This window comes from Pan paniscus, chromosome 2, assembly GCF_029289425.2.
Source record: "Pan paniscus chromosome 2, NHGRI_mPanPan1-v2.0_pri, whole genome shotgun sequence".
Lineage (NCBI taxonomy): Eukaryota > Metazoa > Chordata > Mammalia > Primates > Hominidae > Pan > Pan paniscus.
Window position 1 is genome coordinate 169,480,713 of NC_085926.1, and position 288,358 is coordinate 169,769,070.

Genomic DNA, 288,358 nt, shown 5'->3' on the forward strand with positions numbered 1-288,358 from the left:
TGTCAGGTATATAGCATTTATAGGCATTTCAAAATAGTCACTTTGAAATGTTGAGCAGATTCATGATAGATTTTCAAGGCTTTGAATTATTTACATTTTAAAAGGTTTATCAGATATTGCAGTGTTAAAGATAAATTATTTGAACTTCTAGTAGGTAGTAATGGTGTCAGAGAATGACAGGTAATTAAGTCATACAGTACATCTTGTGTCCACATTTCATGCAATTTTTGCAGAATGCTGTACTATGTAAACTGCTACTGCAAAAAAAAAAAAAAAAGCAATTATTGCACTGAATTTTCCACAAAATCCCTCCAAGTAAATCTTATCACCTCTTTGCAGATGAGCATCTTGCCTTTGGGAAGATGCAATAGAAAAGGAACTTGCCATAGAAAGCAGTAGTAAGACTTCTTATACAAGACTAAGATTTTCATTAGCTCTCTCCTTCACCTTGTTTATTAATTCTACAAGCATTTATTGCCATCTCCTATGTGCCAAGCACTGGTTCAGGCTCTGGGGATACACTATGAACAAAATACAGTGAAGTCCCTGCCCCATGGAGCTTACATTCTAGTAGGGGGAGACAGACAAACACATAAATACAAAATATCAGAGGGTTCAAAACAGCTTAGAAGTATCTTGCCTGAATTCTGTTTACTGCATATCCTCATTCTTGGGCAATGATAAAGCGAAGAGAGAGGCCAACAATGGGCTGCAGCAATGTTGCTAGTCCCAGCTCTACCATCTATACATTGAGTGGATTTAAGTGAGTTCTCATCTGATCTGAGCCTCAGTTTCCTCATCTATAAAATGGGGAGAAATTGGATTAAATTACTTATAAGGGAAAGGGTCCTTTCAGGCTTTTTTCATGAGAGTAGGGTGCTGAAAATCAAGAGCCAGTTTGTTGACTCCTCTAAGGTTTAAAAAATATTTAAATATAAAATCTAAGAAATCCTTAGAGATCCCATACACTCAATACTTCAAATGCCAATCTGAACTTCTTTCATCAATAGCAAATTCTTATTTACAATGGCTATAGAATGAAGTCATTTTACCATCTTTAGCCATATGAAAAATAAGTTATTTACTTATAAAAACACTCATTTTTATTATTGGTTACAAAATCTCACCTTATTTGTGAAATGTTCCCTAGCTATGAGATCCTGCCCTTGATGTGACACTATTTCTCTCTTCTGCTAACCCCTATTCCTGACTTTGTGCTCCTGTTTAATTTTTCCAACTGAAGTATTAGCTTTATGAAAACAGGGATCGGCTGCTTGCTTCTTTGAAGAACAACCCAAATGAGAGTATGTCCAGGTAATCCATAGACACGTATAATCATTACACCTGCACTTTGTTTTACAGGTACAGGCCTTTTGGTAACCCACATTAGCTCTTTAGACTGTCAGAGTTGTTCAGCTTAGTAAAATTTAGTTTATCAAAGGGTACTCTAACATCCGAAAAGGAAAAACACGTTTCCAGACTAATTCACAGACTAGGGCATTGTAACTTCACTGGAAGCCCTGGTGAGAGGCGTTAATACATATTTAATAATGTAAGTGAAGTAGCACATATTTTATAATCAATTAATTTTTCTCAAAGAAGATAACGTAGCAGAAGACCTGAATGTCAAACAAGGTTAGACTCATACTTACTAACTTGGTAGGAGTTATGATGCCTCTGATTCTCTTGAAAGACAAACTGTATTCACTGGTTTGATTTTGAAATGTAGAGATCAAATTTCAATCAACCCAGCAGCTAAGGATGACAGGAAATTTTACAGGACTAGAAGGAATCATCTTCTCTTATCTGGATCTGATCCCCCTCGACACCTTGGGGGTTTCCGAAGGCTGTGTGCTCTCAGTTTTAGCTGGTTGTTATGTAATCAAATATCCCATGCATGTTTTTACATTTGATCAGGTGGGCCTAATCACAAGGACTCATGTTGTCAGTGCCTTTGGGAGCAAAATGAAATAAATCTCTGTCTCAATATTGGAATTTATTCCTTCCTGTTGCTTCGTGGTGTCAAGATATAGTGTCAATGTTACCAGAAGTGCCTAACACAGTCTACTGTGTAGGCTAAAGTCTGCCGTGTTCGTACAGTGACTGAAAAGGAATAATGACTATATCCTCTTACTACTTCAGGACCAGATGAGCAGGGGCATCCCATGTAACCATGAAGAATCTTGAAGCAGCATTACAACATCTAATAATAAACAATTTCTCAAACAGTGCCTGTATGAACTGCAAGATGAGGGCAGGTCCAGCTAGACATTGGCTGCATAAATGAAGATCAGAGAAGAATAAGGAGATTCAGACAACTTTTGGCAACCTAGATAACAGTTACCGGTAAATTCTTGTTACAAAGGAAATGGATTTTGGTATACGGAATTTGAATATGTGTTTTACTCAACAGAGTACATGCTACCAACAAGAATGCAGCCCCCTTTTTACAAGTTAGGCAGAAGGAATTATAAAGTCTTGCTGATGTTTAGAGTCCTTACATCAGTGTGACTGCAGCCCTCCCCAGTCATTCCAAAAGGTCCTTGGGTTGGATACGAGAATGCGTCAGGCCTGGCTTTGGCTATGACATCTCCAGGAAGTCACTGTGTGCAGTGTGGTCTCCAGGGTGGAAGTCTTTGAGCTGCCAATGAATATCTCTTAAGTCCAAACCTCCATGGGCACTATGGCCTCTTTGGTTCCAACAGAAGGCAGTAGGCTTTCTTCAGACAAGAAATAAAAGGGGAATTGCACCAAAAATCCACGGATCTTCTTCAGTTCCTCCTCAGCTCGAATGGGATCTTCCTTAGCTAATACGGGCTTGTTTATAAAGTCTCTCAGCTGAATTAAATTGTGTACTTCATCATTGGGAAGGCACCGGAAAACCTGATTAGAGCATAAATAGAAAAATGAGTGAAAAGTTTAAAAGCGAGCACATGGCCTTTATGGAAAATAATTATTCCAACAGACAAGACCTCTGTTGTATGAAACATATTATTAGTCTTATGTTACAGCACAGACCTGATTTAAGAGTTGGTTATCTTATAACCAACAATAGATAGATCTGCTACAAATAGATAGATCTGCTTCCATTTAAAAAATCATGGCTAGTGGCAAGAAATTACACTAATGTTACCCCACATTAAGGTTAATTTTTTTTGGATAATAATCATCCCTGAATTTCACTGGAGCTTCTGGTCTAAGAGGAATATTGCATATAATATTTTCCCTAACTTTTCTTGAAAGAGGCTCATATCTGTACCTTTACATAGCATTATCAATTGTTAATATGTAACACTTACTTTGCTGGTTGAAAATGAGTTTTGGATATCATAACACTTCACCCCTGAATACTTCTCTGCATGTATGTCTTAAGAATAAGGACATGTGCCTATATAATCACAGCACTATTCTCACACCTAAGAAAATTAATTATATAATGTCATTTAAGTTATGCTTCATACTCAGATTTATCCTGTTATCCCCAAAATGTCTTTTATAGATGTTTTCCCCCAAATCCAGGACCCAAATAAGGCTGTGCACTGCATTTGTAAAATTACATTTTAATGACTCTATGCACATGACCTATTTGATCATGGCCTTCAGTCCTCAGGATGAAATAAGGTTATACAGGGGTCAGGCGCATTGGGTCATGCTGTAATCCTAGCACTTTGAGAGGCCAAGGCAGGCGGATCACTTGAGGTCAGGAGTTCAAGACCAGCCTGTATCATAATACAAAAATTAGCTGGGTGTGCTGGTGGGCACCTGTAGGCCCAGCTACTCGGGAGGCTGAGGCAGGAGAATCACTTGAACCCAGGAGGTAGAAATTGCAGTGAGCTGAGATCATGCCACTGCACTCCAGCCTGGGCAACAGGGTGAGACTCCATGTCAACTAAAAAAAATAAAAGGAAAGAAAGAAAAGAAACAAGGTTATACGGACAGTAGACATGTTTCATTAAGAATAATAAGTTTCTCTGCTGGAAGGGGCTCTAAGAGAAAAATTGCGTATTTTCCCTAATTTTTTTTTTAAAGAGGTTCACGTCTGTACCTGGAAGTCATGAAGAAGAACACAGACTTATCCAACTTCTCACAGATGGTCAATTAGTCTGGGCTAGAACACAGCTTGAATAGTTTTCCCTGATGGGCAACTAGCTACTTTTCGAAGTAAGCTGTTCCACTGTTAGGCAACTCTTAACTCTTTTACATTCTTTATTATAACCAAAGGATAGACTTCACAGGCAATGCATTTGGTATGCATCAAATGGAGCTGGTTTTAAAACACCTTTCTAAAACTAGAGCTGTCCAACAAATGACATGTTGTTATTAATATTAACAAGATTCATCATAAGGATGAATACTGTTTACTATACACTATGTGCTAAAACCATTCACTAGACTATTCTTTGTCCTCATAACTACCCTTGTGAATATTCCTCCCAATTTATAGGAGAGGAAAAAGAGACTCAGAAAGTTAAGTCACTAAACACAAGGTTATAACACCAGCAATGGGGTGAGCTAGGCTGGACTCAGCTGTGGCTTGTTTTTTTATGCCATCTGCCCCTCTTCTCTTTGTCACTAGACATGTACAAAGGCTGGGTAACCAGGTGCTAAGGATGCTGCTGATGGGATTCCTGCATCACAGGAGAGATTGGAATGCTGCTAAAGCCTCTTCTAAACCAAAATCCACAATGCTTTTTGCCTTTGTTTTTCAGGGTCCACAGAGAGGTATTTTATTACAACCTGGACATGTATTAGCTTTTTTATGTTTATTAAGAATACCCTGTACCAATAATATGCAGAAATAACAATATGCTTTTTGTGATGAGATTCAGTGAAAAGAAACGGAGGAGGGGAATACGTGAACTTCACCTTGTCATAAATTGTAGCATTTCGAGCTGCTGTCGAAACCCACACCTCCTTGAAGAATTTGTCACTCACTGGATCCTGAATGTCCTCACTTGGGTCATCAAGATAGCCAAGGACAACCCTGAAATACAAGTGACCTCCACATTGAGTAACTGAGATAAAGCAGTTTGTTGCAGGATATATGTCTATTATATCTATCTCTATATATGCAAATATATATATATGCAAATTATTTGAGAGACCATGACCTAGCTACTCTCATATCCTCAGAGTGCCTGACATAAAAGAAACTATTGTCTGAATTGACCATACATAAACAGCGTACTAGACATAACAAAAAATTCTCAAGCAAACGAGACAAGTTTTAGAAGTGATATTTGAAAATTATAATAACTCTTGTACTTAGAGAAGGCTTTAGGATTAAAAAGCACTTCCACCTTAATCCTGTGTGGTAGGCGGGACAGATGATTCTCATTCTGTAGATAGGAAACTAAAGTCTCGAGGCACACTAGTAATGGAGTTAGAACTCAAACTGAGGGCAAAGCCCTTTTCCCACATACTTGATAGGCTGAAATAATACCAAGAAGACCTGTGCTATCTGGAAAGAGCAATAGGAAAATTGGCCTTGTAAGGCTTTGGCTTTTATATTAAGTGAAATGGAGAGTGTAGACGTCAGTGCAGAGGAGTGACAGAATCTGACTTACATATTAAAATACAGCTGCTGTATTGAGAACACACTCTGGGGGGCAAGGGTTGAAACAGGGAGCCCATTTAGGAGCTACTCCCATAATCCAGGTGAGGTATGATGGTGGCTTGGGCCTGGGTGGCAGTGGAGATGAAGATAGAGCCAACAGGTTTTACTGATAGAGTGAATGTAGGGTGTGTCAAAAAGTGAGGCATCAAAGATGACTGCAAGGTTTTTGTCTTGAGCAACTATAATAATGTACAGCTGTAGTCGCCTTTAGCTGAGATAGGGAATTCTGTGGGAAGAGCTGGTTTGTGGGAGATCAGGAATTCGATTTTGAGCCTGTTGAGACATCTATTAAAGATGCAAGTGGCAGTGCTGAGTAGGCAGTAGATAAATGGAACTGGGGATTGGGAGAGAAGGCTTGTTTAGAGATATAAATCTGAGAATTGTCCTCATGCACATGCTCATAGGCTCTATGTTTTTTTCTGAGTTCACCAAATAAGTGAGTATAGACAGAGAAGAGGACCGGGTGTACATCAACAGTAAGGGAGGCCGGGCGCGGTGGCTCACGCCTGTAATCCCAGCACTTTGGGAGGCCGAGGCGGGCGGATCACGAGGTCAGGAGATTGAGACCATCCTGGCTAACACGACGAAACCCCGTCTCTACTAAAAAAAAATACAAAAAATTAGCCGGACCTGGTGGCGGGCGCCTGTAGTCCCAGCTACTCGGGAGGCTGAGGCAGGAGAATGGCGTGAACCCGGGAGGCGGAGCTTGCAGTGAGCCGAGATCGCGCCACTGCACTCCAGCCTGGGCGACAGAGCGAGACTCCGTCTCAAAAAAAAAAAAAAAAAAAAAAAAAAAAAAACAGTAAGGGAGAGGAGGAGGAACCAGCGAGGCTGGAGAAAAGCCAGAGGATGTGGAATCCTGAAACCACACAAAGAAGTATGTCAAGGAGAACTGTCCAATTCAGATAAGAATTGACCACCGGCTTTAACAACTGGACATCATTATATTGTTACCCTCCTTGTATTTAAATAAATGTAGATTTGCATCATCATTTTAATGGCTGCAGAGTTTCCTATCACGTGAAATTTATTGAACCAATTAGTTCATTATGGACTTTTGGGTAATTTCCAATTTTTCATTATTATAAACAGTGTTACAATGAACATAGTTTATTCATCATATGTGATTTTGTACATTTCTGTGATTATTTCATTAGAAGAAATTTTAGAATTAGAATTCCTGGGTCAGAGAATATGCAAATTACTGCAAGAAAGGCTGTACCAAAACATACACTATTAAGCATGCATATTTTCCCAGTTTTCTCCAACATTATCAACTCCTGAAAAAGTTCAATTCTGTAGATATTAAAGGACACTCATTTTAGTTTTAGTCTGCACTTTTTCCACTGTATAAAAATTTTTTAAAAATGGATCTGGCACCATAGGCTTTCTAGGATTCTTGACTTTTATAACCTCAAAGTTCTGTTTCCACTTCAAATAATGTGCCTCCTTCAGACTACACGAGAATAACTTTTTTAAAAAAAAGATTTAAGAGATGTTTGCACATAGACATTGGCTGCTAATTGAGACTGAATGCACAATTTTACTGCATCAAATGTGAATGACAGTACAAATGATGACAGTAAGTCAATTACTATAATACCTTTGATTTGGGCCAGATTTAAGAAGCTGAAAATTGAGCAGAAAGAGTTTTTCTGTAACTTTGCTTTTAAATTAGAGCAAGAGATAAGCCAATGTGTCCACCAAACTATCAGGTAAAGGCTTGTTTGTAGAAAAAGTATTTAAATAAGTCTAAAATAGGCAATATATTATTTTCCCTGGCAGTATTTTAATTATAAGAAATTTATATTAAATGCAGAGTAAAAATAATATGAAGTACTCTGGATGTTCTTTTGAGGACTAAAGTTTGAGAGAAAACTAGTTTAATTTTATGTTGATGTATTTAATGAAAATTATTTAATATTTGCTTATTCATCAAAAAAAGTGGGACAGTAGGAAAACCACAAAAAATTATTTCTGTTCTTTCCGTTCCTCATATCTATCACTTTAAATGATTCTGAGTCCTAATTGTGTGGACAATGGTTTCTCTTGAGTGATGGTTATATCTGCAAAGTTTGGATAATTTTCTAGGACTTGAACTGTTCAGCTTATAGCTGTGAAATTTAGTGCATGTTTGATTCTGTCTCTATTTAGAATTGATTTCACATTGAAATAAGTCTCTGTATTTCTATTTTAAAATAGGCCAGATGGAAAATGGAGTGAAACTGCATTTTTAAGTGAAAAAAATGGTTGTAGTCTAGGCCACAATATTTATCTTTGAGAATGTTTCCTAATAAAAAGAGGCTAAAATTGACACAATGTTTTTGTGGTGCTTTTAAATATATTATCTGTGTTTGCCATTGGGGCAAAGTGAAAATAATTATTTAAGAACAACTGCCTCTTTAACACAATTTGAAAAATGCGAAGAAAAAGAAACAAAGTTAGCATAAGTATAAGATCAGCATTAAAAAAATGAATTATTTACTGTAGAATAATCTTCCTCCACACCAATAATAAAAACCCAAAGCTTTATTGAAGAACAATAAAATATTCATATAAATTGAAGCCCATACCTTGTTCTTCAACAAAATGACTCAATATTATAAAGGTGTCAATTCTTTTTCTTCATCTATAAATCTGCTATAATTCCAATTTTATAAAACTAATAAGAACTTGAGAGAACGTGAGTAAACAATTCTAAAGTCCATGTGGAAGAATTAATGTTTATGAATAACCAAGATTATTTTGAAAAAGAATACTAATTTGAAGAAGTGGTATGGCAAAAAGTAGTCTTAAAATGCACAGCCACAATAATTACATGGTATCACACTGGCATGCAAGTAAACAGACTTTCAATATGGCATAACAGAGAGACTAGCGAGAAGCCAGAACAGATAGTGATTCAGTGTATCTTAAAGGTGGACTGCAGATAAGAGAGGCGAAGAGTCCTACTGCGTATCGTAAGGTTCCAGATGATCTGGTTAGTTGAGAAAAAGAGTCAGGACCCCGACCTCACTTCTTACACTAAAATACACTGCAGATGTTAATTGTAAAAAGTAAAACCAAACAAGCACCAGGAGAAGACACAAGTAAATGTTTAATCTTAGGCTGAGGAAGCTATTCTAAGCATACAGAAAAAGGCAGGTGGGGAAAAAAAAAAAGAAAAAAACAGATTGATTTGATTAATAAGAATTGAAAAATTTCCCCCAAATTCTCCAAAGATGACTAAAAGCCAACAGGCAAACAAAATGTGCAACACATATGACAAAGGAATAAGCATCCTACACATATTTAAAATACTTATAAATCATTAAAAGAAAGTTAAACAACAACCCCATTAAAAAGTGGGCAAAAGACAATGGAAAAGACATTTTTGAAAAGAAGACACACAAGCAGCCAACAAACATTAAAAAATGCTGAACATCATTAATTATCAGATAAATGCAAATTAAAACCACACAAGATACCATTTCACACCAATCAGAATGACTATTATTAAAAAGTCAAAAAACAACAGATGTTGGTGAGGATGTGGAGAAAAGGGAATGCATATACACTGTTGGTGATAATAGAAATTAGTATAACCTCTATAGGAGACAGTATGGACATTTCTCAAAGAGCTAAATATAGAACTATCATTCAATACAACAATCCCACAACTGGGTATCTACCTAAGTTGTCCTAAAAATGACACCTGCACTTGTATGTTTATCACAACACTATTCACAATAGCACAGTGTTGGAATCAACCTAAATGTCCTGAGCAGACAATTACATAAAGAAAACACACACACACACACACACACACACACACCAGAGAAAACTACTCAGCCATAAATAAGAACGAAATCATGTATTTTGTAGCAACATGCATGGAGTTGGAAGCCATTATCCTAAATGAAATAACAGAAAGTTAAATACTGCGTGTTCTCACTTATAAGTGGGAGCAAAACAGTACATACACATGGATGTACAGAGTGGAATAACTGACGTTGGAGACTCCAAAAGGTGGGTGGGTAGGAGGTGGAGTGAAGGATGAGAAATCACCTAATGGGTACAATGTACACTATTTGGGTGACAGTTACACTAAAAGCCCAGACTTCACCCCTACACAATGTATCCAGGTAACAAAACTGTACCTGTACTCCTTAATTGTATAAAAATAATAAAAAAAGAAAGTTAAACCTTCCAGCGTAATGGGCAAAGGATACAAATAAACTAGGCAATTTATGAAAAAAATTATACGTGGCTAATAAACACATTTTTAATTCTAAAAAATGTGAATTAAAATGGTGAAATTCCATGTGAAATCTAACAAATTGGTGAAGATTAAATAAACTCAGTCAAGATAGAAGGAATAAGCCCTCTAAAATATTGCTAGTGATATAATAAGAGATAAAAGGAGACAATAAAGAAGGTGAACAAGAAGGTATCTACAAACATACCCATTTTTTTATATCAGCAAAAATATCTGCCAAACAATGAGGGATTAAAGGAATTATGGCATACACTTACAATAAAATATAATGTAGCCATTAACATATTATAGAAGAATACTCGATGACATGGAAAATGTGTGTAACATTGTTTAAATAATAAAAAACATGTAGGCCTGCAAAATTCTAATTTTGTTTTAAAAAGGGAATACAATATATTAATATCTATGTATAGAAAAAAGTGGAATGACATATACCAAATGTTAAAACTGTTATCACAAGGTGATGGTATTACAGATGAATTTAATTTTCTTACTGGTTTTCTGTATTTGCCAAATTTGTACATAAAAATGTGCTGTAATCAAAAACCTCTACCTTCTATAATTATTACACATTTAAAAAGTTATAAAGAAACTCATGACTTTAAAGAGAATTCTTAAGTTCTTATGGAACTGAAAAGATATAACATACATTCCAGCTTACAAAAGGAAGTATTTGTCTTTTATGTATGCCGCAGTAGGCAATCAATGGGTTAATTAGCAGGGTACCAATTTTTAAATTCTCCTCTGCTAAACAAAACAAATTACCATTAGAAGCTAATTGAATTATCAATGGTTTGAAAATCTTCTTACTGGCAAAACAAGTAGTAACAAAGGCAATAAATACAGCAATAAAAGTTGTTAGAAGGTATTGATAGATTTTGAGGGATGGATTTTTTGAGCTACTTAGACAGAGACAGCAGAAAGTCTCTACAACTGAGGCTTAAGTTGGTCTTGGAAGCCGAAGTCTGGATTGGTAGGAATGAGGGAAGTGGCCTCTGCCTTTGCCGGGAGTTAAGTGCTCACTAAGCGCCCATCTGCAAGTGAGCCAGTTTCCAAAAGGGACCATTTAACACAAAGAAAACAACAGGCTGCAGCGCAGTGCCCTTCCCGCAAGGGCATAACACACTGATCTTAACTATATCGGGGCCACCTGCTGCATCCCACTATACAGGCCGCACCAAAATTGCATTATGGCAAATATAGTTCTAGAATCATAAAACTGTGGACTTCCTACAAAGGCCTAGAGTTGGGAGAGTAGTCAGGGTGTTCCACAGCCGGTGGGGAAATGAGTGTCTGCAGGGAGCAAGGGAAACAGTGAAAGGAGACGAGATTATATTACTTGTTCCTTGTGAGATAAGAAGCCATTGGACAGTAGTGAGCAGAGAAGCAACATGATCTAGAAGGTTCTAGAGGGACCACTGTGTTGAGAAGACACAACAGGGGACGTGGACAGTTACAGCGCAGCCCTTGAAAGTTCTAAATAACACTTTATTGAATGGACTTATTTAGGATCGCACAGCTGAAACGAGCCCAGCTTCCTAGCCCAGTATTCTCTCTGCTTCACCACAGATTAGTTTAAAATTTGCATCTTCTTGCCAAAGATCAGGGATCTTCGACACCTGGAGTCATTTTAGACCTGAAAACAGAAGTTTCCACATTTAAATTTTACACCAGCAGTCACTGGCATACCCCTTCAATAATTTTTATTATATCCTTGTATTACTGGAATTAATTTGATTTTAAAAACTTAAATGGAAGCTGGAGGGTTTGACCTGGTCTAGTCCTAAATCAGTTAAGGACTAGTATTTAATTGGCTCACGTCTGTAATCCCAGTGCTTTGAGAGGCCAAGGCAGGAGGATCACTTAAAGCCAGGAGTTTGAGACCAGCCTGGGCAGCACAGCGAGACACGGTATCTACAAAAAATTTTTAAAAATTAGCTGGGTGTGGTGACACGGGCCTGTAGTCCCAGCTACTCGGAATGCTGAGCCAGGAGGATTGCTTGAGCCTAGGAATTCAAGGATGCAATGAGCTGTAACTGCACCACTGCAGTTTTTTCTACTGCACGTGACAGTAATAAAAAGCTATTAAAATAAAAAATATTCATGTACCACCTAAAGTCATTTCGCATACTACTGGTGGTACATATCCTATATTCTGGGACACACTGTTTTAGATGAAGAAGAACCTAGGATGACCCATGTGCTCAGGGCTAGCAGGGCTGGGTCCCAGCAACTGCTGCAGTGGAAATGCATCAGAGAGACACACTTTGGCGGACTGACCTAAAGCACTGTAGCCGAAGTCCTCGGGCAAACCGGCCAGCTTGGTACTCTTTTCCATCCATTACTGAAGGAACAGTCTCTGTATCTTGCACAATGACAGCCATTTCACTGTCACGCTTTCCCAGCATGCTGCGGTCATTTATGTTGGCAGAGCCTGTAAGGAGAAACAGTGAGGCTGAACAACCTTCCTGTTGTGGCAGACACTGTTGGTTGCCCTCCCAACTCAATTCATCCTTGCAAACAAAACCGTAATTTTGTCCAGGTTTTCAAGGGAAGATGTGTTTTTAGGGAGGTGGGGCCCTCCCTAACCCAGGGGTGAATCTTAATCAGTCTAAGCCAGCCATGGTAATTTCATTATTTTTATTAGTGACTGGCTTAGAAATGGGCTCTTGACATGGTGCTAGCCAATGTGACATGAAGGAAAGCTTCTGAGAAAGAGTTTCCCCTTTGTATAAACACACAAAAAATGGATTCTGTCTCTTCCATCCTTTGGATATCTTGGCTTGAAGGGTTGGAAGAAGACATGATTCCAGGAGCTGCTGCAGCCATTTCACAACCACTAGAGAACAAACAAAAAAGCTTAAAAAAAAATGCTAAGTAGAAAAAAGAGCCAGGCATGGTGGCTCATGTCTGTAATCCCAGTGCTTTGAGAGGCCAAGGCAGGAGGATCGCTTAAAGCCAGGAGTTTGAGACCAGCCTGGACAATATAGCAAGACCTGGTCTCTACAAAAAGTTTTTAAAAGTTAGCTGAGTGTGGTGACGCATGCCTGTAGTCCCAGCTGCTCGGAATGCTGAGGCAGGAGGATTGCTTGAGCCTAGGATTTCAAATTTGCAGTGGGCTGTAACTGCACCACTGCACTTCAGCCTGGGCCAAAGAGCAAGACTTCATCTCTAAACAAAACATAAAAATAACAATTAAAAAAGAAGAAAGATTCTGGGTCTTTAAGTCATTGAATTAGCCAACCTTTGAATATTCTTACCTTCTGTCATGTGAAATAATATATTTTCCTTATTTTCTACATTGTTCCTTATTGTTTCACACACACTTCTAGTTGAGTTTTCTACCTTGTGGCACAAAAGATTCTAGCTGTTACAATCATCAAGCACTTGAAAAAAGGCATGCCTACCAGTTCAGTAGGAAAGATGGCTTTGCTTTTGGAGTTAAGAATCAGGCTCTCTGTAGGCTTTAACTCAAAGTCACATAACTGTGAATGTCAAAACTCAAGAGTACCTTCATAATTAATAGAGTATAATCTCAAATACAGATTGTCGTTTGTGGCTTTGGGCTTTCTGCTTTCTTGCCTCCCTCACTTGTGTAGCATGCCAATAGCTTCTGTATCAACTTTCCTCCATTCTATTTTTTAAAATTATTAATTCTCTTTATTAGCTCAATACCTTGTTCATTCAAGGAGTCCATTTTTTTTTTTAAATCCAAGTGAGCTGAGAATGTTGACTTTCACATGTGAAGGGCAAATATTTTGCTATTAGTTCAACCTGTGCTTTCTGCAGTCCTCTGCTGTGTATTCAGGAACCTCATCATGTTTTTTTGCATTAATCTCTGCAGATTCATGCATTTGAATCCTTGAGGTGTCCTGCGAACTACAGAAAGGGCCTGACTGACTCTTCTTGTTCCTCTTGCTCTAGCTGCAACAACTCCACTGCTTCTTCAGACGTGGAGCAGAAGGGTCAGGTTGAACAGGCACCCTGGCGGCCCTCTGACTGGGGCAGCCAGAGCTGTAAGGTGACAGCAGCCCTACCAGAGCTCAAATGGTGAGATGAATGAGAAAAGCTGCCCTTTCCTGAAGAGACTTTACTGCCTGTTGCCAGAATATTGTCATGTAGTTAATATATAAATCTATGATGACTATGGATGTGAGTGTTTCCCCATGGTGGCCCTGGGTAACAGAGAAAGGATCGAGCACCCTACAGAAATGTGAGAATGCTACTGGAGTGCTGCTGAAAAGTGGGAACCTTTGAAACACTTTGTTTTGTTAGCACCAAATCATCCTTTATACATAGACTTACATCGTGGTTATGCTATAAAATTTGCAGCTATATCTTTGAGCTTGACAGTTGCCCCAACATTAATTTGGGCAATTCACTTAATCTTTCTCAGCTTTAATATAATCTTTCATAAATTGAGATAATAATATAGACCTTGTAGGGATATTGTGGGAATTAAGTAAGACCATGTGAAAGCACTTAATGATTTACAAGCTGCTCTACAAATGTTAATTATTACTGGCATTATTATCAGATCCTTGTTAACTCTATAATATCTGCACCGGAGAACGCTGCCATAGGAACCGACCATTTGATGGAATGTAGCATTTGTTTAAAGAAGCCTCCTCTCTGGCTTAATCGCCCCATGTGTGAACTGTAGGAGCTCAAAGATTGAAGTTCCCATATTGCTACTTTAGGACTTTTACTGTGCCCCTGGAGCCAGCAGAGGCCGCTGTCAGGCGGGGGCTGCTGGATTGAATTGACATCACTGCTTTGTTTAGGGTCAGGAGAACCTGGGATGTGAGCCAGCCTGGAGAGCCCCCTCCGCACACACATTCTCCCACGCGCCCCCATTCCTCTCCCACCACAGTGGGCCCCGACACTCCCAAGGTGAGGAATACATTTCCAGCGTTCTGAGCTGGAATTATTAGACAGAGGGTGTCGTTCTTGTATTTTAAGGGCCAACATGGAATTACCCAGATAACTGACTCTCCACCACATTAAATAAGTGTGTTGGCTGCTATTTAATAGGCATGTGAGGAAAGAAATGAGAAAATTTTAGATGAATGCGTAAATTAGATATAATAAGATATGATGGATGTAAATGCTCCCTCCATTCGTTCCTGTATTCTGAAAATCAAATTCAGAAGAACAGTTGTAGTATTACCCTATTTTTATACAACATATGAGGAAGAAGACAGAACAAGAGATCTAGAAAGATACACACTGAACTGTTAACAATAGTAGGTGCTTTTCAGTGAAGAGAGAGAAGAAAATAAGGGGAGTTTTGGTCTTTTACTCTATAAGCATCCTTCTTGTTTATATGACCTGTTCTGAGTCTGCTATTAGAAAACATTCTAAAAATTGTGAATATGGCAAAATACAAAAGGCTATATGAAAATATGTGTGTAAAACTTAAGCAATAATAAAATAGTCATCACTGAATTTATTACCCTGGCCAAAAACAATATTACCACATCCCAGAAGGCTTTGTGCACCTTCCCATGCATACCCTTCCCTCCCCAAGAGGAAGACTTGATGTTTAACTTTGTGTTCATCATGCTCTGAATGTTTTCCTAAACAACAAAAAAAGAGTTTACTTCTGACTTGTTTTTAATTTATATAAGTGGAATCATATATCAGATAGTCCTTTGAGATTTGCTTCTTTCATTCAGTCTTATGTCTTTGAGATTTAGCTGTACATAATTGTAATGCATTTCTTTTCCTTGAATGAACACACTAGGGATTTCTTTATTTATTCTGCTATTGATGGATGTTTGGGTTGCTTCCAGAGTTTTGCTGTGATGCACAATTCTGCTCTACATAGCTGAGTATTTGTTTCTTGGTATAGACATGTGTGAGTTTCTTAGGCTCTGTATGTAGGCGTGGGTTGCTAAGCTGCAGGGTGTATGACTTTACTAGGTAACACCAGAATGTTTTCCAACTTACACTCCCAACAGCAGTGGAGGGGAGTCTGTATTGCTCCACAGCCATGCCAATACTTAGATTGCCCAACTTTTAAATGTTTGCCAGTCTGGTATTTTTAAAAACTCTTATTTGTCTCATGTTAATGAGAAGCAACATTTTTTCACATGCTTATGAGGCTTGGGTATGTTCTTTTTGATGAAGTTCCTATACAATTTCTTTGCCCATTTTTCTTTGGACATTTGTTTTTTCTTACTGATTTATAGGAGTTCTTTATGTGTTCTGTATATTAAATGGGTTGCAAATATTTCAGTTTGTGGTTTATCTTTTTATTCTCTTTACAGTACCTTTTAATGAAGAAATTTCTGAATTTTAATGCAGTTGGATTTATCTTTCCTTTCCTTTGTGGTTTGTGCTTATTTTGTGTGTCTCACTTAGAAATTGTGAATCCTTGTGTGGTATGCAGAATAGCAGCTCTCCAAAATGTCCGTGTTCAAATCTCCGAAAACTGTGAATATATGTTCAATGGCAAAGGGGAGCTAAGGCTGTATATGGAATTAAGGTTGCTAATCAGCTAACTTTAAAAATAGAGTGAGTAGCCTGGATTATGCAGGTGGACCCAATACAATCATAAGATCTGTAAAAGTGAAAGGGAGTCAGACTGAGTTATGATTACAGAAGAATGGGTTGAGACTTTTGGGGATTTTCAGAGATAGAATGTTGCTGACTTTAAAGGTGGAAGAAGGGGCTGTGAGCCAAGGAATGCAGGCAGCCTCTAGAAACAAGGAAATGGACTCTCCCTAACGGCCTCTAAAAGAATGCAACAGCCCTGCTCACACTCTGATTTTAGTCCTGTGGGACTCACGCTGAATTTCTAACCTACTGAAGTGTCAGATAATAAATTTGTGTTGTTTTAAGCTACGAAGTTTGTGGTCATTTGTTACAGCAGTAATGGGAAACGAACGCACCAACTCTACCCCGTTTTAGTTTGTTTTGAAGGAAAACTGGTTCTTCTATTGAGCACACTGGGCTACTCTGTCTTTTCTGCCTACTTGTATTTCCTTTGCCTCCAGGTCAGAAGTTCTCAGCTCCGACCACACATGAGCATTACCTAGGAAAGCTAACAAGGAAGCTTTTTAAAAAATACTGATGCCAAAAACAAAACCAAAAAAAACCCAAATGCCTGGCCCCAAACCAGACCAACTAGATCATAATTTCTAAAAATAAGAACCAGGCATTGGTATACCACTCCATCCCTGTATCCATTGTTAATTCATATTTTTGTTTTGATCCATTTAAAAGTAAATTGCAGACATGAGGAAATATCCCCCTCTTTACTGGGGCAGCCCTTCAACTCCAGCCTCTCATCTGCCACAGTGAAGCCTGCTCTTTAAATCCTGAGACTCATGAGCTCGACTTAGTTTCTCCTCCTACCCACACTTGTTGATTGCCCCTGAACCTTCTTGTTCCGGTTTGGCAACATCCATCCTAGTGTTTCTGCTCTCATATGGAAGGAGTAGCTGCCTCTCCTCCAGCCAGTGATCTCTGGGAGGGCAGTGGCGCTGTTTTACTCACGTTTCGCATCTCTCTATTGTGCTTTGCAGTGGGTTAGTGAACATTAAAAACAACCGTTTCACTTAGTCATCAGGATAAGCTTAAAATCTACTTGAAGGGGAGCTTGGCTTTGTTTTGGGAACCAAATATATGTGTGTCTGGTTAAAGGCTAAAATTAAGATGGGTAAGAAAACTGGATTTGGTCACAGATTTCATGACCAGCAGGGTTACCCAGGGCCACAGGCAATTAAAGCTATGCACAAAAGAGATCTTCAGTGTGAGAAAACAAATATTTCCTCATGAGGAGTAAAATGAAGATAAATGGTCATTTTTCTTATGTCAGCTATTCAATCATTCTGGCATAAGTTTGCCATGGAAGAAAAATTAATCATACATTACTTAAACCTCCTTTAAATGTTTAAATACTTGCTTAACACTTGTAAAATATTCTCAACCTAACTTCTCAAACTCCTCTCTGAGAATTTTAAACACTGTTTTCTGTGTTAGGAACTTACATAGGGTGAATGTGTTAGAACAGTAACAATAAGCCTGCTTATTCTTGAGTTTCCACCGAGATATAAAGAACAAAAGAAACTCTGGATTTTTTCCTTGAGAGAAATCGATTCTCTAAGGCACTTGGGGAAGGAAAAAAGGAATCCAGCCTCCAAGGACTAGCAAGTAAGACCTCTTTAGACTCCCAGAGCCACATCCTCAGTTTCAAGAGAATGTGTAAGAATTGTGTGCAAAATTGATCAAGTATTGCTAAACAAAATAAATTGGAGTCTTTGAGTGTTTAGAGACTTTTCCAGAAAATAAGTCAATTAAAAACCTCAACAAATTTATTTAACTGTTAGCTCTGTTACCGAAAACTAATTTGTATTTATACTTCATGTAAAGTAAACGAGGCTGAAAGTCAAAATGACCTTTCAAAAAAATATTTACATCTGTCAGTTTTTACTTCAAGGCTTCTGAAATCTTGGTGAAGAAACATGTGGCTTTGTTTATTTTTCCATTTCAGCAAACATCAATAGTTTTTATTTCTTACTGTCATTGTCAAATTTAATTCCAAAGTATTCTGAGATTTGCTTTTGAAGAGCAAGTCAGAGTAGCTCAGGAGAAATAAATGAAATCTTGTGTATTAGGGCAAATGGGGGAATAAATAAACTCCTAAAGAGCTTTTATCCCTATAGGCCAGGAGATAAAAGAACAATATTTTTTAAATGTGCTATACAAATATTAAAAGTGTGTATGTGCGTGTGTGTGTGTGTGTGTGTATCTCACCATACTGTGGTTTACACAGTTTCTGGCTATAGACAAGGAGATAAAAGAACAATATTATTTTAATGTGCTATACAAATATTAAAAGTGTGTGTGCGTGTGTGTGTGTGGTGTGTGTGTGTATCTCACCACACTGTGGTTTACAGTTTCTGGCTTCAGAACTATGTTTCTTTTCTATTCAAATCATGTTCCAGATAAGAAGACAGTCTTATTCCTCTCAGATATGAGATATGTTTTCTTTTCTCAGTGGAGAATAGAAAGCATATTTATTGTCCAAAATTTTCAAAACACTCCATGACATTTAGTTTCTCAAATAATAGGAAAGTATCTTATTATAGCTGATAAACTATATTTCATTTGAAACAGATGAGCAGAATTCCCATTAGTAGGACACATCATCTCTCTAAATAACATGCCCCAGACTGGTTACCTCATTTACCTGGTTGATTATTTATACTCTATCATCCTGGACTTCCAATATTCATTTTATATAATATTAATATTAGAAGTCAAAATAATTCAATGATGGAAGAATGAAGCTTTCTATGTATATAAAAGAATGAAGCTGAACATCTACCTCTCTTGTCAAGCTAATCTAATTTGGGTAGAATGTACAAGTTATTTAGGAGAGTAACTCTCCTGAATTTGTCAGTGGGAAGAGGCCTTTGGAAAAATCTCCTGTGTATCCTTGACAAGAAAAGACTGCAGACCTTAGTGCAGGGCTACATCCTATCATTAGTACACAATTCCCACTTCACCCACACACATCAACAAAGTTGGACTGCTCTACATCCTAATTAATGACATGAAAAACATGCATGTTAGGAAAAATAGTGGTACGCATAGAGGCAGCAATATTTTACCATCCTTCTGATTTTGACTTTTGTACAACTTCAGATCTGTGGTAATGGTTAGGTGGATGTGGTATAAACACATACAAATTACCACAAGGTACTCACTTATGACACACTTTCCCTCCCCATTTATCCCCCACCAATCCCTGAAATCTGGGCACTTGGATTGTAAATAAAAATAAGGGGATAGCTGGGTGTGGTGGCTCGGGCCTGTAATCCCAGCACACGGGAGACTGAGGTAGAAGAATCATTTGAGACCAGCCTGGGAAACACAGCGAGACCCCCATCTCAAAAATAGTTTTAAAAATTAAAAAAATAAGGGATTAATAAAGAATTAGTGAAATCTGGCACATTATTGGACTGCTGGGTTAAACAGCTGCCTCTGGATTCTGCAATTTTCACGAAGTCCATTTAATTGCTCTGTACCTCTGATTCTTCACAGATAAAAATAGTTTAGTTCACAAAGAGATGATAAATGCTTGAAGTGATAGGTACTGCAATTACCCTGATGTGATTGTTATACATTGTATGACTGTATCAAAACATCGTATGTACCCCATGAATATATACACCTATTCTGTACCTATAACAATTTCAACAACTGGGTTAGAAAGGATGTAAGAGAAAAGGATGGCTTCAGAAATGTTTTAGTTATGGTGTTACTGTCTGTTTCAAATGCAAAGGATGCTTAGGAGGAATAGCAGCAAACATTTTTGCATGGGGTAAGTCAACTGGCAAGGAATACAATTATAGACCATATACTGTACTTACCAATAATAACAGTGTTATCATCAGCAATTAACAACTTGCTGTGGACATAGATAAGCTCAGTGACTAGGTTTCCTTCGAGCTCTGCGTGTGTTCTAAGACCACAGAATGATATGTAATTTATCCACTGATTACCAACTGCAAATTTAAAAAGAAATTATTAAAATTAATATGACCAAGCTCAATAAATGTACATTAAATCTTATTGTTTCTCAAAACATACTACTTAGACTGTTCAGAATAGATTGTATATTATATGTACATGTTTTCTATTTCAGAATTCATCCAGGATTTATTTTTGATATCTGAATTTCATATTGTCAGTCTGAATGGCTTTCTCTCTCTCTCTCTCTCTCTATATATATATAAATATTTTTTTAATTGAAGTGTTTTCTGTCTTCCCTTTGCTAAGGCAATCCAAAAAGCTATTCATATATGAACATTTTATTTTAATGATTTGATGAGTTAACTACTGAAGAGTGATGGTTAAAGCTGAGCTGGAATAGATTAACCAAGACTTCAGTGTGGCATTTGCTTCTATCCTGCTTGACACTTGCTGCAGTTTGAATCAGATGCAAGGTGTGTGCCAAACCACCTGATGCTACATCATTTGTAGCATATTCAGCGTGAAGCATCAGTTAAATTCTGCAGACTTTGGGTAAATAAAAATGTTGGCAATGAAAAACCACTCCTCCCTTTAGATCATTAAAATTAGGAAATAGAAGAATCCTTACTACATTAGACTTAGAATTTTCTTCAGAGCAAGCAGCACCAGGTTTGTACTTCAAAATATTGCCATCCATCTCATCACATGGGGGCCATTCACATGATAAGAAGAAATACATTCCATACTAAGCCAACTCATAATCATGACCCCTGTTGTGAGTGTTAGTCACAGGATTTTTATGGTCTTTCTCCCACACAGCAGTTGTCTTGGATAAGCAAGTCTGATACCAAGAATAAATGGAGTGGAACCAAACTATCACAAATTCTCATAGAAAGAGAGCATACATTTATTTTTGTCTTTAAGAGAATTTGAAGCATACTAATAGAAGGGTGGCAGTTCATCTCCCATTTATTGAAGTTTCCATTTATTACTGATGGTTTCTATTTTGCTACTGATGTTATTCAGTGTTTCTATTAAGTTTGGGTATCTTGGAAATAAATTCATTCATAGGTTATGTATAGAGATGCCTCCATTTAGAGATAGCTCTCCCCTCATATATATATGAGTGATGTTGTATAGCTGTGTTTGATGAGAGTTGAAATGTTGGTATACTAGTGCACCATGTGTAAGAGATGCATTTCTAAAAAGTTTCATGTAAATGAGGTTTTTGCAATTTATTCCCCCATTTGTTAATGTTATATTGGAAAGACACTTCATCTGAAGAATCACCTCCTTTTTTAAGTCTTTTCTGATCCATTTCCTTTTTTAAGCCCCTCAGACCTATAAAATTCCTGGAAAACATTTCTAAATAATGCCTAGTATCTTACAAACATTTATATAATCCTCAATTTATTCTACTGTTGTACAGGAACTGGGTCTTATATATTTTTGTTTCTCATCCTTTCACAGTGCTAAAAAAAAAGCTAAATAAATGTGTGAGTGGATAAATGAATATTCAGGTATCAGCTGAAACTAAAAAATATTTTACCTTTTAATTTCTCTGTATCATCTACTCTCCTACAGCTGGATCATGATCTAGAATTTATAAGTTTCAGATACAAAGCAGCTTTTCAAAGGAATCATGGAGCAGGACCTTTGCTAAAGTAAGTATTTTTTTACAGTAATTTCCATTAAAATTCACATTGAACAATATAGTAGACCAGTGGTTCTCAGCATGCACAAAGACCACCTCTATGGAATTTGTTAAAAGCAGATTCCTGTGACTCTTCACAGAATTCTGATTCAGCGGAAATCAATTCAGTAAGTCCCCGAGGGGATATTGTTTTTGAATGACACTGCCATAGAGCTTTGATAATTATTTAAGATTAGTATACACTAAGAAAATAATACACCATGACCAAGTGAGATGCATTCCAGGATGCAAGTCTGCTCATATGAGGAAATCCATTATTAGACATTATATTGATCAATCTAGGGAGAAAAATAATATAATTATTTTAACAGATGCTGGAAAGCTTTTGACACAATTCAGTATCCACTCCTGATAAAAGCAATGAAGAAAGTAGGAAATGATCAATACTTTCTTAACATGCTGAAAATATATATATGTATTATATATTTATATGCATATGTGGGTATAATATTTTCAATATTATTTAATATTGCCTTGGAAGTATCAGCCAATATAGTTGTGTAAGAGAAATCATATAAAAAGTAAAGTCATCTTCACTTGCAGATACTATGAAAACATACCTGAAGAATCAGTAATAAAATTATATCAAATAATAAAAATATTAAATATAATAACAGGATATAAATCAACATATAGAAATCAATAGCCTTTATATACACAAAACAATAACCACTTAGAGAATATAATCACAGACAAAGCCCCATTTAGAATGACAACAAAGAAAATAAAAGAGATAAACTTAATGGTTCACGTGCAAAACTTTTATAAAGAAAAAGTTAAAAAACTATCAAGACACAAGAGCAGACTTGAACAAATGGAAAGATTGCTCTTGTTCTGGGATAGAACAATTCACCATTAGAAAGATGTCAACTCTTCCCAGGTTAATTTATAAATTTAATGTGATCTCATTACATTACATGAGATCGTATTAATGTAATGTAATATAAGGTAATGTAATGGTAAAAATACCAACAAGTTCTCACGGAGTTAGATAACCTGTAGTTTGTATGGAAAAATAAACATGCAAGAATAAACTGAGAAAAATGGAAGAGAAAAGCTATGAGTCATTAGCCCTATCAGATTTTTTTTTTTTTTTTTTTTTTTGAGACGGAGTCTCGCTCTGTCACCCAGGCTGGCGTGCAGTGGTGTGATCTCGGCTCATTGCAAGCTCCGTCTCCTGGGTTCACACCATTCTCCTGCCTCAGCCTCCCGAGTAGCTGGGACTACAGGCGCCCACCACCACGCCTTGCTAATTTTTTTGTTTTTGCATTTTTAGTAGAGACAGGGTTTCACCATGTTAGCCAGGATGGTCTCAACCTCCTGATCTCGTGATCCGCCCGCCTCGGCCTCCCAAAGGGCTGGGATTACAGGCATGAGCCACCGTGCCCGGCCAGCCCTATCAGATATTAACACATACTATAAAGTCTGTATAATTAAAACAGTGCAGATCTAGCAGATAAATAGACAGATAAGCCAGTGAATGGGATAGAAAGTCCAAAAAGAGATTCAAATACATAAGGAAAATTTGTATATGATAAAGGAAACAGCTCAAATGATAAGGACAAGGCCTTTTCAATAAAAAGGTGCTAGTACAGTTCCATAGCCACCTGAAAAAGATAAAACTCCAAATTTTTTTTAACAAGAATAAACTCCAAATGGATCAGAGATAAAAATGTAAGCAAATGAAACTAGACAAGTGTTAGAAGAAAGCAAGGGTGAATTCCTCCATACTTCAAATGTAAGAAAGATTTTGTAAGTATCCAGAGGCAAAAAAAAAAAAAAAAAGATTTGTAAACTGGTTAGATTAAAAAAATAACAACACGTTTGCATGACACAAAACACGACAAGCAAAAAACAAAAGGCAGAAGACAAACTGGGAGAAAGTATTTGCAGTACATGTCACAGATAAAGAGGTGATAATCCTAACATATAAAGAACTCTAAGTAATTGAAGGGAAAAGAAAATCAAAATCTTAATAGAAAAATGGGCAAAACACATGAATAGACAATTCACACACACAAAAGATACATTTGAAAAGATATCCATCTTGACTCATAATTATAGAAATGCAAATAAAAATGACATTGAGAAACCGTTTGTTATCTATAAGATTGGCAAAAAATAAAAAGTACGACAACATATTCTGTTAGTGAGAATGGGTTGAAGACAGACTCTCTCATATATTGGTGATGAAAATGCAAATTCGTACAAATTTTTTGAAGGGTCATTTAGCAATATCTAACAAAGCTACCTATGTGTTTACCTCCTGACTCAGCAATCCCACTCTAGAAATTTATGCTAAATATATACCTTCAACAAATAAGAATATATGTATATATATTAATATATACACAGTTACCCATTGTATACAGTTCCGTTAGAAGCATATAATGGTTGTCGAAGACAATCTAATTGCCCATTCATAATACAGTGATTGAATAAACGCAAATCCACATATGGAAGACTACGCAGTGTTACGAGAAATGAAGATCTCTGTGAATTAATAGGGAGTGATTTCCAGGATATTCTGTTAAATGGAAAAGGCAAGGTGAACAAGAGAACATGCAGTATATTTTTTTGTGAAAGAGATCAGGAGAAATAAGAAAATATACAACTATCTGAGCATTTTTCCAAGAAGAAACACAACAAGATTAACCTAGAAACTGATGAAATTGGTTACCAGTAGGGGATGGGTAAGTACAGGGTGAAAAAGATGGTTAGGGTAGAAACTGAAAGTATAGAGGAATGGCATTTATTTAATATGCTTTTTGTATAGTTCTGGCTATTGGAAGCATAGTTTATGCATTCAAAAAAATAATCAAGAGAGATTAAAAAAAAAAAACCCTGAGAGTTCCCCTTCCTAGTCAAAGAAAGGGGTGACAGATGGCACCTGGAAAATCGGGTCACTCCCACCCTAATACTGCGCTTTTCCGACGGGCTTAAAAAACGGCGCACCAGGAGATTATATCCCACACATGGCTCGGAGGCTCCCACGCCCACGGAGTCTCACTGATTGCTAGCACAGCAGTCTGAGATCAAACTGCAAGGTGGCAGCCAGGCTGGGGGAGGGGCACCCGCCATTGCCCAGGCTTGCTTAGGTAAACAAAGCAGCCAGGAAGCTCGAACTGGGTGGAGCCCACCACAGCTCAAGGAGGCCTGCCTGCCTCTGTAGGCCCCACTTCTGGGGGCAGGGCACAGACAAACAAAAATACAGCAGTAACCTCTGCAGACTTAAATGTCCCTGTCTGATAGCTTTGAAGACAGCAGTGGTTCTCCCAGCACACAGCTGGAGATCTGAGAACAGGCAGACTGCCTCCTCAAGTGGGTCCCTGACCCCTGACCCCTGAGCAGCCTAACTGGGAGGCAACCCCAGTAGGTGCAGACTGACACCTCACACGGCCGGGTACTCCTCTGAGACAAAACTTCCAGAGAAACGATCAGACAGCAGCATTCGCGGTTCACAAAACTCCACTGTTCTGCAGCCACCGCTGCTGGTACCCAGGCAAACAGGGTCTGGAGTGGACCTCTAGCAAACTCCAACAGACCTGCCGCTGAGAGTCCTGTCTGTTAGAAGGAAAACTAACAAACAGAAAGGACATCCACACCAAAAATCCATCTGTACATCACCATCATCAAAGACCAAAAGTAGATAAAACCACAAAGATGGGGAAAAAACAGCAGAAAAACTGGAAACTCTAAAAAGCAGAGCACCTCTCCTCCTCCAAAGGAACGCAGCTCCTCACCAGCAACGGAACAAAGCTGGACGGAGAATGACTTTGACGAGTTGAGAGAAGAAGGCTTCAGATGATCAAACTACTCCGAGCTACAGGAGGAAATTCAAACCAAAGGCAAAGAAGTTGAAAACTTTGAAAAAAATTCAGACGAATGTATAACTGGAATAACCAATACAGAGAAGTGCTTAAAGGAGGTGACGGAGCTGAAAGCCAAGGCTCGAGAACTACGTGAAGAATGCAGAAGCCTCAGGAGCCGATGCGATCAACCGGAAGAAAGGGTATCAGTGATGGAAGACGAAATGAATGAAATGAAGCGAGAAGGGAAGTTTAGAGAAAAAAGAATAAAAAGAAACAAACAAAGCCTCCAAGAAATATGGGACTATGTGAAAAGACCAAATCTACGTCTGATTAGTGTAACTGAAAGTGACGGGGAGAATGGAACCAAGTTGGAAAACACTCTGCAGGATATTATCCGGGAGAACTTCCCCAATCTAGCAAGGCAGGCCAACATTCAGATTCAGGAAATACAGAGAACGCCACAAAGATACTCCTCGAGAAGAGCAACTCCAAGGCACATAATTGTCAGACTCAGCAAAGTTGAAATGAAGGAAAAAATGTTAAGGGCAGCCAGAGAGAAAGGTTGGGTTACCCACAAAGGGAAGCCCATCAGACTAACAGCAGATCTCTCAGCAGAAACTCTACAAGCCAGAAGAGAGTGGGGGCCAATATTCAACATTCTTAAAGAAAAGAATTTTCAACCCAGAATTTCATATCCAGCCAAACTAAGCTTCATAAGTGAAGGAGAAATAAAATACTTTACAGACAAGCAAATGCTGAGAGATTTTGTCACCACCAGGCCTGCCCTAAAAGAGCTCCTGAAGGAAGCACTAAACATGGATAGGAACAACTGGTACGAGCCACTGCAAAATCATGCCAATGCCAAATTGTAAAGACCACTGAGGCTAGGAAGTAACTACATCAACTAACGAGCAAAATAACCAGCTAACATCATAATGACAGGATCAAATTCACACATAAGAATATTAACTTTAAATGTAAATGGACTAAATGCTCCAATTAAAAGACACAGACTGGCAAATTGAATAAAGAGTCAAGACCCATCAGTGTGCTGTATTCAGGAAACCCATCTCACGTGCAGAGATACACATAGGCTCAAAATAAAAGGATGGAGGAAGATCTACCAAGCAAATGGAAAACAAAAAAAGGCAGGGGTTGCAATCCTAGTCTCTGATAAAACAGACTGTAAACCAACAAAGATCAAAAGAGACAAAGAAGGCCATTACATAATGGTAAAGGGATCAATTCAACAAGAAGAGCTAACTATCCTAAATATATATGCACCCAATACAGCAGCACCCAGATTCATAAAGCAAGTCCTGAGTGACCTACAAAGAGACTTAGACTCCCACACAATAATAATGGGAGACTTTAACACCCCCTGTCAACATTAGACAGATCAACGAGACAGAAAGTCAACAAGGATACCCAGGAATTGAACTCAGCTCTGCACCAAGCGGACCTAATAGACATCTACAGAACTCTCCACCCCAAATCAACAGAATATACATTTTTTTCAGCATCACACCACACCTATTCCAAAATTGACGACATACTTGGAAGTAAAGCTCTCCTCAGCAAATGTAAAAGATCAGAAATTATAACAAACTATCTCTCAGACCACAGTGCAATCAAACTAGAACTCAGGATTAAGAAACTCACTCAAAACTGCTCAACTACATGGAAACTGAACAACCTGCTCCTGAATGACTACTGGGTACATAACGAAATGAAGGCAGAAATAAACATGTTCTTTGAAACCAACGAGAACAAAGACACAACATACCAGAATCTCTGGGACACATTCAAAGCAGTGTGTAGAGGGAAATTTATAGCACTAAATGCCCACAAGAGAAAGCAGGAAAGATCCAAAATTGATACCCTAACATCACAATTAAAAAGCAAGAGCAAACACATTCAAAAGCTAGCAGAAGGCAAGAAATAACTAAAATCAGAGCAGAACTGAAGGAAATAGAGACACAAAAAACCCTTCAAAAAATTAATAAATCCAGGAGCTGGTTTTTTGAAAGGATCAACAAAATTGATAGACCGCTAGCAAGACTAATAAGAAAAGAGAGAAGAATCAAATAGACGCAATAAAAAATGATAAAGGGGATATCATCACTGATCCCACAGAAATACAAACTACCATCAGAGAATACTACAAACACCTCTATGCAAATAAACTAGAAAATCTAGAAGAAACGGATAAATTCCTCAACATATACACCCTTTGAAGACTAAACCAGGAAGAAGTTGAATCTCTGAATAGACCAATAACAGGCTCTGAAATTGTGGCAATAATCAATAGCTTACCAACCAAAAAGAGTCCAGGACCAGATGGATTCACAGCCGAATTCTACCAGAGGTACAAGGAGGAACTAGTACCATTCCTTCTGAAACTATTCCAATCAATAGAAAAAGAGGGAATCCTCCCTAACTCATTTTATGAGGCCAGCATCATCCTGATACCAAAGCCGGGCAGAGACACAACCAAAAAAGAGAATTTTAGAACAATATCCTTGATGAACATTGATGCAAAAATCCTCAATAAAATACTGGCAAACCGAATCCAGCAGCACATCAAAAAGCTTATCCATCATGATCAAGTGGGCTTCATCCCTGGGATGCAAGGCTGGTTCAATATATGCAAATCAATAAATGTAATCCAGCATATAAACAGAACCAAAGACAAAAACCACATGATTATCTCAATAGATGCAGAAAAGGCCTTTGACAAAATTCAACAACTCTTCATGCTAAAAACTCTCAATAAATTAGGTATTAATGGGACATATCTCAAAATAATAAGAGCTATCTATGACAAACCCACAGCCAATATCATACTGAATGGGCAAAAACTGGAAGCATTCCCTTTGAAAACTGGCACAAGACAGGGACGCCCTCTCTCACCACTCCTATTCAACATAGTGTTGGAAGTTCTGGCCAGGGCAATTAGGCAGGAGAAGGAAATAAAGGGTATTCAATTAGGAAAAGAGGAAGTCAAATTGTCCCTGTTTGCAGATGACATGATTGTATATCTAGAAAACCCCATTGTCTCAGCCCAAAATCTCCTTAAGCTGATAAGCAACTTCAGCAGAGTCTCAGGATACAAAATCAATGTACAAAAATCACAAGCATTCTTATACACCAATAACAGACAAACAGAGACCCAAATCATGAGTGAACTCCCATTCACAATTGCTTCAAAGAGAATAAAATACCTAGGAATCCAACTTACAAGGGATGTGAAGGACCTCTTCAAGGAGAACTGCAAACCACTGCTCAATGAAATAAAAGGATACAAAGAAATGTAAGAATATTCCATGCTCATGGGTAGGAAGAATCAATATCATGAAAATGGCCATACTGCACAAGGTAATTTATAGATTCAATGCCATCCCCATCAAGCTACCAATGACTTTCTTCACAGAATTGGAAAAAACTACTTTAAAGTTCATATGGAACCAAAAAAGAGCCCGCATCACCAAGTCAATCCTAAGCCAAAAGAACAAAGCTGGAGGCATCATGCTACCTGACTTCAAACTATACTACAAGGCTACAGTAACCAAAACAGCATGGTACTGGTACCAAAACACAGATATAGATCAATGGAACAGAACAGAGCCCTCAGAAATAACGCCGCATATCTACAACCATCTGATCTTTGACAAACCTGAGAAAAACAAGCAATGGGGAAAGGATTCCCTATTTAATAAATGGTGCTGGGAAAACTGGCTAGCCATATGTAGAAAGCTGAAACTGGATCCCTTCCTTACACCTTATACAAAAATTAATTCAAGATGGATTAAAGACTTGAATGTTAGACCTAAAACCATAAAAACCCTAGAAGAAAACCTAGGCATTACCACTCAGGACATAGGCATGGGCAAGGACTTCATGTCTAAAACACCAAAAGCAATGGCAACAAAAGCCAAAATTGACAAATGGGATCTAATTAAACTCAAGAGCTTCTGCACAGCAAAAGAAACTACCATCAGAGTGAACAGGCAACCTACAAAATGGGAGAAAATTTTCGCAACCTACTCATCTGACAAAGGGCTAATATCCAGAATCTACAATGAACTCAAACAAATTTACAAGAAAAAAACAAACAATCCCATCAAAAAGTGGGCAAAGGATATGAACAGACACTTCTCAAAAGAAGACATTTATGCAGCCAAAAAACACATGAAAAAATGCTCACCATCACTGGCTATCAGAGAAATGCAAATCAAAACCACAATGAGATACCATCTCACACCAGTTAGAATGGCGATCATTAAAAAGTCAGGAAACAACAAGTGCTGGAGAGGATGTGGAGAAATAGGAACACTTTTACACTGTTGGTGGGACTGTAAACTAGTTCAACCATTGTGGAAGTCAGTGTGGCGATTCCTCAGGGATCTAGAACTAGAAATACCATTTGACCCAGCCATCCCATTACTGGGTATATACCCAAAGGACTATAAATCATGCTGCTATAAAGACACATGCACACGTATGTTTATTGCAGCACTATTCACAATAGCAAAGACTTGGAGCCAACCCAAATGTCCAACAATGATAGACTGGATTAAGAAAATGTGGCACATATACTCCATGGAATACTATGCAGCCATAAAAAATGATGAGTTCATGTCCTTTGTAGGGACATGGATGAAATTGGAAATCATCATTCTCTGTAAACTATCACAAGAACAAAAAACCAAACACCGCATATTCTCACTCATAGGTGGGAACTGAACAATGAGAACACACGGACACAGGAAGGGGAATATCACACTCTGGGGACTGTTGAGGGGTGGGGGGAGGGGGGAGGGATAGCCGTGGGAGATATACCTAATGCTAAATGACGAGTTAATGGGTGCAGCACACCAGCATGGCGCATGCATACATATGTAACTAACCTGCACATTGTGCACATGTACCCTAAAACTTAAAGTATAATAATAATGAAATAAAATAAAATAAAGGCTGAATAATTTTTTAAAAACTCTGAAATGTAATAGAAACCAAAGTAAATGAACCAAACCTAATGAAGTTAATAACATAATCCAAGCAAATCAAGTTAACAACGTAATCAAACTACTTTTGATTACAGACATTTGAGTGGATACCCTTAGGCTAAAGGCAAAAAACACTATAAGCAAGTGTTAAACTCTAGTAAGTAGATTCATTTTTCATGGTGGTATGGGCCAGCAATCCCAAACCTATTTTCTGTGTATTAAAAGGTTGAGGATATACATAAATATGCTGCGGATAATGGGAGCTGTGTTTCTCACTGTGAAAGAAAGGAGCTATAAACATAAAAAGAGGGATAGCTAGAAGGAATCCTATGCTGTGGGATTGGAATTGGAGATATCCATATGACAAGAAAGAGAGAGAATAGGTTTGTGTGTGTGTACAAAGGCCCAAAGTAGTGATATTCTAGTAGCAATGATCACATCTAGCACCCAGATTTTGCTTTATAAATACCATTTTTCGCTAAAATAACCTAGGTTCCTTGAAGAAATGGCTGATTGCAGGGCTAGTGTTGGGAATATATGAGTCTGGGACACCTTGTTGTGCCAGTAAAAGAAGACGATTAGTGGGAACATGTCCAAAAAACATCAAGCCACCTTTAAAAGGCCCTCATTGGCCAAACCTGGGCAAGCTGAACTCCAAGATCTTAACTCACTAAATAAAAGAAGCAGCTGTAAGTCCATACTAATATAAATACATAAATGGGGAAAAAGGGAAAACTTTCCTTACAGTAGAATTCCAACTAATTAATTTAAAAGAAACTAATAAATATAGAAAAAAATGATGGAATCACAAAGTCAGCATTTGGTAACTATCATGATAATTGATTCAGAGAATAATTAACGCATGCTAAAACCAGGAGGTCAATGGTTGATAAGAAGCAGGATACTTATATACACCTAAAGTGTTTTCCTACAAAATACTACTAATTATGAAGGGAAAAATAGTGGAGAATTCTGGCAGACACCACCTTCACTAAGTGATCAAAGTTAATATAACCAGTAAGGTTGTTCCTGCTATGTTACCGTAAGAACACAACCTCACTTCTGTGATACTGCTCCAAAAAAGCATAACCTAAATCTAATCATGAGAAAACAACGGATATACCCAAATTGAGGGACAGTCTACAGAGCAACTGGCCTGTACTCTTCAAAAACATCAAGATCATGAAAGCTCTGCCACCCCCCAAAATCAAAATGATTGAAAGATAATTTCAGATTAAAGGAAAATAAAGACACATGACAACTCAATGTCACAAATTATTGTGAGCTGAATTCTAGCCTAGGAAAAAGCCTTTTTTCCTCTTTTGCTATGAAGAACATTCCTAAGACAACTGGCAAAATTTCAATAAGGTCTATAAACTGGATAATAGTATTATATCAGTGTTCATTTATTTTGATATTTGAACTATACTTGCTCAACAGAATGTCCTTGTTTTCTCAGAAACACACATACATATTTAGGGGGAAATTGGTATCATGGCTGCAACTTATTCCAAAATGACTCAGGGTAAAAAAAAAATCCCAACATCTATATATGAATGTATCTTTCTATTGAGAGAGAATGATAAAGCAAAGAAAGTAAAATTATTATAACATCTGGGAAATTAGGATGAAGGATATATGGCAGTCCTGGAAGCTGTTCTATAAATTTGAGATTATTTCAAAATTAATTTTTTTAAGATTAATGATACTGACTAGCTGTTAGCAGCTGGAAGGTTTAGGACATGTCATATTCGTAATTTTCTAAAGCACATCTATGTGCCATGCCAAAGCAGGCCTAGAGAGTATCAGCAAAACATCAATTAGTAAGAGAGCCTGTCAGCCCACAGTCCATACCTACTTCCCACTCAACCGTAACTATGCAATAACTCTTATGAAGTAATTAAATCTTCATTTGTTTGTGAAAAATGGCCTTGGGAAGAGAGCTAACAGTTGGTTCCAGTAACATGATCTAAAAGAAAGATAATGGTTCCTAGCCAGAAAGTGGACATTTTGGACAAATGCGAGTGTGGCCTGTCAAATGCTATGGGGACACCCATTTATGATGTGAATAAATTCACCATGAACTCTATATGGAAAGAAGAAAAAACAAATAGAGAAAATATTTCAGCCAGTACTTTATTCTGTGAAAAAAACTGCCTTGACATGTAATAGGTACAAAGGTTGGTGATGTTAATTTATGTTATGAGGATATACTAGAGAAACATATGCTTTTTGAAGAAAATATGAGCAAGCCAGGAGCATACATAAGCATTAATGTGAAGAAATAGATAAACAAGTATAAGAAAGAGTCCCAAATTATATAATGCCATGGAGGTATCTGAGAACCTGGAGATTTATTCAGATCCCAGGACATACCTGTTGTGAACATTGGTGTGTGCATCACACACCGGGGCCTGTTGGGGGAATGGGAGGCTAGGGGAGGGACAGCATTAGGAAAAATCCCTAATGTAAGTGATGGGTTGATGGGTGCAGCAAACCACCATGGCATGTGTATACCTATGTAACAAAACTGCACGTTCTGCACATGTACCCCAGAACTTAAAGTATAATTAAAAAAAGAAGAGAAATTCAATACAATAGACTCAATATTTATAAGGAAATTTCATGAAAGGACATCAAGAATTGTTACAGGCTTTTGTTCCTTGTATCACTTGGTATATGTACATATCTAATCCTGATTGAAAACTTCTGGCCCTTATCTTAAATTATACTAAATTGGCTGCTAAAATACCAAAATTGACAAAAATTATAAAAACAACAAAGAAATGCTTTAAATTAAACATTAAATCTCTGAAGACTGGTATATCAGATAATGATATACTAATAGCTGGTTTTCTTTTCAGGAATTTTAACATATTCATAGCAGCAGTTTTGTTATTCTAAATAATTAAAACAGTAGAGAACTATATTTCTCTATCCAATTAGAGATTAGCTAGTTCATGTATTTAAAACCACTACATATACAAAAACAAAGCCAACAATACAACCTTGTACTTTAGAAACAGGCATTATGTAATTAATCTTTGCTCTCTGTCTAGCATATGAACATTTTCCCCACTGAGATGCCTTATTTTGACTGTTCCCAAGGTACTTGGAAATCTTTTCATAAACAGGCTTAGCATTGAAATTACTTCTTGTGTTAAAATCCAATTTGCACCCTTGAATAGGCAAAGGCAAGAAAAGGGTCCAGAGCCAAAGGAAATACTTTATAATAAGCTCAGGACATTTTTACTGTTGAGAAACTCAATAATAAGCTGTTTTGATTCCTATATCCTCACCTGCGCATTTTTACAAGCCACTGCCAGCGCTGAATGATTTTCCCGATTTTATTTTATCGATATATCTTTTATAAATTTACTAATTCACTATCATCTTCATTTTAGGCCATTAGAAAATAGAGACAGAGATAATACTCTGGCAAATCTCTGTCCTAGATACAATGAGATGCAACTTTTGGAAGTATTCATTATTGGTGATGTACATATCTTTTGTCTAAAGTTGCTTACGAAAGTTTTGTAGGTTGAGCAGACCATCAGTGAAAAATTACTGAACACACAACACCAATATATGTACATATGTCTATTTTGAAATTATATACATGTACTAAAAACTTGTCACTATTTTTAACTTGTCAATATTTTAAATTTGTATTTAAAGTTTCCAAATCATTTAAAAATTCTTACAATTTATAAATTTTATACTACAAAATTCTCGTCTTTAAAGTGTACAAATCAGTATGTTTTATAAGTAGTACATTCACAAGGCTGTACAACCATCACCACCACCTAATTTTAAGACATTTTTATCACTCCCCCAAAAAACCCCACACTCATTAACAGTTACACCCCATTCCACTCTCCTCTACACCCTATTATTCTACCAACCGGCTCTATGGATTTGCCTATTGAAGACATTTTATAAAAATGAAACCAGACAATATGTGGCCTTTTGTGCCTGGCTTCTTTCACTTAGTGTAAGGTCTTCGGGGTTCATCTGTGATGTAGTATATGTCAGTTCATGCCTTTTTACATCTAAATAATACTCCACTGTATGGATACACCCCATTTTGTTTATACATTCATCAGTTAATGGACATTGGGTTGTTTCTACTTTTTGGCTATTCTGAATAATGCTGCTATAAACATTCATGTACAAATTTTTGTGTGGACATTTGTTTTTAATATTTGGGTAAATGTTAAGAACTGCTGGGTTATAGGGTAACTATGTTTAACTTTTGCAGAAATGCCAAACTGGCTTTCCAAAGAAGCAGTACCATTTTTCATTCCCAACAGTAATGTGTTAGGGTTCCACTATTTACACATCCTTGCCAATACTTTATTATTATTATTATTATGGCCATCCTAGTGAATGTGAAGCTGTGAGGTTGTATTGTGGGTTTGAGTTGAATTTCTAGTGACTGGTGATATTGAGTTTTCTTTTATGTACTTATCAGCCATTTGAATATCTTCTTTAGAAAAATACCTGTTTAGCTGCTTTGCCCATTTTTTATTTTTTGAGTTATTTTTATTTTTATTACTGAACTGGAGGAATTCTTTACATATTCTGTACACTAGTCCCTTATACATATGATTTGCAAATGGTTTTCTCTCATTCTGTGGGGTGTTTTCACTTCCTTGATAATGTTCATTGGAGCACAAAGGCTTTCAAGCTTTCATGTTTGATGAAATCTAAATTATCTATTTTTATATGTTTGCTTGTGCTTTTGGTGTAAAATCCAAGAAGCCATTGTCACAATGATTTATGCCTATTATTTTCTTCCGGGAAATGTATAGTTTTAGTTTTTACATTTAGGCCTTTGATCCATATTGAGTGAATTTTTGTATATGGTATGAGGTAGGGGTTCAACTTCTTTTTTTTTTTTTTTTTTTTTTTTGCACGTGGATATCTAGTTTTTCTAGCACCATTTGTTGAAAAGACTATTCTTTCTCCATTGAATTGTTTTGGCACCACCTTGCTGAAATTTAATTGACCATAATCATAAGAATTATTTTTAGATTCTCGACTCTATTCAGTTGACCTGTAAGTCTAACTTTATGTCAGTAGCACACTATTATTGTGGGTTTACTGCAAGTTTTGAAATCACGTATGTGACACCTCCAATTTGTTCTTATTCAAGATTGTTTTGGCAATGCTAAATGCCTTGAAATTTCACATGAACTTTCAGATTAGCTTGTCAATTTTTTCAAAAAGGTAGTTGGGGTTTTGGTAGGGATTGTGTTGAATGTATAGGTAAATTTGGAGAGTACTGCCATCTTAACAATGCTAAGTCTTTCAATCCATTAACACAGAGTATTTATTTATTTATATCTTCCTTAATCTCTTTCAATGTTTTATTTTCAGTGTAGGTATCTTCCACTACCCTTATTAAATTTATTCCTAAATATTTAATTCTTTTGATGCTATTTTAAATCGAATTGTTTTCTTAATTTCATTTTCAGTTTACTCATTGCTAGAGTATAAAAGTGAATTGATTTTTGTATACTCATCTTGTATCTTGAAACATTGCTAGACTAATTTATTATCTGTAATAGTATGTGTGAATTTCTTAGAATTTCCTGCATACAAGATCATGTCATCTATAAAAAGAGGTAGTTTTACTCTTCCTGTTTCTTTCCCTTTAAAAAAAATGTATATTTTTCTTGCTCAACTGTTGTGGCTAAAACCTCCAGTACAATGTTGACAAGAGTAAACTTTCTGATCTCATCACTGATCATAGAGGGGAAAGCTTTCAGTCTTTCACCATTAAGTATGATGTGAGCTTATATGTGACATCTACACATACCATTTACATGGCTGAGGAAGTTCCCATGTATTCCAAGTTTGTTGAGGTTTTTTTGTTTTGTTTTAATTATGAAAGTGTTTGGGATTTTGCCAAATAATTTTTCTGTGTTAATGAGATGATTATGTGTGGTTTTTTTCCTTTGTTCTATTAACATGGTGCATTACACTGACTGATTTTCAGATGTTAAAACCAACCATGCATTCCTGCGAAAAATCCCATTTGGTCATGATGTATAATCCTTTTTATATTGTTGGATTCAGTTTAGTAGTATTTCACTGAGGAATTCTGTGGTACATTCACAAGGAATATTGATCTGATTGATCTGTGGCTTTCTTTTCTTTTCTTTTGAGACGGAGTCTCACTCTGTCACCAGGCTGGAGTGCAGTGGTGCAATCTTGGCTCACTGCAACCTCAGCCTCCCGGGTTCCAGCGATTCTCGTGCCTCAGCCTCCCGAGTAGCTGGGACTACAGGTGCATGCCACCACACCCAGCTAATTTTTGTATTTTTAGTAGAGACGGGGTTTCACCATGTTGGCCAGGATGGTCTCGATCTCTTGACCTCGTGATCCACCTGCCTCAGCCTCCCAAAGTGCTGGAATTACAGGTGTGAGCCACCATGCCTGGTCCTTTTCTTTTCTTATAATAACCATGGTATTGGTATCAGGATAATACTGGACTCATAGAATGTGTTGGGAAGTATAGTAATACACTGCTTAATGAGAATGTGAGAGAAATGTGTCATTGGGTGATTTTGTCATTGTTTGAACATCATAAAGTTTAATTACACAAACCTACTACACAAATCATATAGTCTACTACATACCCAGGCTATATGGTATAGGTTATTGCTCCTAGGCTACAAACCTGTACAGCATGATACTATACTGAATACTGTAGGCAAGTGTAACTTAATGGCAAGTATTTGTGAATCTAAGCATAGAAAAAGCATGGTAAAAACATGGTATAAGAGATCAAAAATGATACACTTAACCGGCCAGGCACGGTGGCTCATGCCTGTAATCCCAGCATTTTGGGAGGCCGAGGCGGGTGGATCACGAGGTCAGGAGATAGAGACCATCCTGACTAACACAGTTAAACCCCATCTCCACTAAAAAAATACAAAAAAAAAAAATTAGCCGGGTGTGGTGATGGGCGCCTGCAGTCCCAGCTACTCGGGAGGCTGAGGCAGGAGAATGGCATGAACCTGGGAGGCGGAGCTTGCAGTGAGCCAAGATTGCACCACTGCACTCCAGCCTGGGCGACAGAGCGAGACTCCGTCTCAAACAAACAAAAAAAAAGATACACTTACATAGAGCACTTACCATGAATGAAGTTGCTCTGGGTGTGAGTGGTGAATAAATGTGAAGGTCTAAATTATTACTGTACACTACTGTGGACTTTATAAACACTGCCCACTTAGGCTACATTAAATTTTTAAATTTATTTTAAAATAAAGTAATTGTACCATGCCATGGGTATGACTGTGACATCATTTGGTGATAGGAATTTTTCAGCTCCATTATAATCCTACGGGACCACCATCATGCTGCAATCTGTTGTTGACTGAAATGTCATTATGCAACACACAACTGTATTCCTTTCTCCTATCTATTTTTGGGGAAAAGTATGTGAAGAGTTGGTGTTAATTCTATTGCGGATGGTAGAACTAATTAGCAAAGCCACTGGGCCAGGGCTTTTCTTTGTGGGAAGATTATTGATTGCTAAATTAATCTCTTTACTTGTTATTGCTCTATTTAGAATTTCAGTTCTTACTAGAAGCAGTTTTGGGAGTTTGTGTCTTTAATACAATACCATTAATCGTATGTATCAATCTAACTGGGCCAAGAGGGGCCCAGTTTAATATTGTTTCTGAGTGTGTCTGTGAGGGGTTTTCTGGATGAGATTAGCATTTGAATTCGTGGATTCATTAAAGTAGATTGCCCTCCCCAATGTTGCTGGGCATCATCTAATCCATTGAGGGCCAGAGGAGATCAAGAGACAGATGGAAGAGGAATTCATGCCTTTTGATTCTTGCTTTTCTGCTTCTGTTGGAATCTCGGTCTGCTCTTACCCTTTTACTGCCATTAACACCATTGGCTCCTCTGATTCTGAGGCCTTCAGACTTGGATGGGAATTACATAGCCAGCTTTCCCGGGTATCCAGCTTGCAGATTGTGGAAATTCTCAGCCTCCATAATTACTTGAGTCAATTCCTCACAATAAATCTTTTCACATATATATATATGAAAGATAGATATATAAATATATAATATATAATATAAAATTTTATATATTTATATATAGCACATAAAAATATATATCTATACATATATTTATAATATATAATATATAAGTAATATATAAATATATCATATATTATCTATATATAAATATTTTCATATAAATAAAAGATAATATGAATATATATTATATAGATGGATATATAAATATATATGTAAATTATATATTTATATATAATTTTTAATTTATATTTTATATATTATATAAAATATCTATATAAATTAGATATAATATATTTATTTTTAATAGATAAATATTTTATTTAATACATAATAATATATATTCATATAACATGATATACAATATATATTCATATAATATATATAATAATATATATTATATATTATATATTATATATTCATATTATATATTATATATAATACATATTCATATAATATATATTATATAAATATATAAATATATATTCATACATATATCCTTCATATATATGAAAAGATTTATTATGAGGAATTGGCTCAGGTAATTATGGAGGCTGAGAAGTTATATTTATATAATTTCTCTCTCTCTCTCTCTCTCTCTCTATATATATATATATATATCTCCTATTGGTTCTGTTTCTTGAGGGAACCCTGACTAATACAATGTCTTTAAAGGAATTTGTCCATCTATCTGGGCTAATTTTTGGCATACAACTGTTCATAGTATTCTACACTCCATTTTATTTCTGTAAAGTCAGTAGTAATGTCCCCTCTTAGTTTCTGATTTTGGTACTTTGAATCTTCTCTATTTGTTACTTACTCAGTCCACCTAAAAGGTTTGGCAATTTTGTTGATCTTTTCAAAAAGCTAACTTTTGGTTTCACTAATTTTCTCTATTTTTTTCTATTATCTCATTTATTTCCCCTCCAATCTCTGTTATTTATTTTATTCTGCTTGCTTTAGGTTTAGTTTTCTCTTCTTTTTCTACTTTGCTAAAATGTAAGGTTAGGTTATTGATTTGAGATTTCTTATTTTCTATTAAATAATATAAATGTTTATAGTTATGAATTTCCCTGTAAGCATTGCTATAGCTGCCTCTCATAAGTTTGGATATGTTGTTTTCATTTTCATTCATCTCAAAATATTTTCTACTCTCCTTTGAAGTATCTTCTTTGATTCTTTGGTTATTTAGAAGTATGTTGTATAATTTCCACCTATCTGTGAATTCCCAACATTTCCTTTTGTTATTTATAATTTCATTCCATTGTGGTCAGAGAACATACTTTATACAATTCCTTAAATGCCTGTGCCAAATGAGTTTCTTATACTTTACTGAGGGGCTCTGTGTATGTGTGTGAGGGCCACAGGCCTTACATGCTCAGGCATGCAGTTTATAACTCTGCCTTAGGCTTCACTTTCTGCTTCCACAGAGCCTCAAGGTCAGCCAGAGGTGAGAGCTTAGGGCCTTCTCAATCCTTTCCTGAGCCTGTGCATTGCCCTGGGCGTGCACACAGCCCTACACATACCCATGACCTTTCAGATTCCCAGGGATATGTTGGAAGTTTCTAGTGCCCACTAGGAGATCTCCTTCCTCAGCTTATCCTCTTAAGATTTTTAGTCAGCTTCTTGCTCACTCAACTGTTACTGCCTCTTCAGTCAGCTGTGATGCTAAATAAATGTTGCTGATTGTTTTTGATAAATACCAGGTTTTTTAAAAAGTCTACTTGCACTGAGCAAGGTCTGAGTCAGGTGAAATAAATATAAGTACTTAGAATGGGAGTTTAAAGGGAAGTGCCAGACAGGTCAAATAATGACAATGTGAGAACTGTGGGACATGGGAGCCTTAACCCTGATCTGCTCCCTCCAATGGCTGCTAGGCTGCTGGTTTTCACCCTGATTTGAGCAGCTGTTGGCTTTTAAGACTATCATGGAGCTGAGAAGAGGGAGATGGGTATATGGCAAGTTAAAATGCCACAAAGCTTGCTATTCTTACCAAGATTCAGCTGTTTTTCTTGATTAAACACTCCTTGGATTGTTACAAGCCTTTAGTTAATTTCTCCATCCAAAGAAGTTGATTGTGACAACTTTTGTCAGTATTTTTGTTGCTTTTATGTAGGACTATATTTTTGGAGATCCTTCCTCTGCCATTCCTGCTGATGTCCTAATTTCTTACTTTTAAGCTAAAAATATACAGACTTGGAAAGTCTATTATTTTCTACCCACATTCCAGTACATCATCCAGTGCACCCCATTTGGGAGGCTACCAGTATAAAATAAAATCTTCCTTCAAAAAACTCAATTGAGGTTTATATTCTATCTGAAGGTCATATCATGACCTTCGCATGATTAGGATGAGTCCTTCTGCCTTTTCCAGACCTCCTGCAGCAGCTCCATTCTCTTGGTCCATTGGATTGAAACTCAGAATTAGCTGACGCTTCCCTTCCTCTCCTGCTTCCACATCCCCTCAAGTCTTCCCTCATAATCTTATCCACACATGACCCTCCTTTTCCATTACCAGTGCACCTTTGTCTCTTGCTTGCCACCATCTCTACCCTGTTTACCAACAGTAAATGAACCTTCATATAAACGTCAGTTTGATGAATGTGCTCCAGGGGCTCAGAGGGTTTCCACCAACCTCTTCTTGCCTTCTGGATAAAACCTAGCCTTCTTAGTGTGGCTGTCCACGTTTTCACAATCTGGACCCAACTTGAACTGGAAGTCATACAACTTGGGTTCTGATTCCAGCTTAGTTTGTATCGATACACAAAGATATAGAGCAAAGATATAGAGCACAGAGATATAGAGCAATATTGAGTGCCCACTATATGCTGAACCCATAGTTCAGGGAGCTATAGATAGGTAAACCCCTAGTTACAATATATTGTAGCCAAGAACTAGGTAGAAGAATCAATTAAGAACACATCTGAGGCTGCACATGGTGGCTCACACTTGTAATCCCAGAACTTTGGGAGGCTGTGGCGGGTGGATCACCTGAGGTCAGGAGTTCCAGACAGGCCTGGCCAACATGGTGAAACCTCGTCTCTACTAAAAATACAAAAAAATTAGTTGGGCATGGTGGCGCACACCTGTAATCCCAGCTACTCGGGAGGCTGAGGCAAAAGAACTGCTTGAACCCAGGAGGCAGAGGTTGCAGTGAGCTGGGACCGTGCCATTGCACTCCAGCCTGGGCAACAAGAATGAAACCCAGTCTCAAAAAAAAAAAAAAAAAAAAAGACGTCTGTGAAAGTGTCTTTGAAAAGTATAAAAAATTGTATCCAGTAGATAAAGAAGAACAAACAACTATAATACCTCATAAAGATGATTGTTATTATTAAAACAACTATGTACAAATAAAAATAAATAGAAATTACAAAGATGCTCAGTTTTTATTACCTATTTAGTCTTGATGTCTTCATTTGAATAATGGTTTGGGCAACTTAATGAGAATAAATACTTTATTACAGGTGAACATTTTGTGGGGTACCTTTTATAAATAGAGTTCTATAATCACACTGTGAAAACATTAATGATTACTGATACCTCACCTTCATAATAAAAAACAATGATATGAGAAAAAAAGCAGTTACTTACGCTCTGCTTTTAACTGTCCAAGGATGGAATTTTCTCCTCTGCACATGGTTCTGAAAATATGTAAAGGAGAAAATAATTACAGAGGTTTCAAAACAACCAATCCCATGCAGTATCTGTAGGTTTAATCCTAACACAAGTAAAAACAGAACAAGTGCTTCTATGAGAAGATGCTACATATATTTCTAAATGCTAAAAACAGTTACATGAATATCACTTTTGTAATGCTACTAATGGGACATGATAGTTGTTTTGAGGTAGGTAAATGGAAAAGTTATAAAATTCATGTTAGATTTCAGAAAGAGAGGCTATTAAAAAAAGATGGGTCATGAATGAACTTTCCCTCTCACAAAACTGGGTAACAGCAAAGATAAATTTAGAATGCATCAGTAGATAAGAATACTTAAAGAATCACATTGCTCTCAGAGGTGAAAAGGGCAAGCACTTAGCAGAATAATTTACAAATTAAACTATTAGAATGGACTGTCTCTAAATTCAGCAAAACCACTAAAAGTGAAAAATATAGTCTCAAATAAAGGACTCTGCTAATGATTTTGTTTCTTAAGACTCTGATAATCACTGATGAATTATAAAATCTGACAAAACCAAAAATTCTATGCTTCATCTGCTTGCTCTATGAGAGTAATAAAGAGTATACTTATGCCTGAGAAATGCTGATATTATTAAAGATGATGCCAGCAAATAGAGATGTTTTTGCATAATAAAAGGTTATAGTTTTTGTTTCTGAACAAAAGCCAAATGTGTTATTTCGTTCAGCTGGTTCGAAGGCAAGAAAATAGTCATAGAAAACAATTACAATTGACAATATTACAAAAATAATATTAGAATGGTGAATGAAATTGATAAAATTCAATTAAACATTATGTCAGAGCCTTAAATACTTGAAAAGCTTTGTTTATCATTTTATAATTCAGATAATATTAGAAATGTGCAAATCTTCAGTCCAAGTATATAGGCCAAAGCACAGTTAAAGCTCTCTTGTACTGTAACTAGGCAGAAGCACCCTGGAGGAAACAAACAAAAATCTTTCCTTGAAATTCTGGCAGATAAACAGATACAAGCTTGAAATGCCAGTAAGAAAAAAGAGGATTAAAAAAAAATTTCCACTACAATGGTGCACTCGAACTGTGCACAGATCCTCCAGCAGGAGCATCTGGCGAGGGGGCCCAAGCAGGAGGGCATCTAAGTCTCCACCCCCGATTTGACCAAGGCCCTGACCCCTAATCTGCTTTACTTACCAAAGGTTCTATGTAAAGTATCATTCGTCCTCTCCCACCTTTCAGAAGGGTTTGATTAGAAAGGTGAGAAACTACAGGTGGTTCAGAAAAATAAGAGATTTTGGTTAAGTGACCCTGAGAGAAGGTCAGAGGTGCATTTCCATCCCCGTCTATGCAGGCTCTCTAGCCTGTGCTCCCCCAACCCACCAGCTAGCACTTTCCAGCCCTTTTCACAATGTCCACTGGCCAAATCTGAAGCCTCAAGAGGAACCCAAGTGTGCCCTTTTAAATAAATATAAAAACTCAGCTTTTAAAAATATCAAGCACAAAACTTTCCCTAAAATTTTAACAAAGATGTGGTAGAGAAAACAAAATTCCGGGAATTTATTTACTAACAGAGGCTATCATTATCAACCTTGTTGAAGGACTTGCTACCTAAAGAACCATAATCAAACACAAGCAAATCTTACCATTTCAGGCATTTAATTTTTTCTCTATTTACTGCAAAGTACATGTAAAGCTCAATAGCTATTTACCCACTTAAAGATAAGTTTTAATCAACATTATACATATATAGAAATAGACAGTAACTATACAAGAAGGACTACTATTTTAGTTCTTTTATGTTTGCCATGTGTCTTAGGCCAATCATTTATCATTGTAGGCTCCATTTGAATTTTATCAACTAGCAAATGGGCCAAGATTTGAAAGTAAAATAAAGTGTTCATTTGTTCCCCACTCCACTGAATGGATGTGGAGAAACACTGCCATTCCCTTCATCAGCTTACATGCATGACCGAAAGCTCAAAATAGACCATTTAGAGTTTTGGCACCTGTAGTTGAAGTGCATGATTGCCTGTAGAGCATTTCCTCCACCGGTTGAAATGTCTCCTTCGAACCCTGGCAGAAGTGGTATCACGACATATACCCGGTATTTCTGGTTTTCCCTGCAAAAGTCAGATGCAGAGAAATTCACCCAAAAAATAAAAGGTAGTATCAATTTTAGATGACAGCCAAGCAGTTCACATGGTTTTTGAGATTGAGTGAATGGCTTCCTACAACACGTTCTGTCACATTTCAGGACTTGGGAGGGTGTGCCGTTGGACTGGAGGACAGAAGCTGTCATCCAGGCTATCGCTTCATAGCCTGAATAACAAGCTAAACTTGGCAGTAAAGTAGAAATTGTACCCATTGTCTCTCTACAGCATAATCGCTTGCAGGACAAAATGCAGTGTAAGAAATCCTTGCTTGGATCCCATGGAAAGAGGCGGGTAGGGGAGGCTATAACAAAGTTTTGGAAAAAGAACTTAATAGTTAACACAGTACCTAGCTAGAGCCGTGGAAATAGTAGACATTCAGTTAATAATTGTTGAGTAAATCAGTTCTCATAGCCTAGATCGCAGGGGCAAAAAGACACACTGGATCCATTACATTTTCCAAAACAGAAGTCATCATTATCTACTTAGAAACTCTGAGTTTTCAGCTGTAAAATGTTACCCTAGGCCCTTTAAGAATTCTGAGTGGCCGGCCGGGCGTGGTGGCTCATGTCTGTAATCCCAGCACTTTGGGAGTCCGTGGCAGGTGGACCACGAGGTCAAGAAATTGAGACCATCCTGGCTAACACGGTGAAACCCCGTCTCTACTAAATATACAAAAAATTAGCCGGGCGTGGTGGCAGGTGCCTGTGGTCCCAGCTACTCGGGAGGCTGAGGCAGGAGAATGGCGTGAACCTGGGAGGCGGAGCTTGCAGTCAGCAGAGATCGCGCTACTGCACTCCAGCCTGGGTGACAGAGCGAGACTCCATCTCAAAAAAAAAAAAAAAAAAAAAAAAAAAAAGAATTCTGAGTGGCCAATATGTATATTTAAGTCCCCTGCACATACAACACAATATTTCATGTCCCATTCTCTCAAGTGATTAATGACAACCTTTGAAAGAAAATGAATTCTACTCAATGATATAACAATAGAAGAAGAAAGTGTAGCTTTCTCTCTTTGACGGGCATTCAGAAAATCAGAAATTTGAAGTATGCTCCAAATAGGTACCATTTATTCAGAATCAAAAGCTATTAACGTTCTTGTCTCTATTTATAGGATATACAGGGAGAAGAAAAAGCCTCGAAAGGAATGTGACATACACTGTGATCAATGAATCTCGCTGGGATATCCGGGAGGACTATATTCACACAAAGGTGTTGTCATTGGTTAATTTTCAAGTCCGATCCTACTTAAACTTCTCATTTCTAAAGTGCATTTTCTTCTAAACAACTAAATTTTTCTTTCATGTGAATATTATCAGTACTCTTTGGGGGATCAGATTTTATTACTGATGTCTCTAAAGTCGATGTCAGGGCAAGTGGAAAGAGAAGTTCAGGGCAGAAATGACTACCAACAATGAAATTTGGAGGCCTGTGAGTTTGGCTGCCATGCTAAGAAACAAGGATCTTAAGTAGGTTGTTGTAATGGCATGGATTATTCACTAGATGGCAAACATAGTTTGAGTTGGAAAGAAGACATTAAAAAATGTAAACTGTTCAAGTTTGCTGCTTGGTAAGAATAAAAGGCTCACATCCCTAAATGGTGAGCAGCATAGTGAAAAAGAACAGAAAAAAAAAAAAAAGAAAACCTAAGCTATTAAGCTATTTCCCCACAGCCAACATTTAAAAGTCAAAAAATTAAACTGGACAGTTAAAAATGGATGTCATTTGGCCTCAACTGCCTTTTCAGAATTCAGGATTATACTGCCTTACAGTATAATCCTCCCATCACCACAGCCCAGTGACAGGAGACTACCACCCTTTGTTCAGAGGTACACCTTCCTACTAATAAAGCTTGGCTCATCAGCCTTCTGGGCCTCCAGTGAATCCCACTTCTTCTAGGTCACCTTATCGGCTATTTCCTCTGCCAAGCCACTTGGCCCTTCCAGTCAGAGTTGTTTTATTCTTGCCTCGGCACTCATAGCACATGGCCAGGATGTCTGTTCAGCACTCTTTCTGCTTTACACGATAGTGATACACACATCTGCTCTCTAGGCTATGTGATAAGCTCCTTTGAAACACAGGATGCCTGCCCACATATCTTTCTGGTTTGGGTAGTACCCAATCAAAGACCCTTGCACATGCTATGCACTCGGTATTATTCGCTTTAGGAGGATGGGATCGGGTTGGAAAAATGTTTCTGGGGAAGTTTCTGGTAGAGAAGAGGTTAAGCTGAACAGGAATTTTTCCCTTTAAATTAAATTACATTTTGTTTGTAAAGTGTATATAATATATTACATACACTTTTTTCTTTAAATAAAATATTTTATGTCTTTAAATTAAATTACATTTTATTGTGGTAAAATACATGTAATATAAAATTTGCCATTTTACCCTTTTTTTTTTTTTTTTTTGAGACAGAGTTTCACTCTTGTTGCCCAGGCTGGAGTGCAATGGTGCGATCTCGGCTCACCACAACCTCTGCCTCCCAGGTTCAAGCAATTCTCCTGCCTCAGCCTCTTGAGTCGCTGGGATTACAGGTGTGCACCACCACGCCTGGGTAATTTTGTATTTTTAGTTGAGACGGGGTTTCTCCATGTTGGTCAGGCTGGTCTCGAACTCCTGACCTCAGGTGATCTGCCTCGGCCTCCCAAAGTGCTGGGCTTACAGGAGTGAGCCACCACGCCCAGCCCCCATTTTTAAGTGTACAGTTCAGTGGCATCAATTACATACACAATGTTGTACAACTATCATAATGATCTATTCCCAAACCTTTTCAACATCCCAGACAGAAACTCGGTGACTATCCAGTCATAACTACCCTGTTTTTCCCTGCCTGCACGCCCTGGAAACCTCTAATCTGCTTTGTCTCTATGAATCTGCTGGTTCTGGATTTTGCATATAATTAGAATCATACAATACTTGTCCTTTATGTCTGACTTGTTTCGCTTAGCATAACATCTTCAAGGTTCACCCATGTTGTAGCATGCGTCAGAATTCCCTCCTTTTTAAGACTGAATAATATTCCATGGTATGTACATATCACATTCATCTGTTAATGGACACTTATGTTGTTTCCACCTTTTGGCTATTGTGAATAATACTGCTATAATACTAGCATACAGTATCTGCGAGTCCCTGTTTTCAGTTCTTTGGGGTTTATATTCAGGAATGGAACTGCTGGGTCATGTGGTCATTCTATGTTTAGCCTTTTGAGGAACTACCAAACAGGTTACTTTCAAATGAGTAACATATGCTCATAGTACAAAATGTAAGAGGTAGATGATTATACAGTGAAAAAAATTCTCTCTCACTCCTTCATCCTGAGGGCAACTCCTGTTAACAGTTTCCTCCATGTTCTTTTAGAAATAGTGTAAGAATTTATAAGAATATACTTATTTTTTCCTTCTACACAAATATTAGAATACTATAAATACTTTTCTGAACATGAAAAAATACTTTTCTGAACATGATTTTTATCATTTAACAGGGTATCTTGGAAATCCTTCCACATAAGAACAAAGTTACTTTTTTTTTTTTGAGACCCAGTCTCGCTCTGTCGCCTAGGCTGGAGTGCCGTGGTGCAATCTCGGCTCACTGCAAGCTCCACCTCCCAGGTTCATGCCATTCTCCTGCCTCAGCTTCCCGAGTAGCTGGCGCTACAATCGTCTGCCACCACGCCCAGCTAATTTTTTGTATTTTTAGCAGAGACGGGGTTTCACCGTGTTAGCCAGGATGGTCTCGATCTCCTGACCTCGTGATCCACCCGCCTCGGCCTCCCAAAGTGCTGGTATTACAGGCGTGAGCCACCGCACCTGGCCAGAACATAGTTACTTTTTAAGAACAGGGAGGTAATATTCTACCATGCATCTGTACTTTAATATTTAAACCAGTTCTTTACTGATAGGCATTTAAATTGCTTCTAATTTTTTTTCTATTTCAAAGTAACTATTTTGATATTTACGCTGACTAACAAAAGTAATTTTTCACATTTGTTGGAAAAACCTTACAAGTGGTATTGCTGGTCTTTGACACAAATGTTTGTGATGATGTTTGTAAGAGACAGTTCTATTTTATCTTTTTTTTTAAGCAAAAATGATTTTACAAGGGAGATCTCATATGTATGATATTGAGAAATGTCCTATAAAAATATTATAAAACATTCTTGCAAATTTTAGTTTGTAGGAATCAGAATATTCACATTTTCTTGTTTTTAGGACTCTCTTAGCTCCATAACAAGCCCTTTGCTATTTTACAATATGGTAGCTCATAAATTTCCTGAATGATGAAAATTTTAAACTGTGTTCAGCAAACTAGTGGAAACTATTTAGATTTTCACTGCTGTAGAAAAAAGGGCTCTGGAATTTCAAACGCAAAATTGTGGTTGAATGTAAGCCAAAGCACAGAAGATTCCATGGGACACTGTGTCCAATCTGCCTCCTTGATCCAATCCACAGAGGCCAAGAGTTCCAGCTGCTGAGGAATCCAACGTCCTTCGGAAATACTGAATCCTCACAACATGGGGGTTGTGGAAATGATAGCAATCAGCTTAGGGTAAGAATCTGAGCCCCTAGTGTATAAAATATTTATGATCTTAAAAGCAATCTTGCTTTTGGGGCTAGTGGGCACTAAGCCCCGGATAACTACCCATCATGCCAGCAATCACTTCATCCACATTAGTTCAAAGCAATTTCTACCAAACAGCATTCTCAGGCTTCTTGTTAAAAGTTTTTCTTCAAAATTCACTAACTCTTATGGCAGTGCTATGTATAATAGCTAAAAATTGGAAATAAATGTCCAATAATAAAGGAATGGTTAACTAAATTATGTTGAGCCAGTCAATGGAATGATCACCTTGTAGCCACTAAAAATGACCGCTATGAAGGCTCAGTAGCACAATACTTCTGGTACTGTGTTAAAATGGCCCCAATGCAATGTTATAAGAGAATAAAAATGTGGCAGGCCAATGCTATAAAACATTAAATCATTTTTCCCTTTAAATGTGTTAACTTCCCCCACTCTGTGACCGGAGAAACGAAGCAGGCATTGCTCCCGGGGTGGCACTCTCACAAGGGAAGCAGGACACAAAAACATCAACTTCTTTTAGATTTGGGGAACTGGAGAGAGATTCTCTAAGCTGAGGCAGGAGTGTAGAGAAATAAGAGCAAGACTCAGGGCAAGGAATCAGTCCTTTGGCCTCAAGCTGAGTTCGGGGGAAAACAGGATAGACCCCACTCTCTTTTCAATGTGAGGATATGAGAGCCAGGAGGATCTGTGCCTTGCTTTCAGGTGAACTCCAGAGAAATGTGGAGCGTGTCGTTCAGCAGCTATGCGATGTGGCAGGAGCAGAGGAGAAGTGGTAGAGAGGCAGGCCTGAAAGGTGAAGGCTGACGTCCCCAAGCTACGTTAAGCAGATGCCAGAACAGGCCGGAGGGAGATCAACACCAGTGTCTGGAAGCCCCTTTCCAAAGATCCAGGGCCCCATAGCATTAAGATCAAGGACGGGATGTGGAGGGAGAGGAGGCAGGAGTAGAACCCTGATGCTGAATATAGAAGGGAAATAATGAGAAATCACTGAATTTGGCCACATTTATCAGGAAGTGCCAAAACTAAAACTAAAACCCCTCCTATTGTGTGGAAATGCGCTTGAGCTAGAAATTCAGATGAACTCTAGGAAAAGAAAATAAATTACAATTCAACAGAAAATAGTAGTGTGTGTGTATTAGCCAGGCGTGGTGGCGGGCGCCTGTAGTCCCAGCTACTGGGGAGGCTGAGGCAGGAGAATGGCGTGAACCCGGGAGGCGGAGCTTGGCAGTGAGCCAAAATCGCGGCACTGCACTCCAGCAACCCCGGCGACAGAGCGAGAATCCGTCTCAAAAAAAAAAAAAATTGATTAAAAAATTTTTGTGATTGCTATAAAGCTGTTTGTACCTTTAAAAGCAGAATACGAATGTACCATGTAGATGGGTCACAGCAGTGATGTACCTCTACTTTCCTTTTCTTGTTTTTCTCTGCTGCATAAGCCCCTCCTCCTTCACCCACAGTCCCTCCTCAGCATGAAGGACAGTTAGGAGAAGCTTGATCTGCTCACAACTGGGTCTCAGGGTCTGGCAAGAAGGCCCCGAGGAAGCTTGATATGCTTCGCTAGTGACAAGACACTTTATTTTTTTGAGAATTTGAGATTTATAGTTTGTATTTCATTACTGTAAACTTCAAGAGCTGCTATAAATCGTCTCATTGTTGTAGATTTTGCAGCAGTGAATACTGTCAGAAATAAGAAGAATTGTGGTTAGGGCTTAGGGTGTGTGTGTGTGTGTGTAAAGAGAATTTTATACTATGGTGGTATTAATTATGTTGGAATTGGATCTGTAGCTTCTTGGTCGTTTGGGACATAACCCCTTTTATTTTGTGCTTGGCAAATCCTTTAAAAGGAGAAGATCCTTCTGGGCTTCAGTTTCCTCATCTGCACATGAAAGAACTGGCTAAAATCATGACTAGTCCACTAGAAATGCTGGCCCTATTTAGCACTGACTTTACCTATCCTCTATGTGACTTCATAGATTATGAACTATTATATATTGTGCACAAACACACATCATTTTTCTCATTGGTTATCTTTTGAAAATGGCAAGCTTTCAAACATAAGAATGCTGAGGGATTCCCCAGCATGTTTGACTTAGACTTCACCCTGGGCTTGATAGTCTTTGGCAAGCCTAGCCCTGAGTGGCCCCCAAATGAGGTTATATAGAACCTTATACTAAACTGTTCCCACTATGGCCCAGACCGTTTTCATTGTCATTTTTAAGTCTCCTTCTTCCTTCCTCTCTTTTCCAGGGCACATGCTCAGGCTCAAAATGATTGCTGGCCCCTGCCCTGTGCTAATCTTTACATTTCTCTATCTGCTGAGGTTACCATTTTATACAATTTTTAGAATAGAATAAAAGCATTTACATGATCTAAATCAAAAGGTCTCCTGCCACAATCTGTTGTCATCTGTGTCCCAAGGTAACCTCTTCTCCAGAAATCGTACAGAGCTTGGGAGTTATCCCACAAGAAAAAATGTGAAACCAATGATTGGCATACTTAAATAAAATGTGTTTTGGCCAGGCGCGGTGGCTCATGCATGTAATCCCAGCACTTTGGCAGGCCAAGGCGGGCGGACCACGAGGTCAGCAGATCGAGACCATCCTGGATAACACAGTGAAACCCCGTCTCTACTAAAAATACAAAAAAATAGCCAGGCGTGGTGGCAGGCACCTGTAGTCCCAGCTACTCGGGAGGCTGAGGCAGGAGAATGGCGTGAACCCAGGAGGTGGAGTTTGCAGTGAGCCAAGATCGCGCCACTGCACTCCAGCCTCGGCAACAGAGTGAGACTCCTCAAAAAAAAAAAAAAAAAAGGTACTGCAGTTGAATTTTCTTTAAGACAAGGCTTCTGAAACAAGCCCAACATGTCTTTTCAGTTTGGTACAAAATTATAGGATATGGTAATTATGGACATAGATTTTTCTTTAAACCCAAGAACTTTTAATCTATCAAACATCGCTTTTAAAAAATAAAACATTCATCTGATTTTTTTTTTCTTTTTGTGACAGGGTCTTGCTCTGTTACCCAGGCTGGAGTGCAGTGGTGCAATCATGGCGCACTGCAGCCTTCACCTCCCAGGCTAAGAGATCCTCCCACCTCAGCTTCCCGGATGGCTGGGACCACAGGCATGTACCAGCACACTCAGCTATTTTTTTTTTTTTTTTTTTTTTTTTTTTTTTTTTTTTGTAGAGACTAGGTCTCACTATGTTGCACATACTGGTCTTGAACTCCTGAACTCAAGTGATCTTCCTGCCTCGGCCTCCCAAAGTGCTAGAATCAAAGGCATAAGCCACAGTGCCCAGCTCATTCAATTTTTTATATTTCAAAATAAAGTATTTTTCATAGATTTCTGGGAGGCTTACCATTCGAAAATTTCTACATCCCTTAAAATGGGGGAAGCTTTGTAGCTTACTGGTAAAAAGCACAAGTTGAGGTCCTACAGACATGGTTTGAGTCCTACTCCTATCCAACCATAGCTGTATGACTTGGCTAAGTTATCTAAATTCACTAGGCCTCAGCTGCCTCATCTGTAGAATGGGAGTAATTACACAACCAATCCCATAAAGTTGATACAAAGACTGAATGAGGTAACACAGGTATAGCACTGATTATGTGGAAAGACTCAAACTATTTGGTAACATTTTTATTCAATTATATCAATTGCTGATTTCAATTAGAAGGCTTGCATATCTTCAAATAACAACAAAGTAAATAGCATCTAAAATTAAAACAATACTAAACTAAACACATATTATGCTTCAGAATACATTTTGTTTTACTTTATATTTTGGGGAGAGTGTTATCAGATCAATAACAGGGAAATCAAAAATTGATTCCCAGGAAGAGTCAGCTATAGGTTTCTGGCAGCAAACCTCTAGATAGAGCGTTGTAATTGTGTGCCTAAACATGTCACATGATGAACAACAGCCAGTCGTGAGAAACCAAAACAAATTTTTCTTATCCAGAAGTAGCCGTCCAATAATTTAAAATACGGAACATTTAAGCATCTTTTAAATTAAAACATTTCTTTTTCTAGCATAAATACTAATTTTGAAACAGCTGATTTGAATACGATGCCTCTTTATCCTTGCTTGAATTTACAGTGAACGACGTATTTCCAGATGATGAATATCATGGAAATGCTATAATAAGTTCTTACATGAACTGGTGCTTTACAGCTTACAAACTACTTTCACATATATTCATATAAGCTACGTAGAACAGATAATATTATTCGTGGTTGGTGAAGAAACAGCGTGTCAGAAGGACAAACTGACGTACTCAGAGGGTCACATACCTGTGGATTACAGAGCTGGAGAGAATCCAGGTCTCCAGACATCTGGTCCCCCAATAATTTCAGATTTCCCAGTGTGGTATTTCCCATACCACCCACTTACAGGCAAGCAGTAGCTCTTCTACAGTTATAAGAAGCATGAGGGGCTCTTTGGGAGGCCGAGGTGGGCGGATCACTTGAGGTTAGGAGTTCAAAGCTAGCCTGGCCGACATGGTGAAACCCCGTCTCCACCAAAAATACAAAAAAATTAGCTGAGTGTGGTGGTGGGTGCCTGTAATCCCAGATACTCGGGAGGCTGAGGCAGGAGAATTGCTTGAACCCGGGAGATGGAAGTTGCAGTAAGCCAAGATCACACCACTGCACTTCAGCTTGGGTGACAGAGCAAGACTGTCTCAAAAAAAAAAAAAAAAAAAGAAGCATGGTAAGTTTGAACAATGTTCAAAATTGTTGTTTTAATGTAGTTTAATAGCATATTTTTAATGCAGTTTAATATTAAAACATAGAAGCATTAAGTCAACTGACTATTTTCATTGTGTGTGTCAACTGTTTGTTGCTAACACTATAAAATGCACTTTCTCACTTCCTGACTTTCTACCAAAGCAGAAAAATTATGCATGTCAAGTTTCCATGTGCAAAGATCTGAGAATCTCCTCAGAAACCATTCATTCATGGCACACAGTGTTTAAAAATGTGTCTACCTGGATCAGTTGGTCCTATCTTTTGGCTTAGTCGAACATGGCATAAAACAGTAAATTTTAGACTGTGGATTATGATTTCTTTTCTCTCTGATCGCCAATCACATTTGAGTTGTCAAAGAAAGGTTTCAAGTGGGTTGGGCAGCTGGCTTCAACTCTGAGACACTTTTACTTATTAGAGTGAAGATTTGTTTTTTGTTTTTTTTTTATTCTGATTCCCCTGGCTGTTCTTAGGTCAGCATGGGGTAAACATGAGTCTGAGGCTCTAGGTCATGTCAGAACATGAAGGCTTTGCAAAACTTATTTCTATAAAGAATTATGGCTGTTGAGAAGGAACCAGAGGAAGTGAGAGGAACTGAGAAATTGCTTAGGGGAATTGTTGTGAGGCTGGATTCCAACGCTGGCAGAAAAATAAAGACTTAGACCAGTCCAGGGAGTTGGCAATTTGAAGACTCAGATTTCTCCAGGGTAGGAGGGACCTGGCAGAGGGCCTGTATTCTTTGGTGAGGCCTGGCTGACTGCGGACTGTCATTTCCCTCCATCTGCTTTGGGCTGCATTCTATTCTTTTTCAAACAGCCAAAATTATACTTGTTGCTAAGAATGTGACTTTGGCAGGGAAGTTCTGAGTCTCAGAAAAGTAGAGAACAGAGAAGTCTATGGAGAGAGAGGGGTAAGTTTGGGATGGCACATCATGGCACCTAATTAGTGAAAAGGGGTCACCCCAGGGTGGCAACCTGCAAAATATGTTGTTTCTTTCATTTTTTATTTATTTATTTTTTTAGAGATGAGGCCTCATTCTATCTCCTAAGCTGGAGTGTAGTGGTGAGATTATAGTTCACTGCAGCCTCATACTCTCAGGCTTAAGGAATCCTCTTGCCTCAGCCTCCAAGTAGCTAGAACTACAGGCACACCAAAACATCTGGATAATTTTTTATTTTTTTGTAAAGACAGGTGGTCTCAAATTTCTAGCCTTTAGAAATCCTCCCGCCTCCGCCTCCCAAAGTGCTGGGATTACAGGTGTGAGCCACCACACCTGCCCAAGATAAGCTTTTTAATTCTGCCTTTACCTTGCCTAACACAAGCTCACAGAACACAAGCTCACAGATTTGAAATTAAGTGAAAATATATTTTACAGTTGCAATTAACATAGGGAGATTAACAAGAATGCAGAGACGCCGGGGGTGAGGGGAACATAAAATATGTTTTGAGAATGTGTGTGTGTATCCACTGAAAGTCTAAATGTGTGACATATGTACCATTTTGAAAATGTGTCTGTCAAAAAAATGAGACTATTGAGAGATCAGAGCTAAATGACACAGGTTTATTTGAAATTTGATGAACTAATTTCCCATTTTTCACAAAGCAAACTTGAAATTGCCAGTCTTTAATGTGCTCTGTCAAACTCCAAGTGTAAGATACAATCTGCAACAGGTGCTACTTTACCATAATTTTTAAAGTCACAGATCCCTTTTCCTTTCAGGAGCAGCTCATAAGATCACTAGGAAATGTTCCATCAGAAAATATCTTGAAGTTTCTTGTAGCCCTAAAATATTATAATTTTATTTATTTATTTATTTATTTTGAGACAGAGTCTTGGTCTGTCACCCAGGCTGGAGTGCAATGGCATGATCTCGGCTCACTGCAATCTCCACCTCCTGAGTTCAAGCAATTCTCCTACCGCAGCCACCTGAACAGCTGGGACTACAGTCATGCACCACCAAGCCCAGCTAATTTTTGTACTATTAGTAGAGACAGAGTTTCACCACACTGGTCAGACTGGTCTCAAACTCCTGACCTCAGGTGATCCACCCGCCTCAGCCTCCCAAAGTGCTGGGATTACAGGCGTGAGCCACCACGCCCAGCCTAATTTTATTATTTTAGAAGTCCAGATTTTTAAAGACAAATTACTACAGTAAAGAAAAATATTCTTTCAGGCTTCCAAACACTTAAAAACACATCTTTGGAACAGTATAAAATACCGGGGCCGGGCCCCGATCCAGGAAATTATGATCCAGTAAGCCTGGAGGTGAGTCAAGCTCTCTGTAATCTTGCAAAAGTCAGTGGTGATTTTGATGTGTAGTCACAGGTGAGATCCACTGTACACACTGCAGGATATGATGGATGCTGTAGTGTGCTGCCTAGATCCCTTCACCATGGGATCAAGACATCCATCCCATCAGCTACTGAGCATGTAGGCCACGGAATACTCACAGTGAAGTCCTCCAGGTATGAAAAGTATGGAGTCCTCCATAGGTGAAAGGGACCTGCCTCACTCAAGGTCATCCCCACTCCCTAGGGTCAGCCTGCATCCAATGGCTGGTCAATAGGGGAAGGGAACTACAGGCCCAACACATTTGCCTCAGCTTGGGGAAGCCCTGAATGGGTTTTTAATCCTAACCATCAATGCACTAGAGTCATGTGGTGTGAGGGGAAGCATTGGGTTGAAAGTTCAAAGATTTAGGCTCAAAGCTGTTTTTTGCCTATTGTGGTTAGTGGCCTAGACAAGTCACATAACCTCTTGAATCTCAGTTTTTAATCCTAAAAATGGGAACAGCAACAACAGCAATAATAACAACAATAACAACAACAAATACATGACCTACTCTCAAGCGTAGTTGTGAAGATTCAGTGAGATAATGTAGTTATAAACTGTGAATCACATAAAATGCTGATAGTTACTGTTATAATATGTCCTTAAGTATAAAAGTCCCCAAATATTATGTGAAAAAAGATATCAAAGTACCACATGACACTGGAAGTAAAAAATGTTTTAATTCCCAAATGCATATGCACTTATTCTTCACTGCATGCATTCAATGACTTAAAGTAATGAAATATAATGATTTTGCTTATGTGTTTGCTCTGCTACTTTTAAATGGAGCTGAAATCAGCCATAAGAAGAAATTGTCCCTGGTGCCAAGACAATTCAATGTGGAAAGAATAGTCTTTTAAACAAATGGTGCTAGGGCAACTCTATATCCATCAACAAAAGAATAAAAAGTTGGGCCCCTAACTCACCCCATATATAAAAAGTAACAAAATGAGTCAAATATCTAAATGTAGGAGCTAACACTATAAAATTCCCAGGAGAAAACAGGCATAAATCTTCATGATCCTAGATCAGGCAGTGATTTCTTAGATATCACTATCTATATTCCTTAGATACCAAAAGGACAAGCGATACAAGGAAAAAAATAGATAAGTTAGCTTTTATCAAAATAAAAAAAAATTCTGTTTCAAATGACACCAGCAAGAAAGTAAAAAGACAAGCCATCGAATGGGAGAAACTAGGAATCATATATCTGATATGAGACTTGTATCTAGAATGTATAAAGAATTCTTACAACTCAAAAATAAGAAGTCAAATACCCCAGTGAACAAATGGGCAAGGGATTTCAGTAGACATTTCTCCATAGATAATACACAAATGGCCAATAAGCACACACAAAGATGCTCAGTATCATTAGTCATTAGAGAAATTCAAATGAAAATCACAATGAAATACCATTTCTTAAATGGTATTTCACACCTACTAGAATGACTATAATCAAAGAGAGAGATAACAATAAGTATTGGCAAATACAGAGAAACTGGACCTCTCATATACTATGGGAATATAAAATGGCAGAGCCGCTTTGGAAGACAGTCTGGCAGTTCCTCAAAATGTTAAACATAGAGTTAGCTATAACCTGACAATTCTACCCCTAGAGAAATGAAAATATATATCTGCACAAAAACTAGTAAAGGATGTTTATAGCAGCATTATTTATAATAGGCAAAAAGTAGAAACAACCCAAATGTCCATCAACTAATGAATGGATAAATACAATGTGGTATATCCACATCATGGAATATTATCTGGCAATAAAAAGAAATGAAATACTGATACATGCTATAATAATAGATAAGCTTCAAGAACATTATGCTAAGACAAATCAGTCATAAAAGACCACATATTGTGTGACTCCATTTATACAAAATGCCCAGATTCGGCAAATCTATAGAAAAAGAAAAATCAGTGGTAGCCAGGGGCTAAAAATAGAAGGAATGGGTAATGACTGCTAATGGGGTTTCTTTCTGGGTGGATGAAAATGTTCTAAAATTGATTAGGTGGTGGTTGTGCAACTCTGTGAATACACTAAAAATCACTGAATTGTATAGTTTAAGTGGCTGGATTATACAGTATGTAAATTCTATCTCAGCAAACCAATTATTAAAAAAAAATCCCATGAGCTGAATAAATATGACATATGGTAACAAGAATTTAAATATAACCCATAGCAAAATATTATGTCTGTTTTGCTTTTTTAAGCGAACACAGCTCATAGTCTGCTATTAAATAAAACAAATCACAAACCTCATGTGTGGGAAACAGACTGGCCAGGAAGAAATTTTTGTGCCCTGGAAGAATTCAAATTCCCTAGAAAGGGCAGTCAAAAATTTTTAGCAACTGACTGAGACTAAAGGCATCAATAACCTATTGCTGGCTGAACCAAATTTAAGCTGCTAGGAAATGACAGTACTTTAAAAATGGGCTTTGCAAAGTCATTTTAGTAATAAATACAAGAACATCTGCAGCAAGAACTCTCAGCCAAAGGCTGTTACCTGTGAGCTTTCAGGATCCTCTGGGCAATGGCATCACCTATCTTGTTGAACACAACTTTGTCATCAGCACAGCTTATGAAAAACTGGTTCTATGAGAAATAAACAAGACAATCATGTTAGTCTTTATTTTCTTAGCAATATACATAAGAACAATACTGTAATATATTTTTAAAAATGTTTCACACAGCAGATGTGTTCTGATCACTGAAATCACATCAAGAAAGTCAACGACACAGAATAAAAGCCGCCTCATCTCACTCAGGGTCTCATCTGATTCCAGGTCATATCACCTGTAACACTTAATCAAGTGGAAAGTTACACTATATTATTTCACCATGAGAATTCCTTATAGGTGATTTTCTAAATTACATTCTCAGAATACTTAGGAACACTGCAAATTTAATCAATAGGGAAACTAGTTTTTTTCAGATTCACATGTTGTATAAATGCTTATGATTAAAAATTCTATATTGGCAAACATTCTATCTCATGCTAAGCTTGCTTTTTTAACAGGGTAGATGGTAAAGCCTGGTCTAGTTTTCTCCACACTTTCTCCATTATTTCCTGGTATCTGCTTTCACCTTGTCTTGTTTGTCTGGGTCTCTTATTATCTCTGAACTTCTATTTTAAGTAGCCTCAACTCTCTTTTGTATGTTGCATATATATAAGCCAGTTAACAAAATAAAAAATGTTTTTTTCCTCTAATTACTTCTGCTATTTATATATCTACAAAATAGTCTTTAAAACTGTTACTAGAAAACAAGTTACGACATTATCATAACAGTGCAAAATATTTTGTTGCTGCATAAAGGAATGTGAAAAATTTGGTGCAAATATTACTGTTATGTGTTCAAATAGAATAGATTGTTATAACACATCTGTAATTTATAAGGACAATTATCACAAAGTAATATTTGCTAATCATCTCAAGGTAAAGAGATATATATGTAACAACTCGTAATTATCATCCCTTTGTGGCATTATCATTTTTATGACTATATAAGCTTTTATACTTAAGTGCATAAATCTGTAAAATGCCTCCAGAAGACAAACTTACAGGAAGACACGGTGCAGAAAGTCTTTTGAGAATGTGATTCCCCTTAGGGCATCAGACAATCAAAATCTCATTGGCAACCAAACCATGTTTCTTTTTCTGAATTCATATTATAAAGAAGCTTAGCATTCCTCAGCAGCTGTAAACACAGACTGGCTACATCTCATGTCCTTTACTTCTCCTTTTTTGGAAGAGTCGGGTGAATGCTGACTGCTTATCTTGACTAGAGGAGTGTCCACCAGGTCTATGTCCCAACTATGTATACCTACATGGCATTACTGACATCATTTAATACTATCATCACATTAAAAAGAAAAGCTGATTATTTATTTATTTTTTTTATTTTTTTTATTTTTTTGAGATGGAGTCTCACTTTTGTCACCAAGGCTTGAGTGCAATGGCACGATCTCGGCTCACTGCAACCTTCACCTCCCGGGTTCAAGTGATTCTCCTGCCTCAGCCTCCCAAGTAGTTGGGATTACAGGTTCCCGCCACCACGCCCAGCTAATTTTTTTGTATTTTTAGTAGAGACAGGGTTTCACCATGTTGGACAGACTGGTCTCGAGCTGCTGACCTCAGGTGATCCACCCGCCTTGGCCCCCTCAAAGTGCTGGGATTACAGGCGTGAGCCACCGTGCCCGGCCAGAAAAGCTGATGTTAATGCTACTAAAAAGAGATGAAGCAAAATGATTCTGGGCAATAGATGAGCCAGCCTTCACATCTTTCCATCTCTATGGTATAATTGTTGAAATTAATAATACTAATAGCATTACTAAGCTCCAGACTTTATGCAGAGTTCACTCATTTTCCACTAATGTCCTATATCTATTCCGTGATGCCATTCAGGATACCACACTGCATTTAGCCAGCTAATATATTATATTTAACTTAGGTTTCTCTAGCCAGGCTCATGAAACAAATAAAGCTCCAATTCTTCCCTGCTTGTCTCTAATGAATTGTTGCTGTGCAGAGCGGGAGAGGGCCAGGACCCAAGGGGAAGAAAAACAGGGCTAGAATGGTTTTCCTCAGTTAACCCATTCCCCTATCTACCTTTAAAAAATTCAATGGGAAAGAAAAGACTCGAATAAAGAAGGAAATTATGCTATGATTTATTTTTTCCATTATTGTGACTTTTTATTTTCTCAGGGTTTTTCAAGTTCTCTGTACTATTTTTATATTCACTTTGAAGAGTAATTTAAGTTCCCAAACTAAACTCAGTGTCCCCAGATTTTCTCATATGCTCTAAAAATTCTGGGATGAAAAAAAGCTTCATAATCAATAGTAGTTCACACAAGATTGAAGAATTTGGTACCTGCTCTTAATGTTCTCACATCTTCCTTTTCCACGTTCTTTTCCCTGCACTCTACCTACTCCGCCATGCCCAAACCAGTGGCATCCAGTGGTCTCTATTTTAGCAACTCACCCCTGTGTGTGCTCTCCTGAAACAGAACTTGCTTCACACTTAAACCCTCCAACCCAAGCGAAAACAAAACTTACCTGTCCATGTTGGGGTATTTCTGTCTAATACTGTTACAATGAGTTGATGATGCATTTTAACAGCAAAGATTTGTGAGACTCCCAATAGAATCTTGAGTTAATGACAATGCAGAGCCAGTTCCAGGTATGCCTGGGAGGTCAAAATTCAGGTGATATGAACCAGAGCTTCTCCAGCACTTTTCACGCCTCAAAATATACTTATTAATATGAGGGGTCCTAAGTTTGGGGACCCTGAAATCTCTGCATGATATTTAAGGGAAGGCAGTTTCTCACACGAATTTACATGAGCAAGACTTACTTCGATATAGATATAGTGCCTGCTGTTCTCTATCACATGGACATAAGCGGCGTGGATGGACTCTTCATGGTACTTTATACCAGCAGACCAATCAGCAGCAGAGCGGAGCAACTACAAGTCAGCAATCAGAAATGAACAAGTATTAGCAATGGAGAGGACATCAGATATATTAATACAATGAAGTCACTCCTTTTTCTTCCAGACGACTGAATGATTACAGTGGCTTGAGTGTCATGTGTGAACCAAAGGAGAGTAGTGGGGTGGGGAATGCTGCTAAGGAAGAGGGGAGAAAGGGGGCAACTGGTCCTTGGATGTAGTCCATAAGGAAGGTCCTCAGCTGGAAATCACATCCTGAATATACCCTCTTTCATCCAGGATTATTTTCATTCAAAACTGGAAACCACAAATTGTGGTTTCTACAAAGACTATTTCAGAAGTACCTCTTCTGATGGCTGTGAGTATGGTAACCATTTGTATTCCTTTCCTATGACAGTCCCTCAATTATACCAGAATCCCTGTTGTTCTGGTGCATTTATTCAGAGCACCCATCTTTACTCTTAAAAGGGTACTGGTTTGGACCATATGGTATGGCCATCCTAGCTCTGACTTAACAATGTGATTATTCCTTTTCCCCTAAATAGATATTGTTCAGATTAATACATTCTAAAAGGTAGTTCATTTGGCATGTGATCTTCATTCTACCTTTAATAGCTGTCTGTTCCATGGCACGCCACTTTAGTCTAAACTTTCTAATGGCATAATAAAGGAAATTAATCACAGGAAAGAGAACTGGGGCTCAGAGAAGCAAAGAAACTTGCATGGTGTCACAGAGGTACTAGCATCAGCATCACAGCTTGAACTTGCTTTTTGTCATTCCATATCCGAAGTTTTTCTACTATGCCACACTGTTTTGCCATTTCATCACATGTGTGTGGCATGCCAGTCAATTTGGGGTTGATCCCATCACCTCAGATTAAACCCATCAAAGTGGAGCTCCTGATTTTTTTCTCTAAACCATTTCCCATTTCAAATACCCCACTGGCCAGGGGCATACCATCATTCTATTAGTCTTTGGCATGCCTCTTCTCCTTAGCGTCTATATTCAATCTCACATTTACTTCAGTTTATTCTTTGGAGGATTTCTCAGATTTGCCTCTTTCTCATCGCTCACACTGCCTCGCTCTACGCAGACACTCACCTGTCCAGGCTGTATTACTCGAGCTTCTTCTCGCTCAGACACCTGAATATAGGTTATATACACTGATGCAGAGCAGGACTGTCTAGGTTCAAAGTCTGGCTCAACTATTTACTGGCTGTTGATCGTGTTTCTTAACCTCTTTGTGCCTCAGATTTTTGTTCTATAAAATGGAGTTCTACTTTATAGGGTCATAGAGAGGATTAAGTGAATTACCGTGAAATGTGTAGCAGGAGGCCTGGTATCTATTAAGTGGTTATAAGTGTTATATTAATGAGCATTAGAAGATGTGCTTGAGCTGTGGCAGGTCATGTCAGGGATGCTGCAGAGCAGACTGTGGCTGTGCACAGAAGAAAGGATGAGAGAACATGGAAAGAAGGTGTTCTCAACACTCAGCAACCATTGGTCATCACTTTTTTCCAACATTCTAACTAGCAATGCAGTATGATGTTGGCATATAGTAGGTGCTTAAACAATAGCATGACACACAGAAGAATTAGTATAAAAATAATACTTGCTATTTCTGGTTTGAAATGAATATTAAAACTGTCCCTTATAAGGTCAACTGATATTGAAAATAAAAAGAATGGTCCCATACTCATTAGGAATATTCAAAGTGATCCAATACATAATCAGTTCTATGTCTGCTGTATATAAAAGGCCTGGAAAAATTCTTGTTCAAATCAATAACTTTAAAATTGCAACTATACGGCCATTAAATCCAAAACTCACACTTACTAAAAATCGCTGACTGTGCCATCCTCAGTAGTGTTATTTCTTTATCCAATATGAGGTATTTATTACAAAATATCGCCAATCAAAGCATTAAAAAAATTATCAGATGAATATGTGCAACAAAATTTCAAAATTTAATTGTCAACATGAATATATTAAATATCATAGAAGAGAACTCATAAGGAAAATTTAGATAAATATTATCCATACTGGAAAAATATCATGATTTTACATCATCTCCAAGGAGCTGCATTATTATTCATCAGGTAGAAAAAACAAAGGTTGAAGAAATAGAAGTTTTAATTCTTAGTCCACTCAAATTAATGTTTAATTTTGTTACTAAGGAACATAGCACTGAAAATGCAGGCTACTTTGAGAAGATTCTCATGCTATCCTGATGTAATTCTATACAACTCTGGAGGCAACGTATACAATTGCAGATTACACTGGAAAGAAGGGAACCTCCAGGATTTTTTTTTTTTTTTTTTGAGACGGAGTCTTGTTCTGTTGCCCAGGCTGGAGTGCAGTGGTGTGATCTCAGCTCACTGAAACCTCTGTCTCCTGGGATCAAGTGATTCTCCTGCCTCAGCGTCCCAAGTAGCTGGGATTACAGGTGTGTGCCACCATGCCCAGCTAATTTTTTTATTTTTAGTAGAGACGGGGTTTTGCCATGTTGGCCAGGCTGGTCTTGAACTCCTGACCTCAAGTGATCCACCCGTCTCAGCCTCCCAAAGTGCTGGGATTACAGGCGTGAGCCACCACGCCCGGCCGGAATCTCCATGATGTTTAAATGACTTGTCCAAGGTGTAAGAGAATTTACATATAATTTAAATATCATGGAGGTTCAGTTTCCTCCACTGTACAACTGACACCTCTCCCCATCCCCTAAAGCTGCTGTGAAGAAAAAAATGGCATAACAAACACAAAGTGATAATAATGGTATGTGGCACTTAGTACTAGATATTCTATATACAGTATGTCCACCTCTGTAAAAAGTTATAGGCAAAGTTTATAACCCACCCTTGCTGGTAACATCTGAGTTTTTCCCTCAAATCCAAAAACCTTATACTTTCTTTCCTTTCTCACTCTCAAAATTTGCTCTGACTCAATGAACTCATTCACATAAGATTCAATAAACTCATTCACATAAGATACACATGAGGAGAATTACATCAATGTCAGCTTGCATATGAAGTCTAATAGATTCAGAGTGGCTTCCTGGACAGCTGGGTTAAGAGGCGATTCTTGAAAGCAGGTGCACTGGGGAAGAATTCTGAGATTGATCCTCAATGGCTTTCATGGAAGGGGACGCCTGAAGGTCACATATTTGCCATTTTTTCTGTGAAGGATAATGGTAAATGTTTCTCTATCTGTAGGCATTTAAGTATTTAAAATATTAAAGCTTCAAGCCAAAAGAAGACCATTTTATGGCCAGGGGCGGTGGCTCACACCTGTAATCCCAGCACTTTCGGAGGCCGAGGTGGGCAGATTAACTGAGGTCAGGAGTTCAAGACCAGCCTGGCCAACATGGCGAAACCCCGTCTCTATTAAAAATATAAAAATTAGCCGGGCTTGGTGGTGCATGCCTGTAATCCCAGCTACGCGGGAGGCTGAGGATGGCGAATCGCTTGAACCCAGGAGGCGGAGGTTGCAGTGAGCCGAAATCATAGCATTGCACTCCAGCCTGGGCACCAATAGTGAAACTGCGTCTCAAAAGAAAAAAAAAAAAGACCATTTTATATATCAGCCTGTGGGAGAGCATAATAAGAAAAAGTGGAGGGGGCTCCCTGATACCTGCAAAACCATCAAGTATGAGGGGTTTCCTACCTCCTGAGGGGCTTCAGCATCATCTATCCCATTGCCTGAGTCCAAGCCCCGTATCCTTTACTTACAATAAAAACTCATTAATTAAAAAATGTCATCATTTGTGGCTAAACTTGAAACATATCTTTCAAGCAACACATGAAGAAAATCACTTGGGATTGTTATTCATTTACTACTATTCTAATTAGTTAAAATCTCCCTATCACCACAAGAAAAATGGAAAATACGAATTTCCTTCTTGCTCTGCCTAGACCATTGAACTACAGGCAGGGAACCCTGAGGTTATATAAAAATCAACTTAACTGCTTTAAATGCTTGATGGCCTAGGAAGTTTTATCAACAGTCAAATAAGTCAAACCCATTGTATTCGTCTGTTCTCATGCTGCTAATAAAGACCTACCAGAGACTGGATAATTTATAAAGGAAAGAGTTTTAATGGACTCACAGTTCCACATGGCTGGGGAGGCCTCACAATCATGGCAGAACACAAAGGAAGAGAAAAGGGACATCTTACATGGCAGCAGGGAAGAGGGCATGTGCGGGGGAACTGCCCTTTATAAAACCATCAGATCTCATGAGACTTATTCACTATCACAAGAACAGCACAGGAAAGACCTACTCTCGTGATTCAGTTACCTCCCACTGGGTCCCTCCCATGACACGTGGGGGATTATTACAACTCAAGGTGAGATTTGTGTGGAAACACAGAGCCAAACCATTATCACCCATTTTGATTGATTTCCTTTTGTTTTATTTTTTCACCTTTTTCCATTGCCACTGAGATTTCCTTTTGTTTTAATATTTACTCTCTTCATTTGCTTCACTGACTTCACCAACTTGTCTTGCATTTCTGTTTTAAACCAATGTAACTGAGATAACCCTCAAACTGTTCCCTCACATGCAAAAATATAGCTTATCTTACCGTCCCAAATGTGCTGGGAATCAAATCTAATCTATACTTTTCAAACCGCGAGTTTGAATACATAATTTTAAAATATATAAAAAATGGCATATTTCTGATTTTATGGTTTAACCTCAAAGCTGTAACTTGGACTAGTCATTTTCCTCGTGCTACGTCTTATTTTTTAACCTAAAATATAGCCTTCTCTTTAACCACAATCCCTAATCACCTTCCATCCTATGGGCCCAAGTCAAATGTATGGATTAAATAACAGAAATTTCTTTCTGAAGGAAAACCTTTGGATCTTTCTTAGTATTTGTCCCAAATTCCCTTCCTTTCTCTCATCATAAGGCTTTTATTCCCTATAAATTCAGCACATATATGAATTCCTTTTTATTTCCCTGAGATTCCAAGTCAATCATGGAACAAAGACTATTTAGGACAAAAGCACTTTTTATATGTTCCACAAGCAGAGGCCAACTGTGTAGAAGCTCACAAGTGGTATGTGCACTGGGGAGAGAAGGGAAGCCTCTGATTGTCGGGCCTTTTTCTTCCAGACTGTACTGAGAACAGCAGGCAAGGAGCATCAAGAAATTGACCTAGTTCAAGAACCTGTCTCATCTTATCAAGCTCTTTCTTTTCATAGCCACTTTTCTAGTTGAGTGTCAGCCATTCATATCACAGTGTGCAGTTATTCACATAGGATGATTCCTTTCCTGAACAAAAGAGAAAAGTTAATTTTGAGGCTGAAGGACAGAAAGAAAAGATAATTATTGAAGAATAGGACTTAAGGTGAAAGAAGTCCTAGGAAACACAGTATTAGTTGGGTGTTCTTGGGAGCCAGAAAGAAGCAAAAGGAGAGTTAGGGATGGATTTGGGGCTGTGGCAACAGAAGGTGATACCCAAAGGCAAACAGGACATGAAACTTTGCTCTGCTAGAGCCCCAGCAGTTACAACCATCCTGGTCTTACTGGAAACAGTATCCATAGCTAATTAACCTCAGGCACTGAAGCCAAACTGCTTAGAAGCGAGTCATCCCCACCACTTACTGTTTGTGGTTTTGAGATGGAGTCTCTGATGCCCAGGATGGAGTACAATGGCGTGATCTCCGCTCACTGTAACTTCTGCCTCCCGGGTTCAAGCAATTCTCCTGCCTCAGCCTCCTGAGTAGCTGGGACTACAGGCCCATGCCACCATGCTGAACTAATTTTTATATTTTTAGTGGAGACAGGGTTTCAATACATTGGCCACGCTGGTTTCGAACTCCTGACGTCAGGTGATCTGCCCACCTTGGCCTCCCAAAGTGCTGGGATTACAGGCATGAGCCACCGCACTAGACCCCCACTAGTTACCGTTATTTTAACCTCTCAAAGTCTTAGTTTCCTCATCTGTAGAAACAGGTTGCACAGGAGTTTAGCTTACAGACTGCTGAATGTATATGAGATAATCCACAAAGGGTTAGCACAGTGCCAAGCACACAGCAAATGCCCTGTTCATATCAGCTCTTCTAGCCAAGACCCACAGTAACACTCACAAACGTGTTAGTCCATGAAGGCCTGGCCCATACATGGAAAACAACTCCCATGGTAAATAACTTCCATGGAAATGGACGAGGTGGATTCCTTTTACCCCCACCTGCTCACTTTATTTTTCACCTATCTACTTTATTCTCTCACACCATTCTGCGATAGAAAACATTTTGCTGTCCTTTCAGATCTAACAGATCCTTTGGAATATCCTTTGGACATTTATTCCAAGTGTGAAAACAATTTTTTTCCAGTGGTATAATTTGGATGTTATTTATACTTTCTTGAAAATTTTCTTTTTTTTTCCTTCCTCTCTCCCTCTCTCCTTTTTCCCTTTCCTCCTTTCTCATTCTTTCTTCCTTCCTTTCTTTGTTCCTCCCTCCCTTCCTTCTTTCCTTCTTTTCCCATAAGTAGGACTGAAGACATTATTCCAGTAGAGTTATTTCCATATAGGCAGGAATTCTCAGCATGACTGTCCAAGGAATGGTTTCTACTATGAGCTTTAAAAAGGATTGTTCCCATGTGTTGACCCCATGTGTTGACCCCATGTTGATGCTGACACGGCATTCAGCATTTTCTTTCAGCTTAATAGACATGTCAAATATCCTCTGTCTTTATAATATATCTTAAATGCCATTAAGACCATTCTGGAACTGAGTTTATTCTAGTTCCTTCACCTTCTCTGTGTAGAAGCAGTTTCAGGACCATCTCTCCCACTTCCTCCTGCTACCCATGCCTTTTCCTGCCATGTCTTCTCTGAGTGCTCTTGGCAGGCTTCTGAGAAGGCCCAGCACTGAGGGGAAACATCCAAGATTCTTTTAAAAGTACAGTGCAAGCTGCTGAAGTCAGCTGTCAGGTCTAGATAACTTTTTCAGGAGCAGCAATTCGTGCTGGTGGGCAGGCATCCATACTGCCTGCCGTAGCTCCCCTCTCCCTGGCTGGCTGTGTCTCCCCTCTGGAATTGCCAGTGGCGTGTGACCAATGTTTCTGTATTAAAAAAATTAATAACTAGGTGCCCTTCTCCAGAAGAAAGAATAACTTGAATTTTATCTATTATTTACTTTATTATGTCAAATACTCTTTCTCCCCATTCCAATAGATTTATGGCATAAAAATTTCTATCTAGAACAAGCTCGGTGACCTACCCAGAGAAATGTTAACTTCTTTGTTGCAAACTTTTTTTGTTTTTGTTTTTTAGACGAGTTTTGCTCTGTTGCCTAGGCTGGAGTGCAGTGGTGTAATCTCGGCTCACTGCAACCTCTGCCTCCTGGGTTCAAGCGATTCTCCTGCCTCAGCCTCTCAAGTAGCTGTGATTACAGGCATGAGCCATAACGCCCAGCTAATTTTTGTATTTTTAGTAGGACGGGGTTTTGCCATATTGGCCAGGCTGGTCTCGAACTCCTGACCTCAAGTAATCCACCTGCCTTGGCCTCCGTAAGTGCTGGGATTACAGGCCTGAGCTACTGCGCCCAGCCTGTTGCAAACTTTTGAAACACTAGCGAAAGCCTGAAGGCTGTTTTTGATGGAACTCAAACTGGTATACTCTTCTAAATGCTTTGCATGGATTAATTTAACCATCACCACAATCCTGTGAGACAGATACTGTCATTTATGTTTTTTAAATGAATGAAACATACTGCAGAGTGAAGTAATTTTCCTGAGGTTACACAGCTCATATGTCACAGAGCTGAGATGTTAACACAGTCTGGCTCTAGAATCTATCCCTTAATTGCTACCTTATATTTTTCTTCACAATTAAATAAGCTTGTGGCTTCTAAGTTACATTATGAACAGTCAACTATGTTAAAATCTTGTTCTCACTCATATGTGGAAGCTTAAAAAGTCAATCTCATGCAAGTAGATAGTAGAATGATAGAAACTAGAAGCTGGGAAGGGTTTGTGTAGGCGGGTACAGGGAATAGGGTGGAGATAAAGAGAGGATGGTTAATGGGTACAAACATAGTTAGAAGGAATAAGTTCTAGTATTCAATAGCAGAGCAGGTTGACTATAGTTAACAACAGTGTATTGGTATTTCAAAAGAGCTGGACCAGAGGACATGAAATGTTCCAAACACATAGAAATAACAGAAGACTTGAGATCATGACACTCCAAATACCCTGAGGCCTCTTTAATAAAATCAATGCAAATTTACAAATATAAAGCTGAGAACAGGTCTAGAAAAGGCCTGGGTGGCTGAGGGTCCTAAAGCTAAGCAAGGGCCTGAAGCTGCAAGGAACATGAGTTCCTGAAGTGAGCAATTCATTCCCTACTTACAGCCTTAACTCCAGCCAGTCTGTAGGAGATTTTACTTTAGGCACTGAGATGGCAAAAAGTTAATTATAGAAATAGCAGGTTTTCAGGACCAGAGGAATAAAATAAATTATAATCTTATAATCTTAGAATTTAAGAGTTCATCAGTGATGTCCTAGTTTCTTAACTCTTATCCTTCCTTTTAATTTTTGTCCTATTTGTCACTGCCATGTGGCTAAATGTACCTATGATGTTTTAATTTACTTAGATATTTTCCTTTTCTCTCAAAGATCCATAGAAACAAGTTTAATGATCAAGGTAAAAATTCTGAGCAATGGCTTCTATTTCTATTTAGTGATAAATGTCATTCTAACTACTTTAAAAATTAAGAAGTGTATCTGTGGTGGCCATTTGAGTTTTATTTTGTGAGGGATCATAACTATAGCAGGAGGATTAAATAGAAAGTCATTAACACCTGTACTTTGAATGATACCTCATGTATGAAAGACAATGAATGAAAATTTTCCCTTTAAATGTCTGAAGGGACTCAGATCAGATTCATACCAAACATAAGTCTTTCAGATGACAAAACTGGGCTCAGGGAGGGGTAATGGCATGCTGAGGCCACATGCTGCTATACAATCTTCATACCACACCACCTTGTGTGCTTTTATGATTTGTTAGTGTTAAAATGCATGTCATTATATTTAGCTGGATATTTCCAGCAGCACTGCCTAGCAACACTTTTATATACCCATTTTATATACCCATTATCATGCTGCAAAATTTATATTACCAAGAACTAGATGTACTACAGGAGCTACCTGAGTCCTTTGGTGATCTCAATTAGTGCCCTGGCCCATCAGTCATGACACAGTTCCTATGGTTCTTTGGAGACTTTGTGACACTAAACTATCTTTAACTTTTTCCTCTGTCCCAAATTTTCAGTTAGTTCCTAGTAGTGATGTCCCTTTGTCTCTTTCCTCAAAAATACCTCCTATTTGTTCCTTCTCTTCATTTCTAGTTTAGGACTTAATTATATGTCAGAATTACTGTAATAGCCTCTTCACTTGTCCCCTTGCTCTCATTATCTCTCTAGTCTAATAAGTTCTTCATGTGTATAAACGTTTGGTCTCAAGGTATTTGTTTGGAAAGATGGAAACAGATAAGAATGCATAAAACAAGAGATTCTCTGTCAAATAAGCTTGGGAAATGCGCACATCATATTCCTTCTTGGTGGTTTTATAATACACTGTAGCATAAAAAAGGTGCTAAGGAGTCCTGTATTAAAGAATTCTGCAAAACCTTATCTGTCCATGGAAATCTTTGTGGAATAGTTATCAGCATCTCACAGGTAAATTCAGTTTGGAAAACTCTCTCCTCCATTAATCTTCATTGAACATTCCTGTATCATGCTTCTTGCCCAATCGAAAAAAAAAACATCCAAAGTTCACTAGCACTTCTAGGACCAGGTCCAAATTCACTAGGACAGCACTCCAGGTGCAGCCCCCACCCCGCCCCCGCCCTGGCCTTATGCTGTCTAACTTCATCAGTGCCTCTCTAAGAGCGAATGGGTTACTGCAGTCAGTCCTTTTGTCTTCTGAGCAAGCAGGATTATTCCTTAGAGTGGACACCCAGTTCTGTCCCTCTGGATTTCCAAACTCTTATAGCATGCTGGTCCTTACTGTCACACCAGCATTTACTCAGAGACCGTACCTTGCACTGTAACTGAATTACTCATCTCAGCTATCTCTCCCCAGCTAACTAAGTTTCCAGAGGCAAAGAACTCCTTTGCTGTCTGCCCTCTCAACACCCAAGTGTGCTTTGATGACTTCACCATGCAAACGGACAACACTTAGTAAACATATGTTGGCTGAATAAATGAATGAATGAGTGAGTAAGTCTTGTTAAATATCCTTGGCTTTGTAGATTCCTGAGTCCAGGCCACCTGAACATGTGAGGGATTAACAGATGAGCTAATCAGATCTAGTCTCATTTCTTTTCTTTTAGTTTTTATTTTTATTTTTTATTTTTGAGTCAGTCTCGCTCTGTTGCCCAGGCTGGAATGCAGGGGTGCAATTATGGCTCACTGCAGTCTCCACCTCCTGGGCTCAAGCAATCCTCCTGCTTCAGCCTCCTAAGTGGCTGGGACCGCAAGCATGTGCCACCATGCCTGGCTAATTTTTTAAAAACTTTTTGTAGAGATGGGGTCTCACTATGTTGCCCAGGCTGGTCTTGGACTCCTAGGCTCTCCTCCTGCCTTGGCCTCCCAAAGTGCTGGGATTCCAAGCGTGAGCCACCACACCCACTCTAGTGTCATTCCTCACACAACATCGGTGATGCGGAAAAAGTGAATGAAGAGAAGCATTTTATAGAGTCTCTATTGACCTCACCAGGCAGCAGGATGAGACTATGTGAGTCAGGGCTTTACCAACAGTGACGTGGAAAATATATGCATATGCAACGCTATGCTAAAACTTCCTTCATTGATTACAAAAATACTTAATTCCCAGCAATCCATTTTCAACAGATACTTATTAACATCAGCTAACTTTGAAAAATTGACCACCACGTCAATAATAATGCAAGTTCAAATCTTAAATTCTTATTTTCCTAATAACAAGTTTCTTATTTTATATTCTAGCATGGGTAATTTTTTCTCCTCTACGTAGAATAAAATTAAACAGGTTCATAAAATATTCATCAACTTACATATAAATCATAGCTATCTCTATGCCTCTGAGTTTAAATTAGTTTTCTTTTTAGCCTGGGATGACTAATATTTGCTGCCGATATTTCTCTCAAGCAGCTTCTCTTTTTTTCTTTTTTTTTTTTTTTTGAGATGGAGTCTTACTCTGTCACCCAGGCTGGACTGCAGTGGCGCAGTCTCGGCTTACTGCAAACTCTGCCTCCTGGGTTTAAGCGATTCTCCTGCCTCAGCCTCCCGAGTAGCTAGGATTACAGGCACACGCTACCACGCCCAGCTAATTTCTTATTTTTAGTAGAGACAGGGTTGGCCAGGCTGGTCTCGAACTCCTGACCTCAGGTGATCCACCCGCCTTGGCCTCCCAAAGTGCTAGGATTACAGGTGGGAGCCACCACACCTGGCCTTTTCAAAAAAAAGTTCTATTATTTGATCTACAGTCTGAAATGTCTTATTTCTTATATACACATACCTCCAATCGCACACGATGCAAAATAACTGATTTAGGCACTTCATTTATATAATCACATTCCCTAGGATCCATGTCTGCATTATATAAGTCCCTACTGATGGTCCCTACTGATGATATGTAGCAGTAGCAGACTGCTGGACTTTACTTAAACAATTCTTCTGATGCCCATATTGATGACTTCAAACGAAAGGCAATGCCAAAGGTGGCCCATCCTACTTCTGTCCCCACATGACCTCAAGATATTTGAGCTGTAGTTGGTAAAGGAAGCAGATTGGGTAACACTGGACCAGACTAGGATTTCAAGCTCCACCTCTGTTGATAACTAGCTGGCCGGCCCTAGATAGGCCTCAGAGCCCCACTAGGTCTGAATTTTCTTATTTGTAGTTTGAGATGGTTAAACTGGATGTGGTAAACTGTTGTGACTCTATTAAGCAAATTCCTTATTCCATTAAAAGGGCCTCTAGAAGACATTTGGTTAATCAGGAACTAAAATTAGACTGAACTACAACTAGCTTCCTAGCTGCTAAGTTTCAGCCACATTCCTGGTGCTTAGGCAGTATCAGGTCCAGGTTTACTGGGTATCATGTTGCTAGGGTCACTTCAGAAGGAATTACAGGAATAGCCTTGGCTGTGGCCTTTTCTAAGGACATGCATTTATTAGATTTATAAGAGTTTTAAAAAGAGACTGAATTGAATCCATTTAACATAGGAAATATAATAACAAGTATTAAAAGATCCATTTAGTTTTGCTTTAGAAAAGCAGTCATTGAAAAATCTGAAGCCAATGTAATAGGCCCTTGGTCCAATAACAGTAATTTTACTCAGCAGCATTTTGTCAAAAAGAAAAGCCAGAACTTACTTACCTGTACGTTAGCATGGACAGACCCAGGCACTTGATATCTCAACTCATGGGCTGTTGTTTGAGACTTTGGAAGCAGAAAAGGATAAGAAAGGGACCGATATTTTGATTTCATAATCTAAAATAAAGAAAAAGGATAAAATATTCAAATGAGAAAAAAGATTCATTCTCCCTACTTTGTGATTATAAAAGAAATTCATGCCCGGGTGCAGTGGCTCACGCCTGTAATCCCAGCACTTTGGGAGGCCAAGAAGCAGGGATCACTTGAGGTCAGGAGTTCGAGATCAGCCTGGCCAACACGGTGAAACCCCCATCTCTACTAAAAATACAAAAATTAGCCAAGCATGGTGGCAGGCGCCTGTAATCCCAGCTACTCGGGAGGCTGAGGCAGGAGAATCACTTGAACCTCGGAGGCAGAGGTTGCAGTGAGTCGAGATTTCATCATTGCACTACAGCCTGGGTGACAAGAGTGAATCTCCATCTCAAAAAAAAAAAAAAGAAAAAGAAAAAAGAAATTCAGGTTAATTTGAAAAAGAAAAAGAAAAATGTTAATGGTGGACATTTCTAAGTGAAGGGCTACAGATTATTTGTATTTGTTTTCTATCTCTCACAGTCCTGTTTTTACCTTTTGTAGGGGAAATATTGTTTTATATTTGTAAAGACAGGTTAAATATAATCTGTAGTTACAGAAGTTTATAATTGCAAAAATGAGACTATTGTTTTATAAACTAATTTTTTACTGATTATGTTCTAGATATCTTGCCGCAGCAATATAGTGGGATATCATTATTTTTAATAACTTCATAGTAAAATGGTATAAAAGAATCACTTGTTTAATAAATTCCTATTAGTAAGGATTTCTGTTATTTCTAATTTTATTTGAATTATTAGAAGCCATATCAAAATAAATTACCTTATTGGATTATGGCTTTAGTTTGAATACCTGGAAATAGTTTTTCTGGATCAAAGATTGCATACTTTAAAAAAGACTTATTGGTGTTGTACAAATTTATCCTCCTTGGGGTAGCATGTATGAGCACACCACAAAAACCACCCCAAACCTAACTACAGGTATCAGCAGAGACTTTTATCTTTGCCAGTATAGCAGGTGAAAAGTAACACACCATTTGTTTATTCATCCATCTCCCCTAAATTTTTGTTAAAAAATTTCAATTAGAATGTCTACTAAATTTTTATAATCATTATGTGAATGAAAAACAAAGTTAGACTCTAAGTGGTTGATAAAACTAAATTCTTTTTCCAAATAACCAAGGGGAATCATGCCTCATTATCACTTCAAGTAAATAAAGTGAAACTTTAATAACACCTGAATATGTACCTTTTTTTTTTTTTTTTGAGACAGAGTCTCGCTCTGCTGCCTAGGCTGGAGTACAATGGAGTCCTCTCAGCTCACTGCAAACTCCGCCTCCTGGATTCAAGTGACTTTCCTGCCTCAGCCTCCAGAGAAGTTGAGATTACAGGCACCCACCAGCATGCCCAGCTAATTTTTGTATTTTAGTAGAGACAGGTTTTCACCATGTTGGTCAGGCTGGTCTCAAACTCCTGACCTCAGGTGATCCACCAGCCTAGGCCTCCCAAAGTGCCAGGATTACAGTCGTGAGCCACCGTGCCTGGCCTGAATGATACGTACTTAACTTATGAATGTTAGGTTTGAATGTTAGGTCAAGTTCTTACAAGTAATGAGGACACAATCTGGATAAAAGGAAAATGGCCCCACCTTCTTAATACTTCTTGGTTTGCTCAGAACCAGCTCTCAGAATCCTGTACCAATATAAACCCAGTGCAATTCCAGTCCCATCCAACTGGATGGGACTTTAAAGCTCAAGCCCTCTCATCTAAACCAGGCTCCTATTCCCCTATAACAGCCCTGCAAATGACTACCGAGCCCAGGCTACTAAATGCTTAGTCAACACTGTGTCCAAGATGTTAACAAGGTTAAAATCAGGACCCACACAGCAGCATCTGTCCCTAGGCACTCTGAATTGTCTATGGTGTGGACATTCGGGAATGTTTCCCTTTTTTTTTGCCCAGATGCCCAGGCACCGGGACATCAATGCAGCCAACAGCAGAGCAGTGACACAGTTGTGGCCACAACAGTCTCTTCTTGCCACCAGCCTCCTCTAAACCTCTTCTCTAGTTAGGCCTGCCTCTCTTCATGTGGATAAATCATGATAGCAACATCCAAGTACTTTCGTGAAGTTCCAGCGCTGGATGAAGTGACGTGCCACATCACGAGCCGCCTTCCCGTGGACTGCAGAGGCAATGTCATGCCAGGGCATCCGGGGCGTGGAGTACCTGTCAATGAAATCTGCCCGGGTGCACCAGGCAAGGATCAGTCATTAACTTCAGTGTTGGGGCAAAGTCTCTCTGACTCCAACTATGAAACTAAAAGGAAACGTGGGTTAGTGCCCACTAGGTATATATTTCTTGGCTTGCATAGAACAACATTTTTATAATCAAGGGAAACAGATTTCACATTCAGGGACATAGTCTCCCAGGCACTTCCCCATATATGTTTCTGTTTCACTTAGGATTAGATAATCACTAGACATGGCAAGATGTGAGTTGGTACAAATTATCTAAGGCTATGTATTTGATATTATATTTTTTATTTTTTATCCTGTTGAAACAATGGCAGGCAATGCCATCTCTATCTCCTCTTAAACATATAAACCCAGTGATAACCTGAAAATATGCCATTCTAATGCTGGAAATGCAGGAAATAAGCAGAATAGAAGATGATCAAAGGGAGCCTACCATTTCCTGAAAAATTACTGATTATTGCCCCAAAAATATGCCTATAAAAATCTGGATTTTTCAGACAGTTCAGCTCTATTTCATGTTCTTTTCTTATTATAACTGAAAAAAAAGTCCTTAAGCACATGCTAATGACTAAATCTAGTCTCCAAAGTTTTAAAAAATTTTCAAAAATCAACGGAAGCAAAACAAAAGGCATTTAGATCATGCACATGTATACCTGCTGAGATGTTCAAAGGTAAAAGACAAAATATAACCAGCACCCCACCATTATGATACTCACCAGCAAAAGGTTTATCAAGTTGAACCCAGTCTTTGAAGACGAAATTGCAGTAGTCCTTTCCATGCCAGAATCTGGTTTCCCCATGCAGCTCTCCCACACCTGTCTGTAAACTGCGGATGGACCCGGTATCTGTGAATGCAGCAAGACCCCCTCAGAGACTGTGGTTCAGGTGGGTCCCAGAAAGGGAGGCTCAACTCTCATTTATTAAACACCTAAAAGCTTCTTAATTTCTTAAGACACAACTAGGGTGGCATCTGTCCATTCTATTACAGGCTGTGGGCTAACAAGGTTTTACAGTCCTTACAAGTTTACTTTTAGTGGGCAGTTAGGGCTACAACAAGATTCATCATTAAACAATGAAATTTGACCTTCTCAGGCAGTTGAGTAACTTATTTCCACCACCTACCAGATCACTGGAAGAACTATCACAGAATTAACTGTGAATAAAGAACTCACAAGGTGGCACTATGAGAGCAGTAAAGCTGGTGGGGGGCTTTCGGGGGCAGAGCGGGAAGGGCGGAGAGGGGAGAGGTGGAGAAACCTGAGACGCAGGGGCAATAAAGACACCATGCCACTTCTTTTTCCTCAACCAACATGGTGCACACGTGATGCATAATTCTTTTGCATTAAAGCAAGAACCTCAAATTTACAGATAGCCCATGTTCCAGCCCTGGAATTAACTAGCTAAGTGACACTGAGCTTCAGTTTTTTAGATCATAAATCCATTATGCGTAAAATGAAGAATTTGGCCTAGATAACAGCTAAAATCTGTTGCGCTTTAACATTTATATACTTCAAATCATAGATGGCATTTATAAAAAATATGGCAACAACAGATGAAAGCTTATGATATAGGTGCAAAAGCAGCAATCTACTATAGCATTTCACAAATAACTGTGCCGAGACCATTGACTTACGGCTAAATACAAAGACAATGAAGTAAAAAGATGCAGAATTACAAATCACAAATGCAGCACTTGGCACAAAAGAGGCATTTAACAAGTAGACACTGAATGCAAAAATATGTGTTGAATGAATAAATGGTACTGCTTGCAGTAGCCAGTGAGAGGACTACACTGGTCCTGCCACCAACACACTGTCCCGGAACTGTCTTTGTAAAATGCACTCTTTGCTTAAAACCCTGGAAGGTTCACATACTGCCTATAGGAAGCTCAAGTCCTAAGGGCTTAGTGTGCATAGAAGACTCTTCCCAAACTGGTGCCAATCTATCTTTCTAGTCCTTGTTTTTCCCCACCCAACCCCAGGCCCCATGCAAAGCACGTGTTTCACTGTATTATAACAGGTGTGGACTGCCATGTCTCCATGCAGTTGGCACATTATTACTTCTACCTGAAATGCTCCTTTCTCCCTCTTGGCCTGATATCCTAATCATCCTTCAAGAGCCACATTAGCTATCACCTGCCCTAGAGAGACCTCCCATCTCCCCGTAAGGAAGAGGCAGTCACTAGCACTGCTGTCATCCCACTAACAACTGCCCCAACACCTCTGACTCTGTGACGCAATTGTATCAGGATGCTCCCCTGCCCGCATCAATGCCTCACCAGTCTATAAACTCTTTGGGAGTGGGAACCAAATCTTCTCACTGCCAGTAGCTCCAAGCACCCAGGCAATCAATAAATATTTGCAGAACAAATGTTTTTGTGTAATCACCACACACAATGCTAATATTCTATCTCAAACTGAATCATTAACCTTCCAAAGGCTATTAAAGTTTTCTACAGAAGAAAAATGATTTAAAATGCCATAGATTAGCAAAATGAAATCATGTTAAAAATAGACTTCTATTGACTTCTCCCAGTGATTTATTTTCCTGCTTTATGAGACTGAAAGGCCAAAGTACGGGTAGGTCTGTTTGCTCATCTATAGGCTCTTTATTGTTTACATAGCACTTTGTTAAAAGAAGAAAAGAGGGTGAGAAAAGAAACAAAAGGGATGAAAAATGAGATAAACAATATTTCAAATTTCAAATATAAAATACACATATACAATTTGCTTTCATCAACTGCAAAACTCTAAGCTAAGGCTTTACATAAACACATATACACTCATTTAAAAATTATCTTTCACCTAACAACCAGTTATGATAAGGAAAATAAAGGAAATTCTTAGTCTCAGGAAATTATCTTGGTACTAATTGAATTCAACCTGCTCATAATTCAAATTTGTTTTTGTTTTTAGCCATGGCCTAAAAACTATTCCACATAAATTAGGGTTCCTCCTCAGTACAAATGAACTATTAAGGCAATAGAGCCAAATACTAGTTCCTGTGAAAACAGTAGCTCAGAATTGCATGAGTGTGGTCGAGAGGACTTCTGGCGTCAACAATGCTGATCCAAGGGGGTCTCGTTAGGCTGCTATCTGGCTCCCAAATGATTTCATAATTGCACCTGCCTTGTCTTTTGGCACAGATTTGTCAGGCCGATTTTCTGCATCCTCCTCTGTCAGTGGCTCAGATTCTGGCTACTAAAGTTTATGAGAAGGGGGACTTCTTGTTCCTTGCCTGGTGTCCTCTGGTCGTGCCACATCCTCCTCCTTCTATTCTCATCTCTCGGCTTCCAGGTCTCCATTTTTCTACCATTTCTCCAGCCTATCCTTGTTCTTCTTTCCTAGCTCCTCCTCACTAACAAGGTTTCCCCCTTTCTCCTGTCTTTTTGTTTTCTTTTTCTTCCTCTTTTTTTTTTTTTTTTTTGAGACTGGAGTGCAGTGGCATGATCTCGGCTCACTGCAACCTCTGCCTCCCAGGGCCAAGTGTTCAAGCAATTCTCCTGCCTCAGCCTCCCGAGTAGCTGGGATTACAGGCGCACACCACCATGCCCTGCTAATTTTTGTATTTGATAGTAGAGACAGGGTTTCACCATGTTGGCCAGGCTCATCTCGAACTCCTGACCTCGTGATCTGCCTGCCTCGGCCTCCCAAAGTGCTGGGATTACAGGCGTAAGCCACCACACCCGGCCTCTCCTGTCTTTTTCTATACAATTTCTAAAATGTGCACCTGCAAGGATGGCTTCTGTTTTGGACTCCAAATCTAAGGTCACTTCCAGTGCTTCACTTGACATTGTTTACCTAGTTCCCTCCAGAACTTTAAAATTATGTCTAACACTAAAATCATCATCATTCCATAAAATCAAGTCTTTCCTTGAGATTTCTGCTGTCTGTGTGTAGTAACTCAAGCTCAAACCTTGGAATCACCTTTGGCTCCTTTATTCTTCACTGACTTCTCCACCCACCTCCCCACGGCTTCCCAGATCATGATGAAAATCTGCTGATTCTGCTTTTGGAAAAAGTTTCTCCCATTTACTTTCTTCTTGAACTCACTGACACAACCTTGTCAGACTCCCTGTGTCTCTACTATAAACGCTATAAAGCCTCACCCTTAATTGCTCCCTGCCCCTAGGGATTTTCCAACATTTAATGGAAGAGGTGCAATGTCTCAGTCTGATTTTCAAAGTCCTCCGTAAACTGCTACAGATATATCCCACCAGCTCAATCTGCACAAATCAGCCCTTAACCACAATTCCAAAACTCCAAAAGTTCTAACAATTCAAATGTTTTTTCATAGCTGATTTTCACAGCTCATTTCATAACTCACAGGTCAGCAAAACCTGACCTGAACTGACAAGAGGTTATTTATTATCTTTATTGATCCCACTTGGTGTTGCACAAACATAAATGGTTTGCCTACATTCCAGGTATTTCCTGGATCCTGCTGGGAGTGTAATATAGTAGAGGGTATAGGTATTGTATTACCTTTCTAAAATCCAGAACTTTCTGATTTCTGAAATCTGATTCCAAGGATTTTGTATGAGAGATTATAGACCTATATGTATTTACCACATTCTACACTCAGTCTGAGATGCCGAAATAAATACTTTTGCATTTCCTATATCTGGGTCTTAAGATGTAGTATCTACCTAAAATGCCTGTTTTTCTACCTTTTTAGTCTCTACCTACTGAATTTCTACATATGTTCAAGGCCAGTTCCAATACAGGCACTGAACAAGTTATATTTTAAAAAATATTTTGGTTTTCAAAATTTTTTGGAATTTAGAATCGTGGTTAAGGGTTTGTAGACCTGTATTTCGTCTGTGGATCAATGATGACTCTTGCAGTAGGAGTATCTTCCCTCAATGAATTACTAAAATATTAGGTTTGTAAAATATTTAAAACTCATGCTCACCTATTAGATAACAAGCTATTTAACAGCACTAGATGAATCTTATACATCCTATCCATTGCATTCCTAAGAACAGTTTAGAAACAGCTTAATATTATCCCTTGTGACGAGACATTCAAATTTGAAAAGCCTGTCTCAACTAAATTGCAAAAATAATTTTTCCCTCACTTACCTATTTAATATTGCTTAAAAGGAAAAGATCAGCACACAGTTGCTGAATAGCATTAGGAGAAACACTTAATGTAGATGACAGGTTGATGGGTGCAGCAAACCACTGTGGCACTTGTATACCTATGTAACAAACCTGCATGTTCTGCACGTGTATCCCAGAACTTAAAGTATAATAAAGAAAGAAAAAGAAAGAAAGAAAGAAAGAAAGAAAGAAAGAAAGAAAGAAAGAAAGAAAAGGGAATAAAATTCAACACTTTAAAAATAGTATCAAGCAAAATTCTCCCTCTTAGAACATAATTCTGAATGAAAAAAAAATCTTGAAAATGACTGAGTGATTTTGAAAAACATATATTTCAGATATGATTCCTAACCACGTTTTTAGTGCAGTTTTTCTATATAAAAACCCATAGTGATGTTCACTCCACACTGATTTCTGTATGACACCAGGAGGTTTAATTCAACAAGGAGCCCAATCCAACATGGTCATATGCGGTCAAGTGAAATTGATATTGCAGAGAGGCTAACTCTCTTTGCATTCTCAGGAAAAGGAAGTCATTAACTCAAGTTCATATTCAGTTTTAAATTTCTAACGAAGAGTCACTCCAAGCTTAATTTGGGTTTCAAGTTTTATAAGGCAACCTGAGTTTTTAAGGTATTACATGATTTAAATCTAGAGCCTTGCTCTTTAAACTTCCTTCATTTTTTTAGTAGAACTTTTCTTTTTTGAAAACAAGTTCAGAAGGAACTCCAATAATTAAAACAGATACAAGTGGGATTGTTCTGGTTGAAGAGGTACCAATAGCTGTGGGAGGGTCCTGGGGTTCACCTACTTCAATGTTCTCCTCAAAGCCTTTTAAAAACTCCAGGATCCAAGGAATCGACTTTGGAAAGCACTGCTCTAGAAGGACCCCATGATCCTTTGGCTTTTCTTTTTAGGTAAACTGTTTTCATTTTAAAAAATTAAATTTGTATTTATATTTGACTATAAAAGTAAAATGAAAACAGTACCAACAATGTGGGAAAAAAATAAATCACCTCACGCTCCATCTTCCTAACAAAGATAGCATCATTGAATGTCCTTTGTCAGCTGCCTTCACGAACATATTTTGATACAGTGGCAATTGTCCTCAAATTTTCCTTGCTCTTCCCATAGCCACCTCATTTCAGTTCATGGAAATTCCATCTTTCCAGTGGGGCCAAAGATTTGGAGTCCTCTCCATCTCTCACATCTTGTATCTAGTTCATCGGCAAATGCTGTCAGCTCGACCCTCAAAATATATTCACAACCTGCAGAGTCACCATTTGCCACCCTGGTCTGCTCTGAAGAATGATCCTTGGAAAATGTAAGTCAGCCCTCGCCTACCCTTCGCTCAAGACCATCCGATGACTTCCTATCTCACTCCGGGTCAAAATCTTACAGTGGTCTGCAAGACCTCACATAACCAACCCCAGCCCACCTCTCTGATTTTGTTCTTATCATCCTCTCCTAGCCCACTTCACTACAGCCGTATTCCTGGAACGCACCCATCCCCTCTGCCTCATGGCCTTTCATACTTGCTATTCCTTCTGTCGGAAACACCCTCTCTCAGACAGTTTCTTATCCTCATTCTTCTCTTCCTTTCGATGTCAGCTGAAAACTAACCTCATGAGAGATGTATTCTCCGATGAGCCTTTACAAAATAGTAACTCTTCTCCTATGCTCTTCCTCCCGGATCATGCTCAACTATTCTCCGTGATAATTATCACCACCTGAAATGTGTTTGACTCTCTATTTGTATACACAGTTCCCATCCTTACCCTCCAACTAGTTAATTGCACTTCATCTGTTTTATTCACCACATCTCTAGCACCCAGAATAGTGATTGGCATATAACAGAAACTCAACAAATACTTATTTAATTAAATAAATAAATCTTCTATGTTTATTTTTGTATCCCCAACTACAGTTGTAATCATTGCCCAATTCCATAAAAGAAATGATTGTTACCATTCATTATGTTCTTCACCATTTGCCTACTCTTTGATGTTTAGGTTGTTCTCTCTCTCTATCTCTCTCTCTGTCTCTCAACAATGCTACACTAGACATATATTCAGTTTATCAGTGAGGGGTTGTAAACAGATGTCAAGGGTACTTTTCATCAGCAACAGAAAACCATACACATGTATGATCAGTGTCTCAGATCACCACTGTGGATATCACCTCTCTCAACCTGGGGTAGGCGTGAGTTACTTACTGGACTCAGCATCTCACTCACATCTTTTCCACTTGCTGTCAATCCTATTGCCAGCAACACTATCAGTCATAATTCAGATCCATAATCTTCATGGGTTGGCAACCTCCTTTCCTCCACTTCATTTTTAACTTCAGTAATAAAGCAGCAAAGTTACACATTGAAACAATAAGGTACTACCTGGAACTGTTTCCAACCCTTTACCTCTAATATCAGCCACTGCATGCACTCTTGACCTGGCTTCCTGGATTTCCCAGAGGCCTCCTACTTCCCAGGACTTTGAAGCTTTGTCATGCACAGGAATTACTGGGGTTGTCCCTGAATCCACACACACACCCAGTACTAGGTGTATGCTAAATAAATATATGTCTCCCCATATTTGTTCTTCTCCATTTTTATTTTTCAAAAATTTAAAAATTGTTTTTGTGTGTGTGAGAGAGGGTCTCCCTCTGTCACCCAGGCTGGACTGCAGTGGCATGATCTCAGCTCACTGCAACCTCTGCCTTCCAGGCTCCAGCAATTCTCCCACCTCAGCTGCCAGAAAAGCTGGGACAACAGACGCATGCCACCACACTCAGCTAATTTTTGTAGAGAGGGGGTTTCACTGCATTGCCAAAGATGGTCTTGAATTCCTGGGCTCAAGCAATCCTCCTGCCTCGGCCTCCCAAATTGCTGGGATTACAGGTGTGAGTCACTGCACCTGGCCTCTTCTCCATTCTTAAATATATATCGATGCTGTTATGATTTATAAACACAAATTTATTTAACAGTTACAATGAAGTTTTAGTCCATTGTGTGTAGTTGATTATTGCATTTTTTAAAATGCAGGGTAGCTGGACCAAGCTTGTCCAACCCACAGCCTGTGGGCCACATGCGGCCCGGGATGGCTTTGAATGTGGCCCAACACGAATTCACAAACTTTCTTAAACATTGTAATTTTTTTTGCAACTGTTTTTAGCTCATCAGCTATCATTAGTGTTAGTATATTTTATGTGTGGCCCAAGACAATTCTTCTTCCAATGTGGTCCACGGAAGCCAAAAGATTGGACACCCCTGCCCTAGACGAAAGAATGCTGGGAATCATTACTCAAAGTCTAGCATAATTTTTCAGGTTCATTAGCACCTGCAAGCCACAGGTGACTCACATTCAGGCATGGGCGCTAGACTGTAACTCTCATCTGCTAAACAGTACATGAGAGCCCTGGCCTTAGGTTCTAGCCAAAAAAGCATAACATAGTAATCTTTATTTCTGCTAAATCACAGGTCTTAATCATGGGCACTGGGAGGATGATAAATTGAAACTCCATTGGGCAGGTCATGTATCATCTCTAACCCTGAGTTTCTTCGTCTGTAAAAAGGAGATGACAATATCACTACCAAGCACTGCAACTACTCAGGGCAGTGATGGATAGAGTCTGTGCAAAATAAATGTTAGCTCATGATCTTACTAGTGTCATTTATTATGATGATTACTTATCCCCATATCTGACCAGGGGCCAAATCCTTCTTTATTCCCACCACAAGTTAAACTTATTAGTCATTCATTAATTCCTCCAGTATCTGGAGTATCTTCTTACCAAAGGCTATCAGATTGTAATTTCTGAAAATTCACACAGCATGACACATCCACCCAAGGGCCTTCAAGATTTTTAACTGGCCAGGAGCGGTGGCTCACACCTGTAATCCCAGCACTTTCGGAGGCCAAGGCAGACGGATCGCTTGAGGTCAGGGGTTCAACACAAGCCTGGCCAACATGGCAAAACCCCATTTCTACTAAAAGCACAAAAATTAGCCAGGCACGGTCATGCATGCCTGTAATCCCAGCTACTCAGGAGGCTGAGCTGAGGCAGGAGAATCGCTAAAACCTGGGAGGCGGAGGTTGCAGTGAGCCAAGATGGCCCTACTGCACTGCAGCCTGGATGACAGAGCAAGACTCTATCTCAAAAAAAAAAAAAAAAAAAAAAAAAAAAGATTTTTAACCAAATAAAATTCCAACTCCCAAATGTGACTGTCATATATCTTCTTAGTCTTATATCAAAAACTGCATCTTAGCTAAATAATGCATTTTACACAATTTGAAAGCAGTTGGTGCTTTCCCATTCCAGCACCTTTGCTCAACTCACCTCCCTCACTTGCAATGACTTCCTATCACCTACCCCAATTAAATTACTTCCAGGCCTAACCCAAATGTCCCCTCCCCAAAAAGTCTTTCTGCATCATCAGAGAGGAATTCCTCCCTCCTTCCATAGAACTTCCACGACACTATTGAATTGCATGTGCCATGCATTTTCTCTTATTAGGTCTGTTTTGTCTTTGCTGCTATAAGTTCTTAGGGAGTAGGGATCTTGGATACTACAGAATGCTTTGCACAGAGCAGGCTCTCAATAATATACGTAGCATAAAAATTGCAAACAGAAAGCCAATCTGGAAACACATTCACTATGCCCATGCAGCAGACAACACAACCAAAGCTCAAGCCTAAGGGAGTTCTGCCACTTCACAAATCACTTACCAGCATGAGGTCTAGTGAGTCCTTGCTCAGACTCACTGGACGGGTGAAAGAGTTTGAAGTGGGGTTTTAAACCATGGATTAAATTGTGATGACTTCTATAGTGATTAAAATAACCTAGAGAAATTAAGAATTTTTTTACAAAAAAATACAAATATCAAATTTTCTAAACTGGAAAGCAAAGCTGATCATTTTTAAAACCAGGCAGGGCTATAACATCAGTCTTAAGATTCTGTGCAACAGAAAATTGTAGGGCTTTAAGATGGATTTCAAAGGAATAGTAAATTTACAAGATGTAGAAAGTCTGATGTTTGACGAAATAAGCTTGATACATTTCTGGATAGGAAGATAAATGTAATTTCTTCTAAGAAAAGTTTATAAAGTACATCTAATACCTTTTTCTTTTATGGCTTGGCATATTTTAGAAACCCTTTGTCATTCTGCTACCATTAGAAGTGGTAATCGTGGTCGTTATGACTTTTGTGTGGATAAAACAATAAATCTGTTCTAAAATGAGGCAAACAAAGCCACCAAATGGCATGAGGTTGAATAGAATGATATAGCGACCTCTCAACATTGCTCATTCTACTCCATTACAGAAAGACAGATTTTAAAAACAGGTATGTAGTGCCTGGCTATGGAAGAACAGTGGGTAGTTAAGATAAATTCTAGTCAAGGCCATGACTTACTGGAGGTGCTGTCAATGCTGCTGATGCTATCTGCGTTGTGCAGGTGGTGCCTGTGGAGCTGCTTGTAGAGACTAAATTTGGAGAACTTTCTTGGCTTTCCTATTCCTTTCAGTTTTGAATCCACATCATCAATACTCTTCTGGATGGGTAGGTTTTGATCAGGCTCATTTTTATCTTTGAGTCTTAAGGATTCCATAGACTCCATTGCAGCAGGCTGAGAAAATTTTTTTTTTAAAAAAAGACACTGCATAAGACATGCTGCAACGTGGTTCTTTAATTCAAGTAGAGCTGAAGTATAAAGTTTACAAATGATGGAGATTCTATAACAGACATGCAATAATGTCTGAGATCAGCCACAGGGTAGTGGTGGATTCTTGTGAACTGTTTAAAAACTACCAAAGGAATATGAGGAGTTCTGCTATGGTCTTTTTTCAGTAGGCCAAATTCTTGAAATTTCACTCCAATTAAACTTTTAATCTCAAATACAATTACATGGGTTACATTCAGTGTTGAGCTCCTGAACTTGTTCCTCTAATAAACATTAAGTAAGCAAGGCTTCCTCTGTCAATCATTTTCCCTGTTCCTTATGCACTAAATTGCTATTTTTGCATAAGTTTTGCACTATTTTCCAGCAGTAAATAAGATGAAGCCCATCAAATTTTTTAATAAGTGTATTCATATTCTGGCAGCCATTTAGTTGAAATAGCAAGCAGATTGATATGCACTTTTTTAAATAAGTGTATTCATATTCTGGCAGCCATTTAGTTGAAATAGCAAGCAGATTGATATACACATACAGATATTTTGGCAGCTCTATTTAAAAGGCACTTTGGGAAGTTATTCACTTCTGGCTCAAATTCCCTCTAAATGACCCCAGACTGACCTATCCTGTTTTTGTATATCTTTAAGTAGGAACTTTCCAAAAACTGTGGCAGATACTTAAGGCTTTTTACTACCTAAATCTCAATTGCCACATATTTTTGTTTATGAATCTTACTTCTGAATAAAAAATAAATCTTAATTTAAATGGAAAACAAAGCTGAATATGGGACAGCCAAAATTCCACTGAATCTGTTTTCTTTTCTTACAAGAGAAGAACAGACTCAGCAATGCTAAGTTACAGCTAGCTAGGTGGGGAGGCTGGTGTTTGAAACCAGGTCTGTCTCATGATTGACTTAATGTTCTTTTCCCCTCCAAGGAGACAACATCTCTTATTCAATGAATCAATCAGTCATGCTACTAATACAAACTTATACAAATTATGTTCGTGTTATACATTTCCATAAAGGTTAAATATACTTACTGGGAGGGAACCCAGAGATGGTCCTGAAGTGACCCGCTTCACACTGCCCACGTCTGTGAGTCTGTGCTCATTGTCGTCCCACCTTCCATAGGCCAGGTCAATCCCTCCCACAAAGGCCACCGATTGGTCAATGATGACAAGCTTCTCATGGTGAGCCCACAAATAGACGGTGGATGACACATGATCCGGGTGTCTCATCACCTTGAGAGGGAATAATCCCCACTGATAATATGCTTTTGAAATGTCCTTCCTGTCATAATGAAATAGGTCTGTGTTCTCCCTGAAAAGCATTTTCTATAATTCAAATACCAAACTGTACAATGTATACACCAAAGAAAATAATTTTATTCTCAGCATTTAGCAAAAAGAAAAAGAAAAAAAAAAAAGACTCCTATTTACTCTTCAAGCTCCCACGCCCATATACTATATTTTGGGGCAGCCGCCATATAGCTTGAGGTCTGGCAATACATTAGAAAACAGTCAGCTCAATTTGAAAGCTGGTTCCCTTCCCCCTGTAAGGATTATGTTAAATCTGGTACTAAAAAAAAAAGCTAAAAATATTTAACTACTATTTATCTCTGGAAAAATGTGTAATGAATTATATTGATATTTTATCAGTCATTGAATTGAAATATTAAGCATATGAATATAGGCATATAGATATTTTGGCAGCTATTTAAAAGGTACCTTGAGAAGTTAGTAACCTCTTGCTTTCAAAATTATCCCAGTCTGACCTATCTTATTTTCATTTACCTTTAGGTAAAAAGATTACAAAAGCTTTGGCAACTACTTTCCTCTTTTCCTTCCTTCCCTCCTTCCTTCCTTCCTTCCTTCCTTCCTTCCTTCCTTCCTTTCTCAGAGACTCACTCTCACTGAGGCTGGAGTGTAGACGCGTGATCATAGCTCACTGCAGCCTTGAACTCCTGAGCTCAAACGATCCTTCTGCCTCAGCCTCCTGAGTAGCTGGGACTATAGGCGTGTACCACCATGTCTGGCTAATCTTTTTGTTTTTTGTAGATATGGGTGTCTTGCTATGTTGCTAATGCTGGTTTTGAACTCCTGGCTTCCAGCCACCCTCCCACTTCAGTTTCCCAAAGCGCTGGGACTACACGCATGAGCCACCATACCTGGCCTTACTGTTTTCTTAATAACACTTTTTTAAAAAATTGTAGTAAAGTAAACATAACATAAAATTTACCATCTTAACCATTTTTAAGTGTACAATTCAGTGGTATCAGGGTAATGAGTTAGGAAGTCTTCTCTTCTCAATTTTTGAAAAAGATTGAGAAAGATTGGTGGTAATTCCTCATTAAATGTTTGGTAGAATTCACCAGGTCCCTGGCTTTTCATCTGGGGGAGATTTTTAATTACTGATCAATCTCCTTACCAGTAAAAGGTCTATTTAGGTTTTCTATTTCTTCATGATTTAGTCTTGTTAGGTTTCTTATTTCTAGGAACTTGTACATTTCCTCTAGGTTATCGAATTGCTTACAGTAATATCTTAGAATCATTTTTATTTCTGTAGAATTGGTAGTAATGTCTCTACTTTCATTTCTGATTTTAGTAACTTGAGTCTTTTTTTTTCTTAGCCCACCAAGCTAAAGGTTTGTTGATTTTATCTTTTCAAAAAACCAACTTGGTTTCATTGATTTTCTGTATTATTTTTCTATCCTCTGGTTTTATTTCTCACTGCTCCAATCTTTATTTCCTTCCTTCTGGTAGTTTTAGGTTGAGTTTGTTCTTCTTTTTCTAGTTCCTCAAACTGTAAAGTTAGGTTGTTATTTTGAGATCTTTCTTCTTCTTGCAAGTATAGCTGTAAATTTCCCTCTTTGCACTGCTTTCTCTGTGTCCCATAATTTTGGTATGTTGTTTCATTTTCATTTGTCTCTAAGTATTTTCTCTTTCCCTTGTGAATTTTTGTTTGATCATTGCTTAACAGTGTGTTATTTAATTTCCACAAATTTGTGAACTTTCTAGTTGTCCTTCTGTTATTAATTTCTAACATTATCTTGTGGTCAGACAGATGTTTGTATATCTACCTTTTAAAATCTATTAGGACTTACTTTGCGGCCTAACAGATGGTCCTGGAAAATGCCCCAAGTGCACTTGAGAAGAATGTGTATCCTGCTGTTGTTGGGTAGAATGTTCTGTATGCCCATTGGATCCAGTTGGTTTACTGTACGTTCAAGTCCTCTGTTTTCTTACTTATCTTCTGTCTGGTTGCTCTAACCATTATGAGAGTGAGATGTTGAAGTCTCCAACTATTACCATAGACTGTCTTTTTCTCCTTTCAATCATATATTTCGATTATCTGTTATTAGGTACATAAATATGTATAATTTTTATATCTTGCGTATTGAACCTTTTATTAATATATAATGTCCTTCTTTGTCTCTTGTAAGCATGTTTTGATTTAAAGTCTATTTTGTCTGATACTAGTTTAGCCACTTTTGCTCTTTTTTGGTTACTATTTGTGTGAAATACCCTTTCCATCCTTTCATTTTCAACCTATTTGTGTCTTTGCAGCTAGAGTGAGTCTCCTGTAGATACCATATAGTTGGATCATGGTTTCTTAAAATCCAGTCTACCAATCTCTGTTTTTTTATTAGAGGGGTCAATACATTTACATTTAAAGTAATTATTTGTAAGATACTTCTGTAATTTTGCTACTATTTTCTACTACATGTCTTATAGCTTTTTTGTCTCTCATTTCCTGCATTACTGTCTTGTTTTGTTTGGTTGATTTTTTGTAGTGACATGTTTAAATTCCTTTCTCATTTCTTTTTGTTAAATAGCTATATATTTGATTGCTATTTTCTTTGAAGTTAAATGTAACATCTTAAAGTTGTAACATTCTAATTTGTATTTATACCAGTTTAACTTCAGTAACATACAAATCTCTGCTCCTTTAACAGCTCTTCCCTCACAGTTGTTGGTGTTGCAAAATTACATCTTTAGTGGGTATTTGATAGAAATTTGGTGAATGAATAAATAATATATATAAATTATGCAACCTAATAAATCATTCTCTGGGAGAAAACACTTTCATTTTTTCTAACCAAGTGAAACATACAATTGTTACATATTTTAAGCCTGCTGGAGGTTTGTTAATTCATTATGTCTTGATGTACCTCAATGACTGGGTTATATTTATTGATAGGTTTTAGATATTTGGCAAAATATCAAAGAACTTTTTCAAATTGCTTTTCATGTTTATTTACTTTATTAGTATTTTATACTAGGTGCCATTGATTTTTTAAGGCATTTTTAATCCTAGAGGAGATCTCTTTGCTGCTATCCGTGATCAGGGGATGTCACAGGGAGATCACATCTAAGAGGTTCCAGGATAATCTTAATGAGAAGTGTGAGAACTTGATAGCGCTCATGAATATCAAAACAACTGCAGGAAACATGTTCTTGTCTAAACTTTCACTTTCAATTATCAGAGTCAGAGAAGCAGAAATGTGAGATCTGCTTACCCCCATCAATGTAGGGAAGATAAGAAAGTACAGTATTTTGCTTTATTTCTGAGGACACAATGCTATTTGATCAAATATACATTTGGGCATTCTATAGATTATTACTGCCCAGAACAAAACATACCTGAAAAAATCCTATAGAATAATAAAGAAACATTGGTTATCAAGATGAACCTGAATACCTTTATGTTGGGATGTAGACGCATCAAAGTCCTCTTGGTGTATTCACTATTGATGCCAAGAGCGAGTTCCACCTCTTTGTAGAGCATTATGAAGATCCTCACTCCTTGTTGCTGTCACAGGAGAAAACCGATGGAGGAATGAGTATCTCTGGAGGGAAGTTACAATTCATTTTCTTTTTCCTTTGCACTGTACTTTCTTTTTTTTTTTTTCCAGAGTCTCACTCTGTCACCCAGCCTGGAGTGCAGTGGTGCAATCTTGGCTCACTGCAACCTCCACCTCTCGGGTTCAAGCAATTCTCATGCCTCAGCCTCCTGAGTAGCTGGGATTACAGTCACATGCCACCACGCCCAGTTAATTTTTGTATTTCTAGTAGAGACAGGATTTCGCCATGTTGGCCAGGCTGGTCTCAAATTCCTGACCTCAAGTGATCCACCCGCCTCAGCCGCTCAAAGTGCTGGGATTACAGGCATGAGCCACTGCACCTGGCCTGCACTGTACTTTCTAACTTCTTTTATAAACAAGTAAGATAAAATTTTAATGAAAAAGGCAATACAAGGAAGTGACACATAAGTGTGTATATTGAGACACAAATATTAAAAATAAAAATCTATCTCCCTTCCATTCTTACAACTCGTCATATCAAGAAAGAATCAATAACTGATTAAAGATCCAAAACATTGAAAACTTTAGTATAAAAATGGACACCCAAATTCAATTGATTCATCCTTCCTTAGACCTTGGATCTAAAAGAAAATAGACAAGGTCACTGTGGCCTATTTAATTGAGTCAAATTAAATCAAAAGTGCCTTGTAGATGCTAACATGCTATACAAATAATACAATTATTTAACAATATTAATAATCAAAAGGACAATGTCCAATCCTTTTGTAGTTCATGAGCATGATGATTGTGTGTTCACGCACAAGTGTGAGATGTGCCACACTCGAACCTTCTTACGACGTCTGCACATTACCCATCTCATCTGAAAAAAAGATTTAAACAAAAACCAAAAGACCAGGTCCAATAGCTAATAGTATAGAAAAACACTGGTATTTTCCATTCTAGTTCTGGTTGGTGACAGGCTTTCAGGCTAGGCTAAACTGCCCCTCACTGGAATGCTCCTCTCCTTCTGCTTGCCCACTCATGGATCCCCCTCCAATGTATAGTTCAGAATGTATTACCTCCAGGAAACTGTGGCTTATTCACCCCCACCTTGTGGATTGCTTTTTTTACTTTTTAGGCTTGAATCCTCCTTATTTTTGTATAGTTTGCACCATTTTAATTTGCATTGTTTGCACCCAGCAGCTCTGAAAGCATTCTGAAACATTTTGCATACATACTGGATTATGTATCTAAATGACACATGACATTTAATATCATAGAGATTAAAGGTAAAAATTTTCCATAATACTTTCTAGAATATTACAGACGCAGGTGTATTTAATAAACCATAATAAAAAATAATTTTGTTACAGTTTATATTAAGATTCCATGGTGATTAGTCATTGTTTATAAGGGAAATTTGAACAAAAATCTTTAAGATATCTTACTGGGTTGAACACACCTACTTTACAAGAACTAAAACTTTTTGTAATGCTATACGATCTCATATAAATAGGAGTTAATATTTTTAGATTCTAGATCACATCACAAGATACAAAATCTTAGAGCAAACCAAACACATAAACATTTCTGTAATATTGTTCTGCCAATACTAAAAAGCACGTTTTGGACCCTAAATTCCTTATAATAACACAACACTTCAAAATACTAACACTCTATCTTTCATGGTGTTAGTAATATCTTAAAGGTGTATGTATTTCTGGAGGTGCACGCTAGATTTACATTCTGGTGTGCATTAACAAGATTTGAGTACTAGAAGACTCATTCTTGCTCTAAAAAAAAGCAGGATCAAGAAGAATATATATGTCATACTATTTCTCTGGTTAACAGCTGGCTTTTAGCACTTGCTAATTACTTATTATAATTATGCAAGTACTATTACAATGAAGAATATAAATACATATTTCAGTAAAGAAGTAAAAGTGTAGGCAGAAAGTGAACAGATTAATTTTAATGGTCTGGCCAGAGAGTGCTCTGTAATTAACCACTGATGAAGGGCTCTAAAGGAAAATTACAATATTATTTTATTTTTCTCCTCTACTGTTCAGGTCTATTTTTGGTATTTGAATATTTTAGAATTCAGCACTGAATAATGGTTACAAAAAAAAAGCCTCTCACTAAAAGATATAATACAAAGGGTAAAACCCAAAATTTCAACCTAAATAGTAGAACATTACACCTGACATTCTTCATCATGACCCATTTATTTTAAGCAGATGAAATTCTGCTTCTTAGGCTTAAGACATTATTACTCATGAAGAGTAGTAGTTGCAAATTAGGAACTTGGCCTGAATCCTACAGTTTTCTACTTACCTGCATAACTAATGGATTTTTGAAATAATAGAGATATTAACACTAATGGATTACATTACTACTCTCCATTTATTAATACCTGACATTTTCTTCTATACTGTCTTTTCTCATTGAAATAATTCTAAAGGAAATAGGGTAGAGACTTTGTCTTTTTGGCTTAAAGACAAATGACCAATGAGGAAGCAATTAAATATAGAAAGTTCATTTGTATGTGGTTTATAATTGTTTACCTACACCTATAGCCACAATAAACAGTTAATTAGTGACAAGATTCCTGTGATAATAAAGCAATGCATTCTTCTTCTTTTGGTCAAGGTATTGACTATTATAAACTCTAGCCATAAAGGGCAAAGGCGAATGAATCATTCCTTGGGGATGAAGGCATTTTCCAGGTTGTTATAGTGCAGGCTTATACAAAATGTGGGAAATATTTCTGCAAAATGAAAGCCAAAGGAAAAAAAAACCTGATGATGTTAATTCTGCAATTTAAAAAATACACTTTCAAAACATCCCATGCTTTAGTGCCTAGTGCCTTTAAATACCCTTGGGGAAATTACTTTTTGCTTAAAGAAAGGGACGGAAATTATTAATAGGAGAAGTAGAAAAACAGATGTACTGGAGTTGCCTATGCAATGCAGTGTTTCTTATCTTTGGTGAACTCAGCTGACCCAAAGTTTCCATAGAATAAATTTCATAAAACATGACTTTTAAAAGATGAAAGTTCTGTCCTCTTTTCTAATTAGTTTTTTGTCAAGTAGAGCAGACATAACACTATAAACAGTAGAAATCTTTAGAAGCTTTAGATATTCAGACTACATGGGAAGACAATGAAAAGAAAATTTTTATAGTGGAAATCAGTGACTTTGTTTCTTAGCCAACTTTTCCTCCGATTGCTCAAGGTAGCATAGTGAAAATATTTTCTAAATGCAGCCAAGTTTGTCCACTGCCTGAAGACAGTTTAGCCCACCCCACCCCCCAACCCAGGATGCTCACTAATGTTTTTGTCACTTGCCAAGGACTTCCCCAATACAATATATTAAGAAAATGTAAAGATGTAAAGTAAAGGATATAAAGAAATCACTTCCTCACCGTTTAAAAGCAGGCAGCATTGGGATATAAGAGCACAAAAGCTCATGTGCCTTTTTTTAAAATCCAATTTTGTTTGAAGCACATTTTTGAAGCTGAAGATACCTTCCCTGCAAGCCACTGTTGCCCACCACTTTGATAAGACTCATTTGATTTTCTGTGTAGAGATGTGACTATTCCTGTCATTTCTCAGTCCTGGACAACTTTCCCTTTTATTGGTCACTGACTGCAACTCTACATTGTGCCTTGTGATCCAGGACAGAAAATCAACCTGAAGACAAATTCTCCCATTAGTCTAAGTTTCATAGGAAATATCACAAGCTTCTAAGGTTGAGATACACAAAATTGCGTGTGGGGATTCGGCTGCCATAAGTATGATGCAGCTTATCTCACCTCTTAGCATAGCAAGTGCAGAACTGTGGAAAGCCCTGAGATGCTGATTTCTTTGAGTTGTGAACAGTCTGCCTCTGAAGATTGGCTTTTATTATTTTAAATGATGGCATTGCAGATCAGAAGGCCAAAGAAATAGGAAAAGTTCAACTTGGTTATTAATCAGATACATAAAATATTGTATTTTTTCTTAAGAAACAGCCATCATAAGAGATGTTTGCCATAGGTTGGCTATAAGGCAGAGACAGTTCCTAAATTCCTCTCAGAATATCTGCACAATCAGACAGAAGAAAATAAAACATTCATTTTAATAAACCTTGTGGACCTCTGGGACCCGTTAATGCAAAAAACAAATATTATGTTTCAACCTCATACTTTGCAAAGCTAGTGTGTGGCTTTCAGAAACTAAATTATTTATGTGAAGCCATATTTATGTGCATATAAAATGTCAATTTGGAGTGATCCGAGTGTTAAAAAATTTATGAACAAAGTAATAATATGGTGGAATGAGATTAAGGAAGAGCAACTCCGCTAAATGTACCACCAAGAAATCAATCTTTAATTGTATTACTATTTCTTTAGGAAATTTTAAATATCGCTACCCACAGTTTAAAAATTACAAGCTCCAAGAAGTGGATGAAATGGAAATGAAGCACTGTTATCAGGCAATAATGTTTATTTGGCCATGGTGTTCACGAGGGACCTCGCCAGGGTTCAAGGGCCATAAAAGTAAAGAGAAGTCACGCTAGAGACAGAAAAGGTAACCAGACAGGTATGCCAAGGGCAGTAAACAAGTGCATGCCAGCAAACAAGAGGTGGAAGCCAGGCCTGCAGGATCTTCCTCCTGAGCCCTACCGAGGCATTTACTAGCTTTCTCAAGTTAACTTAGATGTCCTAAAAGGTAACCAGACAGGTATGCCAAGGGCAGTAAACAAGCGCATGCCAGCAAACAAGAGGTGGAAGCCAGGCCTGCAGGATCTTCCTCCTGAGCCCTACCGAGGCATTTACTAGCTTCCTCCAGTTAACTTAGATGTCCTGTAGACACTGTATCTTCAAGTGATCTAAACTTTAGCTTTCTGAATCAGCTCTTCCCAGTTTCTTCCACTATCAGAGTCACCTTCCCGACACATCTTTTTTTTTTTTTTTTTTTTTTGAAACAGAGTCTTGCTCTGTTGCCCAGGCTGGAGTGCAGTGGCACGATCTCGACTCACTGCAAGCTCCACCTCCCGGGTTCACGCCATTCTCCTGCCTCAGCCTCCCGGGTAGCTGGGACTACAGGCACCCGCCACCATGCCTGGCTAATTTTTTGTATTTTTAGTAGAGACGGGGTCCGACACTTTATTTTGATCAGACCACCCCTGCTTCCCCACACCGCCCTGCCCCGCACAGTACTGCCCCACTGTCTCCCATAAAGTCAAACCACTAGCTTGGCTCACAAAGCCTCTGCATCCCAGCTGCAACTAGCAGTTCCAGCTTAATCCCCCATCCGGCTATGCTAACACTCAGATGTGATGAACCACCCTACTGTGCCTGACAAAGTCTTTGGCACTGCTGTTTACATTTACTACACCTAGAAAGTTCTTCTTTCCCTTTTAAAAATGTTTGTCCATCCTAAATGCCCCACATCCTTCATGTTGTGTGGGGCTCCCCAACTGGACCTTTTCCATTGGGAAAGCCCAATGCTTTCCCTCTTGCCATTAAATCGGGGCATTGTTTCTGCATGCAACTGACACTTCTGCAGATTTTATAAGCTCCTTCAACTTAAGAATCATGGCTTTTATTTATGTACATCCTCATATGATTAGCCAAATGCCCTACACATAGAAAACATTCAATAAATACCTATTGATTGAAACCTAAAACAGTGAGGTGCTGATTAAATATTATAAGCAAAAATTTACTAGTATTAGTACAGATTGCTACGCAAGGCTGGAAAAATGTACTAAAATAGAATCTTGAGGGAAAATGGAAAAGATGCCATTTCATTGAGAGAAACATAGAGAAAGTTACTGCCCATTCAATAGGTAGAAAGTAGTCTGGTAAGGCTAGGACTGAGCCCAAGACATGAGTCCCTCAGCAAGTTCTCCATTGGCAAGGCTCAAATCTGACTCATGGTGGCATTCTTAGTGATTACTGTAGAAGCTGGCTCATAGGAGACAGTAACCATATGATGAATTATTTAATAAATATGTGAATAATGTTTTCAGAATCAAAATGTCCAATTCTGTAACCGGAATTCTATGATGGAATTTGATGAAACAAACTAGACTATCCATCAAAATGATGTTGTTTGGCAGAATGTGTTTCAAATAAATATTATCAATTTCTTTTGCTTTCAATATTAGCAGTGAGGTCTGACTATATTTGTGGATATCCCCAGAAATACTCAAGTAAATGCATGGGGGAAAGATACAGAAAGAAAAGGGGAAAGTGAATGGGGAAAGAAAAAGTGGAATGCAGAGGATAGGAAAGAAGAAATGAGTGAAGGCTATGAGAAACAGAAAAATGCTAACCCCAATTATTTAGGCTCCACACGTTCTGCTAGCATGTTTAATGACAGAACAAAAAAAGGTTGGCTGGGAGCGGTGGCTCAAGCCTGTAATCCCAGCACTTTGGGAAGCCGAGGTGGGCAGATCACCTGAGGTCAGGAGTTTAAGACCAGCCTGGCCAACGTGGTGAAACCCTGTCTCTACTAAAAATACAAAAATACAAAAAAAAAAAAAAATAGCCAGGCATGGTGGTGGGCACTTGTAATCCCAGCTATTTGGGAGGCTGAGGCAGGAGAATTGCTTAAAGCTGGGAGGCAGAGGTTGCAGTGAGCCGAGACTGCACCATTGCACTCCAGCCTGGGCAACAAGAACAAAACCCCATCTCAACAACAACAACAACAACAACAAAAAAAAAAAAAAAAAAAAAAAGGTTAAGACAGTTTCTGATAATAGCAAAAAGTTAGCACTTCCTAATTTGGACATGCTAAATAATAAATCCCAGATCTATTTTTAATTTAAACTGATTTAATTTTAAGGGCCTATTACATTAAAAAAATCACTAGAAATATGAATGCAGTCATTAGTGAGCCTAGACTGCTTCAGTTATTTACTTTTTATACCTAAAAAGCACACACTCATTGTTCACCCAGAATGTACAGGGTCAACTCCACAGGAAACAGTTTCACATTTTTACCATGAACTTTACCAAAACTAGAGAAAAAACACCACCAACTGTGACTATTCCTCCCCCTTTAATATTATTCTACACCACGTTAGCCCCATCTAGCTGAAACCATTCTCCAGATGAGTTTTTCTTTTGCTTAAATGACAAAATAATGAATACAATTAAATGCTATGCTCCATTTCATCATTTATTATTCAATGATGAAATTTTATTATAATTGTTTTGCCTATAAAATTAACTGCCCATAACTGATTCAAAAATAAGAATTAGAGATGCTAACATAATCCATGCTGTGAATTAGTCTAAAATATTTATGCACTCAAAAGCAATAGGAATAAAATAGAACCAAATGAACTGGAAAACATTAGTTATCCTACTTTTTGTCAAACTCTAAAGTGAAAAGTTATACGTGTGAAAGGCTTTGAAAAGAAAAGCATTTCAGAGACAACAGACAGTTAAAAAATTATGTCAGCATTTTCTGGGAAAGTACATACTGCTTTTCGTTTAAGAATGCAGTCCAACCTCCAACGATTTCCCTCAACCACTGGGCGTTTCAGGAAGATTTCTGGACTCAGCCTGAAACAATGAAACCAAGATTTTAAGTAACTAAAACGAAATATAAAGTTCTGATTGTGTCATAGGAAGCAAAGGCAATTTCAGCCCAATTCAACCCCATTATCATCCTCCATTGTGATGGGTAATCCAAAGCTTTACTATGAGTCTAGGAACAACTTCGTATGGGAAAAATAGCCTTTAGCCATACAAAACATCAATCTTAGTTCTTTCTCTCTCTCTCTCTCTCCCCCACTCTCTTTCGCTGTCTCTCATACCCACATGCTCACATATGCACACAGGTACTGTTGGTTGCCCACCCACAGCCAATCTCCAACTTCTTCCCTGCTGTCAGAGCCTCTCTCCCACCACAGACTGAATATTCTAGATACTTGCTTTCCCAGACTCCTGTGCAGCTAGAGCACAACGTGACACAATCCTGAACAATGAGATATATGAGGAGGTACACAGGGGCTTCATGGGAAAGTTTTTCCTCCCTGAAACACACACACAAACACACACACACACTCTCTCTCTCTCTCTCTCTCCCTCTCCCTCTCTTTCGCTCTCTCTCCCTCCCTCTCTTTTGCTCTCTCTCCCTCTCTCTCAGAGAAAGCCCTGCCCACACTTCCAGCTTTGGGATGGATGTTGTATGGGAGTATGATGCTTACAGGGGTGCAGCAATATTGAAATTCTAAGGGGAAGACCATAACCCCAGAATCACTAGATCACTCTGCCAACCTCAGGATTGCCCAACTTTAGACTTAACATTAAATGTGAAAAATACATCCTCAGTGTTTAAGCCCTCTTTAGTTGAACATTCTGTTACCCCAAACTAAAAGCATTCTAATAGATACACAGACACATGACTTCCTATACAAAGAAGCAGCATCTGAGGGAACCTGGGGCTTTCTGGACATGGGAGAAGGAAGGTCGGCTGATATATGAAATTTTTCCTAGGCTCTTCTCCTTCAGTAAGGCATAAGGCAGCTAAGGTAAGCTAAGCTTCACAAGGCAGCTAAGAGTACAATAGAGTCATTTTTCCCCTGGGGCTGGGTTCTAAAGTTAGTTTCTGAGTTAAATATGTACATGATGTAACTTCCCTGTAGTTAGAAAAAAGAAGCAGTAGAAAATACTCCTTTCTCCACTGAACTGCTAGACCTGACGGAGCAGAGGTAGACTATGTCAGGATGAAAGCCTTATGGAATTCTGCACTGGAGTATTGCCCTCCCAGGCAGCCCTCTAAGCATGTGAAATCAACAGTGCTTTAAGGAGCTATGGAGATTAAAAGAAATCAATTTTATGCTCTATTTCATTCAGTTAAAGAAAATAAAAACCAAGAGATAAAGTTTCTAAAGGAAACGTTATTGGGTAAAATAAATAAGGAAACAGACAAATGGAAGAGTTTGGACAGTGTAAGTCTTGCATATTTAATTGAGAGTAGGAAACAAACTCAAAGGTAATCTATGTCCAAACAAGCAAACAAACAAATAATGCACAGCAAGTGATCAGAAAAGATCAAAGAAGCATTAAAAGGAAATCTGTTTTAAAATAGTAAAATGCATTGCTGTGCACTGCTAGTTCATCAAAAGTGAGAGATATCCAACAACAGATACACAATTGCAATTTTTTGATGTGTACATTAAATATGGGCTCAAAGAGCTTCGGTATGGGGGAGACTTTTAATGTTATATTCTGCAATTAAGTATCTATCATCATTTATTTCATTTAATCCACAAACATATGTACCCTTGTATGCTAAGCATTCTACTAGATACTTTGAAGAATCTTAAGATAGCTCTTGAGGAGCCCTCAATTTTGAGGATAATGCATAAAAAGAAAAAAAGATTTTGTTATATCATGCTATAAAAGTATAAACCATGGCTGCATGGCAAGAAGAAGGCAGCTATAACTTACCAAGCATTATTATGTAAGAATCTTTACTTACTTGTAAACAAAGTTATTGTTTAATATTACATTTCATTGGATCTAGGACACCAGTGACTGTAGGATGCATCGTTACTGCATGTACCACTAAGAAAGAAAACATCATGACAACTATAACTGTAAGAGCATAAGATGCATCCTGATTGCAGAGATATTAAGACGTACCTCTAAGTAAGTGTACCACTTAGAAGATTTAATGACTTTAAATGCTTACATGAGAAAGACAAAAAATTAAAAATTAATGATCAGACTTTCCTTTCTTAAAAGACAGAAAAAGAAGACATTAAACCCAAAGTAAGAAGATGGGGGAATAATAAATATAAGAGTGGAACTTGATGAAATACAAACCTGAAAAAATACAGAGAAAATTCAATGAAACTAGATGTTGACTCTTTGAGATATCAGTAAAATTTGTGAACTTCTAGCAAGGCCAAAAATAAATGACAAAAAAAAATGATTGAAACGATGGGCTCACATCTACAATCCCAGCACTTTGGGAGGCTAAAATGGGAGGATTGCATAAGCCCAGGAGTTTGAGACCAGCTTCGGCAACATAGCAAGACCCTGTCTCTACGAAAAAAATTTAAAAATTAGCCAGACATGGTGGCTCATGTCTGTAGTTCCAGCTACTCGGGGGGCTGAGGTAGGAGGATTGCTTGAACCTAGAAGGTTGAAGCTGCAGTGAGCCACAATCATGTCAGTGCACTTCAGCCTGGGCAACAAAGGAAGCCCTGTCTCAAAAAAAAAAAAAGGAGTGAAAGACAGGGAATCACTATAGGGCCTAGAGGCATTATAATTATATTAAATGAATAGTAACTATTAAAAATAACTGTATGCCAATATTTGTGGTAATTTAAATAAAATAAACATATTCCTTGAATAAAATATTTTCATAATGAAAATAAAAAGAAATTGAAACTGACTTCATAGCTATTGAAAAACTGAATTTGTAATTAAAACTTTCCTACAGGGAAAACTACAGACTTTGCCAACTTTACAGAATTTATTAAACATTTACAGAATTTATTAAATATTTGAATTTTATCAAATATTTAAGAAAGAAATGATGCTAGTACTACCTAAATTCTTTCAGTAAACAAAGGAGGAATACTTACTATCTTATTTAATGAGGTCAGCATTATCCTGATACTAAAACCAAATAAAGACAATGCAAGAAAACTAAAGAACATCCCTTATGATCACAGAAGTAAAAATATTTACCAAAAACACAGCAACTTAGAAAAATAATACTACGTCATGATCAAGTGGGATTATCCTAAGATATAAGGTTGGTTTAAAAGTTGGAAATCAATCAATGCAATTCACCACAGTAACAATAAAAAGGAGAAAAACGTTATTATTCAACAAATGCAGAAGAAATGATGAAATTCAATATCCATTAACAATAATACTCCCAACAAATTAGAAATAGAAAAAAACTTCCATAGTGTAATAAAGGGTACCTATAAAAAAATCTATCTCTAACATCACACATAACGTAACAAAACTGCATGATTTCCTCTTAAGATTAGAAACAAGGCATTCTCACCACTTTCATTCAACATTTTACTGGTGATACTAGCCAATGCAACAAGGCAAGAAAATAAAATATAAAGCATACAGATTAGAACAAAACAAGTAAAACTGTCTTTATTCGTAGATCACATAATCATCTATAGGACAATCCTAAGCAATCTACAAAAAAGCTACCAGCACTAATAAATTAATTTAGCAAGGTCACAAGCTATAAGGTAAATACACAAAAATCAATTGCATTTCTAGTTCTGTATGGAAAATGAATTTTAAAATATAATTTACAATAATATCAAAAAACATAAAGTACTCAGCAAAAAATTTAACAAAATATGTAAAGACCTATACATAGAAAAATACAAAATATTGCTGAGAAAAATTACATAAGAGCTAAATAAGTGGAAGCCTCAGTATAGAAAAAGAAGAACAGAATTTGAAGTACCACCTAACCAGTGGTAAGTTTAACATTTTTCCCCCTTTGATTCCTTGACTTGGAGGGAAAACTTGGAAACAGGCATTGGCACAGAGAGAACTTCAAAAATCCTCTAGTTCAGGCTTGGGGAGAAAGCAAAGGATCTCTGGTAGTGACAGGGTTGCAGTGGAGAGCCCAAAGTTACTAAAACCTCTGAGGCAGGGGAAATCTCCTCTCCAATGGCGATGTAAATATGCCTGGCTTGGCTCTGGACATGGGTGCCATCAGAGAAAGCACATGGCAGAGCACAGTAAATAAAAACCCATCTTTCTGGCTAGAAGACTAAAAAGGGAAGCCATGGGAAACTAAAAACGGGGGAGAGGAGCTCAGAAAAGCAGCTCCATAAAGTTGTTTCTGATTTCCTGGCTCACTCCCAAGCTGCCTATGCATGGATTTCATCCTAAACATCACTCCAAAGAGGCTGAGAACTGAACTGAGGAATAGACCACCACCGAAGTCCCAGAAGGGCCACTAGGTGGCACACATATGGGACAGATCTGAATAGCACCGCAAAGGCATTAACAACAAAACCGGCATTAAAACAACACTCATAAAAGGCTGGTTGGAACTTTAAGCCTGAACTGAAATTGGTAAATTGCCTGCTAAAACAAAAATACTAACATTCTCCACAGGATTCAAACAAGACTCAAGAGTCTTATAACATAATAATAAAATTTTCTAGAATACAGTAAAAGTACCCGGCACACAAAGAACCAGAAAAAAAAAAAAAAACCTTATCTTGTACAGAAAAGGGAATCAGCAGATGTCAATACCAAGATGACATGGATATTGAAATTATCTACTTAAGGCTATGTCAGATATTATAAAAATGTTCTAAGTAAGGGTGAACACTCTTAAAATGAATGAAAAGACAAAAAAGTCTTATAGAAAAAGATATAAAGAAGAACCAAATAAAAATTTTCAAAGTGAAAAACACTATTACCAAAAACACTAGAAAAACAAAAGCAAACAATAAATTCCCCAAACCTTGCAGGATAGGATCAATACCAGAATGGAGATCATAGAGCAGCAGTCCCCAACCTTTTTGGCACCAGAAACCAGATTCATGGAAGACAATTTTTTCCATGGGTGGGAGTTGGGGGTAAGGATAATTTCTGGATGAAACTGTTGCACCTCAGATAGGCCAGCAGGCACCAGTTAGACTCTCATAAGGAGCGGGCAGCCTAGATTCCTCACATGCATAGTTCACAATAGGGTTCATGTTCCCACGAGAATCTAATGCCATGGCTAATCTGACAGGAGGCGGAGCTCAGGCAGTAATGCTCATGCTCTCTACCTCCCCCCACAAGCTCTGGCTCACCTCCTGTTGCGTGGCCTGGTTGCTAACAGGCTGGGGACCATTCTGGCTTGGAGGTTGGGGACCCTGTCATAGCGGAAAGAGTCAATGAATTTGAAGGCAAATAAATAAGACACTATTTGTGTCACTGGAGACTCAGAAGGAGGAGAGAAAGAGGAAAGTTCAGAAAAAATGTGTAAAGAAATAATGGCTAACAATTTCTTAAATTTAGCAAAAGATATAAAACTAAAGATTCAGGAAGCTCAGAGAACCCCAAACAGGATAAACCCAAACATCATAACCAAACTGCTGAAAACTAAAGACAGAAGGAAAATATTGAAACCACTCAGAGGAAAAATAACACATTACTTAGAGGGGAACAATGTATTCAAGAGACGGAAAATTTCTCAACAGAAATCATGGAGGCCAGAATGAAATGGAACAATCACTTTAACTAGAATGTACAAATACCTCCTACAACTAAATAAGAAGACTAACACAATCTCCCTCTCAAAAAAAAGGGAAAAGATTTGAACAGTTAAACCAATGTCCAAATAGCACATGAAAATTTGCTCAACATGAAACGATGTTGCTGATACAAGCTAAAATCATAATAAAACACTACTGTATACCCTTTGAAATAAAGACTGACAACATCAAGTGCTAGCAATTATGTGGAAGAATTGAAACTCTCATACATTGCTGGTGAAAATGTAAAATGGTACAACTTTGGAAAACACTATATTTAGCTCTTAGTATTGATAAAATGTGGTAAATTAAATCTATCTTCTAAGATAGGTGTCAACAAACTATAGCTCACAAGCCAAATGTTGCCCATAGACTGTTTTAGTATGGCCTGTGAGCTAAGAATGGTTTTTATATTTTTAAAGAGTTGTAAAAAAAATATGCTTCAGAGACCATACATGATTTGAAAAGCCTAAAACAAATTTACTCTCTCGCTCTTTAAAGAAAAAGTTTGCTAACCATTTTTGAAAGTCAGTGGCTTTAAAACTTTCAAACTTTTGGACCATAAGCTGCAGAAAGAAATACATTATACACCCAAAGCAACACCGGGTCAGTCAGTCTGTCTATCTATCTATCTATCTATCTATCTATCTATCTATCTATCTATCTACAACTGATATAAAAGTTTCCAAAATTAGTAGCCCTTATTACCACTTACATTGTACCCTTTCTTTCTTTTCCCTTCCCTTTCCTATCCTATGCCATTCTTTTTTTTTTTTAAATGCTGGTCACAACTTACCAAATTATTTTAATACACAATTACTAAAGAGGCTCAACCCATCATTTGAAAAACACTAACAATATTAAAACCAACTTAAAGAATGTTGCATTTAAAACCAACTTAAATACTTTTAAAACATGTATTCTTTTACCTGGAATAGTCTTTGTTTGTGAGTCAGTTAGTAATGCAATGCTGATTTATTTTCTTTATAACCTTTGTCTCCGGCCCAACCTTTGTCTCTTCTGTTTCTCTACCCTTTACAAACACCCTCTTTAAAAAATCTCTGTTCATTGTTTTTCTTTTGTATTCTCCTGTTTTATTAATTCTATTTCTGACACATTTAACATACAGACTCCATACAGAGACTGGTAGATAACCCCACTCTCTCAGATCTACACATACTAGTGTTTGGTTAAGTTTCTGAATGCTCCTTTTTGCAATATGCTTGTACAACAAGAATTTTCTTTACTTGTTTGAGGGAAGTTACTGTGAAGGTTTTATTTCTAATGATGTGTTGTAATAAAATGGTATCCTAGTGCAGTCGTGAAAAATAAATAACCCCCTGATTCATTCTCTTGCTGAAAGTAGAGAGGAAAACATTCAGAGTTCCATCTCTTTATATGTTTAATTGAATCAACCTAAATGACCATCAATGGTAGACTGGATGAAGAAAATGTGGTACATATACACCACAGAATACTATGCAGCCATAAAAAAGAATGAGATCATGTCCTTTGCAGCAACATGGATGGAGCTGGAGGCCATTATCCTCAGAAAACTAACACAGGAACAAAAAACCGAATACTACATGTTCTCACTTATAAGTGGGAGCTAAATGATGAGAACACATGGACACATACAAGGGAACAACACACACTAGGGCCTTTCAGAAGATAGAGGCAGAGGATCAGGAAAAATAACTAGTGGGTACAAGACTTAATACCTGGGTGATAAAATAATCCATACAACAAATTCCCATGCTACAAGTTTACCTATTTAACAAACCTGCAATTGTACCCCTGAATTTAAAAGTTAAAAAAATTTTGGTGTTCAGACATAAAGCATGACAATCTAGGCTCAATAGAAAAATTATTTTTAGTCTCTCTCACATCTTCACCAAACTTTCAGAAATATTTTTTAAAGAATATAGTACTCACTGGCACAAATTTATTATCACAAGTGTTCATAAAATATTCAACCAAAGAAATAGCTCCTAAGTATGAAACATTTTTTCCTCCTAGTAACTGACTGAAAAGACAAAATTTGGTAACAATAGAAAGACCAGAATTAAGCTCCTCCACAAGCATGAGCATGCTGGCCACCACATACCCTGTCTATCCCCTCTAGATCAGTGATTCCCAGCCGACAAGGATCTTGCATCCTCTCCCAACCCCAACCAGGGAACATCTAGCAATGTATGAAGATATTATGGTGGTCACAACTGGGAACTTACTACTGGTACCTAGTGGATGCCGCTAAACACCCTACAATGCATAGGACAGCCCCCTACAACAAAGAATTATCTAGCCCCAAATGTCAACAGGGCAAAGGTTAAGAAAGCATGCCTTATAATTACAGATTCCAGACAACTGAAGCAAAAGATGTGTTTGCATTCTTGAATTAGATATTGATATTGCCCACAAAACCTAGAATTAGAAGGGAATAAATTATGATGATATATTAACAGTTCCTATAATGTACCTTTTGGAAGAAAACCGGATAGAGTAAAATAAGGGGTAATTCAGGCAACTACTACTAAGTTCCTAGAAGGAAAACACATTTTAGACATTTCCATATCCATCGTAGCCAGTGTTGGCATGTGTAATGGGTTTTAACTTTCCAGGCAGATGAATGATTGGAACTGAAGTCAGACTAGAATGCCTACACCAACTACAGGAGTAAATTTCCCAAGAGTTAAATGAGTTTCAGATATGAGGCTTCTGGTGACTTTAATAAGCATAGCAACTCTTATGGATATTTTTTTAAGGTGGTCACAAAGTTGAAACCGGATGTATCTCTAGAACAGCTGACCAGGCCTAGTCATTACAGAGGATATTTTTACGGTAACAGGCAAGTGGAACCATTTCAACATCAAAAGGACAATTTAGAAGAAGTATATTCACTGGCCCTCATGACAGACATACTAAAATTAGAAAAAGACATCCAAAGACACCATTACCTCTATAACTGTACTTGCATTACAGTATAATCTTTACTGACATGAAAACTTGGAAGTCTGCTTCCAAATGCAAATATAAAACCTAATTGTTCAAACTAAGTATTTTATGAATATTGTTGAGGCCAAGGTTTTTGAAAAGGCCTTTCACTGAAGGCTTAGTCAACTGGTTGAGACCCTGGCCAAACCATCCACAGATACAGCTGATTTTCATAATGTGTAATTCTTGAACAGCACTATACCACTGTACATTTCTAAACATAGAGACTTCCAGAAAAAAATTCCCAGGGACAAATACTAACCACCAGTCTGTGATAAAAATCTCTTCATTTGCCTCTTCCATTGCATTTGCCACATCTTCAAAATATCCTTTGGCATTAACATACCTGAAAGACAAGTTTATTGTTCCTTTTTGTTATTAAAAAAGAAAAGAAAAGAAACTTATCTTATGGTAAAGCAAAACATGGAAGCCACTGCCTAGAGTCTCCACATAACACATAACCACCATTGACTTTGCGTACCTGGAAAACAAGGATTGAAAATACCAAGTTTCCTCTGCTGCCTAGGAAGGGCAGTAAGTGTAAGCAGCCTGATTTTTCTCTGCTTAGAGAACAACAAATTTATTGAGCCTCATCATCATAAGGAGCCAGATTAATTTTCCTATCCTGTTGAACTTACATACAGTTTTTCTTACATACAGTTCTGAGACTGAAAACAAACTAGCTTCCAATCCACGGGTAGAAAAACATGCTAAGCATGACTTTATTTAAAAGAAATATCTAGCAAGTAAATGCTTTTTCCTAAATTAGGGGTAATGACTTAAATAAACCTTCCATTTGCATCATTAAAGAAATGTATGAAGTTAGCTTTAAAATTCAAACTTCAAAATCTAAAGCTAGCTAAGCTCACTGTGAAAAATCTTAAAAGCAACAATTGAAAAACTAATCTATAATCAGGTAGTCCCATAATTATCACAAAAAGAGAAGCCCTTGTTAAGCATAATGCATAATCTTTCACAGTTTTGAAAACTGATTCCAGGTGAATTTAGGCCAGTGTAATATTAGATGCTATGACTGCCTTGACAGGCTTAGAGAAATAATAACTTACCATTTAGCTAAAGCATTCTCTTGGATAGCAGCATATGACCCAAATCGATGATCTTTGAGAAAGTTGGTGCCATGTTTCTGGATGAATTCTTCTATAGCCCCTCCCCACCACCGAGCATGTCTATAGCTGTTGCATTTTAAAATAAGTGTCCTTTAAAGAAAAAGCCAAATATTGAAAAGACTGGTCACTCTGTTCTATCTCATGCTCTTTTTTATTTGGTAATATACCAAACACAAACTGAAAATTTGAGGCAAAGAACATCAAGAAAGCAGGCATTTAACATTTTTTGGTAGTATTTCTAAAAATATATTCAATATAACAAAAATAAATGTTCAGGTTACTTATTCATTCACTCATGCAAACATGCATAAAGGTACTTACCATAGACCTAGAGCTGTGTGCTAGGCCATGAGGAGGATAAAGAAAGAGGGGTAAGGTGAGGTTCTATTTTTAAGTATTAGTTAGAGAGCTGTTGGCTCCCGTAGAGCAGCGGTCCCCAACTTTTCTTTTTTCTTTTTTTTGAGATGGAGTCTCGCTCTGTCGCCCAGGCTGGAGTGCAGTGGCGCGATCTAGGCTCACTGAAAGCTCCGCCTCCCGGGTTCACGCCATTCTCCTGCCTCAGTCTCGAGTAGCTGGGACTACAGGCGCCCGCCACCACGCCTGGCTATTTTTTTGTATTTTTAGTAGAGACGGGGTTTCACCATGTTAGCCAGGATGGTCTTGATCTCCTGACCTCGTGATCCGCCCGCCTCGGCCTCCCAAAGTGCTGAGATTACAGGCGTGGTCCCCAACTTTTTTGGTACCAGGGACAGGCTTGTGGAAGGCAATTTTTCCACGGATGATGGGGAGTAGTTTCGAGATGAAACCGTTCCACCTCAGGCCATCAGGAAGTGATATGATTCTCGTGAGGAGCGCGCAGCCGAGATCCCGCGCATGTGCAGTCCACAATAGGGTTCGAGCTCCTGTGAGAATCTGATGCTGTGGCTGATCTGACAGAAGGCGGAACTCAGGTGGTAATGCTCCCTCGCCCACTGCTCACCACCTGCTGTGCGGCCCAGTTCCGAACAGGACACGGACTGGTACCCCGAGGGGGTTGGCGACCCCTGCTCTAGAGGGCACTTCCCTTTGTGCTCCCTAGTATCCATTCCCTCAGCTTCTGGAAATATCATCCCAATTGTGCTTCATGACAGCCATCCCTTCTCTTCAACAAAGCTAAGCAAAATGGCATATTCCATCTTTCTGGTTCCAGAAGGTGGTTCTGGCATGACTATATTGTGAGTTTTCTATTTCACTAATCATAGGAAAACTGTTCTTTTTTTTTTTTTTTTTTTTTTTTTGAGACGGAGTTTCGCTATGTCGCCCAGGCTGGAGTGCAATGGCGCTATCTTGGCTCACTGCAACCTCCGCCTCCCGGGTTCAAGTGATTCTCCTGCCTCAGCCTCCCAAGTAGCTGGGATTACAGGCATGCACCTCCAGGCCCGGCTAATTTTGTATTTTTAGTAGAGACGGGGTTTCTCCATGTTAGTCAGGCTGGTCTCGAACTCCCAACCTCGGGGGATCTGCCTGCCTCGGCCTCCCAAAGTGCTGGGATTACAGGCATGAGCCACTGTGCCAGCCTTTTTTTTTTTTTTTTTTTTTTTTGAAATGGAGTCTTGCTTTGTCACCAGGCTGGAGTGCAGTGGCTCAATCTCGGCTCACTGCAACTTCAGCCTCCTGGGTTCAAGCGATTCTCCTGCCTCAGCCTCCTAAGTAGCTGGGACTACAGGCGCGCACCATCATGCCCGGCTAATTTTTGTATTTTTAGTAGCGACAGGGTTTCACAATATTGGCCAGACTGGTTTCAAACTCCTGACCTTGTGATCCGCCCACCTCGGCCTCCCAAAGTGCTGGGATTACAGGCGTGAGCCACCGCACCTGGCCAGGAAAACTGTTCTTTTGCAATAATAATCAATTAAACATATTGATACCAGAAAAAAAAGGATACTCATGTACATTTGTTCATCCATTCCTATTAACAAATGGACATGAGTATCCTTTCAGGCATTCCTAAGCAAATGTGAGGACTTACTTGCTCAGGAATGCCAGGAAGGGACTCTCTTGCTTCCACAGAATTTGGTGTGAGTGTGGGAGGTGGCCATCTTGCTACCACAAGGGAATCAGTCATGCTCAACATGGCTGATTAGTTCTCTTTGGTATAAGCCAGTTTGCTTTAGATTTTTCTGTCACTCAAAACTAAACTATCCTAAACTCTTACAGAGTTATAAATGCTAAAAAAAAAAAAAAAAAATTCAGAGTGGATTACAGAAAGTTTTTTCTTAATGCCAAGTGTCAGAATTCTGCCTACTACTAAGAGGGAAAAATAAGTTATCCAAATTTGAAGTTTGAAGGAAAACAGAGTGTTGGAGCCAGCTGTATCCCTGCCATGTAGGCAGAAATCTACCATCATACCAATGTAAGAAGACTATGCGTGAGGAGGGAGGTTGCTTTTTTGAGGAAATGCAATGATCCTGATGAGACGCAGGGAAGGGGGCTGTGTTCACAGATTCTAAAAGAATTATTTATAAAGATTAGCCATGTCCAAGCTGCTTTCCTCAATATGTCAGAGGTAGATGCTGGCTTTTGTCTGAAAGTCATGAAGACAGGGAGAGGCTGCTGCTGCTGGGCTGTGGAGACAGGGGAGGAGAGACGTGGTGGAGCTGAGAGGAGTGAAGCATCCCCATCGCGTGTGGTGGAGACACGGGTTTCTAGGGATGGAGACGAGAGGGCACAGGAGGTGCCTGGGCCTGACCTATCCTGCAAGCACTACTCCAATTGAGCTAAAAAGCCTCGGAAAAACAGTTATGAGAAGACTTTACAGAAGAGATGAGTAACAAGATAAGACATTATCTCAGGATGTGAGTCAGAATCAAGGGGGAAAACAAGAACTATTCCAAACATGGACATAAGAAAAGCAAAGGGAAAGAGGCAAGAAAAAAATGCTGCCTTCATAGAACCTGCAAGGCGTATTAGGGAGGAATTTCAAATAAAGGCAGGAAAATAAATGCCCTTCAAAAATAAGTGGGGGAATTTGGCCTTATTTGATAAAATCATGGGGGGATCTTACACCAGGAAGGAAGGTAATGAAACCTGGATGTGAATGGCCTCATTTGGCAATGACATACGGGTAAGTGAGGGTGCGAAATGCAGATGAAGTGGCCAATAAAGTAAGGGACCAATGAGAACTGTGGCCAGACTTCTGTGGCTCACTGTAAAACAGGAATGCAGGAGGAAGGTGTAATGGCAGCACCATTATATTTCCAGTCACAATCTTAAATGTTCCATTCTCATAGAATATCATCAGGAAGTTCAGCATCTTTTTATACACACACACACATACACACACAAACATGTAAATCAGTAAGGGAATATGAAGCTATGTTGGTAACTATGTGCACAGGGAGAAATGCATATATATTCATATACATGATGGTGAATGAACTATACAAATGGATATATATGTATAAAGACACACATACATGGTATAACTACAATCTTCCAGAAAGATCACATACACATGTACTCACTAATAAAATCTATAATAAATGTACATGAGTGTCCTTTCAAGATATCTTTCTTGGCCAGGCGGGGTGGCTCAGGCCTGTTATCCCAGCACTGTGGAAGGCCGAGGCAGACAGATTACTTGAGGTCAGGAGTTCGAGACCAGCCTGGCAAACATGGTGAAACCCCGTCTCTATCAAAAAATACAAAATTTAGTTGGGGGTGGTGGCAGGCGCCTGTAGTCCCAGCTACTCAGGAGGCTGAAGTGGGAGAATCACTTGAACCTGAAAGATAGAGGTTCAGTGAGTGAAGGTTGCAGTGAGCAGAGATTGCACCACTGCACTCCAGTCTGGGTGACAGAGTAAGAGCCTGTCTCAAAGAAAAAGAAGATATCTTTCTTAAAATATGTGTGTAATAATTTTTATAAAACAAATCACTCTTTTGGTGTTTTGTTAATTAAAGAATATTGATTTATAAAGTAAAAGTTTCATTTATTTTAAAAATGTGAACTATTGCTCTAATCTATCTGTTTAGTAAACTGGCAAATTGAGTAGTAATTTCTGTTAACATAGGCAAACATCTACATATGGGATTGTTTATTCAGACTGTTGCACACAGGATACTCTTTAAAATATATACAAGGAAAAAAGTGGTTTCATTACTATTGATTGAGGATGAGCTCTAAATTACAATTTTCTAACACTTTTTAAATTCCTTTTTTACTTAAGGTTGAGAAAAAAATGTTTTTAAGACATTTTTGTAGAAATCTTTTTTAAATATTTGAAATGTGTACCTTGAAAGATTATCAATTCGGATTCCATATTTCGTTTCTGTCTCCTTCTTCCCCACCTTAATTTTGAATTCTTTGTCTACCAGCAGGACGAAGGCAATGGCACCGCTGTCTGGTTTCATATACAATAAAAAGGAATCTTTCACTATTAACCATCTGTAAGAAGGTAGTAAGTATTTTTAAAAGTTGTATTGAGTAAATAAAACGAGAAGAACTAATCATTATGACAAGTCTTAAGTAATCACTCTGGCAGACTGTAGACATAATTACATTTTCTACACAGGAGATTTATTTTTTTTAATCGCTATGAAACAAACAAAAAAAACCCAACAAAACCTTTCTATTACGTTTTTCTAAGAAACAGTGTACCAAGTAATTCACAGTAATTCATTAGCTCTTTAAACACTAATGGCAAAACTGGAGGAATGTCCCTAATATTGGCAGGTAGCACTCACAGGATGTACGACAGGAAGGGCAAGACCGAGGAGATGGGATCCATTTACAGTGAATGCAAATGGTAACTTCATCAGGCTGCATATAACAACATGTATTCCTATTTGCCTGCAATTGTAGAGTGATAGACTGAATCATTTGAAAACTGAGAAGTAACAAAGTGGGCATAATAGTGCATACCAGACAAAGTAAAGCACTCTAGGCACTTCCACATTATGGAATACTAAGGTTGGAACATCTGAATATAAACTAAGTAATACTGTAAATATAGCATGGGAACTCAGTATTTAAAATATATCTATAATAAATCTTTACTGAAATTGGGAATTGCATTCTGTTTTAATGGCTTTATAACTTGGAATTTAATGTAGACAAACCTACATTGATTTCCACATAGTTTCATTTCATTAATTTTTTTTAATACATAAGTTATCTCCTTCCTAATAAAAGGGCATAGAGTGGATTTAGGATAACTTATAGCAAAGAACATATGTGGTATGGTTCAGAAAAGGAAAAACGTCAAGGTCACAGAAAGTAAATACCTAAAATACCTAACCACAAAGGTAAATATAATTACAGAGATGACACACTCATGTGGGTGTAAGCTTCCTAGTTTTTCTTGTCAAATGAATAAATTAAAGAAATAAGTGGATTTCCTCCAAAACTAAATTCCAAACAAAGTTTCTCATTTGGGACCTAACATGATACAACTGAACAACATAATGAATAATATTCCCAATAACAATTTTCAAAGCAAACACAGAAATTATACATTTTATAAGAGTTCTTATAACACTCCTCAATACGAATACCAAGGCTATGATATCAAAGGGTAACCCCGTTTTCCCAGCACTGTTTACTGAAGAGTGTGCACTTTCCCCAAAGAATGTTCTTGATGCCCTCGGAAAAATCAGTAGGCTGTAGATACATGGATTAAAATCTGAGTTCTCTATTCTGTTCTACTGGTCATGTGTCTGTTTTTATACCAATACCATACTGTTTTGGTTACTATAGCTTTGTAATATATTTTGAAGTCAGGTAGTGTAATGCCTCTAGCTTTGGTTTGTTTTTTGTTTTTGTTTTTTGCTCAGGATTGCTTTGGCTGTTCAGGGTCTTTTGTGGTTTTATGTGAGTTTTAGGATTGTTTTTTCTATTTCTGTGAAAATGTCATTAGTATTTTGATAGGGTTGCACTGAATCTGTAGATTGCTTTGGATAGTATGGTCATTTTAACAGTATTAATTCTTCTGATCCTCTTCAGTTTTTTTTTTCATCTGTGTCTTGTAGTTGTTCTTTTTACTAGTCATTAGATATCAAGGTAATTTGATGCTGGGCTTTTATTGAAAGCTCTTCTTTATTATGCCATTCATAAAAACTCCTCTGATTTCTTCCCTTTTTCTTTTTTGTCAATAGATATATTTTTTTCTTTTAACTTTTACTTTGGGTTCAGAGGTACACATACAGGTTTGTTACATAGGTAAACTTGTGTCACAGGGGTTTGGTGTACAGATTGCTTTGTCACCCAGGTACTAAGCATAGTACCTGACAGGCATTTTTTTCTGATCCTTTCCCTCCTCCCACCCACCACCCTCAAGTAGGCCCTAGTATCTGTTGTTGCCGTCTTTGTGTCCATAAGTTCTCGTTATTTAGCTCCCAGTTATAAGTGAGAACAGGTGGTATTGGGTTTCCTGTTCCTGTGTTAGTTTGCTAAGGACAATGGCCTCCAGCTCCATCCATGTTGCTGCAAAGTACATGATTTCATATGCTGTGGTGTACATGTACTATCCAGTCTACTACAGATGGGTATTTAGGTTGATTCCATGTCTTTGCTATTGTAAATTGTGCTGCAATGAAAATACACATGCATTGTCTTTACAGTAGAATGGTTATAGTCCTCTGGGTATATATCCAATAATGGAATTGCTGGGTTAAATGGTAATACTGTTTTTAGTTCTTTGGGGAATCATCACAGTGCTTTCCACAATGGCTGAACTAATTTACGCTCCAACCAGCAGCATATAAGCATTTCCTTTTCTCTGAAAACTTGCCAGCATCTGTTTATTTGTTTGTTTGTTTTTTAATAGCCATTCTGACTGGTGTGAGATGATATCTCATTGTGGTTTTGATTTGCATTTCTCTAATGATCAGTGATGTTAAGCATTTTTTCAAATGTTTCTTGGCCATATGTATGTCTTCTTTTGAAAAGTGTCTGTTCATGTCCTTTGCCCACTTTTTAATGGAATTTTTTGTTTTTTTCCTTGTAAATTTGTTTAAATTCCTTATAGATACTGGCTATTAGGTCTTTGTCAGAAGCACAGTTTGCAAATATTTTCTCCCATTCTGTAGGTTGTCTGTCTACTCTGTTGATAGTTTCTTTTGCTGTGCAGAAGCTCTTTAGTTTAATTAGATTCCATTCGCCAATTTTTGATTTTGTTGCAATTACTTTTGGTGTCTTCATCATTAAATCTTTGCCAGTTCCAATGTCCAGAATGGTATTTCCTAGGTTGTCTTCCAGGGTTTTTATAGTTTTAGGTTTTACATTTAAGTTTCTAAGGGGTCCAGTTTCAATCTTCTGCACATGGCTAGCCAGTTATCCCAGCATCATTTATTAAGGAGGAAGTCCTTTTCCCATTGCTTGTTTTTGTCAGCTTTGTTGAAGATCAGATGGTTGTAGGTGTGCAGTATTATTTCTGGGCTCTATAATTCTGTTCCATTGGTCTATGTGTCTGTTTTCGTACCAGTACTGTACTGTATTGGTTACTGTTGCCCTGTAGTGTAGTTTGGAGTCACGTAACATGATGTCTCCAGCTTTGTTCTTTTTGCTTGGCATTGCCTTGGCTATTCAGGCTCTTTGTTGGTTCCATTTGAATTTTAAAATAGTTTTTTCTAGTTTTGTGAAGAATGTTATTGGTAGTTTGGTGGGAATAGCATTGAATCTGTAGATTGCTTTAGGCAATATGGCCATTTTAATGATATTGTTTCTTCCTATCCATGAACATGGAATATTTTCCATTTGTTTGTGTCACCTCTCATTTCTTTGAGCAGTATTTTGTAATTCTCATTGTAGAGATCTTTCACCTCCCTAGTCAGCTGAATTCCTAGGTATTTTATTCTTTTTGTGGAAATTGTGAATGGGGTTGCCTCCCTGATTTGACTGGAAAGCAATTCCATTCACAATTGGCTTGATTGTTGTTGGTGTATAGAAATGCTAGTGATTTTTCTACATTGATTTTGTATCCTGAAACATTGCTGAAGATGTATATCAGCTCAAGGAGTTTTTGGGCAAAGACTGTGGAGTTTTCTAGATATAGAATCATGTCATCTGCAAATAGGAATAGTTTGACTTCCTCTTTTGCTATTTGGATGCCTTTTATTTCTTTCTCTTGCCTCATTGCTCTGGCCAGGACTTCCAATACTATGTTGAATAGGAGTGGTGACAGAGGGCATCCTTGTCTTGGGCCAGTTTTCAAGGGGAATACTTCCAGCTCTTGTCCAGTCAGTATGATGTTGGCTGTGGGTTTGTCATAGATGGCTCTTATTATTTTGGAGTATGTTCCTTCAATGTGTGGTTTATTGAGGGTTGTTAAAATGAAGGATGTTGAATTCTATCAAAAGTCTTTCCTGCATCTATTGAGATAATCAGGTAGTTTTTATCTTTAGTTCTGTTTATGTGATGAATCACATTTATCAATTTGCATATGTTGAACCATATAGAAAAGATTCAAAACCAAACAGAGAAGATTCAAATAAACACAATTAGAAATGACAAAGAGGACATTACCATTGATCCCACAGAAATACAAGTAACTGTCAGAGACTACTATGAACAACTCTATGCACATAAACTAGAAAATCTACAAGAAACAGATAAATTCCCAGACACATACATCCCCCTCAAGACTGAACCAGGAAGAAACTGAATCCTTAAGTGGACAAATAATCAGCTCTGAATTAGAATCAGTAATAAATAGCCTACCAACCAAAATACAAAAACAAAGACAAAAAGCCCAGGACCAGGCGGATTCACACTCAAATTCTATAAGATGTACAAAGAAGAGCTAGTACCGTTCCTACTGAAACTACTCTAAACAATTGAGGAGGAACAACTACTACCCGACTCATTCTATGAGGCCAGCATCATCCTAACACCAAAACCTGGCAGAGACACAACAAAAAGAGGAGACTTCAGGCCAATATCTTTTATGAACATAGATGCAGAGCATCTCAACAAGATTTTGCTTTCTTTCTCAGGAATATATACATCAAGTAAGGCATCTATCAACCAGCCTTCTAGGAGTCAGCACCATCTGCACAGGGATCAAGTGCCTGCCCGGAAGTCAGCCTCCCTGGGCTCCAATTCCACCTGCCACTCACTGCTTGTACGAACTTCAGTAATTGAGCACGATGTCAAAATCTATAACATGAGGATAACATAAGACATATAACATGAGGACCTAACAGCAACATCTAGTTCATAAGTATTCATAAAGAATTAACTGAGATAACTCATGCACATGCTTAGCACAGTGCCTGGCCCCAATACATGCGAACTATTATAACTAATCTTGTTCTAAACCATGTGAGATTATGGTCTGTTTTAAAAAGATACCTCCTGCCTGTGTTACTACTTGCCATGGCATTCAAATGCAGATAAGCCCACTTGAGCCAGCCCTCCCCTTCTCAGCCTCATCTCCTACTATTGTCTCTCACAATGTTAGTCAATGTTGGTTCTTCTTTAGACTTGCCAGTCTTCTTCTTTGGGCTCTATCGTTGCTGTTCCTCTGCGTAAAAACTGTTTCTTCTAGGCAATTCCATGGATGGTCTCTTCTTGTCAATCAAACCTCTCCTTAAAAATCCCTCTACAAGCAGGCTACTGGATTCAAAAAAAAGTTGTTCTCCACCATCCCTGCCTCATCACCCCCAACTCTCTTCCATCATGTTGTCTTGATTTAGCTTCTTTGTAGCACATCTAGAAGTATTTGTCTTCTTGTTTATTGTCTGTCTCCTACAGTACAGCGTAAGATCCCTGGGAACAGGAAATGTGGCTGTCATGTCTACTACTATCTGTTCAATGCCTAGAACTATCTTCTAGCAGCCCAGAGCAAGCTTTCAGGCAAGGCCACCATCTCGCCTAAATAATGGCTGCATGAATGGATTCCAGAGAGTAAATAAAACCATTTAGACACTATCACTGTCTAAAAATTTTAATTGTTGGTACAGCTCATAGTTCACTAAAGTAAACAGTAAGAAAGTGCTAAGGAATTAAAAGTAATGGCAAAAACCACAATTACTTTTGTACCACCCTAATAAATGCTAAATTTATTTGTTAACATCTATACATCTCTTTTTCTTAAGACATTATTTGAGATAAGAAACTTAACTTACGAACAGGTGCAGAGAAGTTGCTCAATAAATGTGCTGTTTAAGCAGATGTTTTAGATTGTAGGATCTCTGTTTGTCTTTTTTTAAAACTCATCTCTTAGATAAGGTCATTATGAGACCTAACTGAAAATTCAATTTCCTTGTTTGCCTTACTACAATTTGTCAACATAGAATAAATTAAAAAGTGATCAGAATGTATTTTTATGGGTACAAATGAAAAAAAGTTATGAAGGAGTGTCATCTTTAAAAGTAAGTCTCATTTAGACATTAATAGAATAGTCGTCTTGGCCAGGCGCTGTGCCTCCCGCCTGTAATCCCAGCACTTTGGAAGGCCAAGGTGGGCAGATCACTTGAGCTCAGGAGTTCAAGACCAGCCTGGGCAATATGGTAAAACCTCATCTTTACAAAAAATACAAAATTTAGCCAGGTGCGGTGGTATGCACCTGTATCCCTGCTATCTAGGGGGCTGAGGTGGGAGGATCGCTTGAGCTCAGGAGATGGAGGCTGCAGTGAGCCGAGATCATACCACTGCACTCCAGCCTTGGTGACAAGGTGAGACCCTGTCTCAAAAAAAAAAAAAAAAAAAAAGGCCGGGCGCGGTGGCTCACGCTTGTAATCCCAGCACTTTGGGAGGCCGAGGCAGGCGGATCACGAGGTTAGGAGATTGAGACCACAGTGAAACCCCGTCTCTACTAAAAATACAAAAAATTAGCCGGGCGTGATGCCGGGCGCCTGTAGTCCCAGCTACTCGGAGAGCCTGAGGCAGGAGAACTGCATGAACCTGGGAGGCGGAGCTTGCAGTGAGCCGAGATCACGCCGCTGCACTCCAGCCTAGGCGACAGAGCAAGACTCCGTCTCAAAAAAAAAAAAAAAAAAAAAAAAAAAAAAAAAAAAAAAGTCTTCCACTGTCAGAAACTTTCTAAATTATACGTTATCATCTATATATGCTTTCTGGTATTTTAAATCCCAAAAACGTGACTCAGGAAATATTTATTAATATGGAACCAGGGCTTTAATCTTCACAGAAGGATTTACACAATTTACAGTGATGACACATTTCATTCCAGGGAGGATCGTATCTTTTTAGATTGTCCCAGTTGACTTATGATTTAATCCAAAGTTTAAAAAGAGGGGGCATATTTATTTTGTGTAACAAAGCCTTTCCCTCACCTTTCCTAGCTGTTGCTTCTCATAAGGGTTAAATCCAAACGTCAGTTTTTCAGGGAGTCTTTCCTTGACTCCCAGAGCTAAAGTCACCCTCTGCAATCCCCAGATCCCTCACAAACCATTTTTCCCCTTTAAAGCTCTCATGGCTACCTGAATTTATACAATTTACATTAGTTGTCGGCTTAGTGCCTGCATTTCCCCTCTAATAGAACTCCATGAGGGCAGAGACTTCATCTTGTTCACTACTGTTTTCACAGGAGTATGCCACCATCTGGCATACATTAGGCACTCGAAAAATGACTGAATAAACCAGACCATGGCTTCCATTCCTTGAGTAGACGCCTTAGGTTGGGTTGTCCCAGAAGTAAACTCTGAGATACGGATATATGTGTATAAAAGAGTTTAAGACAGTGGCACCAGGAAGCACCAATTAGGGAAGGATAGAAAGAAAGAGCAAGGAAGGAAGCCACAGAGAGTGTATTTTCATGCTTTTTATTGTGGGCAGCTGTGCTGTAAGCCAGCTAAGGAGTTCTGGGAGACAGTGTAGAGACTGCTGCAGAGTCACCCCAGCTGAGGAGGAGGGAGCTGGACTCCCATCAGTTCTTGGCTGATGGCTGCTCCTGGGAGCTGTTGACACTTCCCAGACTGCTGTGCACACAGACAGGTGGGTTCTGACAGCCTACAGAATTTTTGGTCAAAGAATCACAAATGCTTAAGGTTACAGTCTGAAAACTGTGGTTGGCATGTAGCAGCTGATTTGGGCAAAGTTATCGACTAGGGAGGAGTGGTCAGAAGGAATCCCCAAGTTTCTAAAAGTTAGAGAAGTGTATTTGAAGGCAAATACTTTTTTTAGTATATTATTTCCCTTCTTATTTTAGTAAAACTTCTTTCCCAGTGACAGATCAAGACTCCATCTCAAAAAAAAAAAAAAAGAAAAAAAACTTTTTTCCCTTACAAAAATTTTCAGTTTTCTTTAGTTTAATCTTCTGATCTTTTCCTTGTAATTTCTTCTGTCCTTTCAAAGCCCAGAAAGTAAAGGCCCAACTTAATGGTATTTTTTGTTGGTAGTATATCTTAAATCGGTGTGTGCAAAGGTGGATGCCAGTATTAATTTTATATATTTTGAATATACACATAGCTCAATTCCACATTTACACATAAACACATTTATCATTTTCAATTTGGGGGAAATATTATATATAGATATAAAATATTTATAACTGATTTCTTCAGTGTTTTAATAGTTTTTCAAAATCCCAGTACATTGTTATTGCAACAGTTATTGTCTATTATGTGCCAAACTTGGGGGATACAGATAAGAATCAGATGAGAATATTGTTCCTCAAATTTTTAGTTGGTAAGACGTAAGATATAAAATAATGTTTTCTGTCTATATTACGCTTACCATGATAAACATTTTTCAAAAATATAAGTCTAAAATTATCATCCCTGAAGTCTGCACAATTTTACTTAAGTTTTTGTTAAAGTGTACAGTTCAGTTTGATTTTTAGTATATTCACAAAGTTGTATAACCATCACCACTATCTAGTTCCAAAATATCTTCATTGGCCCAAAAATAAACCCCATACCAGTATCAAATTAGTAGAGAGCAACCTCCTCCCCATTCCCTGGAAACCCTTTATCTACTTCTGTCTCTACAGATTTGTCTATTCTGAAAATTTCTTATAAATAAGAATGATATAATATGTGCCTTTTTGTATCTGGATTTTTTCATTTATCATGTTTTCAAGGTTCATCCACATTGTAGCATGTATCAGAACTTCATATCCTTTTCCATTTAATTTTTAGATTTTTATTCATATGTAATTCACGTATCATAAAACGTACCTTTTAAAAGTTCACAATGCGATGGTTTTTAGCATATTCACAGAGTTGTGCAACCGGCACTACCGTCTTATTTCAGAATATTTTCATCACCCCATAAAGAAACTCCATGACCATGAATGGTCTTCATTTCTCTTTTTTTAATGTATTTTTAATTTCTGTGGGTACATAGTAGGTTTATATATTTATGGGGTATATGAGATACTTTGATACAAGCATATAATGTGTAATAATTACATCAGGATAAATGGGGTATCCATCACCTCAAGCATTATCCTTTATGTTACAAACAACTCAATTAGACTCTTTTATAGTTATTGTAAAACATACAATTAAATTAGTATTGACTATAGTCACCTGTTGTGCTATCAAATACTAGATCTTAATTATCCTATTTGTTTGTATCCATTAACCATCCCCACTATCCCCCTCTACACTGCCTTTCCCAGCCTCTGATAAAATCTCCATGAGTTCAGTTGTTTTAATTTTTAGCTCCCACTAGTAACTGAGAACATGCGAAGATTGTCTTTCTGTGCCTGGCTTATTTAACTTAACATTATGACCTCTAGATCCATCCATGTTGCAATGACGGGATCTCATTCTTTTCTATGGCTGGATAGTACCCCATCATGTGTATGTACATTTTCTTTATCCATTCATCTGCTGATGAACACCTGGGTTGCTTCCAAATCTTGGCTATTGTGAATAGTGCTTCAACACAGATGGAAGTGTAGATATATCTTTGATATACTGATTTCCTTCTTTTGGGTATATACCTAGACGTGGAATTGCTAGATCATATGGTAGCTCTATTTTGAGTTTTTTGAGGAACCTCCAAACTGTTCTCCACAGTCGTCGTACTAATTTACATTCCCATCAACAGTGTATGAGGGTTCCCTTTCCTCCACATCCTCACCAGTATGTTATTGCCTGTCTTTTTGATAAAAGCCATTTTAACTGGGGTGAGATGATATCTCATTGTAGTTTTCATTTGCATTTCTCTGATGATCAATGATACTGAGCACCTTTTCATACACCTGTTTGCCATTGGTATGTTTTCTTTCAAGAAACGTATATTCAGATCTTTTGTCCATTTTTAAATCAGATTATTAGATTTTTTTCCTATAGAGTTCTTTCTGGTTGTTAATCCCTTATCAGATAGGTAGTTTGTAGGTATTTTCTCCCATTCTGTGGTTTATCTCTTCACTTTGTTGATTGTTTCCTTTGCTGTGCAGAAGCTTTTTAACTTGATGTGATTTATTCCTTTTATGGCTGGATAATATTCCACTCTATAGGAATACCACATTTTGTTTATCCATTCATCAATTGATGAACATTTGAATTGTTTCCACTTGTAAGGCTATTATCCATAATACTGCTATTATAATACTGCTATAGAAAAGTTTTATTGTAGACATATTTTTTCAGTTCTCCTAGGTGAATCCCTGGAATTGCTGGGACATGTGGTAACTATGTTTAACAGTTTAAAGAACTGCCAGACTGTTTTCCAAAGTGGCTGCACCATTTTACATTTCCATTAACAATATCTGCGGTTTCTCTACAGAAAATATTCTAGTTTCTCTACACCCTCACCACCATTTGTTATTGTCCATCTCTTTGATTATAGCCATCCTTACGGGTGTGAAATTGTATCTCATTGTGGATTTGAATTACATTTCCATAATGACTAGTAACGTTGAGCATCTTTTCATATACTTATTGGCCATTTGTACATCTTCTTTGGCTGGCCAATTTGTGCGTTCTTTGTCCTTGGGTTTTCATGAATATAATTTGTACACTTTGCCTACAAGTTCAGCTTTGGGTAGAATATTTAAATGGATGCTGGAATTTGGATTTTAAAATATAATTAAAAATTTGTTCTGCCATGGCTTTTAAAGGATTTATAATTTAAAACTGGTATGTAAAACTAGCCCAAATACCCAGTGTATTAAAACAAACAAATACACAAAACTCACTAATTCCTACCTTTTTGACCATCTGTAGCAGGCTCTTCCCTGACCACAGCAATTCAAGCCTGGTATTCTGTGTCCTCCAGATCTTTTCATTATCATACCTTCTCTGAAAGAGACAGAAAACTAACCCATCACCTTCAAATTTCCCACTCCCACTTAGCTTGTACAGCCTCCCAACATGGGACTAAATAAACCATCTCATTCTCACATGACTTTCCTCCCTACTCTCTCCTCCTCGCTCTCAACTAGCTCAGTGCCCTGTTAGGCCGGTTACCCTAGAGGCGAACCCTAAAACACAATGGTGAGATATAGCCCCTTCAGCATTCGGGGCAGTGTGATTCTGTTGTGCACTACACAGGACCTTAAGCATCCTGTCTCCTGGCTCTAAATGTTGAGTGTTCCCGTTAACTCATCATTAATGGGTGCAGCACACCAACATGGCACATGTATACATATGTAACAAACCCGCACGTTGTGCACATGTAGCCTAGAACTTAAAGTATAATAAATATATATAAATATAAAAAAAAATGTTGAGTGTTCCCTCCTCAACATTGTGACACTGTGACAAACTAAAAAAGACTCCATGCATTTCCACATGCCTGCACAGGGATGGTCCACCTGCCGTTGAGACCATGGTGCATCTCACCCACAGATTCCAGGACATCTCTGTGTCTCTTCACACCCAGTTCTAGCCAACTAGTTGAGCTAGTTGAGCCATGCCAAAGGAAGCAGAGCACAGCTACTAGTTTTGAAAACAGTATATCTTAATTCTGAAAAATTTGACAAGAAAAAGCAATAACAAAGGCTAAACTTTAAAAAAACTCTTTTTGAAACAACTACTAACAATGCTCTTAACTAGAACTTGAAAGTTAAGCTCTTTATGTTTTCAAGCTCTAATATTGTGAAGGAAAATTATAAACTTTCATCTGGCTATAAAACATATTTTACATAGTATTATTTTAAAATAATCATCAAAATGAGTAGTAAACATTTAACTTTATAAGGGATTATAAAAGGAGATCTTATATATTTGGTTTTTAATGTATTCTCCTACACATCAGACTTGCTATAGGTATTGAACACTTCCACTGTTGGGTTAGAAAGAATCTGTGCTGTAAGCACGTGACAAAAGACAGTGGAGCAGTTGCTACCGTTGTTTATCACAGGAGATGCTCTGATTTGTATGAATAATTCCATCAGTTGCTCTAACTACTGGGGAGAAGAGAAGCTAGCAGTAAAGCCAGGAGGACTGCATCACCATGGCATGCTGCTACGTTAAGTGTGAATGCAAATCAATTTTTCATACTTCTCTTTTAAGGTTTATTGCAACTTACATGCCCTTTGGTCCCAAATCATGGATGAAAGACAGCTGGCTTATATCAAGAAACTCTGTCTGAAAAGAAGCAAAAAACCCATCTTTAGCAAGCAAAACAATTCAAATTTATGCATTAAAAAACATGTATTAGGTATAGCTGTGTGTACTGTTTGGTGTGCTCCACAGACTACACAGATCAATAATAATGGCATTGCACTAAAAGAGTGCAGATTAGAAGTATATAAATAATGAAGACACACCCTACTAGATCTTCTAAATCTGAAGAGAGAGATGTGTGCCTTAATACATAGAGATAAAATGCTCAAGAAGCTTGGAGAGAGAGAGAGAGAGAGAGTTTATTCTCAGTATTCTTTCATGTTTGTTTTTGTTGCGTGGGATGGATATTGTGTGGCACAGGGTACACTCAAACAATAAAAGAGTGTGAGAAGCAAGTGATATTGGTGCAGGATCTGGAAGATGGACTGGATTTGGGCCCACAGTGTGAAATGGGAGATGAATGGGGGGCTAGAACAGAAAGTCAAAAAGGTTATAGGATGTACAGTTGGGTTACAGTGAATAAGATGAAGGAAAAGAATAAAAAATTAAACAGGCTGAAAAGAGAATGGGGAGGGCTTTGAACATCAGGCATAATGAAAAGAATTATTTTTAATGAGTTGAAGAGGAAGAGAATTTTAGGCCCACCTTCACTGTATTAGAAGGTTAAAAACTGTAAATATTATAACAACAACTGTGGCTGTGTTTACTGAGTGCTAACTATGTGTTGGTGTTATGCTAACCATTTTCCATGTATTATCTCAAACCCCTTTGAAGCAGGTGCTACTTTTCCCATTGTACAGAAGAGGAAACTGAGGTTTAGTGTAAGGGTAAGCAAATATTTTCGGCAAAGAGCCAGACAGTAAATATTTTGGGCTTTGTGGGCATAGATTCCATTTTGCATCTACTTAGCTCTGCTGTTGTAGCATGGAAATAGCCATAGACGCATACATAAACGAATAACTGTGGCTGTGTTCCAATAAAACCTTATTTATGGATATAAAATATGAAGATAATCTAATTTTATGTGTCACAAAATATTATTCTTCTTTTGATTTTTTTTCAACCACTTAAAAATACAAAAACTATTCTTAGTTCACAGAACATACAAAAACAGGCAATGGGCAATGGGCAGGATTTGGTCCACGGGCCCTAGTTTGCAGGCCTCTGTTTTAGAGAAGTCAAGTAAGTTGTCCAAGATCACATAGTTAAGAAGGGATTAACTCAGTATGGTTAACTCATTATGAAGTCAGACCAAAGTCAGCGCCCTCAAAACTAAGCTGGAAAAGCAAAATGTCATTCAACATTTATCTAATTCAAATTGAGTTCCTTGCATATTCTAGGTAGGTGAAAGCTAGATGTAAATGTGGAGGCATAGAAGGGAAAAACAAATCAACATTACGTACTGTTTAGCATATGCAGATTTGCAGATCGTTTTGAAAAGTGACCAACAATAAGTTCAGTTCCTTAGGCCATGTCAATAGCAGCCTTGATAGACCAACAAAGACTAAAAAGATACTCTCCCAGCATTAGGAAGCAGACGGGAGACCAGATATGGAAAACACTACCCTCAATGAAGTTCTGTGGGATGAACCACACTAGATACATGTGAAAGTAGTTACAGAGTTATAGAATAGTGGAGGGCAACCACTTCCTAGCTGACATGACATCACAGAGGCAAGGGCATTTGATCTAGGTTTGTAAATGGGATTAGTAAAACAAAAGTTTTCCATGTAAGTTTTATATGTGATTGGACATATCTAACACTACTCTTGTAAAAAAAAATTACAAATATCTCAAGGCGTCCATCCTTGTAAGGTTCATTTAAATGCTTGCATTTTTCTCTTTTCTTGGGGTTATTTGCAGAAAATAGGTCTTTAAAATTCAAAAGGACTTAAATTATCTTTTAAAAATCCTAAGTCAAAGGTATCTTCATATAGCATTTTTTAAATTGAGATTTTAAAAAGTCAAGGTCTCAGTCAGGCATAGTGGCTCACGCCTGTAATCCCAGCATTTTGGAAGGCTGAGGTGGGTGGATCACTTGAGGTCAAGAGTTCAAGACCAGCCTGGCCAACATGGCAAAACCCCATCTCTACTAAAAATACAAAAATTAGCCAGGTGTGGTGGTGCATGCCTGTAATCCCAGCTACTCAGGAGGCAGAGGCTGAGGCAGGAGAATCACTTGAACCCGGGAGGCAGAGGTTGCAGTGAGCGGAGATCGTGCCCCTGCACTCCAGCCTGGGCAACACAGCAGGACTGTCTCAAAAACAAACAAACAAACAAAAAACACCTCAAGGTCTTTACATTTCATTTCTTATATAAAACAGTGATTCACTCAGTATCATGCATTTTTATCTGGTTTGTGAAAATGCTTCTTAATTGGAAAAGGTAATCCTATGGGTTATTGGAAATGATTCACAGATTGCCAGCCATAAAATCCAAAATATTTTAAAATCCTGAGTCATAACTTTTATCTCTGGAGAGCAGACAAATAATGTCAGTCCTAGTTTACATTTGAAGACTATAGTCTACTACAGAGGCATAACTAACTTATGCAAAGTCCCAGAACAACCGAAGGGAAGAATAGGAAATGAAAACAAAAATCAAGGAAGCCACTAATCTAATGCCTGGATATTTTCTTATTTACATAGCTGTTATCATCAAATAGTTGACAACAGAAATATTCTCTGAAATCATTCAGAAATCATAACTTTTGGAGTATATCATAACAAAATTGCTAAGCGTAAAGAATCTCAGCTAAGTAGACAAGCACACATTAATAATGTAGAAAATTGAAAGTTACACATTAATATGAAATTTAATTTATCCTAATGGCTTAGTAAAGTTTGACTGGAGAGAGATTTCCAGAAGGAACCAGGCCTATTATACAGAAAAAAAAATCTGGCAATAAACGTTTTTCTAATACAGAGTTATCAAATTGAAAGTAAATGTGTCAGGGTCAACTGAGAGGCAAACCTAACTAATAAAAATTGAAATTTAACAAAGATGATGTTGTCCAAACTTCTTAGTACATCTTCAGTGATAAGAATTCCATTATCCATTTGGGCAAGTGATTCTCAGGAATAAGAATTTAAAGATCAATTTAGCCTAACAGTATTTTGCAGGGCTTATTCCATTGATCTTTTGAGTAATGTATAATCAATACCTTTTTGTCTTTGTTTTTTTGGCAAAGGAATTTGTAAAATATGAATACAATTGAAATAATGTTGCAATGCAATAATGTTCTTGGCACTAGGTGGAAAGTGGTCTCAAGTAAAATATTCCAACGTGATCTACCAATTGGATACTAAAAACGTTAGAGAAACAGAGAAGCAAAAATATTTCCATGCCAAGAGACAAGCAACAAGCCCTAGGGGTAACAAAAAATCCTGAAAATTACTTGGCAATCACGTACACACTGCCCCTTCCTCCCATCCTTGTATTGTAAGAGAAGGGTGACTTTCAGAGGCTCCTTTTATTTACCAGGTAGCAAAAACTCAAGTAAATGGCCAGGTGGGAAATTATCAGATACAAGGGAGGTAAGAGCATTGAGCTGGGCAATGTCCTTGTAGACTCAGGTACTCCAGCAAAGGCAGGGAACAAAGAGGGCATCTAATCTATGAAGGAAACTGGGAGGCTGGGCAAAGGCCTAAAGTCCTTCTCAACGCTAAGACTCAATCATAAGAAAGAAAATATTTCCCTTAATTTGAAGATGCAGCTGTTCAAATTAGTATAGCTTTTCCCAGTTGGAATGAAAACACTGTGTGCACGTTTATTCGTTACCTACTCTTCCCCTCAAGTTAAAGTTCATTCTACAAAACAAGGGAGAGGTGAACTCAGTATTATTGATCTGTGGGATGTTTTACCCAAGGATTTCAAGCTAATCACCTTCTTGGGGATAAGAAATCTGAGTCACATAAGTTAAATGATTTACTTCAAGGTAGAGATACGATCCTATCACCTTAGGGCCCTTCTCTTAGAAATTGTACAATTTGTTCCATTTCTAGATTTTAATCTCAGGTATGAAAAAGGTACATTTATTGCTCCTTATTCCTCTGATTTTAATTCCCTGGAAGATAAGCATTTTCCAGTTACTAATTAAAATGCCTAGCTAGTGAGTTCTCTACTACAGCCAGCACTAATACAATTTCAGAATACAAAAGGAATTCTTGTTTGAGATCTTTTTGTATGTTATTACACAACTCGGATATTGCTATTTTTTTACATATTTATGCTTAGAGTAAAGAGGAAATACATTTGTCCCCATTTTACAAATGAGCAAAGAAAACTGAACAAATCACCAATGGTCTCTGAGGCAACTGTCTGATCATGACTACACTAAAACACTAGGATGCTCTCCTTTGCAGAACCACAAGAAGGAAAAAAAAAAAAAGAATTAAAAGCAGAGGAAGTCTTCATAATCATGGGAGAGAAGGTCTGAGCACAAACCCAACCAATGGCTATATAAAAGTGAGAGGAAAGAACTGTCCATGTCTAATTTCAGAGGCTACTTAAGAAAAATAATGTCAGTGCTTAGAACCCTAAACCAAATTCCTTTGGGGAAAATCCTATTATACAAACAGCTTTATAATAAATCTATCTCCACTTTTTTTTTTTTTTTTTTGGCAGAATCTTCCTCTATAACCCAGGCTGGAGTGCAGTGGCGCAACTGTGGCTCGCTGCAACCTCCGCCTCCCGGGTTCAAGCGATTCTTCTGTCTCAGCCTCCCAAGTAGCTGGGATTAAAGGCGCCCACCACCATGCCTAGCTAATGTTTGTATTTTTAGTAGAGACGAGGTTTCACCATGTTGTCCAGGCTGGTCTCGAACTCCTGACCTCTGGTGATCCACCTGCCTTGGCCTCCCAAAATGCTGGGATTGCAGGCATGAGCCACTGCGCCCAGCCCTGTCTCCACTTTTTAAAGTGGTCTAATTTTACCAAGACATTTCTAAGCTGATCATAGCATTTTAGTTTAGTTCTCAAACTCCTGATGATAAGAATCACTTGAGCTATTTGTTAAACACACTTATTCCAAATACAGATCTGGATAGCCCTATAGAGATTAAGAACATATCCTATTCAGTCCCTTGACTTAGGATCCATGATTCTATCTGCTTATGGACCTGAATTAACTTAAAATAGGTTTGTTTTATACTTATAAAAGTATAAATTTATTACATACATGTTAAAATAACTTTTAATATGCTTTTTACAGACAGTAAAGCATTTTTTAACAGATACTTTTTTAGTATTTCTCACAATTATTGAAGAAAACACATAAATTCCAATTTCATTTCACAAATATGAGGCAGAGGTCTACAGATCTAGTCTTTAGGCCAGACTACATTTAAAGAAAAGAATGTTAGAGAATTAATGTATATCAAATTGTATCCTATGCTTGAATCATATTGAACAATTCAGCTGTTGGAGAGAATAATCTCAGTAACCATCGAAAATGAGAGGGAGGCTGGGCACGGTGGCTCACGCCTGTAATCTCAGCACTTTGGGAGGCAGAGGCGGGCGGATCACAAGGTCAAGGGATCGAAATCATCCTGGCCAACATGGTGAAACCTCGTCTCTACTAAAAATACAAAAATTTGCTGTAATCCCACCTGTAGTCCCAGCTACTTGGGAGGCTGAGGCAGGGGAATCGCTTGAACCCGGGAGGCGGAGGTTGCAGTGAGCCGAGATCATGCCACTGCACTCCAGCCTGGGAAACAGAGCAAGACTCCATCCCAAAAAAGAAAAAAAAGAGAAAATGAGAGGAGAATCTATTCACAGTCAGTTGCTAATGAGGCTTTCCCTTCCAAAGGAAATGTTTATAGGTCACTCTGGGATTTCTAAATACAACATGGCCTAACTTTGAAAATATTTTTATGACTGGAAAAGTCATTAAAATGAACACTTTTTAAATGTAAACATTCTTTAGTCAACAGTAGAATCCCAAATGTAGAAAAGTACATGAAAAGAGAAGAATGAACTCACCAAGAACGGTTACAGCCAAAAGAAATAGTAAAAGTAAAGTCACAGGCAGGCAGAAAAGTAAAAGAAATGGAAAATTATTGCATATGGGTACTAATTCACATTTAAATAGTTGTCTGTTAAAGAAAATATCATGTCGGATTTCAGACAACACAAGAGGAGGTATCATTTTTATTAACAATAGTAGTAGTATCCTTATTCATTGTTATTTCAACAATACAAGTTCCTGAGTCCTGGAAGAAAAGAAACCCCTGCCTCCCATCATCCTTCTCTTGAGATCCTCTGGTGCAGCCCAAATTCCTGTTTTCCTGAGAAAACCCTTCTCCAGGTTTATGAAGACATAGAAGCTCCCTCAAGTCCATTGAATGCCCCAGTGCAAGCTGCTGCTGGAGGCAGGTAGTGACCTGGATCCAGGTCACCTGTGTGTAATGGGACAGCTGGATGTATATTTGGACCAGACTCCAAACCGTGTGCTACAAGGCAGCAGGAAGGCAGCTCCTGTCATGAGAAACTCGCAGAGCCAAATGCTCTTGCATCCTCTCCAAAATACACTAAAGTCTTTACTGTTTCGGTTTATGTGTTTATGTGATGCCATTCTCTAAACTAGCGGACAAACCACAATTGCACCAACTCTAGAGTTCTGCACATATATAATATAGATGCATACAGCCCCCATAACCATACAATTCATACAAATGCATACATACATACGATAAACCATGCATTCTCAGTTATCCAGGCCTCTGAATAATTGAAGGCTAAACCTTTAAAAACACCCCACCTTTAATAGTGCAGAGCTAATTGTTTGCTGACACTAGAAAACCCACTCCCTCCCTGCTTGCCAGCTGCATACCCCAAGCTTAATCTCTGTGGCTGCATCTAAGCCCCATCACCTCTTCTTTCTTTACTTGGATTCCTCAAGGGTTTTTCTTTCCTAGCTTTTCCCATGCTTCTCACTTTCACATGAAAAGACAGGCCTTTAACAGGCATGACAAACCAATCAGATGGCAATCGCCCTACGCACCACAAAATCTTCAGGCATTCAACTCCACTCAACTGTTTTCATCACTTACTACTCAACAGTTACTCTTTGTAGCTAAAAAATGCTTTTTGGCATTTTCCTGGAAACCTGAGAAGAGAAGAAGGTTGATTTCTAGATAATCTAGCCTATAGCAGCATTTCAAGTTCATTTAAATCTATTGTTATAGACATATTAAGTTCTACTCAACTTTTTAAAACAGCATCACACCACTGTAAACTGGATCCTTGCTGTAAAATCAACTTTGTATTCACTTAATTTATTTTAATGCAAGGACGAATGTAGATGTGGATACAATCACTCGTGTTATTAAAATGATCCAAAATTTAGCTGACAATTTACTATAGTGAAAATTACTCCAAACTTAAATCACTGACTAGTACTTACTGTGGCATGATAGTTTCTATACATGGGCATTTTTAGTATCTTTGTCAAGTAATCTTCCAGTTGTTTCTGTAATGCAAATATTTTAGATAAGTGTTAACATGGTCATATTTATTTTTAAAAATTAAACAATAGTGACAATGATGAGATCATCATTTTCATCTTAACTTCTACAAGTTATTCAATTATTTATTAATATAATCATGGAGCAAGGAATCCTGAATAGCATTAAGGTGTAATTTCCATATTTCTCTTGAACTATTATTTAAATATCTTCTTACTGTTTAACTTTCCATATGCTTAGGTCTTCTATAAACTGCTGACAAGCCCTATTATATATATATAGCTATTATAGCAGGACTTGCTATAAGTTGTTTTAAAGCATTTGTTGATATTACCAAAAACTTTCATTTTTTTTCAATTCTAACACTGAACTTACTGAAAGATATACTACAAATTTTAAACAGCTTTTCAGGAAACAAAGGTGGAGAAAGGTTAAAAGACTTTCTAGTAGAATGTACTGATTTTAAATATGCTAAACTGTGTGTGGAGGCAGATGGGGAGTAGAGGGATATAGGCTTGGGGCACTGGAGCAACATATGTCAATCATATTGACCATGATGTAAAATCCAGCATGCTTTTGCTGAATCACTAAGTGTCATTTTCAGTTGAATTCATACATGTGCACACAGTAAACCAAAACTATATAATTTTATATGTCTAGGTATCTTGGAAAATATTTGGTCCAGATGCCTACAAAGATTTTAAACAAGATGACAACTACAAAGGAGAAATCAAACATTCCCTCTGGAACATAAACATTTCAGATTACAAAACAGAACTGACAGAAATTAACAAACACTTGTTCATTTTCTAGTAAAAAAAATTAATTGTTCACACTCTGCAGCACCCATCTTGGAAGCAGAGCAGGCAGAAGTGCCCCTCCTCTGGAGTTTTCTGTCCCAGTGCTGTGCCTGTCTGTACTCCGTCAGACTCTTCTCAGGCCCTAACTGCTCCATCTATAGTTTAGGAATGAGATTTTACATATATTTAAGATGGGCTATTACAAACACGGAAACTTATATATGGAAAATATTATTTTAAAAGAGTAGATCTCAAAACCCACAACAATGAGTTCAATCTTTGACTCACAATAAGCCCAAGGAGGTTCTAGCAGGGAGAACAGCTTCTTCATAATGTCAAGTCCTAACCAAGAACGCTCTTCCTCTTCTGAGAAAATGCACTGTATGGCTTGGGGAAAGAAGGGACTGCCTAACTAGTTCCAGAAAGCTAAACCAGCCTGGGGATCAATGAGTGGATGAGAGGAGTTGTAGCCAGGCCTACTTCACCCCTCAGTAGATGCTGTGTTTCTACAGCACTGCAAAATTAGGTTTAAAACCACAGAATAGTGAAGAAACTTACTCTTCTACCAAGGAATTGTTCTTCTCTTATCATGTTTTCAGATGAACGGGGCAAACTGGGCATCTCTCGAGGCTCCTCTCTGACGTTTTGCCTCCTAAACGTGTGTCTAAAACACAAATACACAGAATGCAAACACCTACTAGATTATTCTGTGACTATGACTTTAGTATGTCTTTCATGAGACGGCATATTTTTAAGAGACTATTTAATTGAAAATATCTACCAACAATAGACTAGTTAGCCGATATTGTGAATTAAATACACTTTTTATTTATTTATTTTAAAGATTGGATGTACTCTGTCACCCAGGATGGAGTGCAGTGGTATAATCATGCTCACTGCAGTTTTAAACTCTTGGGCTCAAGCAATCCTCCTGTTGTAGCCTCCTGAGTAGGTAGAACTACTAACTATCACCACGTGCCACCACGTCCAGCTAAATTTTTAATTTTTTTATAGGGAGGAGGTCTTGCTACGTTACACAGGCTAGTCTCAAACTCATGGCCTCAACTGATCCTCCTGCCTCAGCCTCCCAAAGTGGTGAGATTACAGGTGTGAGCTACCACACCCAGACAAAATACACTTTCCATTCAACTTGTATACTGGCATAATTAATTCCAAAATGGTTACCTTCTAGTGGGAATGGGGATTCGGATAAAGGCTTTGTACTTGAGCAGCTCTCTGTGAAATTCTTGAAAATGCTTGAATTTCCTCTTAACTTGCCATTTAAATTCCCCATGTGTTAATTCAATAGTGTAAAGATTAATACTTGGTACCTACAGTGATACATAAAAATGTTTGATATTTTAAATAACAACAAAAATTCCAAAAGCTTTCAGTGAACAATATTTAACTAGTAACAGAGAAGTATACTTAAGTCCAGCCTACTTATTTTGTGTAAGTACTTAAGTAAATTTGTTTCAAAAGCAGCCAATTGCAGAAATAATATTCTCTAAATGTTCACTTGATGAATTACATAAGACAAACTTTCAATCACATGAGACGATTCCTACAAACGCTGTTCCTCCAACATATGTGCGTGTATGCATCCACGCACACACACACCTGAAATGAAGAACTAGGTGGAGGAGACAATGAGAAAGGCCCTAATTAGCCTTCATGGGTCCAGTCCACAAATATAAGCCGTGAACCAGGCAATTGGCAGGGGTGAGACGTATTGTATACTAACAGCACCATCTTGGCTGTTTTTGTTCTTCAGAAATGGCACGACATGCCTTCTCTCCTTCTCTTGTGAAACACATTCCAAGGTCCAGCCTTGTCTCTACCACCCACCCACCCTAAGGAACCACCAGTGTTAAGGAGGGGTGGGTGGAAAAAGTGACTGCAGTAATGAGTATACAGTGTATACTTGTATAATATAATACATATGTATTATTATTACTAAATCTTTGTAATAAACCTATAATGTAAGCACTGTTATACCCTTTATTCAGAAGAGGAAACAGGAACAGAGAGGTTAAGTCACTCATTCAAGATCACAAGGCAAAGATGAATTAAACCATGCAGTCTGGCTCTAGAGTCTGTCATTTACCCCTACATGTTATTATCTTTCAATCTAAATGCTGGCAGGTGAAATAAGAAAACAAAGCTCATCTTAGAGACATTTCTGAGTGAGTTGTGCTCAGTGGTGTATCAGGGAGACATGGACCCGAGTCACAGGGAAAGCCTAAACGAGAGGCTGACACCAAAGTGAGTGTAAGCTGGGAGTCAGTACATGTGCAGGTAGGCTGGGACACAGCACCAGGCAAAACCACCCAGAAAGCAATGCAGCGCATGCCACCTCCAAAAGACAAGGAGGAAGGGAAGGCAAAGCATGCCCTGACAGCTGGTTATTAATCTGTGCTTCCCCTGAGGCAGGAGGCAGTGGTGGCCTTACTCTGCCATGGCTAGATCTTAGCCTGAAGGGACAAAGGTCACCACCCTGCAGCAATTGTCCTCCCCCGGAGACTTAACAACTGCAAAATCCAGCCAGAAACAGAGAAAAGTAGCTACCCTAACAGCTTCTTCTAGTCCAATCCATTTCAAAGGGCATAACTTTGATTGCTGAAGACATTTTACTCCAAAGCCTTTTCAGCGTTCAATGAAATATCACGTGAATGAGGACTAAAGGATGGTTTTCTAGGAACCAATCAGAGAGGCAGAGTATGGCTGCAGAATTCTCTCAACAGTATTTTGAGGTAATGGCACTGGCCTATCCAGTATCCTGGCTTTTTTTCTTAAGAGCCAGGTAGCACCAACATTTTCATGCTAAATAAACATTAGGAAAGCTAAAATTCTTGTTGACTTATACCTGCCATGCAAGGTGGAATAAATATTCATCAAGAGTCCAAATGAAACAGAAAACTGGGGAGAGAAGAAGATTAAGAGAGGCACTTTGCAATTTATTAAACTGTTAATTTGCCTTACATGCCTTTTTAAAAGAAAGAGCTTTGGCTCAAATGAAGAAAGAGGAATATAAGAATGAAGATTAAATGGGAAGGAGGCAAAAACTTGACAGGTGAAAATGACTTGGAAATGATAGATACATAAAAACAAACAAACAAAAACCTACAAACATGATCATAGCTAAGAGGGAGGAAAATGAAAGGCTATGTACTAATTCACATATATTGACAAAAGAAAAAAGGGTGAGTCCATAAACGCTCTGACCCTTGTTGTAGATGTGAAGCGTTCCACTTCCAGAACTTGTGCTTTTATTGGACAGCCGGAGAGATACGTCTGTATATTAGGCTCCTTAAATCCTTGAGTGTTATAAATAGCAGAGAAAGGGATATACACTAAAAAAAAAAGTAAATAAAGTTAATGCAATATATGATTAGCATAACTTGTCTTTTACAGGCATTCTTTTAAGAATCACGTGTTAAAACAAGTAAGCCTCTTATAAAATGATCTGAGCCTGGTGTTACATCTGCAAGGAAAATCAATCATTTGCTGGTTACTTCAAATTTGTGCTCTTCCGACCAACCGAGATAAACTCTTTTCTTCCCCGCTCAGATCATTCGTCTTTACCTTCTTGTATCTTGGGATCGCTGGGAGACACGTCGTAGTCTACCTCCTCTCCCTCAAAGTGGAGTTCCCGCGTGTCCAGATTTTCTATGATATTACTCATGTCAGCAGCAATTTTCTGCAGTGCAGAGGTATTTACCCGTGGCTCGTTTTTCAGTGACATGTTAACTTTGGACAGAGTAAAAGCAAAGGGGCTAGGAAAGAAGAAAAGGGTTACAAAGACTTAGCATTTTGATAACATAAAATGCTATTCCACAATTTGAATCCAGACTTAGATACAGCATATGGAAACAATTCAGCCTGCTCTGTGTGAGCCTCAGTTATCCAAAACAACCTTTCAGTTTATGTTCCTGTTTAACATTTAAAGGATTCCTAACTTGTAAATTAAAACAGAGTGCTTAATTGAAAACAAGAGAAAAAAAAAAAGAAAAAAAAAGCAACACCACATTGAATGCCAACATTTCTCTCATCCAACTTTATTAACTTGGATAAGTAATTCAAGGGAGATTGGTTTGGGAAAGCTTATTCAGAGAAAGAAATAGATTATTTGCTGTAATAAATACAGCTGAAGAAAGAATATCATGAAAAATAAGCAACTCTAAATATTTCCTAAAGAAAATTTAGAGTATTTCACATATTGAAATATATAGATTTAGAAATATTTTTATGATAGCATAATATTTCTACATTTTCTCTGTAGGTGATATCCCAAGCAAAGTGTATATTACCTCTTCAAGATAGGAGATTTTGGCCATGACTTTACGTGAGGTATAATGACGTATGTGTCTTGAAAGGAAATTGATTAATATACCTATTCCGAAAGACATCTGAGGTGCTAGAATTATACTTCCCTCCTTTTTTTTTCTTTAAAGAAAACCAGTTCTATTTCATTCTGACATTTAATAACACAAGTCGTTGCACATCAGTACCCAGGGCAGAAGAGTTCACATGGATATTATTTTTCATGTAAAATATTGAGATTCAAGCTTTGCACACTGTCATCAGAGTTGGATGAAACGTCTGTTTTGCCTGATGTAGAAATAATCTGTTAAAACCAGGCCCTAAAATGGAAGGACGCTCATACCAGTAACTCTTTGGCACATGTTCATTTCTTACTGCAAATCACAAACACTGAGCATCCACCACGTGAGATGAGATGAATGAAAACGTGAAGGTGAATAAGGCAGGCCCCTGTGATTAAGGAGCACCTGATATGGGTGAGGAAAATGAGGCATCTAACCCAAAGTTCACCCCTGGCCTCCTCCAAGGTCTTAGGCTTCTTGAGAACGAAATTTGCCCAGGGGAAGACACTTAGCTGGGTCTCTCCTGCAGGTGCTATCAAAAAGCTAAGTGGCTATATGGGAAATGCTAAGAAAGTCTCAGGCAAACTTACACAGCCCTTATTATAACTCAATGAGTCTCGAAAACCTATACTTTTATGTCTGGGAGAAAGAGACTGTGTTTGGAAATTCAAAAATGGGAGCGAAGGAGGGAGGTTCTGGTTTGGCCAGACATATAAAATTCATATATCTAAGTTCCCTGGAACTATGTAATCAATCATGTTTCTTTCTCTATGTTGCCTGTAAGAAAGCTTGGAGCCAAATTTGTGGCCTACTATATAGCAAAGTATAGGACTATCTCTTTCCTTCAACTTTCCCTCCCACTTCTAATTTATATCATAATAGTTAATAGTTACTAATTGTTTAGAATGCACCTCGCTGGTGATAATTGTTTACATACATTATCTCATTGGTCATTAATAATAAATCTGTGAGGGTTTGTTATTTCTATTTTGAGCACGACAGGAGTTTGCCATCCCCTCTTTATAGATAAGGAAACTGAGGCAAAGAAAGACTAAGTAACTTGACCAATATTTTAAACAATCTGTCAAGGTCACACAGCTGGTAAGTGGTGAAGAAGGGACTGGAATTCAGGTTTCTCTAACCCAAAAGTCGATATTCTCAACCACAACCTTTATCTTGCTATCTATTCTTTGTAGATATGTAAGCGCTTTGGAATAGATGGAACAGTTAATATAAATAAGTACCCTGGGGCAAGTCCATTTAAGAGCAAACCCTAACAGGAAGAATTGGAAATAAACTCCTGCAACTCGGTTACCACAGGATGAAGCCATTTAAATTCCCAGGGTCTTTGTTTCCTCTCTATAAATTGAGGAGGTTGAGCTATTTCATCTCTAGAGCTCTTTTAACACGAAAACCCTAACTGTAGATAAGAGATGCCATAAAAGTGTTCAGCCTCCCTTATAATTTAATTACTTTAACCCTTTTCCTATCCCAAGAGATTAATCAGAGTAGTTTTGCATTTGGGTAAGAGAAGCAGGTAGCAGAATGTTTTCTAACCTGGATAACTTAATTAAGATCTATTCAGCCTCCATTGAGGAGCCGTTGCCCTTGGTCAAAATCAAAATATGTATGTCCTTTCCTCTTCATTCAACAAACACTTAACAATGTGTCAGATTTTACTTTATTTAAAATACAAGGTAATGAAAAATTTAGAGGAAAAGAGACAAGGAAAAACAGATAAGAAATTACATCATATCATTGCAGCTTGTTAATTTTTAAAGACTTCAGATATTTTTATTGATTAAACAGACTTATTAACTTTGCCAACTTTCTTAACATAGTGAAGAAAAACAAAGGTTACTCCAAATAACCTTCCTTTTGAACTATGTGCTGATCTTAAAAATGCCTGTTAATTTTAAGAAATACAGAGACTACAGTAATCTACACAGTGTTACAGAGCCAATGCATCAAGCTGAAATAAATATCTGACTTCAGATAGAGAAAAAAGAAGCATATTCACTTATGAAAAACTTGAAGAGTGAGACATGAAACAAAGAAAACATCTTATCATTTATCAAGTGTTTATTACATGCTAAACACAATTTTAGCACAGTTATGTTATTTAATACTCACTTATTCTAAGAGATTTAGTTAAACAATCATCCAAGGTCACTCAACTTGTGTCAGTGTTGAGTTTATAAAGCAGATTTTGTCTGGCTCTAAAATCTTATGGAGTTGGTTACAGAGGCCCATAATTACTTTTATTTTATGGGCTTGAATGTCTATAAATCTAAATTAATCTTTTATATGAAGTTTAAGTCCTGTGACAAGACATGTCCTCTACTTTAGTCACCATACCTTGGAAGGGATCATACTAATCCCACAGTCACCTCAATTATGAAAACAACATATCTCAACAGCTTCCTGAGTTTCTTCTTAGCCTTTTACTTTTATGGTTTATAATATTTTATAAGATCATGTGGAACTTCAGTGGACCCAATGCATTTGCAGACTTGTTCATGTTTTTGTAAAGACTTTACTATTTAATAATAGACAATGAAAGAAGTGATTTGTCTATCTCTACCTTTACTTATGTCCATGGGCATTGTGTGCTGACTTTTCATCCAACCATTGTATTGTTGGTTTCATTCTTGAATATCAAGCTGCAAAACCATCTACGCTCCTATGTTGTCAAATCTTCATTTATCAGTCAATGTTTTCTTTCATCTAAAATAATCTATAATAGGGGGTGAGCAGCTGCCACAGGCACAGCCTATATCAGCCAGCAATGGGATAAGGGCTTCAGTGTTTACACTTGAGATAATGCAATTGATTTTGTTACCTCCTTATAAAATTATACTGCAAGATCATTATCTCTTTCAGTACCAAGAAGAGATGGTGCCCATGGAGAGATAAGAGCAGCTGTGTTTTATTTCTGTTTGCATTTGTATCTGGAAAGCAAATAAGGGTTTTTTTATTCTCATTTTGAATTATAGAACTGAAAATCTTTGCAGGGAAGATTTAATGACCTCCAGTTATTCAGTGATGAAATCAGATAATTTTCTATTCTCGATTTTCAACAAGATTGGGAAGGAGAACATCAAAGAGAAGCAGATACTTTCCTTTTCAGATAACAAATAGATAAACATTGCCTTAGCCAAAATACAATAATAATATCAACTATAATTATTGAGATTAACATAAATATGAACATTAGCCAGTATTTGCTAAATATGTACTACATGCCAGGTTTTGTACAAAGTGATTAATATCATGATCTCATTTAATCTTCACAATAACTTTAGGAGCTGGGTCCCATTGTTACTAGCATTTTTAATGAGTAGCTTAGAGAAGGTAGAAACTTGGCAGAGCCACACAGCTGGGAAGTGATGAAGCTGGTGATCAATTTGATCTGACCTCAAAGCCCAGCTACTTGCCAATCCAGAGGTGGGACTAGGGGTGGGAGGAAAGATGGGCACTGGGAGACTTTTACAATTTTCTTCATATACTCTTAAAACTTTTTTTTAAAGTCAGGGTCTTGCTCTCTTTCCCAGGCTGCAGTACAGTGGTATGATCATAGCTCAATGCAGCCTTGAACTCCTGAGCTCAAGTGACCTGCCTGCCTCAGCCTCCAGAGTAACTAAGACTGTAGGCATGTACCACTACGCATGGCATGTTTTAAAATAAAAACAACCTACATTCACTCTATGAACATAGTTACGATTTACTTATTGCTCCCTTTCTAACATAATATGCAAAAATACACTTATTTTTTTCTAGATGCTATTGTACTTAACTGAGATAAATAAATGCAATGGATTCCTAAGCCAAAAATTATATCATAATGTATGAACGTAAAAAAAAATTATGATTAGATAGTTTAAACCCAAACTGAGTTATGGGGATATCTTGTTTTCCCATTTTTTCATGATGATGAAATAAATTAAAGGATCCATAATATATAACCTTCGAAAACACATCATACAGCAACTCTATATCTGGAACTGACTTGATGCTCTCTGAGATATGAAAATTATAAATGTGGATTCAAGTACTAAACTCAATCTTTAGTAATATAATACAACTTGGATAAATATTTTTTGAGTTTAGCTGACTTTGAATAAAGTAAATGATATTAACATATTTTACATTCCAGACTATATATTTTGAGAAAATACATTTTAAATATCCTCTGATGTTTACTTGGATCTTTGACTTTTTTTTTAAAAGGAACATTGCTTCCGCAAATATTAATGGAAGGTGATTATGTACCTTGGACAGAAAATGAGATGTCAATGGTATAAGGGAAAGATCAAATGACCTAGAATTGTTCTATCCTTACTATGAGTGTAACCTGGGCAACTACCAGCCCCAGGGTTGCAGTGTCCCTCTGTGAAATGTTCCACTCCTGCTTCCTCCCTTGGGAAGCTGTGAGGAGCAAATGTGATCATGGATACTCATCTACAGGCAAAAATCATCTTGGTTGCTAGTGTCATCTTTAATTCTATTAAAAGCTGACCCCTGAAAAAATAATCTTAGGAGAGTTTATCCTGCTTTTCATCTCTTATTTAGCTCCCAAAACTAACATACCATCTTGCAACTGTCTTTCTGGCTGGGCTACTCTAAGAATGGGTCTCTGTCATTCAACCAGTCCTGAAATTTCTGGACTGTACTACACTAAGTATAAGAGAAACCAGTAAGCCTTCCTCTGCAAAAACAATCATGGAAGGCATTAGCCAGTCAGACCCAGCTAATGCCCTTCCTTTTCCTTGCATGTCTTCCTGGCCTCATCCAACCTGCTCTCCCTGGCTGGTTATGCAATCCTTCCTTGGCATTCCCATAGCGCTCTCCACTTTTCTCACAACAGTGGCTCCTGCTCCCTTTGAGGTCCAGCATCCTTTGCAACTTTGATGAAATCTATGACCCCACAACCCCAGAAAAAAATGAGCACGGGCTCACACACAGCATTTTGCATATATTTTCATAGGTTCATGGTTGTACTCTCAAGACCTTTAAGTGAAGAAGCACGTCCACTGAGCCACAATCATGTGCTGATGCACTGACACATCTGTCTTCCCACTAGACAGGGACACTCTTGGGGGAGGAGGGTTAGAGTCATGGGCATTCACCACAGACACCCAGCCGAGCACCCACTCAACACGTTTGTTGATTAAGTGACATAATCAATGAGCTGTCCATAGAGAAAGCTGTCAGCTCCAGGTTATTCAGTGAATGACACAAAGAGATATTATTTTCCCTCGCACACCACAGACACACTCAGATGTAGAAGCCTTCTGGTTGAAAAGCCCCTGAGAGGCGTATAACATGTTAGAAACAGATTGGCTGCCAACGCAATCACAGCTAACACAGCAAACTGCTAGTGAAGCTTCCTGTGTGCCAGGCTTTTGCTGAGGGCTTTTCATGCATCATGTCAAATGATCCTCACAGCAACATCATGAGGAGTACTGTCATCATTCCCACTTTGCAGACAGTCTGACAGAGGTGAAGAGTCAGAAAGTCAGTAAGTTGGCTCTCAGCCTGGCTCTGGCTGACCCAAAAGCCATGCACCTGCTCCTCTTCTGCCTTCCACCTGTGCCCGTGCCAAGAAAAGGAGATTCCAAGACATGGAATCACCCAGCCGCCTTTCCTGCCCATAACCTGTGAGTCCAGCTTGCTATTATGTCTATGGTTCTAAGAGTCAGAAGTCTGACTCCCAAACACAGCCCTTCCACTGAGCTCCACATCTAGTCTGATCTCAGGGAGCCCAGAGCCCAGCAATCTTCCACTTACTTATCCTTCTCTCCTGGTTTTATATCACACCCTCCACGTGGCCTAACGCTGACGCTGCTTTTATCCCTGAGATATCCAGACTGGTGCTAAATACTTTGGACTCACTGTGCCCACAGAATAGAAGTTGAACTCACGTTCTCTTTTTTTCCCCTAGCTAAAAACAAAGAAACAAACAAAAACACATCTATAATGACATAAAGCAAAATGGTTACATAGCTCTTAAAATTTCCACAATTTCTGCCATTAGCTAATCTCAACTAGTAAGTATGTCATTAGGATACTTCTGATAATGATCTATCCCAGCCATTTTTAATAATAACTCAAGAAAACCAAGGCAGCTTTATGCCATGGAGGCAACAAGAAATCCCATAAGACATCATGGTTTCCAGAAAGGACAACCTTGTAGACAGCTGTTTCACTATCCAATACTGAATTAGGATATAACTCACACGTTTTGGGGCATTAAAAGCACTTCTTGATTCTCATGACTTTTCCTAAATTCTTTGACCTCTTTGGACGACCTTTTAAAAACATCCTCAGCATTTGTTCTCTGGCATGAGCTTTCTAATTTCCTTTAATATATCCTAGAGTTAAATATTTCCCTCTTTGCAGTGGTGTCAGCTTCTAGCTCATCTCAGTCATATCTTTGAATTCAAACTTTGCTTCCAGAGTCAAATACAAATGTTAAAGGAAATTGACATCTATTTCAAATGTTGATGGTTAAGAAAATATGATCTGTCATTTCCTGAGTGCCTGTACTGAAAGGCATGTTACAGGTATTACTTCCAATCCTCACAACAATCTCACTGGGGCCATGGGAGCTTACTGAGGCTGCACAGTTGTGAGTGGTGGGACTGGTCCCTGTATGCAGGCCTCCAGATGGGCTGGGTCCATCTGCATCCCTGGCCTCTGCTCAGTAAAGATCCCCAGTCACAACTGCTCTCACTTCTTCTCCTAATGCCACCAACCATCTCAGCCTCCTTCTGGGCAAGGGCAGGGCTTTGGCACAGCCTCCATGGCATGCAGCACAGCACGTGGGCTCCACTGACCTCCAACCAGACCCTCAGAGGCACTGGCACATCCAGATGTTTTTGGATTCAGTTGAAGTGCTGCACCAGGGACGTGTTCTTTTGCTTCCTCAGGAGTTGTACATCAGGGGGGTAAGAGGAGTACAGGGAAGCAAGTCACACAGCGTGTGATACTGAGAGGTGACAACGTGCTAGCAGTCCTCACTCGCTCTTGGCACCTCCTCAGGCCATGGCGTCCATGCTGGCTGCGCTTGAGGAGCCCTTCAGCCCACCGCTGCACTGTGGGAGCCCCTCTCTGGGCTGGCGGAGGCCAGAGCCAGCTCCTTCTGCTTGCAGGGAGGTGTGGAGGGAGAGACGCCAGTGGGAACCAGGCTGCCTGCTGCACTCACAGGCCAGCGCGAGTTCTGGGTGGGCGTGGGCTCGGCAAGCCCCGCACTCAGAGCGGCTGGCGCCACCGGCCCCGGGCAGTGAGGGGCTTAGCACCCCGGCAAGCAGTTGCGGAGGGTACACCGGGTCCCCCAGCACTGCCGGCCCGCCCCACCACACTTGAATTCTCACTGGGCCTCAGCCGCCTCCCCGCGGGGCAGAGCTTGGGACCTGCAGCCTGCCATGCCCGAGCCCCTCCCCTCCGCGGGCTCCCGCACAGCCGGAGCCTCCACGGGCACCACCCCCTGCTCCACAGCGCCTGGTACCATTGACTGCCCAAGGGCTGAGGAGTGCAGGCTCGCAGCGCGGGACCGGCGGGCAGCTTGGCCTGCAGCCTGGGCACGGGATCCACTAGGCAAAGCCAGCTGGGCTCCTAAGTTGGGTGGTGACTTGGAGAACATTTATGTCTAGCTGGAGGATCCTATATGCACCAATCAGCACTCTGTGTCTAGCTAATCTGGTGGGGACTTGGAGAACTTCTATGTCTAGCTAGAGGATTATAAATGCACCAATCAGCACTCTGTGTCTAGCTAAAGGTTTGTAAACGCACCAATCAGTGCTCTGTGTCCAGCTAATCTGTTGGGGACTTGGAGAACTTTTATGTCTAGCTGGAGGATTGTAAATACACCAATCAGCACTCTGTGTCTAGCTCAAGGTCTGTAAACACACCAATCAGCACCCTGTGTCTAGCTCAAGGTTTGTAAATACACCAGTCAGTGCTCTGTGTCTAGCTAATCTAGTGGGGACTTGGAGAACCTTTATGTCTAGCTAAAGGATTGAAAATACACCAATCAGCACTCTGTGTCTAGCTCAAGGTTTGTAAACGCACCAATCAGCACCCTGTCAAAATGGACCAATCAGTTCTCTGTAAAATGGACCAATCAGCTCTCTTTAAAATGGACGAATCAGCAGAATGTGGGTGGGCCCAGATAAGGCAATAAAAGCAGGCTGCCCAAGACAGCACTGGCAAACCGCTGGGGCCCCCTTCAATACGGTGGAAGCTTTGTTCTTTTGCTCTTTGCAATAAATCTTGCTGCTGCTGTTCAGGCTTTGGGTCTGCACTGCTTTTATTAGCTGTAACACTCATGGCAAAGGTCTGCAGTTTTACTTCTCAGGCCAGCAAGACCACGAACCCACCCGGAGAAATGAACAACTCCAGACGCGCCACTTTAAGAGCTGTAACACTCAAGGAGCAGGTCTGCAGCTTCACTCCTGAGGCCAGCGAGACCACGAACCCACCAGAAGGAAGAAACTCCAAGCACATCAGAAGGAACAAACTCCGGACACACCATCTTTAAGAACTGTAACACTCACCGCAAGGGTCTGCGGCTTCATTCGTGAAGTCAGTGCAGACCAAGAACCCACCAATTTCGGACACAATACTAGGGCAGGTTAAGTTGCTGGCAGATGCATGCCTCTCCCCTCTCCTTCTGGCCTTGGCTGTGCTGAGCACACTGATACAAAACAGTCGATCTGGATGATGTTCTATGTGATGGAGCAACTGGCTGCTTTTTGTGGGAAGCTATGGCCAGCCAGGAAATGACTGCTTTGCCTTCTTCCCTGCCTCTCTTCTCTTCCCCTCTTTTTTTTTTTCTCCTCTAGAATTATAACTACTCCCATTCAACCCTACTATGCAACCTTAGAGGCTCTATACAGGAAACTTGAGCTAGGATAGTGTTAGAACCAGGATTCCAAAGCCCATGTTTTGTTCATTGTTTTTTTCTGAACCATCCTGGCTCCTGCAGAAATTCATTTGTGCTGAATTTAACAGTAATTTTTAAAAAGCAGACTTGCATCATGTTTACTATGTACCAGGCAGTGATCCAGGTGGTTTGCATGCATTAACTCAATCTGTCCTTACAACAGACCTATGAAGTAACTGCTGTTCTTAGCCCCTTTTAAGCAAGGAAACTGAAGGCACAGACAGGTAAGTGGCTGTCAGGGTCACACGACAATCTGATCTAATTTGCTATTATTTCTGCCTTGATTAACTTGGGCAAAGTAACTTTAGGTGGTGCTCAACTTCCTCACCTAAAAACTGAAAATTAAAATATCTGTTTTACATGAATATGAAGTTGTCTGTGTTTAGGACTTTACAATAGATAGATTAAAATTTTAAAAACTCCTCTCTCAACATTACTAAATGTCAGAAAAACAACATATTCTAAGTGACATCACCCAGAATACAAAAACTAGCCCAAATGCCAAGGGCATTTAGATGAGGATTCTGAGTCAACATCTAAGAAGATTTATTCCTGCCCCTGTAAATGACAAGGCGCATTATAAAGATTTGTATTTGAAGAGAAAATATGGGAGGATTACTCCTGACTTCAAAGCCTGTTAATAAGTTTATTACGTGTAAGTCAGACTTTGTACAACCACTGGATTGACTTAAGTCAAAGGGAAAATTCTTCTTTATAAAAGAAAGGTAGTTAATATTGCTAAAAACTGTGGTCAGACTTCTAAAATTAACATCCTTGGATGTTAAATGAATACTCAGTTTCTTCATGGCCAAGAACAGAATATTCATGCATTCCTTTCTTTCACTTCCCTTCAAAGCAACAGGGAAACAACCTCTGTTGGTGTGAGTTTTGGCAGTACAGAGAGTGTTTTCAATGATAACCCATGAATTTCACGTATGAGAAGAATGGATCTGGCAAACTCACATTGTAATCTCCTCCAAACACTCTCCAGTGCTGATTAGCTTTTGAATTCTGTCACAACTGCTAGTAGACATAGCACAATTTCAATTTTTTGGCCATCTATGTAATTACTAAAATTGTTTGTTGAGGCAGTACAGTACCATGGTAGATATGTGATTTTGAGTCAAGTAACTTGAAATATGACTCTCCTTATGGTGAAACAAGTTATTTCTGTCTTTCTGTGTCTCGGATTCCTAATGTGTAAAATGGAAGTAATATTGCGTGGCTTAGAGCTTGGGCTATACTAGATGCTAAAATAATGTTAGTTGTTCCTATGCCCCTAGTTATTCTAAGAGCTATCAGTAAGACCCCTGCCCAAAGTCCATATATTCCTACCTGAATCATGTCCCCACTAAGCACAGGAACTAGCAGCAACAGTTGGATCTGGGAATGGTCTGATGTTGTCCACTATAGAAAACACTGCTACAAGCTTCTGGAAACAAAATGAATCAAGCTAATACATATGCTCCATTTCTACTGAAAACAGAATTGTTAGGTAAATTGTAATTGTTTTAAGAAAAGATTTATTCAAGGTTAACAGCAGTGGCAGCAGCAACAAAAACAATAATGAAGAAAAAACCTACAGTGTCTAAGAATGAAGAAACTAAAGTCTGATGGGCACACTGGAACTGAAGCTGTAGGGCCCAAAGGGTTCTGGATCTCAGATAAGCATCTGAGATTACAGTTCTGTTGCCTCACATAAATTTTAGGAGATAAGATCTCAGAACCATGGGAGGCAGCAGCCTGGAAGTGACACTCTTACAAAAAAACCCAGAGCTTCAACGAGCTACACTGCCTATTTAAAAGGGACTAAATAACCACACCCAGCATCCCTGGGAAGAAACTACATGGAACTGTGGTAACTACAAAATGAAAAACTGTATATAAAAATTATCCAAGATCACACTGTCTAGCTTTCAGTAATAGAGGTACTGCTTTTATTAGATTTACCATCCCACAGATAATTACATATTCTGGAATATATATATGAAACTGCAAGGAAACCTACATTTGGAAGAAAGAAACAGCATTGTTTTTGTCTAAGGGCTGGTCCCAGACCATGTCAACTTGAGTGACTAAAACTCGGATAGAAAGTCCATAGATTTCCAGCTTGAAGAAACAAAGAACAAACTTCACAGCAATCACAGCAGCTGAAAAGTGAGGCCAGAAATCCTAGAAAGGAGACAGCCACAGAGAGGGAGACAGCCCCAAATTTTGCATAGGCTGACGCTTGAACTACATAGGCATGGGATACATTCCAAAGCAACTCAGCTAGTACTAAAATGACTTTAACGGATATTTCTGCTACTGCCCACCACAGGACAGTTGGGGTTTGGTGTTTGAGTCCAAGCAAGTTAAATGACTGGAAAACAAAATTAAACTCAACAAAAAATCCCAACTCTGGAAAGAAGTATAAAGGAATTCAGAGTCTCTACAACATGTCAGTCACAATGTCACCTAAAACTACTACACATAGAAGAAACGGAAAGATGTACTCCATTGTGAAGAGTAGAGACCAATCCTGACATGTTGAAATTAGCTGAGAAGGATTATTTAAAGTGACTATTATAATAATGCTCAAGGATGTAAAGGAAAATATGGTTTTAGTGAACGAATAAGTAGAAAATCTCACCAGAGAAAAGAAAAAATTTGCAGGATGGGCTTAACAGCAGAATAGCAATGACAGAAGAAAGGGTCAATGAACCTGAAGACAACAATAGAAATTATCCAATCTGAAGGACAGACAGAGGGGAAAAAAGATTTTTAAAGAAATGAACAGAGCCTTAGTATTGTATGTGATAATACTTTAAAAATCTAACAAGCATGTAATTTGAATCCCAGAAAGATAGGGTAAAGAGAAAATGGGGCAGAAAAAAAAATGTATAAAGAAATAATGATAAAAAATTCATTAAATTTGGTGAAAGAAATAAATTTACAGGTTGAAGAAGTTCAGCGGATCCCAAACAGGAATAAATGCAAAGAAAATTACACCGAGGTACATTAAAGTCAAGCTGCTGTCATGTAAAGAAAAAAGACAATTTTGAAAGCAACCAGAGAAAAATAGCTTGTGTTCAGGAGAACCACACTAATGACGATAAACTTCTCATTAGAAATAAATGGAGGCTATAAGATTGAAACAACATCCTAAAGCTTAATTAATGTGGTTGAATTAGTAAACAAAGGTTGCTTTTCCTCAAAGGAAATCTACTGATTCAAATTCCTAAGAATTTCTTATAGAACCTGACAATATGATCCTGGAATCTGTAACAGAGAAATTATAATAGGTAGATAAGACTTGCCCTATCAGATAGATCAATAATTATTACGAACCTGAAAGAAATAAAATTTTACATTATTGGCACAGAAATAGATGAACTGAACCAAGTAGGGACCCCCCCAAAACAAACCTATTCAAATATGAGTTCTTGGCATATGACAAAAGTGAAATGAAAAAAATAATGGAGAAAAATAAACTGTTTAATAAACAATGCTGAGACTATTGGCAATTCAGAGAAATATAAAATAAAATTAGTTCTCTACCTCAAAGCTCCAATAAGAATAGTTTCCATATTATAGTCCCAAATATGAACAACAAATATTTTTAGGATTAAAGAGCTAAACATGAACTAGAAACATGTAAACATTTGAAATATAGAAGAATGTTCTTAAGACCTTAGAGTCAGAAAGGAATAAAAAGCACAAACCATAAAGGAAAAGCTTATAAATTCAACTACTCTAAAGTTTAAAACGTTCATTGAACAAATGGGAAAATTACACACAAAAAAAATTTGTAAGAACCCCAGATTGGGAGAAGACATAAGTAGAATGTATAAAGAACTCCTATAAAAACATAAGAAAAATGTAAAAAATACAGAGAACAAGGGCCAGGGGCATATACAGGTAACCCATAGGAGATCAATTCTAAATTGTCAATAAAACTTTAAACATGCTCAACCTTTCCAGTAATCAGGGAAGTCGTATTGAAACAATGAGATACTATTTTACATTCATTGGATCGGAAAATTTTTCCAAGTATAAAATTACAATGTATTGGTGAGGAAATGGAACTCTCATGCACTGCTGTGAATTAAAATAACCTTTTAGAAAGTAATTTCATGGCCAAGCGCGGTGGCTCACGCCTGTAATCCCAGCACTTTGGAAAGCCAAGGCGGGCGGATCACGAGGTCAGGAGATCGAGACCATCCTGGCTAACACGGTGAAACCCCATCTCTACTAAAACTACAAAAAATTAGCCGGGCATGGTGATGGGCGCCTGTAGTGCTAGCTACTCTTTGGGAAGCTGGGGCAGGAGAATGGTATGAACCTGGGAGGTGGAGCTTGCAGTGAGCCGAGATCGTGCCACTGCACTCCAGCCTGGGCGACAGAGCGAGACTCCGTCTCAAAAAAAAAAAAAAAAAAAAGAAAGAAAATTAGACAACTGAAAATATCCATCTATCAGAGAATAGGTAAATGAATGTTTTAAATGGAATGCTATACAGCAGAGAAAATAAGTGCATTAGAACTACATGTATCCACATGAATAAATGTCAATACAAAGTTTGGTGGGAAAAATCCAGCTTACAGTTTTTGTTTAGGATTTAAAAACATAGAACAATCCTGTTATGTTGTCTATGGATAAATATATATGGAAGTATGACATAAAAACTAATTGAGGAAATGATACACAATAACTTTAGAAGAGTGGTAACCTTTAGCAAGAGAGGTGGGAGGAGAACGCAGTTAGCAAGGAGTCCAAAAGGGACTCAGTGAATTTTTATTTCTATGGTCTCTATCATACAAATCTGACATTTTTTCTGGCTAAACCGAAGTTATCTATTTGCAGCTCTTTCCCTCTTGCTGAGCTGTAAGCTCTTTGAGAACTCAGAATGACAATAAATGAAACTTGTGGCCACACTTCCCAGTTACATCTCCATGGCAAACATTAATCTGTGATCACAGCCTACTTTCTCTGAGCCTGCACAGACCTCCTAGTTCTTCTTACCCCACACTTCAGAGGCTTTAATATCTTGCCATCTCTGAAAGAAATCAAATCTGATCTCTCTCATATCTTTAGTATTTGTTGAGAAGAAATGAATTAAATGAGGGAAATGAATTACATAACCAGTGGGCAGTATTTTACTATATGTGTGTATGTGTCTTAGGAAGAATAGAAATTAATGCAACTCAATTCAATTCAAAACCTGTATGGTGCACATATTTGGTGGCAGACACTGAGTAAGAACTGAGCATACAACTTTTAGACTGAAGAAACCAATGAATACAAAACCTGGTCTGTAATGCCTGGCACACATGATGATCTAGGCATTCATTTGGTCCAACCTCTTCAATGCACTGAGAAGACAGAGGCTCAGAAGCATACAGACAAAGGATTGATGAGACTAGAACTCACACCTCTGTTGCACTCTGCTTGCCCATACAAGCCTGTTTCAGGGGTGGATTATTTCTTTATAATGCAGCTTTGAACCATGTCTGAAATGTGTAAGAAAGACAACCAGATGGGCTGGATAAACTGCTTTTGTCTGAGCTGCAGCCAGACTCTGCTCAGTGGGTGAGGCTGCCAGCCTCACTGAGAAAGAACTAGTTTGGTCTTTGTTCAACCGCTGCTCCTATGCATAGTACTAAGGAACAGAGATATTCTCAGGACACCTGACTCCTGTGACGACATTCCCAAGGGTCAGAAACACATGGGTTGCATCAATACTAACAAGAAATGGCAAGTTAAAAGGCAGGCTGCCAAACTTTGACGAACTGGAAAGAGAGTCGGTGTGCACCAGCCAGACTGATAAGCCACCTTGCTTTCCAGTGCAGCCGCTTTGCAGGGCTTCTTAAGCAGCTTCTCAGGATGACAGTAGTTCACTCAATGGATATTTATTGAACATCTTCTATGTGCTGAGCACCATGCTAGGCACTGAGAATATAAAATAATCTCATGCATTTCACTTTACCATGACAAGGGAGGCTTTAAGGGCAGAATCTCTCAATGTCCCTCACCTTATTTGTGATTTTGACTCCTTTCCCACCAAAACATTGGAAGAAGGCCCCTCCTCTGCCTCTCCTGTCTCCCACCTTTGCTTGTTTCCAACCGTCCTCTCATTATTTCATCAGTTAACTCCCTCATCAACTTCTCCTGATCCTGTGACTTTCCCCTATTACCACTTAAAACATTCTCAAGTATCTCAATTACACATGTTCCCTTCTACCGCTTCTCTCTCCCTGTGATTCATAGTTGAGGTTTTTGTATTACGTTTCCCTGCTCAGCTGGACTGAACCAAACATGCTCCATGTTCTCCAAACTCAGCCTTTCAATAGGCTGCTCCGTCTGCAGCTTTGCGTTCCTCCAACCCCATCTTTGCCTGATTGATTCCTATCATCCACTGGGACTCATATCAGGTGTCACCTCTTCCAGAAAGCCTCCCCTGACAGCCCAGGCTGGTTTAGGTGCCTTTTCTCTCAGTGTTTCTATGGCATCCAAGTGAGTTCATTGAGTACACTCCTTTCCACTTGGTCTCTGACTCCTCTGGAAGACTGAGTTTTCTGAAGGGAGAGGCCGTCTCTAAATCCTGAGTCACTGGTGTCTATTGGGTTCTCAGTCACTGTTTCTGAATGAATCAAATGGGAATGAATGAATATGAATAAGACTTAGAACTGCTCACAGTTTGGGCAGCACAAGGAACATGTGTGTAATGCTTTCTGGGTTACAAAGCATTCTGTACACATATCTCTTAATTTTCCTAATAATCCTACAGGGGAAACTATTATTTTTAACCTTCTTTTCATTGAAGAAGCAATAACTCAAAGTGATTAAGGTCATACTGTGAAACTGTTGGTCTGAGACTCAGTCCTGACCCCTTAACTTCATGTTCCCTGCTTTTTCCATTTCCTGTAAGTTACTGCCTTCATATTCAGATGTATACCATTCTCCATAAACTCTCCTCATCAAAATCTCATATCTGGAAACCAGTCTTCTCACCTTGTGTCTAACCAAACTACTTATTCGAATTGAAGATAAGTCAATTCTGGCTAATTTTAACAAAAGAAGTAAAGCTAGAAAAGGAAATAATACAACCAGAACAATAGAGATAACACTTCCATTTTCCTCCAGTGTGATGGATGAACATAAATATTAGTGATATTACATCCTTCTTCCAAGTGGCAAAACATCTCAAATGTAGGGCTTATGACAAAATGACCAGAGATTTGCCCTGTGACTTGCTCCTTATTAAAACCAGGAAATCTCCATCCTATCTGGTGAGACAGCTGTGCAGGCAACTTTTATCCAAGGTCACACTTGAGACTCAGCTACTACTATATCTCCAACAAGGTGTTAACTCGCCACCAGCTCCTTCTAGACCTCACACCCTGTTCATCCAACTGAGAGCATGCAGTCCATCTCTGACTCTTCATTTGCCCAAAAATCTCTGCTTGTATGTCCTTCTTTTGCAGTCATCTGGAGAAATTCAATCCTGGACCACACGAACTATCTGCCTTCTTGGCACTTACCCCAAGGCTTCTAAACAGGGGCTGGAGAAACAGCACTCAACTACACAGACTGGTATTTATGGGGCTTTCCAGCTATGTCTCTCACCCCCTTTTCAAAGTCAACTTCCTAAGAAAGTTGTCTACTTGCTCCTTCTAGTTCATCCCTCCTCCTTCTTTAACTTGCTGCCACTGGCCTCCATTTGTACACTCCACCAAACAGCTCTCTCCAAAGTTCATAACCACCTGCATATTCCAGAATACGAAGGACACTTCCCCATTCTTATCTCACTTAATCTTTCTGTTGCACAACCCTTGAGTGCATCCTTCTTGAGGGTCTCTTTCCTCAGCTTACATGTTCTCACACTCCTCTAGTTTTCCTCCTCCCTCTCTGCCAACTGAGATGAAGTCTTCTTTGATGCTGTTCTTCTTGTGCTCAAAATTTACATGCTAATATTATTCAGGGTCCCAGGATTATTCTTTCTCACTCTTCTCAGGGTGATCTCATCCACTCTAATGGTTAAAATACATGCTGATGTTTCCTTTACTCAGGGATACCACTAGTGAATACATTCCTTTCCTCTTGGCTTCTGTCTCCCCTAAAAGACTGGGAGCTCCCTGAAGAGAGAGGCCATCTCTGTATTGCCCATCACTAGCATCTACTGGGCTCTCAGTAACTGTTTCCAACTGCGATCCTTGTCCTGATCTTCAGACCTATCTATCCAGCTGCCTAGGAACTTCCCCATTGGGTGATCCCATAGAGCATCTCAATATGCTCAAAACAGAATTCATCATCTTCTAACCACAAAACACTCCCTCTTCCTATGTTTTCTTCTTGAAGAAAATTGGAAACATCATCTACCCAGCTGCATAAACCAGAATCCTGGAACTCATCCTTAGCAATTCTCTTTCCTAACTCTCTATATCCAATCAATTAATAAATCCAGCCAAATTCTAAATATCTCTCCCATCTGACCACTGTATTTTAACTCCATAACCATGATATGTTTGAAGAAATGAAAAAGGTGCAGTGTACCTGGACATAAGAGTACAAGGCAGGTGATGTTAAGGCATTCAGACTTTATCTTTCCACCCCCTTCTCCCAGAGTGGTCTTGATGCTGTGGTCCTAGAGCTAAAAAGTCTTCAGTAAAAATAAGTTTGGGCTGCCCCAAATATGATTTTGTAGGATAAGTAACATCACTTTTACTTGGTTATTTTTAATTACCCAGCTAAACTATGGTATTATATCACAAATTTATATTCTGCTAAACAGAAAACCAGCTCTCTATAAAGTTGCTACAGGGAACAATGATTTCCAGATGAGTTTCAGCTGTGTAAGGTAATGCCTTAATGGGACCACCAGAATTCTGTCTGTCACATTTAAGAAGCAATGCAATATTTAAGGTAAACAAGCTAAACTGGATGTGTGTCGACGGTGAGGTTCGGGGGAAGAAAGGATGGAAGGGGTAATGAAGAACATGCCAGGCTTAAGAATGCATAGGCGTAGTTGACAGATTATTGATTCACCATTAAAACGGCATTAATATAAAGTGAATAAAAACATACGATGTAATCAGGATGTGCCTTAAGTTAGTAGCTGTTAAAAAGTCATTGTTATGGTACTTACATCTGCCCAAAACTATAAATAGTGGCAAAATTCATTAAAGAAATGTTAATACAGAGGAACTTAAGCATACACAGTAGAAAGAGAAGGGAACAACGTGCTAGCAAAAATCTGCAAAGACAACTCCGTCAATACACTAAAAATCTTGAATTGTTCACTTTCAGTGGGTGAATTTCATGGTTTATAAATTATATCCCAATAAAGATTTTTTTAAAATCAGCAATGGCATAGGAATAATAACCTGAGTTGTAAAAATCAATCAATATTCAAAGAAAGGGCAGGTAATTTTCCTTGATCCCATGGCAGAAAAACCAGAGGCAAAAACCATTTTTACATTTCTTATAACAAAAATAGACAAATTGCCTATACTAAAAAGAAAAGGGGAAAAGACATTGTCAAAACACTTAAAGAAAGCAATCTACCGACGTCTACATTGAATATTACTTTAATTCCACTGTTTTCTTCTGAAGACTCTGCTCAGTGAGATAATTATGTTTTCACAAACACAGAAATCATACTGGGAACTATTATCATCTTTAGAAAACTACAAAAGTATGTGTCACAAACAAAACTATTGTAAGTTCAGAAAAAGTATGGAAGGCTCAGTAACTAGAAAAAACAATCAGATAAAGAAAAGAGAAATTCTGGGTCAGTGATCATTTCCTTTTTAAGACAGGGTTCCAAAAAAATGTAGAAAAGATGGACACAAAGCAGGAATACCCAGCTCCTCAAAGGCACACACGCACTCATGCTGGGCAATTGTTGGAAAAGACACGGGATGCAAAATTTTTAGTCTCTATTAGAGAAACAAGTTAGCTCATGTAAAAACAGAGTCCTTTTGAAATCACTTTCCGGATTTCACTTTCAGAAAGATAGATGCCAAGAATGGAAGGCAAGTATATGCTCAGAATTTGATCTGCCAGAATAAAAATTGATTATACCTGCCTTTGATATCATTCAGTTCTAGTTGCCCAAGAAAAAGTTTCAGCTGATAAAGAAACGAAACAAAACAAAATGAAAACCTGCCCTTTGATTTCCATCTTCAGAGATACCTCGCTCAAACACAGGAACTAAATGTAAATCACTTGGTCTTAAAAGTCAGAACATGTTCAATTCACTGATTCAGCACATGGCTTTTACTTAATTAAAGCTGGTCTGAAACCAGCTTTGTTTCCTTATAGCTACCCAATATAAGAAATAGCCAATGAGCATGTGGACAGAAAGGGCACTGGCCCTGGAGTCAAAAGTTTTAGATCTTAGCTCAACTCTGGGGACTCTCAAATAAACCAATTAAATCTCCTCTGAAATTAAAGAGCTGGCTTTTAATCTTTCCATCTCTACCTTAACATGCCAGGCATGTGGTAGGTGTTCAATAAATGCTTCCTGGATTATTACTACTAATAGCTAATAGTTAGCAAGCACTTATTAAGTATGTACATTATATTAATCATCACAATAACCCTATAGTGTAAATTTTCATATTATTTGCATGTCATAACTTCAGAAACTGAGGTTTAGAGGGATTGGTCATGTGCTCACGTGACTCAGCTGGTGGGTGGCAGAAAGATGACCGCAGGGCCCAATTTCTTAATCAATGTGCACTGCCCCCTATCTGAACTTAACTGGACACTGGCCAAAGTAATCATAGTGATCAATGAACAAATGTTGCTCCTCCATTTAATCTCTGTTTTATTGCTCACCTTTCCCCACCATCTGTCTCTCTGGGACTGTTGACAATTAAAACCTAGAGATCCTTGCTACTGAGAGTGTGGTCCATGGACTAGCCTCGTAGGCATCATCCAGGAGCTTGTTGGAAATGCAAAACCTTGGCCACACTCTGGAAACAGAATCTGCATTTTAACAAGACATCCAAGTGAGCCATATGCATATCAGCTTCCGAGACACTGGTTTAGACTAGATCCAAAGTAAGACACTTCCTTCATGATAGGAGGAAAGAATGTCCAAGAAGGAAAATATGACAGAAGCGTTGTGCCCAGAGAGAACAAAACCAGCTGGGTTTGGCTGTATCAGGACATTCCTTCTCCTGGATAGTGACATATGGATATTTGTAAGTCAGGACCTATGAAGATCCCCAGAGAACTGGTGACAGAAGCAATAACTGAATCTATAGGGAGTGTATCTATCATTCTACTTCTCTCTGAAATTTCCAAACCTGTCTTTAGAAGCATGTATCATGTAGCAAATAAAAATACATTAAGTCTTTGGCAAATACAGAATCACTCATCAGGCAGAGTAGAGCTGCCCTGTGGATTGATAAAACTCAACATGTGTATGACATTACCACCTTCCTTCACAATCCAGCAGTTGCTTCTTGTCAAGGCCACTTTTTCCTTTTAAATATTAACACAATTTTTTTTTTTTAGCACATATACAACACTAAGGCTAACAAACGAGCTTAAACTGGATTTAAATGAGTTTTTTTCAGTAAGGTTTATGGTTTTCTTTTTAAGCGGCATGCCTTATTCAGGCAGAAGGTCCTGCATTTTTGGCTGAGAGGTGCAGGACAGTAGCTGTCCTCTCACAAGAGAGTTCATTTTGCTCAATAACTCCACCTATAAAAGTCATGCAAATAATGCAATGAAGTTATATTTTGATGATATCCAGATACTGAAGATACTAATTTTTAGTATTACTAATTACTGAAGATACTATTTTTTTCCTTTTCATTCAAGAAAGATAATTTTACACTTATTCTTTGAAAGAGAAATTCTATGGAATTTTCTTCTTCTAATTTAATTCCAGAATACATTCTCTCAACCCTATGCCCTCATACTAGTAACTTGAGGGTTAGCGGGTAAGTAGGTAGTAGTAGAAGAACAGAAAGGGAAATTTGGGGAGCAGAAAAGGGAGAAAAAGAAGAAAAGGGAACCCTCTAGTTTCCTAATAGAAAAGCTAGAGAATTCCATTCCTGAAAATTAAAGATATTTTACACGTTTGTGTATGTACGTGGCTTTGTGTTTATACACATACCGTTTTGTTTCATGTAGCATAATCAAATCTATTGCTAATTGTTTAGTTAATATTTCCTTATTGAAACATCTTTTTAACATCTTGCCCAATATTCAATCTACATTTTACTTAGCAATTAGCTTGTCTGGCAACTTGCTGTTTTATTTCTTTTCTTAACAAAAACCCAACACTGATGTTCTAACAGAACAGTCTTACTGTCCTTTCGGTTATTGTCATTTCTCTTGCTTCCCCAAAGGCAAAAGCTCTGCTATTTTGCTTGCAAAAGCAAGACTGATATTTCATTGTTGCTACAAAAGGGTCAAGATAGAGTTATCGAACCCTAATAACTCCACCTATAAAAGTCATGCAAATAATGAAAGGAGGTTTTAGTAGAAGCCAAGATGTATATTTGACTTTTTTCTTTATTCCCGTTTTAAAAATAAATTACATTTATTTTTTAAAATTACATTTTTACAGATCTACACTTCCTAGAACTAAGAGAATGACACAGTATACAGGTAGAAATTCTTTCTTTTATTGAGTTTTATCCTTTTTGTGATTTAAAATCTAGCAGGTGGTTTCTTTTCCTTAATGCCTTCAATTACACATTCTTCACACTTTCTGCTGTCACTTTCCCTGCCTTCATCTAGTGATAACTAGAATAATTAGAATGGATTTCTTGCTAATCAATCATCTAGGTATTATCTTCTAGAAAGTTTGCAAGACATCCCTCCTTCAACCACCGTGGTTCTATAAAAAGAATTGCTTTTAATTCTCAACACTCTTATTCTGTTACTGTCATGAGACATCCTCTAGTTTCAGAGAATTTCTATAAACTGCCTAAAATAACCTAGGATTTTACAATGATGGAAAAGGAAGAAAGTGAGCATGCTCAAAGTCAGAGGATGAGAGGGAAGCAGAGCAAAGTCTGGGGCAGTGCAACCCAAGGTGTCTGGCTCAAGGCGGAGTCCAGAGGCCACTGCAACCTAGAGACACATGTTAATTACCAAGGGAGCACCTGGCAGGGTAACTCACCAGCCTGAGTCAGCCTAGGATGGGAGCTTAAGGGGGACCTGAGGAACTCCAAGAGAGAATCACATGCATGAGTTTTCCACAAGAGACCCAAGTTCCCAGCCCAAATGAGACAAGCAATAGATCGTATTAAAAGCTAGTAACAATTGTGCTGAAGCAACCTCTTGCTGGTGGCATTGTTAATGGAGACACCATTCTCAGGAAAACTTTAGTAGGATATTTGAAGAGCAACAAAAGCATTTATACTTTTTGATCTGGTAATCACACTGTAAAAATATGGGGAAAGGGACATACACAGAGTTGTTCCTTGCTAAACAAAAGAGACAAAATTTAATAAGATAAATGTATACATCTTCATTTAAGTTTAAACACGCGTATACATGTATAGGCTGGCAGTTGCCTGGACTAGCAGCTATTCTTGTGAGAAAGCCCTGGGAATTTTGGATCAGTCAACATCACAGCAGGGATACTTGGGAGGGAGCAGAGCAAGTGGTAGGAACACACTTTATAGTCAGGCAAAGAAGGGTCTGGATATCCCCTTCTACAGACCATGGCAAGTCACTCACTTTCTAATACATCCAGCCATCCAACAGTTAAAAGGCCTTTGAAAATGCAGAGCTTCCTAAAAAAGGAGATGCTTCATCAGCCCCTGAGTTTCCCAGAGCCAGCCCTCTCCAGAAGAGCCTCCTTGGTCTCAGAAAACACACGCTGGCATCTACCTCAACTTCAGAATTGCACACCTGACTCTTCCTCCTCCAGACCTAGGCAAGACCTCCACCAGAGCAAAACCAGCAAAAAGCAAGGAGAAGAAGATGGTTTTACTGGGGTGTCTGGTGCTGTAACTATGCACAAGGGAGGCAGACTCAAGTTGGATGGAGAAGCCTGGAAAATTCAAACTCAGGTGTCAAGAAGCAGTGTTTCCTAGGATTTACAGAGTGGGAAAGTATTAAGTCTAGTGCTCAGAGTAGGCACGTGGTAAGTCCCGAGACTCCCAGCTAAAATGACCAGCACCTGGGCTCATTCTGTGAAGAATGTTCCAGTTGGGCCTATAATTTAATCCATTTAAGATGTGGACCAGTTTTTATGAATCACAACAAACCCTTGGTAAGATCCACTTTCTTTCCTTTAGATGCAGGCCAGCCTCTTTGTTTCCCCAGTTAACACACGTTTTCTTAAATTAACCCTCTATCCACACATTAAGAAAAAATATCTATACATACTCCATGAAAACTGCAAAGGTCTCAGATTAATACAGAAACGTAACTTCGGACTCTATCTTCTTATCAGCATTCATTTGAACACTGGTATTAAGTTTACTGTGAACTTTATCATTCAACCATATGTAAAATGTTACAATTATTTTATTTACATTTCTCTGAGCAAAGGTGGTGTGTATCAACCTTGTCCAACAGACGAGCACCTTACTTACATCAGGATATTAGTGGACACCAAGTGAAAATGAATGGTGCAGTAACCAAGTGCAAGGGCTTCACAGTCTTATTCCCCAGATGATGCTACTTTTGGTCTAGGAGAAGCCATAGGCTTTTTGATTATCTTCTTCAGCCCTCAGTTAATCAAGGTTTGTCTACACATTTTATATCCAAAAACATCTCTTATAGTTGCAAACTCTCTAAAATCAGATATAGTTAAATATCCACATGAAGTAAGATCAAGTTCCCTCTTCCACTATATTGAGAAGCTACTAAGTGTCAGGGGCTGGGATGGGGTTTAGGAACACAAGCTAAACAGAGCTCTCTCTCAGGGGCTCACAAGCCAGGGGAGGACACAGTGAATTCTCAAGAGTGTGAACAGAAGTGTAGCGGGGACCCAGAGGAGGAGCTGCTCAACATCTGGGCATTGGGGAAGGTTGCCGCTGATAAAGCACCTTGGACAGGAATCTTGAAGACCACTTAGGAGCTCACGTGAGTGGAAAGCCCGTTCCAGGAGAGAGGAAGGGGTATGGTGGGTCGGACTGTGCAATCTAAGGAACAATATATGCATCTCTGGATGTCTGAGCAAGAAAGTGAGTTAGGTGAGGATAATGATAATTGTTTTCAGATATCTGAAGGACTAGCTGATTGGGCATTTGGTTCTCCATGTAGAAGATATTACTAGACTTGGGAGGGTAAGGGGGCAGCTATAAGAGTGTAAATTTCAGTTTAACATGTGTGAGAACATTCTATAAAACAGAACTATTAACAAGAAAACTAGTTGCCTTAAGTAAGCAATTTTACGTCCTGATTACATAGTTTTGGAGTCATTTTGGATTCTAATTCTAACTTAGCTCATAGTAAGTGCTTATGATACATATAAATAGTAGCTATTCATATTGTGAGATGGTGAACTCACTCTCACACTCTGAGTTCCAGCACCATACCACACCAAATTGTCTTCTATGGCAAAGTCTCATGCCCCAGTGTGAGTGTGGACCAGAAACCATCGAAGGTCCTTCCCAGCCTGGGACTCTCATTTGGTTGTCTCTGCTCATTTATGATTTGGCATTATTCCCTCAACTCACACGGAAAGACACTGAAAGAAAGGTTTATTAAAAACATGCTATAGACCAGGCATGCTACTCGAGAGGCTGAGGTAGGAGGATTAGCTTGAGCCCAGGAGGTCAAGGCTGCGGTGAAGTTTGATGACACCACTGCACTCCAGCCTGGGCAAAAGAGCAAGACTCTGGCTCTAAAACAGAGAAGAAAAGAAGAGAAAGAGGAGGAGAGGAGAGGAGAGGAGAGGAGGGGAGGGGAGGGGAGGAGGGGGGAGGGGAGGAGGGGAGGGGAGGAGGGGAGGGGAGGAGGGGAGGGGAGGGGAGGAGAGGGGAGGGAAGGGGAGAGACAAGACGAGGAGAAAAAAGGAGAAAAGAAAAGAGAACCTGCTATATACATGTTGGCTATCATTACTACTGTTATTATTTCCTCTGATATTATCTTTCTATTAACACAATTATTCCTGATCTCTGATTTTAATGTTTTATTCTTGGGTTTATGTATGTGTATATGTTTAATGTTATGCAAATATTCTTGTAAGCCAATTCAAATCCTTGGTATAGCATAAAGTCATAAAAATAGAACAAAATAACATTATACAGCTTATTTTCTTTCTTTCTTTTTTTTTTTGAGATAGAGTCTTGCTCTGTCTCCATGCCGATGAAGTTGATAGGTCTTCCTAGGAAGCAGTAATCAGCCTATCACCTCTTTCTCAGACATCATTAGGTAAATGCTGAATGGCATTAGCTTTTAGTTTTTACCAACCTAGGAGAAATGGAAATATAATTTCATACATCATTACTAAAATGGGTGATCAAAGCTCACTGTAGCCTTGAACTCCTGGCCTCAAGCAATCCTCCCACCTCAGCCTCCCAAATAGCTGGGACCATAGTCACATGCCACCACGTCCAGCTAATTTTATTTATGTTTTTAGTAGAGATGGAGTTTCTCTATGTTGCCTAGAGTGATCTGAAACTCCTGGGCTCAAGTGATCCTCTTGCCTAGACTCCCAAAGGGCTGAGGTTACAGGCATGAGCCACTGCGCCCGGTCTACAGTTTATTTTCAATGACACATAATAATCACTAATATTCATTTAACACTTACAATGTATGGGGCATTATGATAAGCTTTTTATATACATTATTTCATTTAATTCTTACAAGAACCCTCTAAGGTAAGTACGATTATTATCCCCATTTTATAAGGCAACGAAGTTGAGTCTTAGAGAAGTCATGTAATTTGCTCAAGTTCACAACTAATAAGCAATGATCTAACCCAGTAATTTTGCAACATGGCCTACAACACACTCACATTAATGAGTATGTACTTTTCTTTAACTTTGAAAAGTTAAAGAGTTAGACACTCCAGAGGCCAAAAACAAGTCATTTAATCCAATAAAACAGTTGGCAGCACTGACAGAGTTCATTTGGTCTTAATCTCACACTCAGGACACTGTTGGGAAGATGGGGCCTGCAGAGTGACCAGGTCATGTTTGTCTACACGGTCTTTGAAAATCAAATCAAAATTTTCAGGATTCTCACATATTGCATGATTCCATTCATATGAGATGTTCGAAATGGGCAAATCAAGAAAGAAAGAAAGAAAGAAAGAAAGAAAGAAAGAAAGAAAGAAAGAAAGAAAGAAAGAAAGAAAAGAAAAGAAAAGAAAGAAAGAAAGCTGCCTAGACCTAGGGGAGGAAAAGAGAGAGGTAGGGAGGATGGGTACAAAGTCTCCTTTTGGAGTGATGAAAATGTTTAAAAAATGGACTATAGTTATGGTCACACAACTCTGTAGATATTCAAAAAACCAATGAATTGTATACTTTAAAGGGCTTAACTTGATGATCTGTAAATTATACAATATCAATAAAGCTGTTAAAAAACGATTTCCAGAGCTCAGTATCAAGTGTTCTCTAGTCACTCCATGTGGCTGCCGTCTTCCAGAACAAACATAGAAACCAGATGTGTGTAAAGTAAGCTTGTACCCAAGAACAAAATGTTCCAACAACAATGATAAGAGTAATGAGCATGCTGGTGAAGTTGGTAGGTCTTCCTAGGAAGCAGTTATCAGCCTACCGCCTCTTTTTCAAACATCATTAGGTAAGTTCTGAATGGTGTTAGCTTTGAGTTTTTACCAACCTAGGAGAAATGGAAATAAAATTTCATTCATCACTACTAAAGTGTGTGAAATCGAGCAGAATATTATAAAGAGCAGCAGAGGGGGAATCAAAGGACCCCAAAAGCTTCCATTCGAATCTACTACGACCTTGTAGACTTGAGGACTCAGTCATTTTGGGCTTCAGTGACTTGATCTGTAAAATGAGGAAGGGGAAGAATGAAGTCAGCTACTCTAAGGTTTTCTTCTGTCTTCAGCATTCCAGTCAAATCGTCCCTTCTAAGGATTGTCTTGGTATGCTGACTTGTCCCATTCATCACATCATCAACTGCGTTTAGACCAAAGAAGTGTTATCCAGACATCTGGACATATTGAAAATCTCTCAAAGAATCTTTCCTGGACTGACGTTTCAAGTATTTACGTGAACTTCCTCCATATCCTTTATTAAATACACTATCTACCTTATACTTTAATTAGCTATAAAAACCTAACTAAAATTTTAAGCCTGACACAGAAAAGTCAAAAAGGTGTTTCCTAACATGATGTATAAGGGCAGCAATATAATTGTTCTCCAAAGTAAAATGATTCTGTCCTTTATAAAAATTCATTTTACCTCAACTCTAACCTGTCACTTCTAATCAATTTTAATTTTTATTATAAAAATGATAAATTCTCATCTAAGAAAACCTTAAATATATACAAATTTGAGGAAATTAAAATCAGTTTTAGAGCCAATACCTTAAATAGATTAAGAGTAATGTTAGTCTACTATTTCTACTATTATATGTTGGTATAGTCTCACTTTTTTTTCCATGAATACTTTTTCCCTTTTTTAAAATGAATATAAAGTAATCATGTTTAAAATACCAATATGTAGAAAAGTATAAGAAGAAAATATAAATCATCAGAAATCCCACCTTCAAAATAACCCCTAAATCCCTATTAACTTAAGGTGATCATCCGTTCTATTGTCTCTATAAGCATAACACACACATAGAGAGGTATATTTTAAACACATTCAGATGTGTGATGGAGAGATAGTTTAATATCCATTATTTTAACTTAAATATCTATCATCACCATTTCCTCCTATTACAATTTTCCATAAATAAAATTTTGATGGTCCATCATGCAATTTTCTTCTGCTACTCTATGTTTTTATTATTTGCAACTTTTCATGGTAATAAATAATGCTTCAATTAACATTTTTATACTTAAAGCTTCTACACTCCTACCTAGAAAATTTAAATCTATTGACTTTTTCCTTTTGTGATTTCCTGTATTGATTTTGGGAAGAGAAAGTGCTTACCCATTCAAAGATTAGAATTTTTATTTTTTCATTTCTTTTCTTTCTTTTAAGTTAGCTCCTTAATCTGTCTGTTATCTTGTTCTATATTGTTAAAGGTTCTAAACTTATTTGTAACACGTTTAAATTTTAGCCAAATTGGGTAGAAGTTATTTGCCCAATATTTTTCAAATGCACATTTATGTCTTTTAAAAAAATATGTCTCATAATCTTGGTTATCCACTAAACTTAAGGAAACCTTCGAGACTGACAAAATAACCAGAGCTTTGATTACTAGCAGGAAGTCATACTGGGCAGAAATAAAGAGGACACTCCTACTGGCCAAATTAAAACTAAACAATCAGAAAAGTCCAAGTTCCTAGCTTTAGTGGCTTTATTATTTTAGCCTTAAAAAGTCTCTAAAATCCCAAAAGTAGCTTAAGTGGTTAAAAGACAGTATTCAATGCAGTGGGCTATTCTCCATACGGCCTGGCCACTACTGGTCTCATTTACAGGCCATGGGCAACCTCTATATCCTGCCATTGGTCACCAGGTTCTTGCCACTGGTCACGAGCAGAGTAGGTGAGAAAGTGGAGCACAAGCTTACCAACCCAAGTAGAGAAAGGACACCAATGGCTTGCCTTGCTGGTTGACAGTAAGTCAACAGAGCATCTTCTAAATGAAGAGCAGCACAGATGTCAGTATCTACATGGTTGTTTCTCAATAATAAATACTGGGTTATATTGGATATAATACAATCCAAAATGTATTAGGTTGTATTTTTTTCTCATATTTTTCTAATATTGGATTATATTTTCAGTTTTTCCCCCTCCACAGCACCTTCTGATGCACAACACTGTCATAGCTGCCTACTAGTTGCTCTGACTTAGGTCAATCTAACTTTCTTGGATAGTTTCCTCAACTGTAAAATGGAGATAATAAAGAAAATCAACCACTTAAGGTTGTTGTGAGGATTAAGGAAAAGGCTTAGAACAGGCCGGGCATGTTTACACGGCTCATGCCTATAATCCCAGCATTTTGTTTACATGGCTCATGCCTGTAATCCCAGCATTTTGGGAAGCCAAGGTGGGAGGCTGACTTAAGACCAAGAGTTTGAGGTTGCAGTGAGCAGTGATCGTGCCACTGCACTCCAGCCTGGGCAACAGAGTGAGACTCTGCCTCAAAAAAAAAAAAAAAAAAAAAGAGAGGGGGGCTGGGGCTTAGAACAGTGACTGCACTTAGGAAATGACTTTTATGTGTTCATTATTGTTATTATTATTACCACTATTCTACCACTTCTGCTATGACTATTACTACTACTGGGGTAGTACTACTACCCCAGAAATGCCGGGTCAAACTTAAATTGGGTTCTTCAGAATGAAACAGGCAACTGGGGAGCTCTGTGGTCAGATCAGCTCCAGGAGTATACTCTATCCTCAACTTTTGCAATCCCTCTGGGAAGTTAAGTATTTACCGACATTACTAAAATAGTGAATTTCCAGGGTGGGTGGCATCACAATCTCCCACATTTTCTGGTACGTAACCATAAGACCTATGTGCACACAAGCACCTGATTCTTGAGGGGGGCAAGAACCAGGAGGTTAGGCAGGGAAAAGGCAGATGTGGCACAGTTCATTTTAGTCAATACATGAAGCTGACAAGGCTATAAACTGCAGATGAAAAGCCTGCACCTCCCAAACCATACGCTGCAAAGATCAAGACTATGTGTGATCACACAGGAACAAGGAGTGATCTGGGCTGTGAACAGAACTGGTCCATCAGGTGAAAATCTACCAAGGTTCGATGGTCAGAAAATTCATCTCTAATACCACTACTACTCCTAGTTCTTCAGTTCTTTCCTCAGAGTCCTGATCTTCTACTGCCATGCAACTTCCTCAACGTTTGGGGCGTAGCCAATTCAAGTTTAAAAAGTTTGCCTAAGAATTTATCTCCAGCTTTGAAACTCAGATTCATTTTATAAGAAAATTGGCATCACATCCTTCTGGGTCATAGCTAGGTCCATAAACCATCTGAGATGTGTGAGACATCTAAATCACTTTGACTATCAACAAGAAAGCATGTTGGATAAAAATTAATTAGCACAAAACTCAACTTAAAATTAGATGGTATGTTATGAGACAAATGCTCATCTCTTATTAGCCAAAAGACCCAGATATAACAAAATTAAGCCAGTCCAGCAGAATGAGAGCAAGAATGCAATGTGTGTTCCAAACCTAGAATCAGGAATAATCTGAGGTTTGCTTAGACACTTTATCCCAAATTTACAGATTTTGAACTCTCTACTGTACAGTCCTTTTTTTTCTCCCACGTTTGGAGGAAACATTTTAATGTCTATATTCTCTGGGAAAACCCTAAAATCTGGTTTTTAGGGAGTTCCCCTCTTATCTAATCCTTTGCCACATTATTTTTGTTTCGAATCTGTGGTCTTTGCTTTGTTACCATCTCTAGATGAAAAGCTATGAAGCACTTGGGAACCCAGAAACTGAGATCCACAAGATACAAATGAGTTTCATGTAAGCTTTTAAAGACCTTTATCTGTACCCATCAAGCACAAACAAGTAATCAACGACTAAAATGTCTTAATATTTCTCTCTAAAATCATCAGGCAGCTACAATCAGGTGGACAAGTCGTTCCTTAAAATTTAATATCATTTAATAATTAATAATTGCACAATATCATATATGTGTAGTAATAGCATATATATGGCATATATATAAAACTTAGCAAAGTCATAGCAATCTTTGCACTTTTGGGAAAGCTAAAATGATGTAATAAACTTACTGTTAAAGAAAATATCTACAGAGGCAGGGGCAATAACACAGCTGTAAAATTGTGTCTTAGGGGGTATAAAATACAGTCCATTTTGTAATCCCGAAATGGCATGCAGCCATAACATTGTAACTTCAACTTAGCACTGATGGGGAAAGGGATCCTTAAAGTTTAGCATATCACCTCAAAGATCTTTTTTAAGTACCTATTTTTGTCTCCCTTCCCCCTCAATTTTTTTTAAGCAGAGAAGAACATGAAAGAACAGACTCTTTCTAATACACTGTATTTCCCAGTGGGGAAAAAAGGAGAACAAAATGGCAATAACAGAAGCATATTAGCATGTTTTAAAACACTAGTACATTACCCTGAACTAAAGCATCCTTAAAATAACATGAAAGCACAAGAAACTATATTTCATAAAGTGTTGCAAACTTTAAAACACCAAATTGAACTACTCCTATAGAACAATTTCATGCCAGATTGCTTTGGTGGCAAATTAATAAAGGCAGAATTGCTCTTCAGATCTTTAAATTAACGAGATTAAGGAAGACAGTGTCTTTCTCTGTGCTTAATTATATTGACTTAATTTCTTAATTACTATTAACTATACTTTTATGTTTTACAAGTCACACTCCATTTTTACAGCTGTTCTTTAATCCTCGGGTAATCTCGTATTCTGAAGAATCACTTGAGGATAAAAACAGCAAAACTGAAGACAAAATTCAATTGGGCTTAATCCACCTGTACATTCTGCCTGAATCAATTCTTATGCCAGTATTTTGAGGCATTCCAGAAAAGTGCCAGACTTTTCAAAGAGAAAAATTAAAATGATATTCTGGTTCACTGAAACTCCAAGGAGTAGGCCTGAAGAAAAACCGTGCATCAGACAAGCACGCACCAGTGTGGTGAGGGAGCACAACCCCAACTGGGGCCCAACACTCCACTACTTAACGTTTCAAAAAATAAAATCAACTGTGTATAAAATCATATTTATACCTAGAAGGTCTAGTGCGACGACACAAAGAAAGCAATTATAAGAAAGGAACTAGGCTGGGCAAGGTGGCTCACGCCTGTAATCCCAGCACTTTGGGAGGACAAGGCAGGCAAATCGCTTGAGCCCTGGCGTTGGAGACCAGCCTGGGCAACATGGCAAAACCTGGTCTCTATAAAAAAAGTATAAAAAAAAAATTAGCTGGGTGCGGTGGCATGCACCTGTAATCCCAGCTATTCAGGAGGTTGAGGTGGGAGGATCGCTTGAGCCCAAGAGGTTGAGACTACAGTGAGCCATGATCATTCAACTGCACTCCAGCCTTGGCGACAGAGCAAAACCCTATCTCAAAAAAAAAAAAAAAAGGGGGCGGGGGCAGGGCTGATATTTACTAACAAGACCTCTGGACTGCAAATCCAACACAGATACTAATATGTCATTTCCACTTGGCTTCCAGTTGTATTTAATATGGTCAAAAAATGCATATATTATAAGGAGAAACATAACCCCCTAAACCTCTGCAGGATAAACGAACTCACATTATTTTCTAAAAGAACGCAGCAACCCAGTCTGTCCTATCATCACACCGTGAGCTCAGAAAGAAAATCTGACACACGCAGCAGAAAGTGCAAAACGTTATTTACTAACCTGGTGCCCCTGTGAAAGTAGTTGCTCCATATCACCTTAAAGAAAGAATCCTTACTATGAAACCAATCTCCAAGGCAGCTGATAGCCAAGAGGTGGCAAAATCGACTACCCTGAGAATCCAAATAAACGGGCAAAGCCTTCCTGTTCCCAAGCCCAGTTTTGGCTGACTCCCTCAAGGCAACTTAAGTCATAGCCAAGCCCACAAAGCACTTTAGCCTATAAGCTTTAGTAATGAACTTGAAACCACTCCCCATATGTTAAATAGACACCGGACTGCTGTGAGAAATAAAACCCACATACAGAATGAGCTACAGCTTCAGGCTGCACTTTTGTACTTGCTGCCCAAGAAAACCATAACACAAACTTAAACAAAGAGAACTCTCACTCCCTTCTCTCCCCTCAGACACTGCATTAAAGTGAATGATTAATTTTAAGCAAGGGGATACAGTCTGCCCTCCATTAGGGCCATGAAATGACTTTTATATTGTTCAAGTTGTGTGGCAGTTATGGAACAGATAGCACTGTAATTTCACATTGCATGAGAGGGACATATGAAGTTATCATTTCTGAGAATCAAATGTAGATAGTATTACTATTTTCAGATAACATTGAATAAGCTTAAAAACCTCATCAAATCCAACGATTAACATAAGTTCAATAGGAAATTTTGTCAAAGAACCTTCTAACTTCTGATTCTGACTTAGTGTCTATAAATCTTAAAAACATTCTTATAATTCAGTTTCACCACCTACATTTAGAATGGATGTATAAGCTAAGACACGTCTTTTAACATGGATCTTTAAGCTGCCTTTTAAAATGGAACTTAATACCACTCACTAAGATTTCAAAATAAGAAATTTATGTTTCACTCTAGAAAAATGTAGTCAATCAATTCCTTAAAGCAGTTAGATCTTAAAACAGAGTCAGTAATGTTCTAGCATATTGTTAGAACATCAGCTTTTTAACACAACGTGTTCACAGTATACTTATTTTCCCCTAGTTTTCAACTCCAAGAACAGTTTTAATTCTAATGGCTTGTTGCCATGATTTGTATTTTGTTTAAATGAGACTTATTTCAACACAATGACCAAGGTTTTTGAACTTTAATTATTGTTTCTCCTAAACCATAAGATTGGACCAAATATGCCAGGCAAAGCTTGATTCACCTGTTGCCAAACTGATTTACATGAATTACTGGTAAAATTCAAGTTACTCAAAACCTGTGAAATATAAGCCATTAGCTCAACAAATTCACCCATGAAAATCCTGGAGACTATTTTAGATCTAATACACACCTTGCCCACCCCTCTACCCACTCCCAGGTCAGGGCTCAAGAGGATCTCATGGGGTCACTTTAGAATGAGGGGGCAAGACAATTTCTTTTCTCAGGGAGAAAAGAAAACGAGCCTCAAGACCTGTGGCTGATGACTTTAAAAGGAGCTAGTACCCCACCTGCTGGCAAAACCAAGCGAAGGCTGGATGAGCTGAACAAACCTCAGGGGAAATGTTATTACTTTGATGCTGGAAGAAAAACAGGGAAGGATCAGCTATGTGAGCACATTAATGTCACATTCAGTATGTCGTTAAATATTATTAAATTTTTCCCCACAATAGTGATATATTTCTAGAGGATATAAAAATGCTCATGCAAAAAAAGTAGATTCAAAACCATCTATTTTACATGGATCTGGTTTGCAAACATATATGATGATTTGCATGCCCAAGGAAATACTCTGATAAATAATATTGATCTCTCCTCTGCAGAAAGAGCTTCAAAAAATACTCCTGGGAAACAAACACAATCTTTGAAATGGAAGAAATATGAATAAATCCCCAACTCAGCTAGATAAACTACTGGTGGGGCTGTGTCTCCATCAGTCTGTATGTCTGTATTCCCAGAATTTCTCTTATCTTTCAGTAAAAATGTATTTCCTTTTGCCACATATAAATTAATTCTTCTAAAATGAATATCTGATATTAACCTTAATGAAGATGAAGAAAAGTTAAGTGGTGGGCACCAAATTACACTACATTCTTTAATAAAACCCCGCAGTAATAAGAGTATAGCAGGATATGACTTTTAAATGAGCCCAAGCTGTACTACTAAAACTAAAATGAGGCCAGGTGCAGTGGCTCATGTCTGTAAGCCCAGCACGTTGGGAAGCCGAGGCGGGTGGATCACGAGTCAGGAGCTCCAGATCAGCCTGACCAACATGGTGAAACCCCATCTAAACCCCGTCTCTACTAAAAATACAAAAATTAGCCGGGCGTGGAGGAGTGCACCTATAATCCCAGCTACTCAGGAGGCTGAGGCAGGAGAATCGCTTGAACCCGGGAGGCGGAGGTTGCAGTGAGCCGACTTCGTGCCATTGCACTCCAGCCTGGGCAACAGAGCGAGACTCCGTCTCAAAAAACAAAACAAAACAAACAAACTAACTAAAATGAATAAGGATAGCTATTATATAAGCTCTTCCGATGAGCCAAGCTTGGTTCTAAAGTGCTTTATAAGTACCATCTCATTTAAACATTACCACTCTATTATTATACCAGTTTTTTTGTTTTTTTGTTTTTTTGTTTTTGAGATGGAGTCTCGCTCTTTCACCCAGGCCGGACTGCAGTGGCGCTGTCTCGGCTCACTGCAACCTCCGCCTCCCGGGTTCACACCATTCTTCTGCCTCAGACTCCCGAATAGCTGGGACTGCAGGCGCCCGCCACCGCACCCAGCTAATTTTTTGTATTTTTAGTAGAGACGGGGTTTCACCGTGTTAGCCAGGATGGTCTCGATCTCCTGACCTCATGATCCGCCCGCCTCGGCCTCCCAAAGTGCTGGGATTACAGGCGTGAGCCACCGCGCCCGGCTATTATACCAGTTTTACAGATGATAAAACTGAGGCGTCCAAAGGCTAGTAAGTACACTGCCAAGATCACACAGTTAGAGACAGAGCTGGGATTAGAACCCAGGTCGGTGCTCCTAGCCATGTACTTTAAAAACTCTTTCCTCCTGAGTGCGTACCACTTAAACCCTGCCAGGCCCTGGTCAAATGCAAGGGCGGGGGAGACAGTGGATAAGGCCTGCACTGTGAACAGTCCTCATAAAGGCTTTCCAGAGAAGTGGCCACAGAACTGAGACCTGGAGGTGACATGGAAGGGAAAGGGTCCCCAGGGAGAGGGCACTCACTCAGTCTGCCAAGGCAAAGGGTAAATGGGGTGGGGGACATTGGAGGGACTGCCTGCAGGGACCTTAGTAAGGCTGAGGGACCAGCAGAAGAAAATGCTGTGAGGAAGGCAGAGTCCTCTTATGTCACATCATGAAGCAAAGAGGCATCACCAACTGATGCTAAACCGGGAAGTGTCCAGATATGCATGTTGAAAAGGTAAGTAGGAGGAATGAGGCCTTTTTGGGTGAGTAGGAATTTAGACATTCCAGGTAAAGGCAAGCACAGGCCAGTGCTGTAAGACATACAAGTTTACACTTTCATAAACTGTATCAAGGAGGCTTGTGCCGTAACCCCCGCAGCAGCATGCGCACTGGCTCCCTTGTCAAGCCAGCTCGGGGCTGGAGCCACGTGGTGGTTACTAATGCCATTCACAGAGTTAGGGACAAGGAGGAAGGGCAGGGTGGTGGGAGGAGGGTGGGGAGATGCTCAAGCCAAGGAGTTCACTGAGGGAGGCTGGGTTTGAGGTCCTCTGAGCCGTTCAGGGAGGATATCCAGCAGGCCCCAGGAGATGCAGGCCAGGTGCTCCAGTCCTTTGCCTAGACAGCAGAGGTGCACATTTAGGAGTCACTGACACTGAAGGAGCAGCTGCAGCTGGGGGACAGTGGGACACAGAGTTCGTCCCTGGAAAATGTACAGCATGAGAAGAAAGAGTGAAATTTAAGGCAAGGCTAAGGGTGTCAGACAGAATTCAGGCTGTTGATAAAAAATTTAATTTTTATTTTTACTAACTTCTAACTAAAATTATCATTTCCTTCTGTAACTTGTCATCAAAGATATTTTCTTTGACGTCAAAGATATTTTCTTAGACATCAAGGATTTTTCATATCACATTAGTTATTGTAATATCTCAAAGTATCATTTCCACTCATCACTATTTCAAAATTACAGTAGTTATTAGACCTGCCACTAGATACTGGTAAGTAATGCATTTTAATAAAGGACATGTATTACAATATGACATATTTACTTCTTTGCATATTGATAACTTTATGTCAGTATAATTGGTTTCCTTTGTAATCCTATGCATTTTAATTTTATGTGTTTAATTTTACAGAATAAATATCCTGTAGAGTGGTTCATTAGCTTAATTAGAATGTCAAAGAGGTCCCCATGGCACAAGTAAAAGTAAAGAACATCTGATTTAAAGGGGGAAAGAGCCCAGCACAGTGGCTCACGTCTGTGATCCCAGCACTTTGGGAGGCTGAGAGGGGCGGATCACCTGAGGTCAGGGGTTCAAGACCAGCCTGGCCGACATGGTGAAACCCCGTCTCTACTAAAAATACAAAAATTAGCCGGGCGTGGTGGCACACATCTGTAATCCCAGCTACTCAGGAGGCTGAGGCAGGACAATTGCTTGAACCCAGGAGGCAGAGGTTGCAGTGAGCAGAGACTATGCCACTGCACTCCAGCCTGGATGACAGAGAGACACTGTGTCTCAAAATAAGTAAATTTAAAAAATTAATTAATTAATTAAAATAAAAGGGGAAAGAAAAAGCCACAGGAAAACACTTAAAAATAGCTTTGCGAAAAGGGGGACCCTAGTATGAGATGGAGCCAGCTTTCAAAGCTAGGATGCAAACTCAGGACTTCCGACTTTGTGTTCTTTCTACCACGTGACTCCACACCCTAAAATAATAAAAACAGTAACCCCTTCATTTGTGTAAACAAAGTGCTTTCACATGTATTAGCTTGTTAGTTCATCACATCGATTCAGAGTAGGAAAAGGCAGGAACCCAAACCTGCCTTGAACCTCAGCAGAAGCTGCCATCTAAGAAGACACTCCTTCCTGGGCCTCAGCACTGTGCCAGTGCTGCAGCGGACGGTGGTACCTGTCACCCCACTCTATGGAGCTGTAGTCATGGGCACAGAAGAGTAAGATGAAGAGCCCCTCCCTCATACCACACTAGCTAGAACCTGATCACAAGAGGTGGGCACAGTGGGTGCCCACCCAAATGATGAGTTGCACTTCTCTCCAGGCTTCTATTTACAGGTAAGGCTAAGAATTTGTTTCCTTGCTCAAAGCTCTTTTATTTAGTTCTGATTGGTGATCCAGAGTGAATTACAAGATTTGCAATATTTCAGCTCTTTAATATGCCATTGGCTCTAACCAAGACAGAAGACTTTACTTAAGCAATTGGTTTGAAATTAGATGGACGAGCTGAAACAATGAGCTCTCTGTTCTTTCCTCTCTGTGCCCACCAACTGGCATTCATTATTTAATCTGTGACGTGTGTTGCCAGGGCTGCGGTAATGACAACGGCGCCTATTGTCTTCACATCCCTTCCCTATTCTGTAACATCTGTCATGGCTCCTGTCTATATTTCATTTTATTTTGTTTTATTTTGCTTCTTTTACTTTTACAAGGTTATTCTTAATTACTACAAATTGCTCTGAAATCTATTCTAACCCTGCAAAGTGTAGCATCATTTTGTAACTTGGCAATAACAAAAAACTGAAGGCGCGTGTGATAGCACCCTTTTAAATTACTGTAATTTTACATAAAACTGTATAATTTCAAACAAATTTTATCTCAAGGTGAACTAGATAACCTCTCTTTTTAAATACCTGATCAGTTCACAGACGACTTTGGCCCCTTCTCATATAATACATGACTTCCTTTTACACAATAATGAGAATGTGGGTTTATATGACTAATCTGACACAATACAGTAACTTCTGCTTAAAAAAAAAAAGCTGAACATTTCTTAATATGCAGTTAAAATGTAAATTACTATGTTCATGGATGGATCTTTAATTTCCAAGTTTCTCTATTATTTTCTTTCTTTTTTAAATAAGGAGCCAGAGTGAAAATTGTCACTTGCCTTGTAATCAGTCACCTAAAAACTAGAGTGAAAATTTTTGTGTGTAAAAAGAGTTCAAAATTGGTTTCTACGTCCCAGGAACCGGAGAGCTGGTCTTCCTACTGCTCTCTGTCTCAGGACACAGCACACCCATCCGCTGTAGGAAAGGCAGAGGTTTCGCTTAGAGCTGCTTGCCGTGTAAGGAAAGAGGGAACTCAACCTGGCAGGAACAAGCCCTTGATGATTTACCTTCTTTCCTAATTGCCCAGAGGCATTTCCTTCCTTGCTTACCCAATCTAAGGAAGGGTTTCCTATTGCCCTAGCAGTTCCTTTAACCCGAAGCCATTTTCTCTAGTTCCTACCCTATTTTTTGTGTTGCTCTCAATCTGCTTTCTCACAAGACCTCACTTTCCAGCCAAATTGGTTTATTCTGTTTTTCAAATTACCTAGTTCTTCCTTCCTTTTGAGTTTGTGCCACTGTCCCAACTGTGGCAATGCCCTTCCCCCTCCTCGACAGTAAAGGAGTCAAATCTTCCCCAGCATTTCAAGGGGCAGCCCAAACCCATGTCCCCTACAAAGCATTTTCAGGTCACCCTGCTTTAAAAAAAAAGCAAAATTGCTCAACAACTACAGCAATCATCATCAGCAGCAGCAAATCCATTAGGCAACAAATTATGCCTTGCGACTTTCTATTTTATCTGGATGGGTTATTTAAATAGTGATGGCATTTAACTTTTCATGCATTTATAACTACTTCCTCCAACTTAGTAATCAGTAACTACATATTACAAGTTATACCTCTGAAATCAACCATTGTAAAAAGCATATAGCAAAAATTCTACCTTACATTGCATTCATATATGTATTTGTTGCTTACAAGATATTTAAATTATTTATGTTACTTAATGATAATTACAAAATAATAGCCAACACTATTGCCATAATATCTTACTAGACTCAATATCTTATTTGACATTCACATCTGCCATATGAATTAGATACAATTATTTTCCTCATTTTTCAGGTGACGAAAATGGGGCCAGAAAGCTTAAATTTCCCAAGGTCAGGCATTCAACATGTACTTAGTGAGCACCTACTATGCGACAGGCATTGTTTTTAGCATTAGTGATGAAAGCAGAAAACTTCTATCTTCAGGGAGTTTATATTCTATTAGGGAAGACAGACTATCAAAAATTAAAACAAATATATATAAAGCCAGATAATACTAAGTGTTGTTAAGAAAACTAAAGCAGAGTAAGGGACTGGAGAGAGATGGCATCTGGAGAGAGATGGCATAACTGGCGAGGTAGCACACTCCTTAGATAAGATGGTCAGAAGAGGCCTCTCTGGGGAGATGACACTTGAGCAGAGACCTGAACGAAGTGAGGTGACAGGCTCTGTAATCATCTGGGAAAAGGGCCCAGGCAGAAGAAACGGAAACTGCAAAGGCCCAGAGGCCAATACAAACTTGGCGTGTTCAAGAACAACAAAAAGGCCAGTGTAGTCAGTGCTGTGAAAGAAAGGGCAACAGTAGAGGGTGTAGTGAGAGAAGAAACTAGGGAGTCCGTTTATGTATGGCTTTGTAAACCATTGCATAGTTTCATTTATGTTTTTCCTTAAATATAATGAAAAGGCCCTGAAAGGTTTTAATCAAGAAAGTGAAACACTGTGCCATTTGAAAAGATTACACAAGTTGGGTAGGTAAAGAAAAGACTAAAAGGGGCTGGGCATGGTGGCTCACACCTGTAATCCCAGCACTTTGGGAGGCCGAGGTGGGTGGATCACTTGAGGTCAGGAGTTCAAGACCAGCCTGGCCAACATGGTGAAACCCCCTTCTCTACTTAAAATACAAAAATTAGCTGGGTATGGTGGCGGGCGCCTGTAATCCCAGCTACTCAGGAGGCTGAGGCAGGAGAATCGCTTGAACCCAGGAGGCAGAAGTTGCAGTGAGCCGAGATTGTGCTGAGATCGTGCCACTGCACTCCAGCCTGGGGGACAGAGCAAGACTCTGTCTCAGTGAAAAATAAAAATAAAAAAAGAATAGACTGAGAGAAGGCAGACTACTTAGGAGACTATTGCAGTAGTCCAGGTGGGAGATGAAGAGAAGTAGTCAGATCTAGGATGGATCTACTGTGAAGATAGGGCCAAGAAGATTTTCTGATGTGGGTCGTGATGCAGAGTGTAAAAGAAAGAGAGGTGTCAAGGAAGACTCTAAGACTCATATGAGTAACAGGGAGAAAAGTCTAATTATTCAGCTGGGGAACATTGTAGGTGATGGGGTCTGGGGAGAAGCAGTAAGTTTTTGGGGCAAATCAGGAGTGCCATTTTGGGTAGGCTAAGTTTGAGAGACCTTTTAGATACCCAAACGAAGAGAAGTAGGACGTTGGATACCTAAGTTTGAGGCTTGGATACATAAGTCCGAGATTCAGGCCTGGGGTTTGGATATGTAAGTCTGAGATTCAGGCCTGGGGTTTGGATATGTAAGTCTGAGATTCAGGCCTGGGGTTTGGATATGTAAGTCTGAGATTCAGGACTGGGGTTTGGATATGTAAGTCTGAGATTCAGGCCTGGGGTTTGGATAAGTAAGTCTGAGATTCAGGCCTGGGGTTTGGATACATAAGTCTGAGATTAGGACTGGAGTTTGGATACATAAGTCTAACATTCAGGACTGGGGTTTGGATATGTAAGTCTGGAGATTCAGGACTGGAATTTGTATACATAAGTCTGAGATTCAGGACTGGGGTTTGTATACATAAGTCTGAGATTCAGGACTGGGGTTAGGATATGTAAGTCTGAGATTCAGGACGGGGGTTTATATACATAAGTCTGAGATTCAGGAATGGGGTTTGGATATGTAAGTCTGAGATTCAGGACTGGGGTTTAGTTATTAATCTGAGGACGGGGGCTTGCATACATAAGTCTGAGATTCAGAACTGGGGTTTGGATACATAAGTCTGAGATTCAGGAATGGGGTTTGGATACGTAAGTCTGAGGACTGGGGTTTGGATACATAAGTCTGAGATTCAGGAATGAGGTTTGGATATGTAAGTCTGAGGACTTGGATTTGGAGACCTAAGTCTGAGATTAGGACTGGGATTTGGATCCATAAGTCTAACATTCAGGACTGGGATTTGGATACATAAGTCTGAGATTCAGGACTGGGGTTTGGATACATAAGTCTGAGATTCAGGAATGGGTTTGGATATGTAAGTTTGAGGACTGGGGTTTGGAGACCTAAGTCTGAGATTAGGACTGGGATTTGGATACATAAATCTAATATTCAGGACTGGGATTTGGATACATAAGTCTGAGATTCAGGACTTGGAAGTCAGGTGGCTTTAAACGTGGTAGTTAGCTTTAAGTAACATATTTTCACCACAGACTGACTGAGGGTGAATAAAGGAGGCATGTCTGAGGACTGACACCCAGGACTCTCCAACACTTAAATACCAGGAAGAAGAGATGGGTCCAGTAAAGGGGGCCAAAAAAAAAATGCCAGTGGGGTAGTAGGAAACCCAGGAGAGTGTGGTGAGAAAGACAGAAGCCAGGTGAAAAGAGTGCGTCAATGATAGAGAGATCAATTATGTCAAAGGAGCTGAGAGATGAAGAAAGAGGAAGATTGAGAACTGACCACTGGATACAGAAACATGGAGGTCACTGATGTCCTAAAGAGTGGGCTCAAGAGAAATTTATGCAAAAGCCTAAAAAGTGGGCTCAAATGAGAATGTGACTACAGGGCATTGCTGAGAGAAATTAAAGACCTAAATAAGTGGATATACTGTGTTCACAGATTAAAAGACCAAATATTGTTAAATTTTCTGTTCTCCACAAACTGATCTATAGATCCAACACAATACCAATTACAATCTCATCAAGCTTTTTTGTACAAATTGATAATCTCATTCTAAAATGTGTATAGAAATTCAAAGGATTTAGAATATCCAGAGCAACCATAAAAAAAATAAAACTAAAGTTGGAGGACTTAACACTACCTGACTTCAAGACATCGTAGTAAGTCTATAGTAACCAGGACAGTGTGGTACTAGTACAGGATCAACAAATAGATCAATAAGACAGGATAGAGAGCTCAGAAATAGATGCACACTTACATGGTCACTCGATTTTCATGAAGGTAAGAGAAAAATCCAACAGAGAAAAAAAATGACTTATTAACAAATGATGGTTAAAAAAAAAAACTAAATATCTATATAGCAAAAATAAATAAATCTCAACCATGACCTCACACCACACTCAAAAATTGAGATGGATCATAGACATAAATGTAAAAACTAAAATTATAAAGCTTTTAGATATGGCTTAGAAAGCAATCAACATAAAAAGAAAAAAAAACAGACTTAGCCAAAGTTCAAAATTTCTGTTCATCTAAAGTCATCATTGAAAAAATAAATAAGAAAGCCACAGCCTGGGATAAAATATGTGCAAATCACATATGTGACAAAGAGCTAATATTTTATAATACATAATGAATGCCTACAATTCAATAAAAGTGAGCAAAAGATTTGACTGGACATCCACAAAGGAAGACAGACTCGTGATCACTAAGCATATGAAAAAGTGCTCCATGTTAATATTCACCAGGGAAATTTAAGAAAAACGCAATGAGGTACTGCTACATCCCCACCAGAACGAGTAAACATTAAAAAGACCGTCAAACCCAAATGCTGGCAAGGATACAGAGACAGCACAACTCTCATTCACCATGGGTCACAGTGTAAAACTACAACCAGCTTAGAAAAAATTCTAGCCGTTGTTTATAAAACTAAATATGCACCTATCCTATGACCCAGTTATTTCATTCCAAAGTATTTATCCAAGAGAAAAGAAAACACAGCCACAAAAAAAGACTCCATTCACCATAGTCAAAATCTGGAAGCAACTCAGGCATCCACCCGTAGAAAAATGAATAAACAACCTGTTGTATCATCAAACAATGGAATGATACTCAGCAGCTCAGAAAGGAATGGATTCACTCAGAAAGGAATGAATGACTGATACACATGATATGAATACATCTCAGAAACATTACGCTGAGTGAAAGAAGCCTTACATAAAAGAGTACATACATTGTATGATTCAATTTTGTTAATCTTCTAGAAAGGCAAAAATAACATATTGTGGGAAAAAAATCAAAACAGTGGTTGCCTCTGGCAGAGCATAAGAGGGTGGTCTGGGGACTAACTGGGAAGCAACATGAGGGAACTTTCTGTGGCGATGGTCATGTTCTGTACCTTGAAAAGGGTTTGGATTGCAGAGGTGGCATATGGATTTTTCAGAACTCTGAATGGTACACTAAAGATTTGAGCATTTCAGTGTATATAAATTTTACTTCAAAAGAGAACTATAAACAAATAGGGAAGCAAATTAATCATATGTACACTGAAATGTTTAGGAGTGAGTGTACTGATGCCTGCAACTTACTTTAAAATGTATCCAAAACATAATTGAATTGATGAAAGGATAAAGGGATAGATGCGTGACAAGACATATGTTCAAGCAATAAAGCAAACTATTGATTGTAGAATCTAGGTGGTGGCTTACAGGTGTTCACCTTAACATTCTTTCAACTTTCCTGCATGTTTGAAATGTTTATAAGATGTTGTTAGAAGAGAATGTGGGGTAAGGAATTGGAGACAGTGAGAACTGACAACTTATCAGAGTTTTGCTTTAAAGAGGAACAAAGATATGAGGCAAATCTGGAGGGAGATGAAGAATTAAGAGGAGGTATTTGTAAAGAAGGAAGACATTATGGAATGTTTGAATAAGAATGATCCTGTAAAAAGAGGAACTTTAATGAAGCTAGTGGGCAGAAACTATGGAAGCAGAGTTCTGAACAGGCAAGAGCAACAGATGGGGTCCACTGGGGTGCAATGGATGTCAACCAGGAGGATGCACGTTTGTCCATGGTAAAGAGGAGGGGATGGGGGACAGATGATGGATGGATGCAAGAGAATATGGGAGCTGGGAAACTGCTTCTAGTTTCCCAGTCATATAAGCAGTAAGATCCATGGCTGAAAGAGAGAGTCTGGGAAGGGATGTTAGGGGTTTGAGGAAAGAAACAAAGGTGTGAAATAGTCACCCGGGAGAGTGAGTTTACTAGGGAAGTAGGGTTGCCAGAGAGGGCTGAGTATCAGTGGAGGCAGGGGTGGAGGGTGGCGTGATTAATTTAATGTCATCAGAGTGTTGTGTGTGTGTTTTCCAGGAATGCTCCGTTGTTTGGAAGAAAGTGTAGAGTTATGCCTGAATAACTGTGATTTTAACCAGGGTTGTGTTTTGCAGGAGACTAGGATAGAAAGAGGAGAGAGGCAAGTAGAGTAACCACAACAGTGGACCAAGCAGATAAGGTGAGTAAAGTGGAAAGTTAGACTACACAGGGCATTAATGGAAAGTAAAAAGGTGGCAGAGTCAAAGGAGTGGACGTAAAAGTGTTGATCTGAGGATATTAGAAGACAGAGCATAAAAGTTGGCAGATGGTAGAGCTGGGATTTAAATCTAAATGTTTGACTCCTGGTTTTTTTTTTTTTATTTTATTGATTGAGATAGGGTTTGTTTGTTTGTTTGCCTGTTTATTTGTTTGTTTATTGAGACAAGGTCTTGCTCTGTCACCAAGGCTGGAGTACAGTAGTGCAGTCATGGTTCACTACAACCTCTGCCTCTCAGGCTCTAGTGATTTTCCCACCTCATCCTCCCAAGTAGCTGGGACTACAGGCATGCACCGTCACACTCGACTAATTTTTGTAGTAATGTTTTTGTAGAGATGCAGTCTCCCTGTGTTGCCCAGGCTGGTTTCAAATTCCTGGCTCAAGTGATCTGCCTGCCTTAGGCTACCAAAGTGCTGGGATTACAGGTGTGAGCCACTGCGCCCAGCCCACCCTCTTAACTGTAACACTCTCTAGCATTTTCAGGACTCTTGTCCTATACTCTCTGTGTCTGGATAATATGTGTACCCATTTGGTCTTTTCAAGACCCAGGGGTATTATTTGACTTCATATTCTTAAAAATAACTTCTATGGAAGTGATTTTCTTTCATAGAATGGGAAATATAAGACACATAAAGAGCTGGTGTAATTTTTGAACACTTCAACAAATTGGCTATCAGAGAAAAATGTATCATCCTGTCTCAGCTCAACTCTTTGTGTCTTATAGTTCTCACTCCTAAAAAGCACATGTTGCTGCTTGGAACAAAACAAATACCACATTTGGAGGATTTGAAGAAACTAGTCTCAAAGTAATTATTTCAACAGAATTTATTTTAAAAACATGTAAGCACTAAGTCACCTGATTCTCAGAAGGAAAAAAAAAAAAGACAGTAGCACGCGTTCAGGCATTCAGAATTTTAGAGGGACCGCTAATTGTGTATTTAAGAAACCATTTGAATAACATTTAAGTACCCAGGAAAAAAAGTCCAGATTCCCTAGCGTGGCCTTCCACTATTAAAGTCCAGTCTCTTATCATTCCCCTGCACACATGCCATGTTGCAGGCAAATGAATTAGCCCCATTCTTCCCAAAGAATGTCTCATCTCTGAGCTTTTCCTCTTGCTGTTCCCTCCCCTGGATCACCACCACTGCAACCTGCCCAAACTTTCCATAGACATCCTATTTTTCTTCAAGCTCCAGCTCAAACACAGGCTCCAAGCCAGACAGTGACCACACTCCTCTAGAACCACCAAAGCTTTTTACCTGCCACACATAAGGCATCTATCACTTTGTATCTGGTATCATAGCTACCTATAGATAGCAAATATCTATAGAAACTCCCCCCTTAGAGAGAATCATCTAATATTTGAATCTGGATCTCCATATTTACCATTGTAGTGGACACCTCACATAGTGCCCGGCATATTATAGTCAATTAACAGCTAATAACATACAAATACATATTTTAGACGGAATCATAAGGAAAAGTTAAATACAGTGATAGGTGCACCTATTTTAAGCTCGGCATGCTGTCTCTGAAGGACAGACAGAGTACTACAGGAATACTACAGTAAGTCCTGTACAGATCCAGATTTTATTGTTATGGGATACTGCCAAAGTATCCTTTGAAATCTTTACTCCAATTTAAATGCTTGTCATAAGGTTGGAAGAGAGCCTAGATCTCAACAATTTATGTTTATGTCTTACCTCTATTCTGTTCTCTATTCTGACCGAATACAGTATGAGTTACAAAAGTGAGCCACATATATAATTTTAAATTTTCTAGTAGCCACATCAAAAGTACAATGAAATAGGTGAAAATAATTTAATGATTTTATTTAACCTAATTTACCAAAATACTGTGTCATGTCAAAATGTGATCCACACAAAAATTATTAATGAGATATTTTACATTTCTTGTGTACTAGGAAATCCAGTGTCTATTTTTTTTTTTTTTTTGAGACGGAGTCTTGCTCCGATGCCCAGGCTGGAGTGCACTGGCGTGATCTCAGCTCATGGCAACCTCCGATTCCCTGGTTCAAGCGATTCTCCTCCCTCAGCCTCCTGAGTAGCTCGCATTACAGGCACGCACCACCACGGCAAGCTAATTTTTGTATTTTTAGTAGAGACGGGGTTTCACCATGTTGTTCAAGCTGGTCTTGAACTCCTGACCTCATGATCTGCCCGCCTTGGCCTCCCAAAGTGCTGGGATTATAGGCGTGAGCCACCGCGCCCAGCCTCCAGTGTCTATTTTACACTTAGAGCACATTTCAACTTGGACTGGCCACATTTCAATTCTCAAATAACCACGTGTGGCTAGGGGACAATATACTGGACGGTACAGGTCTAGAACGTCCCTGTGGGCAGAGGCTGCTTCTTTCAGCCCTGTACTCTCTACAGTGATTTACCCATTCAATGAGATTAAATGCAACAAGCATGTAAAGACCAAAGTGTTAAAGCACTAAACAGTGCTTACCACACAGGAGGGGTTCAATAACTGCCAGCTTCCTTTCCTTCACATGCAGTAGGCCCTCAATAAATGTTTCTTGGGTTGACTTTCCAAACTGGAAACAGTATTATAGGATTAAGGCCATCAGGCTCCCTTTATTCTGCTCAGCAGAATAAAGCAATCTTGTCACCTTAATGTAGGTTCGTGGCACATTTTCCTGGCAGAAGAATAATTACCCACCAATAAACTTTTCCAACTATTTGGAAATAGCAATTTCTCAGAATAAATAAACTATTATCCTGCTCTTCATCAATCCCAGTGAATCTGATTTTAAGCAAACCTGTAGGATTCATTTATCCCTGGCTGAACTAATAAAAGTGAATTTCTGAGTCCAGGAAGATAAAGAAAAGATCCAGTAAGATTGTCTTTCTAAACCAAGGAGCAGCCACCCTCAAGTCCATCTGGAAATGGCTGGTAAGACTGATTCTGCATTATAGAATCCTGTCTGCCCAGAGTCAGAGAGAAATGCAGCAATCGAGCTGTCTAAGCAGATACTTGGATATCCAAAGTATTAGAATTATTCTAATCTCAAAGAATTAGACAGAATAAAGAATTAGGAACACTAGAATATTTTTATCATAATTGAATACTGTTTGAGGACTCAAACAGCATTTCAGAATTTCTTTTGCTCAAAGCAACATTACTGTTCGGGATGGCACCATAAAATTTGTAATTTAAACTTCCATGTCAGTTGAGCTTCTGTGTCGTTTAATTACTTACTCAAAATACAAATCAACATTTAAAGAAATATATTTTATATATAATAAATATCACAAAATATCTCATCTGACAAAACTGCAACTAGAATAGGTAACATGGGAATTTCCTTATGAATTCTTATCTCTTATGCAAACATTCTAGCCAATCAAATAGATCTTTCAATACGTGCAGTGCCTCCGTAGTGATGCCTCATGCTAACTAACTCCCTTCATCGGTAAGTTATCACTGCTTTAAACCTTCAGTCTCTGTCCATCCATTTCCTGTTAAATTCCTCCTAGATTCACTCAATTCATCCAGCCAGCCATTCATTAAACAAATATTACTGAGTTAATATCTACAGCAGAGTGCTAGGCACCCAGCACACAACAGAGAGTCAACCAAACATGGTCCCTGCCCTGGAAAGCTTACAGTTGAATTCTCTTGCCAATCAATGCCCGTTCTGCTTGTCCACCTCTGGGCCCCTCTGTCTCTCAGGCTACATGCCTGTGCTGAAGTACCAACTAACAGGTACCTGACCAGGGTTTTACTGAGTCTGTATGGTACATTAGGTGTCTGTAGGGCATGGTCATCTCTGTACAACACAGGCCTACTTTCTGGATTTGTTATGTTGGAATAGATTATCTACCCTGAGTATTTTCCCTTATTTTTGTGATCAAATTACTTTCTCTTGGCAATGCCTTCTTTTTTTTTCATTAAGTACCTGGGTGCCCCCAAGTGGATGATGGTTCTCTCACATTGCAAGAGCTGGTTGTACAAAATGCAGCACCCAAGAACTTCATGACCATATTATCAACCTAGGAGAAAATGTTATGGATTTGTGCGCCAAGAAAGGAATCTAAAATACATTTGCATATTTTATAACTCATTTGAATGTCATCATATCCAGAAAATAAAATTCAGGCCATTTTTCCCTTGTTAATATTCATGGTATGGTGTGGTATGTGTATGTGTGTTGGGGGCATGGTACAAACAAGGAAGGTTGATACAAGTTAAAGAACAGCCACCTTCTATGGAGCAGCAAGCATATGATCACTGAATTCTCATTTAGGAAAAGAAAAAATTTTTTCCCTGGTAATTTAATGAAATTTAGATATTATTAGAACCAACTTGGTTTTTTTTAAGAAAAAAAAAATTAGAAAAATATTTTGTAAGAAAAAAAAAATTGTATGATTGTCAGCCTCAAGAAAAAAATTCAGCCGGGTGCAGCAGTGGCTCATGCCTATACTCCCAACACTTTGGGAGGCCGAGGCTGGTGGATCACCTGGGATCAGGAGTTTGAGACCAGCCTGGCCAACATGGTGAAACCCCATTTCTACTGAAAATACAAAAATTAGCTGGGCATGGTGGTACACGCCTGTAATCCCAGCTGCTCCAGAGAATCACTTGAGCCCGGGAGGTTGAGGTTGCCGTGAGCTGAGATCGCGTCATTGCACTCCAGCCTTGTGACAAGAGCAAAAATCCATCTCAAAAAAAAAAATAATAATAAATTAACTTTTGTGTTTGTGAGTGCATCTGCACTTCTTCTTTTTTTTTTTTTTTTTTTTTGTAAAGACTGAAAGGAGGATTTCTGGGCTGGTAAACTGATGAGATGAATGACAGAGTGAGAAACAGGCTTATCAGTTTACCACTGCTGAAAAAACCAAGCCAGGTTCACAAGGTAACAACAACACAGAGGTGATAGAAATAAATTTTTCCTTAATGCATGGGATTCCTGGATTACTGGTATACCTGCATTCATTCAGTTAGTGCTTCAATAAACCAAGCAGTTTGCCTCTGGTTTTCTAATATCCCGTCTCTCTATTAGCTTCCCAAATAAAAACTCAAGCCAAGAGACAATATAACAACAAATAAAACAAGATAACAAACTTTTATTACACATTTGTTGAATTGTTCGAAAAACTTTTCATGTTTCCTGAACACTCATCCAGGAAAGTACTGTCAAGATGATGACGAAACTCAGTTTATTCCTGGACAAAAGAGCTTTGACACATCTGCTTGTGGTTATCTACGTTCATAAAAACACATCACTGTCATCAAAGGCTTAAGACAAAGAAAGGCATTTATTAAGTTCTGTCTATATATAGTACTTCAACTGCCAACTCTGGTAATTTGTTTGAGCTTAGATTCTCTGCTGTCATGAGAGGAGTTGGTTTGCATCTGTTAATGAGACTGTTTATTTGAATTGTATTCCTTTACTCCAATATGTATTGCATAACTACCCTGTGCTATGCACTCTGCTAGGCACTGAGAATTCGAGGATGAATAAAACAGACATTGTCCTCAAAAAGCTGGCAAACTCATGGAGGAGGCAGTCTACATGGCCCAGCCAAAAGTCTACTGTGCACAAACAAAGCTGTGCAAACACAGAGGGGAACAGAAGTGATTCAGCATGCTAAGAAAATGGTGGTCAGGGCCGACTCCACCAATGCACAGGATGTTTCTATCTACAGGCAGACAAGGGAGGAAGGGCATCCTATTCAAAGAGCTCCAAAGGAGAAAAGCACATGGCATGTTCTGGAACCGAAAAGCCCTGCAGAGGGCGTGGGACGGAGATGGATGTATGTACATTGCAAGGCTGGAAATAAAGTTGAAAAAATGCATGGCAGCCACATACAGAAGGGTCTTGAATGACACTCTAAGGAGTTTCAGATCCACTCTTGGGTGATGGGAAGTTCATGGAGGGATTTAAGCTGTAGAATAATGTAATCTAATTTATGCTTCAGAAAGATGGCTCTGTAAAACTAGGTACACGAAGTCAGCAGTATTCCTCAGATAAGAGCCCCTTTGGGCAGTGGCCAGAGTGGGAATATCTGTATACAAAAGACAAAAAAAAGGTACAAATGAGAAAAAAACATGTGTGCTATTAAAAACTTGGATATCTTTCCATTCATTTTAAAAGCAAATTTTAAGTGCTACTAACTTTGATGAGTTCACAATGGCTGATGACCCTCAAATTCTTCACTTACTCTTCACTGTCTATGACAGAGGAGAATAAAGCAGAAAACAAAACAAAACAAAATGCATTAATACCAGTTCCTGATTTTAGCCGATAATGGTAGCATCGCTCACTTGCTGCCAGATATCAGAATGAAGAAATACTAACTGCTGTTTTTACCTATGTCTCTCTCTTCATGACTACTAAATAATAGTATGTGATGTGGCTGGGCTGAACCACATTGCCCAGAATTCCCCTTCTTGTAGGCTTCCACTTAGGGTCAAAGGATATTCTCTCCTAAGAGGTGGGGAAAAGAAAGGAGGCAGCAACCATTTTGTAGCATGCATGTACACACATGCCTTTACCTAGTTATTCAATCAAATACTAATCTACTGCTGCTGTGAAGGGATTTTGCAGATGTAAGGTATGTAATCAGTTGATTTTAGTTAGTCGAAAGGGAGATTATCCTGAGTAGAACTGATGTAATCAGCTGAAAGTCCTTTAAAAGAGGGCTTAGGCCCTCCCTGGATTCAGAGACTCCAAGCTTCAGCTCCATTCACAGGGATCCAGCCTGCTCATGGTCTACCTGCCTGACTGGTTGCCCTGTGGATTTCAAGCTTGTTTAGCCAGTCCCACAATTGAGGAAGCCAATTCCTTGTAATAAATCCCTTAATGCATGTAACCTACTAAGTCTGCATCTCTGGTAAACCCTGACTGATTCATGATGTTACGGTTATTACTGTTGTGAGGACACAGAGGAAGACCTCTTGGCATGGAATCACCCAGAAAGACACTAAAGAATCTCACTCTTGTACTAGCTCTCTCCCAATCTCTTGCAATAATGGCCAGGAGAAGAGAAGATTGTGAGTTGATTTTTCAAAAAATGAGATTTATGATAATTTAGAGATGCACAGTGAGGTGTGGCTATGTTACTAAGCTCTGGCCAATGAGATGTAATTGGGAGTATTGGAATTATGAGACAGGGCCTGCAAAGGGAGTTAGCATGCTCCTCTTCCTCTATTCTCTGTCTGTAATGTAAATATGATGTTGAGAGCCCCAGCAGCCATCTCAGACAAGGGCCACATCCTGGAGGTGGCAGATTGGAGAGCTCTAGAGACTGATGACTTCTAGAGCCGTCATGCCAGCTCTCAATGGACTACTTCTGGACTGTTTATACATGAGAAATAAAGCCACTACCTGGGGGCTCTGATACTTGTAGTGAAACACAATTCCTAACTGATATAAGAATTGTTTTCTTTAGTCTTCCTATTCCCTTAGCAGTAGACTTCTACATCTAAGTTGCTACATTATCAGGAATAGCTGTATTTAATTTCACTGCTATGTACATAGGACACATTAAGTGTTTAAGAGGATTAGAGGAGACAGCCACAGTAAAAGCTTTTTCGTATTTCTCCATGTTTCTGTGTTTTGGCAAAAGAATATGAGAACTTTTCATAGTCTGCAACAAATGCCTTCACAAAGCCACAAACTTTAATTCCCATGGAATAGAATTTCATATGGCAAGCCCGTGGTTACATCCAAATCCACTTATTCAACAGATTTGTGCTGTAAAAAAACCTCACACTAGCCTATCTCTTTAGATAGGCTCTGTCTTTTCGTGTTGGAGTCATCTAATTTTCCCCAAACCAACAATCCTTGCACATGTCTGGGGTATATTTTTTTGCTGAATGCAAACCACATGGTAATTTCAAAGCCTATAATTCAGTTCAGGAGCACTGGGCTTTCTGGATGCTCACGAACATAACCATCAAGAGTGACACACATTTCTGGCAGTCACCTTGCCAGCTCCAGCTCTATTGTGTCTCTATATCACAGTGAAAAACTGCCTGACACACTAGGCAGCTGACATGTGTAGGGAAAAAAATATCAGGCCTGTGACCAAGGGGAAAATGAAGTGATTAATATGGAAAACACAACAAGAAACATAAAACAGGAAAAAGCTGACACTTCCTATTCCTTTAGCTTCAAGTAAATGTGTTTTCTCCTCACACTGACTGTAAAAGCCTGGATCGAAGTATTGACATGATATAAACGTGTCAGATGTCTTCCTCACCTGGGGCCATTCATAATACTGAAGAGTCTTTCACTCCTTTTTTTTTGTTTTAGAGGGAGGGAGGGAGGTGAGGTTAACATAATCATAACCCTGAAAAGATAAACTTGGGAAACTATAAGCATAAACACAATGGGCCGAAGTGTTCCCAGTGTGAGTCACCACTGTTGTGCCCCAGCTCCTTTGTTCCTGCCATTTCCTTCCTTTCAGAGTTCCCGAACATTCCTCTCTGGCTGGCCTGGCTCCCTTTCCCAACACCATCCCTTAAACACTGGTGTTCTTCAGGCTTCTGAACTCGACCTAGTCTACCTGCAGACTGTCTCCTCATTCTATGTCCTCACAGGGAGGTGAGTCTCATAGATACTCATTCATACCCACAGCTTTACTACTCCCAATGCCACCATTCCTTTCTTCTCTTTCTCCTGAAGGCCCAGTGCCTAGTGAACTGTCCTACCAGTATCTATTTCATCAAGTCCCAAACTGAACATAGTCATGCTTTTCTACCTTGCATCTCAATTCCATCCTCTTTCCCTGTCTCACAGCCCAGCCACATATGCACCCTGTACCTCCGTTATTGGCCCCATCATGCACCCAGGGTCCAGTTCCATCCTCTTATCTATTCCACTTTATTTCATATACTAAGAGTAGTGGGGGCTGGGTGGCCCCAAATGAGATTCTTATATTCTGGGAATGCAGATGGATCAGGGGCCCCTGGCCATCCATCAGGCATTCGGTACCACACCAGCTGATCTGCAAGGTGAGAAAGGGGCCCTCAGACACGAAGGTCTCTCTGAGCAAACCAGGGGACAAACCAGGAGAAGGAAGAGGGCCTGTTTCCCTGCCCAGCCCCAGACTGGCTGAGGCTGATGGAGCAAGTAGCTGCAGGAAGAAGTGGAGAGGATTGTCTTTCCCCCTGCCTCTGTGAGTCACAGAGAAACACAGTAAATTTAGGCTCCTGGTGACAAAGGGAGTCAAGGACATTTCTGCAGGGCACATACCAGGTTCCAGCATCTTTCTAGAGCCCCACCCTCCCCCCGGATTTGCAAACTTGAAAAAAACAAGTCCTGGCATGTGACTCCTTTTGGCATAAATCCTCTTCAGGAGGACACCAGCTATGGCTGAGGTGGAGCCTCACACACAAAGCCCTTTGGCCCACCGTCATCAACAAGGAAGCCAAAGCGGAAGACTCCCCAAGGAAGTGGGGCTCTCAAGACACATGTGAGACAATGCCAAGATACCACCAGGAATACCTGAAGGAGACTTGCATTGAAGGTCCTACGGATCCACGTGGGAACACAAACCAGTGAAATTTGCGTGATCTCCACTGACTAGACATCATTTGAACCCTCATGCTGGCAGGGTCTGAAGACATTTCGTAATCTGTCTCCACTTTTGATCCCTACTGTAGCTCCCCTACAAAACATTTCTACAGATTGCTACCAAGGTAATCTTCTGAAATTATAACTCCAGTGGTATTCTGGGCTGGCTCATATAGGCTCCTGAGAGCAGACTGGGAAATTTTCAGCAATTTTGTGAGTCAGTTGTTAAACACATAAATCATTAAAAATTAAAATATTAAAAATTGAAGTTATTAAAAATTAAATTATATAAACTTACAATAAATTATATTAAAGCAAAAGTTCTCCATTTATCACTTCTTTATTACTTTTCTATATTTTAATAATGTCTATTGTGTTGAGGTTACTTATGCCTATTTTATCTGTAGTGCAGTCCCCCCTTATCTGTGGTTTCATGTAACTAAAATTTCAGTTACCTGCAGTCAACCATGGTCCAAAAATATTATATCGCTACTTTTGCACTTTGTAGCCATTATTAAGTAAAATACAGTTACTTGAACATAAGCCCTATGATACTGATAAAACCACTGTTAATCTGATCACAGAGATGGCCACCAAGTGACTGGCAATGCTGGCAGGATGGAATGGAGGAGTGCAAGATTTCATCACACTACTCAGAATGGTGCACAATTTATAACACGAATTGTTTATTTCTGGCGTTTTCCACTTATGTCACACTGCCTAGGTCATTCGCCTCACTTCATCTTCACACAGGCATTTTATCATCTCACATTATCACAAGAAGGGGCTGGGAATGGTGGCTCACGCCTATAATCGCAGCATTTTCGGAGGCCGAGGCGCGTGGATAACCTGAGATCACGAGTTTGAGACCAGCCTGGCCAACATGGCAAAACCCCGTCTCTACTAAAAATATAAAAATTAGCCGGGCGTGGTGGCACACGCCTATAATCCCAGCTACTCGGGAGGCTGAGGAAGGAGAATCGCTTGAACCTGGGAGGTGGAGGTTGCGGTGAGCCGAGATCGTGCCACTGCACTCCAGCCTACACGAGGGGAGCAAGAATCCATCTCAAAAAAAAAAAAAAAAGAAAAGTACTGTACAATAAGATATTTTGAGAGAGAGAGAAAAAGAGAGCTCACATTCACATAATTTTTATTATAGTATACCATTGATAACTCTTCTATTTTGTTATTAGTTATTGTTAATCTCTTACTGTACCTAATTTATATATTACATTTTATCATAGGTATGTATGTATAGGGAAAAAAATCATAGCGTGTATAGGGTTCAGTACTGTTTGAGGTGTCAGGCATCCATTGGGGGTCTTGGGGCATATCCCCCTTGGATGAGGGGAGACTACTGGATGTGAAAAGACTACATAATGTTGTGTTGTGCTTCTACTGTGCATCTTTTCCCAATTCACCATAACTTGATACTGGCCATGATGAGGGTAGTTTCATACTGAAATTGACAAACACTATAATCACATCGTTTCTGGTTTGCTAATTGTCTAGGCCTTAGGAGGTGATAGAGAAAATGTTAATAAAATGCCTGGTGCTTGTAGTAGTTACATCGTGAATAAAACAAAAAACTGAGGAAATATTCCTCTAGTATTAAAAAAAAAGTACTGGCCAATTCATAAAGAAGATGTTCCCTGAACAAGTAAAGTTTTGGGATACACCTTTGCTGCTTCACTTTCAAATTACACAATAATATAAAAAGAAAATATCAATATGTTCTTTCATCAATTATAACCATGACTAGGCTATGGATACAAGAGTTCAAAAAAAACCAACAGAAATCTGTCTAAATCAATTAGCTATATAGATTTAATGATAAAGAGTATTTTATTACTACTTGTAATTGTGTGCAACACATCTTTTGTATCAGTACAATTTATAATAGACATATGTGCATGCACATTTTCTGGAGAGCTGGTTGTTAAACACTTACAAGCACACCATTATATCATTCTGATTAGGTGTTCCTTTGTTTAAAATCTCTCAATAGCTCCCTTCATTGGCCTCCTTTTACGGACTACTTCAAATCCTCTCAAACTTGCTTCTTATTCCTGCATTGCCATCGCAACCAGTTCCATGAAGAATTTAACCAGCTTCACACAAGTGCAAACTGACAGGCCCACTCACCCCTAGACTCCTCTGTTGCTGTTTCATGTGTCGCCCATGGGAACCTGGCAGTCATACATGTGCAATCCAGAAGCGGGGCCGCCTTTATTCAATGGGAGACAAGAAACATGGATAAAAGCTTCTCCCTTTTTTTCTCTACATAAACTGTGCTGAGTGCATTTCATAAAACTTCTCAGATAATCTCTTGGAATAAAGCAACCAGCTGCCTATAGCAATGACATTCCAATAATGCTTCCTTGTATTACCATTGCCTCCTTCCCTAGATGACTGTCTCTGGTCTTTCACCCCTGCTCCCTGGATGCCATTCCCAATTAAACCACCTGGCACAAATCTCTGCACAAGACATCACCTATCATCGTAGGGTGGGTCCAGGCTCCTTATCTTAGGAGAAATGGCCCTCTGAAACAAGGCCTCCACCTGCCATTCCTGCTTAATTTCCTAGCACGTCACACCCAGTCATAAAGAACACACATACTCTTACCCATTTCTTGTGTTTTACTCATGCTGTTCCCTCTGCTTAGAATTCTTCCCAAAAGGGTGTTCAGAGAGTTCTAAAACTTTGTAATTTAGTACAACCTCAATATTACAAAGGAGAAAATTGAGGCCCAGAATGGAAAGGTCTGGCCTGAGGTTTTCAATAGTTAATTTAGATAGAGCTAAACACTGTGCTACTTTTTATGGGCTTCTGCTTCTAGTCCCTAAAGTGTCCATGAATATCTCTATTCTAGTTTTGAGAGTCTACTGAATTAAATGTGTTTCCTCTTTCTACTTCCTAGGATATATGGACTTCCATTTCCCTTTAAACTATTACTCTTTATTGTCTGAGACATTGGTCTCTCCCAAAAGAACAGATAGTAATTTACTCTTACCCAATGATTCAATCCAGTTCCTCAAACACTTGCTGTCCACTTTTTATAAGTATTTACAATGAGTGCAGTGAAGAAGATGAAAATGAGTAAGATATGTCCCTTGCCCAAAAGGATTTTATGATCCAGTGGGAAAGACAGAGTTGTGTATAAATATCTCTATATATCGTGTGATTATTATGACGTAAGAAACAGCCAAAGAGATTTTTAAATTACCTGCTGTACTTGTTTAAAATATATACACAGAGCACATATCAAAAAAAGGTTGATATTCATAGTTTATAAAATGGGAGGAAGAGTAAGTCAACATACTAAGAAAACCATAGCAAAATGAAGAGCTGAGAAAGAAGACTATTTGCAGATGTAACTATTTCAGAGCTAATGATTGTCATGGATCAACTAATCAACAAATATACGAATGCCTGTTATACATAAGCCACTAACTTTTTGTACTACTGTGTTCTACCATATTTCAGACAACCAAAAACCCTCAAACCCTTAATTACAATTACAAAGAAACCTTTAAGAGTATCAGTCCACTCCTCTCCTGAAGAAACCAAGGCCCAGGAGGTTCTTTTTCTTATCCATTATTTCTTCTGAGAGATCCAGCCACCACCAACACTCTTCACCAACGATTCAGACTTTGAATCCTCACTCTCCCTTGACTCTTCCCTTTCTCTCATTTTCAGGAACCAATCAACTACCAAATCTGTGGTTTCTGCTACATATGCATCACATGACTGTATCCCTCCCACCTTCGTGCTCTTCTTCAGCCTATCCTTGCTTCTGGATGGGGCTGCCTCAATAATTCCTGATTCTCCCAAAATCACTCTTTCTCTTCCTGCACCATCCGTCGCAATGCCAGAGCTGCCCTTCTTAAGCATAGCTCTGATCATGCTTTTCCTTTGCTGCCAAACTCCAAAAACCAAGAACATGTTAGTTTAACTTTCCACTCATTCTTAATTCCACCTGTTCATGGTTATTCCTCCCCTCACACCACCCTTACTCTCCACCTGTGCTAGGCTATACTCCCACTCCCATATACATTCTGCACTCTCCCTCCCAACAGTAGAGTGTCATCTCCAAAATGCCCTACCTGCCAAGGCTTCGAGATCCTGCTTAACCTTTCTGCTTCCATATGGCTTCTCCGATCTGTAGTTGTTCACTCATCTATTGCCCCACTTCTCCACACCCTGTTTCCCATTGCATGTTACTTGTACTTATTTCACAGCATTTAATCTTTGAATTGTGTTTACTGATGTGTCAGCTAAACCATTAGATCAGTGACTCTCAAATTGTAGTCCCCAAACCAGCAGCATCAGCATTATCTCGGAGCTTGTTAGAAATGCAAATTCTCTGCCCAGCCCAGACCTACTGAATCAGAAACTCTAGGGTGAGGCCCAGTGCTCTGTGTTCTCCTGAGCCCTCCAGGGATTCTGGTGCACAGTAGAGTGTGAGAACCACTGCACTAGACCATGAATCCCCAGAGGGCAGTTGCTCCCAGGATAATTTCAGAGGCAAACTTAGAAGGTTGTCTTTAAAAAAAAAATACTATAGCATATTATGGACATTTTTCTTCTGAATACATATTTTTAAGTAAGCAGCTTTTGACCAAAATATATGCAAATATCCTAATAATATGAAAAAAGCTGGCATGTATTAATGTGAATGAAGTTTTCAAGTTTCTCACTTGTTTATTTTGGGCCTCTTATTTAAAACTGACTGAAGTCGGCTAAATTCTTTGAGGGTTTAATTTTTTTTTCCCCTCAATCTTTAGAATTTTTTAGAGGCTTATTACTCCCTAAGTGCCATTTTTCCTTGTAAGTTTCACGATGGCTGTCATGTGAGGATAATTTTCAAACTCATTTTCCATTTTTCTATGACTCATCTGTGAAACAATAGATAACAGTTAACTGTCACTGACCCTTAAAATGTGAAACCTAAAGAAACATTAAAGGGAAGGAAAAAATTCTCAGGCCACTGAATCCAGGTAACACCGCTACTTAAGTAAGATTGTCCTATTATATAACCAGCAATGGCAGGAAAGTGGGTCGGACAGGATCAAAGTAGACTGATTAAAATGCTGTGGGATACAGAACTAAATGATAAGGGAGTGCTCAGTGAATTACAATCACTTACACATTCTCTACTAAAGGAATTCTAAACCATTTTTGCATCACAGAGCAAAGGGTCTAGAGACCTTTCTAGGCTGGGGCTATGATACCTCCCTTGCTTCACATCAACTCTCCTACTCATCGAACATATGACCAATTTTAAATTATGGTCAAATTTTACAGACTCCTTGAGTCCTTGGCCCTAGGAAATCAGGCGTAAGGAAACTGTTGCTGTACAGAAGTCATCATATTAAGTGCCACGACTTAGAGAATATCAAGTAAATTGAGAAATAAATTCTAGGTGAAATCAGGAGACAGTGTCAATAATGGTCACTAGCATGAGAAAGAGAGAAAGATTGAGAATTGAATTTTTGTTTTGAATTTTTGGATCTTGCTTTGGTTGTGTTAAAATAATTCTAATCAATTATGTGAAGTGCTTATTATGTATGCTTAACTTGTGCTTAATTACAACAATGTCTTCTCAACATGTTCCAAATTAATATTGCTATCCTTTATTTGATTGCAACAGAAAACTCTTCAGGTCTGTCTAGCCAGGTCCCAAGGCCCAGCTCTGGACATATTACCTGACCGTCCTGAGAGCTAAGCCACACACAGGCCCAAGAGAACTTGGCCTTTAGAGAGTCAGCCATGCTGGGATGGGCCTCACACTCTTTTTTAGGAGGACTGTGTCCTCAGTCAGGCATCGGAGCACAAAGGTTTCATGGGTAGCCTACCGCACACTAAGCCACTAACCAACACCTGATCTGGGGGCATCATTCTGGTCCCTTCAACCAGATTATCTGGTCTCTGAGCATAATTGTCTGCCCACAACCTTCATTTAAAAAGAGGGACTCAGGCCAGGCGCGGTGGCTCATGCCTGTAATCCCAGCACTTTGGGAGGCCGAGGCAGGTGGATCACAAGGTCAGGAGTTCAAGACCAGCCTGACCAACATGGTGAAACCCTGTGTCTACTAAAAATACAAAAATTAGCTGGGGGTGGTGGTGCGTGCCTGTAATCGCAGCTACTCAGGAGGCTAAGGCAGGAGAATTGCTTGAACCCAGGCGGCGGAGGTTGCAGTGAGCCAAGATCGCACCACTGCACTCCAGCCTGGGCAACAGAACGAGACTCCGTCTAAAAAAAAAAAGAGGAAAAAAAAAAAAGGACTTGCCTGCAACTAAAACTACTTTCTAAAGTGTTTCTGTGTTTGTGAACTAGCACAGAAGTGAAACAAGGCCACCTAAGTGTACTACTTTTCTATTTTAGACCAAAATTAATGACATACAAAAGGAAATCTATAACATTAAAGGAAGTAAAGGGAATGAAATCTTTTTAGGACATTTTCCCCTCTCTAGGAGGTACAGCATAACTCCCAAAAGTATGGGTTGTGCACAGTGACTTCTTTTCAAAGAGTACAGTGTGGAGAGGGAGGAAAAAAGTAACTTTACAATGGAACACCTTACACACACAACTTCAGTGAGGTGATCAAAGTGGACATCACCAGTGATAAGTCATGCTGATAGTATGTACCCTTGATACGATGTAATAAATATGGTATTTTACCTCTGTCCTCTCCCTCCCCAAACCCATCATCCCAATCTAATCTTGAGGAAAAACATCATAAAAATCCCAACTGAGGGACATTCTACAGAATACCTAACCAGTACCCCTCAAAACTATCAAGGTCATCAAAAACAAGGAAAGTCTAAGCAACCATGATAACCAAGGGAGCCCAAGGAGACACAACTATGAAATGCAGCATGGTATCCTGGGCAAGATACTGGAATAGAAAAAGGACATGGGAGAACATCTAAATAAATACAGGTTTTACTTAATAATGCATCTATATTTGTTCATTAATTATAACAAAGGTATCATATACCTATGTGAGATGTTAATAATAGAGGAAACTGTGTACTCCTTTGAAACTCGCTATAATAGCATCACAACTTTTCTGCAAATCTAAAACAAACATAATTTTTACTTCTTTATTTTTTATTTTTATTTTTTAGATGGAGTCTCGCTTTGTTGCCCAGGCTGGAGTGAAGTGGCGTGATCTCGGCTCACTGCAACCTCCGTCTCCCTGGTTCAAGCAATTGTCCTGCCTCAGCCTCCCAAGTAGCTGTGATTACAGGTGTGCACCACCACACCTGGCTAATTGTTGTATTTTTAGTAGAGATGTGGTTTCACCATGTTGGCCAGGCTGGTCTCAAACTCCTAATCTCAAGTGATCCACCCACCCTGGCCTCCTAAAGTGCTGAGATTACAGTCATGAACCACCGTGCCTGGCCCAAACATAATTTTTAAAAGGCAAATATACAATAGTATGTTTTCTAAATGAGATGCTCTGATTGAATGTGGTGTTTAGAGATGCTCCAGAATTCTGCTGTCTACATCCCTGGACCCAATCTCTACTCCAATGCCAGCCACCTGTCTTAGTCCACTCAGGCTACTGTAACAAAATACCATAGACTAGGTGGCTTATAAACAACAGAAACTTACTTCTCACAGTTCTGGGGGCTAGGAAGTCCAAGATCAAGGTGCTTGCAGATTTGGTGTCTGGTGAAGGCCTGCTTCCCCAGAGGCTGCCTTTTCACTAACCCGTCACTTAGTGAAGAGAGTCAGAGGTCCCTCTCTGGCCTCTTTTATAAAGACACTAATCTCATTGATGAGGGCAGAGCCACCATGGCCTAATCACCTCCTAAAGGCCTCACCTCCTAATACCATCACCCCTTGGGGTGAGGATTTCAACATATGAATTTGAGGAAGACAAACATTCATACCACTGTACTGCCCTGAAACAAAGCAGTTTGAAAATCACTATCAAGGAAAATTGGAACATACAATCATTATAAAAGCCAGCCCATTTCAGGAGGCCTGGCAGGATTCTGCTGCACAATTCAGTCCTGCCTCTGGATGACTGCATTAGACTATAAACTGTGGGGCTGGAACCACATTTTAGACTCACTAGCCTAGGCCTAGTACTGTGTTAGCACCAAAAAGACTCTGTGCTTGATAAATTCTTCAACACCATCCTGAAGAGGGGCTATTGCAAATACAGGATGAAAGCTTTCACTGCCAACTTTATTGGCCTTCCAGGCAATGGATCTGCAAAAATTACTTCACTGTCAGTCAAACCTACCCCGTGTATCTGGTGAGATCAGACAGGGCAAACATATCCAACATGCGTTTCTGGCATGCCTTTCTTTTTGTTTCTTGTTTTTGTTTTGAGACGGAGTCTCGCTCTGTCACCCAGGCTGGAGTGCTATGGCACGATCTCAGCTCACTGTAACCTCCACCTCCTAGGTTCAAGCAATTCTCCTGCCTCAGCCTCCCAAGTAGCTAGGATTACAGGCACTCACCACCACACGCAGCTAATTTTTGTATTTTCAGTAGAGATGAGGTTTCACCATGTTGGTCAGGCTGGTCTTGAACTCCTGTCCTCAAGTGATCTACCTGCCTCAGCCTTCCAAAGTGCCGGGATAACAGGCATGAGCCACTGTGCCCAGCCTATGGCCTGCCTTTCTTACAAAGTGATACACATTTCCCTAGTCCCCATGACACTACCAAAAACCACCCCGGTAGAACTCAAAAAAGGTAGGAAACAGGAGTTTTCCCAAATCAGTCTCATTTATGTTACGATACTTTCATGTTTAATCGATCCATTCTATCACAGATTATATACCCACATGACAGATGCAACTGAAACAAGTTTTTGCAAGCTCTCTGAAAACGACAGGAGGCATTCACATAGAAAGCTACAGATTTTATTTCTCATCAGTTGAGAGCAGCACTTTGTTCCAAATTGCAGTAATATCTCAGCAATGAATCATTGTCATAAAAACAGCAACATCTGTGAGGTCAGAAAAGAACAATTAGGAAAACAAATGAATCCCTTGGGAACCAGGGTTCACACTAACATCATATATTTATATAACAACTTGGAAAGGTAGTCATTCAACAAGTAGTTAGTGAGCACCTACTACATGTCAGGAAAGTCCCTACTCTCATAAAGCTTAAGTTCTTGTGTAGAAAACCCAGTAAGCAAGAAAAAGAGAAAAGAAAAAGAATTTCAGATAGTGGTGAATCCTAGCATGAAAATAACCCTAGGTGAAAGGCTGGAACAGGATCAGGTAGCAAGCAATGCAATGTGGACTGTGAGGTGAGGCAGCTTTCAATGGTCAGGGAAAAAACCTTTCCAAGGAGATAACATTTGACCATTTTGTCATTGATCCAAATGACAAAAAAGAAGGCAGCCATGCAAAGACTTAGGAGAAGTGTGCTCCAGGCAGAGGGAATAGCATGATTAAAAGGCCCTAAGATGGAACAAAGCTTGATGTGTTCTAAAAACAACCTTCCTACCAAACTCTGGAGATAGGCAACTGTAGTTCAGAAAGGTGAGAAGCAAGTTGATCAAGGTTACACAGACGCTAAAGTAGAAATGAAACTTAGCACACCTGACTCCTCTGATAGTCTCCCTGCAACACGCTAGCTGCCTTCCTAGTTAGAAACCCAGGCTCCAATGAATGAGCATGAGAAATCAGGCCAATGGGGCAAAGAGTGGCCCCTGATTACCAAGTTTCACAGGATCAGAATTTGAGTTCAAACATAAAAATCGAGGCTACCATACAATGTGGCCAGGGTCCAGCAGCCCAAATGACCTGATTCTAAGCAAGGTACACAGGTGCCAGGGCTGGAGAGCAAGAGCCCACAAGAGGGGCCCAGAAGGCACATGGGGTGATCATCAAACTCCCAAGGGAACTTACAAAATACTATTTTGAGTCCCATTCCTCAAGAATCTAAATTTATTACATATGTGATAGAACCTGGAAATTTGTATTTTAAGAAGTTCCCAGGTGATTTTGTTTAGCCAGACCTTGGAACTACTGTGATGGAGAAGGAGGGAAGGCCAGCTCTTCAGGAGGTTGCAGGGAGAATTCTATCTCTACAAAAGGAAGAATCAAGGGTTAAATTGAATGCAATTGAGACTTGTACCAGACCAGATCATAGGCACAGAGAGATAAGAACATTGCATAACTAAGCGTATTCCTTTCTCCCCAACCACATCCCCAAATTCAGAATCACTGTGACGGTTGAAAGAAAAGTGCAGGACAAATCTCTTTGGTCATAATGAGAAAGAAAGATGGGGTGGAGAAGCTCGGATATCCCCCCTGGGCAAAGCCAGTGGTGTGCTGACAAATGCTTAGCAACCAGGTCTGGGTGGAGGAGAAACCCTAACTGTAGTGTTTGCCAATTTCGATGGTGTAAATATTCCTGGAAGGCCAAGGCAGGAGGATCACTAGGTCAGGAGTTCGAGACCAGCCTGACCAACATGGTGAAACCCTGTATCTACTAAAAATACAAAATAAGCCTGGCATGGTGGTATGCACCTGTAATCCCAGCTACTTGGGAGGCTGAGGCAGGAGAATCGCTTGGACCTGGGAGGCGGAAGTTGCAGTGAGCTGAGATTGCACCATTGCACTCCTGCCTGGACAACAAGGGTGAAATTCTGTCTCAAAAAAAGAAATTCCTATCATGGCCACTTCCAAGTTACCAACATGATATCACTAGAACATACAGTTTGGGGAAGACGTGCAATAGTTACAGTATTTTCACCATATAGAAATAATAAACATAAATAGCATAGAGAGCAATAAATTTAGTAAAACAATTAGTAAGTCAGAGGTGTGGGTATTTATTATCTTTTAAAAATAGTTTTAACATCACAGTGATGTTAGTGCCAAAAATATACTTCATCCCCAAATTCTGTACTCCTACCTTACCTCTTACCTCTTTTTATTCCAAAGCAGGAATAATGGTGACATTTAAAAAACAATATCTAAAACTTCATCTTCATTTTTTTTTCCTATTCTTAGCCCCTTTGGTTAAATTTCTCACTTTTGGGTCTGTATCTTCAGAGGACCACTGCCCTACACATCTGGAAATGTTTTTCTGCTCCAAGTCATAAATCTCCAATCCCAACCCATGGCTACCTACTCAAACTCTTTATTTCAAAGGACTCCTTCATCAGAAATTGGGCAGAAAAAGATCAATGAAGTGAGTACAGCTGTTTACCCAAAATGCCACAGACTGTCCATTCTACATCTACACATTTTATTTTTAAGAATAGTTAAATGGCACCATAGAGCAAATAAATAAGTAAAACGTTAATTATAAAGACTTATTATCTGGAAATACCTATGTATTTTGAATAAAATGGATTACACCTTCTCCCTTCATCCATGTACCCTTTCATTCAGTTCACATCTATTGTACACTACAATGGACACCGGAGACACAAAAATGACAAAAACACAGTCTGTGACCTCAAGGACCTTGCCCTCTCACACGGAAGACAGTCAATAGAAAAAATAATGGCAAATCCAGTGATTCTAATATCACACTACATATAAAATCCACCCATGGAAAGTGGCATAAACCAAACTAGACTAGACTGTTATGAAGATCCCAATCAGGGGCTAAGAGTTCCCTTGTATCTTATTGTCCACATGCTTTGTTGATTAGCAACAGTTTAAACATTAAGATCCCATCAAGATAAACCAAAGGAAAGATCATTTGCAACTGCTTATGAGATTTTGAAGGCATCATCCAGTGGTAACACACTGAGATGCAAGGCTTTTTGTAAAGAATTGACAAAGGTATTAGCTCCCTGCTTCCTATCTGTGGCCCTCTGCCAATGCCTCGTCTCTGCATTTGTTTCTCCCCTCCCTTTCTACGGCTTTCCTTTTCCCCATGTTTATTCCTATTCTCCTTCATCTAAATGTGCCATCTGTAAAAGCCTACTTTGAAAAAGATCACTGTTAAATTCTGAACCCTTATTTTCCTGTTCTTAATATAAAGTTCATAAGTTTATGGCCTCAGAAGTCTCTCTCTCTCTTTCTTAACAAAAGAACTGACTAAACTAAGTTATTTTTATTTCCATGTTGCTTTTGGCTGGTTTTCTTTTGTGCGTCAGAGGCTTCCAAAAGGTTCCCAACTCTAGATCCAAAAAGTTCAAAAAATGATTGAGTACGGAATAAAATATTGCCCTCATCCAGAGGGGAGCTGAGGGTCACGGGCATTAGCAGCAACGGGGGAAGCAATCCAGGATTCTGGAGCCCTAGGAAGCAAGACCTCCCATGACCCAGTCGGCCATAATGTGGGCCCTTATTTAGCAAATTAGCTCTAGTATGGTCATAACAATTATTAAAATATTGAAATGCTTCCCTCTGGAAATATTGCACATAACACCCAACCCCTTCCAAATACACCTGGCCTCCCAGACTCTCCCAGGATCCCTGGCCCAATCTCCTCACAATCAGGAGTTAAGGCCTGGCCCAGCAGAGGATCTCCAGGACCCTGCCCCAGTGCTTCTGCCCTTGGACATACCCATGCTCCACCTTAATTTCTTTTTCCGAAAAATAAAGGACTTGAACAGATTGTCTGAGTTGCACTATAATTGCAATTATGTCAAAGAACAAGGACGAAATGGGAATAAAAAAACCTAAAAAAAAAGTTTGTTAAGAGGATGGAATCACAGGTTATGTTTTTTTCTAGACAGACAGCAGTGTCGAAACTCTGGGTGCAAGCTGCCTGGATGGATCCCCAGCTCTGCCATGTGCTAGTTGTGGGATCTCACTATGCCTCAAACTGCCTCATCTATAAAATGGGCATAGGCCAGGCTCAGTGGCTCATGCCTGTGAATCCCAGCACGTTTGGAAGCCAAGGTAGGAGGACCACTTGAACCCAGAAGTCTGAAACTAGCCTGGGTGACATAGCAAGACCCCATCTCTACAAAATAAAATACAATAAAACAAACATAAATAAATAAATTAAATGGCCATAATAAGATTGCCTACTTTACAGGGTTGTTTTGAGGGTTAAATGTATTCATGTTTGTAAAATGCTTAGATGAGTGCAAGGCACAAAGTAAACACCACGTAAGTGTTTATTAAATAAATAATTCATTTTATTCTGTCGCTGTAATGTTTGCTCAATAAATTTAAAAATTAAGAAAGTTTCACAACAGAAAAAAAACACTGTGACACTATGAAACACTTACGTAACATACACTTTTGCTTAATAACCCAGCACTAAAACAGCTGGGGTCCAGATTTTACACTGCACTGTGAATTTAGGGAAACTAACACACTGGAATGTGTTCCCACTGAAGCATAAGATGCGATTTGTATGATTCTCTTTGTAATCAGAAATGTCACAGGCTTATGGGAAAGTTAGGTTTACATGTTTCTCATTTTAACCCTGCAACAACTTTTAGCCACACCCTAGCAAATACATTTTATTTTGTGGTGCTAAGACTTAAAGGATTCTAAACATAAAACCAGACCTTGCAGAGCTACAGCTTTTCTTGTGAACACAATGACTCAGCCTAACTACAAGTTTAAAGAGACATATCTTATGTGTTGGGTCCCCTAGTATCAATCTTTAGTAAACATCTGGGATGGACAGGAAATTGCTACACACTGCTTTTAGTTACTAAAAAGGCAACACTACCTGAGCTCAAGCATAATTTAGATAGGTACTATTTGCACTGCTAAAGAGGACAACACTGACAATTGTTATTTTTCTGATAGATACTCAGGAGAGGAAATGATCAATAACAATAACTCCCTTACGTGTTCCTTCCTCTTGACAGCTAAACCCCACAATACCCTTAGACACAAGTTTAAATACATCACAAGCTTATCCTCAAATAGTAATGTATTAGGCCTTTCCTGCTGTAGATAAGATTTGTTAAACAGTCTGGCTATGGCTTTTTACCTTTTCTCTTTTAAAAGTGCATTTCTCAGCTGGGTATGGTAGCTCATGCCTGTGATCCAGCACTTTGGGAAGCTGAAGTAGGAGGATTGCTGGAGCCCAGCTGTTCAAGACCAGCCCTAGCAACACAGTGAGACGCCATCTTTACAAAAAAACAAACAAAACTGGCCAAGGGTGGTGATGCGCACCTCTAGTTCCAGCTACTCAGAAACTGAGATGGGAGTATCACTTGAGCCTGGGAGGTCAAGGCTGTTGTGCCACTACACTCCAACCTGGGCAACAGAGTGAGACCCTGTCTCAAAAAAAAAAGTTTAAAAGGTGCATTTCTCTAAAGCTACAAGAAGGAACTCAAACCTTGCTTAGTGATAAAACTAAAGCCTGCAACACAACCATTTTCATTAAAATGTTATTAAAACCCTGTAAGAAAGACCAAGAGTCTTGTGGATGGATGGTGGTGATGGTAGCACAACGATGTGAATGTATTTAATGCCACTACATGTACACTTAAAAATGGCTACAATGGTAAATTTTATGTTGTGCATATTTTACCACAACAAAAGTGAAATTAAAAGAAAAAAAAACTTTTTAAAAAAACATCCTGTAAGAAAACATTTATACACTGTCGGTTGGAACGTAAATTAGTTCAGTCACTGTGGAAAGCAGATTTCTCAAAGAACTCAAAACGGAACTACCATTCAACCCAGCAGCCCCATTACTGGTTATATATCCAAAAGAAAATAAGTTGTTCTACCAAGAACACACACAAATTCATATGTTCACCACAGCACTATTCACAATAGCAAAGACATGGAGTCAACCTAGATGCCCATCAACTATGGACCGGATAAGAGAAAATGTGGTCCATATGCATCATAGAACACCATGCAGCCATAAAAAGTAACACAATCGTGTCCTCTGTAGAAACATGGATGCGGATGGAGGTCATCATCCTAAGCAAATTAATGCAGGAACAGAAAATCAAACATTGCATGTTTTCACTAATAAGTGGAAGGTAAACACTAGGTATTTATGGATATAGAGACGGCAACAATAGACACTGGGAACTACTAGACGTGGGAGGGAGGAAGGAGAGCAAAAGTTAAAAAATTATCAGGTACTATGCTCACCACCTGGGTGACGGGATCAGTTGTACCCCCAACCTCAGCTTCATGCTGTATGTCCATGTAACAAACCTGTACATGTACCCCCTGTATCTAAAATAAAATTTCAAATTATTAAAAAAAAAAATAAGGTCGGGTACGGTGGCTCACGCCTGTAATCCCAGCACTTTGGGAGGCCGAGGCGGGCGGATCACGAGGTCAGCAGATCGAGACCATCCTGGCTAACACGGTGAAACCCCGTCTGTACTAAAAATACAAAAAATTAACCGGGCGTGGCAGCAGGCGCCTGTAGTCCCAGCTACTCAGGAGGCTGAGGCAGGAGAATGGCATGAACCCGGGAGGCGGAGCTTGCAGTGAGCCGAGATCGCGCCACTGCACTCCAGCCTGGGCGACAGAGCGAGACTCCGTCTCAAAAAAAAAAAAAATAATAATAATAATAATAATAATAATAATGACAGTCCTACTTTTCCTCTGTAACAAAAATAAAAACCCTATAAGAGTTAAAGGTAAATAAAATTTGTAATTTTATTTTTAATTAAGAAACACTAAGTAAACATACTACTTCCAAGAAGCAGGGTTCCCCACTACCTGGTTATAAGTAAGTCTACAAACCTAAACGAGCATTGTACAGTGCTTACTATAGTTCATAATTATTCTGTCATCAGGGACAAACATTGTAAAGACACTTTTTCCTCAAAGCCTTAGCATTCAATTTTTTTTTTTTTTTTTTTTTTTTTTTGAGACAGATTCTTGCCCTGTCGCCCAGGCTGGAGTGCAATGGCTCCATCTCGGCTCACTGCAACCTCCGCCTCCCGGGTTCAAGCGATTCTCCTGCCTCAGCCTCCCGAGTGGCTCGGATTACAGGCGTGTGCCACCAAGCCTGGCTAATTTTTGTATTTTTAGTAGAGGCGGGGTTTCACCATGTTGGCCAGGCTGGTCTCAAACTCCTAACCTCAGGTGATCTGCCCGCCTCAGCCTCCCAAAGTGCTGGGATTACAGGCGTGAGTCACCGCGCCCAGGCAGCACTCCAACTTTTTATATGGATTGTTAACTGTACTGGTTCTTGAGAAGCCAGACTGAGCGCTTATACAATTAGTCCAAAGATCCCCAAACAACATTTAAAGGCTGTCTACAAATTCAAGCTAAAAGACTGTGTACAAATTCATTTGTGTGTCACAAAACATTTAATACTGAAAGAGATTCTTATTCAAATAGGCAGTGTGTAAATGTGGGGTCCGTTAACAGTTCAAATTGCAGATTCCTTTCCTTCTTTAAGTTTTCATTGCACCACCACGAATTAAACCATTTAACATACCTCAGAGGTCTCTGGATACCTAGTCTCTCAGAGGCCTTTGGAGGCCCACAAAGGCTTATCTTAACTAAAATTGGCAGGGCTGGCTGATAAAGTTAACGGAACTCCCCATTCTGGAGGCAGACTTAGTGATGGTCAAACGAAGAAACTGTTGTGGTCTGTTCTTAAAAAGCTACTAGTATTTAGTGCTTCACAGAGGAAGTAAAGAAAGCAATAATCCGAGATGAGGAGGAGCAAATACAGGCGTGGCGGTAGTTCAGAACTGAGTCTACAAGGGCGGTTCTCAAGGGCGTCACAAAATCCTAAGGAAGGCTTGGAGGACGGCACTCCTGGATCTGAGCCCTGCGTCCCAAATACCTTGAATCGTATTGTGAGGAACAAGACCTTTTACACACGCCCTGCTGCTGGCCCCCGGCCCCCTCGCCCCACCCCCGAGTGGTCACATCACACGGCGGGAGCCGCGGTCAGCAGCTGTGACCACACCCCCGGGACCGTGCTCTGCGGGCTGGGCTCGAAGCCTTGGGACGCGGCACTTCCTGGTTGGTACGGGATGCTGGTCCCATCGCCCCCACCAGCCCAGTCATGCCACCGCGCACCCGAACCAAGGGCGCCCGGATGACCTGGGGACACCACACACACTGCACCCGAAGCCCTGTGGCGGCGAGGCGGTGCATCCTGCAGAGGACGCCTGGGCTTCAGCCTGAGCCTGCGCGGCTCTGCGCTCCAGGCAGCCGCCCGCGCGGCAAAAGTGCGTGCCAGAGTTGTCAGCTTTCACCCTGCAGGAATTCCACCCGAAGGCGTGCGAGGGAGGCCCTTGGGGATCGCTAGGGAGTCCGCCGCCGACTCACTCGCTGAAATCCCGTCCAAGTTGGGCGGGGAGCGGCCAGCTGCCCAGGTTGGGCGGAGGAGGGACGGAGGGCGAGGGCAGTGGAAACCCGGCTCCCACGGGCGCCCGGTGATCCGGGTCTCGGCGCGGCTCCTACCTGCAGGGCGAAGGGGCCGCTAGCACCTGCGCGTTGGCGGCGGACTCTCAGGGCTCGGGTGCCTCTGGCACAGCTGGAGCTCAGCGGGAGGGAGGGAGAGAGGGCGGGCCGGAGGGGGCTCTGCGCTGCGCGGCCGGCAGGAACTCTCCGCCCGGATTCGCCCCGGATTCGCAGGGGTGGAGCGAGGCGGTGCCAGGTCCCGGGGCGTCGAGGTGCCGGCTGGCGGCCCCAGCGGGGCAGGTCTCGCGACTGGGCCTCTGATCGCCCGCGTTCCTTGTTCTCTCTTTTCCCAAAGTTTCATAACTCGACCGCATCACCCTAGGGAATGCTCGCTAGCAGGACCATTATCAGGTCCTCTCGAGCCGCCAAGGACCAGCCACCTTTCCCGGAGCTTTGCCTATGATATCTATTCTTCGACTACTGCGGATAGCAGCCACAAGTGGTCCAAATTATAAGTAAGGAATCAGCAAATCAAACGGCTAAATAACTTGCCTGAGGTGACATAATTAAGAGACTGGAGCTTTGTTGGAGTCTTTATAAGCCTTCTTGCACCTCCTTAGGGAAGCGTTATCGCCAATTTACAGGTAAGGAAATGAAGGCTCAGAACCAGCCCAAGGTCACACAGCTTAGATGGAGGGGGACGGGAATTTGTGTCCCGATGTCTCTAAAACTGGGTATAATTCAGAAATCTTAGCATAAAATAATAAATTGGGAGCAAAACAGGGAAAAGACCCATTCCACCTATGGAACCGTTCAAACACGGCAATTTTGCTGTTTTCAGTCCACTTAGAATAGTCTTAAGAAAAACAGAACCAGTTGTCATGTGGCTTGAATAGCAGCCCTTTGGGAATGTAATTTTGAATATAGGCCTGTTCCAACCTCATTACACGATATTGCATCCCGCCAAAGCCAAGGGAAGCAATGGCCTCCCCATGCACCAAACTGCTAATAACGTCAGCCACTTTAAAGCATTTAGTGGATATTACACAACCGCGACTGACCAAGTTACATAATGTCTTACTGCACACATGGCATTGCATGAAATGAAAAATATAATATACCAGTCCAAATTAGGGGAGGGGGGCCAAATTATAGTCTGGAACTCAGTTTTCCTGTAACCTACAGTTGCTCAGCCCTCCTTAGACCACATTTTTGTCTCTTGAGCACATCTTTTCCTAATGATAGAAGAGTCACACAGCCCTCACTCTTTCCTTGTTGACATAAATGATTGATGTCTTTTGAATCCTATGATACTGACAGATTTTTACAATTAAACACATGGCTCTCTGAGCAGAGTATTGCCTAAGAGGAGTTTAGTAAGTTTCAGACAAGCATGTTACTGGAAGGCAGAATACCCTCTCTCCTCCCCTCTTTCTCAAGCTTTATTAGTCACAGATGGTCTGATAAGTCTTGTGCGCACACGTAACTGCATTCTTACAAGCTTGTCTTTAGAAATTATAATGCTTTTGGTTGAGAAGCAGCAGTCTATAAAATTGCATCCCAAATTCTTAAGTGTCACTATGAAAACATTTGGCACTTGCCTCCAACAATAGGTCTTTCTACTAAATCTAATTAGAAATAAAATTATCAAGGCCAAGCGCAGTGGCTCACACCTGTAATCCCAACACTTTGGGAGGCCGAAGCGCGTTGATTACCTGAGGTCAGGAGCTCAAGACCAGTCTGGGCAACATGGCGAAACCCCGGCTCTACTAAAAATACAAAAATTAGCCGGAGGTGGAGGCAGGTGCCTGTAATCGAAGCTATTCGGGAGGCTGAGGCAGGAGGATCATTTGAACCTGGGAGGAGGAGGTTGCTGTGAGTTGAGATTGCGCCACTGCATTCCAGCCTGGTGACACAGCAAGACTCTGTCTCAAAAAAAAAAAAAAAGAAAGCAAGCAAGAAAGAAAATTATCTAAGTGCCCTTATAATAACTGAATTTCTGCCTCCCTGGGATAGAGGAATAAAATAGGAAATGCCATATGTTGTTTAGAGATGAATTGAAGCTTATGGACTCCCAAACATGAATTTTAGAAGTAGTATGATTTTGTATGTAATTATTTTATTTTCCTGAGAGATTTTGTGATTTTTCTTTCCAAATCTTTCATATCTTCAAAGATGTCAAGAAACAGTGACTAAGTAATCATGCTATACATTCATCTCAATATGCACTTGACATTTTTGTCAAAGTGGTATTTGAAATCCTTTTAATTGTTCAATTTTCTTCTGAGAATAAAAACATATATGTTCATTTTTATAATTTTAACATCTATATTTTAGAAAAAAAATTTTACATCTATGTTTTAGAGACCACAGAAAAACATTTTTAATTAAAATCACCTGTAACTCCCCCACACACACTCTCTATTAGCATTTAGTATATTTCCTTATTTTTTCTATGCCCAGTGGTTTGTTATAAAATTAACACCATGCTGTACAGAGTTTAGAATCTTCCTTATCTCACTAAGTATTTATAAATTGACTATTATTTACTGTTATTAAACTTTCTTTAAGATGTCATTTCTGTGGTTGAAGAATATTACAATCATTTATCAAATGTTTTAGGGTATTTTCAGACTTTATTGCAGTTTACAAATCATGCTAGAATGAACACTATGTTGCATCATCTTTGTCAAGATCTCTACATCCTTAGGATAGATTCCTAAAAGTAGAAATACTGGATCAGCATTTAGAAACATTTTTAAGGTGCTGTGTGATGCTGCAAAAATACCCTCCAGTATTAAATATTGCCTTGCTTATAACTTGAAAATGTCATGAATCAAAATCATATCTTGTTTTAATCAACTTTTTTATAATCAGTAATGCTGAACACCATTTTTTCATGTTATTATTTGTACCATTTACTGAAAATGATCTATTCATGTCCATTACCTGTTCTTTTTCTATGGTAAATTAGTTTCTTGTTAATTTGCAATAATGCTTTCAACAGAAACAGAACTATTTTATCAAAGTGACATACAAATGGTGCTCCCCCAGATTTTCCCTTGTGGTACATTTGATACAAGCACTGCCATCCAGATCATCTAGGTCATTTTGGGATACCAACATCTATCATCTTTTCTGACAGTTCCATTTTCTTATAGAAAATTACCTCTCCCCAAATAGGCATAGGCCTGGCAAGACAGCAATTTCAAGCGGTAACCTCAAAAGTGAAGGTCAGATCCTTCTTCCATATTCCCACCACCATTCCATTTACCCTATAGGCCAGGTGGACTGAATCTCAGGGGATGAGAGAGCCGGTGATCTTTGAGGCTGAGCTTGTTGAACAGAGACAGAAGCGGCCCATCAGCAGCTTTACCCTGACCAGTAAAACCTAGGAAACTTTTACTTCCTAGGTTTTGTGGGTCTTTTTTTAAAATCTTTTTGTTGCTTCCTTAGTTCCTGCTGTTCTTCCACTTTGTCTTGATTCTGTGAGGCCCTGGTGCCCTTTTCCTTCAGAGAGCAAGTCTGCATTCATTATTTGTCCCCAATAATCCTCACTGACATAATCTGTATGACTTCTGTGCCCTTCAGTCCACCTGACAGTCTGTGGATTAGCAACTATTCATTTCATTCATTCATTCGCAAACATCTAATTGCTAATGTTAATTAACCAATGCACATGTTTCTCTAGAGACATGGAGTATAGAGCAAGATGTTGTATCCCCAGTTACCTGATGACATAAATCACTTCAACCACCATAACAGTGACTTACTGAAAGATCAGAACAGTGTCGTTAGTGAGGCTCAAATTTTTTGTAAAACAATGACAGTGGCTAACACCAAAAATCTCAAGAGAGAATGAGGAACACAGCAACACAGCAGATATTGCCAAGATGTGCAGAGCATTGTGTTTCTGTATCCTCATTTCAGCTTCCTGTGGCCCATTTGTATGTTTCATCATTTTTTCCAGCAACGGTCGACTTGTGAGCTGCCTAGCATGTGACTATAAAGGTCCCACACTGACGCCTACAGCTCCCCCTGCAATACCAAAGATAAGTCTTCTCAGTCACCCATAGCCAGTCCCTGTGAAGCTTTTTCATGTCCAACAAGCCCAAATGGATCCCACTCCCCCTATCTAATGACTTATTTGAAATATTTCTGTATTTTCAATGTTTACATAACCTTTTTTTTTTATACTTTAAGTTCTAGGGTACATGTGCACAACATGCAGTTTTGTTACATATGTATACATGTGCCATGTTGGTGTGCTGCACCCATTAATTCATCATTTACATAAGGTATTTCTCCTAATGCTATCGCTCCCCCAGCCCCACACCCCACGACAAGCCTCGGTGTGTGATATTCCCTGCCCTGGGTCCAAGTGTTCTCATTGTTCAGTTCCCACCTATGAGTGAGAACATGCGGTGTTTGGTTTTCTATCCTTGTGATAGTTTGCTCAGAATGATGGTTTCCAGCTTCATCCATGTCACTACAAAGGACATGAACTCATCCTTTTTTATGGCTGCATAGTATTCCATGATGTATATGTGCCACATTTTCTTAGTCCAGTTTACCATTGATGGACATTTGGGTTGGTTCCAAGTCTTTGCTATTGTGAATAGTGCCGCAATAAACATACGTGTGCTTGTGTCTTTATAGTAGCATGATTTATAATCCTTTGGGTATATATCCAGTAATGGGATAATGTTTACATAACTTTTATAATTTTATTTGTTTTCATGGATTTGCACATTTATGCAAACTAGCATGATTAGTAAATAAGCAAACATGCAAAAAGCCATTTAAAAATGAATATTTGTTTGGAATAACACAATTATATGCCAATTGGTTGCTGCAATTATATTAAAGAACTATAAGCGCAATTGAATTCAGTTTCCAAAAAAAACAAAAAATCCATAAACTCCACAAGAAATCTTTGCTCACTCCAATGTCCTGGAGAGTTTCCTCAGTGTTTTCTTTTAGTGGTTTTATAATTTGAAATCTTAGATTTCAGTCTTTAATCCATTTTGTAAATAAAATAAAATAAAATAAAATAAAATAAAATAAAGGATAATAGTAACTTACAGGTTAAGTCCATAGGGCTACTATGTTTAAAAGGATTACGAAGGGAGCCACATATATGAATAGCTTTTAATGGAAAACCAACTGTAAATGGTATGTAAGAAAAACTATCATTGGATCAAAAAAAAAGTCTTTAACCTATTTTGAGTTGATTTTTGTGTATGATGAGAAATAGGGGTTTAGTTTCATTCTTGTGCGTATGGATATCCAGTTTTTCCAGCACCACTTATTAAAGAGACTGTCTTTTCTCCAGTGGATATTCTTGGCACCTTTGTAAAAAATGAATTCACTGTAGATGTGTGGATTTTTTTCTGGGTTCTCTATTCAGTTCCATTAGTCTGTGTGTCTGTTTTTATGCCAGTACCATGCTGTTTTGGTTACTATGGCTCCATAGTATGATTTGAAGTAAGGTAATGTAATTCCTCCAGTTTCATTCTTTGTGCTTAGGATACCTTTAGCTATTCTGGGTCTTTTGTAGTTCCATATAAATTTTAGTATTGTTTTTTGTAAGCAAATGTTTTCTGTAAAATAAAAGAATAGAAATAGAAAGACTCGTTATAAATGTTGTTTAATGATTGTAAGAATGGTAAAACCTCCCAGGGTGAGAGTCAGTTGGATCCCTGCCTGTGTGCTTTCTAATCACTTAGAACGTCTGGAGAATTATAGAAGTGTTTTCTTGGCAAACATTTGCTGATAGCCAAGGGGTTTGGAAAACATTTTCATCTTCCTGCATCATTCTTCATTTTCCTGCATCATTCTTCATTTTCCAGTAGAAAGGTCATCCTGTGGACACTCACAGGATGTGAGTGCTGTTGCTGGTATCGTTTTTCACACTTGTACAATCTGTTGCCTTCAAGGTGCACTTTTAAACTCATGCCTTAGGCTAGTTTGTAAGGCCAGTCAAGACACCCTTACCCCACACCCCACATAAAGTAAAAGAATTTCTCAGAAACATCTCAGCTTCAATTGCCCTCAGGGTGTTCCTGGGAATCAGAACTCCCCTGTAGGAAAAAATATGTGTATGTGGAACAATCTGTTAGTTGACATGCTGACCCTGAATTACAGAACCTCTGCCCAAAAATGGGATTCTTCTATCCTTATAACAACAAAAAATCAGGCAAGAAATTTCAGAATTATAGACCCTTAACATTAAAATACATTGGAAAAGACCCTTGCCAGTCAAGAATACTGCAATTCTTTATTCATCTCCTATTCAGTGCTGGTACTTGCATAACTCCACAAGCTCCAAAACTCCTAGGATCAGATGAATTTATCATATTCAGAATTCTATGGATTTCAGAAACTATATACAATTCATATAGCATATATTATGTAATACCCCTGACGAGGTCTAGAACTGCACCCCGCAGTTAAACACCCTCATATTTCTGCAGCAAAAGATGTGAATAGGCATATCGCATGGAAAAATAGACTGTAAACAGCTTCAGATCAATTCAGATCAGGTTTTGCTGCCAAGTGAGTTACAAATAAAACTTTTGGTTTTCAGAAATTTTGGATTTTAGAATTATGAATAGGTGATCATGGACCTGAATTAAAACAGAATTGAGTAAACTCTGCAGATAAGCAAGAACTCTTTAAGAAGACTTTTCTACCACAACCAATTCATCCAGTGTCTTAGAGATCAATATTTTTTGTCAACTAATCAGAAGCATTGCATTTTTCTATTTTTAACAATTATATATAACAAGTAGATTCAAAACCCACTTGAGAGTCATTGTTGGGAAGACTTTTTAACTGAATTAGAAATGTCTATTTCCAAGCTTTTTAAAGTGAGCAGATATGAGAAGTTTTATAGATGATACGTATTTTCAGAAGTCAATCAGTTAAGAAGGAAGCACTGCAAAAGGTCTGCTTTCAGAATGCTGTCACCATAGCCTCAGTTGCCTTCAAAAGTGGAAACTCTCTAATTTGTTATTAAAGTGACACTTTTATTTTGAAGAGACAAGGCTAATTTCTTTTAAAAATTCTGCTTTACTACCATAGAATTGGCAGATACTTGTTATCATAGAAAAGACAGAATGTAAAGCACTAGTGTTTTTAGAAAATAAGAATAAGAAAATAAGTTTGACAATTATGAAACATACTCTGGCATGATATAACCAGTGTTCTCATCCGTGATACAGCATGTTTTCATAATCACTCATCATCTCTGCAGAGAACAGTGAACAGTTTACTACAAATGCCTGTCTTTGATAATATTATCTATATGTGTTAGTCAGGGTTCTCCAGATAAACAGAACCAATAGGATATACAGAGAGATATATAAAATAGGGATTTACATTAGGAATTCACTTGCACAATTGTGGAGACTGAGAAGTCCCACAGTCCCCACTCTGTAAGCTAGAGGCCCAAGAAAGCTGGTGATACCATTCCAGTCCAAGCTTGAAGGCTGAAGAACCAGGGGGAGCTAATGGGGTATGTCACAGTCCAAGTTCCAAGGCCTGAGAACAAAGAGTGCAGATGTCCTAAGGCAGGAGAAGATGAATGTCCCAGCTGAAAGAGAGTAAATTCATGTTTCCTCAGCCTTTTTGTTCTTTTGGGGAGCTCAATTGATTGTACGATGCTCAACCAAGTTGGCAAGGGTGATCTTCTTTACTCAATCTATGGATTCATATGCTAATCTCTCCCAGAAACACCCTCACTAACATATCCAAAAATAATGTTTTATCAGCTATCTGGGCATCCCCTAGTCCAATCAAGTTGACACATAAAATTAACCATCAACTATATCAACAAAATCTTATAGCAAATTTGCGCACTTCTAGCTTCAACTTCTTTGCTACAAGAACATTTTGTTTTTTTATTAAAAGCAGTGAATAAATTTATTTTTGGAGCTATCTCTGTTCCCTTATCCTAGAATTTAAGTTTTATTCCAGTCAAAGCAGCTGTTCCATCTGTGCACTGAGACAGTTTTTTTCCATAAAACATTGTTTTTATAGTGGAAATCATATGCACTGGAAATATATTTTTCTTCTTCAATACATCGCTCTTTTTTGCTCAGTTGCTCTCAGCCCTATCAGAACAACACACCTTTTTATTTTTGCATTGTCTTCTTTGTCATCTGGAAATGAAATTAATTCCTAATTTCAAAAATACATAAAATACACTGACAATAAATAAAAGAGAAATAAGAGAAAATAAATTATAACAAAATAGAATGTCTCTTAATATGTAAAATTCTTGAAACCACACTAAAGACATAATAAAGGGGTTAGATGTTTGTACTATCTATGATGAATATACTTAAGAAGAAGTATAACAGGGTCCAGGCATGGTGGCTCATGCCTGTAATCCCAGCACTTTGGGAGGCCGAGGAGGGTGGATCACTTGAGGCTAAGAGTTCAAGACCAGCCTGGCCAACATGGTGAAACCCCATCTCTACTAAAAATATAAAAGTTAGCCAGGCATGGTGACGTGCACCTGTAATCCCAGATACTTGGGAGGCTGAGGTGGCAGAATCACTTGAACCCAGGAGGCGGAGGCTGCAGTGAGCCTAGATCACACCACTGTACTCCAGCCTGGGTGACAGATCGAGACCATCTCAAAAAAAAGGAAGTATAAGAATTTTCATCTAATTATTGTCTACATTATTGCTTCTCAAATTTTTATATACATACAAGTCACCTCTGGATCTTGTGAAAATATGGATTCAGATTTCACAGGTCTAGAGTGGGACGTTTCTAGCAAGTTCAGAGTGATTCCAATTCTCTGGTCCAAGGACGACATTTTGAATAGAGAGAGTCAACATCATTTCTTTATATGGACATTTGAATGTGACAGTTATAACTGTGGCCCGATAAAATTAATTACTGCTGTCAGTGATATAACTTTCCAAATAGCCTCAAATCAATTCAGGTCTATTTTTGCTGCCAAGCGAGTTATGAACAATCAGTTCATGATTATTAAATAAGCAAGACTTGGTGGTGAGCAACTATCAGCGAAGTTCCAAACAAAGTACATTTTCTCCTCCATTTTACACTAGTTACATTCTCCCAAAATGTTGTGTATATGAAAAGAGTGCGAACAATATATTTAAGGTTTATATATAAAACAGAGTGAGATATGGGCTCAGAGAATTAGCAGGTTTTTCAGTTACTTGTCCAGTAAGACCATTGGAAGTTTTGCAGGACAAGAGACAGTTCTTCAATGTATAAGACCATCCCATGCCTACAAGGACTTCTAGCATCCTTGGCCTCTACCCACTAAATGTCAGTAAGTGCCTCCCAGTCACTGTATTGATCAAAGATGCCTACCTATTTCCAGAATGTCCCAAGGGTGCAGTATGCCTTCTGCTGATTGCCACTGCTTGAATAAAACACAGAAATTACTTCTAATATATAATTAAAGCAAAATCTAGCACAAACCAAGACATTATAGAAACATCCATTTTTTCCTCCAGTGCTGTAGCAAGCATCCCACACTGTGTAGTTTGTCCTAACACTTGTTCCTTAAATTCTTTTACAACATTTTTTTATGCATCTTCCGAAGTTTTTTCCTGATGTTTGGTTATCATATTGTTTTTCTTACGTTATTTTAATTATTTTTACTTCAGCAAGAAAAACTTAAGGGAGAGTGCCTGTATTCATCCAAATGTTTTATTAACTTAATTTCTTATTTTTTAAAACAAAAGTAAATTAAAATTTAATGCTTTCTACTCTGCAGAGAATTGTGAGACTAGGTTTTTTTTTGTTTAGTTGTACAGTTTAATATTTGCTCCTAGAAATTCTAATTTTACACATAACGTACAGAAATAAATTCTAATCAGAGAGTATCTTCCATAAATTCTATTCACTTGTCTATAATGGAATAATTCCTATAGACTTGCACCTTATGAAAATAGATTGATTTGATATTAATATATAATATATACAGATGAAGAATTTTTTCTCGTAAATTTGTTAACAAATCTAGAACTTAAAAAAATCTGTTAGGCTAATATTTAAGTGAGATGGACTGTCATAATGAAGGTTGAAATGCAATTAGGTTCAATAGATGTAAATGAGGAATATACTCATTCATTTTCTTTCATTTTTGTCCTTGGAGTTTTTTTCTCCATGTGATTCAACTGTACACCAATTAGAGCAGATGGATAATAAGCAATGACAATTTGTAGCCTTACACAAATTACATATGTATCACTAAAGTTTTGTATATAAATATTGAAAGCAACAGTGAATGAGTTAAATCTGTTGAAAGAAAGAGAACAGAAAGGCTAAATCTTCAACTCTCTAATTAAGAAACATGAATCAAAGGGAGTGGAGGAGGGTAAAAGGAGAGAAAGATAAAGAAGAAATAACTGTGTTAGGAGTAAGTTATAAATTACCTGGCTGGCTGAAGACTCTGGATAATGTCTGAACTGTGGCCCACAGGGAAGACAGAGTGACAACATTCTCCGCAAAGTCTCACTCTGGTAAAAGGGATGTGTCTAACAAATTCTTGATTTGCCTTGTTCATAACTTCCTTGCAATGAAGAAATCTGCTATTCAGGATTTAATTCTGACGCATAAGGAAGAACTGGTTGGTAAGACAGGAATAAGGAGAATCTTGGCAGAAAGTGTGTATTTTTATCTTAACATTTACAACAGCCTCAAATGGGAACCCTGAGGCTACTTACATGCAAACTCTAAACATTAGAAAAGTAGATTTCACAAAAACATTCAAAGAAATTTTGACATGATTGTGTAGTGAGAGACTCTTCAAAGGAGGTTCTTAGAGTTTCCTGTCCCTCTGAATCACATACAGACGAGGTGGAAAGAGGGACCCAAAAGCAAGGACATATTCAAAGAGTAAGAATTGTTTTAGGAAGATGGAAGCCTGGAATAACGAAAGACTCACGATAAATACTAAGTTCACATTTTAAAACTATCTGATGAAGCTATAGTTGGAGCAAGAAAAAGGAGGAAGAAGAGACGGAACCATTGCTGGGTCAGACCAGGAAAAGAGAATGCAGAATTACTTAATTGTTATGTTAGCATTGTCCCTATCAAAGGGAATAATTTTCATGCTAAACAATAGAGAATAGCCACAAGGGTTAAGTCTAAGATAAGTGAAGCATCAGATAGGAAGAGAACTCTTGGCTTCTTTAAGTTCCCTTCTTCAAACACAGATGCTTGATATTCCAGGACACTAAAAACATTGTAGATGCATTTGAAGAACCCATGCTTGGTAATATCTGAGGAGCCATAGAGAATATGAGTCACCAGAAGACTGGAAATCACAATCTGTTGTTCAGGGTTTCAGAAAGAAAGCTTTAGATGTGGCTCTAGATAATAGGTACTAATGAACTTTATTCAACCACAATTTATCGAACACCTAACATATGCCAAATGCTGAGCATGATTTTGGTAATACAATGATAAGAAAATTTGGTCCCTAACCCACAAGTAGTTTGCATTCTAGTGGGGGACCAAGATTAAAACATGAAAAGTTACCTTGCTGCATTAGGGGTTAATGCTGCAATGGAAACAGGAAATAGGTGTTGTAGAAGGCAGAAAGGGATGGCTTTTCTGTACTTGGGGAGGTAGGCAGGGCTTAGGTGCAGATAAAAAGACCTTTACTAGCTGATGGAAATGCTAGGAATGAGGATGGGGAGAAGGCAGAAAGAACAAGCTTTAGAAGTAGCATGGCATATCAGTGAACTTCAATGGAATCAAAGCAACATTTGTAAAGGACATGGAGCTTGCGGGTCCAGATTGAGGAAAGCTGTAACCAAGCGGCCTTGTATACATGCTACAGAATATGAGCTTGATCCTTCAAGAGAGCCGTCTTTAATCTGGGTCTATAAAGTCCCTGAAGTTGCATGTATGTATGTGAATACATCTATCCTAATGTCCTGGAGCTCACTACCCTAGATTTACAAAACAGGATCATACCTCATTCCCTAGTTTAAGCTGTCTGTCTCTTGCCTTTACCCTTAATCCCCTAGAGTTGAGGCTCTGCTGTTTTTCAGACTACAGCCTCTGGCTTCTTTCACCAACAGTGATTGTCACTCCTTTCTTTACGCCCTTTTGCATTGCATCAAATTGCAATTGAACCAGTCCAGCTGGCCACAGAAAAACTTGAGTTATGAGAATGAATGTCTAGAATCAAGTGGGGCTTTAAGCTGGTTGGAGCTGAAGAGATCAAAGAACTATGAGGCTGGGGCATTTAATGGATCATCCACAAGGCCACTGAAGGTACTAAAGATATAGCGAGAGTAGGCATTGTGAGTCAGACTGTAAGCCATGCTCTAAAGCCCATTCTCAAAGTGGAATATTAACCTGGACGTCAATAATTGAAAATGAGAATGGGCAAGATTGTGGTGCAGTCAGGTGGCAAAAACCTCAAAGAAGCAGGGTTTTTTACATAGGGATAGAAGGGTAGTCACTGAGAAACAAGACTGTGAATTTAGGATTATTCCCACACTGCCTCCAGACCACATGGTATTGTTCCAGTATCCTCATGATGAAGCAGGAGCTCCCAGAGGGGTCCAGGGAACTCACCCATCCAAGGACTAGAGTAGCACTGCTCCAAGTATTGCAGAGCTGGAAGCCCAGTTTGATTTTTGAGATAGCATCAAAGGCAGAACCAAAAGCAAAAGACAGGCAAACAATCAGAACAGCTGATTTAAAGGGGCTAGAGGGAGAGGCAGGATTAAAATATTGGGTCACAGTTTGAAATAACGAATAATGGGCCAGAACAGGCATATAGTGGTGAATAGAAGAATGAGTGGTTGTATTGGGTCTGAAATTTAACATTCCATGAAATGTATTTATTGGTTCCTCTTTCACAGCCGGATTCCCCCTCAAAGCGTCTTAAGAACTACAAGCAGAGACACAAGGCCTCACCACTATTTACGACAAAAACAGAAAAAAGGAGATGAGGAGGGACAAGTAGTTCATTTTGTGTAGTGGCGTTGAGGAACCCTCAAAAAACAAAAAACAACTTGCACAACTTTCCTAGGTTTACCAACAGATGAGCAGACAGCAGGAAATCTCATGGAGCTTCAAGGTGGAAGCTTGGGAGGCTTAAGGTTGCTTGCTTAAGGTTTTTAATCCTTTTGTTGGACATAGTCTGACATAAAAAGCCCAGGCGAAAGTGCCTGCTGTCAGAGCCTTACTCATCCTGGAGGTGAAAGGTCTTTGTTCTTCATCCATCAGAGGAACCTCCCATCCCACCTTCTTCACACTCTGGGTCCTGCCTTGGCACATAAATTACACTTGGTATCGTACATCTGGGTCCCATTCCAGCCAACTTAATCTTAACATTTTTAGAGAATGCCCTTCGCTGTCCTCATGGGCACTTTACCAAGGTGACTTTCTTTTATATATTGTGCGAATATCTGTAACTTACCCATAAAATAATGTTTCCATAAATTTAACAAATACGTATTGTGCTGCTTTTTTTTCCTTTATAACTTTTGCATGTAAGCAAGCCAAAGTCATAAACAGAAAGGTCGCAACATTTTTAAACTGAAGATGAAATCATCTTAAAGTGTTGTTGGCAAAAAGAGGGGTAAGCTTTGATGCGCTGAAGATTGAGGAACTGTGCTATCTCACGATGGCATGCTTCCAGCAGACTGCAGTGAATGGCACAGCATTGCAGGAGCACAAGCCACATGGTATTGTTCTGCAACAGGTTCAGGATGAGAAGCTTGTTTAGAGGACAAAGGAACACAGGCTCCAGAGGCGTATTGGTCGGGGTTCTCCAGGGGGACAGAACTAATACGATATATGTATGTATGACAGGGTATTTATTAGGGAGAATTGGCTCACATGATAACAAGGCAAAGTCACACAATTGGCTGTCTGCAAGCTGGGGAAGAAAGAAGCCAGTAGTAACTCAGTCCAAATTCGAAAGCCTCAAACCAGGGAAGCCAACAGTGCAGCCTTCAGTCTGTGGCTGAAGGCCCGAGAGCCCCCAGCAAGTCACCGGTGCAAGTCCCCAGAGTCCAAAGGCTGAAGAACCTGGAGTTTGATATCCAAGGGCAGGAGGAGCAGAAGGAAGCATCCAGCATGGGAAAAAGAAGGAAGCCAGAAGACCCCGCAAGCAAGGTCATCCCACCTTTTTCCACCTGCTCTGTTGTAGCCTCTCTGGCAGCCGATTGGATGGTGCCCACCCACATTGAGGGTGGATCTTCCTCTCCTAGTCCACCGGCTGAAATGACAATCTCCTCTGGCAACACCCTCACAGACACACCCAGAAACAATACTTCACCAGCAACCTAGGCATCTTTCAATTCACTCAAGTTGACACCTAATATTAACTACCGCGAGAGTTAATATAAAGCTCCCGCCTAAGTTAGCAAGGGGAGCTGATGAGTAAGAGGGGACAAAATACACAGCACATGCGAGGATGAGTAATTGGTGCATCCGCACTGGGGAGTAGGCTGAGAATAACCGGGAAGTTGGGCACGGTGGGAGTTAATTGGCAGGAATTGTTAATAGCTCTGAGGTGCTGTGCAGAGTTATTTCCATGCAGGGGCAAACTGTGGCTTCCGGTGGTATCAAAGGCCTGTGGGTGCTAGCAGGTTGTAGTGCTCTTTGCCGAGAATATTCCTCAACTTCCTTGCTTTTGTTTGCTTATTGTTTGTTTTTAATCCAAGTTCAGGAGAAAGGGGAGGAAGGAACTGGGCAGGAAAGGCAAATATGAAGGTGGAAAGGATTTAGGCAGAGATGCTCAGCTCATCTACATGATAAAGATCTAGGAGAGTGAGGAAAGGAGAGGAAGAAAAATGTACATAGGAATAGGATAGAGGGAAAGTGTTAAAGTGTGGGGCCAAGAGGATCCAGAGTGGTGTCAGGAGAGGGCTTGAGCCCCTTATTGCTTGGAGTATGAATTGGATCCCACTTTACGGTCATCACGTTATGTAAATTTCAAAACTTATCTTTTCAAATGACGCTTATGGTCGTTGCACTGTGACTGACTATGATTGTGTAAACTGAGCTGCATAGAGCTCCAGGATTTCTTGGATTTCACAATGTTGTTGGAAAAGTTACTACAGTGGGAATTCCAGATGAAGTCCGGGGAAGGCATGTGTTGTGTGTTGTTGTTTCTTTCAGTGTCATATGGGAATTAGTAAGGCTCTTCAGTGACTTCAGGAAATCTGACCTCTAAAGAGATTATTTTTCAACTTGTTGAAGAAAAGGCTTGCTTGTGATTTGTAGACACATAAAAGAAAACAAACAGAAAAATGAGATGCACAAGCAGCCAGTTTGCAAAAGAAAAAATAAAATGACAAATTCATAAATAAATAAGTAAGTGCCCCACGGGGAGTTTAGAAACATAACAATAAAGCACAATAAAATAACATTTTTTAATGTATTAAATCTAAATACTTTTTTTTCTCTTAATGATAAGACCTTTTTTAGTGAGCACAGAGTGAGGGAAAGCAGGCAGGTGTGTTCGTTGTTGGGAAGAGTTAAACATTTTTCAGGATAATTTGGCAAATACATATCAATACATTCAAACTTTTTTTCTTATCCTTTAGCCTAGAAATTCCAATTGTAGGATTTTTATCCTAAGGTAAAAATTATGGATTTATTTTAAAAATTAAGACTATTAATTCTAATATGATCTGTAATCACAAAAAATAGAAATGACATAAAAATCTTATAATCATGTTTACCTAAATTATTGTACAACTAAATAGTAAAATACTATAAAGTTATTAAGATAATGTTTTTGAATGATAGTTACTAATGTGAAAAAAGTAACCAAAATTTAAACTTAGATTCTAAAATCAAGATGCAAAACCTGATTGGCCTGGGCCTGAGAATTGCTGTGTAAGACTAAGCAAAGTCTTCCCTTTCAATCATCTTTATGGCCACGGAGTTAGATTGATATAAAAAGTCTTCCGAGGAAAAACATTTCCGCCACATCCACATCTGGGTTCAGGTACGACAGATATGTCCAGCAGACTCATAGGGGACAAGATATATAGGACAGGAGTGGGCTTGCAGAGAAGGACTCTGGGGCCCTTGGGTGATTATATGTCACAGAGTAAATAGGAGACTGGTGAGTTGAGCTGAACTTAGCAACAGTTTCAGGCACAGCAGGGAAAGGATTTCAAATGTTTCATTCCAAGTACTTCAGAGGATTGAGGACAGTAAACACATACCCCGAAGTGGTATTAGAGGTAGACATGTGTTATTTAAGAACGCAGGGCAGGCCGGTAGCAGTGGCTCACGCCTGTAATCCCAGCACTTTGGGAGGCCGAGGCGGGCAGATCACGAGGTCAGGAGATTGAGACCATCCTGGCTAATGTGGTGAAACCTCACCTCTATTAAAAGTACAAAAAATTAGCCGGGCGTGGTGGCAGGTGCCTGTGGTCCCAGCTACTCGGGAGGCTGAGGCAAGAGAATGGTGTGAACCAGGGAGGCAGAGCTTGCAGTGAGCCGAGGTCGCGTCACTGCACTCCAGCCTGGGCCACAGAGCGAGACTCCATCTCAAAAAAAAAAAAAAAAAAAAAAGAGAGAATGCAGGGCAATCAAATTGCTTTCAAGTGGGTATTTCATCTCCATTTTAAATTCACATTTTGCATTTTAATCCGCAGTACTTCCTTAATTATTTTAATATAAAGCTAAAGTTCCTTCTCTTATCCTTACATTAAATGGATGCTCCAAAAGATGCTCTGTGGGTGTCCTGGGGCATTGAGTCCCTCTGGCACATCACTGAGCACTGCCAGGATCACAGGCATCTGATTTAAGAAACACATTCTGGTGGATCTGGAAAAGTGTGTGTGTCTGAGGAGTTGTGCGTGCCTGAGGAGTTAAAGCTGTATGGGTATCAAAAGAGCAATCTAACTAGATGCTGGCTGAGCAGGCATTGAGCTGCCAGGCACCAAGTGGGCTGGAGGCATCAAGACAAAGCATTGAGAGAGGTTGATCTTTGTGGGTGCAGCCTTGGCTGGGTGGGTAAGAAGGCATTCAGTAGGTCTCTAGCTTCTGCGGGTGGTGGCAGCACCTCCCTTTGGCAGAGATAAGGCAGCTACTTTGGCAGACCCTCAGATTGACAGAAACTTAGAGACTCCCCAAAATACATACGTTGGAGGGGAGATGGCAGTGATTTTACTTGGGTCTTAAATTCATTTAAATCAGGTAAGGCTTTGTACTAAAGTTGAGTTATCTCTTCCATGATATTATTTGGGGCTATTGAAGAAAGGGCTGTATAAAGTAGGGCAAAGCCTTGGCCACAGAAGGTTATAACGCAAGACAATTTACTGGCCAGTATTGGCTGGTGGCTTCCACTGGACATCAGCAAGACTACCTGGGCAACCGCGTGGCTCCCTGGTGCAGATGACAGGTGGTAGTTGCACTGGCTGAGGCTGTGTTCTCTTTATCTTGATCTGCTCCTGGACGTGATAACTCTAAGTCTATACCTCAGACTTCCTTGACTTCCTCTGACCTGGTTTCAAGAATAGTCACTCTTACAAATATGTATGCAAACATTTCTGTTTTAGACTTACAGTTTTTGACCTTAAAGTTCCGAGTCTTCTCACCATTTTTTCTGGTTTTGTTGTATTCATATTTTCTCAATGTTTGAGCTGGGGGAAGGGCAGGCACGGAGTGAACAGCGGAGGGGATTTCATAAGATGTGTGTAAGGCACGAGGGTAGGGATGGAGTAGGGAGGAGTGAACATAAAAAACAAGCTGAAAAGAAATGAACCAAAATGCCTACAGTCATAGGATGTGAGATTCTGTGTGGCTTTTCTTCTTTATGCATTTGTTTTCAAAACATTTCTACAAATAGACACTTATTACTTTTATAAACAGAAAACTATTCATGAATGTTATTATTTTTCTAAGATGAGGAAGAATCACAATGAGCCAGCGAGAATTCTCTAGGAATGAGTTATCATAAACAAACCTAATATGATATTTGGATAGACCTACTGAGCTGGTAAATCAGAATAATAGTTACACATGGGATTTCTGATTATTTTATTATGTGAAAGCTAAATTGGTTGAATAAGCATATCCAAAAAGTGCTTATTATGATGTGCGAATATTAACGTGGAGCTATGTCTCCAGTAAATTGCCACAGGACTCTGTGCACCTTCATATAATAACGTAGATGGAAATTTTAAAGTTGTGCTTATTAAATTTGCAGATGAAAACTAAGGGAAAATATCAAAATCAAGATTCACAATGATTTAACGTGAATTGGAGAGTGGGTTAAAATTACCAAGAATTTAAGCAATAATAGTGTAAAGTTTGACAAATCAACTTCACATAGATGGGATTGGGGAGATGGCTTGTTTAACGAGACTTCATGCAATAAAAGACCTGAGAGCTTCAGCTCACTGCAAGCCCAGTGGTATCTAAGAGCATGACAGCAACACTGCTGTGATGATAGGCAGTATTAATAAGACTGTCATACCCGGAACAGAGAAATGATATCTCCCCATTCTCTGACTAGATGACAAGCTTTATCGCTTGTGTGTATGTGCCCTTATTGGCCCAACCACATTGGGTTTGTAGGATGGGGAGGCAGGAGGAGGGTGCTGCCTCATCCCAGAGAATTTTGGAGACATTCCCCAGTGCCAGAGGGGCAATGCTATGGCTGATGGTGATTTTGGAGTTCATACATAACTCTGGACCCAGTACTTAGATCTGCTAATGAGTAGATAGCTTATGCAATTTCCCTACCTTGTAATTTCCTCCTCTGTGAGAGTATTTGTGAAAAAATATTGCATAAGGACTTTAAAAAAATGGTTAGAGCTAAGTTTTGTTCTGAAGTCTAGGCCAAAATTGGATTTGAGATTGATGGATAGAAGAGGTTTTCTACTTTCATTTGCTAAAACCATGAACTTGGATTTGATCCTGGAAGGAGAAAATGTTTTTTGCAATGATATCTATCAGGAGCTTGCTGGTTGGACTGATTGCTATTGATTGACTGCTTACCAAATGTTTTTAAGATGACCTCTAGATATGCTCTCTGGTTTAGTCTTCTCATTATAAAATTTGCGGAGTATTAGGTTTGAGTGATTATAATCAAATAGACAATAAATTACTTACAGTCAGGAAACATATGCCTTTTAGGATTTTCATTTCTAGTCCCTCCCTTCCTCCCTCCCTCCCTCCCTTCCTCCCTTCCTTCCTTTCTTCCTTTCTTCTTTCTTTCTGCAGTGTCAAATAGTGCTAAGCACAATGTAGTAGATGACTGATTGATAGTGATAGTCCCAATCTTTACATAACTGAGGGCCCCCAGGTCAGGCTAAACTATTGCAAATTCAGACAAGACTAAGGAGGTTCTACAGTCAGCTATATTTGCATGAAGCTGAGAGTCCACTGGGGAAGAAAAATCTCCCACAGAAGGAAAGTCAAGGCCAGTAGCTGGGTCCAAAGATAATGGGATAGACCATACTGTGACCATCTGCCAAGGACAAGCAGCAGCAGGAATCACTGCAGCAGCTGCAGGAAGGCATGGGGCCCAGGGCCACCTGGAGGCAGCTGGAGGAAATGAGTGTGGGAGCCTGTGCTGCCCGAAGAGCAGGCTCCTGAGGGAGACATCTCCTGGAACATTCGAGCTGGGACAGAGTCCCCCGGTCCTGCAGTCAGGGTGAAGTAAAGGAAAATAGTGTGGCCTAGAGCACCAGGGTTCTCGTGTGTTTTAAACTATTTTGAAAAACAGTTAGAAGAGAAAACTGGTGTATATCCTTCAAAGGGCACACTCCCGTATCTTTCCTCATGAGGAAAAGCTGGTAAAAGTAATAACTTCTCTGTGCTTTCAGAGTGTCTACTGTTGACGAATACCATGTTTAGGTTAGAAAGAGTCTACTGATTTTTCATTCCAGAGTTACACTCATATGTTAAAAATAAAGGCTTTTAAGAAAGGGGAAACTACAAAAAAAGAAAAAAAATGCTTATATTTATGACAATCAACAAAAGAAAGAAAGGGACAAATTCAGCTGAAGAGACTGAGAATTTTGACTACATCCTTCCCAACTGGTTTGCTGCACCAAATAATCTCTCAATACCTTCCCACGACGAATTTCTGTAATTCTGTAGTCTTTAAAAGAACTACAAGGAACGAATAGGTGAAGCACAGAAGATTTTTAGGACACTGAAACTATTCTCTATGATACAGTCATGGCAAATACATGTCATTTATACATTTGTCAAAACTCAGAATGTCAAAAGAGGAAGAGTAATCCCTAATGTAAACTATAGACTTTGGTTGATAATGTGTCAAGGTAGGTTCATCAATTGTAACAAATGTAACAAACATTGAGTATATTGATAATGGGGGGGGCTGTACACATGTGGGAGGAGGGGGTCATGAGGATGCTCTGTACTTTGTGTTTAATTTTCCTGTGAACCTAACACTGTTCTAAAAAATGAAGTATTTTAAAAAGAAAAAAAGGAACTGTAAAACACTCATGAACATGTTGCACAAAATCAGAACACTGCTGCTTCTTAAAGCTCTAAAATAAATAAATAAATAAATAAAAATAAAAATTTTATTCACTAAATGTGCACCAAAAATGATACAAATCTTTCTTCTAAGAAAACAGAGCATAAGGTTTTCCTAACTGAAATAAATATGTTTTTCAAAAACCAACTATAGAAATTATTCCTCACCACATGTTCTCACTCATATGTGGAAGCTAAAAAAAGTTGATCTCATAGAAGTAGAAAGTAGAACAGAGGATACTAGAGGCTGGGAAGGATGGGGGATGGGGGAGGGAATAGGGAGAGGCTTATTAAGGATGCAGTATTATAGCTAGAGAGGAGGAATAAGTTCCAGTGTTCTATACCACTACAGAATAACTCTGGTTAACAATAATAGATTATATATTTTTAAATAGTTAGAAAGAAGATATTGAATGTTCCCAATATAAAGAAATGATAAATGTTTGAGATGATGATTACGCAAATTAACCTGATATGATCACAATAGATTTTACATTTTGAAACACCACTGTTTCCCATAAATATGTACAATAATTATATGTCGATTTTTCAAAATGGCATTAAATCTATGTTGTAAATGCTTCTCAGATTTGATCAATGTGTATGTGCTCTTTGAAATGTCTTTAATTAAAAAAAAAAAAAAAAGGGCCGGGCGCAGTGGCTCACGCCTGTAATCCCAGCACTTTGGGAGGCCGAGGTGGGCAGATCACAAGGTCAGGAGGACGAGACCATCCTGGCCAACATGGTGAAAACAACCTCTCTACTAAAAATACAAAGAAAAAAAAATTAGCCAGGCATGTTGGCATACGCCTGTAGTCCCAGCTACTCAGGAGGCTGAGACAGGAGAATTACTTGAACCTGGGAGGCAGAGGTTGCAGTGAGCCAAGATCGCGCCACGGCACTCCAGGGCAACAGCGCGAGACTCTGTCTCAAAAAAAAAAAAAAAAAAAGAAAGAAAAAGAAAAGATTGTCTTCTCTAGCCCAGAATTAACAAGAAAAACTTAAAAACAGTTTTTTTGAGAATTTTTATTATTATTAATACATAAAATGAACTCTTCACAGTGTTTGTGGGCTTCATTGGTCATGAGCAAGCATTTATAGTACTTTAATAATGCTAGATTTTAATATGCTTTTTAGAAGCACCTTGTAATCATATGGTCTGCCCTCATTACTATATTTTTTGATTTGTGAATATTGCGTCTGTACGTCAGTGAGCAATTCTCAGTTTTCAGCTCAGGTGAGCTCTGACCCTGTTGTAGGTATTAAAAGCCTTTGAGTTATCATTGGCCTTAAAGTGCATATAGTTGAGTTTTATAATTTTTTTCTAGTTGTTGTTTTTTTCCTATATGGAGGAAAGAGGAACAAATGTAAATTGTAGGTGGCCTGAAGTGGATGTCTTCTGAGGATCACAACTTGTATTAAATGGGCATAGCCTTACCTTTGTTACAGACAACATGGTCCGTTTCCATATTTACAAAATGCGTTTTTAGGAAACATAGTATAATAAAATATGAAATGAGGCAAAAGGGTAGGAATTTGGCTTTCATTTTGCTTTTGGTAGGGAGCTTTTGTCTCAATCTTGGAACAAACTGAAAAACAGGAGTAGTACTTTAACTACATATTTAACTACATATTTAAAAGCATATTTTAATGCTGGAAGTAATGATTAAGCAAGAGCAGGACCCAGATTGATTCGCCTCTTTGGAATTACGTGAATGAAATTTGCTTGGAGGATAAAAGGGGATGGAAAAGATTAGTGGATGACACTAGAAAGGTTTTTTTTTTTTTAATATAACTTCGGTTAATTGAGTATTAGGAAAAACAAAGGGTGAACATTTGATAATTTATGTATGCATGTCTGTGTGTGTGTGTAAATGGTAAGTCTATTTTCACAGCTCTTACTATTTCTTACCCCCTATACACGTGCCCATAGACTTACCTGTAAATGATCTGTGTGGGTTTCACCAAAGATGGCAGAAATGTCTTCTTCAGTGTGCTTTCTACACTGTTTCTTACCTTCCTGCCTTTCTGTCATTTACTAAACATTTATTTCCAAACTGGGTTCTTTAAAAAATTATTTCCCTCCTCTACTTTATAGGAAACAGACAATTCACTTGTCATATAAGCACCTCTTACACCAAGTTTACAAGAACATGGATTAGAGTTTTGAGCACTTTTGAAAAGTTTACCATTTTTGATACAGAGCATAACAAAAGAAGGGCAAAAGCTGGGCATGGTGGCTCACGCCTGTAATCCCAGCACTTTGGGAGGCCAAGGTGGCCAGATCACCTGAGGCCAGGAGTTCGAGACCAGCCTGGCCAACATGGTGAAACCCCGTCTCTACTAAAAATACAAACATTAGTTGGGTGTGGTGGCACATGCCTGTAATCCCAGCTACTTGGGAGGCTGAGGCAGGAGAATCGGTTGAACCTAAGAGGTGGAAGGTTGCAGTGAGCCGAGATCACGTCACTGCACTCCAGCCTGGGAGATAGAGTGAGACTCTGTCTCAAAAAAAAAAAAAGAAGGGCAAAAATAATGGTGGATACTACTTTACATTATCATCGAGCATTATCATCGAGGCTCTGAGTGACGGGGAAAGGAGGACCTATATGGCGAAAGAATATACGGTTCACTCTGTTTTCAAATATCTTAAATATCTTAAGTGAATATGGTATAAAAACCACAAAGCATAGTTTTATCCTCAAAGGACATAAAGGAAATAAAATCTTCAGAAAAGAAGGGCTGTGTTTGTGCTGGGGAGAGAGTTGGGAAGCACACGTTGTGAAAAAAAAAAAAAGGAATACTTCAGCCAGGTACTTCATTCTTTTAGCCTGAGGCCAAAACTATAAAAATTAGAAGAAACCCTCGCTTTAGGACTAGAATGAAGTGTTTATATTATAGATCCTGGTAGCTAATTCTGCAGGAACATTACTCTAAGCTCCATAAGGTGATGAAGATGCTGCCACTCTGGTCTTCAGTCTTCCACTTTTCTTTCCAGTAAAAACTTAGGACTGTTATTAGCATCATTACTTGATCATTGTTGTTACAAATAGTTACTAATAAATAACCAAAACTAAAAAACATATTTAGTAGTAATACACTAGACATTGTTTTGTTACATATATTCAGAAGATTTTAAACTCAGCACTAGATGATGCTAACAAAAGTGACTTGTAGAATTTGAACAATTGTGCTGAGCTTATGCCAAATTTATCCAAATTTAAAGAACCAAGTAATGATATTGAGGACTCACATGTAATAGGGGAATTTTTTATCCTTTAAAACCTAAAGGTGAAATGAAAATTTGCCCTCTTCCTAAACTATGAGTTTCTTGGGGCATCACTTATTTATCCCAAAAATTTGGTATTACCACCCAAATTTTGAACAACTGAACTAATCTAAATCATGACTCATCTGTCACTAGATGGGGTTAAAGCATTTTCATCCTCTGTTACCATGGGGAGAGAAAGGTTCTGGATGACTATCCTTTCTCCCACTCAGCATGTGTGGGATTATTAAACCCCAAATAGAACACTGCTAAATGTTTTTTCATATTTTGTTTTTCTATAAACAAACTTTATCTGTGGCCTTGCAGCAGTTAGTCAGTTCCAGGAAATGCACAGCTAACAATGTCATTCCCCCTGTATTGCGCATAATATAAAAACAGAGTTTAAGTAAATATTTGAATTAGGACAATTTGAAAAATTTAACTTTGGAGTTCCCTAGCATTTATTGACCACTTCTTTTCAGGATAGCTATTTCAGCTGATTAAATTTGTCATACCTGTGCCATTTAAATGAAGCTAGTTCAATGTAACATACTATATACTAGCAGAGTACGATTTTAGAAACTCAGCATTTGCAAAAGGGAACTCGAATTAGAAGGTTAAGCTCCTGTTGGGTATCAAAGAGAAGCTGGTCTATAAATAGCAGTATAGCAACACCTAGTGCTAAACACAGATATAGCAGAAAGATAATCAGTCACAACAGCCTTATTCAATATTAGGTTAATATTGCAATTGGATGACTTTTTTCTTGGTATTTTAACTGGAATTCTTTTGTGAAACGGCAGACTTGGACTGGCTGGTCTCAAAGGTCCTTGCTGGCTCTGCCTGTGATACTCCAGTTGGGTTATTACTGTGTGCCTTTCATTGTCATTGCCCTACATTCTTTTTAGTCTGTAAGATAAAGGGGCCTTGCAGAGGCCTAGCTTTTATCTTTTATGTCAATCTGCCCTGTGTGGATTGTGTGGAAGAAATGGAAGGGCTTACGTACTAGGAAAATGTGATGTGGAAGTCCCACAAACATCCGTTTCTCATATCGTGCCGCTTTAAGAAAAATAAAAACAAAAAGGCAGGATATCTGGGTTGTTGAAAAGAGAAAATAAATTGTGAGCCTTTCGATACAAAACTGATACCCTCAATCTGCCTTCAGTAGGTGATGTTTAGAGTGTGTGACCTGGCTCCTTATGTCATACGGATGCACTTAGTCGTTCAATTTTCCTGTTTTAGAAAAGACCACATTATCGTCGTATGAAACTACAATAGAAACATGAGTTTGCATAGCCAAATTTTTCCAAGTTAAAATGTTTATATCAGTATCTTACTTTTCTACACAATTAGGGGGAAGTATTACCTATGCAAAGAGGTCTGCTGAAAGAGATAAAAGATTTTAATATGTAGAGATATTAATACATAAAACCACAGGCCAAGCAAAAGATCTATTAAATTAGATAGGTCATCATGAACAGCAACTACTTTAAAAGTCAGCAGTGGATTTAAAAGGTGTTTGTCAGAGCTTTTTCCCAGAGGCAGAAGTTCTTGCCGGACTTCCAGGCAGTTAGTCTGCGACGTTGCGTCTTCCTCTATTTAACACAGAGTCATGTGTCAATGTGTCGTGTGCTGACATAGCAAGCCCAAAATAATCTCAGCCATGGGTCACTTCAGTGCACCTCTCCCATGTATCTACACACAACGCATGTAAATTCACCATGCAGTTTCCAGGTGAGCTAACTGGAAGATCTTCTTTGTATTTCAGTGTGGATTTTCATAAAGAAGAGGGGTGGAGCAGTTTAAGACCAAAATATTAAATATCGCTTGTTTCTGAGGGGAGGCCTGAGAAGCTAGCTTTCACAGCAAACTGGTCCGTATAAACTAGCAATTGTAGCCTTCGTGCGGTGGCTCATGCCTGTAGCCCCAGCACTTTAGGAGGCTGACATAGTAGGATCGCTGGAAGCCAGGAGTTCAAGACCAGCCTGGGCACATAGTGAGATCCCATCTCTACAAAAAATAAAAATCAAAAAAATTAAAACTAAGTAAACTAACAACTGTGATGATAAGCAGTGGTTTCATTCATTCACTCTCATCCATTCATTCACTCATTAGTTCATTGACTCAACAATACTTTCTATGCATCTACTATAGACCACAGGCATTGTTTTTGGCTCTGGGATACAGTGGTGAATAAAACAAAGCCCTTGCCTTCATGAAGCTGTTATTCTAATTGGGAAGACACACAGTAAAGACATAAGCCAAGAGCTATGAAGAATAAAGTCAGGTGGTAACGAGGCCATGAAGATCCATAAAGCCAGATAAAGGGATGGAGAGGGGGAGATTGGTAAGGGAAAATCTTTGAGCAGAGATGTGGATGAAGTTGAGACAGTGAACCAAATTGTTTGTACCAACCTTAGCTCACTTTGCTTTTCTACATGTGTTGAAATATACAGAAAATTGAGGCTCATGATATTTTTAACATTGCTTAGAAAACACAGAGCCGGGCACAGTGGCTCACGCCTGTAATCTCAGCACTTTGGGAGGCTGAGGCAGGCAGATCATGAGGTCAGGAGTTTGAGACCAGCCTGACCAACATGGTGAAACCCCGTCTCTACTAAAAATACAAAAATTAGTCAGGTGTGGTGTTGCGCACCTGTAATCCCAACTACTCGGGAGGATGAGGCGGCAGAATCACCCGAACCTGGGAGGTGGAGGTTGCAGTGAGCCGAGATCGCGCCACTGCACTCCAGCCTGGGTGACAAAGCAAGACTCCATCTCAAAAAAGAAAAAAGAAAAAGAAAAAGAAAGAAAAGACAGAGAAAGAACTTTGTTTCATGATCAATCAGAAACTGGTTTACAGAGATATCCTCTATCTAGTGTTGGCCAGTAGATGGGGATTTGCCTTTTAGGTCTCTGCTACACCAGATCCTTGTTGAATTCTCATTTCTCCATTCCATGTGTACCATAAACTCCATGCCTACAAGTGTTACCAGTTTTTTCCCCAGCTTTTCATCCCTTTCCAAGAAGATGGGAAACAAGAGTGATATGACTTTATGTTCCATTGTCCCTTGGCCATCTTGGCATCTGCTGTGTTTGTTGGCCAGTTTTAATTATTTTATGACACAGACAACAGGAGCTGGGCTAAAGTCACCAATTTGTTACTCACAGCCTGCTAATTACTTAGCTGGTAGATGCTGGCTCCCAGTTATTGCCTTTTTGTGTTCTGCTGGGGCCAAAGTGAGGCCTCCTTAGAGGAATACTGTCTGAAATCTCTTGAGCAAGAATTCAGCTGGCCAAATCACAGTGTGTGCAGTGCTTATTATGTGCCCACAGCTTGTACCAGATAGAGGGGAACACAAGTTGGCATGTCGACTCTAACAGATAAAGTCTTCTTTGGGACAGGCAATCTGGTCACATAGGTATTTTTGCTCCTTCGGGATTTATTTTAAGTCATGGAATGGTAGAGACAGAAGGAGTCTTGGAAATTATCCAGTCCAACCTCCACATTTTGCTGAGAAGGACCGAGATTACGGGAGGCTTAAATTTACTCCAGGTCATACAGCCCTAGTTTCTTTCTATTGCAGCAGGTTGTTCCTTGTCCTATTCGGGAACCTTGCATATGACAACCATTCCAGTCCATCTCCACATCAACGGCAACAGCCCACTCATACAGCACTGGAAAACAGAAAACTATGCACAGCAACACTCTAGATAGATATTCTGGGACTTTTATATCAATGCACAGAAACAAACCTTTGCCTTTGCTTTTAGCTCTCTCCTCTGGTCTAATTTTTTTTAAAAAGAGAAAGTAAAGAATCTCTTTATTCCATTCTTTTTTCTGTATAACTAGGAGCAGAATCAGCAGTTCTGATCAAGCCTCCTTGGTGTAAGTAAACACAGCATCATCCCATTCTTCTTATGTCCTCAGTTTGAGTACAGCCTTATAGGTTTTTGTATACTTCGTGGTAAATTTCACAGATGCATGTATATTTTTTAAAAAGACATAGTACACCAAATACTGATCTAGTGGAGAAAAGTAAAAATCACAAAATTTAGAATCAAGCATTTATAGGTTCACAACCAGGATTTGACACTTAATAATTGTGTCACCTTCATTTAACATTTCAGAACCTCAGTTTCACCATCTGTACAATGGGACTAATAATAGTAACTGTTGAGGGCTTTAGCAATGCACCTTCATCATTCCTCTCTACCTTTTGCCTCTTACATGGGTATAACTGGGTCAAAAACTGTGCTTAGTTTCTCATGGATCAATTTGGTTCTTTTCTTTTTCAAAAATGCCAAGAGAAGAAACTAAGGGAATATACATTCCTTGTTTAAGAAGACTTAAAAGTTCATCCCTAAAAGCAATTTTTAAAACAAGCATCATCTAAGAATGTTTTAGAATACTCAGTTTCTCTTTTCTCATTCTACTTCTTTGCCCTTTTCCTCTATTTATTTCCCTGTTGTCCTCCCTACAAACAGCTTTTGTAAAATGTACATGAATGGCCCAAGGCTTCCATCGTTCCTCTGTCCCTGAATCAACTCTGTCCAGACCCGAGCTTTGGATCTGTGAGTGACGCAAGAAGCTGTTTTTGGCTTCAGGAATGTTTTCCTCTACATTCTGACTCCTCTCTTGTTGTTCTTCTTTCCTCTCCATCTTTTCTCCACCTCTCTTCCCCAGACACCCCCAATGTTTCTCTCTTCCTGTTTTCTTAGTTTCTTTTCCTCTCCTTGGTGGCCAAAGCACCAATCAATCACAGCTGTGGTCACAATTACAGTTCTGTCCATGACTCCTCTATCTCCATGATAAAACAAGACAGGAGTAGCCTCTCCAAAAGGCAGACAATATCCACAGTAGCCTGTGGGAGGCTGCCTGGCGTGGACAAGTCAGCCAATAAGAGGTTTTCCTTGCAGCTGCAAGGCTTGGGAGAGTGAAACGACAGCTAGCTGTGCAAGTTTGCTGGTGACACAATGAAGTGTTTTGCTTCAAAAACCATGGGAAAATTCTGATACATTCCAGATAATTTCAAAACATATTTGCGGGTCAGATATACCAAAGGCAAATAAAAATCTGAGTTAGGTAAGCACAAGCTGATGTACAAATCTATTTAGATCCAAACATCTTGCAGATTGGATGACATTAAATTTGACAATTCCCAGTTAGGGATGATAAAAATTGAACTTTGTTCTCTTTAAACCCCAAGCCATTACAAGAAGAGCGGGTTCACTCAAAGTTGAAGTTGAATAGCTAGTAAAAAGCAAAGGGAAGTGTGCATTATGGATGAACATTGGAAATATTTTAAATCCAGTTAAGAAACTGGACTATTTGGAAAGACACAAAAGTATATTTAAAAATACCTATATTGTGTTTGCACGGGAGGCGCACCTTCACAGTCTAACCTAATACACCTGTCCCATCATTCCGATTCTAGGAAGACAGATTCTGCTTGGTGCTGCACAGGGGAAAAGCAGCTTTTGCCTTGCATTTCCTGCACATCCCAGATTCATCAATATCATCAGGGTTATTGAGCCAGCATGGCCGTATGCCTGAGCAAAACTCAGGTCTTTTATTTCATGCAGTTAATACAGCTAAATCTTGTTTTTTCTTGTCTCAACTTTTACCTTGACATTTCCAAACCTACAGAAAATGGCTCACACCTGTAATCCCAGCACTTTAGGGGGCTGAGGCTGGAGGATCACTTGAGGCCACGAGTTCAAGGCTAGCCTGAGCAACATAGCAAGATCCTATCTCTACAGAAAAAAAAAAAAATTAAAAAGCATTAACCAGGTGTGGCATGGCCCTATTGTCCCAGCTATTCAGGAGGATGAGGCAGGAGGATTGCTTGAGCCTAGGAGTTCAAGGTTATAGTGAGCTATGATTGTACCACTGCACTCCAGCTTGGGTGACAGAGCAAGGCACTGTGTCTAAAAAATTAAAATTACAAATTAAAACAAAATTAAACCTACAAAAATCCTGAAAAAAATTGTAAAGAGCACTAACATCACCCAGTTTCACCAATGGGACATTCTCTTATATAAATATAATGCCAATCATCCTTCCAAGGTACTTAACATTGATACACTAGTATTATCTAAAATAAACTCCATACTTAAACTTCCTCAATTGTCCCTGCAGCTTTTTAAATGTCTTTTATGACTTGAATAATTTTGAAGAGTCCAAGCCAGTGTTTTGCAAAATGTCCCTATAATCTGGATTTATCTAATTGCTTCTTTATAATTAGATTCAGGTTAAAATATTTTTGCCAAAAATACTACACAGAAGATGGCGTGTGCTTGCATTGTATTGTATCAGGAGACAATGATGTCTGTTTGTCTTGTTTTGGGTGATGTAAAGTTTGATCAGTTGGTTGAGGTGGCTGCCATATTTCTACTTGGTAGAAATATTCTTTTGCATTGTAATTTTTTTCTCCATTTATCCAAAGGTTTTAACATCTATTGATGATCTTTGCTTTATTGCACTGATATTAACCGAGTGTTAATTTTTCTAATTTTTTCATTCCTTTTGTATGCATCAGATAGAATATTCAATATCTGGGTCTTTCTGACACCAAAGCTCATACTCTTTCTAGGACACGAGCTACCTTTTTAATACATAAACAAATAAAGCTAGTCATCTGAAGCTGCTAGGAAAAGAAAACATTTTAATTTCATCTCTCGTTTGGAGCTGCATTATCTTTTATCTTGGCAAAAATGAACTCCTTCCATAGCTTTGAAACCTACTTTAAAAATCCCAAGACTATAGCCCCCACAGAGCTGTTATTTTTAAGGCTCACATGTGAAGGAATGTATTTTAAAGAGGTAGAGAATGTTCATATCAGGTTCCCTCTCTCCGCATCACTGATGTTCTTCCACTTCTTTGAGTGTCTAATTTTGCTTGACTGATTTTTTTTTTTAAATTTATTTATTTTTATTGATCATTCTTGGGTGTTTCTCACAGAGGGGGATTTGGCAGGGTCATAGGACAATAGTGGAGGGAGGGTCAGCAGATAAACAAGTGAACAAAGGTCTCTGGTTTTCCTATGCAGAGGACCCTGCGGCCTTCCGTAGTGTTTGTGTCCCTGGGTATTTGAGATTAGGGAGTGGTGATGACTCTTAACGAGCATGCTGCCTTCAAGCATCTGTATAACAAAGCACATCTTGCACCACCCTTAATCCATTTAACCCTGAGTGGACACAGCACATGTTTCAGAGAGCACAGAGTTGGGGGTAAGGTCACCGATCAACAGGATCACAAGGCAGAAGAATTTTTCCTAGTACAGAACAAAATGAAAAGTCTCCCGTGTCTACCTCCCTCTACACAGACATGGCAACCATCTGATCTCTCAATCCCTTCCCCGCCTTTCCCCCGCTTCTATTCCACAAAACCGCCATTGTCATCATGGCCCATTCCCAATGAGCTGCCGGGTACACCTCCCAGACGGGGCGGTGGCCGGGCAGAGGGGCTCCTCACTTCCCAGTAGGGGCGGCCGGGCAGAGGCGCCCCTCACCTCCCGGACGGGGCGGCTGGCCGGGCAGGGGGGCTGACCCCCCCACCTCCCTCCCGGATGGGGCGGCTGGCCGGGCAGAGGGGCTCCTCACTTCCCAGTAGGGGCGGCCGGGCAGAGGCGCCCCTCACCTCCCGGACGGGGCGGCTGGCCGGGCGGGGGGCTGACCCCCCCACCTCCCTCCCGGATGGGGCGGCTGGCCTGGCGGGGGGCTGACCCCCCACCTCCTTCCCGGACGGGGCGGCTGGCCGGGCAGAGGGGCTCCTCACTTCCCAGTAGGGGCGGCCGGGCAGAGGCGCCCCTCACCTCCCGGACGGGGCGGCTGGCCGGGCAGGGGGCTGACCGCCCCACCTCCCTCCTGGATGGGGCGGCTGGCCGGGCAGAGGGGCTCCTCACTTCCCAGTAGGGGCGGCCGGGCAGAGGCGCCCCTCACCTCCCGGACGGGGCGGCTGGCCGGGCAGGGGGCTGACCCCCCCACCTCCCTCCCGGATGGGGCGGCTGGCCGGGCAGAGGGGCTCCTCACTTCCCAGTAGGGGCGGCCGGGCAGAGGCGCCCCCCACCTCCCGGACGGGGCGGCTGGCCGGGCGGGGGGCTGACCCCCCCACCTCCCTCCCGGTCAGGGCGGCTGGCCTGGCAGGGGGCTGACCCCCCCACCTCCCTCCCGGACGGGGTGGCTGGCCGGGCGGGGGGCTGAACCCCCCCACCTCCTTCCCGGACGGGGCGGCTGGCTGGGCAGAGGGGCTCCTCACTTCCCAGTAGGGGCGGCCAGGCAGAGGCGCCCCTCACCTCCCAGACGGGGCGGCTGGCCAGGCAGGGGGCTGACCCCCCCCACCTCCCTCCCAGACGGGGTGGCTGGCCAGGCGGGGGGCTGACCCCCCCACCTCCCTCCCAGACGGGGCGGCTGGCCGGGCGGGGGGCTGACCCCCCACCTCCCTCCCGGACGGGGCGGCTGGCCTGGTGGGGGCTGACCCCCACCTCCCTCCTGGATGGGGTGGCTGCCGGGCAGAGACGCTCCTCACTTCCCAGACGGGGTGGCTGCCGGGCGGAGGGGCTCCTCACTTGTCATATGGGGTGGTTGCCAGGCGGAGGGTCTCCTCACTTCTCAGACGGGGCGGCTGGGCAGAGACACTCCTCACCTCCCAGATGGGGTCGCGGCCGGGTAGAGGCGCTCCTCACTTCCCAGACGGGGCGGCGGGTCAGAGGCGCTCCCCACATCTCAGACGATGGGCGGCTGGGCAGAGACACTCCTCACTTCCTAGATGGGATGGCGGCCGGGCAGAGACGCTCCTCACTTTCCAGACTGGGTAGGCAGGCAGAGGGGCTCCTCACGTCCCAGATGATGGGCGGCCAGGCAGAGACGCTCCTCACTTCCCAGACAGGGTGGCGGCCCGGCAGAGGCTGCAATCTCGGCACTTTGGGAGGCCAAGGCAGGCGGCATGCTTCGCCGGGTGGTCAGAGCTATTCGCCCATAGTCCGTAGCCCAGAGCCGGGGCTGCTCGGCTCTCCGTCCCAGGGGGCTGGGGCCGGGCTGGAGGCGTGCGAGCCTCTCTTCGCCGCCTCCCAGCGCAGCCCGAGCCAAGTCATTTCTTGACTGATTTATTGATTGATGATTTCTTGTGTTTGGTGTGGAGGGGGGAACATTGGAATAAAAATGTCAATTTGGGCTTTCTGTTTGTTTTCAGTGGCAAAACTGGCTTGAAGTGTTTGGTGAAGCTACCGCCTTTTTCCCTGAGCCAAGATCCTGGGATCCCCTGGGTTGAGGAGAAGGTGGGGTCTGCAAAGCAGCCTACAGCGACCTTGACACCACCACCTCCTAGGAGAACTTGCAGGCCCAACTTGCAGTCAGTTAGTGCCACATGGGATGACTAGAGGGAGAAGGGGGCCCTATAAACCTTGCTGGCTGCCAGGACATGGGTACACAGACACGGCTGATCAGAGAGGAAGCCCAAGACAGAAGCAGTGACACTTTCTTTTCTTTCCTAGTAGCTGCTCTCACTGAAAATGTCCTTGTTTTAATGAAATTAGTGTGACTAGATTCCTGCGGGAAGACACACAGATAGAAACCCTATTCTACCTCTCTTCCTTCTCTTTGTTATATTAAGTGGCAACAGCTCCTCTAATCACTAATAAATTCAGGTTTATAAGTCACAATAGCAGTGTCAGGGTTAGGCTGTGAGTGTTACAAGCACTTAAAAGGTCCTTCAAGTTAAAACAAAAAATACTCTCTTTGTTTGCCATCTTTGTACTGTTTAACATGAGTATTTCAACAGTCTTTATTTTCCAAACATGCAAACAGGAGAGAGTGATCTGACCCACAGCATATTGACATACCATCTAGCTATAACCTTGAGATAAAAAGTAAAGGAAAAAGTCAAAACAGCTCAAACCAAATACTAATACAAACAAGTCTTTCTTCACTCTCGACCCCTTCCCCCCCCATATCAGTGGAACAAACTAGCATCAACACTCATTGACGGTGGTGGATTCACATGGATCTATACTTGTGCAGCTTCAGGGGGACGGGAGAGCCCAAATACAAAGGGGAAAGTTTAATGTATTAATCAACTAATTCAACAAATACTTATTACTATATGTATCTGCTCTGTTGCAGACAAGGTTGTAGGCGCTGGGAATATCTCATACATTTAAGGGATGTATAAGACTTGCAAGGTCTCTGCCCTTGTGAAATTTATCTAGTGGTGTTAGAAAAAAAAAATCAGAGAATATAGCCCACAGTGTTGAGAGGAGATAAGAAATAGCAGCTGTACCAGAAAGCATGAGTTGGTTTCCTGGATTCTGTATATCCAGGAATGCAACTGCTTCAAAATCTGGGTCAAACTGTGGAATGGCTATTAAAGACAGAAAGGCAGAAAGAAAAAAAGCAGAGAATCAGAGAGAAGCTTCTCTTTCCACCACATATGGGAGGGTCCTTTGGGAGTTTTTACCAAATTGTTCAGGAAGAGTTAAACATGATGTTTTTAAGGTGATGAATTTAAAAAAAACCAACGAGTGCACCTTTGTCCCACGATGGAAGGACCCCAAAGGTGGAATATCCCAATTTAACAAGAGTAACTTTCTGAACATCTTCGTTATGCTAAACTCTGGGCTAGGCATTTATGGTTTTAGCTCATTTAATCCTCTCAACCAAATCCATTAAAGATAAACACTAACTTTTATTCCCATTTCACATACGAATAAATAGACCTAGAGAAGTTAAGTAACTTGCCCTTACTCAAGGACACAAACCTGGTAGAGAGTGGAACCAGAATCGGATCACGGCTCCATCTGACTCAAAATCGATGTCCTAAACCACTTCATTTGCATTCATAAAATTATTTTTCATCCTTTTATTTCAGTAAAAAGGAATAATGTATTAATGTTAAATAGGAAAATTATTCAGATGGCTTCAGAAACTGACCTGTGTTTTTAAGATATTTTTTTGAACAGACATCCACATATATCCAATCAGTCAAAATCAAATAACACCATTTTCTCAAATGCATGAAAAAGTAAGAGATGACTTGTAACTGCCTAAATGTACCTAAGTTCAATATCTCAAATTAGAATTATGATTCAAGAATGAATGGGGATCAGCATTTTATTCAACTGATGAATTGCTCCTCAAAGTTTATTTTATTTTATAACTGCATACATTTCCATTGTCACACTTTAATTGAAAATTAAATTAATAGTAAAATAAGGTGAAACTGGTTTAGTGAAAACAATGCAAAACTCCATAATAAAGTTCATGCCCATTTGGGAATGAATCCATATCAAAAATCTTTATCAAAAATAATTGTAGTGGAATTAAACTTTGAAAGGAGGTGAAGGTCTTGCTTTGGGTTGAAATCATTTAAATTAAATATAATGAAAAGTGACCAGGGTGCTTATTTTTACTTTGTTTTGTGGGAAATTGTGCTGGGAATGTGGATCTATTGTACACAAAGGATGTTGGCTTTATGCTGGAACCACTAGGCAGGTTGAGTTGAGAAACAATTAGCTCAGTCAGCAAGCCTTTGAATCTGATTAAGCCAGGAAGTGGTCACTCCCCAGGACAGGGCAGAATGAAGGGAATCAAGGCAGCAATCCAAAGCAAGGGATAATTTTTTTCTCTCTTTCTCTTAAATAAATTGTTATTAGAATTTATTGTGTCAAATTTATGCCAAGGACTATTTGAGTACATTTCATCTTTGGTAAAACAAATAGAATCTTGTTTCCAAGTAGATCAACAGTTCGTATGTGTCATGGCTACTGTCTCTAAGAAACTTCTATTTACTGAGGCCTGTCATACGCTCATGTTTTGGTAACAAAACATCTTTGAGACCAAGGCCTCAAGCCACCAAGGAAAATGAAGGGCCTCTACCAGGCTGCTGGCCGGATTCTTGTTACTCTGGGGATCCTCAGTGTATGCTCTGGAGTTATTGCTTTCTTCCCTGTCTTTTCTTACAAGCCTTGGTTCACAGGATGGAGTGTTCGAATTGCTTGTCCTATCTGGAATGGAGCTTTGGTATGAAAATAGTTTATTAAATATATTGAGAAAATAAAAGAAGGTGGGAGGGAAAGGGAAAACAGAAGAACATATCCTTTTAAATTGTTCTAACAATACAAAGAAGTCAAAATTCCACAAAAAATCAGAATCCGCCTTGGAACATTGATTTCTATTAATTGCATTTTAAGTATAAAAATGATCTTAATATTGTTTTATCATGTATACATGTATATTATGTATTTTTAATGACATGCTGCTCAAGAAATTCTTAAAAAGTTATTTTATTTGAATCCTCTTAACTTGATATGCTAAGAAATTAGAATCTTTTGAAATGTGAATTTTGAATTTAGAAAAAATCATAAACCTTGAAAAGTAATTTTAAAATAGAGAACAAAGTAAAATAATTTTCAAACTAATGCTTTCATTGCAAACACTAAGATGTACATGGCCCCAAAATTTACAAACCCCAAATATTTGTTTTTCCACCTTTCTGTTGCAAGCAACTGTTTGAACTGAAAATAACTCAATAATTTTCAATTATTTGAAAATAATTCAAATAATTCAATAATTCAAGATGGACTTCACAATTCACTAGGAAAGTACATGTGCCAAGTACAGCGTACGACACTAAGTAGTACTCCGTGTGCGCTCATTGAATCATTGCACAGATAAACGATTGGCCTGGTCCCTTAGCTCTCCAACCAAAAAAAAAATGGGCACATCTAGTCTTGGGAGTAACTGGCTTCCATGCTGGTATGATTTAAGAGAAGTTACAGAGACCCACCTGTCCAACAAATCCTTCTCTCATTGATTCCTGTGATGCCTGACACCACTGGAGACTGGAGAATTCAATATTGAAGCTTTTTGATCTTAAGGAATCTTCTATTAAAATGTAGCCACTCGGCCGGGCACGGTGGCTCACGCCTGTAATCCCAGCACTTTGGGAAGCCAAGGGGAGCGGATCACGAGGTCAGGAGTTCGAGACCAGCCTGACCAACATGCTGAAACCCCATCACTACTAAAAATACAAAAATTAGCTAGGCGTGGTGGCATGCACCTGTAATCCCAGCTACTCAGGAGACTGAGGCAGGAGAATCACATGAACCTGGGAGGCAGTGTTTGCAGTGAGCCAAGATCATACCACTGCACTCCAGCCTGGGTGACAGAGCAAGACTCCATCTCAAAACAAACAAAATGTAGCCACTGTTGTGTGAGATAGTATCTTAAATCTTTAAAAAGTTAAAACTTTAACTGAGATACCACCTAAAAACTAGACCTCAGGAAATATACATTTTAATCTACTTATTAGATAAATATTTATGAATAGCCCCCTATGTCGTTGAGTTACAATGAAGGATCCAACAAGGTCTTCATCTTAAAGGAACTTGGTCTAGTGGGGTTTGATGAATGTGTGCAGATAGATGGAAGCCAGTGGGATTATGGGGAGAGTCGATGGAATGAGGAAACCATAGGGTTATGTTTCTCTTTCTCAGTTTTTTTTTCTTTTTCAATACATTCTTTTGCATCTATCACCCCAATCTTGATCTTCCCTTCTTTTCTCCAACACCTACCTGAAACCACAATTCATTCAAAGAAATATTTGTTTAAGTTCTACTGGAATGCAGAGATGGCAGTTACACTTATTCAAGTGGCTTCCAAACTTTTTTTTGGTGACTCAGAGTCAGAAAAATATTTTAGGTGAGGACCCAGAATGTACATAAATACATCTACATTCTTCTCTCTAGATAAATAGATATCTACATCTATTATGTATATACATGTATAGTAGATGTTTATATATCTATAAAACAAAAGTTGCTCAAAATAGTACTTACCCTCTATGTGAAACATATTCTGATATTTTCTATTTCATTTAATTTTTTAAAAAATTCTGATTTCACAAAGTTTAACAATATCATGATTAGAGTTCAACCCTACATTCTTTTGTTACAGCTGTTTGCCTATCCTTTCAGACTGCAACATAATACATTAAACAAATATTGGTGGTTTTGATTAAGATTACAGATGATTGAATGTATTGTTCTAGGCCAAACATCTATTTTTACCAGTTAGGCCCGGAGAAATGATATGATGTGTCTCCAGCACATAGTTAATTGGTAACTGTTTGATTTCAGAGGTGGCAGCATCAGGAAATGGAGTCAGAGATAAAGGATTTAGAGAGGTGGACCTGTTTTCAAGTCCTGACTTTGATGTTCTTGGTAGGAGGTCAAAAGCAGGACCCTCAGCCAGCCAGTTCCTCATTCCCTTTATCTGTAAAATGGGGAATTTTACAGATAAAAAGAGCCCACGTGTAAAACTGTCCAACCCTAAGATGCACATGAGAATGCACACAATTTAAACAAAGATTGTATAATAAAGAGCTTTGCCAATTTTAAAGCCCTCTTCAAATGCTAGTTAATACTATGCCTTTCATTTGTGCCCTACTCTCTGTTCAAGCCCTTTGTTCTTAATCCTGTGTCACCCGCCTCATTTTCCTATCCTACTCCCTCGTAACCTGCTGAGTTCTCCATCCTGTTACTTCCTGGACTTCATCTCCTACCACTCTTCCCTTAGGTCACTTCTCTCCCATCACATTGGCTCCTTGCAGTTTTCAAACATGCCATGATGTGTTTCTGCCTCAGGGCCTTTGCACTACCTGCCCTCTGCCTAAAGCCTCTTCCTGAACTTGGCTCACTCCCTAGTCTCCTTCAATTCTTGATTAATTCTTTATCAAACATCACTTTTTTACGGAGGTTTGCTCCCATTATACTATTTAAAATTGTAATCCCCTGATCCCAACTGGTGTTCCCAATCTCTGATACCCTGCTCTATTTTTTTCCCATAACACTTATTAGCATATAAGATACTATATAATTTTTCAATTTATTGTTTGTATATTCCCCTCTCCTCTAACAAATGTATATTGTAGAAGGGCAGGGATTGTTTTTTCTATTATGTTTACTGCTGTATCTGAAGAACTTGGAACAAAGGGAATTACAAACTCTGTGTTCAATAAATATTGTTCAATAAGTATTGTTGAATGAGTGAATGAATCTCATACCCTCCGTTCTGTTGGTACAGAATTTCTTATACAGTTGAATACCAATTAGGTTGCAAGGACTAAAGGTCAGGGTGGTATTTATATTATACTAGTGCAGGAAAAAATCCTCATGCGAAGGAAAGTAATACAAATGCTCAGTCTTTCAATAATGTCTAAATTTGGACGAACGTTATGTTTTTTTACTAGTGAGTTTCCTACTGAACCACAGTTCTGTCTGATCAGGGTGAACTTCAAACAGTCTCTGACTCATTCCACAAGCTCCCTTACCAATCACTTCTTAACTTGCCTCCAAAGTATGTCTTCCTCCAGTGACAAGATTTGTACATTTCAACCATATTAACATTTCCTTTTACAGATGACTCCATATTTCCTTGGGGACTTGTAAGAAAGAGATTTTTGTATATGATACAGTACTTTGAATTTGTTCAAAGCCTTTCATTCAAGACTCTCTAAGTACTTCATATAGATTGGTCCTCAGACTCCCTAGTTCCATTTTGACATTTATATGACAAGCAATTTTCCTAGAATTTTGGAGCTAGGTTATTTAAAAGCATCAGCTGCTAGCAAGTATTCAGTGAGGAGATCATAATACCATAAGGAATGAGTTCTATTAATTCTAGAAAACATGGCTTGTAGATCAAGTTCTGATGAAAAGACTGGAGTGCAATGAGTTTAAACACAGGCCCTGAGGGCTGGACAGCCCAGTGACTTGGCCAATGGCAAGCGCAGCGCTGCACCCAGAGCCCTGCTTAGAGAAGGGAATTTGGGAGAAAGGTCACGCTAGACTTAGTTTTGCAGTCTTCCTCAATGGAAGTTCTGCCCCTTCCTTGATGGTTACAGAAGGGGCTTGATTACATGACCATGCACGTCTGTTACAGCTTCCACAGTTGCATGTCTTCCAACTGCCTGATGGTGTCAAAGAAAAACCAGAGCTGAACAGTTAGTTAAAGCAATAAAAGCAAATTTTATTCAGGATTATTGCAATAGGGAAAAAGAGACATCAATATAGAACAAGGTTCTAGTCCAAGCACAGCATGAGCAAATGGGAATTTATAGCTGAGAAGCAGCTATAAGGGTAAAAGTCAGTGGATGGAAAATTACTAACAGGAAATATCAGGGGCAAGGGGGATTCTGGCTATACAGACCTACCAGTTTTCTTGCTGAAGACAGGCCAGGGTGATCAGACATCACTGTGGGGATGGGGGAGGAGGAGAAATCTGACTAGTTATAGAGGGTGATCAGATATTGAGACTAGGGGGGGTTCTTGCTAAACTGACTCATCAGCAGCAGGGTTCTTGTGCTCAAACTGGATTTTACAAGAAAGTACACAGATGGGCCTAGGAGAAGGTTCAGGAACCTGACTAAAGTTTGATCAAGCAAATAATCTATGTCAATGGTCCATTTTTCCACTTAGATATCCTAAGCTGCTTTAAGGCCAACTTGTCTAAAACCAAATTAATCATCTTGTCACCAAAACCATTTTTTTTCTTCTCCAACTTCCCTGTCATTGTCTTGGTAACTCAATTCCAAATACTGGAGTGATTTTGACTCAACCTGTTCCTCTAAACTATCCCTTCTCAAACTGTAACGTGCATACAAATCATTAGCAGATCTTGATAGCAGGTCTGGGGTGGGGCCTGAGAGTCTGCATGTCTAATGAGTTCCCAGAGGATGCCCATGCTGCTGGTCCTAGGACCACACTGCAGGCAGCAATGCCCTACAGCCTAACACCAGCCCTACTCTAATCAGTTGCCATGTAACTTTAATTTTTCCTACAAGGCATACCCCTATGCATTCCTTCCTTTTCCATCTCACTCTATACCCCCTTACCACTTGCCATCACTTCTCAGATTTTATGCCTAGGTAACTTTGATAGCCAAACTGTGGGAATCTATCCATTAGTGAATTATAAAATCAATCTATTGAGTAGCTAGCAGTATTTACAATAAATGCATAGAATAGAATAGAATAGAATAGAATAGAAGAGAAGAGAAGAGAAGAGAAGAGAAGAGAAGAGAAGAGAAGAGAACAGAGTAGAGTGGAGTGGAGTGGAGTGGAGTGGAGTGGAATGGAATGGAATAGATAATATTAGAATGCACCACATTTTTTATATCTGACCAAAATTTGTATATCTTTTACATGCATCATAATGCATATGATGCATAATGAGGGTTACATATTATTTTGGTCAGATATAAAAATATTTATAACTATGACATAAAATGTATTCGTTATTGTGGCTAGAGTTGAAAAAATAAATCTGAAGACCAGGGTTCTACAGAGATGTCTAGGCCTCCCCGTATTCCAATCTAGTGTGCACACAACTGGCTCATCTTTCTAAACCCCTTCAGTAGTCAGGCTACAGCTCCTTCAAAAAGCTTTCACGTTGCTTCATTGTCCCTAAACAAAGTTCAGACTTGCTAGCCTGCATTGTGAGGTCCTTCTCACCCTGGTATTACCTGGCTTTCAATCCTGATTTTCTACTCTTCTCTGCCAAGAACTGGCCCTCCTTTCAGTGTGGACTCCTCACTCCCTGCTCCCTAAGCATGGCAGCCACTTCCCCACCTTTGCACATGCTGCTCCCACAGACTGAGCTGCCCTCCCTCTGTCACCTCCCATTGAAATCACATCCATCCTTAAACCCACTTCAGATCCTATTTCTCCATGGTGCCTTTATCATCGATGTTTCCCCTGTAAGTGATACCTTATCTCTGAGCTCTTCTCATGCAGAAAACATTCATCCTTCTTGCCTAGTGTTGTAGCCATTCTCGTGTGTGCATTATTTTTACACCTGAACTGTAAATTCCAGCGACAGTCAGAACCACTATTTGTACAATTACTATTTGGGGATCTTGTTCATCTTATTTAGCCTTTCTGTGCCTCATTTTAAAAGTGGGAGGATATCTACATGATAAGGTCATTGTGAGGATTAAATGAGTTAACACATGTGAAGTGTTCGACATATATTAAACACTCACTCAATACATGTTAACATTTATTATTACTTTATCAGCACAGTACCTAGCACATTGCTTGTTTGCAGTAGACTCATAATAGATGCTTGTAAGTGAATAAATTAACCATATTAATATGATACCTCTTAAAGTTTCTATTTCTATTGTGAGGGCTCCCTGCTTCCTTCAATTCATCTACTTCTGGGAACTACGTCCTCTACTTAGGCAATTTAAAGATTTAGTGGGAGGGTTCACAATGATCATGCAATCAAAGTGTTAGCAGCAATTGTTGCAAAACCCAGCTGATATCCCTGGAAGCGCCCAGAAAGCAAGGCAGCAGCATGTCAAGGAGAGCTGAGGGAGGCGAGTGCAGGATGGGGGCCCTCTCTTCTTTCCCCACTCACTGCCAGACACAGCCTCCACTCTCCCCTTCCTCACAACCTGGCCTCCTCTTCAGCCAACTATTCCCCCCTCAGACACTCCCTCTCTCACATTTTCTCTTCCCCTTGACTTGTCCTGCCTACCCTCAAATCTCTTCCTTTTTCATTCTTTTCTCCTCCCTATCTAAAAATATAATTTTCAAGAAGAAATGGAAGAAAGAAAAGGGGAAGTCTGCGCATCGTGGGGAAAATAGCCCTATTCTATCTCCCATGTCTGGCGGGGAGCACCAATAAAGATGGGTGCGCTAACCTCTTGAGCTGCCTTTCAATTTGCAGGGTGGATTTAACAAGTTACTGAAGGCATTCATACTCAGCCTACTGCATGAAAGATCTTTTTCAAAGTTTTATGTAAACAAAGCAAAATTCAAGCTGGCGGCTACAAAAATAACAGGCAACTGAAATTCTGCAGCATTTTTCAACTTTTTGAAAGGAAAGAAACAGCTCATGCCAAAGTAGTTAAGGCAACCTGGAATCTCAGCATCTGATAATGTCAGCTATCTACTCAGAGTTAAACCAGCAGAGGGGCGTGAGCCTGTCTCCCTTGCTTATCTGGCTTCAGTGTTTCTCTCTCTGACAGAGGAGTGATGTGTCAATTGAGGGCCATGCCTCCCAAAGCACAGAAAGCCCCAGGCTTACCCCACAGCACCGGTGTTACAGTTGCTCTTAATAATTCTTTTGTTTTCTTGTACTATTTATGCTGGCTCACCCTCCATAGGGTCCCTTGGAAACTTTCCTCTTGCAGAATCAAGCCAGGAACCCCTTTTGACTACAGATGGTTCTGTTTTTATCCATGGGAGTTTTATGGTATGGCGATGCCAAGTCTGGAATTGTAGGCTCAGCTACATGAGAAGTGTGTGTGTGTGTGTGCGCGCGCACGCGCGCGTGTGTGTTTCCCTCTCTCTCAAATTCTCTAAATCCAACATTCAAAATAAAATATGCCAGGAAAATGAAAAAGCTAAGTCTCAAAACAATAAATATGCCACATCCAGCTGCTACAAAAGCAGCATACCACAAAACCATGTGGGTAAAAATGCTGATTTTTTTTCCTCCTTAACTTTGTTGATTGTGTACATACAGTCACGCTTATTTCTCTGTCAAAAGCTAACTTGTACTATATTTAGAGCTGTCCATATTCTATATCTTATTTTAGGCACATCTCTTCCTCTTTCTTGCTCAACCTCAAAAGAGCCATTAACCAAGAACAAATAATATATGCGGATTAAGAATAAGCTATTTCCAGTCTCAGTGATCACAAAGGTCTCCTCCATCAGATCTGTTGCTGAATCAAAGAGCCAGGAATATATTTTTTTCATTATCCGCTGCTAAATTCTGGTGACACTCTTCCCTCTTTTGTTTAACTATTTTCTATTCCACACTTTGGGCCTTTTTCCTTCAACAGAGACTATAAAGAAAAACTCTCTTTTGAAAGCCTGGACACCACTGTACCCAGAACAATAAATGCCACATCATGCATTCATTCTAATGATAATCTTTGTTATTTGAGAAAAGGGGATCGTGTATTTGCATCCCACCAGCAGGCTGAGGCTATGGAATCTCAAAAGAAAGCAAATAGCAAAAGAGAAAGTCGCTTCAGGGTTTTGTGACAAGTTTCCATTCTGGTTCCTTCCATTTACAGTTTCTTCAGTTTGTGAGAAAGGTGAACAATAGACAATTAATCAAAATAAAATGTATGGCAAGGGTTATAAAGCCAAGCTATTATCGTGGTGACACCTTACAGTAGTGGAGGTGATGATTCTGATGGCAAAGGCAACATAGAGAATCAAAAAATGAACTTGTATGAATCATGTCTTTATGACACTAATGGCTTACTTTCCTCGTCATCACAGTTTTTTTCCACGGATGAGGAGGAAATCAGAGCCATAAATCCACTGAGTCATTTTCTGTTCCTTCAAGTTCATGATAAAGTTGTCAAACTGTGAGACAGATTGAATTCTTTCCAGAGGTACCTTCTGTGGTGGATGTTTATTTTTCCATTTTCTTGTCACAGGCCATCACAACTGGTGTGCTTCTACTGTTGGCTTACAGAGAGTGGACCCAGAGGTACCTGGTAAATATACCGATGCCAAGTAGGATGGTAGAGTGGCTTTGAAGGTCAAATCACTATTAAGTTCAGGATGGAACATAAAAAATATGATTTCCAATTAGAATTGAATTTGGTCTAATTGATGCCTTACTACAATGGATTTCAGAAATAAACTCTGTTTTAAAAGATTTTTTTTTTTTGAGACAGAGTTTTACTCTGTCCCCCAGGCTGGAGTGCAGTGGCATGATCTCGGCTCACTACAACCTCCACCTCCCAGGTTCAAGTGATTCTCCTGCCTCAGCCTCCCAAGTAGCTGGGACTACAGGTGCACGCCACCATGCCCAGCTAATTTTTGTATTTCTAGTAGAGACAGGGTTTCGCCATGTTGGCCAGGCTGGTCTCAAACTCCTGACCTCAGGTGATCCACCCACATCAGTCTCCCAAAATGCTGGGATTACAGGCATTAGCTACTGCGCCCAGCCCCGAATAATTTTTATCTGATCCCTGCTCCAAATATTTTCTACAAGTTCCTGTGATGATTATTGTATTTGGGGAGGACAGAGCCTGTGTTAGTGCTCCTAAATTTCATTTTGAAGAAATGGATCTATAGGCTTCTCTGCTTTTAGTAATATATTTTTAATTCTCAACTCCTTAATCTGGAATCTCCTTCCAATCTTCTTGGTACCTCTCCTTCTAAAAAAGGATGAAAAGTCTATGCTATCTTGCATTTCAACTGCATAAAACCAGATAATCCCATGATACAAAAAGACTACATTATCTGATTATAAATTTTATTGCCATGGCTAACACAGGGCTTCTCAAACTTTAATGTACATGTAAATCAACTAGAGATCTGGTTAAAATGCAGATTCTGATTCAGTAGATCTGGGTGAGGCCTGAGATTCTGCATGTCTGCCAGGCTCCCAGGGGATATCAGTGCTACTGAATGATGGACCACATCCTGAGTAGCTGAGTAGCAAGAACCTTGAGCAGGGATTTTGTTCACTCATCTTTGTTTTTCCCAACCCAGACTAGTTGCTTCCATGTGATGGGAAACACATAATTAAACGTTTGTTGAATTGAACTAATTTAAATTTTGCCCCAGTTGGCTGATATATTATTCTCCTCTGGTGTAGATTGAAAATGAAAGGCGGCAGGAGGGAGAGCATCAGGAAGAATAGCTAATGGGTGCTGGGCTTAATACCTACGTGATAGGTTGATCTGTGCAGCAAATCGCTGTGGCACATGTTAACCTATGTGACAAACCTGCACATCTTGCACATGTATCCTGGTACTTAAAAAGTGAAAAAAAAAAGAAAATGAAAATACAAGGGACATTTTTAAGGGAAAATGAAAATATAAAGAGAGAGTCGTGATTGATTTCTCCCTCATTTTCCAATAGGAGAGATTCATAGCCAGCATCTCTTTTATTTTCTTCACATTGCTAAGAAGCTTTTGAAATATTTTGTTCCCAAAGTAACAATTTATTTTTGCTTTATTTTCAGTGGGAAGCTACTTTCACCTTTGTGATTCTGAGCATTATGGGATGTCCACTTCATTTTGCAATAGCCTTGGAATCTGCTCTCCTGGGCCCATATTGCTTCTATTCATTTTCAGGGATTGCAGGGACTAATTACCTTGGCTATGCAGTTACCTTTCCTTATCCATATGCAAAATTCCCATTAGCCTGTGTGGACCCACCACACTACGAAGAGTACCACCTGACACTTCAAGCCCTCGACCTGTGCCTAAGCTTTACCCTACTCTGTACATCCTTGACAGTGTTCATCAAACTTTCTGCAAGACTTATCCAGAATGGACACATAAATGTAAGTTTCAACAAAGGGGAAGCAGGTTCTTGTTCCATCTTGTACGCTAAAATGGAAAGTCTGGTATGTGAACAGTTGATCTTTCTCTGTTATTTACCATTGTATCCCATATGCTTTTGATATCCAGGTCTGGCACATAATAGGTACTGAATAATTGTTTTTGAATTAATAAATGGAAATATGTTGACATTATAACTGAAGTTATGGCCGTAGGTAGCACCAGCCAATTTTTATGTCAATCCACAATTTTGAAAATTATTCATACGAACAAGACAAGGGTGCCCACTCTCATTACTTCTATTCAACATAGTACTGGAAGTCCTAGCCAGAGCAATTAGGCAAGAAAAAGAAATTTTAAAAATCCGAATCAGAAAGAAAGAAGCAAAATTGACTCTGTTTGCAGATGACATGACCTTATATATATATACCCTAAAGACTCCATAAAAACAATGTTAGAACTGATAAATTCAGTAAAGCTGCAGGATGCAAGTTCAACATACAAAAATCAGCTGTGTTTCTACACACTAACAACAAACAATCCTATTTACAACATCATCAAAAAGAATAAAATACTTAAGATAAATTTAACCAAGAATGTGAAAGATCTGTATACTAAAAACTATAAAATATTAATGAAAGAAATTGAACACACAAATAAATAAAAAGGTATCCCATAATCATAAATCAGGAGAATTAATGTTGTTAAAATGTCCATTCTACCCAAAGCAATCTATAGACTCAGGGCAATTCCTATCAAAAGTTCAATGGCATTTTTCACAGAAATAGAACACATAATCTTAAATGTGCATAGATCTACAAAAGACCACACATAGCCAAAGCAATCTTGAGAAAGAACAAAGCTGGAGACATCACAGTTCCTGATTTTAAACTATATTACAAAGCTATAGCAATCAAAACAGTAAGGCACTAGCATAAAAACAGACAATAGACCAATGGAACAGGACATAGAGCTCAGAAATAAACCCACATGTGAATTTTTGTCCTAAAATAAAATGGCTTTGTTGTTCAAGAAAGAGGGATATTTAGGACAAAACAGAAAGTCTAAGCATGTGAATAGTCTATGTAAGTCATAATAAGGTTAGTAAAAAGAAATTTTTTTTAAAAAAGGGGTTGTGTCATTCAGTTGGCTATGATTAAGAAGAAATCATAATAGTCTTTCTAGAGACAGGTCTTTAATATTAAAAAATACACTAATACAAAACTAATTAGTTAAAACAAGATTTTATTACAAATATTGACTTATTTTTAATGCAAGAAGTTTTTAATTTTTAAATTCTATGACCTATCTCTTTGACATTCTTCAGATTGATATCTCAAAAATTCAGCTCTTTCTCTTCGAAAAGGCCTTGGATAATAGCTCTCTCCTTCACCTTTTGATGGCTCCTGTAACTTTTATTAATTATCTAAAGTAGGAAAGGGAATTGCTTTTTAAACAAGCAAATAAAATATCCTTTGAGGCTGGGCATGGTAGCTCATACCTGTAATCCTAGCACTTTGGGAGGCTGATACAGGCAGGTCACTTGAGGTCAGGAGTTCAAAACTAGCCTGGCCAGCATGGTGAAACCCCGTCTCTACTAAAAATACACAAAAAAATTAGCCAGGTATTTCTATTTATTAATTAAAAAACAATTATTGAGTACCTATTATGTGCCAGACCTGGATATCAAAAGCATAAAGGATACAGTGGTAATCAAGTAGCTTTTTAAAAGTTACTTGATTAGAGCTCTTTCATGCAGTTTGGTAGTGAAATATCATTTCCACATGACACATAAAAGCATACAGATATAACAGGCATGCAGAATAAAAGTGCCCATTGGACTGGTAGAAGTTAGCTCAGATGTCGTTTAATTCCCATAATCTTAGTAATCTGTGATAAAATTAATTTGGTAAATTTAATCTCAAAACTCTCTCCAGTAATTTAAAATCTTAAAGTCATGTTAAACCCTTGGTTTTTATTTTCACTGGAAATCTGAATTATTAAAAGTTAAAATAGTGGGAGCATAAAATACATTTTTGGTAAAGTTTGTGAAACACAAAGATGTTGATTTTGCTTTAAAAAAGGAAAATAGTTTGTTCCACTAGTTAAAAACTATTTAATGGTTGCTTTAAAATGAAGGAAAAAGTATACAAATAAAACTAAATAAAGGGAACAATTAGGCCAGTGCAACAAAAGTTAACTCTGAGCCCTGTGATTACCAAAAAAAATAGTCAATATGGAGAAAGGCTAAAACCAAGTAACCATTAAAAAGCAGAATGTATAATGTAAGGGAATTGTTCCATTTCATAGATTGGTATCATCAGCTTCTTAAAAAATCTTTAGTGAATTGTAAAAATAACCATTTTAAGGACAAAATTCTTAAATTTAAATGCTACAGAATTTAAGAGCTTGTTTGGGTTCATGCAAGACTCACAGCTCACTACTAATCACTAATAAGTATATGCAATCCAAATGCATAGGAGGTTATTCCTAAGAGAACAATCAGCCTAGTAAACTGGATAAGTGACACTGTAAGGGCTGCTTGCCCTGAGAAGAGGACTGCCCAACTCTCCCTATAAAATACCAAATGAACCACCCCAGGTGAAGCAGTTAATATCCTTCATATGCAAGCCATATTGGACTGGCTTTATGATGACTGGGATATCCTCCCAACAAATACACCCATTAGCCAGGTCATGGTAAATTTGGGAGCTAAGTGGACCCCTTTTACGTGGGTGCCCCTCCCACAGAATCATAGGACTATTTAAGAAGCCTTACCAAATTTGCTGTCTCTCATATGTCTTACAGATGCAACTCCCTGCTGGGAACCCAAACCCTTTTTCACCATAAAAGGTAAAATGGTCTGGGGGTAGAAAAGGCCTGGGACCAGAATATAAAAGCACACAGATTAACAGAATTATAAAATTTAGGATGTTTAAACAAGCTTTATATAAGGTACTTGAACTCCTTTACCCAAATGTCTTATTAAAATGGGTACTGCATCTGACTGGGATGTTTCCCCTTTCTAGTACTATGAAGCTGAAGGCATGTAAATCTGCTCTTTTAGGAAATGTTAATTAAACATGCTAAATGGGAACTAGTAAAATCACCTAAGCCCACAAAGTATAGGGTAGTACCTGGAGTGCTAGTCTAGATGAATTAGTCACTGCATAGCCCTTTGTGTGGAGCATTCATCGGGGCTGATGGCAAAAGACTGTGAGTATTTTTCTATAACAACAACTGAACTAGAGAATTTCCACTTGATGGGGCATTTACTGCCTTGTTATAGAATATTAACTGAAGCTACCTCTATGCTAACGGAAATAATGGTGCCCAAAAGAGTTCCATGATAAAATAAAAATGGTTTACATAAAAAAAAACTCACACACATGCAATCAAGTAATATTTGACAAGGGTGTCAGGAATGCATAATGAGGAATAATAGCCTTTTTAATAAATGGTGTTAGGAAAATTGGATATCTACATGCAAAAGAATGAACTAGGACCCGGATCTTAGGCCAGTCACAGAAATTAACTTAAAATGGATTAAAGATTTAAATGTAAGACCTAAAGCTGTAAAACTACTGAAAGAAAACATAGGGATAAAGCTCCGTTGACATTTGTCTTAGCACTGCTTTTTTTGGATATGACACGAAAAGCACATGCTACCAAAGCAGAAATAAACAGTGGGACTACATCAAACTAAAAAGCTTCTGCACAGCAAAGAAAACAATCAACAAAATGAAAAAGTAGCTTACAGAATGGGAGAAAACATTTTCAAACCATATACACGACAAGGGATTAATATCCAAAATATATAAGGAACTCATACAACTCAATAGCAAGAAATAAATAATCTGATTTTAAAATGGGCAAATGACCTGCATAGACATTTTTTCAAAGAAGACATACAGGTGGCCAACAGGTACATGAAAAGGTGTTGAGAAGCTCTTTAACATTACAAATTATTAGGGAAATGCAAATCAAAACCACAATGAAATATCACTTCACACCTGTTAAAATGACTATTATCAACAGGGTAAGAGATAACAAGTGTTGGTGAGGATGTGGAGAAAAGGGAATCCTTGTGCACCATTGGTGGGAATATAAATTGGCATAGCCATTATTGAAAACAGCATGGAGGTACTGCCCAAGGTAATTTATAGATTCAATGCCATCCCATCAAGCTACCAATGACTTTCTTCACAGAATTGGAAAAAACTAAAGTTCATATGGAACCAAAAAAGAGCCCGCATACCCAAGACAATCCTAAGCAAAAAGAACAAAGCTGGAGGCATCATGCTACTCAACTTCAAACTATACTACAAGGCTACAGTAACCAAAACAGCATGGTACTGGTGCCAAAACAGATATATAGACCAATGGAACAGAACAGAGGCCTCAGAAATAACACCACACATATACAACCATCTGATCTTTGACAAACCTGACAAAAACAAGAAATGGGGAAAGGATTCCCTTTTTAATAAATGGTGCTGGGAAAACTGGTTAGCCATACGTAGAAAGCTGAAACTGGATCCCTTCCTTACACCTTATATAAAAATTAACTCAAGATGGATTAAAGACTTAAATGTAAGACCTAAAACCATAAAAACCCTAGAAGAAAACCTAGGCAATACCATTCAGGACATAGGCATGGGCAAAGACTTCATGACTAAAACACCAAAAGCAATGGCAACAAAAGCCAAAATAGACAAATGGTATCTAATTAAACTAAAGGGCTACTGCATGGCAAAAGAAACTATCATCAGAGTGAACAGGCAACCTACAGAACGGGAGAAAATTTTTCCAATCTACCCATCTGACAAACAGCTAATATCCAGAATCTACAAAGAACTTAAACAAATTTACAAGAAAAAAACAAACAACCACATCAAAAAGTAGGCAAAGGATATGGACACTTCTCAAAAGAAGACATTTATGAAGCCAACAGACACACATAATCCCAAATCATGCTACTATAAAGACACATGCACACGTATGTTTACTGCGGCACTATTCACAATAGCAAAGACTTGGAACCAACCCAAATATCCATCAATGATAGATTGGATTAAGAAAATGTGGCACATATACACCATGGAATACTATGCAGCCATAAAAAAGGATGAGTTCATGTCCTTTGCAGGGACATAGATGAAGCTGGAAACCATCATTCTCCGCAAACTGTCACAAGGACAGAAAACCAAACATCGCATGTTCTCACTCATAGGTGGGAATTGAACAATGGGAACACTTGGACACAGGGTGGCAGGGTGGAGAACATCACACACTGGGGCCTTTCAGTGGGTGGGAGGCTGGGGGAGGGATAGCATTAGGAGAAATTCCTAATGTAGATGATGAGTTGATGGGTGTGGCAAACCAACATGGCACATATATACCTATGTAACAAACCTGCACATTGTGCACATGTACCCTAGAACTTAGAGTATAATAAAAAAAAGAAAACAGTGTGGAGGCTCCTCCAAAAATTAAAAATAGAAATACTACATATCCAGCAATGCTACTTCTGGGTATCTAACTGAGGAAAACAAAAACATATGCCAAGGCGACATCTCCACTCTCATGTTCACTGCAGTATTATCCACAATAGACAAGACATGGAGACAATCCAAGTGTTCATCCACAGATGAACAGATAAAGAAAATACACACAATGAAATACTACTCAGCCTTAAAAACATGAGGAAATCATGCCATTTGCAACAACATGGATGAAACTTGAGGGGATTATGCTAAGTGAAATAAGTCAGACAGAGAAGGATAAATACTGTATTATCTCAGTTATATGTGGAATCTTAAAAAGTTAAACTCATAGAAATAGAGAGTAGTATGGTTGTTGCCAAAGGCTGAGGGGTGAAGGAAATGGAGAGAAATTGGTCAATGGGTACAAATTTTCTGTTATAAGTTGAGTAAGTTCTAGGAATCTAATGTACAGCATGATGACTATTTAACAACAATGTATTGTACACTTGAAATTTGCTAAGAGAGTAGATCTTAAATGTTCTCACCACACATACCACAAAAGGTAAATACGTGAGGTCTCGGATGTGTTAACTGACTTGACTGTGATAAACATTTCACATTTCATATATATACACATGATCATCACAATATACACTTATAATTTATATAACATTATTTGTCAAATATACCTCATTAAAGCTGGAATAAAATAAAATAAAATACATTTTTAACATAAAGTGATAAGAAACACTGAACTTTTTATGAATAATGAATCTGCATCCCTTTACCTGATTCTAAGTTTAAGAGGTCATGACAATATAGTATTTTTTCCCCTGGGAAGACATATGCTAAGATAAACCAACTTTGAATTTTTGAATTTTATTTTATTTTACTTATTCTTTTTTTTTGAGACGGGGTCTCGCTCTGTCACCAAGGCTGGATGGAGTGCAATAGCATGATCTCAGCTCACTGCAACTTCTGCCTCTTGTGCTGAAGTGATCCTCCCACCTCAGCCTCCTGAGTAACTGAGACCATAGGTGTGAGCCACCATGTCCAACTAATTTTTTTTATCTTTTGTAGAGACAAGGTTTCACCATGTTGCTCAGGCTGGTCTTGAACTCCTGGGCTCAAGTCATCTGCCCGCTTCAGCCTCCTAGACTATTGGGATTGCAGGCATAAGCCACCTCATCAGGTCAAACCTTGAATTTTAACCCTAAACATCTGCATAATGCTTTGCAATGTTATTTTGCAGTTTACAATGTAGGATTGAATTTGACAATTTGCTTTATTTTATCTAATTAAATTTTACACAATAAAAAGTACTAATAGAGACAAAGACTAAGAACTTTTGGAGGAAATTGATGTAATAATATATTTAATATTTTTAATAGTTGAATACAGATACCTTAAATTGGCTTCTAACCCATAATTCAGATGCACTGTGGCTTGAAAATACATAGAAGAAATTCTCCCAGTGTTTCCATTCCTACCCCAACAAAGAGGTTGAAGTACCCCAACATCAAGTTCAGCTTTCTAACTTTTTTCCAGAAGGGCTAATAATACCACTAATGATATGATAGTAATAGAGGCTTACTGTGTGTCAGTGTACTTCCCTACTCTACGGTAAAGTGCATGGCTCTGGCCTCCAGGAGAGTTGGAGTAGGGCCTCTGGGAGAAGACCAGAAGTGACCTGATTCTAAACTCCTACAGCTGATGCTGATCCTTCGTGGGTTGAACAGCTTCCCTTTGGAAAGAGATACTTCCCACTGCAAACTCTCATGCTGGCTTTATGATTTAGATTAGTATCATATTGGGGTCAAATGAATTTGGATAGTGTTAGCCAATTTTTTTTTTCAGGTTGATACTATCCACCCCAACCAGCAAAGCTGGAATACAAAAATTTGGCACTCTTGATGCCTTTTGTGGTCAGTTCTGTCCTCTTCAACTTCTACGCAAGTCTGCAAAGGAAATCCTGTGCGTTCTTAGGAACAGAGTTGATTTTACAAGGAGGCCTGCCAAGAGTTGAGGGAAGCAAACCAAAATCACCTCCCCCACTGTACTGCCAGGGCATCTGGAAGTTTAGTATTTGAGATTTCTTCCTTGTGGCAAACATCCATACTTTCTGGAGCCCTTTGCTAAAAAGAATGCATGCCTAGGAGCACCACACACTTCTGAAGTGCTGGCAGTCACGACCCCTCAACATGGGCCGTTCATCAGACATCTGGCTGTCACCTTAGGCATAACACAGACGTTTAATGTGGGACGGAGGGGAGGGAGAAAGGGAAAAAATATATGAGGGGCTTGGTAAGTCACCTCCATGAAGATTCAACAGTGAGGCCACCTGAAGTGCCTGGGGAGAGAGAAATGAATTGAAAACAGAGATGAACTGGGTTCAAAAGCAAGCTTCTCCGGCTTTAGAGTTTAGCCTTTCCCATCTTGCTCAGGACACAGCTTCTTAGTGTGTGCCTTCTCAGCTGGGTACAGGGCCAACAAAACTATATTTCTTAGAGTAGACCAGTGATGTCAAAATCATACAGGGTTCTTGTGAAGCCAGATTTCTGGGTGCCATCTGACCCCTATTATGTCAGAAACTCTGGAGTCAGAGGCACAGAGTGTGCGTTTTTAACACATACCCCAAGAAATCTGATGGCCAGTGAAGTTTAAGAATCATACTGTATTTTGCAAAAGATTCTCCTCCTAGCACAAGATTCTCTTAGAGTCACTTCTTGACAGTCTCAGTTTCCCCATCTGCATAAAATGCAACACTAATTTGGGTGAGAGTTCTAGGTAAATTTAATAAGCAACATTTCCTTGGGGAGTGTTTTTGGATGAGTTGACACCATAATGGCGGCAGATCGTGCTTCATTAGCGAGGATGCGTGGCTGATGTAACAGGACACGATGTTCTGTATTATTAAATACACCACTGCGCCAAGCCCATGAGGCACACACACAGCCTGAGCAACCCTTTGCTACCATGTAGAAATCTCTGCTATATTAGGCACAATTTCCAGCAGTGAAATAAGTATATTGCTTACTAAAATTTCAGAAAACGCACAACTTTCTTAAAAGGAAAAGCAGATAATTTGTCCAAATACAGAATTCTACATAATGATTCTATATTTCATTTACCCCCATACAGTTATGTTGTTAGATTCCCCACATGCAGAAAGTGATAAGCAATATCCTAAACATTTCATTAAAAATTATAATACAAAATATGTTACTATTCATTCACAATTCTTTTTTCTTATATAAGCAAAACATTGACAGTGTATTAAAAAGCTGCACTTTTAAGTGTCACCCTGAAAATTAACATTTTTAATGTAAATTTTGTGCATATCAGAAAATTCAAGAGTCATGAAAGTTTGTAAACAAAAGTGATGGTTTACAAAAAGATTTGGAAAAGTGGTCATTTTGTATTTGTACTGTCATGAACTGTGGAACAAAGTCAACTATTGTTTTTAAGATCCATACGTATCAGTCAATATTATAATGAAAAATATTCACTTCTAAGAGTTTTTTTCTATACGTTGAAAAATATGTTTTCAGAAATGAATCAAGCACCCCCTAAGGAACCACCACATCCATTATTTCTTTCCTCCCTGTGTTGCCTTGTTTCGGTAGAATCCAGGTCATCTTGTTAAAGTTCACACAGTGAAGGTGTGTGAATGTTCTGTCAATTGGTACCCAACCACAACCACAGAGAGAAATGCTTGAAAGAGACATGAAAGGTTTGATGACTTTGATAAACACAAAGGGGCGTGTGAGTCCTTGCGACTGTCCAAGGCCTCACAGGAAGGGGTGGGGGCTGAGAAAGGAATAACAGCCACCTGCTCAGAAGGCTCCACGCAGAATGTTGAAGTGACTCTGTCAGCTCCAAGACCCAGCATAGGGGGCAAACACGCATAACACAGAGTTTAAGTCGAGGAACGAAAATGCAAAACAACCATAGCCGGAATTGTCTACATTCTTCGTCCAATAAGTAATAAAGTGATGGGAAAGGAAAGAATTGGGATGCCAGACACACTGCAGCTGTCCCCTGCGGCTACTCAGCCCCTCCTCCACGGAATGGAATGGCCCTGTTTGTTTTCCTTTCATTATTCGGTGTTGTGTTTTGTGTCTTTTTTAATGAAAGGGGGAAAGAAAATATTTCCTTCTTGTCATGTGATACAGTGGTTTTACTTTTTTCAATGAACTGAGAAATATTTGCTTCACATAAGAGATATAGTTAAACCTTGAAATGCAATCCCAAAACATACGGAGGCAGAATATTTGTCAGTGGAGGACCCTCTCCCGCCCAACAGAAGACAAATGAGCAGCATCATGCTGGCCCCAAATCTTCCAAGGGACTTACACTGGATCATTGCAATATGAATGTGCTCTGAAATGAATTCATCTATGACTCTCACCCTAAAGGTCTGGGGCCTCAGTTTCGGCTATAGTAAGGTCTTTCTGATGCTCTTGGAACTAATCCCCCTTTCGTAGATCCAATTAGAACTCATGCAGGACCAGAGAACAATAATAACTCATTGTATTTCTTCCTCACAAATTGTGTTAGGAAGTCTCCTCACATTGGTCAGTAGAGAAATCAGAAGCTGGAAAAAGAATCACAATGCAGGGCATTACTACTTCTGTTTCTCTGACATAATAACAGTGACATAAAACTGGATAAAAGAGGAAGAATTGTAGGTGTCATTTATTGGGCAGCTACTGTTTGTCAGGTGCTGTACCTCTTTTATTCCTCACATCATTCCAAAGTTCACTATGCCCATTTCACAGATGAGGGCACTGAGACAGCCATGTGGAACTAAGAATTCAGTCTCAGGTCTCACAAAGTCTGGGGTGCAGGCTCCTGGCTGCTGGACTGTGTCACCTCCTTTAGGTGGTATATCAGCAGTTCCATGTGAGTCCCACCTACTGACCTGGCATCGTCATGCTTCTCTTGGAAAATCTTTCTTACGTTGCTCACAAACAAAAACTAACATTCATATTTTAGAAATGAAGGCTATTTTTCCAGGATATTTGCATTTCATTTAATCACTGGGACCACACCAAGGGTGATAGCAACTTGCTGAGAGAGGAAATGATACTGAAGTGTTTATTGTAATGTATTAAAGTAAGTTTGATATTTTGTCAAAGACGGAGTGGTAGGTGGGGAGGGGTCAGGATCCTGAGAACTGCTTTTTGTATTTTTTACTTTATAAATTATCATGAGGCTTAACATATTTTCCTCTTGACATGCAGTCAATTTACCCTTTTAATATAACATATTGTAGTGGGTTTTTTCCTTTGCTTCCCCATCTTCATCTAAAATGTTATTATTAATAATTTTTTTTTGAGACAGAGTCTCACTCTGTCACCCAGGCTGGAGTGCAGTGGCACCATCTCAGCTCACTGCAAACTCCGCCTCCTGGGTTCAAGAGGTTCTCCTGCCTCAGCCTCCCAAGTAGCTGGGATTACAGGCATGCACTGTCATGCCCAGCTAATTTTTGTATTTTTAGTAGAGACGGGGTTTCACCATGTTGGCCAGGCTGGTCTCGAACTCCTGACCTCAGGTGATCCACCTGCCTTGGCCTCCGAAAGGGCTGGGATTACAGGCGTGAACCACCACACCTGGCCATAAATATGTTTTTGAATAGATATTAAATATAACATATTTAAAACAAATAAATATATTTGAAACAAATAAAAAGCGTTTGTTTTATACAAGAGCAGAAACTTGAGTAAAAAGCAGAAGTCTCCATTTTCTATGGCCATGAAAGAATGCAGAGAAAACGGCATGTATATTGATGATATATCTGAATGGTTACAATGGTGCTAACATGTGAGTACAATACCTTTTAGAATGTAACAATGTTGGTTTGATACTGTAAATTTTACCAATTAAAGAGGAGAAGACTTGAGGCCTATTGCTGGATGTCTGGGTTTTCCCATAGGAAAGAAGAGAGAGAAACAGAGGAAGTAATTAGGGTGAAAACAATGGAGGGGTGTGGGGTGAGGAATGACACAATGACACTTCCCCTCCCAGACTGGCCAGAGAAGCCAGAAGGGACTATGTAGACAAGCTGGCAGCTCATTGCTGCACAAATCAGGTATCAGGGACTTGAGCTTCCTCATCTCTCAGACCCCAGCCAACCTCCAAGGACCTTTCCAGATCTGTCCTAATCCGTGACTTTGAAATGAAACTTCATTCCATTTGAGTAGATTAGCATCAAGGAGGTACTACATAAAGCAAGTGAAAAAGACAATTTTTAAAGAATGGGACAGCTGGCTCTCTACCTGTCCTAAGCCACACTGATGTGTCCCTGGTGTTGACCACATCACCGTGTTGCTATGCTAGCTCAAGACACAGTACGTGCTGGGAATGTTACTCATGTGAGAGCTATCACAGATTCCCAGATCACTTTAACCACTTTAGGGCAGCATCTTTCTTTGCTCAATATTCAATCTGTCATAACAAGCTAATTGCAGTCCTAAAAAAAACCTTTTATATTATTTACGTATAAAATTTCAGTTTATTTACAAAAAAAATCTTTTATTTTTTTGAGATGGAGTAGCCAGGCTGGAGTGCAGTGGCATGATCTCAGTTCACTGCAATCTCTGCCTCCTGGGTTCAAGCAATTCTCCTGCCTCTGCCTCCCAAGTAGCTGGGATTGCAGGCGCATGCCACCACACCCAGCTAATTTTTGCATTTTTAGTAGAGACGGGTTTCACCATGTTGGTCAGGATGGTCTTGATCTCCTGACCTCGTGATCTGCCCGCCTTGGCCTCCCAAAGTGCTGGGATTACAGGAGTTGAGCCACCGTGCCTGGTCAAAAAATTGTTTTTAAATGTTTTTCCTCACTTACATCATATAAAAAACCAAATGTGATAGCTGAAAAGAAAAGCTGATAGAGCAATGAAATTACAAGGTGCTGGACTGAAATTAATGCCTTTGACAAGAGGAGTATCTTCTGTTCACTAGAGCATGACTCTTCTCTTGTCATGTGTCACAGATTGTGAACCCAAAGCCTAAATACAATATTTATTATTCATACTTGCTCCTCAACATTTATTGGGTATATATTATGTGCCTGATATCTAGCTAAAGGTTAGAGACAGAAATATGAGCAAGACACATCCTGCCTGCCATTGACTTACAGGGATTAAAGGGAAATGAGGCTTGGGCCAGGAGGACCAAGAGAACAGATGAAGAATAACAGGATCTGAATTAGTCAGCAACAGTGGGTATGGAGAGGAGGTGATACCCTTTTTTTTTTTTTTTTTTTTTGAGACAGAGTCTGGCTCTGTCGTCCAGGCTGGAGTGCAGTGGCGCAATCTTGGCTTACTGCAAGCTGCGCCCCCCCGGGTTCACGCCATTCTGCTGCCTCAGCCTCTAGAGTAGCTGGGACTACAGGCGCCCGCCGCCACGCCTGGCTAATTTTTTGTATTTTTTAGTAGAGAGAGGGTTTCACTGTGTTAGCCAGGATGGTCTCGATCTCCTGACCTCGTGATCTGCCCGCCTCAGCCTCCCAAAGTGCTGGGATTACAGGCGTGAGCCACCGCGCCCAGCCGAGGTGATACCTTTGAGAGATATTTAGAAGGTAGACTCCACAGGACTTGGTAACAGCACATGGGACAAGAGAGGAACCCAGAAAGATGCTAAAAGTTTCAGGCCTATAAGAGACCCAGACAAAGTGATTGGATTTAATGTGGGTCACACTCTTGTCACTGAGGGTAAATACTCAGTTTCACATCTCATCATTAATCAAAAGGCATTGTAAGAACTTAGTAGAGGAAATTAGAGGCCTCCTGCCTACCACTCTAGGCAAAGAGGTACGGAAGCTTGCCCTGAATACTCTCCAGTTAATCCTGGTCACATATCGGATACAAATGATACCTTGCTTTGAATTTATAATAAATCTAGCACTGAATGGTGTGGACTATAAGACAGTTTTAATCTAGGCCAATTTTATTTACAACTAACTTCTGCTTTTCTTTTATTAAATCTCCCATGGCAAACAGTGTTACCTTCTCTGTGAGGCTTTTCTTCTTTCAACCATCCCCGGACAGAACAGATCACTTCTTCCTTTGTGCCAGCATTGCAGTCTATGGCAGATCCCTAATAGTACACCCTTATCATGTTCTTGATATATTGCTTCTTGACCAATTTCAAACTTTTTGAGGGCAGAGAGCATGACAGTTCAACTCTGATGTGTAGCCCCCAGCATAAGGCCTGATTTAAAAAGAAAAATACAATCTGATTAACTGTCAAGTGAACTAATGCTTTTTTTTTTTTGAGACGGAGTCTCTGTCGCCCAGGCTGGAGTGCAGTGGTGTGATCTCGGTTCGCTGCAACCTCTGCCTGCTGGATTCAAACGATTTTCCTGCCTCAGCCTCCCGAGTAGATGGGACTACAGGCACGCACCACCACACTTGGCTAATTTTTGTGTGTTTTTTTTTTTTTTAGTAGAGATGGGGTTTCACCATATTGGACAGGCTGGTCTCAAACTCCTGACCTCGTGATCCACCTGCCTCGGCCTCCCAAAGTGCTGGAATTACAGGCGTGAGCCACCGCGCCCAGCTGCCAATGCTTCTTTATTGCCTTTTCTCACGTGGGCCTCAGTTTGGAAGAAAGAAATTAAGAACTTAGAGGTCTTGCAAATAATATATTGAAAACTTCAGGAAAATATCTAAGCAAGATTTAACAACAGGGATTTTCACAGATTAAGCATTGAGTAACTAAAAGCCAAGGCCATTGCACTGCACAACTCCGGAGACCACCGATCTCATTAGTCTATGAAAATGGCACCACAACAATTTGAACAGCGCCCCCTAGAGTTACGTAATATGAAGCTTTGCTAGTTGGTCAAGAAGCCTAGGCTTCATTTTAACGGACTGAGCCATCCACTTCCTTTTCAGGGTCTTGGTTAACTCATCTATAAAACAAAGTGGACTAGACCAGTATTTCCTATCATTCTGTGGTTTAAAGCCCCTTTCATAATAATAATCTCATAAAAACTCTCAGCTAAAAAATTTCATCATTTTATTATGGTACAAAGTTGTTTTAAAAGATTGTAACACAAAATTTAATATAATATTTATAATATTCATAATATAGTTAGGTAAATTCATACTTTTTCCATTTAACAAGTACCATTCTATTTAATTAAGATTAAACTGAATGTGTCATAAAAACATGATTTTTTGGACAAATGTTATAGTTAACATTGTGTTATGTTTAGGATTTTGTATACTTTAGGAGGCCAAAGTATACTAAACTTTAGAATTACATTTAACTATGTGTTACACTCAATCAAAAATCAACTAAAATATATTATATGATTTAAGGTTTGTAATTATTACATCTGATTTGTTTTATAAATAAACAAATAGGGATATGAGAAAAAGTATCAAGTTAGTATTTGTGGGCATTTCTTTGCGAATAGCACCTTGCTGATGTTGCTAGACTTCAGTGACAATGAATGAAAAACTGAATCAGGCCGGGCACGGTGACTGACGACTGTAATCCCAGCACTTTGGGAGGCCTGACTGAGGTCAGGAGTTCAAGAGCAGCCTGGCCAACATGGAGAAACCCCATCTCTACTAAAAATACAAAAATTAGCTGGGCATGGTGGTGAGCACCTGTAATCCCACCTACTCGGGAGGCTGAGGCAGGAGAATCTGAGGTACAGAAACCCAGGAGGTGGAGGTTGCAGTGAGTTGAGATCATGCCATTGCACTCCAGACTGGGCAACAGAGTAAGATTCCATCTCAAAAGGAAAAAAAAAAAAAAAGAAAAGAAAAAAAGTAAAACTAAATCACATATAATCTTATATAAATATAAATATATATGCATATATGTGTATATATATATGCCTATATAAGTATGTATGTGTGTATATATATATGTGTGTGTGTATATATATATACACATATATTTGAGACTGGGTCTTGCTCTGTCACCCAGACTGGAAGGCAGTGGCATAATCATAGCTCACTGCAGCCTCAAACTCCTGGGCTTAAGCAATCCAGTCCTCAGCCTCCCAAGTAGCTGGGACTACAGGTGTGTACCACCACATCCAGCTTATTTTTTCTTTTTAACACAGAACTGTGAGATACATTCTGATGTACTTCGAATGCTAAACAGATGAATGCAACATAGGGGTTTGGTGAAGATAATCTTGAAGAACATTGGGAAAATTATTATCATTTTTATGCTTTTTGTTTCAACATCAATGTTCGTTTTTCAACATCAGTGTTCCACATACCATCTGTCTATTTCCAAAGACCATTATGGGCTCACACCTGTAATGCCAGCACTTTGGGAGGCCAAGGTGGGCGGATCACTTGAGGTCAAGAGTTTGAGACCAGCCTGGTCAACATGGTGAAGCCCCATCTCTACTAAAAATACAAAAATTAGCTGGACATGGTGGCACATGCCTGCATTCCCAGCTATTCGGGAAGCTGAGGCAGGAGAATCACTTGAACCGGGAGGCAGAGGTTACAGTGAGCCGAGATCACAGCACTGCACTCCAGCCTGGGCCAGAGAGTAAGACTCCATTGCAAAACAAACAAACAAATACCATGATGATTATATGAATTAGGCAAAGAAGACAATTAAAAATGGATGATAGTTTAAAACAGTTGTAGTATAAAACAATGTTCAAATGAGAAATAAACCAACACCCACCTGATGTTCCCAAAGAATTTTTTTTTTTTTTTTTTTTTGAGATTGTGTCTGGCTCTGTCGCCCAGGCTGGAGTCCAGTGGCGCGATCTCGGCTCACTGCAACCTCCACCTCCCGGGTTCAAGCGATTCTCCTGCCTCAACCTCCTGAGTAGCTGGGATTACAGGCATCTGCCACCATGCCCAGCTAATTTTTTGTATTTTTAGTAGAGACGGGGTTTCACCATGTTGGTCAGGCTGGTCTTGAACTCCTGACCTCGTGACCTGTCTGCCTCAGCCTCCCAAAGTGCTGGGATTACAGGTGTGAGCCACCGCACCCGGCCCCAAAGGATTCTTCAAAAGCATATTGATTTATTGTTAACGTTTAAGTTGAAATTAAAATAGACATTCTAAAGCTTTTAATGATGCAATAACTTTTTTTGTAAAAGGTCTTCTCTGTCTCCCAGGGGTGTGGCCACCAGCAGTTGAGAAGTGCCATTCAGATACTCTCAGAGGTCTGGTCTAGTCAAACAATTTGTGTCTTAGTAAATTCAGTCCTGCCCTGCAGCAGCAGCCATTCCCATAGACCTGGGGGATGCATTGGAGTGCTGCCTGAGCTACCTATTGTTTCTCGGGATGGGGAGCTAGTCTCAGATTCAGGGAGATAATGGGATATAATGTTTATTATTGGAATAACTTCAATAAATTCTATTTTCTGATCACATACTAGTAATAGGTACCAGGTATGATTTTCTAGACCAGAGGTTTGCAAACTAACTATAGCCCAAGGGCCCAAACTTGCCATCCACCTGTTTTTATATGACCTGCAAGCTAAAAATAGTTTTTATATTTTTAAATAATTGGGAAAAAACTAAAAATTTTATGACACATGAAAATTATATCATACTCAAATGTCAGTGCCTGTAAATAAACTTGTATTAGAACATAGCCATGATCACTTGTTTACATATTGTCTATGGCTGCTTTAACACCACAATGGTAGAGGTGAATAGTTGCAACAGAAGTTGCATAGCCCACAATACCTAAAATATTCATTGTGTGGCCCATTACAGAAAAGTTTGCTGATCCCTTTTCTAGAAACTTGATATGCATCTATGAAGAAAACAGACAAAAAATGTGGAGTCTATTTTCAAGCAGAAGAACACAGAATAAATAATAAACATAAAAAATTAAACAGTATATTAGAAGAGGGTAAGTGCAATGTAAAATAAAAAAGAGACTAGGAAAGGTCGGACGGGGAGTGTGGGGGTCAAAAGAGTAGCAGATTGCAATACTAAATTTCATTTTTATGTCTTCCTAGCCATAGCTTAAATCTTACCTAAACTTACAGCAGGAGTATTTCAAATCTAAAATCAACTTACATGTCGTAGGGAATGTACCATGGAATCTAAGAATTCTCCAAGAAAGGGTAGAGAGAAAAAGTGGATTTGCATTTCCATGCCAAAGAGCAGTGGTTTGTTGGAGAAGAATTGTTTTCACCATTATTTATGAGACATGGAGAACCTGGTGTGCGGTGGCACTTCTGAAGTCAGACAGTTTGAGGTTTAATTATCTCTTCTGTTACTAATCATCTGACTAGCCTTGAGCAAACTGATAGCAAACCTCTCTGAGCCTAAGGTTCCCCATTTATAAAATGGAGATAACCCCTACCTCACACGTTGCAAGAATGAAAAGGATATAATTTCTCATAAGATTCCGACACAGGGCATACAATTGATAGGCGCTCAAGAAATATTCCTCCCCCTCACTCCTAATGAAATTTAAATTCTTGGCTCCCTATCAAAGAATTTGCATAGTGCCCTTTAACCTTCTGTTAATTTTTGAAAACCTCCAACCCAATCCAAACCAGACGAAACTAACAGCAAATGACCAACAAGAGTATTCAACAGAGAGCTTTCCCGCTTCCTTAGACAGGCGCACCCACGAAAGTGATGGCTTTTCCTGTTTTATGATTATGCCAGATTATTTTATTACACATATATTTCTTTTTTATATCTTTCTGCCACCCCCTGTCACCACTACCACCAATTTTGTTCTCTGTTGATTCCTCTTAAATCCTTAAGTAGGACCATGATGCAGTTGTCTGAGTCATCCTTCCCTGGGTTCCTATGACATTAAAAAAAAGGCTAAATTAAATGTCAGAAGAGACACTTTCTTTTCTTTGATAAACTATAGAAATAAACACGTCTCTTTTTTTCTTCCTGGGGTCAAAAGAATGGACAGTAAATTTGGAGCAGTGTTCCTCCTAAATTTGCCTTATATGTGATCTTTATTTTGAAATATTTACAAAATAATTTTGATCTTTAAACTCTTTCCCTCTATGTCCTTATAAAATAAAAATTTAAATAGTTTTACATGTTAGCCTTTTAAAATTAACTTTTTTCTGATTTATATATTATGACATAAAAATTGAAATTATATTATTATTGTTATAGAAATTTTAAAATTTGAAATATAAATTTACAGTGAATGAATGTTGTCTTGAAGTTTCTCTTGTTCCTTGTGTGGTGTTTCATTAAACTGTAATTCCGTATTACCTAAATTGAGGAAATGTTTTTCTCAGCTTTTCTTCATTGCCATTACCAAAGTGACTCAAAATCTTCAAAGCACAGTTAAAACACTGAATTGCGCCGTAATGAGAAGGGCCTTCTGCATAGGGAGTGTGACCCTCCCTCCTGGACTCTCTGTCTCTTGTCTTTGGCACTCATGACAGTTTAATAGTTAGAAGGCACCTTCAAGGTCCGTTAGGCCAACTTCTCATCAAATGTCCCAAGGTCTATATGCCCCTTACAGTTCAGCCATTCCCAAGAGGCAACCCATTCAGCTATTAAGTAGCTCGAAATGTCCAGGTTCTTTCTTCATTTGGTTAGAGATCTGCTTCTTACATTCTTTATGTCTTGGTCCTGCAACTGTAGTTCTTTATAGCATAATGCAGTGGTTCTCAGATTGTGGTCCCCAGACCAGCAGCATCGGCATCACCTGGGAACTTGCATAAACTGGAAAGTGTGGGCTTAGGTCTCATCAATCTGGTTTAGGAAGTTGAACTCCAGATGACAATGATGCACACTAAAGTTTGGGAGGCACTGATGTCCTATAGTAGAAAGTGGGTGGGGCTTTGGAATGAGGAACCCCTGGCCCAGAAACCCAGATCCTGGCCCTCTGTGATCTTAGGGCAACCCCTCAGTTTTCTCCTGGCCAGATGGAGCTGATGGGGGCAGCTAATTCACAGGCGTGCTGACAGAATTCAATGATACCCCATAGGTAAAGCACAGAGCAGAAAATCCAACATACTGTGAGCACTCAAAATCGGCATGTAGTGTTATAGAGTCATGCAACACATTTATTGGATGCCTTTGAGTAACAGTCTACATAGAGTCCATGCGTTTGATAATTAACAAGTTGAGAAAAAAGTTTACATATAACACTCTAGACATGAAACTGTTAAATACCTTCATTTTACAGATGAAAAATCCGATATTCAGAGAGGCTAAGTGACATGTTCAAAGGCACACAGCTGGTCCTACAATTGATGCCTTAGCAGCCTGAGCTCCAATTCTTGATAAAATGTCCAGTGGTCACCTTAAATTTCTTCAGAACAGAGTGGGATATAAATAAGAAAGCAAATATAAGCAAATAAATAACCAGAACACCCAATAATGGGTAGGAATGCTCAAATAATATGAGCATGATGCAGTCACTTGAGTCATTCTTCACTGGATTCCTGTGACATAAAAGGAAGTCCTGTTGTTGGTGTCTGGAAGTCCTGTAAGTGCCTCCCAGCCCCTGGCTCTTCAGTCAACACATGTTTATTTGTCACTTTAATGGAACAATAAAATATCTAGTCCTGGGTCTGGTGATTACACAAGTAGGGACTTCAAATGTGTCAGTATATTATCTGAATTACTTTAATATTTTTGTACACAATTCTGAGGAGTACAAACAGATACAAAACTTTTATGGTACCAAGTGAAGTAGTCCAGTACCATGTCTTTTAGGTTAACTGAAATCCCAAGTATAACATTAAAAATTATATTCAGATATCATGAAATATGTGGGGGTATTTCTTGCCCTTACAGTTAACAAGAAATGAAGAGTCATTTTGCTGTGCCCTTGCCTGGGAGAACTAAAAGGTTATTTCTTGCCTTCATATGCCACAAAAGTCTGTTTCACAGACTGGAAGGAATAAGCATCTTTACTTTAAACAACCTGCTTCCAGTTTTGTGTGGCTGTTGATATTATAGAACCAGTGGCAGAGGCCAAGGCAGGAAAATGGGCTGGGTTACTTATAACTCTTTGAATGTGGACACATCAGCTTGCGGGAAGGAAACTATTTAAAATGGGGCTTAGGGAAAGGGGGAAAAAATCCCCTTTCCCCATATGAGATTCTTCCACGGTGTTGTCATGCAATCTTGAAAACCTCCATAGAACAGTAGATCACTCTCATTGGATATATGCAAATTTTCTGAGACCCAGTGGTTTCCTGCCAGGAAAAACTTATAATAACAGAGCAAGAATGCAATCTGAGCCCTTGCTTTCTGAAATCCCTGAAAGAACAGACTCATTCTTGACAGGGCAATTTCAGCCCTTGACATTCCAGGAAATAGCTCCATAATGTCATTTGGGCTGGGCTTGTAACCAGTCCTAAAATGTGGAGACACAAATGCAGCATGTAAGATTTCAAATATCAGTTCAGGGACCATTCTTGATTTTCACATGGAGTTTAACAACAAAAACCACCATCAGAAGAAAACACAAGCAAGACATCCTAATTAAATTTAACATTGTCACTATTAATTAAACCCAATATAGGAAGAGGAAGGGTTTCTGCCAAGAAATTACAGACACATCCTGAAGCCTATTTCCTTTCCATTTCCTAGGTACTGGGTCCATGCCATAACCAGGATGGGACACCCAAACAAGACTGTATTTTGATCATTAATATATACGCATAAGTTAACCCCACCCTGGGGCCTCAAAGGCCTTTATGAGATGTGCTGGTCTTCGCATTTCGATGTGTTTCATTTTCTCTGGGTTCAGTACAGTTGAAAAAGGTTATGAGACTCAGGTTAAAAGTCAGGAAACGGATCAGGGCCCTATACGATGACATCATTTTCTTGCAATGCAATGAAGCAATGACATTTCCTGGAGGAAAAATTATTAGAGATGACAGGCAGCCTCAGTTAGCTCCAATATTTGGAGTGGAAGGTGTCAAGCCTGCAAGCCTCCAGCTCCAGCCTCCTTCCCTGCTCTTCCTTGGCTGGGCCTTCTCAAAGGTGAAGCGAGAGAGAAAGAGAGAGCGAGAGACCAAGCCCACTTCCATTTTTTTTAATAGTCCTGGTATATTTTTAAATGAAGATATGCTAAAACTTAGTTATAAAAACTGTGAGATTTTTCATTATTAAAGCAATTAACACTCTACAACAAAAAATATGTGTAATATAAGCTTGCAATTTACAAAATATTTTCCAGATTTATTTTTTAAAGTGACATCTAGGCAGAGCTACCTGGTATGACTGTGCAGGTTCACCAAGGGGAAGAGCGGGGATTAAAATCTGGTTCACAATTGCCAAACCTGGTGCAGGGCTGTATCTGCCTTTTTCTGATTCACACAAATGTTACACCACAAGTGATAGGTTGTCTTACAATAGGGCATAGGTTTAAGTGAACGATGAACCAGTTTCCTGCTTTCAATCTTAAGTATCTCTCTGACTGTAGGAATAACATATCTTGGGGGTATCTCCAGAAGTATAAATTTGGGGAGCTGCCTAATTGTGAGTCCTGGGATAAACGAGCTTCCTGGCAGGTCACCCCAGGCACATAGGGAATCTTTTCAGATTTACAAAAAGGTGGTGTTGATGAGACAACACAGGCTGTGTGAAACACGTGGTTTGGAGAACAGGAGCCCTGGGCTAGGTTTCAGCCTGGCCAGGTGCTTTTGTGCAAATTGTACAATTGTAGTGACACTACTGGCCTCCCATATGGTAGACCTTGACCTGGACTCCACATGCAGACGGACCTGCTCCAGCCCTTAAAAACCAGTTTAGAGACCTGAATCGAAGCCAGAAGAGTTTAAGGGCTTAAGTCAACACACTGAGACTCCACATCAAACCACTCTTGCTTCTCCATCTCTGCCTTTATGACTGGGTTTAGATAACTGGGCTTCTGCTACATACCTCTGTTCCAGTGTCTGGGTGCCCGATGAGTAATGCCTGAAACTGGGTGTCTAGTCCACTTACCATGCCCCTTCTGGGGACTGCAGGAATGTTCCATAAACAACAAACTGAGGGCTCCAGCCTTTGGACTCTTTTTTCTTCTACTTGTCCTCCCACTTGGATTCTCCTGGGAGTTAGCAGAATCCATCAAGCAATAACTGCAAATATGATAGAAGAGAACAACTCCTTAATACTCTTTTTCCATTTCAAAACAAACTACTAAGACACTTTTACTTCAGTGAACGAGAGCAAGCAGGGGTGAGAAGTTTCTATTGCAAAAAAAAAAAAAATCAAAGTTATGACTTCAGAAATGTAAATTCCTAGTATCCTTGATAGATTTATATATCTAAGCAATGTTTCTAGATATTGTCCTAGGTTTGCCAAACAGATTTAAGCTCTCTATGGCAGTTGAGTGGCTAGGTGTCAGCCCTCACGAATCAAGAGTGCTTCTATAAATCATTTCACAGTAATTGGATGGGCCTTGCAGTGACAAATATGCTCTTTCCTGGAGAAATTAGCGAATATCTGAAAGGCTTATACATTTCCCCAAGATTAGTCAAAACACAAGCCTAGTCGTCACACCTTTCCCTCATTATGCTGTGGTTGTTTTCTTAAATGTTGTGCGTCTTCATAAATGAGTCACTCTTTCCAAGATCTGTCAAAAGTATCAGTGGTTATAAGGCTGGGAAGCATACCAACCCTAGAAAGAAGTACAGAACTTTCAGTTATAGGCAAGAATGTAAAATGTCCAGAATTACTAGCGTTTTATTACTTTGCCAAATTTGCATTCTTACACCATTGAATCATTCCTTTTTAAGGATTCTTTTTCCTATAGTTAAACCTAGGAGGGAGAAAAAGGTATTTATTTTGCATGATATATTCGTATAGTTACAAAATCTGGAGCCTGTATTTTTTACCATTTGAATAATGCTTCTGCTTGCCCATACATGTTGAAAGTGTTGTTTAACTTAAATATACGGATCAGACTTAGTTTAAGACTCTACCCTTTCACCTTGCTCTAGGCAAGGAGAAAGATCAAAACTTCCTATATTTTTAAAGATGACCCGGTCTTTGTTTTGAACACTTCTCACATCTCCTGTTTGTAGAAGCTCCTGCAAAGACTGCATTGTTTTTCTATTCTATAAATCTACTTCTTAAAAATAAGACTTGCATTGCTGATTCGGCATCCTAGAAGATATAATTTACCTATGAGGATAGAGTCTTTATGATGATTTTTTTAAATCATAGCATTAAAAAAATAGATATTTTCAATAGAAAAGGTTGTCAGAATTGGTAGGTGAAGAAAGGTATTCATAATTGATATGTTATAATGATAAAACTGATTTAGAAAAACGAAAAAATTTATGTTATCAATTCTGCCTTGAAATACTCAAGTGACCAAAATATTTTATATATTTTATTTTTACTTTAAAGTGACCCTAATTTATTAATTCATTCATTTTTTCTTAGGTTGCAATAGAATATAAAATAATTCTAATTTCACTTAGTTCATTAATTTATTAAAAATTAAGAATATGCATGCCAGGTGCAGAGGCTCATGCCTGTAATCCCAGCACTTTGAGAGGCCGAAGTGGGTGGATTACCTGAAGTCATGAGTTCTAGACCAGCCTGGCCAACATGGTGAAGACCTATCTCTACTAAAAATATAAAAATTAGCCAAGCACGGTGGCAGGCGCCTGTATTCCCAGCTACTCGGGAGGCTGAGGCAGGAGAATCACTTGAAACTGGGAGGCAGAGGTTGTAGTGAGCCGAGATTGCACCACTGCACTCCAGCCTGGGCAACAAGAGCAAAACTCTGTCTCAAAAAAAAAAAGAAAAAAAAAAAAAGAATATGCAGGATGCCAGCCAGGGGTCAAGATGCAATGAATTGGGAAATGAAATCTCCCAGTCCACAAAATAAAGATAATATTAAAGTAAACATAACAAAGACGTTTGAACAGGTTAAATACTTACCAGGATAAGGACTGAAAAGCAAATCATTTTACTTTTTTGGGTTTCCATTCTCTCACCCATAAAACAAAGGAGTCAATTAATTGAATGTAGAAAATTCTGGGACTAAAAGAAATATGTGTGAGTGTTTCAAGTGAATTTAATGTGTACGAGCTTTCACATGCTTTGTTTGGCAAATTTCATCAGGAAAATATGCTCAAAGTTGAATTATGATTTCAGATATGGAGATGGACAATATCATAGACATAGTGAAAAACAGGAGGAAAAATATGGAGCTTGGCCATAAATAGGAGAGAATGTCTAAATGGAATGGATGGCCTGGGCGGGAGGGAGCCACAGCAGAGAGCTGCAAAGCGAGATTGGGCTGAGTGCACGGCAAAGCTCAGATCAATCAATCAACAAGGATTTTATTCTACTCAGGTTACTTTATTTGTTAAGGGATTCTTAAGGGGGTGCCTGAGATAACAAAGCCAAGGATTATAAACTGTGCTAAGTATAATAGATTGCAAAAATATCCTAGCATCTAGCTTTGTAAGACTAGCAGAGGAAGGACATCTATAACTAGAGAGAGCTTAGGAAATATTTTAAGAATGTTCTGAGGTTCCACTTAAACAATGGGTCTTGGCTGAGGTTTAGAAACAGCAGTTGCAGGCAGCAGGGGAATGGTAACCAAAATGGAGTTATTCTCTTTGAACAACCAACACTTGGGAAGGGGACTAAACTGTTGCAAAGAAGCACTTTGGCTGTACACCAAGGAAGAATCTTCACATGTTCTCAAGATATAAACAACACTTTGGTATAGTAAGATTTCCCACAAGACTCATTTCTCTCAGAGATAGAAAAGTGAGGAAAACATGTGATGCTCTGGAGTGCTATGTCTCTCTTATGCAATGAGATCTTGGTCAAGTCCAGTGCATTTCCCTTTCTGCTTTGCCTGCCAGGAAGCTGGAAACAGAATTTAGATTTAAATCTAGGATGTACACTAAAAGGTCTAACCTTGTCTTTTATGTTTAAATTACCGCTTTGTCTTTTGCTCTTATCTTGAAAATTTTGCTGTATTTGTATCTGTCATTATATGCCACCTCATTCATTCATCTAGTTCAAAGATATTTATTGAGGACTTACTTTGTATGAGACACATCAAGTTCTTTTAGAAGACAGACAGAATGTGGCTCTGGACTGGGAGGCAGGAGACCTGAGCTTTAATATCAACCCTGTTTCTGACTTGTGCTGTGTTTCAGTCTTAGGGCTTGATGTTTATACTCGGAATATAGTTCAGGCATTTTCCAGATGAACAAAGGCTCTGGGGCATATAGGTGGTTTTCCTAGTAACTCACCCCATCTTCCTCTCTTTTGAGAATGGATTTTTCCCCCAAGGGTCTTTGATCCTACAGCTGCAGACATTCTGGCACCAGGGAGCCTTAAAGGTCAAGGACTGAAGACACACAGAGGTCAATGAAATCAGGGGACATCTTAGTAACTGCTGAGAACCTGTGGGGGAGAGCACTACGGCTTCCAAGATGAATGAATGATGTCATTGGTGGTATAAATAAGCGTGCACTTGCTAAGCTCTGACAGGAATCCAACAGGTGTGTTCTGGAACAGTGCAAACAGAAGAGACCCTTCAAAGAAAAACAGCCAGAAAACTGCTTCCTTTCACCTGTGAGGTCTTCTTTTTGATTGCAGGCTCCCAAAGATTGAGCACCATGGGGTACAAAGGCAAGCGTGTGCACTTGAGCCTGTTTTCTCATCTGTGCAATAGGGGAGTTGGATCCAGTACTGTAATCTTCTAGCCCCTCTGACTCTAATTGTCTATGATTTTATGACTATCAGTTTTCTTTTCAGCCTTCTGGCTCTACCACTCCACCCAGAGAGTTGCCCTTACCATCCTCTTCAAATACAATAAAAAACAATATGCAAATAAAGACAGTGAAAACACTTGTATAATGGCAATTCTAAAGGACAAGATTGAGTCCTACTTAAGTATTACTGAGTTATAGCAAAGACTTGCTGGATAGCTGGATGTGGTTATTACTTCCCAAAATATATCCCTTCCTTCAGAGCATATCCAAATCCATAACAAACTATGTTTACACAATTCTGCTATGGATGCATATATGAACCCATATTCCCATATTGCTTAGCACAGTGATATGTATCTAATAAATGTGAGAGTATCTGAGTAACTTTCGAATCTAAGAACTATCAAATATTTTTATTTTACCTCAGTAATTTATATGTAAAACAAATATCTGGGAGAATAAAGGCGCAAATACAGAGAAGGCACAATTCCTGCCCCAAAGAGTTTATTGATTTAGTGGAAGTGCATAAAAATGTAACCAGAATTGTGTAAAAAATACCTAGTAGGTTCAGTGGCATTTAAAATATGCACATATGAAATGCTACAAGCTTATTTACAGTGAATATTAATATTGGACACCACCCACGACATTAAGTGCTGAGTATACAAAAAGTAGCAAATGGCCCTGCACTTCATGGCCCTGTAATCTTCAAAATGATATACAGCTGTGCCTCAGTAAGGGGGCAGGATTGGGACCCCACATATACCAAAATCTGAAGATGCTCAGGTTCTTTATATAAAAGTAGTATTTGCGTATAACCTAGGTACATCCTCCTTTGTACTTTAAATCATCTCTAGGTTACTTACAATACTTAATGCAATGTAAGTGCAATGTAAATAATTGTTATACTATATTATTTCTGTCATTTTTAATCGTTGTATTTTTTTATTTGCTTTAAAAAATATTTTGATCTGTCGTTGATTGAATCCATGAAAGTGGAACCCCTGGATAGGGAGGGCCAAGTATACATGATTCATTCATTCCTTCAATCTCCAAACAAGTATTGAGCGCTTACTGTGTGGAAAACACTGTGATAGGCACTTTGCAGGACCAAGGCCTACTTAATACACAGTTCCTGTCTTCAAGGATTTTAAATGCAGTCGGAGTGAAGAAACAGACAGCAAAGCAGAATTGAAAAGATGTATCAGTAAAGAGCTATAGAGAACACTCTGAGGTTAGAGTAATTATGCCCTGGGATCAGGAAAGCCTTCACAATGGAGTGGCACTTGATCAAGACCTGCAAAGATTATAGCATTTTAATGGTGGAGACAAAGAGGAAACACATCTCAGAAAGAGAGGTCAGTGAGAATAAAAGCGCAGAGGCATGAAAATTAATGCATGCCCTGGGAATAGCAAGCAGGCTGGTGTAGCTGGAGCGTGGAATCCAGAATGGATGGAGGAAATGAGGCCATGAAGTTAGGACGCAGCTGGCACATGAAGGGCTTCCAGTGCCTTACTAAACCTACTGATTTTATTCAGCTAGCAGTAGGGAGCTAGTAGAGGTCCAAGAAGGCGAGAACAAATCAGAGGCTACATATTCAGTATCAAATATCAATACCTTCTGAAATCAATGACTGCTAAAAAACAAGTCGAGTGGAAACAATGGGTTCTTCTAAATTAGGAGACCAAGATTTAGGGGCAATATTGATACTCTTCACCTACCCAGCTCCAATCCATTCTTTATATTTCAGAGTGGACATTCCTTCCACAGGGAAGCCTCCCCTTTACCTCAATTGAGCCAGATCTCTCTGCTGTGTACCCAGGGATCCCTGTACTTTTCCTTTGTGGCTTGTAGTAGATTTTATAATTGTATATTTGCCTGTGTTTGATTAATATATGTGTCCTGCATTGGACCATAAACTATGTGAGAGCAGAGATTATGTTTCTGCTTTGCCAGTCAATTTTTTGACAGGCTACCCGCTATGCCTGTATGAAGTAAAATATTTGATAAATGAATGAATGAACGAATGAAATATAGGAGAGGGCACAGTGTGTTGGAGAATGATGATAAGAGATCATATCTGGAGCCTTATAAGTAGGTGTGGTGGTTTTAAAATGTGGATGTAAAATTCCTTGATGTTGTTCTCGTCGAAAGTTCGAATTGATATTCTTTGCCCTTAAATCTGAGCAAACTTGCAATGATCAGAGAGCAGCAAAAATGGTGTGTGACTTCTAAGGCTGCTATGTTGGAACCACGTGGTTCTTTTGGGGTGCTTGCTGTGGGAGAAGCCGGCTGCAATGTAACAGGTATGACCACCCTAAAACCTGCAAGTCAGAGAGACCACGATGCTAGAGAAGCCATGTACAGGCACTTCAGTTGACAGACTGAGCTCAGTTCTGCCAAGAAAGGTGAGTGAAGTTGTCTTGAACTCTTTGGACTATCTCATCTGCCAGCTGAGATGACCTCAACAATTGCCCCAAGAAGCAAAAAAATTGCCCAGCTGAGCCCTGCCTGAATATCAGACCCATAGAACTCATTTGTATGATAAAATGTTGTTTTATGCCAATAAATTTGGGATAATTTGTTACATAGCAATAGTAGCTAAAATATCAGCAAAAAGTCTCAATAGAATCCTCCCCAATAACCTGTAACAGATGAGGAAATTGAGATCCTGAGAGATTAGCTAATTTATCCAAGTTTCTAATTTGGTAGCAGTAAAGCAACCAGTCTTCTGACCCCCGGGCCATTGCCTTTTTCTCTCTAATGTATGATAATGCACTAAGAAATTTTCTATATAATTATATGCCAAGTCTAAAGACCATCTCTTTATCAAGCCACATTTGTATCCCCATTGATACTTTTATTCTCATTGATAATTAAATGGATCAGTCAAACTCCTTTACATATACACAAAAAGTGAACTGTGGCCTTAGATATGTGGAGTTTACAAACACTGTAGGTAATTTGGACATTTGAATGTAACTACCTCCCAATTAGAGGAAGAAACATCTTCAAGTATATAAAACACAGTAATATTTCTTCTTAAATTTGTGCCATTCTAATCCTTAACTTCCTAAGTTCTGAAGGCTGTCAGTTCCAAATTCACTGAAAGAACCTTTCTACTGAAAGAAAAATGCTGCCTCTATTAATATCAACCCTTTCCCCTTCAGAACACTTGCTTGCTAGTGATTTATTGTGGACAAGCTTCTTCCTGCTCCTTTTGAAAGTTAATTTTTTTTTAATCATGCAAGTAGAGGATGAATTCCTCATCTCTTGCCCCAGGACAATTTAGTTAAGCTAATCTTCAGGAGAGAGTTTGGGTATTTACAATTCACAAATTGATGCTGCTTGTAACACAAAAGAGAAAAGGGTCTTGCTGCTGTGTTTGATGTCAATTGGGAACTAATCCAAAAACAAATAAGGAAGACCAGCCCATGCAGCCTGTATGGGTAAAGATCCTTTTAGATCTTGGGACCTTGCAATTATATCATAAAGATGGAAATTTTTTCCTTTAAAAAGATCAAAGATATGATCCTTTTGTTTGTGGCAATGTCATTATTTTTTTAAAGGCTGAGGAAAACAACAACTAAATACCTCCATAACTGTATCCCAACGAAAACTGTGTACACTGATGATTCAAAAGTTAATGTTTACCTTATTGCAACATTTTTCCTATTCACATAGTGAAACCATTAATAATTTAAGGAAAGACAAATGTTCAATTCAATTCTATTCTGAATTTCCTTCTCACCGTCGTGACTTCACAGATTTCAACAAATGTTAGTTCTTTAAAATCCCACCTGTGATATAGAAGGATGTGTACATGGCTTTAAGTGATGTTATGTATTAGGACTCTTAGTTGCAAATAACAGGATACTAAACTCCAACTAATTTTGAGTGGGTCTCATAACGGAAAATTGCACACTCAGATCTTGCTTCAAGCCCAGCTAGAGGCAGGGACGTATGCTTTTCTCTCCAGACTCTGTCTCACTGGGCTGTTTTCCTCTGTGTCGGCCCCTTTCTCAGGCTGATTCAATGAATGTAAGGTAAGAGGACCACTGGCAGGTCTCATCTTACATTTGGGCAGCTTCCAAACCCAGCCGCATTCTGGATCGGAAACAGTTCTAGGGCTGATTCTGTTTCGTCCATCTTGAGCCTCACACCCACCCCTGTGGAATTCTCTTAGGTACTAATGATGTGTTTCAGAACCCACCAAGAATTGTAGTTAGATTCTAGCATAATTTATTTTAATGAAAACACTTGCTCTAAAGAAAGTGTGCAAGATGGCATGCCAAGTTACATAGCTCAACTTTCCAGAAACTCTGCCTTTCTCTTAAGCTATTTTCCCATACATAGCTTGCCTTTTCAATCCCAAATTTACCAAAAGTATAATCTATATTTACTTATTCCTCTCTCTTGCTGTAACCTTCCTGCCTTCTAATTTCACTTCTCTATAAAATGGTTTTCGCAAAGATCACTTGTCACCTCTCACAGGCATTCCACTGTCATCTTTTTGGTGTTCCTCCTATGTGTCCCCTTCGCAGAATTTGCCACTGTGAACCACTCCTTTTTTTTTTTTCTTGAATCTCTCCTCCTGAAGCTTGTGCTCTTTTCCTGTTTCAGATAGATTCTTCTTTTTCTTTACTAGCTTTTATATGATCAGCATGGTCCCCAGATGTAAGTGTTCACCAAAGTTCCATCTTCAGCTTTTTTCTCTTTTTTTTTTTTTTTTGAGACGGAGTTTTGGTCTTGTTGCCCAGGCTGGAGTGCAATGGTGCGATGTCGGCTCACTGCAACTTCTGCCTCTCAGGTTCAAGCGATTCTCCTACCTCAGCCTCTCGAGAGTTGAAATTACAGGCATGCACCACCATATCAGGCTAATTTTTTGTATTTTTAGTAGAGACAGGATTTCTCCATGTTGGTCAGGATGGTCTTGAACCCCCAACCTCAGGTAATCCGCCCGCCTCGGCCTCCCAAAGTGCTGGGATTACTGGCATGAGCCACCGCACCTGGCCAGCTTTTTTTCCTTCTAACTTTGTAGTCTCCCTCATTGGGCAACCTCATCCAATTCCATGGCTTCAAAAGTCACCTATTGAATGTTGATTTTAGCATCTATGAGTCCAGTTTTGTTTCTGTTCTTAGGTGTTACACAGCAGTTTTTGAGTGTCTATTCCTTGTACTTCCATCACCTTAAACTCAGCATTTTCAGAAGCAAACATTAATTTCCCCTGGGTGGCTCTCTGTGCCCTATGACATGCCACCATCATTCTTCCAGTCAACCAAGGCAGAAGAAGATGGAATAATTATCAGTTTATTCTCATCTCATATCCAATTGGACCTCCATAGGTGCAGCCTCCACTTTTTCATCCCCACCGCGACTGTCTAGTTTAGACCTTCATTCGCTCTCCTCTATTATAATAGAATTCCAATTTCTTATTTACTATATCTAAATCACTTTACTAAAAACACTTTTTAATACTCTAAAAATTATTTCTGCCATCACATGTTATAAATGCAAAATACTTAATGTTCAAGGCTTTCTAAGCTCATTTCCATGAGTCCATTTTAGGCACTCTGGTTGGGCCATACCAGGCACCCTTCACATCTTTACTCATGTTAATCCTTCCATTTCAACAGTGTTATTTTCTTCACCTGTCAATGCCCTACTCAACCTTTAACATCCACCTGGGGTAGACAACAGCGTTGTTCATCGTTTTTTCTGGTGCTCCTCCTTCTATTTTATATTTTAGTTTTATATTTTTGTGTTAGGATAATCTTTACACAATGGTGCTCCTCCTTCTAAAC

At 39.1% G+C, this 288,358-nt stretch overlaps 2 protein-coding genes and 1 non-coding gene across 5 annotated transcripts; 2 read left to right on the plus strand and 1 right to left on the minus strand.

Annotated features, from left to right (window-relative positions):
- Positions 1-439: 439 nt before the first annotated feature.
- PLD1 (phospholipase D1) lies at positions 440-212,423 on the minus strand. Of its 3 annotated transcripts, none has more exons than XM_034957720.3 (27): positions 210,379-212,423; positions 137,865-138,055; positions 137,505-137,632; positions 135,465-135,610; positions 134,838-134,943; positions 133,419-133,484; positions 125,977-126,035; positions 124,653-124,745; positions 113,824-113,976; positions 109,494-109,643; positions 108,689-108,772; positions 99,658-99,739; positions 92,077-92,187; positions 88,416-88,616; positions 87,113-87,326; positions 86,427-86,540; positions 77,318-77,446; positions 76,467-76,585; positions 74,261-74,374; positions 61,790-61,900; positions 58,941-59,029; positions 44,621-44,734; positions 42,553-42,602; positions 20,261-20,395; positions 12,156-12,309; positions 4,867-4,984; positions 440-2,883 (listed from the first exon to the last, which is right to left on the minus strand). In XM_034957720.3, the coding sequence occupies exons 2-27, from the start codon at positions 138,022-138,024 to the stop codon at positions 2,659-2,661; spliced, it is 3,225 nt and encodes a 1,074-aa protein (XP_034813611.1). In that variant the 5' UTR covers positions 138,025-138,055; positions 210,379-212,423; the 3' UTR covers positions 440-2,658. The 3 variants fall into 3 exon arrangements, with proteins under 3 accessions (XP_034813611.1, XP_063459077.1, XP_034813612.1); XM_063603007.1 differs by lacking the exon at positions 210,379-212,423 and adding an exon at positions 171,053-171,413; XM_034957721.3 differs by lacking the exons at positions 86,427-86,540; positions 210,379-212,423 and adding an exon at positions 171,053-171,397.
- LOC112439485 (small nucleolar RNA U13) lies at positions 92,957-93,060 on the plus strand. Its single transcript, XR_003027760.1, has one exon. It is a non-coding gene; the product is annotated as a small nucleolar RNA U13 (small nucleolar RNA).
- Positions 212,424-245,944: 33,521 nt separating the features above from the next.
- TMEM212 (transmembrane protein 212) lies at positions 245,945-259,261 on the plus strand. Its single transcript, XM_003831939.2, has 4 exons — positions 245,945-246,103; positions 254,549-254,608; positions 256,090-256,413; positions 259,220-259,261. Exons 1-4 carry the CDS (start codon positions 245,945-245,947, stop codon positions 259,259-259,261), a joined length of 585 nt encoding a protein of 194 aa, XP_003831987.1.
- The last annotated feature ends 29,097 nt before the right edge of the window (positions 259,262-288,358 follow it).

Excerpts from the sequence above, each read along its gene's own strand:
- PLD1 (XM_034957720.3), bottom strand. The coding sequence starts at position 138,024 with ATGTCACTGAAAAACGAGCCACGGGTAAATACCTCTGCACTGCAGAAA. Across the intron at positions 137,633-137,864 it reads CGATCCCAAGATACAAGAAG|TGTATATCCCTTTCTCTGCT; the intron begins GTAAAGACGAAT and ends TTTTTTTTTTAG. Across the intron at positions 86,541-87,112 it reads CAGCATTGACAGCACCTCCA|GTTATTTTAATCACTATAGA; the intron begins GTAAGTCATGGC and ends TAATTTCTCTAG.
- TMEM212 (XM_003831939.2), top strand. The coding sequence starts at position 245,945 with ATGAAGGGCCTCTACCAGGCTGCTGGCCGGATTCTTGTTACTCTGGGG. Across the intron at positions 246,104-254,548 it reads CTATCTGGAATGGAGCTTTG|GCCATCACAACTGGTGTGCT; the intron begins GTATGAAAATAG and ends TTCTTGTCACAG. Across the intron at positions 256,414-259,219 it reads TCCAGAATGGACACATAAAT|ATGCAACTCCCTGCTGGGAA; the intron begins GTAAGTTTCAAC and ends TATGTCTTACAG.